Here is a 208,692-nt window from a genome sequence, read left to right as displayed (position 1 = left end):
AACGTATTTTGGGCTTCAATCATTCTTTGATAACCTCTTATCATTCCATAATTTGCGCTTTTGTGCAATATTCGTCAGCAACCTTTATATTTGTTGTTTTTTTGTTACACCGGAAACGGAACTATGTTAACGCGGAACGATGTCTTGTTTTTACCGTAAATGTTCTAAAAATTCGAAATCTGACGATCAGCGGACAAGCAGTAATTTTTCATAGTTCAGGTATTTTCACACTTCACTTATCCTGGTAACTTCATTGCATTGTAATTGAACTATAACATACCTTTATATACTTTAATCATATATATATAGCTGATGATAAAAGCATCGGGCTATTTTCGTGTCAAAGAATCACAGCCAGAAACACTACAGTAAATATGACAGATGTTGTTGTATACCAAGATAATTGCTTCTGAATAGTGAATTCTCAAAATATGATGCAAAGGTGTCAAATATCACAAAGACTTGGAGACAAAAGATATTGAGGTTTTTTGGTGACAAAGTAAAATGATGAAAACATAGAGACCTTATCGATAGTTATGTCACTTATTAGAACTTGAACCAATTGTCTGTATCTAAAGTTGTTCCATATTTTAGACTCCCTTTTTCAACAAAAGTACTAAAGAAGATTTACAATGTTTTAATTTGTTTTACAGGTGTTATTATATCAATGTTGTTTTTTTTCCAGTGTATTAAATTTATAACATTAAATTTTTAAGAATCTGTTCCCAAGACAAACTGATTGTTCAAATCTACAAAACTTTCGCTCTAAATTTCTGAAATATTTGGACAGACAAACAGAAAGCAAGTACAGCTGGTTCGACTTTGAATTATTTTTATACTTGAAAATGTCTACCTTCCGACAGGTTCGAAACTGTAAGAAAACTGTAAGACCGTAACCTCTGTACAAGCACTTATAGCATCACCATATGGAATAACGGTAGAAGAGATGTAATAACCAAGGAACATATAGGGCTCATACGTAGTCGTTGGGAAATACGTGTATATGTTTGTGTAAATAGTGTAATTTGTCTGTCATTTTTATTATTTGCCAAAATAATAATAATAAGGTTGTTTCTTCTGTTTTAGTAGTTCCATTATTATGTCGTTTCCTGAATCTGTTGATTGTGTAAATGTATGATACATAAACATAGTTTTGGGATAAGCCGTCATTCAGCTGATTATTTTCTTTTACTGACATATACATTGATTTTAACTTTCATTTTGTTGTAGAACATCTTTAAACGTTTAAATGAATGTATAATATTTTAAACAAATGAATTATTTATTCATCAAGCTTGTTACATAGAAATTTCCAGTGCTCAAGCTAAAAAGGGTGCATCCCTGTGAATTTGGCCAGGGTACAAAAAATGAATAATGATAACAAAACAAACTTTATTTGTTAAAAAAATATTTTTTGGAAATTATTGGTTTTAACAGCAATTATGCATTTCCGTTTTAAATATATCAAATACGTTGCCATTACATTTTCTTTTGTTTAACAAGTTGTACGGCTTGAAAATTGAAAACCCAGAAGTATCAATTATGTTTATATCTTCCTACTCATTGTCATATTTTTAAGGAATAAAAAGTTCTTTTAGTGTTATTGGTTAACTTATATGTACTTTTTTCTAAAAAAAAAATTAAAGTATTTTACCAAAGGCTTTTGAAAAAAAACACCACAAAGTTTTCATTAAGTTCTTCTTCCGCTCAAAAGTTAGAAATAGAATTGTCTGTTATATTCCATTTTCGAAACAATTGTTTGCCTTTAATATAGTATAGATGAATATTTTTCACTGTCCAATATCGAGTAAGTTTTATATCTTAATATGTATGTTTGTTGATCAGTTAATGATGCATTCTTATTCTATTTTATTACTTTTTATAGTTTTTTATATTGAAATATGTGATAGCTTTTAGACTCCTTTAATTTACGTATGTATATTTATGAACAAATAAAAGAGTAATCAAGGGAACCAAGATTCTAGCGGAAATCAAAAGGATGTAATCCTGGGACAAAGACCAGAGATGGAAAACAGACAAACACAACAAAGAACATATAGTAACTAAAATAGTACATACAAAGAAACAAAAGTAAATGAGCAACTCGGACTCCACTAAAAACTGAGAGCACGGACCAGGTGCACCGGTAGATTAAGCGTTCTCTGCTTTTCTAGAAACAACGAACGAGTTGCTCATAAAAGTCCGGGGAAGACGAAAGAGGAAAAGGAAAACTATGACACGTTGAACAAATTAGTTTTAATGGTGCAGATGGATACCACGTAACGATCCATAATCCATTATGACGACAATAAAACTTCTGTAGTAATGACTTCAATCTTGTAGCAACATAACCCTGTTCCAAAAGCCTAATTGTAAAAAGTCTAGCGGGTTACAAAAAGTCTGCGTAGTTACGGCAAGCTCCGGCATTACGTACGAATTGTGTTATGAAAACTTCATACGCAGGTGCTGAAGGGATACTGCCACAGATGAAAGGAAAGTTGACAATTCTGAATGGAAAGTCATCAAGTTTGTCGTAAAATTTGGTCAATAGTTTTCCTTTACTACCGATTTCTAAATGTAGGTCAATATATGAGGCCAACTTTTTACAGTGTCTGTAGTATCCTTTATCTCAAATTCTTTGGGTAGATGGTAGATGGGGTATCAAATCCCCGAAACTAGGATTGTTTAACGATAACACGTCATCTATATAGCGGAAACTGAGAATAAAGGATCTAGCTAAATGATGCCATTTATTTCGGATCGGATCAGCTATAAAGTCAGCCTCATAAGAATGAAGGAACAAGTCTGCAAGTAGAGGAGCACAATTTGTTCCAATTGGAATGCCGATCGCTTTTTGAAAAACGCGACCACCACACAAAGCAAGAAAAAAAATCAAACATAAAAGAAGAAAATTAAGCAGCACAAAATATTTTTTCTATGATTTTGATGAGAAGCGATTTATGTCATAGTTTACCTTTCATTGTTTGTCTACCCCGGGCGTGACATTTCTTTTTCTAGAAAAGGTTAGGACGATTGTCCTACCGGTTTGTCTCAATGCTTTAGTGGAGTCAATGTTGCTCATTCACTTTTTTTCTTTGTAAATGTTGTTGTGGTTTGTTAATATTTTTTTGGTTGTGTGATTCTATTATCCTTATTTAGTCGTTATCCTTGGATTATGTTCCATTTTTGATTACAGTTTGAACTTGTTCCACTGAATTTTATTACATCTGAATGGGTAGTTTTTTTACTTAAATATATCCCGATTCTTTTGTTGATTGGCTGTGGTGTTCGATCGCATTGCTTTTCACCCTCTTAAAATCGGAGATAATTGCAAAGATGTTCCTAATATGTAATGAAGAGGTATTCTCATTATTTGCCGCTATGTCTCTCACTATAACTATTTTCTAAAGGTTTGTATTAATAATTCAATGTACTGCAGACCACTGTTGTGACATTCGTTTATGTTAACTACATTCGATGTCTTAAAACATAAGCTAGAAACATATATTTTGACTGTAAGGAGACGAGACATTGACAATAGTAAGAAACTTCATTTCCACATAAGCTATATTTTACACTCATCCGCAAGTCAAAATACATATAAAAATGCATAAATAGTTTCATATTTTTTTAAACATTGAAGACCGTAATGAAAATGTAAGTTTTTCCTTCAAACAAAAATCAGACTTTTTTCAAAAATACTGTCCCATGGAAAACATAGGAATAAGAATTTTTTATTTTTCACTAGTTTTTCATTATTTTATTATTAATCAATCAACTAAGTCCAAAATATATGTTTTCTAGGTGTTTTACAAAATATATGAACACATTTTATGGAATTTTCCCGGCGTTTTATTAATAAACTTTGGCTGTTAAACACCCACGTAGAAGGCTAATAATATTCTTATGAAATGGGTACAATAAAACAATAAACAAGTGTTTAAGAATCGCTTTTGCTTATCTATAATCGTATTTGAAGAGAAATAAGATAAGAAGAAATTTATACGAGATACAGTTAATTTCAATATGGATGAAAGAATATTGATTTGACAAACAATGGCTATGAAAGGATGAAACGTGCCAAAGAAATGCATGCTGTCCGTAAATTAATGTTACACATCTAAGTAGGAAGGAGAGCCCGTCAAATAGATAACATTTACCATTTTGTAAATATGTAAATTGGAATTCACAACCAGTGGACACTATGAAGAACGTTTGTTGACATTCTAAATGACAGAATATTAACATTTCAGCATGGTTTCAGCATTTGAAAGTGGATTTGCAAGGAGTGTGCGTAAATGTCGTATTTAAACAAACAAAAAAAAATAATTAGCACCGTTTAAATACCACGAATGGAAAAACCCTTTTATTTAAATGATGCATATTATATCATAACATAGAATATTTCATAACGTCTGAGAACAATATAGAATAGTTTAAGAAATTGTTTCAGCGCGAACCTTATCACCTAATATAATGAGCTGAATAAAACGTGTTTAGATGATGCTGACTTCAGGGGCGACTATTTTTTTTCTAATTTTTCAGCGCCGATCATGCGAACCTTATCACCTTAAGCTAATGAGCTGAATAAAAAAAACGTATTAGTAGTGTTTATTTCGGGGAAGACAAAATTACCAAACAATAATTCAATAACCAAACAAATCTTTTGCTTTTCTTATTGTTTAAAAATCTGCGAAATGAGTTATACGTAAAGTCATTGTTATGTAGCGTTTTTAAATGTTGCGTATTTGTTTTTATTTTTACTCATATTGATTTATCCATAAACTATCTGATTGAAAACATCATTTGATACTTGTTTCATGTAAGGACTTGTATTTGTAACTTTACAGTTTTAATATTTTTATTTTTGATAGGTCGCAAATGTATCCCCTTTATTGCTTAAAATATCCTTTATCTAAATACCATAGTTATCGGTGAAATCAAATGTGACTACGTTGGGAAGTGTCGTCCAAATGTCTCGTAGTAATTTTTGCGAACTTAAGGTATTCCTTTTTAAAATTTTCTTGGTTAAGAGTCATCATAACTATTGGCCATTAATGAGATATAATGTGTCAAGTCAAAAATGATTTAGGAATTTTTCTCTGAATATGTCATCAATCATAATACTGCATAAATAGATCAAGAAATATTCATAGTATTACCATTACACAGCAAATACAATTAGTGAAGTCAAATCAGTTTTATATACGAAGATATTAATTACAAAATATTTAACTTCACAGTATCCTCTCATTAAAAGCATTCTCGTGTATTGAAATATTATTCTGCTGCTAATATTCAGAATTTCTTCTTTGAAACAAATATAATAATGAGCTTCACCATTTATATCTTTTCTGAGAACACAAACCCTTTAATTTCATTCATTAGAAAATGAATGTAACACAATCTTAGAAGTAATAGTCAATATTTGACCAAAATTAGGCTACTCATGATAAAACGTTGCTATCATAGCATGATAAGACTAATGCTTGTTATTTTATGTACTATACACTCTGCAAGTTATCTGAATGAGACCAACAATTGTAATTAAAAATATGGTATAAACAGTATTATGCTTTCGGTAATGAACTTCACCACATGTGTTTGAAAAGCAGGGAATAAAAGTAATAACCATACTTACAAAACATACATATAGAATCAATAACAATTTTGTTTTGATAGTGACTTCATCACTGTTAATGTCAGGCATAAAATTGGGGAACCCTATAATCAATGGCGGAGTTTTTTTCGGTACAATACTTGTATTGAAGAAACTTCATATTTTAATGCAAATCGGTATTTGATACAGATGAAGCAAAAGTAAAAGGGATTTTATGAACGGACGTACATATACATCACCCATATTAACATTCTGTATTGCACAATCATGTTTGATGACAGGCATCTTTATTAACAAATAATGCAAATAAATATAAACATTGATTAAAAAATATGCATTCCTTTCAATTAAAAAATGAAACAGCCAATACAGCGAGTTTTATCGATCAAAACCTAAGGGAGAGAAATAAAATAAAAATAATCAGAAAATATTTCAGAAAGTTCTTTGTAAATTGTGTTATTTCTTACACTTGATAACAGATTGAGATACGAAATAAAACATATCATTTCCGTTTATTGATTTTTTTAAAAGTTTTATTTACAGTGCAATAAACATGACAGTGATATGTCAAATATCGGAAAATATCACAATACACTTTCAAGTACAGACAATTTTACTATAATTTTACTATATATCGATATAATGACTATAAACTAAGAAATAACATTCACAGTTAAAGCTAAAACTGTACAATAACAAAATTTTATTCTCTTAAAAAGAGTAGAGTTTTTTTTTGTATGAATTATGTGTGTTTATATGAACGTGTTGGTTCTTTTATATTCGTTGTTTTGTCTATTTCCCCTGTCTAATCTTTATACTTAGGTTATATTCTTTTGATAATCGTTAGATACCTCGTTCCCTTTAACACTCTTTCAGTTGTTTTATATAAAGTTTCCAGATATGAAAACAGTTTTATGCAGCAAAGTTTAACACAATAGAGTTTACATAGTTCATCCGTATACCTCTGATCCAGTGTATTATTTTCTAGAAGTTGTACAGCAACATTCGTATAGTTTTGATATGACGTAAGAACTTATTTTGTATGATATCCCTTGATTTCACTTCTACAAGCATTTGGTGAACTAACGAATGTACAAGGAAGGTATGATTTCTCTCTCTAAATTTATTGAATGACTAATACAGTACATAGCTGATCTGATCTAAAAGAAGGAGCTTCGTTTAGCCAGAGTCTTTGATCTCAGTTTCCGTTGTATTATCGTTAAACAATCATAATTTCGGGGATTTTATTCGTCGTCGTATCTACCCACAAAGAACTTGAGATAAAACTATGAAGTCGGCCTCATTTCTTGACCAACACCTAGAAATCGATAGTATTGGAAAACTATCGATTAAACTATGCGACAAACGCGGTGACTTTTCATTCCGTATTGTCGACAGGGGCTGCTCTGGCTTCCAAAATTCAGTCGCCAGAAAAATGGCCAGCTGCCATCTTTTGTCACCAGTTTTCAGAAATAAGAGACAAAGGGTGCCAAAAAAAATTACAATTAAAAAAAAAGACAGAATGAAGTTCACTGATGAATTATCTTTGTCAATTCATCAAAATGGACAAAGATAATTCATCAAAATAACCTCTTCATTCATAACATACATGTACCCAAGATTCACTCTTGATGCATGTATAAAGCAGGTTTTTAGCTCTAGTCTGTCACTTTCTTATGCATAAAATATTAAGTACTACTCCAGAAACAGGTATTTTACTTTTATCAAAGACTATATTACTATTCTCATACAGTCCCTGATTTTAAAACATGTTCACCTTTGTCCTTTATGGTCTAATTCATCTAATACAATGTAATTTACTTTTTTTTTATTATCTTTAACAAACTTGATTCTTTTTTTTCAAGTGATAAAATTTCTATCAAATTACAATTTGTACCATGGATCATTAATCGTGTCCCTGTTTAATTATTTTGATATCTGAATAGCATTTCCTTAATTATATTTGGGGAATTCCCATTATATTTGGTTACCGATTTTCCCGCCAAAAAGTCACATGGCAAAAGTGTAAACAAATGTCATCCATTTTCTTTTATCAATTCTTTCATTTCGAAGTATTTAGACACTTCCTAATGGGATAATCATTGTTAATTGGATTTAATTTATTCTGTTATTAGGTAAGTCTGTTTCGGAATGTATTACATCGTTAAATAGGGCTGTGAAACTTGTGTGTAGCCACGTACACATGGCCTTAATTGTATTTGCCTTTGACCTGGTGATGAGAGTTTTGATTGGCTCAATAATATATTTACATTTGATTGACACCTCCCATGAGGATATTGTCAGTCCTGTGGCTTGGTCTAATTACCTTTAATTGCCTTCAGTCGTAAATTGGTCATAGTCAATTAACTCTGATCAGGTGTCAACACAATTGTTTAATAAAAGAGAATATCCTTTGCTGATAAACTTCCTGTCAATTTGAATATACAAAACTGGCTATTTTTGTCGTCAGATAAAATTAAAAATCGCAAATTGCGACATTGGCGAAGCCCAGCGCGACCCCTGGTCGACTTTCCTTTCAGCTGTGGCAACATCCCGTCATCACTTACGTATGGAGTTTTTTTTTTATTCCAACTCATGCATTATACCAGGGCTTGTCGTAACTACAAGACTTTTGTACCGCGCTAAACTTCTTACAGTTAGGCTTCTGGATTACCGATTTGTTTAACGTGTCATAGTTTTCCTTTCCTGTCTCGTCTTTCCCGACTTGACATTTTATGCGTGAGCAACTCGGCGGGTGTCTCTAGAAAAGCAGAAGACGGTTACCCTGAAAATGCACACAGTCCATGCTCCCAGTTTTTAGTGGAGTCCGAGTTGCTCATTTACTTTTGTTACATTGTATATATTATTTTAGTTACTTTATGTTCTTTGTCGTGTTTGTCTGATTTCCATGTCTGGTCTTTGCCCTTGGATTACATTCTTTTTATTACCGCTAGAATCTTGGTTCCCTTGATTTTTCTTTTGTGGCTTTGTATGCATCCTTTTGGTTACTTTATGTTTTTTGTTGTGCGTGACCGTATTTTATGTCTCGTCTTTGTCCTTGGATTACATTATTTTGAGTTCCGCTAGAATCTTTGTTCCCTTGATTACTCTTCCTAATAAATACGGTTCTTTCACAATGATAGAGTAATCTTGAATAACCACATGGCAGTTAACACACACACACACACACACACACACACACACACACACACACACACACACACACACACACACACACACACACACACACACACACACATGTATTACCCTCGCGATATAGTGTATTTTTAGTAACCATCAAACATACTATGAGCAACTCAAGCGGGTATTTTAAGAGAAGCAGTAATAGTTTTCCAAATCAGTGAACTTCGTGCGTCTACATTCACAGATTATGTATGAGCCAGGGTTGCAAATTTACTCTGAAATATTTTGTGGATTAATTGCATTTTCGTTTTCTCCCCCAGTGTAATGCACTTTGTATTTGTGGCTTGGCTTAACGCGGATATGGCTTTGAAAACATTACATATACAAATTTTAAACGAAAACTTGACCATGTTGATGTTGATTGAGATTAATACACATTCTCAACTATTGTTAGTAAAATATTGTTTGCTAAAAGATTTTTGTTTAACCTTGATTTTTCTCCCATAAGCAAGTTAACTATATGTCGACAAAAATGCTTTAAGCTGCATTAGCTGTCATTTTCGTATTTTTTTGTTTCTGTTGAAGTATAATCCTTAACTTTGAATTATTTCTACTAAATAGTACTTATCCGGTATAATTTCATTTGATATCCACAAATAAAGTACATTAAATACATGAAATATATTGTCTTGCAAGAAAAAAAATCGACCTATATAAATTCGTATGCATGTGACTTCATGGTGACCTTAATCCACGCTTGTCCTGTAAGGGTTGCTTCCTTAAAAAAATGATTGCAAAGCGAAAGTGGTTAATTAACGGCAAGGAAGACCAACGGCCGTAAAAGAATAAGTTCTAATATAACGCAAGGATCCTTTTGAAATTTACGTATTATGATATAACGTGGCACAAATTTATCAGTAATTGTTATTATTTATTTGAAAACTAATCAAGAAATAGATAAATAAAATGTAAACAAGCTACGTGCGTACCTGTGTATCTGTTATTGTTTTTTTTTACCAAAGTTGAAGTATTTTTAAAGCAGGTGAATGTCCCGTCTGCAATCTTCAGAAGTAATGGCGGAAAAATAATTAGATCTGACTTATCGATCTTCTTTGATTGAAAAAAAAAACGTTGTTTTTACAATATTCTGTAGGTATCATCGACATTTATTGCTTCAATTCCATTCTAACAAACTTATTTCATTGAATCAGCAAAATTCCGTAGATTCAAAACTGAACAATTTGACAGCTAATGCAGCTTTAAGGAAGAAATAAAATACATGATGATACATACAGATATATATATATAAAGATGTTTTATTCCACTCCCTATCTTAATTAGTATTCAAAAGGGTCGCGCAACATGAATGCAGAAAACATATTGGCATTGATATACCATTTAATATTTTAGTTTTTTTTTTATAATATATCGACACCCAACTAAGGCTTACGTTTATTATGTTTTATCAGATCAATTAAACTTATCTCGCCGAAATACTCAAACTCAGTAAATATTAAACACTGTGTTGAGAACACAAAAAGTATATGCTATTGTAAATATCGATTTAATATTTTTACGATGCAAAGTATTTTATTTTCATAATTTATTAATTAAAATCAATCACCACTTGGAAAAAATATTTCACTTTCCGAGAAATAAGAGACTCAAAGTAAATAAATATCAAATATAGAAATAATCAAATTAACGTGTCGCCTCTAACTTGTCAACTCTCGCGACATTTCATTTACTATGAAGGACCGTTAAAACCAGCCAATGAGAGAAGGTAGGAACAAACTTCTTAAATTAAATGATAACTTTAAGTTCCAACTCATAGCAGTATATGTGAATGAATTCTAAATGCGATTAAATCGTAAAAAGAGGCTTAATAATATGGCTTTATCATATTAAGCACAACACCCAGATTCGTGCGTAGATTGTCCATAGCAGTATTGATTAATTTAACATTGATTCACTTATTGAATGCTGCTTTCTTTGTTTAAGAGAGCTCTTCTTGTGTTTTCATTATAGTGTTGAACAAAAATATCAGAACCATACGTGCTAATAATATGAAGAAAATTTGATTCCACGCTCTTTAACTTCATTCTACATTCGGCTGTGTATACCAGTTCAGTTGTGTCTTTAGTGACATTTGGATTAATATTAGTAAGGCAGAACAGGTAAGAAGTTTTAACACTTTTGTGGTACGATAATTGTAATATTTGAAAAATGTTTAAAAAAAAATAGCTATAATACAGACAAAGCTATGAAAACATTATATACACAATTTAAATTTTCATTACAGACATCAAATTAATAAAACACATTTTATGCAGTTAATTTGATATGATAGTATATATCATCTAGGTGAAAAGATCATACGAAAAAGTTGAGTACATTTTTGTGACATGTACTGCTAAATGCCACATGAGGCGACCCATTTATCGGACGATAATGCGTTCATGGCAGTCGTGACTCCACCCAATATTGACACGGTCACTATCATGCTGATAAAAATATTACGGATTCGTGGACAGGAAGCATATCAACAATCTTATAAAACATCTCTGATCGAACATCTGGAAGTTGTTCGCAACTAAGTACATAATGTCTAACAATGTCTGTTGAAAAAGACTTGCATAAAGAACACATGCCTCGTCTGATTAAAGTCGAACCTAATTTGACAAGTGTCATTAATTTTGAGTTCATAAGTGGTAAGGAAACGACAAGTCTTAGAAGCCTATGTTCAGTCAAATTGGTATGAATACGAGCGTATCGCTGCAAATCAGGTCGTTGTTCAACGCTATGTTTCCACTTGTTTTCTTCGTAAATGTCTATAGACTGGATGACTGTTTTTCTCCAAAGTGGTTTTGGTGGGAAAAATTGTCTTTTAGATAGTTTTCGAAAAACAGAAGTAAATTATATTTGCGCAACGAGCGCATATATTATTGACGATTTACTACAGTCGCCAGTCAGCACTTGTGCAACAAGTAAATTAAATAGCTGCTTGTACAAATATCCATTGTCAGCACGGCAAAGTCTTCCAAAAAGCAGAAGTTTCATCTTGTCAACAAAACCTTCTATAGACCATAGACCTACGTTTGCATTACATGATTCAATAGTACTCCTGATGAAAAATTGTAGAAAAGAGCCTGTGAAATACCCCTGTGTTACTTCTAATAATTCCAACTCATATTTAGTAATTGGACCCCAAATTTCACACGCGTAAAGTGCTGTTGGTAAAATGATGCGTTTTCAAATCAAACAGTTTATTAGAGCACTCATTCTTTGAGGATTAAGTCCGATGATGTAAAGAGCATGATGTTTCTGTTTAATAAATCTGCATGCTGATTCTGTCTGTTCATTGGTTTTATCGCTTGTATTAATGAGTGATCCACCATATTTAAGCGTTTCGTTTCTTTCAATAGTCATGTTACCAAGTTTTAAATTAATATTCCATTCAATATTTTTGGATTTTTTAGATGGTTCAAAGATCAAAACACTTTTTTGCATTATATTTAACCTCCATTTTTTAGCATAATAGTACACAGTTTTTAACAAAGTCTGATATCCATTTACTGATGGGCTTAAAATAGTCGTATCATTAGCTAGTGATATGGAAGGAACGTGATAGGAGCCTACAACAAGTCATTTGTTGGTAAATAAGAGTTCGTTTATCAAGTCATTAATTAAAACTGCAAAGAGCCAAGCTTAGAGAACAAGGCCTTGACCAACGTCATGTTTAATGCGGCGAAAAATCTGGCTTGTCATACCACCGTATTGAACATGAGCCGTCGCTGTATGAAATATACACCTAGTTCCTTATCTTTCCTCTATCCCAATGTCATAAAGTTTATAGAGGAGGCCATCTTGCCACACATAGTCGAACGCCCTGTCATTGTAAAGAGTTTTTTTCTGTGTAATACTGAATCACTTCTTTTAAGACATAAAGGCCGGGATCGCTCCGTGTTCCTTTACAAATCCAAATTTTAGTTAGTGAGGTATGATGAGCGTAGATATTTCTAAGTGGGTTTGAATGCTACATAGGATTATCTTTTCGAATAACTTCCCTATTGATGACATAAATGTCACGGCACGGTAACTGTTAGGGTCTAACTTGTCTTCATTGTGACCTTCGTAAAGAAGAATAACAATTACATGTCTGAAGGCCATTCTATCTTGACCTGGTGATTTTCCCACTTTCAAAGTTTTTATTTAATTGCTAATTTCTTCAAATGTAATGTCATGTTCCAATGTACTAATATTGTCTTTTTCTGGTTGGTCAAATAATGTTTGTACCTTCTTAGTGACTTTGACATAGAAGTCTTCATCGTAGTCACCAGAGCTTTTGTCACAATACAATATCTCAAAATATTTACCCCATGTTTCACATATTTCACTGGGTAAACCACTGGAAGTCCCTTCATATACAAGCTTACACGTTGGGGGACCTTTAATGTTTCATTTCCGAACGGTCTTGTAAAATTCACCAATGTCAATTTCGGTAGCATAAAAGTACACATGTATTAGATCAATTAGTAGCGAAGCGTTGATTAACTATGAACTAGTTACATTGTCCAAATTTAATTGGCAAGAACAACTGCCCAGTTAAAAAAACATGTTCCTTGTACGTTCATTAATTTTAGGATCTTCTTGATTTAATTTTCGAATACACACTTTGGGATGATTTTGACTTGTTGTGTTAATTTTACCATAAAACATTAACACAAAGAAAGCGCTTATGCGAATTATTTTGAAAAAAATAAAATGATTTTTGAGAATCGTTTCTAAAGAATATTCACTGCATGCTGTAACTATTTTACCTCACGGAAAAATGTTTACGTTTAGTTATAATTTCTTTGTGATCAAATCGTAACATGAAAAACGAAATTTAGAAATTTCAAATATTGAATTTTCTCGATTGGTTTTAATCAGTTCTTGACTTAGTTGAAACAAAAGTGTAATTGTTGTGCACTTTTGTAGTTAATCTTCTTTTAACAGTATTAGCATTTCAGATTAAAATGTTTTAGTATCAGATGTGCATGATATTCAGATTCAGGGAGAACGGTATTTTAGTAAGATTTGTTGCCCTTAGGAAGTAATATTTGATTAACAGAAACACCTGTCGTAATTTCGACGATAAATCGGTTGGGAAATAATGGTTTATAAAGGAATGATCACGACCATAATTTCACTGGCTTATTTATAATTACACTCATCATTTACCAGCAATATATAGAGGAAGAATTTAGGATTTACTTTTATAGTAAACGATTCCGACCTTTTCGATACTGCCGAATTTGTCCCTTGCTTAATCTTTTATTATTTTCAAATAATTCCAAATGTAGATTACAGTCTTCACTTTTGTTTCAGTTGACGGGATCATGTGTGCAAAAATAAACATTGATTATTTTGACGTCATAATTACACCGCTCTGTTAAGCAGAGTTTGTCGCCAGTATTTAATGTTTTGAAAATTACCTGTTTATGTTGGAATAATGCAACAAGCCAATTATTAATCGATAATAAGTCAGCACTAATTTTACCCACAATTACAGAACTCTTTGACATATCATCATAACGATAAAGTGTTCTCCGTTGAAATAATGCAGAACATTACCAAGACACTAAATGTAAAAAAAAATAGTTATGTTAATCTTACAGTTGTTACAACTATCTATATGAAACCAGTAATTTATGTTACTACTTTCACGAGATTATTTTGTCATTACTTGTCAGATTACTTGTTAGCATTTGTGTTTTTATCATATTAATCTCCTTTCTCAAACGATACGAATGTTAAACCATATAATATTAGACAGTAAACAATAACTTTTGGAACAAAAGACGATAATTTCAAAGGTCCATTTGACGTCATTTTTACGCCATTCAAGAGATGTGCCAGAGATACAGGTTTATGTACGATATATAAACACACATTTAATTTGATTAAGTATGGTTATTATCTTAATAGGTGTTAAAACTGATTACAACTCAATAAATGACAATGATAGATTTAGTTGTCAAAGACTCTTACTCCAAATATGGAAATTTATGCTGACGATATACTTTAAGATAATAATCAATATCTATGACGTTTCAGTTCCAGAAGAGTGCTTATCTTTTCGTCCAAGAAAATTAAATTCTATACTAACTCTATGGATTGGTACTTGGCGTCATCCTAAGGCAAGTAAATGTGTTTCCTGCTTTTGTTCTTCAATTTATTCAAATTTATTCAAATTTATCATTTTATACACTTAAATATTAACTAACTTAACAAGCACATTCAATTCAATTAAACAATTAGTTGTAATATCGAATTTTCGAATAAAAATGTGTGCACCACAAGAATAATCTATGGAAATTGACCAAACTTCCTTTTGTTTAAATCTTAAAAATATCTTTGTTAACCTCTATTTGGTTGAAGAGTAATCAAGGGAACCAAGGTTATAGCGGTAATCAAAAGAATGTAATCCAGGGACAAAGGCCAGACAAGGAAACAGACATACACAACAAAGAACACAAAGTAACTAAAATCATACATACTGTAACGGGAGTCTTCTGTAGGTGTATATTTCTCAGTGAAAATGGTCAGTAAACACCTTGAAATGTACAATAGGTAGTGTGCAGTGTTAAGTGTGTGCCAGTTTACTGATCAATGAATGCTCTCTGTATTATACAACTGTGTTTGCTTTTCCAGATTTATGAGTTAATATCAACTATCTATATTCTGACTTAGTAACCTCATACAGGACATCCTGTTTTGTGGAACATTCGTGCACTGGGTTCTATAACTATAACACTATCTAAATGAAAACTCCATTAGAAACACAAAATTTATTTGACCAAGTACAAAGCCTTTGCTATAAAACAATGGTGCATATCGCTTACAAATACATAACGCTTAATAACTTTTGGTTACCGCGCCATATTTGTTGCTCAACAGAAAACCAGAAGTACAAACAATTTCATGATAATTTAGCGTGTAAAGAAGCCGAAAGGTCCGAATAAATCTAAACCAAAGCATTCTCTCGGAATGTTACATTCCTATGAGAAAACGGCATAACCGTAGATAAGTTAAAAGAAAAGAACATACAAACCCTGTTCCAGAAGCCTATTTGTTAGAGTTCTAGCGCGATACAAAAATTCTGCGTAGTTTCGGCAAGCTCTTGCATAACATATGAGGTGTGATTTGAACACATATACCAGGAAGTTGTTAGCTATAACTCCGGCAAAGTCACAAGCGTACTTATTCTGTGATTTCTACTCCATTTACTGTTGGTTTTCAATGAATAATGAATTCTGTAGAAGCTCTTATATGTCTCTTATTTAACTTCATCATTCATTCCTTATTTTATTCTATGAAACATTGTAATGTCATCTCTTTTTTTCATGAAAATGTCACGATGTCTTCATGAATGAAATACCTGGCCTAATTATGCAAATGACCGACGTCGACGTCACACAACGTGACGTTCCCGCCAAATTAAAATTGGCCGATTTCCCTTATTTTGAAAGATAAATGTTGAATATTTTGGTGCAGTGTTCTACCGGAAGTAGTAACCTACATTTTGCAAAAGAATATCCACATTTTCTATTTTCATATTTAGTTTTACGAAGAGTACGAAAAACGTTTCCTTTACTTTACACACTTGTTTCCATGTGTCCCTAAATGCTGCTATTTGGGCAAAGACCAGGAGATAATATCGTTATCCATGTTAATAATTTATATGTCTGTTATAAACTACATCATTCATTCTTCATTTTATTTCTTAAAACCATGCAATATTCTCATCTCCTGTGCTTTGATGAAAATGTCACGACGTCTTCATATTTGAAATTCCTGACCTAATTATGCAAATGACCCACGTCGACGTCAAACGCGACGTGCCCGCAAAATTAAAGTTGACGGATTTCTCTTACGCCACAAGGGGGTTAAAATCTCCACATTTACGGTTATTAACGTAGACAACTTACAATATATATGTGTGTGAAGGTCGATCGATTGTGGTTGCCTTTCCTATATACAAACCTTGGATTTGATTTTTAATTATCTAGAAACAATAATATTGACAGGTAGTTTACGTATCTAATTACCATGAGTATGTTATGAGTAATATATATTAAAGGTATCCGAAATCAGTGTCTATGTTTTTAATGATGTTCTTCAGGTTCAACTCAATAGATAGGCTATGTTGATAATTTTATGTCAAATTTCTGAAAATACAGCTTTATCGAGGCACTCAAACAAGCAAATCCATCATTTTTTCGCATAATACATTTTTCAACTCCTTACATTATGGAGCTCAATAAAAGAGATTGATATTCTTTTATATTTGTCATAAAAAATTATAGCTATGATATTTTAATGGAAGATTACCAGTCTTTTCGAAAATTTTGTGTATCTTTCCGGATAGCTTAAAGCAAGCATATTTCGCCTCTTATAGTAATAAGTTTTTTTTACCTATTTATGTACAAATGATCTACTCACCACAATCAATATTTCTCCCAAGCTTTACCTATTAAGTACAAATTAGAACGGGTCAATTTTGTATTACAAAAGAGTGCACCTCAATCGCATCTGTCCAGCCTTATGTGATACAATGATTAACTTAACAACTTTTTCGACATGGTTAACAGCAAATATCGTTATTCAAGTATTTAAACAATATGTTTGTTGTATATATTTAGTATGAATGTATGGTAATCTCCCGTGAAAACAATCATTTTTAAACGTATTGCTTGATACATGTTTTTCTAACATAATTTCTTTTTTAGTTATTTTAGTTGAACTATTCTAATGTCATGAAATAGACTTAATAATTGTCAGGCATTTTTATTGTATTTCTGTATTTATTTCTGCTTCCAATATTTCTGCTAATAAAGTGGTGTCCGGTCTGTTTAGTTATTACTCAAAATGTTCATTCCACCTAAAATTTTTGTTTTTTTTCTGACGTAATCAAGGGTCCCTGTTTGTTTTGTAGAAGCTTTTTTTGCATTTCTTTTTGGGACGCTCTAGTTTCGTGGTTATTTTGTATAATTCTCGTTTTCTTTGCTGGATGCAGCTTTTTCAGCTTCCTTAGCCATTTCTACTATGAATTTTCTTTGTTGCCTTCTCCAACACCTCAATTGGTGTATTGTTTTCCAAGCCTCTCTTTCAATCTTTCTGAATAAGGAATTAATAGCTTCTATTTTTCGGTCTCTTATTATGACCTTGTCTTCTGAATCCCAATACTTTCGCTTGCTTTGTTAAAGGTATCACTCACTTGAAATTGTTATTTCTGTTAAATGTGGTAAATTGACGATCTAAGTACAATGTTTTCTTAACAACACCTGAACTCATTCCACTGAGACAATGGATTGATTTGCTTTGAAAAATGTTCCAGTGCTGAACTTGGAAAACAGTAGAAGAATCAGAATTTCTGGAGTGAAGTCCCAAATGTGATTAGATACGCGGTATTTGTTTGATCCTTACAGACATTGTAAAAATATTAAAAAAAAAAAAAAAAAAAAAAAAAAAAAAAAAAAAAAAAAACAACATTCTACTTGTCCTGTTACTTACCTTACAATAAATTCATATGATTTCATCTGTTATATAAAAATGAGTTTTTGATATATATAAAATCAATAATACGTTAGCATCATTTCATTATAAGGACCAATGGTCTTTCTGTACAGACACCAGACTGTACTTTGAACTTGGATGTATTTATAAATTTCTATTTTGATTCTTGGATGAAGATATGTATCTAATTTTTTTAAACAGTGATCTACACATAATAACACGGACTTTTGTACCGTCCCAGATTCTTACAATTAGGCTTCTGAAATTCTGAAATAGGGTTATAGTGTATCCATCTGTACCTTGAGAACCGATTTGTTCATGGTGTCATAGTTTTACTTTCCTTTTCCGTCTACCCCGGACTGTTTTGGTCATTTCATTTTTATGTTATGTTATGTTCTTTGTTATTTGTGTCTATTTCTCCTGTCTAGTCTATATCTTTGGATTATATTCTTTAGAATTACACTCGAATCTCTTGAATCTGTGTTCCCTTGATTACTCCTTCAGTCATCTTTCACTTAAATACAACTCAATGATACCTCAGTAGCAAATTTCAGTCGGTAATAAAAGTCCACATATGTGAGATTAATAACCAGTTAGCATTGATACTTCTTTTTTATAGAAAAGATGGTTGTGTACAATTGAAAATACGTTTGATGCAAACAGCCATTATACTACTCTGAAATTGAAGACGTCCGTTTTTTCTTTGACATGATGAAAATTGATAAAAATAAGTTTATGGAAAGGTATGTATAACAAAAAAAAAAAAAAAAAAAAAAAACAAAAAAAAAAAACAAAACAAGAGGCTTCCAGGAGCCTGAATCGCACACCTGGTTATAGTTTTTCTTTCAAGGGCAATAATTTTAACAAGGCGTTGTCCAAAAATTTTGACTCAAGAAGACTTTAGGACTATCATAAGGATCATATTAGTGATTTAAAGTTTCTTTCTATCTACTATAGTTTTCAAGATATTGGCAGACAATTGTAAAAAAAATATCATTTCTTATCCTTCAATGGGAAATAACTCTTACAAGGAGTTGCCTGATAACTTCGATCCCTGAAGACTTTTATAGGCCTTGTAATAATGGCCATTTTAGCAACTGAAATAATTCTGCTAAACCTAACGGTTATGAAGATATGTGCGAAAAACTACTGTCTGACCCCTATGTTATGATTTTAGTTACGGTGGCCATGTTTTTCGACAAATCAAAAATCCCCACATGATTTCTATGCAGGATACCCTAAGGAACATTCGTACCAAGTTTGGTTCTAATTGGTCCAGTAGGGTCAGAGGAGAAGGTTTTTGAAATTTTGAAAGAAATAAATTGAAAATATGAAAAAAAAAACGTCGAAAAGGCCAATAACTCCAACATTGGCTCAACAGATTAAAAAGAAAATTCGACCACGGATAGATCTCATCATGCTGAACACTGATAATCCATGTCAGAATGTGGCTAAACCTAACGGTTCTGGAGATATATGTGAAAAACTACTGTCTGACCCCTATGTTCTATTTTAGTAACATCGGCCATGTTTTTCAACACATAGGAAATCCCCACATCAGTTCTATGCAGGATACCCCAAGGAACATTCATAATAAGTTTAATTCCAATTGGTCAAGTAGTGTAAGAGGAGAAGAGTTTTGAAAAAACGACAGACGCCAAGTGATGGCAATAGCTCACATGGGCTTCGGCCAGGTGAGCTAAAAAGAGATAATAAAAATGAAAAAAAAGTAGGATTCAAAATGATTTATATATCGCATTATCAACTCAAATTCCTTAATTTTAACCAAAAGCATAACACACCAGCTTCGGAGAGTTGATAATTATTTCTGAATAAATTGAGTTGATATTTTGAAATAAACAACGAGTAATAAAACCCTTTCTCTACGATTTATCCGTAATGTTTGACCGGTTGACACTGCAGAGATAATTCTTGAGGTTAATAGATGTTGATGGAAGACATTTTTTAAATGTACACCATTTTTCGAACTAAGCAAATTAAAAAAAAAAACACTGCAACACAGTTAAACAACAACTGATCGTAAAGATGAGCTTTCGATATAAGTTGTTCGTAAAAGTTAATTTTATTATCCTCAAATTGTAAATAAGTATTATAAGAGCCTGAGCTGTTATCTACTAAGTTTACAACATGATATAAAGTTAAAAATGATTGATTTCGCCCTAATATCAATAGTGTTTGACACGTGTCGCGGAAATGCATTATTGTCGCTAGAATATTACCGCATTATACTCACTTGCAATATGACCCATTCTGCTGTCGGAGCAGGACATGCATACCCATCCGAAGCACCTAATGTCCCTCCCGGTTTTTTGGAATTAATATCTTGTTTCTCTTATTTTCAGTTGCTATAATTGATATCTTTATTCGGTTCTCTACATTGGGTACTTAAATCGTTTCATTTGTTCACGTTTAAATCATGATTTTGGATTTTGACACATTTTTGTCATCCCACTGCTGACGATTCGGTATCTCTTTTGCTAATATTTAAGTACACCTCTGTCTTGAAACCAGACAGATACTTATAAAGAGTGATTCATGCATTTCTTAATACCAAATATTTTTATTGCAAATCTTTCTGTAGGCCCCATAGAAACTTAAGTCAGAAATATAAGTGCTAATAATAGTAGATCGGAAATTCTTCAGTGGACCTCATAGGAACATAACCAAAGGAAGAGTTGTATTTAGGACCTAACAAATGTGTATTAATACATTTTCATGGATTATCTTAAGATATGATGAATCACCCACTCGTTTTGTGGCAGAACTATATTTAAATGATTTTGGTTTCAGGTAATACCCAATCTTTTTCAATTCTTCTATTAATATTGGTTAACATTTGCTAAATTTGAATATTTTCTATATCAAATAATTATTAAGTATTGCTTTGAATAATTAGCTAATGGTCTACTTTGATTAAACGTCATTTTATAACATTAATTATGTTATTTGTTATATTAAATACTTAACGATCGTATTATTTAATTATTCGTGGTTTTAAGTGCTTGAATTTGAAGTCGAAAATTTATTGTGTTTTTCGATTCATGTAAATGAAATCGAAGCACAACATTTGCAATGCATTTTGAAATTTATAGAGGCATATTTTTACTTCCAAATAGAAACAAGTGATTTAAAATGGCTGTTTCCATAGGTATGAACAGTATTTTATATTGTTTCTATAATGTCAGAATTAAGGAGGAATTGATAAATATTTTTTAAATTGTTTTTTATGTTCCGAAAACGGACAAATGCTTTCTTTTTCTTTATACGTTGATACGAATGGAAGATATCATTTGAATAGGGGTACCTTTTGAGTGCGTAAAACGGTTTTTGTTCTATAATACACACAGAGAAGAGGGATTATAGAAAAGGAAGAATATATGGTGGTTGGTAATTGTAAAAAAAAATTGTGTTTACTTTTCTTCTTCCCTAAACAATACAATTTTAATTAGTTATATGAAATACCGGTATTCTTTAGCAGTAATTTAAGAATGGAAAATACAAAGTGGTTGCGGAATATAAAATCGCAATTTTTTTAAAAGGATGGTGTGAATTAAATGAACACAGATTTCAAGGGCTTGAATCGAGATATTGATCTCTCTCTTATATTTTTTGAATTGGTAGTGTAAATTATCTTCCTTTTTAGCCTACCTGTCAGTATAACATTTCCCCATATAATCCCCTTCTTTTCTACATACTCTTGAAAGGTTTTTTTTAAAACATTTTTTTCTGATTTCATTTTCTGTGTGCTGCGTTAACTTGTCTCACATTTTTGTTCAGCATTTTCGATCTCTAGGGAATTGCAATATTAGATCCGACTTTGATGTTGTATAAAATAACGGGTCTTCTTGAAAGTTGGGGGAGATCTACTTTTATTCTATCCCCTTCTTAAATTATATTTTATCTGGCGAGACAGCTTCATATCCACAAGGGTCACAAGGATTAATAATTAATTCGCTAGAATCAATACATTCAAAAGCATCAAAATGCAATGTTCAAATGAAACATTGCCGTTCTATGATGACTAAGATTTTTTTCGACAGGTTTAATCTTGGAATAAAAAGTAAGTCTTAATTAATGAAGATAGAGAAGTCTTTAATGGAATTACAACAGAACTATTAAATGCAATAGAAAATTTTCGCGTGTAACAATAAATCTTGACATCTTTCTCCATTATTCTATTACTACTAAGGATGATAAATCTGTGTAACACAAAAGAGTTTTGTGAAAAGTGATGAATGTTCAGAAGAATTTTACGCGTTAAATTAACCCTATGTTGTCCTTTGTGTCAATGCAAATTTTTGGTCGTTCCCTCCGCGGGACTCGAACTCGTACCGCTGTGACATCTATGGCAACACCGCCAGCACAAAGTCCGGAGCCCTAGACCACTCGGCCAGCTAGGCTATATAAAAAATATAGCTTTCGCTGGCCGGGTCATTCCTCCTCGTAGGATTAATATATATATAGAATTGTCAGAACAAAGTCCAGCACCCTAGACGAGAAGGAACGGCGGAGGGAACGACCAAAAATTTGCATCGCAAATTTGACAGTTCTAACATCGTTTGGAATTTTTCAGACCTTTCTATACGTTTACATATCTTCCCTGTATCAATTTTAGCCGATGGAGCAGTGTAGTGAATAGAGAATATATATCCTGATTCAAAGAAGTAACATGAAAACAACAGATGTTGATCACTTGGTTTTGTGTTTTACTCCCACATCAGATTTTTTCCCAGAAATAATACCCCATTACTTAAGTGCGTTTGGGGGAGGCTATTAAAAATATTATGTTTCAATCTATATCGATAATAGCATCCTTAAAGTAGTGAAACAAACAACATGACCATTTCGATGCACTCAAAGCAAAACCGGAGATGATAATGGGATTTAACCAATTTGTCTATTAAGCATCCGTTTCATTGATATAACTCTTGACTTTATTTTTGAATAAAGCATACCAATTTGTACTTACGACATTAAGTTTTGAACTCTTTTCTAAAAAGTTGTCTATTTTAGTAAAAAAGGCACAAAAAAAGTTAACCTTCCAATATAAACGTTATTGGTATATAAAAACTGGATACTATCTATTCCCAAAAGTACTATGTTAATGGTGTAGCATTCAATTTTTATGAGTCTCTATTATATTATCTTAATTTCTTTTTGTTGCCTTTAACGATTTGCATATTAAGACCCATGTTAGTTTTTTAAATAGCCATATAAAATGATAAATACAAAAAAGTGTCACTACATCTGAGCAAAGGAATCATGCTACATAATCGTATTATTCTTGTTTATTTCGATCGTCAAAAATGCTTGTACCAAGTCAGAATCATTGCGGTTGTTTCTATACTGTTAAGTTATGTATTCTTATGATTCTTAAACTTGGTATTGCTTTTATAAATAGTACAATACACTAATTAATTATTTTTGTATTAAAATTATTAAAAACAATATCGTGTTGATGAAACAGTTTCGTTCATGGTATGAATGGAGGTTGGGATCTTTGATGCGGACGTAATGGCGTGCGAGGAACTTGTTAGTATGGAATGAAGAGAATATGAAAAAATTGAGGTCGTATGATCAACGTAATTTTTATTAGGTAGAAGATTTAAATAGCCACATGGTTTATATAGTTAAAACTTTAATTCTTTAGCCGAATCAGTTTGTCAGTTACTTGTCAGCGGTGTATGGCTCGATCTCCGAAGGCGATATGGTATTATTTCTGAGGTTATAAATTGGAATTGTTTATCCCTTTCTATAGACTACCCAAACCACTATCGTTGAATCTATAAGCGTAAAACGAGCTTCCACCAGAACATGGGACTAAAAACAAAGGTGTAATTTTCATTCATGAAACACTAGCAAGTCTGTCAATGTTATGGCATTATTTCAGATTGTACCATGAAACTCTTATCATTTTAATGAAATGATGCAATCTGCTTTTATTTCAATTTACAATTGCATTCAGAAATCTATTTACTGCATTACCTTAGGTTGAGGTATTGGAATGTTAGTATCTTTTCCATTAATGTCCATGCTCCAGGAATTCTCAATTTGTAGAAGGTAGATAAGAGACAATTTTGGAGACAACTTAGAATCAATCTTTACATGACATTTCAAGTATCTAAAGGCAGAAAATTAATTTGTTCTGGGAAAACGAAATGGCATTTAGTTTCTTCCTGCACCATTAATGATCTTTTGATATTAGGATAAATTGAAATAATTATAAATGATTTTTTTCATTTCATTTTCAAACAAATGTAAAATATTTAAATGAATTTTGCTTTGCACGAATACATGTGATGTTTAGAACTAAAATAGTAGTCGTTTATCATTTAATTGTATATATTGTATATATATGTAATACCCTTCGCCAAGAAAGATCATTTCATCTTTGAACATTTATAACAGACAATTAAGTGAAGTCATGGTTGTTTTATGAGTTTTTTGTCTACTTATTCAGTGAAACTTGTTAGGCTTTAAGAAAGACACCTGAGAAATTTAGCTAGTGTTGAAAAGCGGTATGTCAGTCTTTGACATAAATAAAGAGAAATATTCCATAATTATTGCAGTCAATACATTGCATTAGATCCAAACAAAGTGAAGACTAGAGAAACGGAAAGGAGAAAGAGATACCTTTATCAATTTAAGATTCTTAACAATTCAAACTGTTAAAAAGAAGAGATTAAATGTTAAAAATATAATGCGTTTTTAGACAATGTAGTATCGACATTACATTTGCACCGTTTTTGTGACTCTAAGTGGCTTCTACATTAATGAAGAAGCAATACTTTAGATACAAAAGAGGGGGGAAATCTTGAAAAGTATGTCTGGCGCACACGAGTTCAACATCAGCCAGTTTAATGTAAGATGAGGTTTAAGTTTTTTTTTGATGATTGAACCCATTTTTTTTAATATTAAAATTTAGTTTGACCCACACAATATCACAATATATCTTTCTGTTGTGGAATACGATACCGTGATTAGTACCACCTAGATCTACACATGTAATAATGTACGAAATAAGAACTACGCAATGACTTGATTCCACCATCGCAACATCATTTACGAAAAACGATTTTGATGGATGATCTAAGACGTACTGAACATTCAATTAAAAAGACTTATGATGTATGCTTAGTAAATACAATAAATTTTAACAAGTTAAATCCTAGAAACTTTTTCTGGAAATCATTGACAACGAGTTTAATAGTAAAGCTCGTAAGTGAAATGTGATTTACCTGTGGAACGTTCGACTGTGTCAACCCTTCTTTTTTTACATTAAAAATTAATCTTAATAAATGATATATTTGATACTATAAATGTAAATAGGTCAAGAAATAAAATCATAACATGAACAAAAACAAAAAAAAAAAAAAAAACAAAAAAAAAAAAAACAACAAAAAAAACAACAAAAAAACCACAAAAAACAAAAAACAAAAAACAAAACAAACAAACAAACCAAAACAAAACTAAAATAATAAAAAACACCAAAAAAAACCAAAACAAAACAAAAACAAACAAACAAACAAAAAAAAACAATGATATAGTTGTTATTCATGATTTCAGGAGACGGATAGATATACGATATGACTTCGAGTCTTGTTCCTGTAAAAAAATGCTTTGTTACATTTCCGTCTGTTCAATAGACTAATTGTTTAACAATACATATTATTTCAAACATGTTTAACGTATAAGGTATTTTTTTTAAAGTTACATGGCAATTTAAAACGGGATTACATAAGTAAAAAGCCACTCTGGAAACGGTTATTTGAAATACAAAATAGTAATTCTGACATTTATATAAGAATGCCAAAGTAAAGAATACAAAATATTTACTTCCATAACATTTTGGAAACACTGTTAACGTTAAGAAACTGATTTTTACAATTGAATTTAATCACCACGTAAACCTTGTATATTAAATGTTATATAACTAGTCAAATTCGTTCTTATAATTGGCTTTATATCGTACTACCGCAGTGGTAGCCTTCGCTGCTCGAGTCCCGTACGCTACCGGGTTTTCTCTCGGGAAGCTTCCCGACTAAGACCGCAGAAGCTATCGTGCTACCACAACCAATTTCGTAGAAACGGAAAGGATAGGAAATCAAACTGTCATTTACAAACCTCTTATTACAGTCCTGATTTCTGGTTTTGTTATAAATTTTATAGCATATAAAAGTCACTTCATGGTACTGTTTAGGTATCCATAGAAATTAATGTTCCGGAAATTAACATCAAACCGTGACAAATTCTAGGAAATAACTCTTTTTATTTTCAAATACCTCTTTGGTTGGCATAAAATGTGAATAATTAAGACAATCAAATTATATCCAATAAGTGACTGTAATGAGTTTAGTTGCATGCAACACTAATGCCTCGTTTCACTCTAATTGCAGAGGATTGATACTGTGTCATTAGCCGAAGAAGAAAAGTGAATTGAAGGTATTTTACAATTAAGCACGTTAGCTAAAGGTAAAAATTCTCGTAATTCTAGTAATGAGGATTCAAAACATACGGGCATCAGTTGGCAATACACAAGCAACAATGACAAAATAAATGTCAGTAATAAATAAAATAAACAGTAAATCAGCAATTTTTAAAATGAATAATTAGACCTTTGTTCAAAATTTTGTGGAAGTTTTTTTAACATCAGAAGATAAAAAGTAGCTATAACGAAGGGACAAACATACTTTCCATTGAAGGTAAAAATATCAGGAAATCTTGTTCATAACTGATACTTATGGTATCATTATATATGACATTATCTTTTGCAGATTTCACATGTTTTATTCAACATTTAATTTTATTCCAAAGTTTATCAAAAACAAAAATAAAGTCGTACTTCGAGGAAATGGTTATGTCAAGATTACCATGGTTGAAAAAGCTGATCGGCATATTAGAAATGTTGAAAATCATTCAATTCAATAAAATATATTTTACTGTTTCAGACAAAATGACAAACTTGACAAGTAAGATTCTACAGTACGTGACATCACCACAACAAGCTGCATATTTGCTAGATTTCCTGTCGAAACAAAACTATTCCTTAGACAATGAAAACCAAAGCCAAATACTTATTAACATTATCAAGAGTCTCAATTTACAAGGGAACGACAATGAGATTACTGAGAGTACCCCAGACAAAGTCAATAATATTTTGAAGATATATATTTCTCCGTTGCTGTTAGTTCTAGGAACAATTGGCAATATATTAGCGTTTGTTGTCTTAGTGAAAAATTCAAAGAAAGTATCAACTTACCATTACCTGTATGTCTTGGCTATAATGGACATACTTTTATTAATGACAAATTTGCTACAAGTTTGGATTAAACAGCTGACAGGGACATTCATTCAGAACGAAGCATATTGGCTTTGTAGACTATTTATATTTTTAGGATATTTCAGTAGTGACGCTAGCGTTTGGTTGATCATTGCTGTAACGATTGAAAGGTGGATAGCTGTCCAGATGCCTCTGAAGACATCTATAATATGCACACCAAGGAGAACAAAGATATCAATTGTCGGCGTTTTGTTCGCTATAGCCTCCGTCAACTGCCACTTTCTTTGGTCTATGGAACTTCAAGAGGTCAGGGATAACAGCACTATAAAATCCTACGTTTGCGCTCCATCGCCAGTTTATCAGATTCTTGTGTATAACGTATGGCCCTGGGTCGATGCAATTATCTATTCGTTCCTTCCTTTCGTCATAATAAGTGCCGTTAATTTCATGATAATTAACACTGTTTGCGTAGCACGGAAAAAACGAGAAACACTGTTGTTATCTACCCAACAAAAGAAAATGGAGACACGACGAGCAAATAGTAAATTGACTGTCATGCTGCTTTCGCTGTCTTTCTCATTTCTTTGCCTAACATTACCGATGAACATAATGATGATTGCAGTAGTATTTTGGAATAAAAAGACTCATTCCGACGAGGAAAATGCAACATTTAATCTAATGAGGACAGTCACTGAATTATTGATGTATACGAATCATACGATAAATTTTATGCTGTATTTCTTAACAGGACAACGATTTAGACAGCAATTCGCTAACATATTTTTGCCTTGTCATCCTACATTGTCTGGTAATAATGAATATGAACGAGCTCACGTTATGGGACATAATATGAAGCGGTTTCATTCCTGGAGTAGTGAGAAATCACATGATGATACAAGCAGGTGTACAGTTATTCGCTCAAAGAATCCACATACCCCATGTGGTCATTACGTATAAATATCATCGAAGTATAATGAGTTATATTCAGTGTTTGAACCAGTGTTAACAATCACAAATTGATCGATAGATGTCAAAGTATTTAGTTAAGAACATACATTAACATTGAAATATGACAATAAGTATGATCCTGTCTTAATACATAGAGGGTTATATGTAATTTTTTTTATTCATACGTTCTTCGTAGCTTAAATGTATAACATACACTATTTACACTCATGTCTATTTATCTATGTTTGCTACATAGAAAGAAATAGTAAAGGTTTTAGCATTCAGTATTCTCTATAACCCCATAGTATTACTCCATAGTTAAATATTTAATATAATTTTTATTTTTAATTTTACGAGTTATCACCTTCTATATCATGCATTGTTTATAACTTTATTTCGAATTTTATTTGTATTAAAAAAGAACATCCTGGTTACTTTAATAATGGTCTCAATCCAAAACTGCTAATCATTATTCGTGTTTTTTTCTGCCATGAATCACTCTACATGGTTTTTGTGAATAACCATACGAAAGTACTATTCAATATCTTTATTCGTTTTGTCACAAGATTTGTTTAAATTGATATTATTAATTTATAATTTTGTAGATAAACATATAAATATATATAGAGGGAGATAACAGAAAAAATCGACAAAATTTAAAATACTGTTTTTAGATAAACAATGATATAATCATTCTTTATTTTTCCTTCCAAAAAATCCGTTAAATTTTGTGATATAAAGACGTGACTACATTTATAAAGCAACATATATTTATCTGACCACAACAACACACTGAGTCCTCTACCGCCTAATAAATGGTTGTACACTTAAAAACGCAATGAGCAAGGTATTTTCGTCGGTGTAGACTAGATTTATTTTTGTAATTTGTTATTCTAAACAACTAACAACCTGAACTGTCCAAAAAGATCAATAGCATAAACTCATTACTATAAAAAAAAACGCCAAAGTAAGTAAATACATATAAGATAAATTACAGTGTAAGAGATAAGAAGTGAAATTCGTGAAATGCAACAATGCATCAGCGTATAAACTTAATGCAATATATTAATGTTTGAAGAGATCACCAAAGGTCTGCAACACGCGTGGACACAGCCTTTGATAAGCTCTGAAATGCCCTGTGAACAAAATTAATAAATTTTACGGTAACAAAACGATATCAATACTTCAAAATCAAACTGAAAAGTGATACAACAAAACAGACTCATTATGACCAATAACTCCTGACTGTTGACGTTGACAAATCTGCGGCGGGATTAAATTAGCGTTTTAGTGCTTAACCACTCCTTTTAATGTGAAGTAAAAAATGAACCGAAACAACAACAAATAAACCTCATACAAAAATTCACTGAATAACACATCCAGTTACCTGCATGGAATAACCCAACATACACCATATCGATAAAATGAGATATTCAATAAACGAACGCTGGCAGTTACTAAAATCTAGCTGAAAAAAATATCAAAGAAAGATAGACAAAATAGTTTATTCTACCAGCTGTGACATCTATGGCAACACCGCCTGCACTAAGTCCAGCACCCTAGACCACTCGGCCAGCTAGGCTATATAAAAATATAGCTTTCGCTGGCCGGGTCATTCCTCCTCGTAGGATTAATCTAGGGCTGTAACTTAGTCCGCGATGTATGGTAGTACGCGTACGGGACAGTTTTTTTAGATGTTATTATGTATGATAGAGGATCAAATTAATAATGCATGTCACAACAAATCAATATTATACAAACGTCTCAGAATGTGACGACTCTATTCGCTACACTGCTCCATCGGATCAAATCAATACAGGGAAGATATGTAAACGTATTGATTTGTCAAACTTGCAATGCAAATATTTGGTCGTTCTCCGCGGGACTCGAACTCGTACCGCTGTGACATCTATGGCATGACCCGGCCAGCGAAATCTATATTTTTATATAGCCTAGCTGGGAATTTTTCAGACACTTCTATATCATCGGGGACCTGGTGATCTACATAGGCATTGACAGTTGCTTAACAAAGTTACTAATCTGAGTTACTTGGTCAATATCAAACGCGACTCAGAGATTGCTAAAAATTTGACAGAAACTTGTAAAACGGAAACGTTGCCCGCTCTTCCAAGTAACTAGTTGTTTTGATTTACAAATATTCGAGTCATAACGGTTACGAAAGAGTAATCATATTAAGAGAACCAATATTCTAGCGGAAGTCATCCGATTTCAGAGCATATCGCATTCGTGCCATTTCAGATGTAAAAAGTAGCCAAAATCAGTGACAGAATATTACCGACTTTGAAGACTTCAACCTTTAATTTATCTTCACAGTTTGTTTTGTAGAAACTAAACATTTCGATACTTTAGAAACACAATCAATTAGAATAGAATACTGCATTTATCATCCAACGACATTGGATAGAAATGCTATCATTATTGTTAAATATTGATCCCTTTAATGTTTTTTATTTATTTTTTTTTATTTATGGACCTTTGCTCAATCTATGAGGTTCCAATTAAAAGGCATTTGTCCACAGATGAAAATGATAACAATTTAGTGAAATGACACAAACTCACTTCAAACGTCGTTCTTAAATGTCCCACTAATTTTTTTTACCATATGCATGCTAATAACTTACGAAATCAGATACTTACAGAGGCAAGATTTTCTTATTCTGAAAATCGAATATTTGTTAATGCACCCTGTAAGTGATGTATCGGAAGGTAAAATACTGAAATAATATAAAGCGCTTAAGTCTTATAAAGCATGCACTTCTCAACGGCTTAATTTTGATGAATGTAAGCAATGGTAATGATGTCGAGGAATCTTATTTTAAAATAACCTGTACAGTAAGTATGTTTTCTGAGTTTGAATGACAATTTGTTTTTGCACAAAGAGTGTTGTATTCACCGTAAAACTATTTTCATAATATTTCTGTTTTTTTTTAACCTTTGACTTTCTTTCCGTGATTTCTACATGTGATTTCTTCCTGTAATTTATTCCGATTGATTCTATGAGATTACAAACAATGATATGACGATCAAAGGCCAGATATTAATCCAACACAAAGTCGATTCCAATGCTATGTTTATAATTTGTTAAATAAGGGACTTGAAGATTTTGAGAAATTATGTTCAGTGACCTGAGCTTTTTTTTATATTCATGTGGTGATTCTTATTAGAATCTGGGATTGATACATTTCAATTTTGTGCGTGTTTCATATGCTTTAAACTAATGATCAATAAAGAAGACCCATTACAGGAAGGGAAAAGGATAATTATTTAGGGTTTATAGTTTCTACCCCAAACATGATGTCTAATTTGGTCTAACTAGACGCCTAATCATTGTTGTAAAATGTTAGATTATTCGAGCTGAAGGCAATATATTGCAGATTGTTTGATCAAGCGGAAAATACCAAAACCTATTATATGTCTGGGTTAAGTCAATTTGATTTCCTTAGCTTTCTTTTTACGTAATATTATAAAAAAATATCATCATTAGATCATTAGTCTTTTTTTACAAATTATTGTAAAGCGGGCCTCAAAGACATAAATTGCTTGTAGATAAAATCAAATGACAACACTCACCTATCCTCGTTACAAACATCTCACTGACATATTTTTATTCTTGGTGACAATAAGGGATTAATTGTGAGAATTAAAAAAGAATATTGTATGTTTAAGAATATAGCAAATACATCAATAATTTGATAGAATAATCAAGGGAACCAAGGTTATAGCGGTAATCAAAAGAACGCAATCCAGGGATAAAGAACAGAAATGGGAAACAGACATGCACAACAAAGAACATAAAGTAACTATAATCATACATACAAAGTAACAAAAGTAAATGAGCAACTCGGACTTCACTAAAAACTGGGAGCATGAACCAGGTGTACCGGTAGGGTAAGCGTCCTCTAATTTTCTAGAAACACCCGCCGAGTTGCTCATAAAAAGTCAAGTCCATAGTAGACGAAAGAGGAAAGGACACGTTGAACAAATCAGTTTTCATGGCGCAGATGGATACACCTTAACTATCTACGAGTTAATGATGACGGCCATAAAACTTTTGTAGTGATGACTTCAATCTTGTAGCAACATAACCCTGCTCCAGAAGCCTATTTGTTAGAATTCTAGCGCGACACAAAAAGTCTGCGTAGTCTCGGCAAGCTCTTGCATAACGTATTAGTTGTGATACGAACACTCCATGCGCAGGTGCTGAAGGAATGTTGCAACAGATGAAAGGAAAGTTGACAATTTTGAATGAAAAGTCATCACGTTTGTCTTTAAGTTTGGTCAATAGTCTTCCTTTATCATCGAATTCTAAATGTAGGTCAAGATATGAGGCTGACTTTACAGTGTCTGTAGTATCCTTTATCTCAAGTTCTTTGAGGTAGATGCGATGTATCAAATCGTTAATAGCAGTCAACAGAATTGCAGTCATTAAAAATTTTGCCGTTTATTTACGTGCACTAAACTTGAATCATTGTGCATCATAGTAAAAATATACATTATAGATCATATTTATTCATATAATTCCTTTGATTTTGAGAACACCAAGCCTATAAATATTTATATGGTTTTATAGAAAAGGCGAAATACTTCCGTATAAACTAGTAATCTGGTATGAGCATTCTTGTATTGTTATGGAAGAGTAATCATGGGACTCAAAACTCGGAAATTAGAAATATGTAATACAGGGACAAAGACCGACCAGTCATGGAAAACAGACACACAACAAAGAATACAAAACAACCAAATTAATACGTACAAAGCAACAAACGTAAATGAGCAAATGAGACTCAACTATAAACCGGGAGAATGGACCAGGTGCACCGGTAGGGTAAGCGTCCTCTGCTATTTCTATATTTCAACTATAAACCGGGAGAATGGATAAGGTATTGTTCGAATTGTCTTATACTACATATAATGTTTGATAAAAGAACTAGGCTGCGCGGTTTATTCAGACGATGATAACAGTTGGAAGCCTAAGGAAGGAAATGAAAATGAATTCGCTGTTAGTAGTCTCAAATCAATACTAGCATTATAAACATAACCAACGTCTTAATTTCAGCATTTGTAAATGTAAAAAATGTACATAAGGCAAATCTAGGCAATATAGTCAGCTTTCAAAAATGTTTAACTAATATGATGGTTATGATACCAATGCTATTTAAAAGACGTAAACTGAAATATAGAACGATCAGGGAGATACAGTAAAAATTAACCTCTTATATTTATGTTTTAATTGAAAGCAGAAACCAGTACCCCTAAAATAAGATAAAACAAATTTTAAATTAATTGTTTTAATTTTATTTTTATACACTGAATGCAGAAAATAGAGTTGTCAATTTTTTATGGGGTGTAAGGATTCATTTTTGATACTGAATAAGGCTTCATAAATTGAATGACTGTCGTTTCACTAGTCTGACTGCTTAATATACCATCGTTGCACCAGAAACAGGCCTTTGGACCAATGCAATAAAAGGCGTCGCATACGCTGCTTTAAAAGTTTTATTTCCTACATCAAGATCTTATTAAAAATATTCGTTTTCAACAGTAGGATTTAAGATGGTGGATTTGTTTAATACCAACAATATATCTTCTGTATTTTTTCGGACTGTTTTGACTTCTGGTTTTGAGCAGTGTATAACATGGCTTATCCACCATATCTATTTGAAGTCGGGGTCATTGTGATTGTTTCCAGTTTTGGCCTTCATTTTTCCGTTTGTTTTGGGAATTTTTTCCTTTTGACTATTGCGTACAGTTTATCAGTGTAGTAATTTTTACACAACCTACATTTTGAGATTTACTACATATCATAAGAATGTGTAATCAAGGGAACCAAGGTTATAGCGGAAATCAAAAGAATGTGATCCAGGGATAAAGACCAGACATGGAAAACAGACATAGACAACAAAGAACATAAAGTAACTAAAATCATACATACAAAGTAACAAAAGTAAATGAGCAATTCGGACTTCACTAAAAACTGGGAGCATGAACCAGGTGTACCGGTAGGGTAAGCGTCCTCTAATTTTCTAGAAACACCCGTCGAGTTGCTCATAAAAAGCCAAGTCCATGGTAGACGAAAGAGGAAAGGAAAACTATAAAGAGGAAAGGAAAACTGTAACACATTGAACAAATCAGTTTTCATGGCGCAGATGGATATACCATAACGATCCACGAGTTCATGATGACGACCATAAAACTTCTGTAGTGATGACCTCAATCTTGTAGCAACATAACCCTGTTCCAGAAGTCTACTTGTTAGAAGTCTAACGCGATTCAAAAAGTCAGCGTAGTTTCGGCAAGCTCTGGCATAACGTAACATAAGTTGTGATATGAACACTCCATACGGAAGTGCTGAAGGGATGTTGCCACAAATGAAGGGAAAGTTGACAATTCTAAATGAAAAGTCATCATGTTTGTCGTAAAGTTTGGTCAATAGTTTTCCTTTACCATCGATTTCTAAGTGTAGGTCAAAATATGTGGCCAAGAAAGGCAAGGTTCGTATACAAAATTTACATATTTTACCTTATGGAAAAGTTAATATTGTACATTTAAAAAAGGCTATTTGAAACCTTGCTGATTATGAAGAAAAAAAACCTGGTTGATGACACCAAGTCTGCATTTAGTAGAGTCGTTATATCAAATGTGTTTTTAAATTAAAGTTACTTTCTCCTAATGAATATCTAATTTACCAGTGCCGGTTTCAGACACTTATTCTATATCAGGAACAATGAAAAAAATCAAAGGAGCAATATATGAAAAATGATCAAGGTCTTATGAGGGAAATCTAAACATGATTCCTTCAACACCTAAAATAGGGCATAATATTTCAGACAAGTGTATTTTAGGAATGTTCATCAAGGATATGAAGACAGTTAGTGACTTCATCTATCTTAAATGTACAAACAGCCAATGCAACATAAGAGTTGCGTAAAGTGAGCTGCGCAGACGGGGAAATAAAGCATCGTACCTCGTACCTCATCGACATTGATCAGATGGACGTTACAAATTGCACAACGAAGATAAATTAAAGAACATTATCGATTGCACTGAAAGGGGGGGGGTAATTACTTCAATCTGGTCACTGAGTAGGCTAACATACAATATAATTCCAGTTTAAATACAGTCGCCCTCGGTTTAACAAATTAATGAGATAATTATAGTTTACACATAACTGTACTAACTTAATAACTTTATTTTTTACACGATCAGTGACTCTATACGCCCCGTTTTAAAGAATCCACGGAAAAATAATATAGAATCTGGAGTTTGAAGCTGTGGTCAAAATAGGTAGTTTTTTAGAACTAAACTTAATAAGAAAACGCTTGTGTAAAGATTTGTCTTTATCAAAAAGACCATTCAACAAATAATTCATTATTGAATAAAACTTTATTTTCCATTTAAAACAATCTCCCAAACATAAGGTTTAATATCTTCATTTAGAATGAAAACAGAATGACGGTAAAACAGAAAAAAAAAACCAAACAAAACAAATTGTTGATAACAGTTCCATTCATCCCTTCAACAGGGAGGTTCGTGTCAGTAATTGTTTGATTCAGATGGGTATTGCATTTTCTTAACCCAGCTACTGCAATGAACTTAACATTGATAAAAACTGCTTCTTAAAAAGTTAAAACTTCATAACAACAGGATATGTTATGACGTCGTATGGGGAAACTTGAAAGAGTTGCTATCAGCACACTACTTTCAAAAGAAATTTACTATTCGTGACTTGAAGGAATTCGGCAATGCAACGGGATAAATATTCAGTGATATAATTATTGTATCACACTTAGTATTAGACATCTATTTCATTCATATTTTATGAGCTACTAATCACAGAAAGGCTGTTCAAAGCACTTTCAAAATATTGACTTTCATTTGAAATTAAAATGAATTTAAACTTATACAAAATTCATTTGCCAAATTTAGAATTAGCATTCATTCCCTTTTTATGAACCGTTAATGCTCAAATTTTTATTTAATTGAAATAGTAATCAAGGGAAAATTGATAATGAGAATTAGTTTCTTTTGTTTTGCATTAACAATTCAGAAACAAGAAATCATATTTAGAGACAATCAATATGGAAACCCTCATTAAATTGTGAGCGTATTGATGGCAAAGAACAATGAAATTCATTTATGCTTCATCAACTCCTCGACAAGTAAAAATACAAGTTCCTTTTAAAGCAGTCATTAACATTGAAGACAAAAAAACCTTAATACAAATATGAAATTTAAACCCATATGCTATATTATTTATTACAAGGTGTTCCTTCCCTCTTTCGTCTAACCTGGACTTGACTGACCTTTCATGAGTAATTCCGCAGGTGTGTTAAGAAAAGCAGAGTACACCTATCCTACCGATGCACCTGGTCCATGCTTTCAGTTTTTAGTGGAGGTCGAGTTATTGTTTAACTTTTGTTACTTTGTGTGTATTTTGTGGTTATTTTATGTTTTTTGTTGTGTGTGTATTTTTTTTCAATTGTTCATTGTCCCTGAATTACATATTTCCGCTAGAATTTTGATTCCCCTGAATACATTTTGTCCATACTTGTTATTACTTTTCGGTTTTTGTGTCAGGTCACCAATCTGTATAGTATTTATATGAAAATAAACAGATTATACCTATTTGTTTCATATCTTTTTTGTATTTAAGGTAATTCAAACACTGGCTATTAAACGTAGTTTATTCCATTTAACTGGTGAACATATTTGAATTTGATTCAGCATTTTATGTGGAACTTTTACGTTTATAAGTACTGAAATAATCGAATTTTATTCAATAATGTAAGTATTATTTGTTTTATTTAAAAACAAATCCTTTCCCAGACGATTAAATTTAAAAAATAAAACAAAGTTAAATTCGAAAAAAAATAATCTTGTTATCTTGTTATTGCCGCTGCGAACTGAACTCGAGATTCTATATTGTTTGTCAAACTATTGTCTGCTGACTTTTTAAACGGGATGCATATGCCAGTAATAGTGTAAATACCAAAGTCGATTTCCCCTACCCCAAAATACATCTTTTGTCATTTGTTATTCAGTTATGTTAAGGCTACTATAAGTTAATAATACATTAATTTGCTGAACCGAGGGTGACAATGTTAAAACTAAATAACACAGACAAGTCAAAACTTTATTTTATCAGAGAGTTTACACTGTTATAAGAGGCAGACAACTAATATATTTACCTGATAATGGCAAACAGAACAGAGTATTACATTCAAAATTAAAGTATATGAGTCATGTGATAGGTGACCTTGATATTTTCATATGAACACGCGGTGTTATTTGTCCTCATGATATACATTTTTAGATTTGATGTTAGTCGGTGACCAGATTGACGTTTATACAAAAAATCAGTTTGAACGTTGTATGGTTGACTGAAGTGAGCTACGCAGAAGGGAAAACAACCATCGTACCCGAAGATGTACGAGCCATCCTAAGATTGATTAGATATGCATCCCAGCAATGCAAAGCGAAGATCAATCAAAGAACCGAATAGAATGGGGGGGGGGTGTACATATTTCTTTTTTTTTCTGTAATTGGACAATATACTTATTTTCCCTTCAGTGTCATTTGAGTTGCAATGTAGAGTAGCTATTTATCCTATTGGCATAATGTATAACGACGCTTATGAACCTTGGTAGGAATATCTTAATAAAAAATGACAACTTTAATCAAAAATTCTTCGATGCCATAATTATCCTACTTGATTTTGGCACCTGGATTTAAAAGAATAACCTTCAGGTTCGTCGTTCAAAAGCATTTAGTTGAAAATTATGATAAATATACTCGTTTATTGGAGAAATTGATTATATAATCAACATTGTAAATGTTTTCTTCTTTTCAAGTACAATTATGATAACACCTTTGATTCCTTTAATTCATTGAAAGAGTAATCAAGGGAACCAAGGTTATAGCGGTAATCAAAAGAATGTAATCCAGGGACAAAGACCAGACATGGAAAACAGACATACACAACTAAGAACATAAAGTAAGTAAAATCATACATACAAAGTAACAAAAGCAAATAAGCAACTCGAACTCCACTAAAAACTGGGAACATGGACCAGGTGCATCGGTAGGGTAAGCATCCTCTGCTTTTCTAGAAACACCCGCCGAGTTGCTCATAAAAAGTCAAGTCCGGGGTAGACAAACGAGGGAAGGAAAACTATGACCCGTTGAATTAATCAGTTTTCATATTGCTGATGGATACAACATAACGATCCAAGATTCTATTTTATAGTCTTTTACGATAATAGGTAGTTCCATTTTTGTCATATCTAAAACAAACCAAAAAAACAAAAAAACAAAAACAAAAAAACAAAAACAAAAAAAAAACAAAAACAAAAACAAAAAAAAAAAACAAAATCTTCACTATTGGTGTAAGCAGATAAATTGATAATAAAGAAGACGATAAAGCAAAATTTTTAAATGACGAAATACCAATCGTATTTCAAATTTCGGTATTGAGTAACCTATCATCAGCAGCATAGAAAGCCTTAATTAGAAAATAAACGTATACAAGAAACATATCGGAACGTTGAATAGTGAAGCCAATGACAAAAAACATGAATTTCAATATACTTTGTATATTTAACAGACAACTTTAATCAAGATTAAGGATATATTTCGTATGACTAACCCCTTTTCCTGAATAAAACTATTAGTCTCCACTAGAGGGAGTTGATTCTCACTTATGGGCCAGACAAAAAATTACGTCCTTCTTCAAATATAGTTTAAACATGTCTTATCTTGCAAAAATAAGACAATATGATTCTAAATAATTAATCTAAAGTCTATGTGATTTAAAAATATTTAAGATATACTCTTTTTTATGGGGGGAATACAGAACATAACAATATAAAACTGGTGATAATTAATAAAGTTTATTATTTTGTCGACCTTCAAGTTCGTCATCGCTTCCTCACTCTTCTTTTCTCACTGAAAAAAAAATTACCATCTTCATCACATGGCTGCTGCTTGTAATCCAGTTTTAATTGCCTTTCTTTCAAAAAAGTCAAATGTATTCAGCATATTATCAAATATTAGGGTTTTCTTTATAAAGTTTTAACTTTTAAAGACATTTATTTACAGAATTTCTTGACTGCTGATAAACCTAATTAAGTATCAGTCTTTCTAAAAATCAGACAGAAGGTAATTCGTGCATCTTAAGAAACCCCGAATTCAGTCTTATTTCTTGTTCAGACACAACTTATGATCACATGACAAGTCTTAGTTTTTCAGTAGGTTGTTAGGCTTTTGAGATAAAAATCATATAGATTGCACATGAAATTTGCACTTTGGAAGAGTCATCGTTCTTGATTTGGCTTTATTTGGTTGATTTCAGTGGGAGATGAATGTATGATTTTCTTAAAAGTGCAGAACTGAATGCAGAAATGGTTATTGTTCTGTGAAAGTATAGCATATGTAGACTGAAAAAGCATCATTTATTGGGTGGATTTTTCTTCACCATGAATGACTTTACCATAGGCCTTGTCTGAATTTTTTGTGGACTGGTATTTAAGTACACAATAAATGAGTGCATGCACAATATGCAAATGTTGAAAAAAAGATATAACATCCCATCAGTTGTAATCTTCATAACAAACAATAACTATGGAAATCTGATTTATAAGAAGAATAATTTTAAGCAATCAACAATTTTATTTTTTGTTACCTATTAGTGACCCGTATGTAAAAGGAAAATCATCCATATGTTGTGGCTTTGTAATAATATGGCTGCAGCATTATGGTTACAGACCACCAATTCAACCAATGAGCATTTGGAACGTACGCAAAAATAGTCCTACGCAGAAATTACCCCTGTTCCTCATAGTGCTGTGAAAAAAGTTCTCATCTTATTTAAAAAATTGAAACAGTTTCTGAAAGGAAAAACATTTCTGTACATTTTATAGGTGCATTTTGCTTCTTGTGATGTGAAGTCTAATCGCCATAATGATTTTTAAATATACCCCTATCTTGTGAAAACACTGGGATTTCCCATGCTATTTATAGACCCTTCACTTCCGGTGACCAGTACTGCACTGCAAGTCTGCTAACCCCACATGCCATTCTGAGGATTGTGAGCTGACATATGTAGAATCATGCTGATATATAGTCCTCTGCAGGTTAAAGTTAAGGTAAAGTCCAGAGAAGCCATTGAATATTGTGAAATTAGCATAGAAGCCTATGGAAAGTGGAATTAGTGGTTTTTAGCCTTAAGATGAAGCCATGGCAAAATGAAAAGTTTCTTGAAATAGCTTTAAACTACTTGAAGATCTTGTTAACTTTGCCATGAGAGGAATACACTACAAAAATCCTTCAAAATATGCATTTTTTTAAGTTATAGGTCGAAATTATGGAAAATTGGTCTTTTTGGCTGATTTTTATGTCCTATCTTGTAAAAAGTGTAGAAAATTTAGTAAAAATATCAAATATTAAACTTTGAGGGCTATATTTACCTAAATATGGTGGTAATAAGCACTTGAAATCAAGTTTTGTGTAGATTTGAGCAAAAATTAGGTTAGAAATGAGGAAAAACTCACTTTCATTACTGCGGTTAAGGCCATATCAGCATTCCCCTATGGCAACATGGAAAATCCATTATTGAGTACTTTTTTTGCTTTAGGTGCCCTTTACTGGTCATGTTTTAATGTGAAAACACCGTATTTACAAATTTAAAGCCAAATATATCACCTTTTGTGAAAATTTAAAGATTTAGGATTTTTGACATGTGATCAAGAAAAAGGGGGAGGCATGTCAGAAATAAATTTTTAAAAATAGACCAATTTCTCAGAAAATGATTACTTTTAAAACTATTTCTTCATTAATATTGTTAAAAAACAAGTCGTGATTGATATTTTTTATTTGAAAAGTCAGAAAAAGTTCTTTGCAAATATTTAATGCATTTAAGTATGGTAGAATATTGTCACTTTTTTGCTCGCACAACTTGGTTACCCTATATTTAAAAATCAAATATTTAAAAAAGTGCTTGTCACATTTCACTGAAACTTTGCAAATGCATTCAGTATGTGTATAAGAAGATACCTGTATAGTTATTTATTTTTTCTAAAACAAAAAGTGACTCTTTAGGTTACAGACCACCAATTCAACCAATGAGCATTTGGAACGTACGCAAAAATAGTCCTACGCAGAAATTACCCCTGTTCCTCATAGTGCTGTGAAAAAAGTTCTCATCTTATTTAAAAAATTGAAACAGTTTCTGAAAGGAAAAACATTTCTGTACATTTTATAGGTGCATTTTGCTTCTTGTGATGTGAAGCCTAATCTCCATAATGATTTTTAAATATACCCCTATCTTGTGAAAACACTGGGATTTCCCATGCTATTTATAGACCCTTCACTTCCGGTGACCAGTACTGCACTGCAAGTCTGCTAACCCCACATGCCATTCTGAGGATTGTGAGCTGACATATGTAGAATCATGCTGATATATAGTCCTCTGCAGGTTAAAGTTAAGGTAAAGTCCAGAGAAGCCATTGAATATTGTGAAATTAGCATAGAAGCCTATGGAAAGTGGAATTAGTGGTTTTTAGCCTTATGGAAAAAACAACATTTTGGTTGATGCATTCGCATGCCCTGTGCCGAAAAGCCATAACTAACTACTTGCTAATAATGGCTATTAGTACATGTGAATGAGAATTTGCTTTCTGACAAAAACGTTTTGCTTGTTTGATTCATGACGTTAACTTAAATCAAGAAGGATTGGCCCCAACGGAATAAGAACTTTATGAAATCCGCTTTACAATAAGAACAGACTGGAACGACACAAACAGAAGAATAAATTTCATTTACAAATTTTCAGCAGTATTCCTTACAAAATTGAGCCGTTTTGGTCTCAACGAGACTACATCAATATAACATTTGCATTTTGGTATTATATATCAACGAACAATGTGTAATATTTCATTAAAAGGAAAACACAACACAGACCTTCAGTATTTTAAGCAACAAGAATATCATACCAATGCCATCACTACCCGGAGAACTAAATCAATTGAAAACAGACAATGAACGTTATGATAGCAGACAATCAGCAGTCAAGGCTAACCCAGGACTGATAGTGGAACATAAATTTCCATTACGCAATAATAACTAAACAAGATTAGAAATATGTATCGTGCGTTTCCTCGTTACGAGACATTTAATTCCCTTGTTAAGTTAAAGGTGGTGCTCTTGCTGTAGAAGAGAACACTTTCCATGCTTTATCACTATATTAAGAGATAATAAGATTTTTTAACAAAAATATTTTACCAAAGATTACGCATAAGGATATAATGCGTTAAATTCCGTAACATTACTCTACTTTGAAAGAACGTTTATATGGTGAAATCCATTTTTAGTCTTTTAGTAGCTCAAAGAGAGTAGAAACTACTAAATAATGACTAATGCTATTACAGGTCGTATTTAGAAAGCAGATGCATTTTGGTTTCTGAAAAAGGCATGATTTATTCTAACATTGCAAAATTCAGGAAATGTCAGGGCTATCTCGGTTCTGTGTTTGATAATTCTGTTGGTTTAACCTTAAGAAACCTAGATTCCGTTTAAGAAATGGAATTAAAAAGCATATCGCATGTAATTTGTGATTAATATAAATTTCAGGTTTAAATGAACACACACCACATATTTTTGCTGTTTTTTCTTCTGTTTGATAATCAAAATTAGGAACTAATAAAATATTACAGTAAATAAACATTTGTTTGCAATAAGAATCTCTTTGTTACAATTATAAAATGCTTTCTTCGTTGTCTTATTTGTCAAAAATCAAATCATGCAACCATGTAGATAATATATACTTTTGTTTTTATGTAGCGTCATTCTGACAAAATATGCCGTTTCATTTGAAAGTAAAAACAAAACACAGATGGACGTACTATAAACAACATCTATACTATTTTATGAACAAACTTGTGAAGCTTTGTGTACTTTGTAGTTGTTGCTATTTAATTGTTTTGGTGGATCAAAATTAGTGACTACCACCTTATTTAAGGAAAATTACGACATGTCTCGACAATACATCGTTTCTTAGCTTATATAATATTCGTATTTTTAAGCTTCTGGTAGAAAACGTGTTGGTCGTACATGTTGATTTGCGAATTATAGACTGACGAATACATAATAAAATGAACACCTCCACAATTATTATTTTGATGTTGACTGAGAATCAATTACCAAAGAAATGTTCTGGTATTCTAAGAATGAATACTGTATTCAGTGAAGACTTAAATACAACTTAATACTAGTATCTACACAAAGAATAATGTTTAATTTAAAGAATTTCCATGTTTGTACCTTCATATTACTACTTTTCGTAATTTTGGTAAAATGTACAAAAAAAATGTGTTATTGAAACAAAAGCCTAATTTCATGTCATGTTTTCATCAATTAACATCTTGAATGTAGAACTATGGTCTTTATCGAATGATTGTTTGATTAAGAAAGCGTTCATTTAAAAACAAAAGTGTAAAATAAACATAGATATTTGGTATGCAAACTCGGTACAGCTATATTTTCTTGTTAATGCCGGGTTGGCGTATGAAGTGTATGGCGTTAAGTAAGCTATCAATGTTATTGGAACATTAAATTTGGCATACTATCAAACATTGCATGCAGTATTATCATTAACCTATGTATGTCCTTTGTATTACGTAATATTTATTTTTATAATCAAATTATCAACATTAATGGTGATAGTAACGTTTGATTTTCTTTTATGCGCATCACGCGCACAATATAAACAATTAGTCAAAAACTGTTCCCACATATTGTAATTGTAATTGAGGTTATTGCAAATAATGGGAACCAAAGATAAAGCCATGTATACAATATTCCCATTTTCAATTTAAGATCTCATGAAGCTACATAAACGAAAGTGTCAACCGGCTTTAAATACACTGCTATGTGGTGGCTTTTGTTGGTAACTATTTTTGTAGCCAAAGTTTGAATGCAATTTGGTACATGCAGTTAACGAACGTGTCAAATCAATAGTAGTCACTACATATGCTGGATACATGTCTTCATTTTATACTCGTCTTATTAACTTAATTCACTTAAAACATTAACAATTGAAATTCTTCAAAAAAACGTAGAAAAAATCTGTCGTCTTTGTTCGTCGATTCATTGATTAATCTATACATCAATATTACCTTTTCGAAGTACACGTCTGTCATTGATGCTTTTGTTTTTAAAAACAGTTCAGTATAAGAAAACAAGAGGGTGTAGAAATTCGCACAGTCTACCCGCTCTTAAAATATAGAATTTCATAAATATTACAACTTTTCTCTCTTAAAGTTTTCATTATTTACAATCGTTTTATACGTTTTCAATATAGAACATGTAAATTAATGTTAATTTTAACAGACATTCAAATACAATAAAAGCGATAAACTAATTAAACTAATTGATAAATGAAAAGGTAAGGCATTAATTAAGTGCAAATATTATTCTGTAAAATTGAGATCGTATTTATGATTTCTTTCTTCTATCTTCTACGTTTGACATAAGCAATTCACACTGTCTGGAAGGTTAAGAAATTGAACTCCACTAAAAACCGGGAGCATGGACCAGGTGCACCGGTAGGGTAAGAGTCATCTGCTTTGTGCAATGTGGAACCTGACAAATTAGAAAGATCTCATAGAAACCAACAATGCAAATTTGTTATCAGTATAGAATACCATCAAGACCTATGATTTTTCAACCCTTCAAACTACTATTGCTCATACTCAGTTGAAATCCCCACTCAAAAACATTATACATCGTTGTTCTTGCATAAAAAAGGTACACCTGGATACAAATACGTAGAACTTGATAGAGATTTCTCATAATTTGTATATAACGATTCCAAATCATTTTCCAAATACTCTGAAGGTATTGTCTAAATGCTTGATTTTTTTATCGAAACATATGCATCCAGTGTGGTGAACGTGTTTTTCAACAGATTGTAGGCAATCCAAAATGGGAACAAATTGTGCTTTGCGACTCGCTAACCTATTCCAGTTCTCTTATGCAGTTGACTTTAAAACTGATCCGATTCTAAGTGTATTCAAGGGAACCAAGGTTATAGCGGTAATCAAAAGACTGCAATCCAGGGACAAAGACCAGACATGGAAAACAGAAATATACATCAAAGAACATAAAGTAACTAAAATCATACATACAAAGTAACAAAAGCAAATGAGCAACTCCGACTCCATAAAAAACTGAGAGCATGGACCAGGTGAGGCAACCTATGGCATAACGTATGAGTTTTGATATGAACACTTCATACACAGGTGCTGAAGGGATGTTGTAACAGATGAAAGGAAAGTTGACAATTCTGAATGAAAAGTCATCACGTTTGTCGTAAAGTTTGGTTAATAGTTTTCCTCCGCCATCGATCTTGACTTTTCGTTATGCCAGATCATGCCGAAACTACGCAGACATTTTGTATCGCACTAGAATTCTAACAAATAGGCTTCTGGACCAGGGTTATGTTGCTACAAGATTAAAGTCATCAATACAAAAGTTTTATGGTCGTCATCATGAACTAATGGATCGTTATGGTGTATCCATCTGCGCCATGAAAACTGATTTGTTCAACGCGTCATATTTTTTCATTCTTTTGTCTACCCCGGACTTGACTTTTTATGAGCAACTCGGTGGGTGTTTCTAGAAAAGCAGACGACGCTTACCCTACCGATGCACCTGGTCCATGTTCCTAGTCTTTAGTGGAGTTCGAGTTGCTAATTTGCTTTTGTTACTTTGTATGAATGATTTTAGTTACTTTATGTTCTTTGTTGTATATGTCTGTTTTCCATGTCTAATCTTTGTCCCTGGATTACATTCTTTTGATTATCACTATAAACTTGGTTCCCTTGATTACTGTTTCCTATCTATCTCTCTTCAATTTTAATACATTTTAATACTTCATTCAATCCTTACATATCCAATATATAGTTGCATCAAAGATACATATATAAGAGCATGGTATTATTGTCTTCAGATAGTTTGTTGTTCATTAGGAGACGGATTAGCATAAGCTTCAACTTGTTTCTGAATCATTGTGTTGTATTATTATATCGTCATATCATATATTGATTTTTTAAATAAAATATTTTTAATCTAAAAATCTACTACAAAAATTAGATTTATAATAATTTCATTGTGTACTTATGTGTCAGCTCTAAATTGGTATCCGAGTGGTCTTGAACTGACTTTGAACTCTTATTTGAAGTTAATGTGATTTACTTTAACACATACCTTTGCTGACTGATACACAATAATGAACGAAATTTACCTATACTCGGCGTCACATAAATAATATACTATTAAAATTTGAATAAAAATATTTTCTACGACTTTATTGACACCTACCATCGTTTAAATTGTCTTAAATGACTTGCTCATTCGTTTAGCCAAACGAGTATAATTAAATGGTGAAGCAGATTCGATTCTGCTATCATTCTATTTATTTTGTAAAAGGAAAATATTGTCTGTCTTTCAACCGTTTGAGGATACCTATGGTCAAGGACTTGCGTGAGAAAAAATATTTTGTACACCAATAAAAGTTTTATTTGTATTGAGAAATCAGTGGATTGTTGCTCTGCTTGGGGACAATAGTTCCTCGAGGGTATTCACCTACTAAGACTTCATTACGTAGAATATCTCAATGCTGGATATGGCATCTTGTTTAGGTATTTGTATTTCTAGTTTACAATTAATTTTAAGATTGAGACTTTCAGAATTCCTAGAAAAACGTGTACACCACACCGAATGTGCATGTTGGTATTTGTGTATTTTCTTTTTTTTCATATTTTGTAATGCAAACCTGCTTTTTTCATATTTCATAATGCAAACATGATTTAGATTTTAAAACATCTTCTTCACTATATTAATTATTAATATCAATATTAATTCAACCAAATCTAAGTTTTTGAATGCAATGAAATGTCAATTCATTTGTAAATGATACATGACTATTCTGTTGCTAACTGGAGCTTACAAATAAGGAAACGAATTAGCCAAAACAAGACAAGACAAAACAAACACAAAAGTCTCCCCTTATGAACAAACGCATAGACAGTCTAAAATTATTGATTTCTGAAAGACTATATACATATAGCAATAGTAAAATACTAAATTTGTAAAACACATTTTTGTTTTATTAAATAAAAGTGCAGATTTTGGCGGTAAAATTGAATGTCATCATAACTGAACATTTTGGTATTCATGAATTTTCATAAATCAAGAGGCATGAGTTAATCTTTATAACATAAATCTACATATAATGGACATTCCAACAACACATGATTACCATCTTCAATACTACCAAAACAATTAAAACATGTTCCTCTAAACATAAATTTTCGCATCTACCGGTTTCGATTTAACATGTGTTTCACATAGGCATTTAGAGAAAACTTTTTTATTTACCAGGCATTTTCAGGTCAGATTACTTTTCCAAGTTTTTACAATACTTATGAATCAACCGCCAATTACAGACAAAAATTTCTTCCACATGAGAAGAATGTTTAAAAAAGGAGTAGAGACATAAAAGCCTATTTGCTAAATGAAATAATATTATTTATATTTCAAAAAGGTATATTGTAATGAATACCTACAGTTTAGTTTTGGACTCTGATCAGCAAAATTTATGGTGAAATATTGTTTTACTTATTCGGTAAATTATATGTTTTTAACCGGTAATTGTTTTAACAATCATGTTATGAGTCAAAAAGGACAATTTATATGCACCATACAATTTACACACAGCAGTTATAACACGATATGATTATCAGAGATATAATAAGAAAAAATGTCATTTATAATTTTATATCAAGGTCATAAAAACCAATATAAAAGTATGTTTCAATCAATGTTACCTTGTTTTTATCTGAATTGCATGCAAAACAACTGTATAAAACTACCGTCACAAACACAAGACCGTTTTGCTTCTGATACATATAGCTCTAATGGGCAATAAATACCACTTAACAAATATAAATTTTATCATTATTTTCAGTATTACCATATTTTGCAGACAAACATAAAGACAAAATACTTATTTTAATTTGCTTGATCTTTCAAATGTGAAACTTGATTGCATTTTTGTAATTGGAAGCAGTTCTAAAACTTGTAAACAAATCACAAATTAAAAATAGGTAAAACAAAAAAAAAAAAAAAAAAAAAAAAAGAAAAAGAAACCAACCGTTTCGCGGAGGAAGTTGAAGTCCAGTTATTTAAAAGAAAACTATGATAGATAAAAGATCTTAACTTATTTGGAAACGGAAATTGCATATAGTTCACTAAGGTCACGGTGCAGAAATTATATAAGAGTTTTGTTCTTTTAAAAAGTGTATTTTTAATGATAAGGGCGTAGAACAACTTTCATGTTCCCCACACAATTTTTTCAGGCAACTGTTGTTTTATCTGTATTCGTCCGAGTTGTTCATTTACGTTTGTTTCTTTATATATATTATTTTGGTTATTTATATTCTTTATTTTTTGTGTCTGTTTCCCCTGTCTATTCTGTATCCATGGATTGCATTCGTTTGATTTCCACTTGAATCTTGGTTCCTTTGATTACTCTTTTACTTCTTTTACTTTTAATATTACTTCAAGCATAAATGTGAAAGTTTGGTAAAATATAGAAAGGGAATCGATATCAATGGAACTTTAGTTCACGATAAAGAACACACATTATCACAAATGTTATGTCACATAACTGTAATCATGAATATAGGTATATGATAATAAAATTTTAACTGCAGTGATGCAAATATTTCTTTATTATTTAGCGATATCTTGGTAAGTATAGTAAATAATTTTTGGAGTGGAACCAGTTATTTGCAAAAAGCCGCACGACCATGTGTTGGAGCAGTCAGGCAGAAAAAGTGTTTTTATCACTTTAACATTAATTTTCTCATTCATAAAGTTTTATCCAAAGGAGGTTCACACTAGAAACACTATAAATGTATGTATTTGAAGAACCAAGGAGTATTTCATTGTTTTCCCTATGTGAATAAAAAGATTTTATTTGCATGGATTATTACAAGAAAAAAATAAGTAAATAAAGTATTATTGAATGTCATAATGATATATTTAGTTTTTTTTTCATATCATTTTTCTCACACTGCCTGATTCTTATAGAGGTTGACACTTAAGGATTGTAAGATGAAAATCTGGCGTTAAGTCACAGTAGTCAAACTGACATGTTCATCCCGGTGGTACTGTTGTCTCTTTGACATATTAACAATACCTATTATCGTTATCTCGGAGGGCTGTACCATTAATAAAGGCTAATAGTGATTCACAGTGAATGAACACATCGTCGTATTTCTTGGCAAGAAGTGGGTCTTTCTGCCGAGCTATCCATTCTCCTCTAGCAACTCGTGCATTTTTAAAAGATGGCGACATCCCTCTTCTGTGTGTGCGAACAGTTCCAGCTGTGTATGTGTTGTCATACAGATCAAGGCACAGGTTAGGACTTGTGAACGCATTATCTAATACAATGTGTTGAAATTCACCATGATGTCCATTCCTGCCGAATAGCCTAATCCATTTGGTAACCTGGGTACAGCACCTGCTTCTCTACTTTTTTTTTTAAACCTATGATTTTTTTTTTTAAAACCGATGATTTTTCAACACTGTATACTTCTATTCAAAATCATCTTCCAAATATACAGAAGAAGATGTTTACAAAATGCTGGAATTTTTGATCGACAACATAATTGTCCAGTGTGGTGGACGTGTTTTTCAACAAACGGTCGGCATTTCAATGGGACCAAATTGTGCTCCTCTATTTGCTGACCTATTCCTTCACTCTTATAAGGCTGACTTTTTAGCTGATCCGAGAGAAAGAATATCGTTTAGCTAGATCCTTTTATCTCAGGTTCCGCTATATAGAGGGCGTATTATTTTTAAACAATCCTAAACATGGGTATTTGATACATCCCATCTACCCCAAAGAACTTGAGATAAAAGATATTACGGACACTTTGAAGTCAGCCTCATATCTTGACCTATACTTAGAAATCGATGGTAAAGAAAAACTATTATATAACTATTATATAAACTTTACGACAAACGTGATGACTTTTCATTCAGAATTGTCAACTTTCCTTTTATCTGTGGCAACATCCCTTCAGCACCTGCGTATGGAGTGTTCAGATCACTACTCATACGTTATGCCAGAGCTTGCCGAAACTACGCAGACTTTTTGTATCGCGCTAGAATCTGACAAATAGGCTTCTGGAACAGGGTTATGTTACTACAAGATTGAAGTCATCACTACAAAAGTTTTATGGTCGTCATTGTGAACTAATGGATCGTTATGGTGTATCCATCTGCGCCTTGAAAACTGATTTGTTCAACGTCTCATAGTTTTCCTTTCCTCGTTTATCTACCCCGGACTTGACTTTTTATGAGCAACTCGGCGGGTGTTTCTAGAAAAGCAGAGGACGCTTACCCTACCGATGCACCTGGTCCATGTTCCCAGTTTTCAGTAGAATCCGAGTTGTTAATTTGCTTTTGTTATTTCGTAGATATGTTACTTAGTTACTTTATGTTCTTTGTTGTGTATGTCTGTTTTCCATGTCTTGTCTTTGTCCCTGGATTACATTCTTTTGATTACCGCGATATCCTTTGTTCCCTTGATTATTCTTTCTTAATGTTTAGAGGTGTTAGACACAGTCGCTTTTTATGGATGGTGTTAAGTGTTAATACATTCCTTGTATTGCTCAAACTAGATTCACTGTATCTTCCTATATCATGACATGTATAGTTTTGACATTGGAAAATATGTTTTTCATTACGTTTTTTTTTATGTCATTATAATTACTATCGGTGAATGTAAAAATAGGAAAACGCAACAGTATCAATAATTTCAAACAAGAAGATAGGGCAGAGTTGTAAGGGGAAATAAGTTTCCCAGCTCCTCCATCGCTACAAATCTTCAATTCAGTATGGACAATGGACAATGAGGTTATTAATGACGTTAGCTCAAGGGAACTCCCGCAAGATAAAAAAAAACATGACATCGCAAACGTCCTCGCTGTAATATTTACAAACCTACAAATTCTTTCAGTACAGATGTGCTTATATCTTAAGTTAACGCGACCCCTAATGTATTAGATCTATGCAGCCATAGGAAATGCAGTAATTATTTCTTATTTCATGACAAATGTAACATCTGCTATGTAACAGCTAATTAAACAAGACTATAATCGCCGAGAGTTAGATTAACATAGAGTATTTAGGTCTATTGGTTCTGTAATTATTTTTAAGGTTCATGTTTTTCTGTATATTTTTTAAAAGCTTTTACTGATTGACTTCAATTTTCTATGTGTTTATCTCAAGATTAGCATATGAGTTGCCTTTTCCGATCAGTTTGATCGTTCCCAACTTACAAAATTTCGAAAGAACGCTGGAACTGTAGTGATATATTTTCGGTAATTGATTTAAACTGTTTCTTTTTATTTTGATATGGAATACGGAATTAGGACCGATTTACATACATGCTACTTCAAAGTGATATTTTTATCAAAGGTAATGAAATCAGGATGTTGAAAATTGCGGGAAATTTCTACATTGGTACCATCGAAACTACTATTATAACGTTATATTTGAGAAACGAATAGAATGTCAAAAAATATAAACGTAATTTCTTCAAGTAAGCTATATACCCCTAAACATAACGCTAAGTACGCAGATCAAACCCTTATACAGAGTATTTTAATGTTATGATACCACACTTTTCCTGTTTTTCCCGTTAAATGTTTACTAGTGAAGACATTATGTCGTTTTCTTGTGTAACGGGATCATGTTTTCGAAAAAGATAAGCCATTTGAAATTTATAAAGGAAGGTCGACAATTGTTTATAGAAATATAATACTTGGTCAGACTAAACGACTGATTAATACCGATAAACTTCCAATAAGTTTTCCCAAATGGATAGTAAAATGAGATTGGTTTGCTTGTGGTTTTCCAATGCAGTAATCACATCTTTTTTTAATAGTTCTAATTTCTCTTTTATCTTTACTTTTTTAAACCAATGCAACGTAATCATTAGTAAGTTTAGAACAGGCAAGTCGTTGGTTTTGATTGGCAGAAAGATATCAAATCATTGTGCATGAAAAAGATCTAAACATTGTGCAAAATAAAAATTTGTCTCGGATTGTGTCTTAGTTATAACAAAATAGCTCCTGGAATATCCGTTTTCTGTGAATCATGAAATTGAAAATTTTAGCGAGAAATATAAGTTACTGAACAACGAATGTTCTTGTTTCCTTTCAATGAGTTTGGATGAAGCCTTCGTTATATCGGAAAACATAATCTCCCAAGTGACAACCAAGATTGAACTATATGCACATTTTACAAAAGGAAAATGGAGAAAAATCTGAATTTAACTGTGATAGATTGTGAAAATTCTAAAATAAAGCATTTACAAGATCATCACAGAATCGTGCTAAATGTTTATTGTTTTAATACAAAATCAAAAATTGGTATCGTGATTCTTTTATTCAAATAAATTTCCAACGCGCCTGAATGAATACCATAAGTCAAAGTTTGGGTGATTAGTAAGGCATTTTCTATGTGACTTAATGATTTCTGAAGCATTGTTTTTCATATTAAAAAATAGCAAGATGATTTCGATTTTAGATACTAGAAGTATGAAAGTTTCATTAACATCGTAAAGCTGAACCAGAATAAAATTATTTCCTAAGAATAAGACAAGACCAACAATCCTTATTTACATGATCTTATACAAGTGACAAGTAGGGCAATAAGTTATTTGCTGAAGACAAATATCTTCAACGCAGTTGTTTAACAAGAAACCCAGTTATTAATTTACACAGGGTTTCTTTGTATAGCATCTTATTGAAAGACGATAAAATGAAATCCTTTTTAATCAGATGTGATAACATCTATTGATATTAGTTGACACATTATCTTAACGCTACAATTAATTTTACAGCTTTTTTTGCAATAAAGGAAGGTCTTTTTTAGTAACTTTCAGTTTCTCCTTATCATTAATTACTGTTTGTTTTAGTAGCCGCATATTAAAACCATGACAGAATTTGCATACATATATAATTACTACAAGTTATTTACTAATTTATTTAGAAAAGAACAGATATCGTGAAACGCAACAAATACACCAGCGGTATATTACCAAAATCCAAAATAATACTTTTACAGATGCCCAGAAGATCACCAACGAGTGTAAATACACCTTCGAATAAGCTTTGTAAGGCCCACCAACATGAACAATAGTACATTCCATGGAAACAGAACGATAACAATTACTAAAATAATTCCTAAAAAGTGATATAATGTCACAGACACTTGAAGACCAACATATTCTGACTGTAGACGGGTGTATAAAATCTGGGTTGGCGTTACACTAGCCTAAAATAGCCTTAACCAAGGAATTAATCTCTTAATTATTCTAGTTTCAAGGATTAACTATATCTAATGTACCCAAATGTACTTTAAATTTAAGAGGAGACTACTGATACAGTTTTTAATTTGTACAAATAGAAAACAGGACGTTTGAAATCGAAACTTAAAAAAGAAAAAAAAACAAATGATAATTTGACTTCCAAAAATAAAACGTCTACTTTCTTAGCGGCAAGATACCACAGCCTATTGTGTATACATTTCACAGTTATTTCGTTATTGTGACCTGTACAAGGACTTTCTGTTTAGAGCGCTATTATTGTCAAATAAACTTATAAATCAGGAAAAATTCACTACAGAAGCTGTACGGTAGATATTACATTTTGGTTGACCGAAAAGTTTCTATCTCACAGATGAGACAAGATATCTTCAATTAGATTGAACGTCTTATTGGACTACCTACCTATCGAACTTCACACTCAATAGCTGTATTGATGAAGCTACATCGACATCACTGCATCGGAACAATTGAAAGGAGCAAGGTCATATCATTCACTAAGGTTCTCAATTACAATTATAAATCTTACTACAATCGTGTGAGGTCTTTGAAATTACACATACATTTCTTTCCTTTGAAATCATCGGGTGAAATTTGGCAAGAAATTAATTTTTACAGCATGATTTATTGCTGTAATATCAAGTACGAGATCAAAATCCAGCATTTTTAAAAAAATATATTGATTACCTCTTTCTATTTTCCAAATTCATTGAATTTAACGTACATTTGAGAGATGTTTTTCTTGCGACCATTTATGTTAATAATATTCAACTAAATTAGGGATGATTTTAAAAACTTTGAACAGCTTTTATTTTATCTAGAGCAGTACTTATTAAAGCTAGTCCTTTGGGACTTGATACAGAATGAAATAAATAATAGCTATGGTGTTTGTTTAATCAGTGAAATGATAAAATAAGTTGAATGTTTCTCATATTTTAATGGAAATTATCACTATAATTACCGCAACATTTGTCAATATGAATTTTGTTATGGATGGTTTTGTTTTTGAAGAACTTGTTTTTACTTGTAATATGTAAAAGGAAGCAAAACCGTAATATCATCTAATGTTAATAGGCACATATGTAGATATTCTGTATTATCTTTACTATTTATTCATGTATTAATTTCACAGTACTGGAGGACTTTTAAGTTAGTCGGTAAACTAAATAATTTGAAACGAGCATCATTTCAAACAAATAAAAGTAACTACAATTTACTAATTTGACATAATTACTATTATCATTAGTTATACAAGCTAAATGTTTACAAAATCTGGAATGCATTTTTTTCTTCTCGCTTTCTTTTGCCTCGGTCGGCTTAACAATGGACAGGCTAAACACGTTTTTTTCTTAAACAAGTGTTTTTTTTTTATTCGATAAACATTTTCCAATATCATGAAAGCGATTTTCCTTAGACAGTTTCGAATAAATTAGAAAATAAAGAGACTCAGTGACGGACAACTGTAAAAACCTGTCAATCTAACAGATGAATTACTTTTTTAATTTATGCTTATTTCAAGAATATATAGAAATTAAGTTCTACAGCTTATTAATACAATGCTTCGAAAAGCTGAAGTATGAATTTAAAGTTGAGTCTAGTTTTGACCTATACAAGCATTACATAAGTTGCGGTGTTCACAATTCTCCCACATAGTAACAAGCAAATTGACTGTAAAGAATAAGATAGTAGAAGAAACATTTGTTTTCGGAAATCTTATAATTGCATTTTTGATCATTTTAATGAGCATTTAGGAGAAAACCGAGTAATGCGACTACAAACTGTTGGTGTGTGAGGCCCTTTTTATTCAAAACTTTTATGAAATGTGATGATGTAATAAACGATATTTTCGAAAATCATCGACAAAAAGATACATTTAGGTTAATTGCAATCATTTGATAATTTTACATTATTTACTATTTTATCTTGAGTTTTCAAAACAAATTCAATAAACAAATTACAATATTTAAATGAAGAGCAATATCAACAAGTCTTCTTCAAAGTCTTAATACTTCAATATACTTCAAAGGAGTTTTTTTTAAATATATATTATAAATATTAATATGGTAATACATCATGGCCTATACACAATCCATCACGCATAATGATAATGTCACAGTTTAGTCTAATATTTGGTCTCGACCTGTTTGTAGTTACATCTTTCGTTCAATGTGACGAACAGAATGGTCTTTATTTAGTCGTTACATGCTTGTTTTTACAACATCTTATAACCAGAAGAAAATTAAATAATGCTGTAAATTTTATATTTTTCAACAAATTAGGATCACAGTCGAATTTCGTCATCGAGTAACCAACCGAATAGCTTAGTTTCCCAACAAGCTTCAGTGATTGATTTAAAACTGATTTTATTACATGAATCTACCGGAGTAAGCTGAAAAATACTTTGCCTTGTCGTTAACAAATGCATTAAATTCGCAACAATTTATAGGTGAAATAAAATGTGCTCTGGAATCTGCCACTTTCATCTTTGTTTATGGGACAGAATGGAAACATATTATTCTCTGATTTAAAAAAAAAGCTAATTAAAAAATGTTTTTTTTTGGCAATTTATGACTGTAATAAAACAGGTTCTCCAGTAGACCAAAGGCTGTGTTGTTTCCTCAACATCAATTTTGTGTTAATATGATTGATGAAAGAACCGCATCTAAATTTTAGTCAAACCATTGACGAAAACCATATTCATCGAAAGGTATTTACTTCAAAAGAAATGAATAAATTAAAGAATATACCAAAATACTATTTTCCCTATCTTTTAAGATTTTTGTAACTTAAACGTACATGAAAGTTTTTAGTCAAATGTAAAATCTGTTCGAAATGTTTTTGACTGTTTCATATCAGTTCATGTACATATCGTTGTGAATAAAAGTTTCCTTTAATATTGATATAGAAGAATGAGGGGGATGCTTTCAATTCTTATTGTTTTATGTCGGTCGATCATTTGTTAAAGGAGAAGTGCAAATCTGAATGTGGCTCTCATATATTATTAAAGTTTTAAATAGTAGTATTTCTAAGAATCATGCACATTCTGTAATATGCACACCCCCAAAAAAGGCTACACATTTTTATTTTTGTTGTTAAGTTGCCAAATATATGAAAAGGTATTAAACATTGATAATGATACCCGTGAATCTAAATTTAATTGATTAAAAAAAAAGATCATTGAAAGAGTAATCAAGGGAACCAAGGTTATAGCGGTAATCAAAAGAATGTAATCCAGGGACAAAGACCAGACATGGAATATTAACATACACAACAAAGAACATAAAGTAACTAAAATCATACATACAAAGTAACAAAAGCAAATGAGCAACTCGTACTCCACTAAAAACTGAGAGCATGGACCAGATGCATCGGCAGGGTAAGCGTCCTCTGCTTCTCTAGAAACACCCGCCGAACTGCTCATAAAAAGTCAAGTCCATGGTAGACAAACGAGGAAAGGAAAACTATGGCCCGTTGAATAAACCAGTTTTCATGGTGCAGATGGATACACCATAACGATCCACGAGTTCATGATGACGACCATAAAACTTCTGTAGTGATGATTTCAATCTTGTAGCAACATAACCCTGTTCCAGAAGTCTATTTGTTATAGTATTAGCGCGATACAAAAGGTCTGCGTAGTTTCGGCAAGCTCTGGCATAACGTATGAGTAGTGATATGAACACTCCATACGCAGGTGCTGAAGGGATGTTGCCTTATATAAAAGGAAAGTTGACAATTCTGAATGAAAAGTCATCACGTTTGTCGTAAAGTTTATATAATAGTTATATAATAGTTTTTCTTTACCATCGATTTCTAAGTATAGGTCAAGATATGAGGCTGACTTCACAGTGTCTATAGTATCTTTTATCTCAAGTTCTTTGGGGTAGATGGGATGTATCAAATACCCATGTTTAGGATTGTGTAAAGATAATACGCCCTCTATATAGCGGAACCTGAGATGAAAGGATCTAGCTAAACGATATTCTTTCTCTCGGATCAGCTAAAAAGTCAGCCTTATAAGAGTGAAGGAATAGGTCAGCAAATAGAGGAGCACAATTTGGTCCCATTGAAATGCCGACCGTTTGTTGAAAAACACGTTCACCACACTGGACATTTATGTTGTCGATAAAAAATTCCAGCATTTTGTAAACATCTTCTTCTGTATATTTGGAAGATGATTTTGAATAGAAGTATACAGTGTTGAAAAATCAGGTTTTAAAAAAATCATAGGTTTAAAAAAAAAGGTAGAGAAGCAGGTGCTGTACCCAGGTTACCAAATGGATTAGGCTATTCGGCAGGAATGGACATCAGGGTGAAAGTTTGGTCAATAGTCTTCCTTTACCATCGATATCTAAGTGTAGGTCAAGATATGAGGCTGACCTCACACTGTCTGTAGTATCCTTTATCTAAAGTTCTTTTGGGTAGATGCGATGTATCAAATCCCCGACATTTGGTTTGTTTAAAGATAATACGTCATCTACATAGCGTAAACTGATATTGAAGGATCTAGCAAAACGATATTCTTTCTTTCTGATCACATCAACTATAAAGTCAGCCTCATAAGAGTGAAGGAATAGGTCAGCAAATAGAGGAGCACAATTTGGTCCCATTGGAATGCCGACCGTTTGTTGAAAAACACGTCCACCTCACTGGACAAATATGTTGTCGATTAGAAATTCCAGCATTTTGTAAACATCTTCCTCTGTATATTTGGAAGATGATTTGGTATTATTTCTTACTAAGTATGAGAAATCTCTACCAAGAACTATATATTTGTATCTAGGTGCACCATCTCTTTTGGAAAAAAACAACGATGTATAATGTTTTTAAGTCGGGATTTTAACTGAGTAAGGGGAATAGAAGTATACAGTGTTGAAAAATCATAGGTTTTAATGCTATTATATTCAGATAATAGTCTTGAACTGATTGTCTCCAAAAGATCTTTTGATTTCGATTTGTTCAGGATCCACATTGAATTAATACCACTACGGTAGTAACAAGTGTTGTGGTAGGACAGAAGACCCTCTTTGACAGTTGTGAGTTTGGAAGTTTAAAGTTTTGAAAGAGGTATGGTGGTACATTTTGCAGATCCAGTTATAAAAAGGTTGTTTGTATGAATCCTCTGTATATTTGGAAGATGATTTGAAAGATGAAGTTGTTTTCCAATCAAATTTCCGTCCAAGCCGACGTTACTGATATTTTGACATGGACAATGAGTATAACAATAACCGACGTTGCAAGTTTCCGTTAAATCTGCAACATAGGCAAATAGTCAATTGTTGGTAATAAACACTGTTGTAAAACTGGTCATGCTTGTATTGTTCGTTAAGGCTAATTGGTTGATCGATATTTATTCGCTCTCAATTATACAAATGTCTTTAGTTTGCACAGCCGGATAAGAGATTTGATTCATTTGTAGTAAGAACGAAAGTTGAACACTAGAAAAAACTTCAATGTAGCGTGCTGGAGATTTCTGTAGACAAAATATAATTACGATTCCAATTACTGTCGTTTGTGCCACGCCTGACATTCCATGAATTATAGGGCTTCTATTACTTTGGTTCATGGAGGTTAATTTATTACTTTGCACTCATTACAATGTTGATACTTTAGTACTTCTCGTGCAGTAACACAATAGTCATATATTATATAATGAAAAGTTATCACATTGATTTGTAATAAATACCTATGTAGAACTATGGATATAGTTATTTTTGCTTTATTGTCCTAACAGATCTTTTTGTTATCTTGGATAATTGTACAGACACATTATTGGCGCTATTTTCTTCCGATCGTGAAGTGAATGCTAACTCGTTGTAGATACCAGTTGTGTCAATTAAATTACACAATCATCAAATGCAACAATTACCTTTATTTTACTGATTGTTTCGATGCATAAATAGAACCCAGCTCGTGACAATACTGCTAAAATATACTGCACAATTAATACATATACTGTCTATCGAATAAGAGCATATAGAGTATAAATATTAATGTTTCCGCTATATAGATGACGTATTATCTTTAAACAAACCAATTACGGGGATTTGATACATCGAATCTACCCAAAGAACTTGAGATAAAGGATACAACAGACACTGTGAATGCAGCCTCATATCTTGACCTAGACTTAGAAATCGATGGTAAAGGAAAACTATTGACCACACTTTACGACAAACGTAGTGACTTTTCATTCAGAACTGTCAACTTTCCTTTCATCTGTTGCAACATCCCTTCAGCACCTGCGTATGTAGTGTTCATATCACAACTCATATGTTATGCCAGAGCTTGCCGAAACAGGGTTATGTTGCTACAAGATTGAAGTCATCACTACAGAAGTTTTATGGTCGTCATCATGAACTCGTGGATCGTTATGGTGTATCCATCTGCACCATGAAAACTGATTTATTTAACATGTCATAGTTTTCCTTTCCTCATTTGTCTATCCCGGACTTGATTTTTGATGAGCACCTCGGTGGGTGTTTCTAGAAAAGCGGAGGACGCTTACCCTTTAGTGGAGTCCGAGTTGCTCATTTGCTTTTGTTACTTTGTATGTTTGAAATTAGTTACTTTGTGTTCTTTGTTGTGTATATCTGTTTTCCATGTCTGGTCTTTGTCCCTGGAATACATGCTTTTGATTACCGCTATAACCTTGGTTCCCTTGATTACTCTTTCAATAATCTTTTTTTTAATCAGTTAAATTTAGATTCACGAGTATCATTATCAATGTTTTATACCCTTTCATATATTTGTCGTATCCTTGATTTCATCCTTATTCTTGACGTTTTTCTATCTTACTGACGTTTATACTCGGCGTCACATAAATAACATACTTTCTACGACTTTATTGAGACCTACCGTCGTTTAAATTGTCTTAAATGACTTGCTCATTCGTTTAGCCAAACGGCTTCTCCTTAAAATTCCGGTCAGATTTTAATTCTCGGTGCCAATATTTACATTGTAAAAAGTCGGCAATGTTTACAGTGATCGGGTTGCTAGGAGATGTTGTGTACGTTTAAATGGTTTGTCCAAAAACCGAAAAACCCAGAATGCATTTTGGCGTTATTTCGGATATCTCGGATTTATTTACGCGAACAACGTACAATACCGAGAGGTTGATCAAGCAGACGATTGTCACCGGAGTTCGACGGGAACGTACGAACTTCGTTTGTAAACAAATCGTCCCGTAGAAACCAACATGGCGGATATTAGTATGGGATTTTCCCGTAAGGATTTGTTACGCATGATTTAAGCTAATAAGCGACTTGTTAAGGGAGAAGCCGTTTGGGTAAACGAATGAGCAAGTCATTTAAGGCAATTTAAACGACGGTATGTGTCAATAAAGTCGTAGATAATATTTTTATTCAAATTTTAACAGTATGTTATTTATGTGACGCCGAGTATAGTTAAGCTTAATTATTTCCAATGTTTTAGTTGCTATCTGATTGATAAATAACTCTATTACATTTAAAACATCACCCTGAAACCAAATGTATTCACATTTTTCCCCAGACAGAGATATGCTTTCAGTTTATGCTTATCACCAACATATTTATGATATCTTCAACGATATCTTACATAAATGAACAAGTTTTGTTTTGAATCATGAAGAGCTTTGAATGTCATAATACCCAATGAATCATTACGCTCAATTGTTATTAGTTTGGATTCCTCGAGAAAAAAAGTAAACTGTGTAGGCTTAATCTGTTTCCCTAAGATGAATTCCAGTAACTTAAAACTAGAATAAACTGACCATTGTTGTGATGTATGGCTGTTCGTCGTTATGTTAGTGCAAATATGATTATAGAAATATGTAAACAATATAAACAATGGCCAAATGACTTGTTTATGTATTAATATGATCGATTTAAAGTACATAAAAATAACGTAAAGGAAACTGTAAAAAAAATGTCTTTTTTTTGTTTCATTCAAATGAATAAAAAGGAATACAATATCCTTTATAATTACTTACTAAAATATTGTCGTAAAATTGTTAAAATCAGAAACCTTTAATTCAAGAGAGTTATATACAGTGTATGACTTTTTTTCTGCTTGAATAAAGTTGAAAAATGCTGTAAAAAACAATCATTTCAGTTGTAAAAATGTGTATACATAACCATGACATACAGCTAATAGTTGACCCCGGTAAGTTAAATTCCCATTGATTTAACAATATAAAATGCTTTAAACACTAACGTGTATTGAAATGTACTGATATTGTTCTCATTTAAAGTTGTCTAAGAATATTTTACTTTTATGTAAGTTTTATTCAATATGACAGAAATGATTTTTTTATAGATTAATATTCCTTGACAGCATATTGTGGTAATAAAAGTACGACATTTTTGTCTTCGATACAAAACAATGACTAAATAATTCAGTATGCATTCCTCATATGTTGCCTCGATTTAATTGGTGGATTATCATTATGCAATACCGTAAAACATGAGGCTTATTTCGGTTTGATATTTATATGATACACTTAATAGGTCAAATACTTAAACAATATTACTTTATATTTACATTAATGTGTCTAATGCACAATAAAGGAGCATTATCCCGTATTTTTAGGTATATTTGCAGTAGTGTTTTAATTTTCTTTACAACAGTCAGCATAATTCCGGTAAGATTGGTGTTAACGAATATATATTGTTTAGGTTTTTTCATCAAACTAACAATATACTGTAAGAACTGTGTGTTTTCTGCACAGTTAGTGCTTATTTTTCCCTTATACAACATTACATGAATCTAAGAAGGCACACTTATATTAGCATTTGGCGACGAGCTTGTGATAAGAAGAAAATATTTTACGCTGATCAATTATGTTGAGAATCTAATAATAGTGATAAAGAGTAATAGTTTCTTATTAGTATAGTAAGGTGATTCATTTTCTTGTCGAACATTTCACTCGAATATCTTGATTTCATATAAATACATTGTCACATTACACAGATATATCACATGTATGAGTATATATGGAACTGTAACAGAATGTTCATTCAAAGATTGGCCATTATCTCGATCATCACAACGGTTACATTTGCCTGCAATTGCACAGAGAAGATATTGCAAGAACACTTTTGTGAAGATGATTTTGGTATCCTTCAATTTAAAAGAATATTAACTTCTATTACAATGTAGTGATAATAACGCCTTTACACTGTACAACAACTTCACAACTTAATCAACAGAAAGAAAAATTTCTAAATTTTAAACTGTTTTCTAAAATAAAAAACCCCGATGTTTTATAGTTAAACTATTTTTCACTGAATTTAAAAAAAAAGGCATTTTAGATCGTCTAAAACCGGATTTTTTGCATGTTTAAAGAAAATGCCTCGTTACAATTAATGTTGTATTAAAATTACCATTTACATTGATTCGACAAATCACCATACCTATTACACGAAGCATACTATTCTGTAATAGTGCAAAATTATACAGACATATATATTTTCCGATTTGTTCAACGTGTCATAGTTTAGAATCTTAATGTTAATCATATAAATGATTTGTTCAACGTGACATAGTTTTCTTTTCCTCCTGACGTTTTATGAGCAAGTGTTTCTAGAAAAGCAGAGGACGCTTTCCTTACCGATGCACCTAGTCCATGCTTCCATTTGTAGTGGAGTCCGAGTTTCTCATTTACAATGTTTTTTTTTTAGTTATTTGATATTCATTGGTGTATATGTCTATTCCCAATGTCTGGACTTACATGGGTTACATTCCTTTGATTTCGCTAGAATCATGGTTCTGTTAAGTGATCTTTTTATAAAGTTATTAAAATTTTTATCTACCAGCTTTTTTTTAGAAGTTTGCAAAATATTAAAAATTTCTACAGATTTCATAAGAAATGTAGTAAAATATTAATAAGGCTCAATTATTTCAAAATCAAGTTCGGTGACGTATGATTTTTCACATTAGAATACTAAAGTATATTCATTCAGGGTCATCTTTGAGAAAAACTGGGAAATATATCTGATAGATAATAATATGTATGATGTTTACGGACATGGGTATGTGATTTGTATGGTAACTTTTATAACTGATAGGGCATGTTTAACTATGCTTTAAAAACAAATCAATTTCACCCAATCTGATCCAAATATCTGATAGTGAAAATGCCAAGAAATATAAATAATAAAATAAATTGGGTCGATTTATATATTCCCCCTAGTCCTTTCCGCACATGTTTTGGATAATGAAGACGCCCCCGATAGCGACAATGGAGACAGAAGATATAAAATTTGGATATTACAAAAAATGAAGGTAAGTTAAAATATTTTTTTTCGTTTGCATATATATGTAAAAAGATACTTCGCAAGGGCTAATAATCTATCTTGATATAATAAAACATTATTTAAAAATATCTTAAATTTCTGCTTGTTTCAAACTGGTATAAATAGGGTTAAATTTGAGATTTGAAATATTGCCGATTAAAACTTTAACGAGAGAGAAAAAATATTTCTAAGACGAAGTACATGTCTAGGAATACCAAATAATTAAATATCTCTTTGGAACTTCTTTTTCTTTATGCAGAAGACTTCCACTGACTGTCATATATGACAACTCAGCAACTTAGCAAGCATATGCAGAATTTTGAATTTTCAGTTGTCTATGCACTTTCAGTTATTCATCGAGCACAGGTCATAGAATCACCCTGCATTATAGAAACAAACTCATTCCGAAGATGAAATTTTTTTTCGGACACCTTTTTCTAATTTTAATATACCTGAATACAGATTGAGAACCAATGATATAGCACTTCCACTTTCATTTATGCTTATTAGTTAGAACATAGTGACATCACAGCTATTTTCTCCATATCACCTTCCAAATATACCGAAGATGTTTACAAAATGCTGGAATTTTAATTGACAACATATTTGTCTAGTGTGGTGGGCGCGTTTTTCAACAAACGGTTGCATTCCAATGGGAACACATTGTGCTCCTCGACTTGCTGACTCATTCCGTCACTCTTAAGAGGTGACTTTATAGCTGATCTGATCCAAAAAAGGAACATTGTTTAGTTAGATCCTTCATTCTTAGTTTTCGCTATATGTATAACTCATTCTCGTTAAACAATCCTAGTTCCGGGGATTTAATACATTGCATCTACTCCGTAAGAACTTTAGAGAGTAATCAGGGAAACAAAGGCTATAGGGTAATCAACAGAATGTAATCCAGGGACAAAAACCAGACATGGAAAACAGGCATACACAACAAAGAACATAGAGTAACTAAATACATACAAAGTAACAAAAGCAAATGAGCAACTCGGACTCCACTAAAAACTTGGAGCATGGACCAGATACAACTGTAGGGTAAGCGTCGTCTGCTTTTCTAGAAACACCCACCGAGTTGCTCATAAAAAGTCAAGTCCGGGGTAGACGAAAGAGGAAAGGAAAACTATGACATGTTGAATAAATCAGATTTCATGGTGCAGATGGATACAACGTAACGATCCATTAGTTCATGATGACGACCATAAAACTTCTGTATTGATGACTTCAATCTTGTAGCAACATAACCCTGTTCCAGAAGCCTATTTTTAGATTTCTAGCGCGATACAAAAGATCTGCGTAGTTTCGGCAAGCTCTGGCACAACGTATGAGTTGTGATATGAACACTCCATATGCAGGTGTTGAAGGGATGTTGCCTCAGATGAAAGGAAAGTTGACAATTCTGAATGAAATGTCATCACGTTTGTCTTAAAGTTTGGTCAATAATTTTCCTTTACCACCGATTTCTAAGTGTAGGTCAAGATATGAGGCTGTTTTTACAGTGTCTGTAGTATCCTTTATCTCAAGTTCTTTGGGGGTAGATGCGATGTATCAAATTCCCAAAATTAGGATTGTTTGAAGATAATACGTCATCTACATAGCGGAAACTGAGATAAAGGATCTAGCTAAACGATATTCTTTCTTTCGGATCAGTTCAGCTAAAAAATCAGCCTCATAAGAGTGAAGGAATAGGTCAGCAAGTAGAGGAGCACAATTTGGTCCCATTGGAAAGCCGATTGTTTGTTGAAAAACGCGTCCACCACACTGGACAAATATGTCGTCGATAAAAAATTCCAGCATTCTTCTGTATATTTGGAAGATGATTTGGAATTATTTCTTACAAAGTATGAGGAATCTGTACCAAGAACTATATATTTGTATCTTGGTGTACCATCTCTTTTGGAAAAACAACGATGTATAATGTTTTTAAGTCGGGAATTTAACTGAGTATGAAGAATAGAAGTATAAAGTGTTGAAAAATGCTATTATATTGTGATAAAAGTCTTTAACTAATTGTCTCTAAAAGATCTGTCGATTTTTTCAAGATCCACCTTGAATTAATGCAACTCGGCGGGTGTTTCAACAGAAAAAGAGAACGTTTATCCTACCGGTGCACCTGGTACATGCTACCAGATTTTTAGTCCGAGTTGCTCATTTACTTTCGTTACTTTATATGTATTATTTCGGTTATTATATGTTCTTTGTTGTGTTTGTTTTTCATGTCTGGTCATTGTTCCTGGATTACATTTTTTTAAATTTCCGATAGAATCTTGGTTCCCTTGATTACCCTTTTAACATTATTTAGCGCTTACCTGGTTAGAATGTGTTTGCTGCATTCGTAAAATATTAGTAAAAAGATATTTATGTGTCAGGTTTCCTTTGAATTAAAATCATGTCTTAATTCATATCTGATTTACCGAGCCTATAGGACCAAATTATTGATGTAATTTATAGGGATTAGATGATAAAATGATCATGAGTGAGGACTATTTGTACACCAAACCAACACAGCAGTCGTGTGGTGTCATTCTACAGATGCTTAGGACTTACGTCGTTAGCGGTAAAAATAAATTTTATTAAATTGTGCACTTTTGAAAAACTTATGATGTACATGTATATTTATGATACTTATATATTTCAATATAGCTACCAAGAACATTCAACTGAACTGAACAACAGATTTAACCGAAAACAGTTTGACCATAATTTAGTTTTCAGCAACAAAGTGTTTATTCATGTTCAACTGATGTATCATATTATAAAACCATAATTCAATTATATGTATGGTTTATAACGTCTGATACAGTTACTGTTTGAATAAATGAAAACATATATTGATGAAAGGTTGAATATTGCAAGAAAGTGGTATAGTATTTCAATTATCTATGTCATCATCTTTTACCAGCTGACAGAATAATTAAATATATTTGAGTTCCAGATGATATCAAGTAATGTTTGCAAAAGAGCAGTTTTAAAAAAAGTCAATAGCTAGTATTTGATGTAATGTTTATGCTAGTAGAATTTTACTTGTGTCTTGTTAACACGCATTTAATATTTTCAGACTTGTTCTTAATTTCTGCTATTACTTTTCAGTTTTAGTAGATATATATATTTCTTTGTTTGTTACACAGTCTTATTTAATATTGTTTATAACACTAATTAAACCAACTTTGCTAAATGACAATCTCGTGCTCCATTCTATGTTACAATGTACTAGAACCGTAATGGTAGATGGAGGACACGATTTAATAACTTGTTTTATACATCATTACCATAATAAATGTTCGTACCAAGTCAGGATAATATAGTAGATTCCAACCTTTCGGTTTTACCTTGATATTGTCATTTGTTATAAGGACATTCCTTCTTTTGATGATGCCTTCCGACTACGCCTAGATCTGCATAGCAGTTCAGCAGTTTTGTTCTTACCCCCTTTTTTAAAACCCATATCTTTTATAGCTTTATTGTCATTCAATAGATTGTATAATACAAACAATATATACATGTGAATTAAAACATAATAAAACAACAACCAAAAATAAATAATAAAAATAAAATAAAATAGGTGCAAGTAAAGTCCAAGTTATTCACTGAAGTGGATATGATATTGTTATAGCCAATAACATGAATTTCTGTTCTTATTTCAGGTAAAATTATCGGTAAGATTAAGTTTAGCACGACATAAAAAAAATCCAAAAGCAACACTACAGGTAGAACCAATTTATATACAAGTTCACTATTAGTAAGCCAAACAATTGTATGATGGTTTACATGGAAACAAATAATCGTTTCCTCTCCGGTACATTCTACTGAATGATGTCTGTTCAAGTTCATTGAGTCTAAATAAATGATTGCCTTTACACATTTTTGATCTCGTTTTATTGGTAATTTGTTTTCTTTGTCGATCCATCTAGACTCTTATAATGTTCAGTTGAGTTTTAAAAGACCATTTGTGTGATACTTATCTACGCCTTCTGTTTATTACTCTGGTAATGTTCGGTTGAGTTTAATTTGATGATTTGCCTACTGTCTATCTAAGCCTTCTGTTTATTACTCGTATAATGTTCGGTTTAGTTTAATTGGAGGATTTAGTTTCTGTCTATCTAAGCCTTCTGTTTATTACTCGTATAATGTTCGATTGAGTTTACTTGGGTGATTTGCTTACTGCGTTTCTAAGCCTTCTGTTTATTACTTTTAAACGACTAAAATTTATATAAACTTTCTATCATCTTTTATTTTTGTGTTTGAAGATCGATTGTGAAATATATTTAATGATTCCGTAGAGTATTTTCTGTATTATGAATTCTTTTCTATCAGATGATAAAATGTGGATTAACTTGTGTGGTCTGTATTACTTTGGAAGTGACTTACCATGCCCTTTAGAAGTGTATACGAATGGTTGCAAAGCTGAATGCCAGGTGTGTCATTTAAATTGATCCATCTATCTTCTGTGGAAGCCTACTACATGCACTATACAAAAACTTTGCTAGGGACCTCTTCTTCCTGTAATTTCCATTTCTTTACAGACAATATTCAAAATTAATTATTCCCACCATTTGTTTCAGGTACAGTAACAGTAGATTATTTAGAAGATTTCAAGATTTTGCCTAAACCAAGACCACAATTATTTTTCAGACAGAATATAAGAAAAAAATCAATGCGAAATAACGAATTTGCTTGATTATTCATGGAACTACATATTTCTGTTCGATTGATTTTCACTGTTAATGTCAAATAAGGGTAATAACAAAATTACCAAACACTAATTCGATTCATAATCAAAAGCGACAAATGTCATAATCAAACGGGCCCGAGGTCCGCTTATGAATTGTAGATATGGATATACACACTATGAGAAGGTTATTCACCCATATATTACTTGAATAAAACTTAATTGCGTGTAAGGTGTTATTTAATTTGCAGGATGATAAATAAACTTGGTAAGATATTGTTATGATTTTTTTAAAACTTTGTAGAATAAATTAACATTGTTATACTTTATTTTAGATCTGTGAGGCGAATGAGACGTGTGACGATATACAGAGAAGCTGTTTCTATCAGTCGAAAAACTTACATACTATATACTCAAACGCTTGTATTCCAGCAGATTCAGGTTGTACATGGAGACAGTGTGACAAAATGACACTTTTGGGAAGTAATGTAACTATTGTTCGAACAAATGGATAAAAAAGGAAGAAGAAATTTAATTAAAAATATTATTATTATTATTTTTTATATTTATGAAAAAGGAATCCAAATGTATCTAAAAGAATAATCAAGGGAACCAAGGTTATAGCGGTAATCAAAAGAATGTAATCCAGGGACAAAGACCAGACATGGAAAACAGACACACACAACAAAGAACATAAAGTAACTAAAATCATACATACAAAGTAACAAAAGTAAATGAGCAACTCGTACTCCACTGAAAAATGGGAGCATGGACCAGGTGCACCGGTAGGGTAAGCGTCCTCTGCTTTTCTAGAAACACCCGCCGAGTTGCTCATAAAAAGTCAAGTCCGGGGTAGACAAACAAGGAAAGGAAAACTATGACCCGTTGAATAAATCATGGTGTTGATGGATACACCATAACGATCCACGAGTTCATGATGACGACCATATAACTTCTGTAGTGATGACTTCAATCTTGTAGCAACATAACCCTGTTCCAGAAGCCTATTTGTTAAGAGTTCCAGCGCGATACAAAAAGTCTGCGTAGTTTCGGCAAGCTCTGGCATAACGTATGAGTTGTGATATGAACACTCCATACGCAGGAGCCGAAGGGATGTTGCCACAGATGAAAGGAAAGTTGACAATCCTGAATGAAAAGTCATCACGTTTGTCGTAAAGTTTGGTCAATAGTTTTCCTTTACCATCGATTTCTAAGTGTAGGTCAAGATATGAGGCTGACTAGTGTCTGTAGTATCCTTTATCTCAAGTTCTTTTGGGTAGATGTGATGTATCAAATCCCCGAAATTAGGATTGTTTAAAGATAATACGTCATCTATATAGCGGAAACTGAGATTGAAGGATCTAGCTAAACAATATTCTTTCTTTCTGATCAGAAAATCAGCATAAACTAAAACCAAAAAAAAGAAAAAATCAATGGTTGAATCTCCAACAGTCAAGTACCAACTGTTTTGTTTCTTTTAGTCACTATATACAGTATTTATGAAGCTGTATTTCGAAATAAAATAATAAATTAATAAAAATAACATGATTTATGAGGAAATGCGTGCTAATAATATAACCAATGGTAACCAACATCTCTTTAGTTTATTAAAAACTGAATGCTAGGAGCAACAGTTTGCATTGTATTCTCCCACATGTTATTATTTGATCCCTAGATTGTTAATTCCCATTGAAATTCCTATGCGCTGGTCTGTAAAACTAATCGTAATAACAATATTGAAGTCCAATAACTGGGTCTATGTTCCGATTGTTAGTGGCGTTGCTCATATACTTTTGTTTCTATGTGGACGTTGTTTTGGTATGATTTTAGCTGTATATGTATATTTTTTGTCAGGTTCCTTGGATTATGTGCTTTGTTTATTACTGTTCAAATCTTGATTCCCTTGGTTTCCCTTTCTAACGCTTATAATCATTTCCAAACAATTGAAAATCTTAATATCCATTTTCTCTCAGGAAAACAAACATTTTGGCACACTGAAAATTGTTTTGATTCGACAATGGCGGCATTAGTTATGAAATGATTCAAGAAACACATATATGGAACAATTGTTTTGTATCAATCGGTTGGAAATTAACGATAAAGATCCGTTTCCCTTTTTGGAAATAGGGATGGAATATAATAAGCCAATGCGTCATTATACAAATACATTTGGTACCATGGGGAACAACGGAAACAACACGGCAAAAGACGATAATATAATAATATATACAACGGTATAAAAACACAAATTTACATATTACGAATTAGAGCAAAGTCACGGAAACCTTATGTATAATTGACAAATCTGACAATTCAAATACCTGGAAGAATAAAATTGTGAAATAGGTCTAATGATTTACCGATCTTGTCATGTCTTATCTTGTAGTAAACAGATGTTCATCAAAAGTCGTGGTTGACGGGGAAAAATAAATGAATAGTTTCTTTTGATATAGTTAAGTTTTTACAATGTCCGGCTTTAAGTTTGTTTACACAGAAGTAATCATTTGATTTTTAAAAGACACAACTCTTCATCTTAAAGTATCAGTAAGCATAAAGTGCCAGAAGCATATGTCTTTGGAAATTTTGATGGATAATAAGATAATTACCTAGACATTTTCCCACAAATATTAAAACTCATAAAGTTGATGAGTTGAATTAAGTATGAAATAGCTTATCTAGGGCTACTTAGTTATATGCGGAAAACGGACAGCCCCGTGCAGGTCCGGGTGTTAAAAGAATAGACCTGCAGCAGCGCTAAGCTTGTCGTAAAAGGCGACTAAATAGTGCTCAGAACCCTAGCCGGGGGCTAGGGCGCTCTGCGTACAGAGCAACTGGGATGTGTGCCCCAGGTGGTGGAATGGGGTACCCCTGGGGTGTTATATGCTGGTGTTGTCAGGCTATAATACGGAAAACCTGACCGCAAACCATAGTGGTGAACCGTGTTGGAAAAGATGCCACGTTCCTCGCACGTTAAAAACCCTACTGTGGTATTCTCCCGGAGTAGGAACCATATGGCTCCGCCACAGGAGGCTAAATTACCCGACTATACCCACCTCTCCCTATTTCCAGTGGCAATCAAAATTTGTCGACCCTATTGTCCTTGTGTCCCATCCCATTTTCATTTCATCATCATTTCATGTTCATTTTATCATCAATTTCATTTTCATCGTCTGAATATAGCTGAAATATTGCTGCTCGGACGTTAAACCCCAACAAACAAACAAACAAACAAAAGGAACACGGACATATAAAGATAAGTTTAATGAATCTAATAATGTAACTGTCTAAAGGAGTGTTTTCAAAACAAATATTTAGATAAAAATTGAAGCAAAAATTTAACATTATTTCATGCCAAAATTTAGTATTTCGGTTCCTGAAAATTAAGATAGAATGAAAATTTAAAAACGGATTGTTTATTTTGTTAATGCAAATGTTTAATGTTGTAGGCATGGACAGCGGATGAATTGTGGTATTAGTGTCAACACGCTGGTTGTTTTCTTCTTTGCAGATAAAAAATATATAATCAATTATTAGTCGTAAAAAGTATTCTCATTCTAGTTCCATTTGTTTCTTTTGTTTATAATATAACGGGAATAGGTATGGTGTTTGTGTCAAAGAGACAAAACACACATCGGGATGAAAATGTTTGTCCAAAGTATAAATATCTGAAGACATTTAATAATTTAAAGTGTATAAGCAAGTATCCACTTAAATTTCTGTAGGTCTACTTCTGTGTACGTTCTAAAAGCTTATTTGTTGTATAAGTTGTGTGTAACCAAATAGATTTCAGATAAAGCAGCACTGATTGTACTCTCTATCTTGCTTTTGACAGATTTATATTTACGTTGTTCCTATATGCATTCCTTTATTATGAAAATCGTCTTCTCAGCTGATTTTACTCAATCTAAAACAAATAATTTTATAAATTGTATACATTTGATTGCATCAAAAGCAGTTTTATTTGATTCATATTTCTTTCTTACTAATTTTATATCTCGTAAATCAAACCAACATCTAGCTTTGTCTTATCCCTCAGTATTAAACCTTAAAAGATGATTCAGAGTACATTCCTCACAGCAGTGTTACTTTATTTCTGTCCATTTCTGTATGGTGACTCAGTCCTATGACACTAAGTAAGGGATTGTTCGGTCAAGACATTTATTACATTGAAGCTGTATTTAAATGACACGTGCACTGCAAGAGTAATGAAATAATACAATGGTTATTTGATTTTCATGCTTATTTGATGTTTATTTTTTGTGAAATCTTTATTGTTTACTGACAACAAAGATAATTATATCTGCATCATTTTCTGTTGATCATTTAGCCGTTTTCAGTTGTTCGTGAGAGTACCAGTTGAACACAGTTGTTCGTGAGAGTGCTAGTTGAACACGACTGGGAATACGTTTGATTTCACCAGAAACTAAGGTTAGTTTAAATGTATAGAAAATGTTTGGTTGCATGAACACAAAACAAGGCATTAATGTTAACTATCTTATGTGGTAAATATTTGGAAGACAACTGAAAACAGTGTTATTTTATAAAATAAATGATTCGCACCCCATCGCTGCACCTGGTCCATGCTCAGAGTTTTGAATTAAGTCCGAGCTGCTTATTCACTTTTGTTGCTTTGTACGTGTTATTTTGGTTATTTCATGTTCTTTGTTGTGTATGTCTGTTTTCCATGTCTGGTCTTTATCCTTGGATTGTATTCTTTAGTTCCCCCTCGAGTCTCTTTTGCACTATTAAAACTTAGAATTATGTTTTGCTTTTTTAGATATACAGGTGTAGCTTTATATTCATTTTCTCAAACCAGCAGACACTGGTACCAAGACAAAAATGAACACGACATAATAAATACAATTAACAATACTTGATTAATGAATTTGCAATTCGCATTCTCTTACGGCAACTCAGGATATTTGTATGAATTGCTTTAATTCGTAGACGCCATTAATATAATCCCAAAATAAATGCATATTTAAGGATCAGTATTTGATTTTGAATAGGAATCGGTTATAAATTAATTAATAAAGATCATTTTATCGTTTTCATGATTATTTGTGCAGCAACCCCCCCCCCCCAAAAAAAAGTACGCATAAAATAATTTAGTTTTCATTGTAACGTTGACTTAGCAAAACTAGAAGCTCTTAAGAGCTTGAAACGCACACTTAGCTTCATATAATAAGCCACATCCTATTTCCTATTTTTGTTAAAGAGGCCATGTATTTTCTAATATCCTAATGTTCATGTCTAAAGAACAATCATATCAACTTTCAGTGAATTCTGTCCAGTATTTTTTTTAGAAGAACATATTAACAAAAACATAAAAAAGAAAACAATAAAAAAAAGAAAAGAAAAGGGCCCAACAGAATCACAAGAAATTAAAACACAAAAATAATTTACCTTTTCCCATTCATATTTTGGCAAGACCTAACGCTTAAGGAAAGACGTCCAAAAACTGCTGTCTAGTAGTTTCGGAGAAGATGTTTGACGATGTACACATTGTGATGGCAATGAATAGGCTAATACGAGAAAGTTATAGATATATTTCTGTTATTCTAAAACTTTAACCAATTTATTTAAACAACAATATTGGAACTATTCATCGGAATTTGGTTCATAAATATATTTCGGCAAAATCAGGAAGTGTGTTAAAGCCGTTCTGTCATACAATATGAAGATAATTACCCAATATGAAAATTCCATATTTCTTAAAACTGTTAGAAAGCTTTAGATGTAGAGATAAATTTTTATATATGAAATGAAATATCACTTGAACAATTAGTTGTTGATAAAATGAATTAATAAAAATATTATTCTCTTCTCTTCAGGATGGATACGTTGATGTTTTTCGTCATCTTGATGAGGGTTTGGTATTCACTATCTTGTAACTGCACCAACAAGATACTACAGGAGCACATCTGTGAAGATGATTTTGGTACTAACATAGTAATCTTTCCTTCAAAAAGAACATGAGAACTTAAATCATTTAATAGTCCAAACGAGAAAATACAAACTGTATGTAGTATAAGCTAGTTTCTTATTGAACACACGGAACAATTTGGCGCACAGACAAGTCATCACTAGTCTACTAGAACTGTTGTCATAATCAATAAGTCCACTCTAACTTAAAACCACACCCTCGAAGAGGTTACACCTGCTTCATATTATTCCTATTGAATATTGATTGGTCTTATAAATTTGGTACGTCGACAGAATTTCGGAGAAGCTCTTACAAAATTGATGACATCCCTATTGTTTGCATTACGAGATAATTAACATTTTAAAAAATCTTATGAGATATACTTTCATTTGGATAAGTCAGTTATTTATGTCCGACGTAGAAATATAAATAACAATACATTACAAAGAGAGATGTTATAAACCATAGATATATATCTTATTTAGCTCAGCTTTTGCGTGGTTGAAAATTTAAGATAATAAGGAGAGCCGAACAAATATTATAAGATTAAAAAGTGTTAAGCATTTTGTACTCTTAGTGTTTATCTGTCATATTGGTTCTTTTAAATAACCTAACTACTAATTACAAACATAAATACAACAGCTAGAATGAATCTCAAAACGGTCATCATTGCAATGCAATTTGTAAAAGGCAAATCTGATTAGCAAATTTGTTATGCAAACGAACAAGCCAATTTCATTAGATAATACACTTCTTCTCTGAATGATTATTTGTTAAACAATTTAACAATTGTGTGTGGGAAGTGTTTTGAAACAAAGTAATAATAAATGTCCAAGCTGACCACTATATTATTATGCAAGAATATTGAGTTTGTTTTTCTAGAATGTCTGCCGTATACTTAGTTATTGTTTATGATAAATGAAACATTTCGGGGAGAAAATATGGGATCACCAGGCTATCAACTGAGATATACTGACAATTCTCAGATTTTTTTCTAAATTTGAATATTTGGTCATAAAAATAAAATTCAAATAAGGTTACTTTATTTTGATACTCACTAGCTATCCAAAAATAGTTTGGCCAAATAAATCAATAGCACTATAAAAGAGGAGAGCCACCTTAACAGGCTGTGCACGATGTCAAACCGATATTTTAACAAAATGATGCTTAGAAATTTATTTTTATGTGCTTTTGTCCTTCTTACACTTTGAAACAAATATGGAACTGAATCGAATGTACTGTATTTTCATATAACAACGTTGTGTCAGAGCTTGCCGTAACTACACGGACATTTTGTACCGTGCTTAGGCTTCTTTAACAAGGTTATAATTAAAGTCGTCATCACTACAGAGGTTTTATGGTCGTTCTCATGGTGTATCTATCTACAACTTAAAAAAAACCAGTTTGTCCACCTTGTAATATTTTCCTTTCGTCAACACCGGAATTGATATTTATGTGCAACTCGCCAGGTGTTTCTAGAAAAGCAGAGGACGCTTACTTTACTGCTGCACCTTTTTTTTTCCATATTCCAAATTCCAAGTTTTTAGTGGAGTCAATGTTTGTTTTGTTTGTTTGTTGGGGTTTAACGCCCGAGCAGCAGTATTTCAGCTCTATTCAGGCGATGAACATGAAGTGGATGATAAAATGAACATGAAATGATGATGAAATGAAAATTAGGATAGGGCACAAGGAAAATGGGGTTGACAAATTTTGATTGCCATTGGAAATAGGGAGAGGTGGGTAGGGTCGAGCAATTTAGCCTCCTGTGGCGGAGCCCTATGGTTCCTACTCCGGGAGAATACCACAGTAGGCTTTTTAACGTGCGAGGAAAGTGGCATCTTTCCTAACACGGTGCACCACTATGGTTTGCGGTCAGGTTTTCCGTATTATAGCCTGACAACCCCAGCATGTAACACGCCAGGGGTATCTCATTCCACCACCTGGGGCACACAACCCAGTTGCTCTGTGGGCAGAGCGCCCTAGCCCCCGTCTAGGGTTCTGAGCACTATCTAATCGCCTTTTACGACAAGCTTAGCGTTGCTGCAGGCCTATTCATTTGACACCCAGACCTGCACGGGTCGAGTGGAGTCAAGGTTGCTCATTCGCTTCTGTTTCTTTGTGCATGATATTTTGTTTTTTTTTTTCGCACTCTTTGCTGTGTGTGTCTAGTCGTTGGATTATATGTTTTTTAATTATGATTCATATCCTGGTTCCGTTCATTTCCATATCCGACTTGCATTTAGTATCATATATAATTACCTCAAGGATGTAATTAATTAAAACAAGAAATAAAGAGTAGTAATAATTGACTTTGTTTTAATTACATGTCTAGTCCTAGCTGCACATGTTTTGGATAATGAAGACGCCCCAGACAGTGATAATGGAGACAGGAGATACAAAATATGGATAACCCAAAAGATCAAGGTAGTTTAATAGAAAAATGACCAGTTTTCAAGCGTACCATTTATGTCAGGATTGAAACAAATATAGAAAATTTTCCAGATGGGCTAGTCTATTAAACACAGAATCGGGATTTGATTCCCGGTGAGAGTAAAAATGAACTCGCATCTAATTGATGACAGGAGTAGTCATTCATAATTATATTTGTTCTTGCCATATTTTCTTTTAGAAATATTTAATAAAAAATATATTGAATATTCAAATCTTACAATGCTTAACAGTTGGGAAATTGAAATAGTAGAAGAATAGTAGATGAACATGAAGAGTATAAATATATACGGCGTATGCTAAACAAACTGATACGCGTAAAGTGAACTTCTCTTGATTGCTGTTTATCATACCGATATCCTGTCATTGTAATACTCACGTATAATATCAATAACTGAACGTTTTAACTCTACAGGGATTAGAGGATAAAGGTATTATGACGGAAGATTTTCTGTATACCAGACCTTCCCGACATAAATGTGGACTAATCCTTCCTCTGAAACAGATATATGTTCTAAGCGGTAACTGTACTGTGTGCTGTGCTTTCTTAAATACGTTTTCCTTATCATTGGAAAATAACCTATTGGACCTGATGATTAGATATTTTCATCTGTTTAAAGGCAATGTTTTCTCCTTCTGAACGGCAAATTAAATAAAAAAAAACAACTTGTATTTAGTTTCAGTAGAAATTTCATTTCTGTGTTATTTTGTATACATATATTCTACATCCAATATTTAAGACTTAGTCTGGCCGAAATAAAAAAGAAAAGTATAATAAGAAATAATAATACCATATTGCATTTAAACCACACAGAAAGACATCAACGATTTATGTGCATTCCATTCATTAAACAGCAACGCAAATGTACTTAATTGGTGGTGTTTACAATTCATTATAATTTTAGGCAAAATTATCGGTGAGTAGATTATTGTTTTTAAATTAAAATTAATTACTTAACTCACAGGAAGAAGAATATTTCATTTTATATCAATTCCTAATAGATACTTAGACTTACAGTGATATATTTCATGCTACATCCAAGAGAGGGAATTTACAATGCAAACAAAATCAATCCGTTAGTTTATTGAATTATTATTAGTGAGGACGTCCATTAAATGTTCGTTTTTTAAAAGCAATTTACTGATAAAAATAAATGTAAAAAATGGCAAGCATTCTGCCCATCGAATGTAACACATAACATAAAATTATACTTACTGGTAGAACTTTAAAAGCTTACTATAATCCATATAAAAGTTTTTTGGTGTCATTAAGAGGGGAAAATGTGGATATACCAGTGTGGTCTTGCTTATATTGGAAGCGACCTCCCGTGCGATGTTGCAGTTTATCAAAAAGGATGTGGTGCTAGATGCAGAGTAAGTGTTTATGATCAATTTTCCAGTCTTAGATCTTGAACTGCTTTTATCAAGTTTACTACAGAAGTTTTATAGTCGTCATCATGACCTCGTGGATCGTTATGGTGTATCCATCTGCACCATGAAAACTGACTTATTCAACGCGTCATAGTTTTCATTTCATCGTTTGTCTACCCCGGACTTGACTTTTTATGAGCAACTCGGCGGGTGTTTCTAGAAAAGCAGAGGACGCTTACCCTACCGGTGCACCTGGTCCATGCTCCCGGTTTTTAGTGGAGTCCGAGTTGCTCATTTGCTTTTGTTACTTTGTATGTTTGATTTTAGTTACTTTATGTTCTTTGTTGTGTATGTCTGTTTTCCATGTCTGGTCTTTGTCCCTGGATTACATTTCTGTTGATTATCCTATAACCTTGGTTCCCTTGATTACTCTTTAAGTATTGAAAGAGCAACAAGGGAACCAAGATTATAGCGGTAATCAAAAGAATGCAAAAGAATGACTTCCTTAAACTACTCATTAACTTGAACCTAATGTAGAACATGTATCAGCATTATTCTACATATAAACATCTGTCAACTAATAAACCTGTGGAGTTAGTAAACATGCAGTAAAACACTGGTAACCGGGTGTTAAAAAAACCTATGATACTCTTGTTTTCATAAGAAAAGTATATTCTAAAGTAGAAGTTATTAGAGAAAATGTAAAGCATCTCGTAATATACACCATAAAATGGAATCGTCTTAATGTATTCACTTTTTATTTCAGATTTGTGAAAAAGGCAGATATTGTGAACAAACCTTTTTCAGCTGCACATATAGAGCAGAAAATCTGAACAATGTATATTCAAATGCTTGTGTCCCCTCAGGACGAGGGTGTGGCTGGCGAGAATGCGACACAATGACCGCGTTAGGAAGTACGACAACTAAAGTTGCAACAATAGGGGAGAATTTGACATTTACTAATACTGATGAAGGGTTTCTTACAAAGGACAATCGCATACTGGAAAATACAGGTTTTGTCGATCCATATGGAACAAGTGCAAACAAAAGCATCACCATTGTTGATAGCGATGGCAATCCGATTTGACAACACTGCATTACGACGTTTTGACAAAGTAGATAGGGTCTTTTAAATGATCACACTTAACGGTTTAGTGTATTGAGTTCATAAAGAATATCAGAGAATTTATAGTTACTTTTTTTGTCAGTGAACGCTTGCAGATTAACGTGTAATATAATCTATTCTCGTATTCTCGTTTATTTTATTTTATTATTATTATTATTTTTTTTTTGGGGGGGGAGGGTCTTCATTAAATAAAAGGAATCAAGAAAATATCAAGAAAAATAGACGAAAACAACGTATAAGCCACAACAACCTCTCAATTCCATAGTTTCAAACGTAAGAAAACTGCATCATATGTAGTTTTGATGAATCATTAGAAATCTACAATTTTAGATTTTTTTTATCAAATTCACACACTACAATAGTACATGGAAAGGTTGATTCCTCTAAATTTCGTCAATGTGTTGAGATTATTACGGGTAGACCTCGACACGTAAGAACACAGGGCTTATTTGAGCAAGTTCATGATACTCTTCATAAATTATTGGCAGCGAAAAGCTGGACAGAAAAGCCAGGATCTGGATTGTTTGAATGTCTAAATGAAAAACAATATACCCTAAACACAGAATGCCACTCTATTATAAAGATGACCCCGTTTGAGGCCGGATTTGTCAGAAGGCAAACGATGGTAGTAGTGCTGACTCAAATGAAACTGCAGAGTTTATTGACGTACAAATGTAACACTGGAAAAAATCAAAGCATTTCATTTCACGCCGCAGGTAAACTAACAAGTTTTCCACTTGCATGTAAAATGTGCAATTGTAAGAAAACCTGTATAAAAAAACTGGTAAATGTAGAAAGTCAAATATCCCATGAAGTAGCAAATATCACCCCACTAGAAAACCTGACTAGTATTTATGTTAATTCCAGATACATTTTTACTGGACTCTATGGTAATGGGTTGATTTCGTGTTATATAATAATATATGTTAATAAATATGTAATTTCATATTGGCCCTGTTATAGGTTTGAGGTCTGTCATATTGGTTGAGGCGGTCGTATTGGTTCGCCAAGGGCCAATTGGGCTGTCGAGGCCAATATGATTGACCGAAATCTATAACTGGATCAATATGAAATTACATATTTATAGACAATTTTATCAACCAACTTAACTAGATGATTTGTAGGACAGTTGTTTTCGTGTTTCACCAAGAACATGCAGGTAAAGAATATTATTGAGTCTTAAATATCCTTTTTGTATAAAATTGAAGACTTTTTTGTTTCTGCAGCTTTTAGTCGTGGTGATCAAAGTTCATTAAACCAATTCTAATTCAAAATAGTGGTATCAAACGACCGGAAGTTATGATGCCGTATTGGTCCTGGTTTGACCCATACTTGCCCTCTTTCTTAACACGTATCATAACCTTAAGATAAAAAATTGGGATTAAAAAAAATCACGCCTGCGCTACAGCAACCGCAGTGATATACAAGAAATTGACGGAGTTTTTTTTCTGTCATCATGGATAACCCGTAACACAAAATATACAGTTAACGAGAGAGAGAGAGAGAGAGAGAGAGAGAGAGAGAGAGAGAGAGAGATCTTAAATGATGGTAGTTTCCAGTACAGTATAATTACATTTGGATGACTGTTGCACAACGGTACAGTTCGTTTTATTCCATAAGAGGACATGGTTTAGCAGTGATCTTTGAAGGACGTAAGTTAATCCCTCAAATATCTTCATTAAAATCTTTATTTTTGAAATTTGTAATGACAAGAACACACGATAAGAACGCCATATATTGACTAAAAAGCGTGACAAAGCGTGACATCGGAGTTTTTAAAGGTTTTTGTACGCAAATCAAATCTTAATTCATCTTTTTGGTCGATGTGATAAAGTAGAAAATGATGACTGTAGGTACATTGTTTAAAGCCGCAGTTGTCAATGTTGATTTTGTTTAAACACTGAATTTGTCGATGATATATGCTGTTTGCTGATGTGCCTTGGTCAGGTCATATGCGTTTTGAAGGTTTTACGAAATTTGTCAACAGAATAGTAAAATAGTTCTACTTTATCAAAATAGTTGAATAAAGATAAAGTGGCTGAATTAATGCTTTTTGTCCGTTTTATACATCTCAGAATCAAAATGTTGCATTTCAATTTTTTCTAAATAAGCATTCAATTTGAAAGGTCATTATTATATACGTTATTTATTGTAGTATTATTCGTATTTTTGAAGCGTACACGAATCCAGAATGAATTTCAGTATCGTGATTTCTTCAAAAGTATTTACACAAAACTGACATGGCTGTGCGAAATATACATGTTGTAAACAAATTTGTTCGATATACAGCAATACTGTACACTTCTATTCCTACAGTGTGTAATTTGATTCTACATTGTGGTAATAGCATAATGCTTGAAATTATCCTTAAGGTCGTTCTCTTTTTTAACTTACAACATACCAAGACATTTAAATTATTACGTAAGTGACGTTTTAATGAATTTTAATCATTACACATGGCTTTAGTAAAGGTCACCACAAAACGTTAAATATATTTTATTATAAATGCAGTAAATAAAAAAGTCTTTTTTGACGATAGTTGAAAATATACATTTATTGAATTGACAACATGGATACGATAGTAAAACTATTACCCAAACGGTACTGGAGGAGTGGTCCGACATGTGAGTGACTTAAACTGGCATGTTCCCGTAGCTGCATCAAATAGGAGATTGGTGGGACACGAGCGTATGTAGACAACACCTTCAGAACAGGTAGCGAAGTACCTACAGTCACCACAGGTGTTATAGTCACCGTTTCCATAGATATTACAATCAGATTGTGTGCTGACACAATGGACTGAAAAACGAATTGAAAATGGAAATAATGAATATTGGAAATATTACACTTCCTTTTTTTTTGTTGAATGGAAAAGGAAAACTCAGTTTTAGTCAGATCAGTATGAATATTACATTTAGTATAATATGTGCTACCTTTGTCATCGAGACCTTTTTTGTTCACCCACACATATCATGGAAACCTCATTGCGAAAAAGGAGCCAAATGTATAAAGAAACACTTGATTTCATCACATTGTTTTCTTTGCTGGAGGTTTTTGTTACATGCTTTGCGTCGACATTTTAAATATTCCAACCATAAACTCATAGAGCATCAAACCAACTTTTGACAAACTATTTTGTTTGCTAAAGTAACTTGATGAAAGACAATACTTTTGACATAATATTTACGTTAGTTATTTTTTTTTATCTATCAAAGCATGTCCCCTACTGAAATTGACATTAGTGGAATTTTAGGCACAATTCTTGTTTGGGTCAAGTATACTTCACAATAGGGGAAATTCTATTATCAACGGAACATAAAACATATAATTTAAAAAAAGCAGTTAAAAGCTGATCAGGTTTGACCAAAGCCATAAATTTTGAATGCTTTTATCCAGATCCCGATGATGTCACAGTGAATTTAACACAATAATATGCCAACGAATCTTTTAGTAGGTCAGACAATAAACAAATAACAATCTGAGATCAAAGGAGCACAAGTGTGATTATCAACATTCGCAACACTAGTCGAGAAGTTGTTTAATTTATTGAATATAAAAGGAATATGATGACGATCAAATTCATTGTCATAACACTTACGATTAGCAGGTCTAGGGGTTGTGTGTGATGTCTGTTCAACTGTAAACAAATATTAAAAAAAATAACCGATGCAGTGCTTAATTTCCTCCATAAACTATACAAATCATTGGGCTTATATGAACTGATACTGCGATTTTGTGGTTATATAAAAAGCAGTTATAGTTGCAGACGTGCTTAAGTTTCCAATTACATATGCCGTATTATTTAATATACACTCTTTAAGTTTATCAAACCGCAGTAATATATATAGAATAAGTATGATACAGTACATGTATTCTCCTTAATATTAGATTATTGTATGATCTTTTTATCTTGTATGAGACTAATACGTACGTATACACGCTGGGAAGTTCGTGCCATTGTTCCAAACACCTGTTTTATAATTACATGTCAACTGAGCAACGGTTTGCTTTGTCACGAAATTATATCTGTCATTGCATAAAGCTGTACAAGATCTATAATAGTACAAATCAATTATAAATAAAAATCATCTCTAACACTCTATAATATTATAATATAACTCTTGGTTATAACCAAAAATAACCATCAATCAACTAATGACCGTATCAGTCACAAAAACAGAAATAATATAATTTTAAGTTTTCTTTTAAAGAAATTTTTAACAAAAATTCCGACCTATATAAGTTTTAATAGGTTTATCTTCACGACTTCACGACCAAACAAACATAGCTTAATAGCTTACGGCTAGCAATTCTCAATTAATTACTGCAAAAGCATCGGTTTGCTACACATCTTCGGTTGGAAAGTAGGCGTTGAATTAATACTTTCTTATAATGGAACAGAAAAAGAGTGAAAGAGACTAACAAAGCAATTTAACTATGTTTTCTTTGTTATAAACTCGTTATTAAGTATTGAAATAAAAAAAATGAACGAACAAAAAACAAACCAAAAAAAACAAAAAACAAACAAAACAAAACAAAACAAAACAAAAACAAAAGACAAAAAACAAACAAAAGCTGTCAATGTTTCAATTTTTTTCGCTTTAATAATGTCATTTTTTAAATCCTCAATTTCATTGGTAGCAACAATTACTTACAGCTCTGCACCGTTCTGTTGACAGTTTACAGCTGCGTTTGGCGGTGGCAATAATGCTTTACATTTCTGTGGTGGACTTGTTGTTGTACCTAACGAAATTTATAATATTAATGAAATCATATGATAAAACTATACTAGAGGGCAATAGCTTGTACCAAGAACATGTAATTTTGTAACAATATGCTAATATGATTTACTCTATTCATTCGACTGTTGTTTGAAATGTTTTATTTTAATTGTTGTAATATATGGTATTTATAGTTTACGAACAAACCTAACCTGTTGCTTGTGTGACGTGCTGAGGCGTTGTCTGTTTTGTTGACGGTGTTTTAGTTGGGTTTGATGTTGTCTGAACGACTGAAATAAAAAAAACCCACAAATTCTCGATATTTTTTTTTATAAAATACTTGGAATAGTATCTTAAAAAAAATCACACACACAAAAAGGAAACAACAACAACAACAAACAACAAAAAACTGGAATTTAAATTACAAGCCTTATTCTAGTTTCAACATTGAGTAATAGACCGTGATGTGTATTTGCAGGCGCGTAGCTGCTGTTAGGCAAAAAAGCTTTTGCCTGCACTTAATTTTGCCTACACTTCAATTTGGTCTCAGCTACGCGCCTGATTTGGTTCACTTTTTACTGATCATATACCGTATCATTAGTGACATGATTGCTTTATTATGTATAAATGTACAAGTGTTCTCCACAGATTCGGGTTTCTCATTTTAAATATCATATCATCTACATTGTAAACTAGTTTTTATCACAAACTTGATAACTGACCATTGGTCTCGCATCCCAAAAGTTCAAAGCGAAGACCTATTGCTCCATGCCATTCTAATGGATTAATTCTGACGTACTGTGCTTCAAATGGACAACTAAATGTTTGAAGTCTGGGTGATGTGCCGTCAGTGTTACCAGGAAAAAACTGGAAACCAGAAAAGAAATTGTAATGAGCTTCGAAAAATACTGTTCTGAACACATAAAAAATGTCATACCATACCTCTAGTTGCTTTAAAATATCGCGGGAATATTACCGGAAGTAAGAAATTTAAAAATGATTAAAACAATATTTCTGTGTCATGTATTAATTTTTCTACTTTATTTAGATAGATATTTACCTTGTCTGTAACGTTCTCGTCACTATATGGAACAAAAATATTACCATCCATACTATGTAGAATTCTAAAACGTGTGACATATATGTTTGATCCTGCATTGTTCAACCCTTTAGTGGCTATTCCAAGCAAACGGCGGGGTTTTAGTAAGTTTATCTGGAATCACAGTTACATTTTAATTAACACTGATTCTTAGTCTTTGAATTTTTTATCTGCTGTTGAAAAAAACATCAAAAACATGTCCTAAACATGAACACATGAACAGAGACGATCTACATACACAATGTAGCGAACCGAATAAAAGGGTTACACATAAAAACTGAAGATAAAGGAAGAGTAATCAAGGGAACCATGGTTATAGCGATAATCAAAAGAATGTAATCAAGGAACAAAGACCAGACATGGAAAACAGACATACACAACAAAGAACATAAAGTAACTAAAATCATACATACAAAGTAAAAAAAGCAAAAGAGCAACACGTACTCAACTCAAACCTGGGAGTATGGACCAGGTGCACCGGTAGGGTAAGCGTCCTCTGCTTTTAGAAAAAAAGACGTCACATAAAATACTAAAGCTCTAGCGATATGAATTCTTACAAAAAAACTACAGGTGCTCCGGAAGGGTAAGTAAGCATGCCCTGTTCCGCCAAGAACCGGGTTCTACAACAAATATATTTTGGTATTTTTTTTTAATTTGAATGGTTTGTATGTTCTGTTGTGTAATATAAGTGCATACAATATATAGCTGTTGCTAGTTGTCGGATCAGTCTATTTAAACAGTCACTTTAATTAACAGATCATAGGCACATTATATCAATGAAGTAACTGCAAAACTAGAAGTATAAAAGAGGAGGAAATCATAGATCTAACAACAACGCTGGAAACAAACACACACACACATACACAGCAAAGAGGTGCATGAACACGAATAAAATCTGAGGTGTGTTCATGTGGTCGAGGACTATCTGAAAGTCTAAAAAGCACTAATAGATAAAATTATAATCGCAGCTTGTTCTTTTTCTTTGGAATGAGGCAAAGACGTGTACCGACAAATAAGTTACAATTTTGAAATAATATAAAGAGCTATTTATATAGTCTCTAACATCCTTGCCTACATACTCACGCTTGAGCCTTAAATCTATAAACAATTTATAAACAATAATGAACATCGATTCCGCTAGACTCACAACAAAATGAAAAAAGAAGAATAATTTATTTTTAAAATTGTTACAGGTCCAACCTGCTATCATTTATACCTGTACAAATTGGTTCAGATCGGAGATTTCGGGCCGCCAGCCACAATTCTCTGTCACACAGAAAATATCTGACACATTCGGTGTGTATCTGTGTCCATTGACAGATAAAACCGATGACGTCATGAAATCTGTACTCTTAATATTGTTTTCGGATGACATGACATATCGAGTATTACAATCAACTGCAAAGAAAAAGAGTTTTTTTCATAAAATTTTGCCGCTTTCAAACAATCATTTTAATAAACTGAATATAGTTAATTATTTTTCGTTTAGCAGTTTTCTTTTCTTTGTTGATGGGACAATAGCAAACGACACCAGCCGTTTCAAGTGCTTTTCAGAAACAAAATTTCGAAAAATACATAGAAACAGTTGTATAGACACTTTTTATACCTGAAAAAATTGCGATCATGAGTTAATATTAACGTACTAATGCAGTCTGGTAATGAATCCCCTGCTGTCCATCCTATTGTAGATTTACATACTCGCGTCAATGTTGTCTGCCCGGTAGGAAACTCGAATTTTTCGTTACATCTGGCAGTACATTCTCTGACAGGAAGATAGAATAACAGAAAGAATAGTTTATATAGGTAACATATTTTATGTTCAAACATTGTAAAAAGTAAATTTAAATCTTGTAAGTCCCTTTTTCAAATACAATTTGAACTTAATTGAAAACTTGAAAAACTTTATATTTCCAAACGGGATATGCGTATAATCAGAAATGCAAATCGAAGGTTTATACAAAAAAAAATGATAACTGAAGTAAAAAGGTTCTGTGGGACAGGAATTACATGATTACATCTTTTCATTTAAATAAACTTAAATAAACTTGTAACTTACAAGTTGTCTCTGATATTTTGGCACTTAACGATTCCATTTCGGGGTGGTGACAATGACTGACATTTAGAGTTGGAAGCTGTGAATAATGAAAAAAGAGGTTTGTTGAAGTCGAAATAGCACATTTTTACATTTGTTTTGTTGTTTAAAATATTTGCTACAGTTTTATTTGATCAAGATCATCACCGTACACAATTCACTGATGTCACTAATGTCACTGATGTCACTATAAATCAATCAACGTGATTTTAATCTAAATTCTTTAATCGGCGCAATAGAAACATTCAAAGCAAATGTAAAGGACACCACCGGAAATGTTTTATACCGAAATCTGAAGCTATCATTTAGGTCAGTATGCCATGTTTACCGATACAATTAATATTTTTTCAAACGCCTTTTTAACATATTATGCAATATGCTAAAGGCTTTCACGGTCAAGTTTACACCGATAATGATAATAATGAGCAGGCGGAGAATGGTGTGAATACTAAAAATTGTAAACTTTGGCGACGTGATTTCAAATATTTTTCCCCAAACATAATACTGGTTACAATTATCATTACATTATGAAGTGGTGTATTTTAACGAAATTTCTTTAGAATAAGATTTGTTTGGTTCCTTGATGTGTTTTTCTGTTTTTCTATCCATGCATAATAATGATTAGATTTGTGGGAATACAAAGTGTATATGAGTACCAGTGTTTGAAAAAAAGTATATTAGTCGTGTTATCGGCTAGTATCTACATGCTATGCTGCTTGGTTAAATACCTGTACAATTAGGAAACGTTTGACCATTTGGCCACGAACCGTCAGTGTCGTTACACGTCCGGAACTCAACCGACGTCGATTGAAACGTAAAGCCACTGTCACAGGTCGCATAACATTTTCTGCCAAGATAACATTAATAAGTAACGTTTCCTTCTGATAAATTGTATGTCAATGCTCATAAGAGATAAGTAAGGTAAGAAATGTGTCTACAGTGGAGGCAACGCTGTCAAGCTAATTATCAGTATCTGTTTTTTTTCAATAACCTTACAAACCGATAATTTCTTTTTCTCAGGATATAACAGAATTAGAACTGAAATTATCATTAGAAAATAAGACGAACGTGATGTTGTCAATGTAAACAATTAACCGCAATATGTCAAAAGAATTTAATGCTAAAAGAAAAAATAATTACTGAGATATGATGTTAAAAGATTTTTAAATTTACTAAATGATGAAATTTAAAATTTGATTTAAAAAACAGGCAGCAGAGTTTATGCAAAGGTAATTTAGTATTTATTCGTGATTTTATATGAATCATAAAATGGAAAGTCCTATCTTGCATTTTTTTCATAATTTGGAGGTCACCATTTTCCCCTTTGTTTTGTAAAAAATAAAATTCCCATTTAATTTCAATTATACATTTTCTGCGCTATTTATCTCCCTCTTGAAAAAAAAATGTTTTTCTTTTTACCATGGTGGTTTATGTAAACACTTGTCTCTTAAAATAATTCACGAATTTGACGGAGCTATTTGAACTCAAATTACATTTAAATTTAACTTTATTGATACTACATCGTTATATCATTATATGACTAATTTCTTGGCCAACGGAAATATGCAAGACCTCCGGAAACACATGATGTGCGTCTGCGTTAAAAGTTCAAATAATTGCATCCTAACTGCATATGTCGCTTCCGAAATACACCACTTCCGACAGAAACATTATAAGTTATTCTTGTCTTGATCTTCATATGTAAGACGTCGCTGACAATCCGTAACTATTAAACTATATCAATCACATTTGCTCATTGAAAATACATTTTTTTATACAAATTTTTGGGATGACGTTGTCCATTTCTACTTTACAAAAAAGTTCCATGTGTTTGCCTTGTAAACTTGAAATATATAATGCAGATATATTAATGGATAGTTAACACCACGCCTCGACATTGACATGTTTTAAGTATTTGGAGTATAATTTAAATTTCAAACGGAATACTAACAAGAAGCCTGTGGGATCTTTAACACATGTAACCTGCCCATTCTTTGGACTCAGTGGTTTGGAACACAGTGATGCTTTACCAGATTGACTGGAAATACCATCAAACAAGCCTGAAATACAAACTTAATTTTCAAAAACTTCTAACGTGTCACTTTCCCTTATAACTTCAATTACTGATGAAACAATTGGGGGATGGTTTGTAATTTAGACTATCTTTACATCAAATCTAAATAAATTGAAACAGATAGTAGATCAGATAAAGAAAATAGATAAAACGCACTTCCCCTCAAGTCGAAATTGTTTGGATATATTTCTTATAATAATATATTGTATGAATAATAACAAATTATACCATACAATCAAACTGTTTAGTTCGGTGTCACGCTTACAGCGCATAGTTTGTACAGTGCAGATAATCTAGTACAAAGCTTCAACCCTAGATTTGTACTACGAGAAGGAATAACCGAGATCAAGTACGTTGGATATTCGATGTTCGATATTCGACATTCAAACTTTTCAATATCAAACTGAATATCAAACGGTAAAATTTTACCGATTGATATTCGCTTGATATTCATTTCTGGCTACTTTTAAGAATGTAAACTCTAAATGAATATCAAATGAATATCCAACGGTTGTCTTTTTCTGTTCGATATTCGTTTGACATTCATTGAATTTTAAACAAGTTTTTTTGTTATTCTGTTTGATATTCAAAGTCATTCTATATTCAATATGTAAACCGGAAACGAATGTCACACGAATATCGAACAGACCAAACTTCCGTTTGATATTCAGTTTGATATTCAAATCCGAGGATTTTAACCTATTCAGACGTGTACACAGCGAAATTAAACCACACCGTGCCTGGACTATAGCAAAACTTTACCCAGAACTACGAGAAGCAGCTAAATGTTGATAACTCGTTATAAAACAAGACGATAACATATTACTATGTGATAGATGTGGGATGTTATTTTTCAAATATCGTAGAGCACATCTTAGTCTCATATAATACATTGAAAGACGAACGTGATGATCTTTGGAAAGACATTATTAACATTAATCCAATTAGTTTAGCGTATACCTAGACAGTCTAGCACCTATAAACTTTACTGTTACTATCATATCCTGCGATACTGATTTCGAACATGAAAGTGATGAACTTGACTTTTTTCCAGTAAAATTTGCGTACAGTATATCTTCAGAGTGTGCGAAACTTTCCATAAAGGACATTATTGACCACATGCTATGTAACTTTCAGCGATTCACTCCCATTATTTTTTTTCTGATAATAAGTACATTTTTATGTAATTCATATAATAATAATCGCTTTTCTCTTTCATTATTCATGTGAAAATCTCTGCATAAGAGGAAATAAAGTAATTATATAAAGTAAATACATATACCGGAAATTAATGTCAAACGGATATCGAACAGAAAAAACTCCCGTTTGATATTCAGTTTGATATTGAAAAGATTGAATGTCGAATATCGAACATCGAATATCCAACGTACTTGATCTCGGTGAAGGAATAACCCGGCCAACGAAAGCTGTATTTAATAATTAAATTTCTATGAAATTCTAAATAGTTTAGCTTATTCTCAAACATTGTTCATTTCGTATAACCTAACTAGGTATTTTTGCCACTTCCCCTTACTACGGAACTATTTCAGTGGTATCCCAATACACTAAAAGCATGCTTGTCAATGGCTCTATTAACTGACGACAATCACAGAATTGATCCGAGTTTAAAAATATCAATTTCATATGAGAAAAACAAATTATTCTATTTCATTTTTTTTCTCTGTATGTTCGAGTTGAAATATAAGTGTTGCCATATATGTCACAGTATTATGAGTTCGAGTCCCACGAAGGGAACTACCAAACATTTGCATTGGGCAAATTTGACAGTTCTACCAGGACTTAACTTTTTATGAGCAACTCGGTGAGTGTTTCTTTCTAGAAAAGCAGACGACGCTTACCCTTCCGGTTCACCTGGTCTATGCTCCCAGTGGAGTCTGAGTTGCTCATTTACTTCTGTTATATTGTATGTATTATTTTAGTTACTTTATGTTCTTTGTTGTGGTTGTCTGTTATCCATGTCTGTTTTTGTCCCTGGATTACATTCTTTTGATTTTCGCTAGAATCTTGGTTTTCTTGTTTACTTTCTAACATTGCTTGAAATTACATGCTAATATTATCTTCCTTGTGTCTATCATGAACCGATGGAGCAGTGTGGCGAATAGAGTCGTCACATTTTGAGACGTTTGTATAATATTGATTTGTTGTGACATGTATCGTTAATATGATCTGCTATCATAGATGAGCTGTCCTGTACTACCATACATCGTTTACTAAGTTACAGCCCCAGATTAATCCTTCCAGGAAGAATGATCCGGCCATATATATTTCTATATAGCCTAGCTGGCAAAGTGATCTATGAGGCTGGATTTTGCACAGGCTGTGTTGTCACATTGGTACTAGTTCGAGGGAACAACCAAAAATGTGCTTTGCAAATTTGACAGTTCTAAAACCGTTGGGAATTTTTAGACCCTATTTATAGGTCTCGGATTGACTTTTATAGATGTTTGTTTCACGTTGGAATCGGTATTACTAACATAACAATTTTAAACAAAAAATACTGCAAAATTCTTACAAAAAGAATCAAGCTGAAAAATATTCGAATACATTGTGCAGTAAAATATTTTTATCTATAGAAAAATAGAAAAAGAGAATTTGAAGTGAACGCTGTAAAATTGTTATCAGTAAAATATCAAAACAATAGAGAAATCTGCCAGGAAGGTGGTGATTGTAACATCCATGCCAAACAATCAAAACAAAGTGACACAACAAGCTTATATTCATCACTTCATGATAGCCTAGAAGCAAAACTTACCCATAAAGAGCAGGCAAATAATTAGGGCGGTGTCCATCTTGCTTCCAAAAACATATCCATTAGGTAGCGTTCAGTGATATCGACCAGGGAATTAGTTTTAAAATTTATAAAACGATTTTATCATTTTATTAGCACGTATCAGACAGGCATAGTTTTGATATGTATACATTAAATGCCATAATATGTTTACAGTAAATGACAACATATCAAAAGGGGTATGATTGGTATACAACACATCATGGTTACAATGTAATGTCAACAAACTACTCTGAAATAACCTTACATGTTCAATAGTTTCTTTCCACATTTCTTGTCAAATTATTTGAAATTAGACTGTTGTTACTTGTTTTGATGATTTCACATAGAAGAATACCAGCGGTAGCAGGTTATACAATATTTAGTGAAGGGGTCTTTCTTTTTGCATTAAGAAAACAAACGATGTGGGATTAAGACTTTCTTATTAAATGAAATGATATAACCAACGAGAAAATTAAAGTCGAAAAGTTGTATTACTAACCTTCATGAAAATGAAATTTAAAAGATTAAAAAAAAACATAAACTTCAGCAGACTTACCCAAACATACACCATTGGGAATTTTGGAACCGCACTCTGTTAAAAAAAAATTAACAATCTTCGAAGGAGGCGAATGGTACAGTAGTTAACATCATGCTTTAGTGATTGGTTTAAGTAAAGTTTTAAATAAAACCATTCTAAGGAATACCCAAAGATCAAAACACTGATAATGTTCTTTTTACTTAATATCGTCTTGCAATCGGTTCTATATGATTGAAAATATGCTAAATCTGTTGATGATAATACCAGGGAATGCATTCCAGTTCGTCAAAGATTTTATTGGATTTGCATCTTGTGCAATAATTTTGATAGCAAGCACTTAATCATTTTTTGTTTATTTTCGGTTACTTTCATAGAAAATAAAAGTATGAGATTTTTTTATGAACACTTAATGCAATTTAACATGATTGTCACGGAGACAGCTACTTATAGAATCTTTTTTACGATTCATGGAAAATTTCTTTTTCTATCTAAAAATATAAAAAACGTTGTGTTTATAATTATGGACGAGTAATCAAGAAAACCAAGATTCCAGCGGAAATCAAAAGAATGCAATCGAGGGATAAAAGACAGACATGGATAACAGACAAACACAACAAAGAACATGAAATAACTAAAATAATACATAAAAAAGTAACAGAAGTAAACGAGCAACTCGAAATCCACTAAAAACTTGGAGCATGTACCAGGTGCACCGGTAGGGTAAGCGTCCTCTGCATTTCTAGAAACATTCGCCGAGCTGCTAAAAAAGTCAAGTGCAGGGTAGACGAAAGAGGAAAGTAAAACTATGACACGTTGAACAAATCAGTTTTCATGGTGCAGATTGAAACACCGTAACGATGCACGAGTTAATGATGACGACCATAAAACTTTTATAGTGATGACTTCAATCTTGTAGCAACATAACCCTGTTCAAGAAGCCTAATTGTAAAAAGTCTCGCGGGATACAAAAGGTCTGCATACATGTAGTTCCGGCAAGCTCTGGCATAACGTTTAAGTTCTGATATGAAAAGTCCATACGCGGGTGCTGAAGGGTTGTTGCCACAGATGAAAGGAAAGTTGATAACACCGAATGAAAAGTCATCACGTTTGTCGTATAGTTTGGTCAATAAATTTCCTTTACCGTCGATCTCTAAGTGTAAGTCAAGATATGAAGCTGTGACTTCAAATCCCCGAAACTAGGAAGTAACGATGATACGTCATTTATATAGCGGAAACTGAGATTAAAGGATCAGGCTAAGCAATGTTCTTTCTTTCGGATCAGATCAGCTGTAGAGTCAGCCTCATAAGGGTGAAGGAAGAGATCAGAAAGTAGAGGAGCAAATGGAGCAATGTTAGTTATTATTTATAAATAATTTAATTTTGGATGTAACTTCGCTTCTAATTTTTTGTTGTTGTTTATCACCTAATAGGCGTAATTTTATCTCGTGATCGGAATGTCATAATGCTTTGTTTATTTATTGACCTATCAAATATTGCATATCACTTATTAAATGTTGAATAAAAAACTAACTTATAAGTTATGATTGTTATATCATTTGGTATATTTGAAATTACCGCTATATATCTGGTGCATACTTGAAAACAACTCGCTCCGTGAGTTATTTAATGTGTACGTGTACCACGCCATTGAATTTATTTCTTTATATAGCAGTAAAATACTATAATTCCTTAAAAATATTTAAAAGACGTATTATAGTAATACTACATTTTATTAAAGTTCTAGCACTGGTATATTGAATATATAAATATAATTTTAGCAACCGCTTTTATTATTGTACCACTTGTACGAAATATATCTGTAAATTATATCATCAAAATAAATAAAGCTATTGTCTATGAGCATGTCTTTGAAATCATAACACATTTTTTCTCATTGTCATCCCAAACAGTTGGTGCTGGACAGGTGGTTAGAAATATGCCATCTGGAGCGCATGTCACAAACTGGTTGCAAGCTGTACATGCCTGGTAATCACCCTCAGCTGGACAGGCGTCTAGTCGATCGATACATTTTCCTGGAGATAAAAAAAGTCTCGATTGTAAGGTTTTTCAATAAAGCATTACGAAAAAAAAGAATAGGATTTTTTTTCTATTTTTGGAGTTTATTATTCATATTAAACGGAATATTAATGAATTTTCCGGTCAATTTACATACTGTAAAATTGGTAGAGATAAATTGTAGACTTACTTGGATATAACGCTGAAAAAAGACCCCTCCACGTTTATGAAATAATTGGTGCGTTAGGAGAATAACAATTTTTTTATTAGGTTTCAAGTGATGTAATTCTTGAGTTTCTTTTTCACCAATTTATAGCGTTTTAATATATCGTTTTCATGTTTTATTACGTAACATATTAATGACACTTCTTTACAGGAATATACAAGGACACGTGATCATTTTTCAACTTAAAAGGCATTCTTAAAACTTTAAAACTGAGGCCATTACACAACTGGAAAATTTCCGAGTAGTTTGTCAAATATAGCTGCTTTAATAATTTTGATATCATTGGTTCCTTCCATACTGATATTTTATCGTCAAAAAACAAACGAAATACGTTAGTTGTGCATCTATTACCTGTGTCAAAATGAAATTTGAATCTTATGGTATCATGTACTGAAATGTAGCTAGATGATAGCTTTCCTCTTGAGATTTATTTTCAACTTCTTCCAAATTTGCAAATAATATTAAAATAAAGTATTACTACTATGAGCAGACTTACAAAAAGAATACCCTCCGCTTTAAATGTTTGTTTGTTTGTTTGTTGGGGTTTAACTTCCGAGCTGCAATATTTCAGCTATATTCAGACGGTGAACATGAAATTGATGATGAAAAGAAAAAGGAATGGGACACAAGGACAATGGGGCCGACAAATTTTAATTGCCACTGGAAATAGGGAAAGGTGGGTAGGGTCGGGCAATTTAGCCTCCTGTGGCGGAGCCTATGGTTCCTACTCCGGGAGATTACCACAGTAGGGTTCTTTAACGTGCAAGGAACGTGGCATCTTTCCCAACACGGTGCACCACTATGGTTTGCGGTCAGGTTTTCCGTATTATAGCCTGACAACCCCAGCATGTAACACGCCAGGGGTACCCCATTCAACCACCTGGGGCACACATCCCAGTTGCTCTGTGGGCAAAGCGCCCTAGTCCCCGGCTATGGTTCTGAGCACTATTTAGTCGCCTTTTATGACAAGCTTAGTGCTGCTGCAGGCCTATTCTTTTAACACCCGGACCTGCACGGGGCCCGCTTTAAATGAGGTTGAATATGTAATACGTAAGCTCGATTTGGAGTCCTCTAACAGTAAATGTATATTCTTTCATGCACATCTACATATAATCTTTCAATAAAGTTTCATCAAAATTCCTAGAACAATTTAGAAGGAGTTGCGCTTATGATGTTTTAACATGTAAAGTTTGATTATTTCCTGATGGAGTCCTCCGATAGTAACTATATTCATTCATGCATTCACGATTTCTTAACTTCCTATAAATTTTATCAAAATCCTTCTACCGACCGACTGGCAGATAGACATATCGGGGAGGGGGGGGAGGGGGGGTTCTAAAAACTTCACAAACTTTGTGGGAGAGAGGTATAATAATGACAAGAACAACGAAAAAATGATGTGTGCTGAAAAAAATACATGTTGGATCTCCGCAATAACTTTTTTTCATGTTTGTGTGTGTGTTTTTTTCTATTTATATAGTTGTAATAACTATAATCATAGTCCTCAATTCTTTTGTTGATGTTCAAAAGACATACCTATGCCAGCGGTTGGTTGTATAACGCCTGTTGGCCCTGTTCCTCCTGAAAAGAAACAGTTGCATTGTTTTACTCATTCAATTAAAAGTCATCTTCTACTTTTATTTTTATTTTTACATTTGTTGTAAAGAGTTTTTGGACAAAGATCTGACATTAACAAAAAAATTACACTGTCAACACCATATTGAATCAGGTGTCGTGCAGAGATCTTACGTCAAATGATTGCGAGAAAACAAGTCTGATTATTAAGGAATTGTGGCATCTTTACATAACATATACGTTACCTTAAACCACTGATAAAGAATATGTTGTGTTCTTGAGGAACCAAAGAACGGATGGATAGGCTTAGGGTATGAAATATAGAGCAATGGCCTACTGTCGAGATGGAAAGCATCACTTAAAAATGTTTGAAGTACATGATATTGTTAAAGTACATTGTTTAACCCTAATTTATAGGTGTTTAGTGTAGAGACACACGCCAACATTCACTGTGTTTATTCTGCTTATTGTTAACAGTTAAGACTACTTACTGATGCAAGTCGGAAAGCTATTTCCATCAGACCATATACTTCTAGTGTTACATTTATATGCTACTGCAGTGTTAGAAGAAAGACCATCAAAGTAATAACCTGGATTGCATGATCCTCGGCAAGTCCTTGTTAAAGCAAAACGTAATTTCATTCACATCAATATTGTGGTTTGTATTATCTAAGATAAATATTAAATGTAAGTATTTGTAAGAATCAGGCAAAATAGGAAAAACCTGAAACATGCATGTCAAAACCCCACCGATCTGCTAATAAATTTCACTCAAGGATGCTTTCTCTATTTGAAAAGACCATTATTTGATCTCTGCATCACTGGATTTATTCAGAAATTTTTCAATTAAATGTTAGAAAAAATGAGGTTTTTGACATAATATTTGCCCTTGATATGTTCATTTACAGTGCATTTCAATGAAATTATATCTCAATTTACCAAAGAGATATTGAACATCTTGCTTTTTTTCCTTGATTCTGATAGTGCAAACAGTCAAATTAAACTATCAAAATGGTGTTTTTTTATACAATGTTTCACCCGCTGTCTGATTCTTACAGATACTGACACTTAAGGTAGAGCACACTTATTATACGGATTATTCTTTTCTGTCATCATACAGAAGTGTGTATTTTCAATGAGTTTCTAGCGTATGAAACGATGTAAAAAGATGTCTTTAAATTGATTAGAAGGAATTCTTGGCGTAAAACTATAGTACGTGGGCTGAGATAATCCCTCATGCATCCCCCACTCATCAACCAAAATCTGATTTTTATGTACCCTTATACCTCTCATTTACGATTTTTTTTGTAGCCGAAAAATAAACTGAAGCATTTTTGTATTTTTTGGCTACTTTTTATGCCTCGTTGAGGCAAAAATCAAGTTTTTAGGTCCTTTGATTCTACGAACTTTTTCATTCTACAGAACGAAGTAAACGGACATATGTATGCTTTGGCATATAACCCAATGTTTCAGCTTTAAAATACTATCAAAAAAATTGCGGTAACTTGTAGGGTTTTGCGGTAAAATTAAAAAAAAATACCCCCACCCCGCCGAAAAATCTCTTCAATTGACATACTTTTTCAATGTAGAAACCACTAGAGTAATAATGTTTCAGTAGAAAATAACTTATTTGGTACTTTTTGTTCAGTATTATCATAATTTATACTTCTGGGATTCTTTTTCTTTTTTTTTTGACGGTTTTTGTAGTAAGAATTTATTAAAAAATGCGAAAAATTGGATTTTCGATTTTTCGGTCAAAAGTCACATAAATTCGACTCTTCAAGTTATTGCTCGACCAAAACGTCTCAAATTTGGTATCACTCGATAGATAATTTAATTTTCTACATAAATAAACGACAAAAGCCTTCAAAAAATGTTTAAAATATTACCCTTACCCCTAGAAAACTGGTCTCAATATAAACAGAATTCTCATTCACAGCATACCAACCCCGTAAAACTCATGTTTTAGGCATTCATAATTAAGATAATGATGTTCCCAATATATCTGATCAATTAAGATGCTTAGATTTTCTTTTTAGGTTAACAAATATTATAAAATCGGAAAAATGGGAATTTTCGGAATTTCAGAATTTCTTCTATATCACCCGTTATTTCCCTATTTGTCAGAATATAGTAGTTTTAATCAAGCCTTTATGTGATACGGTACATTAATATAGTATCTTAGCTTCAAAATGAGCCCTAGTAATAAATATTTGAACTTTTCTAAGTCAAGTTAGGTGAAAAATTGCCACCCCTTCCAATGAAAAAAAGACCTCAATATGAACCCAAATGTTAATTATTAATATATAAACGGTATACAATAGACATGTTGGGTAAAATTGCCACCCTACCCATGAAAAGAATACCTATACGTTCAGGTGAGTTATTTTCAGTTCCAAACTGACAATAATGAGTTTTTCATAAAATGGGGAATTTTCGGATTTTCATATTTTCGTCCATTTCGCCTATAATGGGCAATGTTTTTCAAGTACCCTAGCTAAACAAGCTTTCGTATATTCAAACACATTTATGTAGCATATTACCTTTCTAATGAGCCAAGGCAATACACTATTACATGTATTCCATGCCATTTGGTCGAAAGAATATTACCTTACCCACTAAAAGCTGCCCCAATGTGAAAGAAAATGATCTTTAATAGCGTACACGAATTATACGCAATGTTTGTCTGGCATTTATTATGGAGATCTTCATGTAGCAATCACATTGTCAAGCAAAAGTATGTTTTGTCCCGAAGACGACAAAATATTGAAAAAGGGGAATTTAAGAATAAAACAGATTATCACGCATTTGGGCACGTAAATTGTATATTTTTTGTTTAAAATATCACATTTTTGCATTATTTGATTTTGTTTGATATCATTATTTTTATACATGTAAGGTTTCGTAGGCAACTATGATGAACGATTGACATGCATCCAATACTATTTCAAAAAACGCTAATCTACCCCATACGAAGTCTGGGTTTTTCACTGAAATTTTAGTGGGTAGGCTAAAAACCACTAATTCCACTTTCCATAGGCTTCTATGCTAATTTCACAATATTCAATGGCTTCTCTGGACTTTACCTTAACTTTAACCTGCAGAGGACTATATATCAGCATGATTCTACATATGTCAGCTCACAATCCTCAAAATGGCATGTGGGGTTAGCAGATTTGCAGTGCAGTACTGGTCAACGGAAGTGAAGGGTCTATAAATAGCATAGGAAATCCCAGTGTTTTCACAAGATAGGGGTATATTTAAAAATCATTATGGAGATTAGGCTTCACATCACAAGAAGCAAAATGCACCTATAAAATGTACAGAAATGTTTTTCCTTTCAGAAACTGTTTAAATTTTTTAAATAAGATGAGAACTTTTTTCACAGCACTATGAGGAACAGGGGTAATTTCTGCGTAGGACTATTTTTGCGTACGTTCCAAATGCTCATTGGTTGAATTGGTGGTCTGTAACCTAAAAGAGTCACTTTTTGTCTTAGAAAAACTATACAGGTATCTTCCTACACACATACTGAATGCATTTGCAAAGTTTCAGTGAAATGTGACAAGCACTTTTTTTAAATATTTGATTTTTAAATATAGGGTAACCAAGTTGTGCGAGCAAAAAAGTGACAATATTCTACCATACTTAAATGCATTAAATATTTGCAAAGAACTTTTTCTGACTTTTCAAATAAAAAATATCAATCACAACTTGTTTTTTTAACAATATTAATGAAGAAATAGTTTTAAAAGTAATCATTTTCTGAGAAATTGGTCTATTTTTAAAAATTTATTTCTGACATGCCTCCCCCTTTTTCTTGATCACATGTCAAAAATCCTAAATCTTTAAATTTTCACAAAAGGTGATATATTTGGCTTTAAATTTGTAAATACAGTGTTTTCACATTAAAACATGACCAGTAAAGGGCACCTAAAGCAAAAAAAGTACTCAATAATGGATTTTCCATGTTGCCATAGGGGAATGCTGATATGGCCTTAACCGCAGTAATGAAAGTGAGTTTTTCCTCATTTCTAACCTAATTTTTGCTCAAATCTACACAAAACTTGATTTCAAGTGCTTATTGCCACCATATTTAGGTAAATATAGCCCTCAAAGTTTAATATTTGATATTTTTACTAAATTTTCTACATTTTTTACAAGATAGGACATAAAAATCAGCCAAAAAGACCAATTTTCCATAATTTGGACCTATAACTTAAAAAAATGCATATTTTGAAGGATTTTTGTAGTGTATTCCTCTCATGGCAAAGTTAACAAGATCTTCAAGTAGTTTAAAGCTATTTCAAGAAACTTTTCATTTTGCCATGGCTTCTTCTTAAGGCTAAAAACCACTAATTCCACTTTCCATAGGCTTCTATGCTAATTTCACAATATTCAATGGCTTCTCTGGACTTTACCTTAACTTTAACCTGCAGAGAACTATATATCAGCATGATTCTACATATGTCAGCTCACAATCCTCAAAATGGCATGTGGGGTTAGCAGATTTGCAGTGCAGTACTGGTCAACGGAAGTGAAGGGTCTATAAATAGCATAGGAAATCCCAGTGTTTTCACAAGATAGGGGTATATTTAAAAATCATTATGGAGATTAGGCTTCACATCACAAGAAGCAAAATGCATCTATAAAATGTTCAGAAATGTTTTTCCTTTCAGAAACTGTTTAAATTTTTTAAATAAGATGAGAACTTTTTTCACAGCACTATGAGGAACAGGGGTAATTTCTGCGTAGGACTATTTTTGCGTACGTTCCAAATGCTCATTGGTTGAATTGGTAGTCTGTAACCTGGGTATTGAGTACCATTCTTTCGCCTATATGGCTTGGAATACGATAAAGTATGCATTGCTCATTAGAAAGCTTATATGCTACATAGATGTGCTTGTATAAGCAAAAGCTTGTTTGAAGTAGGGTACTTGAAAAAAAAAAAAAACAATTACCGTTGAAATGGAAGAAAATATGAAAATCCGAAAATTCCCCGTTTTATGGAAAACTCATTATTGTCGCATTGAAACTGAAAATGTGCGTCTAAAATGAGAAGATATGTTGAATACATCGATAATTAAAACAATAGTACCCAACATGTCTATTGTACACCGTTTATATGCCAAAATTAACATTTTAGTTCATGTTGAGGCATTCTTTTCATGGGTAGGGGTGGCAATTTTTCATCTAACTTGACTTGGAAAAGTTCAAATATTTATTACTTGGACTCATTTTGAAGCACTATACTAATATAAAGTATCACACAAAAGTTTGTTTAAAGTACGGTATACTGATTAAAAAACCAATATCGGGTGATATAGCAGAAAATTCTGAAATTCCGAAAGTTCCCATTTTTCCGATTTTATAATAATTGTTACCCAAATAAGAAAATCTAAGCGCCTGAATTGATCAGATAGGTTAGGAACATCATTATCTTAATTATAAATGCCTAAAATATGAGTTCTACATTGTCAGTATGCTGTAAATGAGATTTATGTTTGATATTGAGACCAGTTTTCTAGGGGTAAGGGTAATATTTTTAACATTTTTTGAAAACTCTTTCGTAAAAATCAGGTTTTCGTGGTTTATTTATGTAAAAAATTAATTTATATTTCGAATATGACACAATTTGAGACATTTTAGTTGAGCAATAACTTGAAGAGTCGAATTTGTGTGACTTTTGACCGAAAAATCGAAAATCAAATTTTTCGCATTTTTTAAATTAATTCTGACTACGCGATCGCCAAAATTTATGAAAAGAACCCCAGAAGTATAAATTGTGATAATACTAAACAGAAAATACCTAATAAGCCATTTTCTACTGAAGCATTAATACTCTAGGGGTTTTAACATTGAAAAATATGTCAATTTACGCAATTTTTCGGCCGGAAAGGGGTACATTTCGTTCTTTTAACTGCAAAACCATAATAGTTACCGCAATGTCCTTGGTACGATTGTAAAGCTGAGATATTTGGCTATACAATGATACCTAATTGTTTTTAATTTATTTACACATGCTATACCAGGAAGGCTTAGACGCTCAAACAATTGAGTAACAAAAATTAGGTTTTTTACCCAGTGGGGTGCAAATATAAGCTTATACTAAAAAAAGAATCCGAGAATATTCCTTGGCGACAAATTGATTCGGTGATGGGATATATAAAGGTACCTAAAAATCACCATGAAGTTGATGAGTGGGGGTGAACGATGAACCATCCCAGCCCGTGGACTACTATTTGTGGAAAATTACAAGCATACGTTTTAAAAGGCCTGTTTCAAGGAGGTGATAATTGGTCGGTAAGTATTCTTTAGAAATGTAATAAGAATTTTATTGTAGCCTCCATAATTTCAAAATCAAGTTCGGTGACCTATGTTTTTATATCAAAATTTTACGGTTTGTTTCTGAGAAAATAAGGAAAATCTATATATTAAAAAATACTTATGGCCTACCTAAATTAATAATCAACAACTTGTTTGAATACGCATCGTTACTTTATTTATAGAGTGATGAAATGTCATACGACATATTGTTCAAACTGTGCGTTTTCATAAAGGCAGCAAGCTTGTAATATTAAAAATGATCTTCATTTCGACTCCTCGGGAATATCTGATAGTTTATAAAGTGTATTAGTACTTAATTTATAACACCATTAAACATCGAATATAATCTTACAACTCTGTTGGACTGTATGTGCAAGACACTTTGCCGTTTGCAGGAGGGTCTATCGGTCTGCAATACTTAACAAGGAAGGCATCTGTTAAAAATCAGATAGAATGTATCAACATACAGAAAACAACTAAGTATATCCTTCAGAAAATCTAATCTAATAGCCCCCAATCGTTCTATGATGAAAGTTGTTTAACTTCTATATTCTATGAAAAAAATATAGCTTCATAGAAACTCGATCTTTTTCTTTTGGTCCTTGCTTTAACGCTTTAACCTCCGTTTAGTCGGTGAAATCGTGTTTGTAATCAGGCGCGTAGCTGCCGTTAGGCAAAAAAGTTTTTGCCTGCACTTAATTTTGCCAATTTATTTTTTGAGATAAAATACATAAATGATGCTCTAAAACGCTATCTCCGCGGAGCTTTGGAGTAAAAGGGGGGGGGGCTTCGCCCCTAGACATGCTGGGGCCTTAAGCGGCTCCCAGACCCCCTGCCGTAATTTTGCCTACACTTCAATTTGGCCTCAGCTACGCGCCTGGTAATGTTCTAAAAAATGTACAAACCAGAAACGAATAAACAGATTATATATCACACATCAGATAATGTCTGTTAAGGATTCCACTCAGACTATAAAAAATCATTTCTCACCTAAATTATTCAGTTCACCTATTACATCAAATAATAATCCATTGGTAAGTGATATACAGATAACTGAAATAAAAAAATAATAATAAAGTACAGGAACATTGCAAGGCAAGTTGCAGAAATATTTGTAACTAAAATCTATATTTGTCTACATTTTGTATACTGTTTACTTCCCTTTCATGATTCGTTTTTTACAACTTACAGTGAGTTTACTATGACCTTCAACCTTTTTGATCTGGAATAGCCCAAAGCAATTATTAATTTTGCTTAATGAATTCATCAATTGAATAAGTAACAATTGAGTAAAAACTCTGTGGTCATTTAAATAGATACCTTCACTCAGGCATTTTAACCGATGTAAGATATTTTTTCTTCACATGACAAATTTACTTGTCTAATACAATGTAGTATTTTTAGTTGGTGGCCACTGGAATGTAATGAAAAACAACTCAAAGGTCAAAGTTTGCAAATAAAAATATTCTGTTTTCTAAATAGTTACAGTTCTATAAACGTTTATTTTAAATATAATTATAGTTTTATAGAAATATATTAAGTCATACCCCACTCTGTGACCACCCTGTTGCAAAATTCATACCCCACTCTGTGACCATCCATGTAATAAAAGAAGTGCTTAGTGTTTAATAAAGTAGTTTACATTAGCTAATGCACATTTCCAAAATTTGTTTTTGGTATTTCAGAAAATTTGTTAATTCAAGTCTTTGTATGATATCAGTATTAACATGTCCACTTGCAATAAAAACTATACAAAAAAAAGATACAGCTTTAATCGTTCACCATAAAGTCAATGTTATTCCACTTTCATTCCAAAGTTATGAGGATCTCAAACTTTTTCATCTAAAGTTGACAACCACCAAGTCTTTTTTCATGTAGGGAAAAAATCCCTACTTTCAGCTGTTTAACTGCTTGAATGAAGAGGAAATTAAGCTCCATTGTTACTAATTGAATATGAATTAGCAAAACTGGTATTTACCTTGGGCTATTCCAGTTCAACAAAGTCAGAAGTCACAGTCACAGACTGTAAATTGATGTAGAGAGTATAACTTTAGGAAGTGTATAACTGTCCGATCAAGATCATTTAAGTAATGTTTGCATCTTCTGATCTTTACAACTTGTTATTAACGTGTATGTATTTAATTGCTAAGCTACGTTTTTTTTTTTTTTTGCTTTTCATTTGTTTGTATTCTTGGAACACCATAATGTCCACTTCTTTTATTCAATGAATCTTATACTACGACTTTAAGCGGTTGTTTTCACAACAAATGTTACATCTTACATATAGATACGGTTTCCACACGACTTGATGGAGAGGTTTTATAAGGGCAAAACATGAAGATTACACACAACGCACTGTGAAAATGCTGTCCCAAATTTAACAAATACAGTAAGAAATGTTGCGGTAACCAAATATTTGCACTTAACAAACATATTACAGAAAAAGAGTTATTTTTAATGGATGTTTTGTTGTTACAAATGTATAATTGTATGTGTTTATTTTGTTTTGTTTTTCTTTTTTTGCTTTTTAACATAGTCTTATGTGTTTTCTATATGACGTCTTTGTTGTTGGCATTGTTTTTGTTCTTTAAGTTGAATATAATGTTTTTAACTTGTATTTATTATAGCAGACGTCGACGGACAACATGAATTGCAATCATTTACTTAAGCGATCAATAATAAAAATCTATATTCTACAGCAGTAGAACAGATCATTACAGAATATAGAATTAAAGAATTATAGAACGTCTTTGTTCTTGTCATTGTCTATTTTATGAAAGAAAAGTATAAACTTACAGACTGAAGTAAAGAAGATCATATTGAACATCCTGATACCGGTGAAATATCTAGGTCTGTAGAATTATCAGCTTTCTTTACTTATCTACAGTTTATTAAGGTTAATCTCAGTTTTGATGATAAGACACAGACCTTACGTGATGTCACAATGGCACTGTTTTCAGTCGTATTAATTTTCTGATATTCTATCATCGCATGTGCTTTTTCTGGAACCAATGCCTTATTTTCTTGTATTAAGTGTCTCTTTTATCTATATGTACGCCGTTCGACGACCTTTTATCGGTCTTATAAAATTGAAACAAACTATACAAATATGACAGCTATGCAAGTAAAAACAAAAACAATTCTAGTTAAATATCATTTTAATGAAAATTCTCTTACACAATAAATTAATGTAATAGTTGACAATAAAAAAGTCATAAATGAGTACTTAAAAAATATGTGTTTATGTGTTTCGTTTGTTCTTAAGGACTATGGTCCTTTGCATGTCGATGATATCCCTACGCAAGCCTTCAGGTTGTCGTCAAATTTCAGCTGGACAGGACAAGGCCGAGTGAAGACGCCACTTGGAGCACATGTTAGGTAATAATGGCATCCTTTACACGACTGATGGTCCCCGAGACCTTTATTTATACACGTATCGGTTCCATTTCCACAACCATCTATAAATTATTAAATATTTTATCAATTAAATTTACCTTCTTTCATGTTTTAAATGTATTTGATATTGCATAGCCATATTTCTGGGTGTAACTAACAATGTCCCGGTGGAACATCACTCACTATTAAGCAGTTTCTTATTGACATTTGGATATGAAAAAAAAATTGAAATATTCTCTAACAACACGAGAAACGTAAATTTCAAATATTCTTTACTGAATCTGCTGCTACACTAGAGTAGATTGTTTTGTTTGCGTGCGCGAACTGTTTTTATAGTAATCTCCTGCATATGCAGATTAACTATATCGATGTCATGTAGTTGTGACGGCATTACCAGGCAAAATAGCGCCAAAGTCAAAATTGTACAATTCCAAAGAATCCGATATTTTAAGTACACTTTGAGTTCCTATAAAGATAGATTCCAACACTTTAATGAAAACGACTCGAATTTCATAAATTCGTTACAATATCAAAATATTGCAAAAAGAAAACGTTATTTTGGCTCTCTCGGTGAAAAATGGACTAATATCTGGGATGATTTCGTTAAATACGTTCGAATCCGAGCTATGGAGAATTGTTACATTTCAGTACCCTGTACGTCCTTCGGCTAAGCTTCAGGTCATACTTTGGTACTTCAGGTGTGAGAAATCTTCACATCTGCGGACATGAACGTAAGTAACTTAAAGTAGTATCGCCGTTATAATTGCAAAGGGTGTTCATATATGAAATCGTCTCTTTACAAAGAAGACATTGTTTTAAACATTGTTAAATAAAATTGTCTGTTCAATTAACTATTTGTCCTACCGTGTGATTCCACTTGTAATTGATATATCATTCATCTTTTTCCTTTACTTTTTTCTTCTTAAAGCCGACAGCTCAAACTTTGCAATATTCCATAAGTCGCCAAAAAACCCTTATTAAGATGTATAATTGTATATGTCTACTTACTTGTGAAAAAGTTATTCCCCACAGTAATACAGTTACCACCAACAGGACATGGTATATTACCACTGTTAGGTTCTGAAAAGGACGGAGATAATTGATCACAGTATCATCTAATCAAACCGATATAATCATCTTGACTAAAAAGACAATGTGAGCTTTTGTCACTACTTGACGTCTGTCAACCATCGTAAACTTTTCTTTAAAAATCTTGTCCTCTGAAACCACTTAGTCGATTATAACCACCCCGTGCGGGTCCGGGTGTTAAAAGAATAGGCCCGCAGCAGCACTAAGCTTGTCGTAAAGGCGACTACATGTATATAGTGCTCAGAACCCTGACCGGGGGCTAGGACGCTCTGCCCACAGAGCAAATGGGTTGTACGCCCCAGGTGGTGGAATGGGTTAAACCTGGCATGTTTCATGCTGGGGTTATCAGGCCATAATACGGAAAACCTGACCGCAAACCATAGTGGTACAACGTGTTGGGAAAGATGCCACGTTCCTCGCACGTTACAGAACCCTCCTGTGGTATTCTCCCAGAGTAGGAATCATAGGACTCCGCCACATGAGGCTAAATTGCCCTACCTTACCCATCTCTCCCAATTTCCAGTGGCAATCAAAATTTATCGACCCTAACATCCATATGTCCCATCCCATTTTCATTTCATTATCATTTCATGTTCATTTTATCATCCATTTCATGTTCATTGCCTGAATATAGCTGAAATATTGCTGCTCGGGCGTACCATCAACCAATCATCGATTATTACTTCATAGGGTTTAAATCACCAATTTCTACGTATATCTGAAAACCTATTAGAGATATTGGGAAGAAATTTGACCTTCCTTCTTCAGCTAGAACAGCTCTACAAAAGTGTACATTGTCAAAGTTGTTGGCCAACTCCTTGATAGAATTATTGGCCTTGAAAGTCAAATAATGACGTTTTCTGCAGTTTTTAAGCCCCTATCTTGAAATAATAGACAGGAAAAAAAACTTTTAATTGATGACATGATACTTATGATAAGGCTACAATGGTCTATACTGGATCAAAATTGTCAGATGACTCCTTGTTAGAGTAATTGCCTTTGAAATGTCAAAAACAAACTTAAAACAGAAAATAACCAAATGAGCGATTCAGTCTCCTGGAAGCCTCTTGTTTTTTTTGTGAGATAAAACGATATTTAGAAATGATAATTTTGCTGAACACTGATAGTTCTATGCCGCTTTACCTTTACTGAGGTACATTGAAAATAGTTTTGAACACGGTTACTTTGTAGACAACGTCCTATTAATCTTGAAAAAGAAATATATTATGTCTGAGTATCAATGTATGTTTATAAAAAAGAGATTTAGAATGTCTTGGTACTAATGTAAATTTATACAAACAGAGATTGAGGTTGAGAATGTCTGAGTATTGATGTGTGTTTAAGAAAAGAAGATATATCTAATTCACTTACTCATTGTTGGAACAAGTTGTTTAAGCGTGGCTGGAGCCACATTTTTATGCGGAGTCACATTGCCACTGCCACCATTTCCAGGGGTTGTAGTGCCCGATTGGGTATTACCGATATTTCCTGAGGGATTGCAGCCGCCACCAGTCCCTCCACCACCAGTACTGTTCCCATTATTGTTATTGTTATTCTTATTGTTGACGTTATTGTTGTAGATAGCATTGCTTGGAGGTGTCCACACTGTCAAAAAATTAAAATTCGGTCTTGATTTTTGGTGCAGTGTACAGGGAAAACATAATTGTCTTGGGAAGTTTGTGCAAACTTAAATGATTCCCTAAACCGAAAGTTTTAGAAACGGAACTGATACTGTAAATTAAAAAGAAATAATGCCAATGAAACCAGGAAATTACTAGTTCTGTTAAAGATTAGTTTCAAATCGTTTTAAATTAAGCAATCATATTTATCTAATTTCATCCTTCCATGCACATCTAAGGGGAAAAAGTGAATATTACATTTAAATAAACATTTATACCGCTGTATTTTGTAATTTATACACTTGAATTCTGACTTTATGTTCCAATCTTATTTATTTGTGAATAATTATTGGTTTGATATATCATTTAAGGATTAACCAATTTAGTGCATGTTTGCTATGAATATTTTGTTTCAAAACACGGTACGGGGTTATTTGTCATGTTAGTTTACATCTCGTGCATATAGCAAATTATTTAGAAGACGACTGAGGAAAGGTCTGGGAATGAGTTACGTCGTGGAGCAATGGAGCAATCTCGGCACCATCGATAACATTTTAGTTTTTCACGACTTTTCTAAGAAACTACCTAAATTTTGCACATAGTTCATGGTTTATGTCTTATCGTCACCGGCAAAAAGTATTGTACGTCACAAGAGCAAAGTATTGTGAGGATGTTTGGTTATTTTTTTATTTTTTATTTTTTTGTGTAGAAAAAAGATCATACAGATATTGACCAAGTATTGTATGCTGTACACATCTTTCAAAAAGCAACCGTTCACCAGTAGCATTAGAACATGGTTAGCGCTCTGTCCAAAATAAGGAAAAGGAATTAAAATAAGATTTACTTACATTTCTTCTTCTCACAAACATATGGTAAGGGAGAGAAGCAGTTTACATCGTTTAATTCTTCGTTAACAAATTCACCACAATGTTCTGTCCCAGCAAAATTATCTGGATTGCCCTTCTTCCATGGCCTGGTATATAATATTATTTACATTGCATGTTCATATTTCTGGTCGACTTTTAAACACGGTGGTGTGAAATTATGAAAATAAAATTATAATTTTTACCCTGTTGCTAAATTTGTTTGGATTTGAATATTTAAACAGAGTGCTGCTAAGTAATAGTATCAGATTTTAGCTTATAAGTATTTTATATAATTATTAGATATCATGAGCTACAATTTGACGACATACATATAAAACAGTTTCCTACAAGTAAAAATAAGTACTGTTTGGTCTGATTATAAGAAATTTTCGGTATTATGAATATAGTATCACTTACAATATAGAAGGGTCATGAGGCGTGCCATCAGTCCATGCATATTTATTAGAATCCTTACGTGGTCTATTGTTTAGACCTATCCACACCTGGTATAACTGATTGGAAGCGAACTTAGTGCGTTGTATTTGAGCTAACCTATTCTTTAGCCATGTCTACGAAAAAGACAAAAATAAAAACAATATTTTTATTGAAAACAATATTAATTTATAGCACAACAAGCTGTTACAGTCTTTTTACCAAGTACAGCTTTCATTACTAAAGTATCCTGGTGTGTTCGTGCTATTATGATCAGAATGACAAATAATATATAATATATGTTAAATATAAAACAAAGTTACGTGCATCTGTTTAAAGCAGTTTCGAGCATGTTTTAACCATTAATTCAAACTGTACTTTTAACTTTATTATGCTTTAAAACTGGTAAAAAGTTACTTAATTATTCATTTCTTGATACACTAAGTGAGAAATAAAATTAGTATTTCAAATGACTTCTTTTTATGGTAAAACATTAATTTGTACATGCAATACCTTTTCTGCTAGACTGTCAATTTTTACGAGATCTCCCTGATTATTTAAACAGTCTTGTCTTGCTTCCATCCATGACTTGGTTTTCTTTGCGGTAATGATATAACAATCGTCCGTTCCAGTTCGTTCTTCCCATCCTTTCGGACATTTACCTAACTGATCTATAAGAAACAATTCGTTTTAAACATAATAAAAAATTGTATTACTATTTGGTCTTTCATTACTTTATGTATTCTTGCTCTATATCAAGTCAAAGTTGTGAAGCATCATCATATACTATCAATTTTCACAGTAACTAAGGAAAATGAACGTTCTTGACAACATTTTTTGGGTGTCTTACGTCCGTGTGTCTAAGTGAAGTGAATTTATTTACTTCAAATGGGATCAATTTATTATATTCAAATATACTTGCAGCATATGACAAATGCATATCATTGGAAATTCAACTTAAATACCATACAAACATGCATGTTCAAGATCAAGAGTATAACAGGCGCTTACATACACCTCGCGTTATTATTTTGATAAGGGCATATTCTAAAAAAAAAATTCATTTCATCACCGCCTTTTAATTTCTGCATTAGCATGAGAACTTTGCGACTACACCATTTTGTAGGCATGATCTAACACTTTCATAATGTGATATATAAAGACTTGTCCAAATTTAGGTTCTTGCACCATGGTCTTCCAGTCCCTTTACTTTGTTACTTTTGCAATTATTCTGTTAGCTATTGTAATTAAACTTTGTCATAGAAGCCGATAATAGCTTATCGCTGAAATTGAATGGTATTCCGCTTCAATGACAGACAGTGAAGATGTCTCCTGGTGGTTGGTTTCATTTTCGTATGACTGGTTGGGGTTATCTCATTAACATCTGTGCCTTACGATGCAAACTTTGTGAGCCGCTTTGATTATAATTACACTTGTAAAAGATCTACCTGATTCAGTTGGGCAGCCAATCAAATCAAAGCGCATGGAAATATGGTTGTACCAATCAAGAGGGTGGATGCGAACAAACTGTGCTATTATTGGACAACCCAGCATATTGGTTACAACTGATTCCTCATCTTTTGTATTTCCTGTGAACTCCTGTAATTATGTCTACCGTAATTATCGATTTAATTAAATGAATTTTTACTTTGAATGACTTCTTTAAATCTGCTAAATGGTCTATCTTTAAGGCATGTTAAACCGAAACTGAAAGTTCAAACCAATGATAATCGAGCTCTGTAGTTGTTTTTAGATTAAGTTGTATCTACTATAGAAACACTGCATTTATAGCGCGAATTTAATATAGTTATTCATACATGATAATAATTAAAGCAATTTTCTACCTAAAACGTGAATATACACTTAACGTTGATATCAATTAAAAACAAAGTTAAGGGAAAAACACGTTTGTACCTGATTATTTCCCTGTTGGTCTTTGATGAACTCATATTTTGTTCCGTCGATACTGTAGGAAACGGCAAATTTTGTTACTCTTTCGTGACAACAACCACTAACGAGGTCGACATTTCTTCCTTGTGTTACAACTCCGCGTACAGTGCTCACTTTGTTTAGTTCAACCTACCATATAGCGCAAATGGAACGTTAACCAAAATAAGTCTTTATTATTTCTGTTCTTAGTAAATTTATCATCATGAATATATACCTTAATGATAAAATGGGATTTAGCTAGAATTTAACGCTTCACTGTCAAAATTTTTTAAAAGATTGCTATACTGCACAACGCCATGAACTCATATGCTTAATTTGCAAATGAAAAAAATAGACAAAAGGAACTTTAAATATTTTCCAAAAAAGTCATTTTCGATTTTATTTGTAAATCATGACAAGATCGTGTAATTTCGTGTCTCATTGCTACCTATTGTACAAAACAATTATTAAAAAACGTTGGCTTGCATTGATGAAACAAAATCAAAGTGAAACATAAAACAATTTTCAGAACACTCCCGTACCTGTATAAACTGACTTTTGTCGTTCAGTGCAGCTGACCATCCTCCTCCAAGTATGGTGCCGTTTTGAAAATCAATGGTTGGTGTATGGAGCCTTCCTCTTGGTGGTGCAAAGTTGTATCTTGAACCGTTGGTATATCGGGTTGAGGCCTGTATCTGAGTGTCAACAACACCATGTGGTCCAGATACCAAATGTTGATGACATACTTGTGGTCCTATATATATAGAGGTAACCACTACAGATATGTACATTGTTATTTGATTGTTAGTTTTATACGTGCAATTTTGTTTAAAAAAAAAAGACAGATTCGTATATAAGAAAATTAAAATTTGCATTATTGGTATTATTTCATGAAAAAAAATCTCAGGATTATTCATGCGGTCAATGAAATACAGGCATACGGTAAGAGGTTGAAAATAATATATAACACATATATGTGGTAGACCTACTTTATCTTTTTGAGTTGAGGGAAATGCTTAATTTGAAAATAGGAGCAAAGTTAAGAGAGATGAATTGATTCGAATTCTAAATCCCGATCTAAAATATTTATTGTCGTAAGTTTCCCAATCAAAACATTTAAAACAGCAAATGATAGAATATACACTACCTGACAATGGTTTAACTGTCGGCATGGGTGTGGTTGTCGTTGTTGTCGTCGTTGTTGTCGTCGGGACTGGATTACAAACATAGTTAACATCCAGGTATTTTGGAACGTTTGGGCATGGATCCTCTCCTAATGCCGCCACCGACGCCGTTAATTGACAAACGTCTTTATTGTTACATTTTTTAGCCACAAAACCAGTTACTCGTCCCGAAGAGTAGCAGTCGGTTTTTGAATGGCGCCTACATATGTTATTTACTGTTCTTCCGAAGTTTACGCTTGTAATTTGGATTGTAAATCCAGACTGACACGATACGGCTTTTGTCTTAAAATCACATATCACAGAGTTTACTGAAGAAGAAGAAGAAAAAAAGACAACTTACATATAGAGAATTAAACTGAAGTGTTTTAAAGGTTCGTCTAAAAAAATATCAAGGATTCGTATGGACATTTATAATTAAAAATAGGTTACATGTTCAATGTGGATTCCGGAAAATCAGAACAATTTGATGAACAAACTATTTTGATTTATATTTTTTTCTTCATACTTTTGAGTTAGTGGCAATATAATGGTACTGAAACTCGGAGTTAAGATAGCCAGTGAAATATTTTTGGTCAGATTATTGGTAGATAATTCTATGTGTATTATTAGTGTTTAAAGTTTTAGAATGTATATCTCTGTTGAATAATGTAGTGATTTCTCATCAATAAAAAAAGAACTTATACAGATTATCAAACAGCTCCGGAAAATATTTATGACGAAAATTCATAACTGACGAAAATACCATACAAGTCATATTTTAAAAATCTATCAGCCTACTCTATAAAACATATTTTTGATTCAAAATTGTTTTAAGCCATGAACACGTTTAGCTACATAATTAGATAAATTGTTAAATAGTTATCTTTGTAAGAATGATGCAAATTCTGTAATATATGATACACCTCAAAAAGGCTACATGCATTTTTATTTCCATGAAGTTGCTACTTAACTTGTTAACAATACTTACATGAGTATACTATTGACGGTAAGGTTACTGAAAATTAAAAAAAAGATATATAATGGTTAACTTACATTAAACTTTTCAAAGTTAAAACAAAAACAAACAAAAAGAAAACAGAACAAAACAAAAATAAAATAAAATAAAATAAATCAAGCACGACAAACCTAGCAAATGAAAACATGCTGACTAAAGCTGACATTAGGTACGAATTTTAAAAAAAGTTACGTTATAACTTATAATACTTACTGATGTATCCATAGATACGTTATAACTTATGATACTTACTGGTGTATCCATAGTTACGTTATAACTTATAATACTTACTGATGTATCCGTAGATACGAAGATAAATGAAGATATAGCAATAAACTGCTGTAATTAGGTACATTTGGTATCTAATAAATGAAATAAAATTTTCTGACATATTTTCTTAAAACAAATCTGCAAAACGGTTTCAGATTGTAGAGAAAGTTTCTTCTTCTTTTGAACCGAAAAACCGGTATAATTGGCATGTATGATAGCACTTAGTACTAACAAATGTTTAAAAAATAATCATGTTAATGCCTTTTACTGAATTAATAGTTAAATATTCATTGTAGTCGAAATTCAAAATTATTATTTTCTGCTAATGAAAGTCTCCCGTAGGAAATAATGAATTTCAATATTACTTACCTAATAGAAAGATAGATTTCATCGTTAGGTTTTATATGTAATGTCTGAATAGTTCCAATATATAATTGTAATTTTGTAACGAGAAATTAAAAATGTTCTCTGGTTCTCAAATGATCATCGCTGTTAACACACTACTCCTCCAACTGCTCTTTAAATTTGTGTCCTGTCTTTGGTCTCCCAAAGTATTTATTCTGTCGTTATTGTGACAAACCTAATCAACGCATTGCTATTTTTATCCTTAATGTGACTTGGGTGTTGTTTGTTTACATTCATAACACGTACATGGGGTCCCCTATTGGTCTCCCTTTGACGAAAGCCTTTCTATCCGGAAAACATGAAATAATCAGTAAAACAACACGATATATGGCCTAAACACCCCCGCCTTTTTGTTACAAACAAATAATATTTCAATATTTTAAGTACATTTAGTCCTCATATTGGTGATGAATTGGTCAATGTCAACCAGAATCGTGAAGCTAATGAAGAAAACATCCATCTTATAAAGATAAGATTTCAACTTAAATTCCAAGTTGACAACCTTTGTATGAAACAAACTAATTACCAATGATGCAAACATAAAAACAAAGGGATAAATATTTAACCCCCATCTTCAGAGTTTGGATAACCTAAGTAATATCAAGAATGGCCAAACAGGAAACATTTCTTGTTTTATCAGATGACATCTAACATATAGTACAGGTCCTCTGTAAGTCAGATACTTCTGTTGTTATTTATCTGTGTTCAACAAAATACTCTTTTGATTTGTGTTCATCAGTTGACACGAGTTCACAATTTTGAAGCTTTGTTTAACAACAAATATAAGGTTTTAACGAAGATTAAATGGCAAAAAAAGTGTCTCCTCAATGAGCCACAAAGCAAAATTTAAAAAGACTCCAAATGCCATTAATATAAACACTTCGTAAGCTTCTCATTTAAAACAAAATGTTCCTGATTTGTAATGTACAGTTTTAATTAAACAAATCAATCACAGGTTGAATGATTCATTTTGTGTCTTTTCATTTTTACCTTATTGAAGTTGATTTTAAACCTATTTACAAAATAGTGAACATATTTTAGGATGTAAAATACATATAATACATTATTTTGGTTATTCGAATTGGCGTCAAAGAGAATTACATTGACTGTGTATAGCTTATATGTTTACATGGTATGACGTAAATGATTAAAAGAAACAAGGAAAAATATTTGTTGAATGATTACCTCAAGTAATGAAAAAATAGAAATAACGTAATATCCGATATAAATAATTGTTTAACGAAAACAAAATATACATTTAATTCAAATAAAGATGGGATTAAACCAAAGAGAAATAATTTAAAGAGGAAATTTCAAATGGAAGAAAGCACACATTTACTATAAGTTAATGCTGTATGCTAGAGTTTGACTGAACACATGTTGGATTACAGATTTGCATCAACATTATATGGTAAGGTTGTTTGGCTTTTCTACCAATATTTAATGTCACAAAGCTATTCTCTCTTCATATTTTATGACTATTAATTTATTTAATGTCAGAATTCGCTATGCACTGGTCACGTGATCGAATTCTTTTTGTGTCTCTTGCGATTTTTTTTCATATGAACACAAATATGTATAAATTGCTTGTTACGAAGTATGTTTAAAAGTTTAATTCGTTTGAATTACACATTCTTTAACTTCAATGAGTATTTTTCTTTATAAAATCACATAATTATATAAGACAAGGAACATCCTGTATACAGTTGAACATGTTAACTATCACTTTTGGGATATCATATCCGGGTTGTAAGTTTGTATATATATATATTGTCTCAAAAGTGCAACACCCAAATGAAAAACCTAAGACTGGTTGTGTGATCTGTGATCTATAATCACCTGTCTGATTTATGTACACACGTTTACTTAAGTGTGTGTAAATGGAGAATTTTTGCCTTTTAATGAACGCTGCCGTTGTGGAGAGTAATATATTTTTTAGCTAAACGGATTATATTGGTGTGGTACACTGTTGCTTGTACAAACCTTTCAAACGTTTGTTTTTCGTTATATATAAATTATTTCTGTTATATATTATGCGTACTGTCCACTCATTTCTGCTGTATATAATTCTGTGTTTTTTTAGGTTAATTATTCCAGTGCTGATTAATGATGTACTAGCATTGTACTGCACCGTTAATGGAATGTGTAGTTGATATCTATATGATGCAATTAAGTATTAATACTAGGATTGTGACTTTTTTCTATTATAGAGGATGTCTTTTAAAGGTTCAATGCATGTTTCCTCTGTTTTATGCATATTAAAAAGAAAGTACAATTTTTAAAGAAATTTATTAAAATTTTAAACATCCGTAAAATGCAATTTATTTTATCACAGATGTAAAAATAATAAAAATTACATTATATAAAAAAACGGGTGAAATGACAAATGGTTTCTGTTAAAGAAACACACTAGTTACAGAAGACATATGCTGTTAACAGAATAAATAGATAATTAATAACAGTCTCTCTTCTCAAATTATATATTCTTCTTCAGTCAGGTATATATAATATATATATAAAATAAAAGTTTTCTTGCAACAATTGAACAAATGAACATTTACTCTGTAATAACAAAACATAAAATTCTGTAAAAGGAGACAAATTAACATTTAAACAGGAGAACTAAGATTGTCATGAATGGCAAGGGTCGTCAATGCCCAGTGATAATAACCAAAGGGACTATTTGATTTAGAATTACAATGTTTCATGCGTTTTGGGTAAATTGCTTTTTGAAAGAAATATATTTTACCAGAACTAATCAAAGAGAATTAAAGCAATGTACCCTGCATAAATAATCATACCCTAATTAATGTAACTCTTGCTGAAATATACATTTTGAACGTACATTTCATCCAGAAAGAAAAATCATTTAACATGATGTTACTATTGTACTAATTTTGATAATACAAATCTCAATTATCGTAAACTTTCACCAATGGATTCATACAAAATCTCATTCCACTTTTCAAAGTACTCGCAAAACATTAATAAAATATCAAATTAATCAAAACAAAAAAACAAAACAAAACAATAAAACATTAACAGGAAACACGTACAAAGACCAATGACATCGAAGTTTTAAAAATTTAAATGACCAAAGCATCTATCTAGCAATATTTCTATATTTAAACAGAGATGTTTGAATAGAGCCGAAAAATGAAACAATAGTTTTTTTTATTATTTTGCACTGATTGCAGGTGGAGCAGATCCCTCTCGTTCTTGTCTTAGTTTCTTTAACTCTCTTTGTAATAAAAACAACTGAGCTCTACACGGTTTGATAACAGGTTGTATATATGTCTCTCTATGAACGGTCTGAAAGTCTATTTCGCCGTCTTTGGATATTTGCTTATGTTCTGGTCTAAAGTCTTTCACAAATTCATATTTCTTAGGGATGAATGAAGACTTTGTAACACTAGCTCCCTCGAACTTGGTCTGAGGAGGAAGATAGGGCTTGTTTTCGTGAAAATCTCCGTATCTGACTCTTGTTCCAGGTCCCCAGTTCTTGAAGAATTCTTTGTTCATGGTTCTATCGTCAAACCTTATATCATCTCTTCGTGGAATCTGTCCTTCTCTTGGTATTGCTTTCATTGACATCTTTGGAATCTCTTTTGGAACATAATCACGCTGAAAGTAACAGAAACAAATATCATAAAGAGGTACTCTTTTCTGAATCTAATCATAAAGAGGTACTCTTTTCTAAATATAATCATCTTTTGTACTTTTTGATCTTTTTCTATTTTAAAACAAAAAATACAAAATGAATATCAATTTAAGTAGACAGCTTTTTAAAGCCTCAATATTCTTACGGTGTGTACTGTTATTAATAGCAAAAAGAAGATTTTGTTAGCATAACCGTATGCCACTGTCTATTCACACATCATATCATACTTTAAAATACTTAGAATTCTTAAAATCGTTTTATTAGGGAGCATGTCTTGATGGTTGTGTATCAGCTTTTGTATTCCTTTTATTCCTGATTTACTTTTCAGCGTTTTGGAAATTGTACGAAGGAGTGGCCAGTGTTTTATGTCTAAATTCATTTATACCTTGTTACATGTTTCTGTTTCAAACTTGACAGTTGGTGGTTCGTAATCAGCATAGTCTGTCCTTATAGCTTTAGCCATCGGGTTGATCAATACATCGTGTCCTTTAAATATGTCCCTCTGCTCTGTAGTCAAACTCCGTCTAAAACAAAATATTAATGCAATGCAGGCAAATATGGTCAATATAAAAATGTTCTGGTTTATAAAAGAGTAATCAAGGGAAACAAGGTTATAAGGTATTCAAAAGAATGTAATACAGGGACAAAGGCCCGACATGGAAAACAGACATACACAACAAAGAACATAAAGTAACTAAAATCATACACACAAAGTAACAAAAGCAAATGAGCAACTCGGACTCCACTAAAAACTGGGAGCATGGACCAAGTGCACCGGTAGGATAAGCGTCCTCTGCTTAAGTAGTAAAATAGTAAACTGGTTGCAAGTGTAAAAGAATCCGAGAGAATATTTATCCGGTTTCCCAGAGAAGGAATGTTCTATTATTTATCAATAAATTACGCAATTTCTTAGGAATATGGGTGGATTTTTAACATAAATAATGTAAAAAAAAAATGGAAAATTGTTTTAAAAGTTCAAAATTTAAAAAAAAAATAATAATAAACATACTTGTTATCAAATTTCAGATCAATGGTACATGGAGCAGGTTCAGCAGCTCTGGCTCTTTCTGGGTCAAGGTATTGGGGAAAGTCACGTCTATTCTGTGTCTGTGTTTCTATCTTTCCTAAGTTCTTTGATACTTTTAACGTGGGTGTGTGTGTGGTCCGCTTAGAACGATGATCTCCATCATGTTTGGTGAAAGTGTCATTGTTTGTTGTATTCATGAACATGTCACCTAAAGTAAAAACACATTTCAGTCCAAATAAATGGCATCCACTTCACATAAACTGCAGAAAGCAATGTTATACTACTGTAGTACAATACGTATGTCTCCATGTGTGTATTTCATTTCATTGAAATTAAATACTTAACCAGGGGACTTAGATAAAATATTAAATTGAATTTATTTAAAATTTTTAGTCAGTGTTAATTGCTTTTCTAAATAGATTATCTATAATCGTCTTTAGTAATACTTCTTGTATACGGTTTAAATACCATGTATACGATTATACCAAATGATCAATATCTACAGACAATTCTAGCAGTGTTGCTGAAAAAATGCGTTTCAGTATTTTTTAAATAAATAAAACTGGTCTAAAGCAAAATATGAAAGAACCTATAGTGAGTATGCTCATATGCCCTAGGCACCTTCATATTAGTTACTGATTTTCAGAGAAATCCGATTTAGGGAACCACATTTCCAGGAAAGACTCGGAAACATATCACCCGTCTTGCGAATACGATCCAATCCGTTACTGTCTGCAACAGTTCACTCTAGTTGGAATGAAATCCAATCACAAAATACAAATGCCTATCGTGGCGACACAATAATGACATACCGACAGAAAATTCAAAAACATTATACCCTCTGTAACTTCTTTCAGTGGGGTCATGGAGTCGTGTCATATAAAAGATGTATGTTATGTAATTAATGTCATACCTTCCATTTTGATGTTAGCTTCGGCTAGCCTAATTGCATCAGGTCTCTTTACAAATTCTCCTTTAAATGCATCCTTAGTCTCTGATCCATTATACTTCTCCTTCATTTGAGGATACAAAATAGATCCTGTATAAAATAAGCAATGAGTATAGTAGCTTCATTGGAGTAAAAATTATAGAGTGGGTATATAGGAGTACATTTATAACCAGAATCACCGAAATTAATTAAATGCCTGTTCATCTAAGCTTATTTATTTGAAATAACGTCGGATACCAAAAACCTAAAAAAAATATGGAATAATAAACGAAAACTCATAAAAGTGATACTTTTCAATTTAAAATAAAATATTGCGTATCAATTAAAAAGTTATTCTATAAAGGAACCAAATAAACATCTAAAGTATATGTAATTATTACCTGTAAATGATGGCATTTCCCCAAACAGTACTTGTTTTGTTGGTACCCATTTTTTAAAGTGCTCTTTATTAGTGGTAACCTTTTCAAACTTGGCATTGGATGGGATATAATTAGACCTTGGTTCCATTCGTCTGAATTCTGGCTGTAACTGTTTGGGGATGAATTCGGCAGTGTATGACGTTGTTCCGTCGATCTTTGCTGACGACGGTTCAAATTTCTCCTCCTGTAAATCGTACACTATCTGCTTATTTCAAGAGTAAGTTGTGAGAAAATAAATTTCTATTTATGTAAGAGTTGGATGGTTAATTAATTGTATTATCTGTTTAAAAGCAGTTATCTTGGTATTTTGGAATTTATTTGCAACAGTACACGACGGCTTATACTAATACCATACAAATATGATCCTTAAACTACTATTAACTCGAGTTTTATACTGCGTAAAATGGATGTTCGTGCTTTAAAACCAGACTTACCAAACATGAAAATCAACTTTATTCATTTCAAGAGAAAACGCATGGATAAAACTCGAATGTACAAACTTTTGTAGAATGACATGACAATGGTTTTATTACTGATAACTGTTAAACTCTAAAACCTTTAACCAATAAAATTTGCTTTAATAGCAAGTACAACTCTGAAAACCGTCATTAAATATTTACAAAAAAGATAACATGTATATATTCATTAAATTTCTACTTCTTGTACAAGAAAAAGACGTTATTTCAAAACTTCTTAGTTCGTTCACCTTTTTTTTGTATGAATGGGTAAGTATAAAATGTTTATAACAAGCAAGAATCATGCAGCAGAATTAAACAGATAAATTGTAAACAGGTCCATGTGCATGCATTATTAATGTTAACACGAGCGTTAGTGTTAGTTGCAGTATAGAAGCCAGACAGAAATATAGATTTACTTATTTATCATAGTCGTAAACTTTAATACATAGTTTGTTGAACAAATGTGTTTTTGCTTCCTTTTATTTGTTAATATTGACACGCGGTTTAATAGGTTCGAAGTGGGCCTAATGTTGACACAACGTAAATGAAATTATACAATTATCAATACAGTAAAAACATTTTTTCTCAGCTATTATGAAACACAAATATAAGATTTCAATAGATCTATTCATCTGTGATTTCTTGATTTAAACCCCGTCATACTTCTTAATTCCTCTATTGCCTTCATTTATCATAAATTGTCAACTTGATTGAACATCAGTTGAAAGAACGTATGTGGATATATACTTACACGCTAATGACAGTTTTAGAGAAACTTAAATAAGAATTAATGGTCTAAATGCTAAAACGAAAATTTAGAAAAGAATCGCGAACATGGCACGGGTCAAAGGATAAATAAGACAATTCTATCTTTAAATGTAACATTACTATGGAGACGCATTTTATCTCGTGTTTGCACTGAAGCACATACATATACTTTAGGACATCACTGGGAACTATGTATTCTATACTATCCATACTGCTTTTGATGGTTTTAAAATTTGTATCCAGAGTTTTCTGTTTAACAAGCTATGTGTCCAATATCGAATCATCAAACAATTTCCATTAAAAGTTTTTTGTATGATTACATGTACTTAGCTGATGTTATTGTTATTGGTACACTAGTATGATAATTATCATTTTTATTATAAAAGGCATAAATATTGTAACCATTTAAATGTAACTGACTTTGTTAACGGCCTTATGATCGACGCCACAATTCAAAATGTTTTTTAAATGAAGCTGAAACCAAGAACAGTCTAGGTTTACATGTAACATAGAGAAAGTCGAGCAGATATCCCTTACAAACCATTTCATGTAAGACGAATACAGATGGTGCGAAATACAGAAATGATTTTTATTAATTATAAATAAACAGCTAAAATATTTATAGGCTATACGGTGTATAAATACACAAGAGCGTCAGTTCATACTTCGGTTACTGAAACCAAGTATGAAGAAGAAACAGAAAATCCTGTTATACAATCCTAGAAATGAGATTTGCTACGCTAATTAAGATAAGATAAACCAATCCTAATTTTAGTGTATTACTCCGTTTTGTCTTACACTTTTACTGCCACGGCGGCCATGTTGAATTTTTCTTGTAGATGTAGTGAAAATGGCACTCCCGTACAAATCCTAAAAATGTGATGGTGCGAATACTATTTGAAATGATACATGAACACAATTGAATATATGAACAAAACGACACATGATTATTAAAAAATTCTGTGCAATAGATGATAGCAGAAAAATCTCAGGCTGAGTATAAATGGCAATCATAGATATGTTGCCGAGCTAAATGGTTTCAACTCTGTACGTACCATGCTTAGCTATACAACAATATAAAGATGTAGAATTTATAGGATATCTATTTGTCCCTCATATGGTTCTTAGTATGACAATGTGTAAGCTAGTGAGAATGCACACTTGATTTTCTGTAGGAATTTAAATTGTAAAAATCAATACAAAGTAGTTTTGAAATTAAAAAAAAAACATTAAAAAATATTAAATGAAGCAATGTATAAATAAATTTCTAATTTATAGGAAAAGTTATTACATTGACAATGGGTGAATCTAAATGGCATTCATTGGTCATGGTGTCAATAATTTGACAATGAAAATAACTTCTCTATTTCATGCTTTTTTTTTAAATATCTAAACTACCGTAATTAGTTTATGTGTTTCAACATTCAACATTATTTTCGTCCTAATTGAAATCGTAAACAAAATTTTGAGGAAGGTATATGGGCATGAAAATAAAAGTGGCATGCAACCATCCTGCATTATATAAAAATGAAACTTATAAATTCGATTCAAACAATTTGTAACCTTTGATAATAAACAAAAGCGTAAGTGGCGTTTCAACATGGATACGAAGTATATTACCGGTATAATTGGCTTGGTTCTTTCGATTTGTCCATGTGATTTAAAGTCAGCTCGTTGGTTGGTGTCGAAAAACATTGGCTCCTTTGGTATCTTTGGCTTGGGTACATCTGTCAGGGGTCTTTTACTGGATCGTGGACGCTGAGGGACCCCTTTGAATGTAGACTTGTAGTCTGTTTCTGGCAACGGTACGGATTTTCGTGGTATAGGAGGTGGTCCATTTGGTCTTCGTTTGTGTTTTCTGTTGAAAATATTTACTATTTTTAATGAATTTTGATAAATAAAAAAGCTACTACAGAAAAATCTTGAAATTTTGGAATACCTAACTACAATTACTTATATACACATAAGTTAAATTTGGTGACTTGGTGCTATTAATTATCTGTTATTAAGAATTCCAAATTGTTTATGATGAAAGTATAATATTATTAGGCTCAAAGAGTGCAAGGGTAATGTTCTATGTATAAATTTACCCAACTTATTAATTTTCATTCCGTGAAACAGTAATTACGACTGAATACTGAGTATTACAATGTATTCAAATAACCAGGTAAATGATATTTGCCCTTTAATTACGTATAAAACATTATATCTATTTAAATCTAATCGTCTTTGAAGTAGATCTCTTATCGCATTGTGTTTCCGACAATATCATTGTCAGCACTATATAACTCCGGGGATTAAATATACGTACAGTTTTAATGACATTAGAAATATTACATAGGGAGACAGCTTGATAATGGAGTAGTCATATGAAACAACGAGAGTTGAAACATAAAACTTAGGTAAAGAGTTTTACTAAACTTGATGAAGCACTTTAAAAAGGTGAACTGAACAAATACACGACGTATAGATCAATATGAGAAAGGTGAAGAGTGTGGCATGCTTTTAATGGGGGTATAATAGGCTGGCTATTAGTATTATACGGACACTGAAACAGACAATATCTGATACGACATGTATAAAGAGTGATTTTATATCGTGGGTTCAAAAAGAGGTTAATGGTAGTTGACCTTAGATCTAGGGTGGTTATTTACTCATGCAGGTGCTTGTAAAGTTTGTTTTACCCATATAAACTGAATGGTACAGCTTTTCCTTCCAAGTAGTCTTTATAACAGCTTTAATTCAAAATAAGAATAGCAAGTTAGCTTTTTGTCCAACATACATCTATAGTAAATCATTGCGAAGTACACAGTTCGTGGGTTCCAAGAGTGGCACTTCACAGATAATATAGCAATATTCATTGTTAAATAACAAAATAGCAACACTCTTTACAATAAAATTTAAAACTGGTACTTCAGCACTTCAATTATTTGTACACACGAATACTTATAGATAAAAACTTACCCACAATCGCATAGGTCACTTATGGACACATTATCCGGAAATTGTTCCCTCAAAATATCATCAGCATTCAAAGCCATTGCGAATATCTTAACCTTATGGAAAGATCTGCAGTTAACACTACATAATAAGCAACAAGACTTACAAATACTTCCAAAATTAAATAAAACCGCGTGGTGTTAATTAGTACCTATGGTTTATTTGCACAATTAGTTATTTATCGTATCCAATCCGGACAGGTTTTACCCTTGACGACGTTGATAGAAACGGCTGTTCTATTCATACCCCGCTGCAAAAAAATAAAATAATATCCATCGACGATATCCCATTTCTAAACAATGACTTACCAAGAAAAGAATATTTGTTAAAAGAAACATTTTATATGACATAATTGAAATGTCATAATATAGAAAAAAAAAATCAAAATTAAATTAGGTGGGAGGTCAACGTAACTAAGAGTATATCTAAATGCCGTAGAAATAATTGTTATCGAAGATGAAAAGAATTTATACAAATGTATAAGTTCCAAGTAAAACAAAAATTCTAATATGACGTGCTTCAAAGCTCTTTAGACAACAGCCGTGGTGAAAAAGTGATAATTTCATGATCAAGATTTCGTGCAACACATACGCTGCGTCTATTCATAAATGATGAAGAAACTAGTCCTATAAGAATCGAAATAAATCACGGAAACTCAATTTCATCATTGTTTTACCACGGGATGGCCATTTATGTCGTTATTTAACTCTTAATTCATTATCGCTGGGGGTAAAACAATGTGACAGCCGTGGTAAAACGTGATAAAATGGAGTTTCCGTGATTTATTTCTTAAATCCTCGTACTTTTAAAAATCATCGTTTTTGCTGTATGCTAGGTGATGTCACCATTACTCATACAGTGTATAGTATCTATAGTTTGCAGCGCATCCAATAAATTATCCGTACAACGCTGTGTGTGTTCTACTCTGTGATTTTGTAGTTTCTCGTACAACATATTTATAATCCACGGATTCATTCAAATACTATTCTAAATATTTTTTTCATAGTCAATCGATATTTGTCCACAAGTTAATTCAAAACGAGATCTAGAATTATTTTAATGTCGGACATGTACTTGATTTATAGTGATCCTCCATTTGAACATTACAGTCTAACATTTTGTCTGTAGATTTTCTTCGTCGGGTGCTATGAAAGCTGCGTCGTCTGGATATATTCTTTAGTCCTTGACGTGCGAGGAACGTGGCATTTTTCCAACACGGTGCACCACAATAGTTTAGTACGGTTAGGTTTTCCGTATAATGGCCTGACGTGACCCCAGCGCGTAGCATGCCAGGAGTACCCCATTCCACCATATGAGGCACACAACCAGAGTTCATCAAAGATCAAAAATCAAATCAACCAATTGTTTATCGCAAACTTCATGAGATCTCTGTCTTGAGTTTTTTTTTAAATGGGCTTAGCTTATATTTTGTGATTGATGACCGCAGATTTTGCCACTTGCCTATGAATTTCTCTTTATTAACATAATATTCAAAATTTAAGGGTGGAGCTCAAAATTCAAAGATGTTGCATGCTTATTCAAGGGTGAAGGAGTTCCGCCCTTCAACAGCCTGTAGTTATCCCTGACAATCCAGTTGGTCTGAGGGCAGAGCTCCCTACCCCCTGGCCAGGGTTCTCATAGCGCTATAGAGTCACCTTCAGTACGACAGGCTTAGTACAGCTGCGGGCTTATTCTTTTGACACCCGGCCCACACGAGGCGCATGCACATATCTCAAGCCAGTTTCATTACCTATATACATGCAATATGATTCATCCATTTGAAGCTCTCAGTTCCGTTACACTTTAGTTTATACAATAATGAATACAATAAACTACTTAAATTATCATCGTTTTTGATACGTCTACACCAAAGTAACAACATTCTTCTTTTAGCTCTCACTCCTATTGGAAAACGCCCCAATTCTCCATAAACCATATAATTAGGAGTCGAACTTCGAATCTTCAAAATTCTTTTTACGAAAGCAAAGGTATGCTTTTTCAATAATTTGTAAATTTTCACGTTGTATATTTTTTGAAAGATGGACAATGGTTATTGATAAAGTCAAGAAATTAATTCTTAATTCGTAATTAATTGAGTAAAATAAAATGAGATTCCTCATCCAGCACTTTACATCTGTTAAAGTATTTGTTACAAAGTTTATGTTTTCTATGTATTTTTCTATTTATACCAATTTCAACACATATAGAATGAACACAAAAAAATTAGAACTATATTTAAATGTATCTTTCCTTCGATGTCATTTTTATTTTTAATATTTTTATTCATTTAAAAACAATTGGATGAATTAAGTGGGTCTAAGGCTGTCTGCTTGTCTGAAACCTCTTTTAGTAATGAAAGAAACCTGAATGCGAATTGCCAATTTTCAGAGATTACTGCTTAAACTGTACATTATTTTCGAAGAATTGTCAAACTCATCATGGCCGTAGCCAGAGGGATGCCATGGGTGCAAGTGCACCCTTCATTTGCTTAAAATATTAAAAATTCCTAGAGAAAATCAGATAAAATTGGATGTGCACCCACTTTGAAAGATAACACTGTATACGAGTACACATCCCTTTCAAAATTTCTCGCTATGGCAGTGTATATGCCCTAAATTGTGGACAATTTTGTTTGAAAATTTTGTGAGATTTGTGCACAGAAATTAACGATAACCTAGAAGCCCTAAATTCTGAATTGGACCCTCTGTTGCAAATTTCTTGATACCCGGCCTTCAATTGATAATTTTTCGTTTTGAGTTTTGCCAGCAATGATTTTAGTAGATTTGTGGTCTATTATAAAATTTATTATTGAATTTTAGCCTTTTGTGGAAGAGAACTTAAACTTTCGTTTTCTTTTTAATAGATGAAGCTCCATAATCAGGGGTTTTATATAGTAAGTGTCATCGCGTTGTCGTTAAAGGAGAACGTTTGATGCCGTTGTGAAAGTCCTAGTATTAAACGGTGATTGGTTGAATCGTATTTCGTACGCCTTTTACAAGTCACGTGACAGGTGGCTAAAAATGGCAACTTTGGATGTTCGGTTAAAGAAAGTAAACAAAATATACCAAGAAGGCGTTAGTATATTAAACAAAAAATATAGAGTCTTAAACACATTGATATTAAAGTCCCCACTTCACGCTCTTTAAATTATATTTCGCTTACATTTTACCTTTCAGTTGAAATTCTTCTGAAGCACTCCCACCTGCATTGGCAACTACTTAAAAATTATCTACAAGTGTAAATATTTTACATCTGTAAATGTAAGAAGTTTGGTTTCAGTGCTCTATACTCTATGTCAGAAAATAGAAATATTAGCCTCCCAACCAAGGTACACTGTTTATTTCGTATAAGAAGAAGAAGAGGACTGTTCATTCACCAATAAATTAAAGGGCTCACAACTTTGATAAAGGGCATGATTACAATACAATTTTTTTTTACATACAACAGTTTTGATTGACCATATATAATAACATATAATATCAACAGTTAATTTACAAACTAAATTATTGTCACATTTTTTTAGCTTTTACTTGCATTATGAGTAATACATCATAGTAATCAGCACATAGTGTTTAGTTATCATACTGGCACACCTCAGTTTCATTGGATTCTGATAATGGAGATTATAATTATGATCATCAAATTATTATATGAATAAAGAATGTAAATGTATATTTACTTAAGGGCATATCTATTTGCAATAGTGATAATAATGCATTAAAAAAAAAAAAAAAAAAAAAGGAAAGAAAAGAAAAAATAAATAAATGCAGTGGACATAATTCTCACTATAAGCCTTCTTGTGCCCAGTGCAGAGAAGCAAGTCTTTTGAGTTGCTTTAAGGCAAAGGACACCAAGGGACGGTGCTCTATGCTTCAAGTATGAAAATTAAGGATCAAATTTGCATATACTGGGCTTTTAATTACCCGAAATTTTTGCATTACATATTACAATATAAGCAGAAAAAGATATGGGAAAATATTAATGATAGATAAAAAAAAAATAATAATAATAAATAACATATACAAAAAGAAAAAAGAAAAATTATAATTTAAACACCACTTGATATAACAAGATCATTTAAACCAGATAAAATAATAGAGTTTTCACAATTTAAGATCCATATAAATTTGTTTTCATCACTGAGGTTAATAAAATGTGGACTTGTAGATATTATTAATTCATATAGTATATCTCTCTCTTTTTTATTTGACGAGCATGAAAAAAGTAAATGTACTTCATCGTCAACTTCTCCTGAGGCGCACCTGCGACATAATCTATTTTGTCTAGGAATACCATGATAACACCCTGTTTCTATCTCTAGTCTATGAGATTAGATGCACAGCTTCGTAATTTTTCTCCTTTGCTCAAAATTTACTTGAGATAAGTATCTCTCTAGCCCAAAATTGTTTTTAATTTTAGCATATACATTAAATTTGCCTTCACTGTTCTTTCTCAAATTTCTTACCCATGTCTCTCTATAGTGCTGAGAAAGGATATTTGTATTGATATTTGTATAGCATGGACCTAAATACACGAGATTAATGCAACTAACTGAAATCTCATATGGCTTAGAATAAGATTTCATACTTGCATAAACAACAATAACAACTTTACTTAAAATGACCATTACTAAAAAAGTATTTCGAATGTTGAAAAAAAATACCTTCAGTTTCTCATTCTACAATATTATACCACATTTTTCTGCCACTGGAACAAACCAAAAGAAGTCACGCACCCCCTGCTTTTGATGAAAATTAAAATAATTCAAATTAAATTCATAATTTTCACTTTAACCAATCACAACTTCTTCGTTTCATAAGAGTTTCCAACTTGTGCATTTTCTGGGTGTCTGCAACAATTTATTTCAGATCATTTCATCAAAAGAGGAAAAAGTTGTTTAATAAATAAATGGATTGCTTTTGTTGATTCATTATAATCTTGAATTGATAACATTTCAGTTTGTTAGATATTTTCTGTCAATAAACTTTTCTCTTTCTGCTTCAAGGGGGAACATTCCATAATGTAATGGTATGCATCTCTGATAGAGTTATTGCATAGGGAGCATATTCTTTGGGCTCTAGGTATATTTTTTCCAGCAACCTCTTTCAATTAGAAGTTTGTTATTAGTAGTCCTAAATTTTGTGAGCATGACAATATCTTTAACATTCAATATGTTGGGGTACATGTACAAATGTAGTTAAACTAAATTGTAATTCCAGATAAAGGCGATAGCTTAGGGTTTTTGGTGAGTTTTGTACATTTCCTTGCCAGGTCTGTTTGAACCCAAAAACCTCCCACAAATCTTATATTTTTATGTTGTAGGTTCTAAATTTTTCATTGATCTTGTTGGAGTCTCCACCCCCACCAATGTGGGACGGTTAGCAGGTTTGTCCTGACATAATAATATGCAATAAACCATTAAATAATTAGGTGGAGGTGATTGTTGTATTCCAACTTATTACCTTCATACATGTATGGCTATCATGTCAAACTATTTATGACTCTTACAGAGATTTATCACTCAAACTTTTGGCAATATATCTGGTATATTACTTGATGAAAACTTAGCTATTTGGCAAAGTTTAATTATGAACATAATTTTCTTGGGAAAACAATTCATAGACTGTGACAATTGCATGCACTTAATTATGATTAAACACAATTTAATTGCTGTAGTACCAGGCCATTACCAGTGACTCAGCACTATAAGTCATTGCTCTACCAACTAAATTATACATGTAATAGTGTTGAGATCTATGCAATATTTGAAATCTACCCAAGACAACTGTGAGAGGGAACTACCATTTAAGCTCGTAGTTTATTCTATTATTATTATTATTATTAAGTGCTTCAGATTTAGCCCAACTGATTTATCTTTTAGGATGTAGTAGCAGGAGTTATTGTTGTGTCTAGTAATGGGGATCTACAGCATCAAGGGATCACATTGGCAGTTGATGGTGCAGTTACTTTACAACTTAGTGCCAAAAGTGTTGGACTCTTTGAAGCATTTTATAATTCCTTAAAGGTTTGCTATTTATTATGAAAAGTACAAGACAATTTGAGCTCTCCTGAACCAAAAGAAAAAAAAATCATGTAAGCTATAGTCATCACTTCACATTGTCTGTCAACCGTTGTTGTCTGCCATTGTTCCTTTTTCTTTTAAATCTTCTCTTCTGAAACTGATAAAGGAACTGTAACCAGATGGTTACCAGTATTCTCTGGATGTAGATGTTTATTCTGCCACTTTCAATATTTCATCCAAAATTCTGAAATATTCCAGTTCTGTGTCTGTCTCCAGCTTTTGGAACTTTCTCCTGCCAAGTCAGATAGTGAGATCTTCTGTTGTTATACACATATATCAAATAAATTGTCATAGCATAGATGAGTCAATTATAGTTTTATTGCTGTTGATGTCTAGTAAAACAACACTACAACAAATCTCCCTTTTTTGAGAGGGAAATCTATCTGTTTAATGTTTTCAAAGGTTCACACCTATGTATCAATTTACTTTGAAAGTTGATTCTAATTATGCTAATCATTCAAATAATATGATTGCCACTTCCATTTTTATACACTTGTCTAAGATGGGACGTATTATGGTATACTGTTGTCCGTCCGTCGTCAACACTTCGGACAATAACTCAAAAACAATGTCTACCAACTTTTATGAAACTTTGAATTGTTCATATCTATTGACGTCAGCTCCCTTTCGATTTTTATAAATTTCAGATTCATGATTTCCGTGTTATGAATTTTTATACTTAAAAAAAGGGGGATTTTTAAGTTTTCGCACAATAACTCAAAAACACTTTCACTAATTTTTATGAAACTTTGGTGAATTGTTCATATCTATGGGAGTAAGCTCCCTTCTTATTTGTATAAATTTGTCAAATTTTACGTTTCCATGTTCTTGATGTTTTACTCTTTAAAAAAAGGCAGAAACTGCAAAGGAAATTTTTTCGTTGAAAATGGACCATTTGTTATGATTGTGCCAGATTTTTTGTGCTTTTTTTATTTCCTTTTTTTTTTTCGGTGGGGGGGGGAGTAGGGGGAGGGTATTTGACAGGGCTCACAGTATTTCTAGTTGATCATATAACTTCATTAAAAGCACAAGGACAAGTTAAAAGGGCAACGGGCAAATCATGTGCTTAAAGCACAGCTCTTTATTCACTTTGGGGGTAGGTTATAAATTTGAACATTCGTCTAAAAAACTATGAGAGACAATGGAAAGTACATGTAGATATCTTAAGATCTCTACAAAAGTCTCCATTAAATCAATGTTGTAGGATTACCCCTTTTTAGAGTTATCACCCTTAAAAGGGACACTATTTGCATTTATTAACTTCTACCTTGAAAACTTTAATCATGATTGTACACAGAAAGGCTTTCAATTGATTGAATAATTCTTATGGCAATGCCTCAGATGTCTTCTTCAGTTCAAAGTTGTAACACTTTTATTTTGAGTTATTGCCCTAGAAAAAAAAATTGTGATGTTTAGCTAGTAGTATGTAAACCATAGTAGTAATAGATAACGAGAATCTTTAAAATGATGAAATGATAATCATTAGATGTATTAAAGTCATAGTTGTAAAACCACTCTTTATTGGAGTTATTGCCCTTGACATGCAAAAAAATTAAGGGTAAGATAATATTTTATTCACTGGAGTAACCAATTCGTCTCCATCATTAAATTTTTGTCATCAAAGTCTCCATAGCTTGAATTTAAATATGCTCACCAAAGCTTCCATGGTCTAGTTTGAGTTGAGAAATACTTAAAACTACTCTTACCTACTATATATAAATAATGTTCATTTTTTTTACTACAGTTTTCATGTTTTTTTTTCTTGCTATTTCTATTTTTATTGTACAGTCTATTCATATTTATATGGTCAGTACTTTATTGTTTTTTTTCTATTCTTATTTATCTCTTCGTTTTCAGCCTATTCATTTGATCAACTATTCCTTAGAGATAGCTAAACCAGGGAAGCTGCCCAGTGGCAAGACAGAAATACCTTTTGAAGTTCCATTGAAGCCTAAAGGCAATAAAACATTGTATGAAACATACCATGGTGTCTTCATCAATGTACAGGTATAGAATCAAAATACATGCAATTTCATTTATTAGAGATTTCAGCAATCTGTTAATTCTAAGTTCATTTGTACATGTTACTATAAGGAATGTGATAAGCAGGGTTCTAAAGATGTGATTCATTCGATGCTTACTTTACCTTATATTTTGCATAATCATTGTAAAACATTGAGAATCTTGTTATTGGATGATATTCAAAAAGACTTTGTTCTATTCCAACAAATATTAAACACAATATTGTCTTATAGCACAAAGATACATGCAAATTCCTTTATTTGCTGTTTTGAAAAAATGGCTTTGATCTACACGTACATTGTTGCATATTAAGCAAAATTAAACACATTGAAACTTTTCAGATCTTTAAAAAATGCAGAGAGTGTTTACTCCTTAAATTTATATAAAACTAATTTAAAAAAATAAGTGAAATAGAGGATACATTATTTCTGTGGTAACAATTTAGTGTAGCATCAAGTATTTATACATTATGAAGGTTTCAAATTATATTGTAGTATTCTATAAAGGTGGACATAAAGAGGTCATTACTAAGTAAAGATCTCCAGAAACAGATTGAATTTATTGTAGAAAATAAAACATCTGTAAGTACACATTACATCTACATTCTTTTGAAAGAAATTTGCATGTAAAAAATTTGTCATTGAGTCTTACTTTATAGTCTCTGTACACCTTCTGGTTAGGTCATCATACAATCAATGCATTGTTGGTCAATTTTAAGTATCATGTAATTTTAAGAGTTATCAAGGGAACCAAGATTCTAGCAGAAATCAAAAGAATGTAATCCAGGGACAAAGACCACACATTGAAAACAGACAAACACTAAAGTAACTAAAATAATACATACAAAGTAATAAAAGTAAATGAGTAACTCGGACTCCACTAAAAACTGGGAGCATGGACCAGATGTACCGGTATGGTAAGCATCCTCTGCTTTTCTAGAAACACCTGCCGAGTTAAAAGTCAAGTCTGGGGTTGACAAAAGAGGAAAGGAAAACTTGCTAACCATCTTGTCAAAGGAGATTTTGGGTTTCCGAGTTCTTGACCTTGCTAATGTGAAAACTGATTCTTGACGTTTTTGTGGAAATAATATCAAAGCAATAACAACACAAAAAATATTACTTAATACATATCAATTGACTAATAAAAACTAAGATTTTCTTTTTACATCTGTTTTCAGAGCAAAGATGAAAAGAACAAGTCAAAGGCTATTCCATTTACCATTTCTCCTGAAACACTCACTAATGTTAAAGAGGTACTGTATCCTTAATCAATTTCTCCTGAAACTCTCACTAATGTTAAAGAGGTACTATATCCTTTATCAATTTCTCCTGAATCACTCACTAATGTTAAAGAGGTACTGTGTCCTTAATCAATTTCTCCTGAAATACTCACTAATGTTAAACAGGTACTGTATCCTTTATCAGTTTCTCCTGAAACACTCACTAATGTTTAACAGGTACTGTACCTTAATCAATTTCTCCTGAAACACACACTATTGTTAAACAGGTACTGTATCCTTTATCAATTTCTCCTGAAACACTAATGTTAAGGAGGTACTGTATTTAATCCTTAATTGTGCTTGTGCACATGTGTATTCATTTAAATTGCATTTTTTATGTGTGTCTTTTGACAACTTAGTATGTCTGTTGTACGATATAAATTTTAATAGTGTTTGGTATTTTTTCTCAGAGAATGAGTATCTCAGTCAGTTTTTAAATTTTGTTTCTTATTATTCTAAGTTGTTGGACTTGAAACATTGTTAAAAATGGGAGATAGTAATATAATGTACTTCAAATAAGCTGTTTTTTAACTTTATAGTTGATACAATCTACATCTACATGTATGACAATCTGATTAAAATCAGCTGTTAGGATATGCTACATTGACTGTAGGGAGCGTAAGACAATGTAGCGTATCCTAACAGCTGATTTTAATCAGATTGTATGTATGATTCTGTCAGGATGGTTTTGGTTAGAGTTACATAAAAAATATTTGTCATGGTTTATTCATAAAACCATATTGGCCTTAAATTATACTACTGTTTTTGATGTATACTATACATGTACATATACTATGAAATACCTATTCCTTTCAAAATCTGTACAGACTTGTCAACAGAAAGATGTTTAGTAGAGCATCTACAAAAAGTGATAAGTTAACTGTATATTATCAGAAAAAAAAATATATGCATTATCTCATTTACATTTGGACAGAACTTTCTGAAAAAATGCTAATAATTCATTTCCCTTAATTCATGATATTTCATTTTCATTTCAACAGAAGAGTAATGTTCCTAAGTTCAAGATTAAAGGAAAATTAACATCATCAGTGCTCAATATTACAGACCCTTTAACAGGGGAGGTAATCTAATATTTGTTAGTAACATTTTTTTAAGTACATACAGCATGAGGAAACTTACACTCAGTTTAACTCAACTCAATAACACATTCAATGGAATTTGATGAAATTTGATTTTGCATCACTTGAAAGTACATAATGGCTGACATTTTCATCCCAGTTGGATTCTTGTCTCTTTAACATATTCACCATACCTACTCTTTTTATATTGAAAGTAAATAGTTACTGTCAGATTCTTCCAAGCGAGATTAAATTAAACTCATACAATCATACTCCATATAGAAGTGTGTGTTATCTTTCTGTGAGTCTGTTTAAAGTATTTTTATTTTATTCTTGTTTACTGTACATCAGTTAATGGTGGAGAGCTGTGAAGCACAGATCAAATCTATTGAGATTCAGTTAGTAAGAGTGGAAACATGCGGGTGTGCTGAGGGGTATGCTAAAGATGGTAGGTGATTTTGTGTTCAAGTTTGTAATTGAATATGTGTCAAATGTTCACTAAGTGAAAAATGAAATCTCGGGAAGATTTTGTAATCTCAGATCTGTAAAAATATGGAACCTTTGGTATTTTACTTTCACTAGCAAATATTTCATTCTGCTTCCAATTGTAACTACTCCATCACCATTCAGTCTTGAAAGGTTCTTTAAATCCCTGTATATTCTTACATATACCGGAAAGTCATACAATGTCAATGATTTGATAGGTAACAAAGATTATGTATGTTTTTGAAGTCTTGCGATTTTGTTTTTCTGTATGTATGTCTGAAAGGAATATAATACAAGATTTTAGTATCAAAAAGTATTGAGTTTTTGAATTATATTCCATTCTTTAAATTTAATAAAAAAATAAAACAGCGTCTTCTTTGTTCATGTAATAAGGTGGAAAGTTTAACTGCAGCACAAACATTTTTGATAATTTTTATACTGAAAATAAGAGCTAATTAATGGTATTATTACTCTCATGATGTCAAATGTAACCACCTCAGTGTGCACACCATAAGTACAGGACGCTGTGGGATTGATGCCAATCGAGTCAGACCAAAGACTTTTAAAATTTATAATCTTTACTTCTCTTCTAAACATGAGGTATATGTATTTAGGGAACAGATTGAAGACCGGTTGATTTGGAGTCAGAATAATGTGTCCAGGTGGGATGTTACATACTTACCTGCATGTGATTGCTTCTGCGAGGTAGCACACACAAAATACTTGGCCCAGCATTTTGGTTGGTCAAATGTTGCTAAAACAATCAATATTGCAATTCATCTCCAACTGCCTCCTGATTAGTGGATTCACCCAAGGACTGCTAATTCTGGTTTACTTAAATATTTTTTTACATTATGGCAAATAAATCATAATGATGAACCAGTTAACAACAAAATAAAGTCAAGCCATGAAGTTTGTAACAAACATAATACATCAGTATATAGATGAATTAACATGCTGATGTTTCTTCCTTAGCTACAGAGATACAGAACATACAGATAGCTGATGGAGACATCAGTCGAGGTATACTGGTACCAATCTACATGGTCTTCCCAAGGTTATTTACATGTCCCACCCTGTCAACAAATAACTTCAAAATTGGTGAGTAATCCATACATGTGTACCTAACGACAGGTATGTCATTTCTACCAGAATGTAAACTTTTCTACAGTTTTACTGTGGGAACAGTCTATCGCTTTCTGAACATTACTGTGACCATTGTCAAAATGATCTAGAACATCCTGGATATAACCTGCCGTATGATCTACCGTAATTATGGTATGTCATTTAACTTTAAAAAAAAGACTGAATTTAGAGATGATTGCTGAAATATTTTTCTTCGTAAAAAATGTCCCAGTTAAAAAAATTCTATGCAGTATCAGAATCAGTTTGTAATTCAGTCGTGAGATATAATGCTGTTTTTAATCTAGTAACGGTCCCTGTGTAAGAATATATCAGAGGTTATTTTCTAATTTAATTCGATTTGTAACAAGATTCTGATTGGTTGGTTCTTTTTTAGCAAACCAGATTACTTTGTATAATGTCATTAGCATTGTTTGGTCTGCACTCCACGGTTCAAATAATCCAAAACAAAATAGCGTTTTGATTATGTATCAGCTATTAATATTTGGACTATCACCCGATAGAAATTAAATTATAAAGAATGTTTCAAATTATTGAACGAGTTATAAATACTAATTAACCTGGTTTCGGTCACTGCCGTAAACCATATTATTTCATTAACCCTGTTTTGGTCATTGCCATAAACCATATTATTTCATTAACCTGGTTTCGGTCACTGCCATAAACCATATTATTTCATTAGCTGGGTTTCGGTTATTGCCATAAACCATATTATTTCATTAACCGGGTTTCGGTCACTGCCATAAACCATATTATTTCATTAACCGGGTTTCGGTCACTGCCATATACCATATTATTTCATTAGCCGTGTTTTGGTCACTGCCATAAACCATATTATTTCATTAACTGGGTTTCAGTGACTGCCATAAACCATATTATTTTATAAAACCTGTTTAATAATAAGAAATATTTCTTAAACATTTGAATATTTTTTTTCTGTACAATGATTTTGTTTTCAGATGGATATGCCAATTGTTTAGTTTCTAATCTCTCACATGTTTTACTTATTTTTTTTCAGATTTTGAGATAAATGTTGTAGTCGTGTTTAGAGATGACCACTTGGTAACAGAGAACTTTCCAATCAAATTAGTCAGACACTAAATATACTTCTTAATATGTGCAATATTGTTGAATAACTTATTTTATAATATAAATTAAAAAAAGTATAACTTTATCTATACTCTTTATACATCCCAATCTAATTTAATTAGATTGTATATATATATATATATATCAATAAACCAAACTTGTTTTCCAGATTTCAAACATCAACAGTGTTCTAGGATTCCTATTTCCTGTTACCTGGGGCAAGTGAAATTTGGGTCAGGGAAAGTTAGGTACTTAGTTACACTTTCCCATGGCAAGTTGAAAACTTCATATGCTGTAAGGATTTGTTTTGTTAGGAAAGCGAGTCTTTGACTGTGGGAAAGTTGATTTTATATAAATTTTCCCCAAGGAAACCTCAATTTCTGAAAAATCCTAGTACACTGACCAATACAACAGAATCAGGACAAAGGGATATACTAATGTAGTAAAATATGATAAAAGCTTAATGTAAACCTTTTTTTTTAATTTCAAAGTATGAATAATTTACAATAGTACTTCATAGGCACTTCTGTTTTGTGTATTTTTTGTTGTTGTTTGTCAAAATTAGCTTTAAGCTAGCTTGAGAAACAAAGTTTTTATTTAAGATTATATTTCATTAAGAATTAAAGGTCATGGTTTTACAATATGATGAAAACAACAAAGTATTGATATCCCATTAGTAAAAAATATGAAGCCTAAACTTCCTATCAAATTTCATCAGAACCCATTGAGTGCTTTAAGAGGTGTTTCACTCAACCATATATTCTTCTCTGTCTGAGAGTTAAACAAAATGTGTACAAGGTGTGGCAAATTAAAATAAAATAAAATGAGATCTATTGCATTATCCAATTATTTATACCTCAAAAACTCCAGAAATAACCATTGAAGTGTTTGTAAAGTTTGCCTTTTAAGAAATTGATAGGTCAAATTGAAAAATGGCAGGTAAATATCCCTACACTTTTTGCTATATAAGCAGTCAAAAATAGCTATGTCGCAGGTGCTGTGGGATAAATGTAAAAACATTTTTTGTTGTTTTTTCTAGATGTATGAATGAATTTATTTGAGGCCTAAAAATTAAAAACAAAAACAAAAACAAAAACAAAAAAAAAAACAAAATCAAACTGAAAAATATTAGACAGAATGGTACAAAACTTGACTTATCACTACATGTAGACATTGAACAATAATAATATTCCTGTGTGCATATGTACATATGGTCCGTAACCTTCCTAAAAAACTTCATTAATATAAGGTATTGTGCTGACAAGATATGTGGACGTATGAATGACGGGTGTTTTCTGTCTACACCTTAAGTTTGTCTATGGGGAGTTTGATTACCAGGATGTTTAACTTCATATTTAATTTACTAAATCCTCCCTTGGGATATTAGAGATAACCGTAGTTTATATGCATTGATGAAGAACTTTTACTAAATGATTGTCAGATATTTAATATTTAAAAAAGGAAACAAAAACAGCAAGATACCTCCCAATTTATTAAGAACAAATGTAACTGCTCTATATTCAACAATAAAATTATCTATTCAGTTCTGTCAGCTATGTGTGCTTTCATCCCACAAGATGTCAGTCGATGTTTTCCCCTTAAAATGCACAAATAAAATGTTGAAACTAAGTTGACAATCTGTTGATAACTTGTATACATCCTGTTCCTTTCCAAATTATGCTGAACTTCATGTGGTAAAATCAGACTAAGTTTACTTTTGTCATGACTTTCCTTCTTCATCTCTGCAATAGAAAAAATGAATTCCAAAAATTGAAAATTTTTTTTGGTAGAAAGAAATGAATATCAGACAGCAGATTTTAAAGGAAATTTTAGTATATAATGGATGCACATGTTTCAGTCCAGGAAAATATCAGTTTTGACTATTGGCTCTAGAGAAAATTATGGCAAAGACCACTATACGGATGATTTTTTTTGTTAATATTGCCAACTCTGACAGACGTATTTTAGTAAGACTTAAGATTTCTAGTGAGGCTGGTATGATCTGCCTGACAATTGCCGATCCAGGGATAGGGTTCTGGTTGTTTGAACCCTCCTTGTGTTGAACAATATTGATAATTATGTGGAACATTTTGGCAAAAATGTGCATATGGTTTAATCTGAAACCAACTCCCACTTAAACAATCTTGAATGAATTCCTTGATCTACCCCTTATGTTAAACATGTTAAAACACAACATTCTTCTTCCTTTCACTGTCTAAAGTGTTACAAAAAATGACTTATAAACACTTCACAACAAGAATTTGATATGGTAATACATCAACTAGTTTCTTTTTTAATTATTAGAGGATTGGATTATCAAGTCCAAAATAGTGCTATGTAAAAATAAACACACACAATAATAGAAGTGACAAAATGTAAAAACAATTCAAGGTGTCTTTTTTAAAAACACTAGCACCAATTAGATCTTATGTTAGATATTAGTAAACATAATTTCTCCCATTAAAATTACTGTGAAGGTACTATTGTTTGTGGGATACCAATTTTTGTGGTTTTCGTGGGTAAGCCAAACAATGAAATTTGGTTCCCAGTGAATAGTAGATTTTCATTGATGTGTGTATTGAAAACTTCAAGACCATGAATTCAAGAAGCCATGAACTTGTGTTTCTTCCCTGATCCACAAAAATTGGTATCCACAAATAAAAGTACTTTCACAGTAAGTACTTTTCTGTCTAAGAATCTGGCAAAATGTCTATAAAATGTGGCACATAATGAAAAGAAATGCAGGGATTTTATTGCATTGTCCAAGTATTTTTACCTCATAATCCCCAGAAAATGTTTGTTATGTTTGCCTTCTTTGATACTGATTCATCAAGTTTAGTGGAAATGCACTATGAAAATATGGTGTGAAAATTTCCCCACACTTTTTTCCTATTTAAGCAGTCAATAAATATCTATGTCACAGATAAATTTAAATAGCTTTACATTTGTTTTCTGATGTACTGAATATATTTTGGGCAAAAATGACTCAAATGAAAAAAATGATGTACCACTCATTGCCTGATTCTTACACAGAATGGTACTTAAATATGCACATGCCATTTTATAACTGAGCTGGTATTAAATTTCTGACAGCAGTTTTTTGTCAATTTACATTTCCAGATTTTTTACAAGGGAGAAACAAATTTTCCTTTTGTCTATAGAATTGTAATTTAAAATATTTCCTCAGATTTTATACTGCATGCTTTCACATTCCTGTATTTTGAAAATTCTATCTGGGATAACCTAAACCACTTCTATCTGAAAGAAAACGTTACCTTCCTTTCAAACATGAAATCTATACCCCACTTCCACTTACCAATGCATGGCTAAGTTAACTAAGGATCATTAATCAAGACAAATAACTGGAAGACTATTTACTGAATTTATTACACTATATTTCAAAACAGATTATTTTATTAAAAAAATCTTATTACAAAAACATTCCTGAGTGGCACATGTATAACACCAGATTCAATTGTGCAAAAAAGTCAATGGAAACAAGAAGAAATGCATAACAAAGAAAAAGTGCAAAAACCACTTACCCTCATAACCAATGCATATAAATTACCAGTAATAAAACATATACAATTAAAGATAAAAATAAGACAAAATGCATGCAAAAAAGAGAAGCTATCTAATTAGTAAACTTAGGAAAACATATTGTTTAACAAGTGCTGTTGTAAGTTCACATTCTGACATAAATACATTTGAATTATTACATGTATTGTTTTCTAATTAATTCATAATTTAATGTATAAGTCAATTCAAAACTAATTGAAGATGTGTCTCTTACAGGTACAAGATCATAACTGATAGTACAATAACAATATTTTTCTAGCTATGAACAGATTTCAATAGCACATACCATATGATGGGTTATTTTGGCAGATGTAATGAATAAACAAGTAATTCAGACCACCTTCAAGTAGAGCTATGTTACAAATTAGGGAAGCTTAAATCAAAAATAGGATACAACATATAATGTACATGTAAAACGAGTGTGTTTATGACTCACTTCACACAGGAAACATGGTTAACAAATTAGCTAAGGCTTTCGGGGAGGGAATCTTAAAATATGCAGTCAATTTCTAGTAGGTAAAATAACATTGATCAATAGTTAAAACATAACAGTTCCATTCATAAACTAAACTCTATTGCTAGTGCCTTGCTAAATCAGCTCTACTCAAATAAATTAATTAGTATTAAGACAGCCTAGTTCATAGACAATTCCTAGTTTTTTTTATTTCATACCCTTGTTTTATCAAAATATCCATCTTCCCATACATGTAGTTGACAACATGAAAGAGTTACTTTTAAGGTAGGGCTTATGAGTCAAATTTCAGCCTTCAACATGAAAGTTGGCGCATCTGAATAATAATTTGGTATTTATTGTACATTTATTCCACAATACATGTAGGTAACACATGCCTGCACTTAGATAGTAACATGAAACAAAGCTATTTTAAAGAATGGTCTTATGAGTGTAAGGATACCACTTCAAAATTCAGCCTTGAAAATGAAATTTTGTGTCTTAAATTTCAAAGTTTTGATGGTCTTTATTCAACATTTATTCAAAACTACATGAATGGCAACTCATGCCAGGACTGAAATAGAAGTATAAAATTATATTAATTTAAACAATAAGTTCTCCTCCTACATTTTTGTTTGTTAATATATTAATAGATCTCAAGGGAAAGGGAAAAGGGAGTGGAAAAGAGGAGGGTGGTTAATGTGTACATTTAGTTTCATTATAATATGATCTAAACTGACAAACTTACTAATACACACACATATCATACAAATAAAAATATGCACATATCACTTGCTGTGTTGTCCAGTTGTAATTATATAATACAGTTAAAGCCAAGAAAAAAATTGCTAGTTCTAACATGCAATGTTTATCCATAAGGTATAAATCAGTGGTGCTATACTAAGTAAGAAGCTATGGTGCTAACGAGATAAAGTTAACCTTGCTATATTATCCTTCAGTCCTGACATAAGTCCATCACATCTGTCCAGTAATACCTACAATACAAAGTACAAAGGTCAAAATAATTTGATTTAATCAAATGTGTGAGGGTCCAATATAACCATTCTAAATAAATTATAATGTGATAAATGACAATATAATAGTATGCTAGTATGGGCAAGATAGTATCAATTTTTTCTGCCATTCATTTATTTTGACCAATACATTATCTGTTTACTGTGTCAATTTTTCAATTGAGTTTGATAGATCCACTACACAAAACTTTAATACTTGTAAGTAAACAATATAACATAGAGAGTTGTAGAACTTGAAGATAAATTATAATTTCTTGCAATATTTCAACAGGTGGTTTACTGAAAATTTACAATTTACTTTTCTTATCTTATATTCAAACACCCTTTGAAACATAGAATTTCAAAATGCTTTTAAATAACAACAAAAAAAAAATACAAAAGCAGCAACTATGAGACAATTCAACTATTTCAAATTCCAAGCACATGGCCAGAATATGAAAACGTGAAACAAAGATGATATTTATACACAATGTAGTGAAAAATATAAAATAGATTACATATAAAAAAAGCAGATGTAACTAAAAAAAACTACAGCACTAGCAATACGAACTCCTTAAAAAAACTGGGAATGACATCAGGTGCTCTGAAAGGGTAGTCATGACCTGCTCCACCAGCGGCATTGGTCATACTGCAAGTTAATATAATCAGGTAATGGTCTAGAAACAATAATGCAGCTCCCCAATTCACAAAAAGGTCCCATTGAAACTAATTCACACAATGGTGATATCAATCAATTCAACAAACTACCATGATGTAAATAATGTGGAAATGGTGGGAAGTTATCCAAAATAAACAAATTGAATTAAGATAATAAAAAAATCGACATAAAATATGGGCAAATACCCACTATATATATAAAAAAACCAGGACATGTGGTCTTTAACTAAATACATCATAGCAATAATTTATTTAAAAGATTTTAGATATCTCTGTGTAATTTCAATGTCCTCACATGATGGTAATGACTTAAGTAATTGTAATTAAGGAAATACAGAAGTCATATAGCCTAGTTCCTTTGACTAGCTACGATAGAGTTGTGTCAAAGGAGCTACACTACTGATGCTAGGAAGTGTCAAGATCATTAGGTTGTCAATCAAAGGAGCTACACTACTGAAGCTAGTAAGTGTCAAGATCATTAGGTTGTCAATCAAAGGAGCTACACTACTGAAGCTAGTAAGTGTCAAAGGAGCTACACTACTGAAGCTAGTAAGTGTCAAAGGAGCTACACTACTGATGCTAGGAAGTGTCAAGATCATTAGGTTGTCAATCAAAGGAGCTACACTACTGAAGCTAGTAAGTGTCAAAAGAGCTACACTACTGATGCTAGGAAGTGTCAAGATCATTAGGTTGTCAATCAAAGGAGCTACACTACTGAAGCTAGTAAGTGTCAAAGGAGCTACACTACTGAAGCTAGTAAGTGTCAAAGGAGCTACACTACTGATGCTAGTAAGTGTCAAGATCATTAGGTTGTCAATCAAAGGAGCTACACTACTGAAGCTAGTAAGTGTCAAAGGAGCTACACTACTGATGCTAGTAAGTGTCAAGATCATTAGGTTGTCAATCAAAGGAGCTACACTACTGAAGCTAGTAAGTGTCAAAGGGGCTACACTACTGATGCTAGTAAGTGTCAAGATCATTAGGTTGTCAATCAAAGGAGCTACACTACTGATGCTAAGAAGTGTCAAGATCATTAGGTTGTCAATAAAAGGAGCTACACTACTGATGCTAGTAAGTGTCAAGATCATTAGGTTGTCAATCAAAGGAGCTACACTACTGAAGCTAGTAAGTGTCAAGATCATTAGGTTGTCAATCAAAGGAGCTACACTACTGAAGCTAGTAAGTGTCAAAGGAGCTACACCACTGAAGCTAGTAAGTGTCAAAGGAGCTACACTACTGATGCTAGTAAGTGTCAAGATCATTAGGTTGTCAATCAAAGGAGCTACATCACTGAAGCTAGTAAGTGTCAAGATCATTAGGTTGTCAATCAAAGGAGCTACACCATTGAAGCTAGTAAGTGTCAAGATTATTAGGTTGTCAATCGAGGGAGCTACACCATTGAAGCTAGTAAGTGTCAAAGGAGCTACATCACTGAAGCTAGTAAGTGTCAAGATCATTAGGTTGTCAATCAAAGGAGCTACACCACTGAAGCTAGTAAGTGTCAAAGAAGCTACACCACTGAAGGTAGTAAGTGTCAAGATCATTAGGTTGTCAATCAAAGGAGCTACACCATTGAAGCTAGTAAGTGTCAAGATCATTAGGTTGTCAATCGAGGGAGCTACACCATTGAAGCTAGTAAGTGTCAAAGAAGCTACACCACTGAAGCTAGTAAGTGTCAAGATCATTAGGTTGTCAATCTTGTCTAATCTATGAAATAGAAACTTCATGTTGGGTAATCAAACTGTGAAAATGACTGTAAAACTTTTGTAATAATGATATCAACAAGGGTTTAGTATAACAGTGATTAAGAAGTATATTTGACAATGTCTGTCTACAGAGAACACCCTTGTACAGATCACAGGTTTAACAGTAACTCCTCAACTGTGAAATGTATACTCCATAGACCGGAGATGTTGGTATATTGCCACTAGAAAGGGGAAGTTTACAAAAGGAATTTGATTTGTTAAGTCAAAATAAGTCATAAAGTTTCAATTTCAAACATCTTTTGTCATCTATGAACAAGTTAGGTCTAGGTATAAGGTAGAAGAACTTGTATGTTGTCTCTTTCATTTCAAGTTCATTCAGGTAGATTAGATTTAGGTAATCCTTGAATACAGGATTATTCTGAGTAATTATATAACCTATGGAAACTGAAATTGGATGACTGACTTCATATGAATGTAGGAACAGATCTGGCAAGAGTGGTGCAAAATACTATCCCATAGGTATTCCAATGGTCCTTTGAAACATGTGTCCCCCAAATTTAACAAAAATGTTGTCAACTAGAAATTCAAACATTTTACTACTTCTTGTAAGAATCAGTTTGGTTAATCACCTTTACATAAACATATTGGTAAATAAGATCATACAGAACTGACTTTGGCTTGTCATATAGCAGAATGTGAAACAAGGTAGAAAAATCTAAAGCTTGTATACTGTTACAGTAGGTAAGGCTACTGGAAAAAAGACACATTAATTTGTAGGTTTTTTAAATTCTTGAGAATCCACATGTGGTTCACACCACTTGCAGAGTAGGTTTTATCACAGTAACAGTCTGACCACTGTAAGTAATGTAGTAAGGAGTTTTGAAAGGGCTTTTGTCATGCATTTAGCAGACCAAGCAATATACCTTTGTTTGTAAGTACACTTGTGAAGTTTCAGTATATAGTAGATAGTAGGGAGAGTCATATCATCATCACCTGTAGAAATACCAAAAGATGTTTGCACAGACATGTGATTGTTATTAATGTCCGCCTAAGGTACAATACTATGAAAGTAGCGGTATTTTGGATTGCCCAGTGAACAGTCAAGACCCATGTCTTTAATCATACAGTCAATATAGTGACTTTTGCAAACAAACACAATGTTGATTGGTGCATTGTCTGTTGGAACGATGATGAATTTGTCATGAAAATCCCTAAAGTCGTCTTGACCTGGGAATCATTAAAAAATAGAGTAGGTTTTGAAACTCCTTGATGTTCTGGTGCACCAATTTTGGGAAAATATTAAAGGCTACAAGGAAGTCATCCAATTAGAGTGTGTTTTGAGTCTCTCAACCTCTTCTTTTTTTTAGCCTGTTTCCTTGCACTTTGCTGAACTGCATCCAACAAAACTTCTTTGTTATGTTTCCAGTTGATGGTTGACTGCTAGGGTTCATGGTATTACGTAATCTCTTGCAGAAATGTCTTGCAAATCAGCATTATCAATGATATTTATGTCACCAGTGATGATATGTTCAGCGAGAACATAATTAAAAAATAAACAGATACAGTCAGGTTGTTTGGATTTAAAGTCAGCAAGTTGAAGACCATATAATGCCTTTTTATTATTTAAAATCATGACTGCAATGTGTTTGCAATAACTTCCGTCATATTTTGCTGATATACAAATTAAATTCTTATTTTTTTGTTTTACCAAATATAAATAGTAGTTCATCCTACCTTTGTTAGCTCATTGAAAATTCATTCAGTCTATCCACTATAAAAAGGCACAGTGTGTGAACCCTTTATACAGATATATTAAGCAAACAGATAGTCATCAGTAATAATACCTAGTAATAGACCATTCTTATGATTGTACCTGAATTCTATTAACAATTGTTTTCCTTTTCCCACGGCCAGACTTATTGCTTTCTTCAAATCGTAAAGCATCAAGAGATTCTAATTGTTTCATAAACATCTCTGCAGCACCACCTAGTCTCTTCTTTAGCTGATTTAAAGCTGGTAATCTCAATTCTTCTTTCATAAATCCCTACAATGAAATTTAGGAACACCTCAGCTTAGAATAGATCACAATTTTCTTCAAACTTTTTAGACAGGATTGTTAGAATGACTTATTTCAAAACATTTATAATTGATCTTGCGCTTGATATTTTAGTCTAAATTTTGATGCATTTCATTTGATTCACTCACTTTACCTCAACAATTGTACAATTTATAATGTTTATGCATATGCTTACCTGTACACCTGTGTATAACATCAATTACATCAGAATAAAATGATACATGTATATGTATATTACATAGAAAAAATTCAGACCATCTTTCATAATCTTAAATACATACATTCATACAACAATTATCTGAAATTTGGAGTGTAAGTACATTTCTATTGTTATAACTTAAGGTCTCTATTTTTTTTTATATATCACAGAGACAAAGCAGCCCATAATTGATTGGAACTGCAGAATGAGTAAAACATCATGTTTCGTACAATTTTTTACAGAAATGTAAGGTACTGCATGCCATATCTACAAAAATTATTGGTACTACTCCAGCAGAACCTCCTGTACTAGGTGCTAAGCCCCTGTATCATTACCATTAAGTTTTTTAATAGAATTTTTTTCCTGCCAATTATCTCCCCTTGATACTGTTCTTGAAGAATATTATCTTATCACATATGTACTTTCGTCAACATTTCTTTCAAATATTTTCACATTATTTATGTTTCCCAAACATAGTGGGGAACATATTGTTTTTGTTTTAACATTTTTATTTCTTCTTTCCCGTACACTTTTGTCAGGCTATCTTCAAAAGAACAGCCGATCTGAATGAAACCAAACTTGGCACAAAATTAGGTCACCATGTGCAGATGTGCAATTTCTATCTGACTTCCTAAACATGGCTGCCACTTATAAATGGCCACTGTTTAAAAACAAAAGAAAAATGAGAAGAAAAGGGAAAAATCGTAGCGACTTGATACATATATTTGGTTTAAAAATAGTTCATCACACCGGTTCTGGTTGGACTACTGAAATTTAAAAAATTGCCGCCATTCCAAAATGGCCCCCAGTCAAAAATAAAAATTTTACAAAAAGTTTATTGTTTTTGTTTTAACATTTTTATTTCTTCTTTCCTGTACACTTTTGTCAGGCTATCTTCAAAAGAACAGCCGATCTGAATGAAACCAAACTTGGCACAAAATTAGGTCACCATGTGCAGATGTGCAATTTCGATCTGACTTCTTAAACATGGCTGCCACTTATAAATGGCCACTGTTTAAAAACAAAAGAAAAATGAGAAGAAAAGGGAAAAATCGTAGCGACTTGATACATATATTTGGTTTAAAAATAGTTCATCACACCGGTTCTGGTTGGACTACTGAAATTTAAAAAATTGCCGCCATTCCAAGATGGCCCCCAGTCAAAAATAAAAATTTTACAAAAAGTTTACTTCATGGAAGGGTAGAAGCTGTTTTTTGGTATTCCAGTGACAATGGCAATGTTTTGGGAACATCTGTGTTAGCACCCAACACAATTAATACTAGTTGACATTATATTAAATATTACTTGCTTAATGAAAATATTTACTGTACATTTGTACTTACATTTGTAGCTGTCATCGGTCACAAAAAGGCAGGATAGAAAACCAAAGAAAAAAACTTCATGTTTATCTAGCGTTTGGTACTTATTTGGAATTTATTTCATCTGAATTCTTTAATATTTGGTAAAATTGGAAAAAAAGTCAAAATATGTACTTTTTTTCCATTTCAGTTGTTTTCATTAAACTCCTGTCCAAAATAGTTGTAAAATCATCTGATTTTTTATTTTATTGCAAAACCAACCAGTCACTGCAATCATTCAGATAACACATATAGACATCATTTGTATATATACCCTATGTATACCATCAAGCTCATATGTTATCTCACTGAGTCTTTTTTCATTCTTTTCCACATCCTTCTCAATTTCTGAAAGCTTGACCATTTCCTTATCTTCTACAGGGTCAGGCTTTATGTAAAAAAAAAATGTTCAAAATCAAAATTATAATTCCTGATGTATATATGTTTCAAAAGAAAACAAGAAAGGAATGTGGTATGCAAGAACAGGCCATTCAGTATACTAGTAGTGTATATCAATATATTTTTGTTCACTACGACAATGAACATTATTTTCTATAACTGATATTGAGTCAATATCCACAACTATATACCACAAAACCAAGTTTCTACTAGGTTTACTTAGACAAAAAACATGTATCATTATATTTCTTTCCTGGGCAATATTATACTCAAACTGAACACCAATTTTTCCAGAAAGTATTCAGTCATTTTGTAGTGTTTCTGTAGAATTTCTGAAAGAAAGGTTCTTTTAAATTGAAATCTCACATCTTTCATTTTGAATGTTCAAAAAGGTACTGATATTGCAAAAGCCAAATATTTAATTTTTTTTTATCATTTTATAATTCCGTTATTACATGATATTGTAAAATCTAGTACATGTAGTTGCAAAATATTACAAAGAAAACCTGCAAGAAATGGCAAAATTTGAAACCATCAGATTTGAAGATTAAAATAGTTAGGCCATGTTCTAAGGAAGAAACAAAAACACACATCCAATAACTGCCCTGAAATGGTCATCAGAGGGAAAAACTAAAAGAAGAAGGCCAAAAGAAACCTGACAGATAACTGTAGAGAGAGACGGACAGTTTGGGGTTAAGGACATGGACAGATGTAGCAAAACAGCCTAGGACAGAGATATCCGGAGAAGAGATGTCCACAGTCCTGACCTCCTAAAGCAGAAAAGGAATTAAGCAGTAGTTTTTGTAAGAATCATGCAAATTCTGTAATAAGTGATACACCCCAAAAAAGGCTACACATTTTTATTTTTTGTTATTAAGTTGCTTTATACATGTAGGTTTATATGATGAAATGTATAGTTATTCATTCCAGTCTGTCTGCTCTTATGAGATAATCCACATTGAAAATCCAACAGTTTCTATTGTATTTTAGGGTCATCTACAGAGTTATCTCCCTTGACTTTTAATTCTTCAGTGTATTCTATATAATTTTTATATCCTAAGAACAAGGGTTGTATGTAAAACCACATTTTTATTTCTGTTTACTATAACATTTTAAACAAAATATCAAAAATAAAAATATGCAGGCTTTCCAACCATGAATCACATTTTGCATGATTCTTATCTAGGGTGCTACTTAATTAAGTAAGTGAATTCACTAACCTTTTTTCCAAGTAACATTACTGTTGAGCCATCTTTGACTCCAATATCATTAAGTATATCTTCAGGATTCTTTAATGTTTTACCTGAATTTCACAAGATCATTCATTTATAATTTATTTTAGACTTGCCACCAGTCCCTCATTTTAAATAAATGTACCGGGTAGTAGTGTAATCAGAGAGGTTAATTACATAGACTTTCTGTGTCATATATATATATATATATATATATAGCAAGTCTAAATTTATCTCAAACAACTTTTATTTAAAAATTAAGAAACTTTGTTCTTGAAATATTCACTTGAATAAAATGTTCATTGAACCGTAACAATGTGGCAGGGATAATTGTCCCTCAGATAAAGTGTATACTTGGTTGATCTCAACATATACAACCATGGTGGAAATAGATCTAGTTTAAGTTACCATGGGTACAAGTACCACAGGCTATACATTTTGAAGTAATGGTAGGTTGTTCTCAGCTGAATGTGTAGAGATGAAATGAATATTGTGAAATTAAGAGATAGAATAATGTGGATGGTACTTCTGGGCAAGCAGAGGATGCCTACCTTCCAATATTTGCTCTTGTTTTTTTTTTATTTTGTGTTTAGTTGCATTATTATTTTTATTTCTTTAAATTCATGTGTACAATTATATACAGTTTCCTGTTTCTTTTCTTATTTCCTTTGCTTCATATGATTATCTGTACTTAATACCGATTTTCTTTAACTGGGACTGCCATTAATTACACTTTCTTTCTTAGACACAGTTGCTACATTTCAAACTGATTATAATCAATGCTTATTCTGATCTTCCGTCAATAAAAATAAAAGTAAAGCCATCTTACAACATACCTTTGCACACAAGTTTTTGACAATCATGTGGTATTTCAAATACTTCAACTATCTTGTCCATTAAATGTTGAACTGTTAACACCTCACAGGAGTTCTCTGGCAATGCCAAAACAACGTTATATCGTCCTGGACCTAAAAATATTAATTCATGAAAGTAAAAAAAAAATCAAGTTTATTGGAATTTCTGATACAATGTACATGAACCTAAGTCCAACAAAATTGATTTTTTTTTCAAATATACCTGAGATGGGCTTTGTCCTTTTGGGCAATTAGGGTAAAAATGTAGTTTAATTGCCCTAAAATTATTTTCCCTGAAGCTGAATTGTGAAAAGAATAGACTACCAATTGGGCCAGTTTACCTGTAAAATATCATCAGAGGAAGTGATATCAAATATTTTACAAAATACTAAAAGTTGAAATCCACACTTGACAAGTTTGACAAGACAGATCTAGATCAACTTCTAAATATTTTCTTTATTATATTTTTGTTGTTTAAACTGCACAGCACAAAAATTTTTCTTATATAATACAAAATATGATGAAATATATCAAATATCTTAATGAAACAAGTTTTGTGGAATTGGAAGATATATCAATTACAAAACTGCAAACAATGTTTTGGGACGTAACAGAGACTTAAGATCAAGATTTTCTGATATACATGTTTTAGAAAATTTCTATTACATCTTTCCTTAGATAGGCATTTTCTGGTATTTCAAGATAATGTTTGAAATATCTAAGAAATTTCATTACTCATAATTGATTGTTAACTTTTGTCAAATGGATAAATAGTTTACATAATAGGATACCATAATTTACATTTTCATTCATCAAGTGTAAATTCAACTCTTCTTTGAAATATAGCGACCACCATTCAACATTATCTCTCAAAAAAGTCTGTACCCATTTGCATTAAAAAAAAAAAAAATTATGGTCAATGGTTTCTATGTTTTTACAGTTTGAACATTTATCATTGTCAACATAAACAAATTTACATAATAAACAAGTATTATCTTTAAAAAAAATCGCCCATGCAGTAAAATTTGGTTCTTTTTTTACATAATATTTTCTACATTTCATTCAAGAAAATTATACATGGTACGCAATATTAATTTTAACGCTGCTAAGTTATCGGTATTTGGCCAATCGGCAAAGAATTGTGATCAGGTGATTTGCATTTCCATAGAAGAGCATAGTTTAGGTCAAAGGGTTAAAAGTGAAACTAATATCAACTGTGTCAGATATTTATGGGCTAAAATTCTATGAATGATGTTATATTGAAAATATTGAAGTCAACTCTCTGTAGTGTCGAAAGTGTTTTTGTAAATTAAAAAAAAATTGTAAGTTTCTCAGTATCTAAGATACAAGTTTCCTGAATGGCTTAAATCAAAGAACGAAATGGATTTATTTAAATGATTAAGACTCAATGTATGGGTTTCTTTAACTTTTGGTCTTATTTGGGTCCAAAAACTGCCCGAAATTTGACATTTTTGCCTACTCATACAAGAAAAAAGGCAGAAATTTTCAACTTTAAATTGTCATAACTTTTGAACCTCTTGACCGATTTAAAAAAAAATGCACCATTAAATTACATTTTCTGGGCTCCTTCAAACTAATATAAACTTATGCACTTTCTATATAGTTCATATTTTGACTGACCTCCCTACTCGAGTCGAGGAGTGTAAGGTGCGCTCTTTGCAAAATTTATTTTAAAACAATAAGTATGACAAAAGAATCAGTAATAGTTGTACCATATTTCACATTCAGTTTAACTCGTTGTCTCTGGTCAGACATCTTATTTCTATATTTTCTTTTTTATATTTCAGCTTCTTTTTTCCATTTCCAATGTCAACAGCGAAAATAATATCGGAGCATAAACGGTCCGACTATGAGTAAAAAGCCGCAACGAAAAATCTTCTTGCTTTTTCATGTTTTGGTCGCCCTGAAAATTGATTAATTTATTGATAATGTATTTTAATAGAGTCTCAGTTTTGTCATGGTTATCAGCTTTCCAGTAAATTGCTCTTATGAGAAAAAAATTGAAGACAGAGTTAACGCCCTTGATTTAAATCTCCGTTGTTTACGTTTTGGAGAAAATTGATTTGGGAAAACTGATACGTAAAATTGCTTTTCATACATATTTCAGTTGCACAAGATGAATGGGACTATACCAAACGACGTGAAAAAACGCACATCAGGTAAATTACACTAGTTAATGATTATGTCTGTTTCCGTGAGGTGTACCATACTAAAATGATACATCTACCACCTGTGCGTGAGACTCGGTCATGAGAATAGTCAGAAACATTAAAACCTCTTATATACATGTAGGCACACCAGGGGGAGGGGGATAGAAAATATTTTTTTTTGCAAGCACAATATTTTTATATGTATTTCAGTAGCAAGCAAAATCAATATTTTATTTGAAAAACTGCCTTGTTAAATAATAGAAGGTTTTCAATGAATGAGTAAAAAAATGTTTTTTTTTCCCAAAATTCTGAATATTTTCTGTTTTTTTTTCTAAAAAGATCCTGTTCCCCTCTTCCATATATAACATGTAGAGACAGCAACATATTGGTTAGTGGGAGGCAATTTCAAGGGAGGGAAAAGGGATAAGTTAGTATTCTGACCTCTATTTAAGTATTGTGACATGTAAATGATTTGTTATACTAAGTATAACAACACATTGCCGCCCCTGAGTGTTATATTGTATATTATGCTCCCATTCCCCTTGTTTTAAATTAGTTGATGACTTACAGTTTTGTACTAGCACTTTGCCATATTTGACTACTTTTAATCCTTAAGGGCATCTCTAGTAATATCTTATTTAGTTTAAGCAGGTCAGATTCATTTAAACAGATACCATGGATCCGGAAATATTACAGTTCTCCACAGATGGTGGGGATGTTTTACACATACATTTTGTACATGAATCATGTGACTTAAAAAAAATTCTGACGCAACTGACAGCTGTAAATTTCAAAAAGAAAAGCTATTTGGATCTGTAAGGACAGTCATTTTTTGTTACTTCCAGGACAAGACTTTTTTTTTGTTGGTATATTTGCAAACCTGAAGGGAAGTTAAGATACAAATAGAAATTTTAATAACCCTAGAGCTAACACTGCTTTGTGGTGCTTGCTATAAATTAACCTGTTCATCTTAATTTTTGCAATGTAATAAGTCTAGATGACATGTATATGTATTATTGCACAAACAAACTTAAGATAACTTTAGACTCCCCTGATCGGTTTTCAATAATGACTTGTGTTCGAAAATAAATTTGGTATGTACATGTATTGTTCATAAATAAAAGCATAATTGTCTTTTTATGATAGTATTTTCCTTTTATCATGTTCCAATATAAAAGTTCAATAAGGAACAGTGAAAAGTAGTTCTTTTAAAGGAAAAGTGCTCAATCTTGCATACATAGCCACCCTTTCTTACCTTTTCCACAAATACAACTCCAGTCAGACCCTGGTAGATGTCATTGCTTTAACAATAAATTTATTTTGTTCTGTTGTCTAGAAATTTCAATTACTGGTATATTTCATTTGATCTTATTTCAGAAGGATTGACATCTCCGACATTTGCACCAGCAAAGTTGAAATTTCCTAAGCATATCCATACTCCTACTGATGACAAATTCCAGGAAATTGCAGAGTCTATGTTAAGGAGACAGAAAGATGGTCCAGAACTTCATTACACCACATCTGCTCCTTATGAAATAGATGAATATCCTATTGAGGCAGAGGAGAGTAAAAACTATTTTGAGAGACAACTTAGCACAAGGTAATACATTGCGTTTTTTAAAAGTTTTTGCTTATACTATTTGCATGTATTTTTTTTAACGTTTACTCACTATTTTTATGTGAATCTAAACATCATTTTAATCCCTCATTTTCAATTGTTACATATACATGTATGTGCATTTTTTTATTGAGTATTTATATGTACTTGCATACAATTTATTACTTTTTCCACATATGTTTAAAAAACAGTTTGTGTAACACTTGTATACCAACTCACTATTATGCCCATTTTGATTGGTAGAATATCTGCAAAATGGTGTCAAAAAATAGGACAATATACAATGTATATCAAGAATATAGCCTAAACATGTTTAACCCGAAATTATTCTTGACCTTTTTGTCCTTTTAAAATGTAAGAATAGGAGATGTGGTATGATTGCCAATGAGATAGTCATCCACCAAATGCCAAGCAACTGACAATTAAACTTCTGTTTATACTGAAAATTAGAGGGTTGGTATGACCAATAAGAAAATTTAGAGACAACTTGTTTACTGTTGATTTAAGACTTGTTAGATAATTTATATCTGTGGACTTTTGTATTGTCAGAAATCAAACTATGAGTAACTTTCATCTTATAACTCTTATGGTTTAATGTTGTAACAAACAAATCAGAATTGTCAGTATTGACTAATTCTCAAGTTTTGTGGTGCTTGATCTGTATATTATGGAATGAGAAAACTGTTTGTAACATGAATAAAATCATACAACTATCCTAAAATCCTTGATACATTGATTGACATATTTTCAGACCAACTGGATCTTTAGAACAGATATCTGATGAGAAGTGAGTTAGATGGGAATGTTCATGTTGTGCATGAGATGTTGTTTTTTTCAGTTGTACATGTACATTAGAGTTTTATACAATTATAGTTGACACTTGAGTGTCTTACTCATAAGCTTATATACTATAGCTTACCCATACATACTTATCATAATGCTTTCAGAGAGCTTTTTTTTTTAAATTTTGAAATCAGTGAATACCTCTTCCTTTCAGTCTGAGGCGGTGTGCTCTCTAACGTTAGTTATCACATTATGTGATATCCTGCTTTGTGGATGGTATATAATGAGCACAGTGACTGTCTATTTATCTGTTTTTTTTTTATTTGTTTACAATGTTTTTGTTACAGTTTTCTTTGCAACTATATGTGGGTATCACAGCACACTATTTTGACAGAAGTTTTTTATACATGTAGATACATGTATGTCAAAATAAAAAAAAAAATTGGCATCAAGCAGCGTTGACATTCTGTTTGACAACTTTGTTTATATTTTGACCAAATGGTTACTAGTGGGGGATATCCTTTGCTCACAGTTTACAGTTTTTTTGCTTTCACGATTGTCAAGGTCATTGTGTAAAACACTTCTTTCTAAAGTTGACATATAGTGAGTAAACCCTTTCTGATGGTCAAAATATTAAGCCTCTGATAAAAATTCAAAACAACAATTGATTGACATGTTTTGTTTATATACGCATAGCCTGGATAATCTTTTATTCAATTTCGAAATAATTATTATGATTGTAAATGCTAACCAACTTAAGGAATGGATAAATGACAAGGATCATCACCACCATTATTGTTTTTGTTTAACCTGGTTCTGGTGCAAAGCTGAAATTCTCGGTCATGCGTACATTTCATTTCATCTAATTTTGGCGAGGAATACATCTTACAAACCATCAGTACTGTTTATTTTATTGTAGCTAGTTGAAGATCAAATTGTTAAATTTTAATTTAATTTTGAATGTATACAAAGATTTTTAGGGTGTATAGTAAATGGCAAACTTATAAAAGGAATATTAGATTACAGTTATTCCTAGAAATTTTGACAAAATTAAAATGCAAGGTATTACATGTATTAAAAACTGTCCTTACATGTACATGTACCATCCTCCATTTACGGTGTGAGAATCACTAAAATCTTTAGGTACCATGTTCATTAAGGTAATAGGAGATCAGTTTTATAACAAACAAGTAATAGTTTTTATATCCTTTGTCAATAACTTAATCATTTATATCTACAAAATATAGGAATTTAAGGATTGTTATTTGGAAATGTAGGAATTTAAGGATTGTTATTTGGAAATGTAGGAATTTAAGGATTGTTATTTGGTAATGTAGGAATTTAAGGATTGTTATTTGGTAATGTAGGAATTTAAGGATTGTTATTTGGTTTAATGCATGCATGGTACACTATTGAAAGTTATCAAAATGAGGACCATGTCACTTGTACATGTTCAGTTTAACATGCTTTAGTACATGTATGAATAGCATTCAGTAAGCTTGGTTGAATAGTGAGTTATGGCTTATTAAAATTCTGCAAACATTTGAACTTCATTGTATTTGACATTGCCAAAAGTATTTGAATGATAAATATTTAACAATCAGAAATGATATACAGATACTAACAATGACATCAATGTAAATAACTGAATAATAATATAAACAGTACTTCAGGATTCAGATGATTTGTGTAACCTTGATAAAAAAGATGTACATATGCTTCAAAATTTCCCAAGACTAGAAACTATGTACATGTACTTTAAATAATTGATGACTAAAAAAAAAAAATTAACCAATACCTTGTATAATTTTTTATGAACTTCTCTAAAAAATTGTGTTTAATTTACATAAGAGATTTCATCTAGAATTTTAGTATGGATATTTTTTTTACACATTTCTCCCATTATTTTAGTAACCTTCATTTCATAATATTTATACCCTGCCACACAAAGTGTTGAGATATTATGTGGTACCTTAAAAAAAATTGCATGTCCCCTAGCGGTTTTGCAGATGATAAGCTGAGAACAGATATGTGAATTTTTATTGAAAAGTTGCGCACTGGTTTAGTACCATGAAATAAGGTTAAGTTTGATTTTCAACAATATCAAAATTTTAAGCCATTTTGAACATTTGGCCATCTCCCTTTTTTCACCGTACATGGCGGGGTATCACCTGATATTCTATTAATGCCCTATTACATGTATAAAAAGATTTAGATAGGTCTGACATGTAGGTAGGAAGGGTAAGGTAAAACTATTCTCACATTTATTAGGCTTTACACACTTATCAATAGAACTATTTTGGTATTCACAATTATAAGCTGGTCTCTCTGCATTATATATTGTAAGTGTAATGTAAAATGTAAAGAAAAGTTTTTTCCTGGAGATTTTAACTCGTTGCTTAGTGAGTACAAGTCTTAAAAAGTTTATATACCTTTTATTGCCTAAAAATATGCCTAGTTTGACACACTGTCTCAGGAGAAAGGGATTTTATATTTGCATGTTATTCAATTTATGCTGGTTGTTGGTGAATACAGACAGTATTTTGTTGTTTCCGTTATTTGAAGGATGATGGGTATTACTGATGTCTATTTTTTTGTTGTTTGTTTTTTCTGCATTTTACTTGACTGCTATAATTACTAGATAAATGAAAGCACTGAGACCACCAATACACCATAATCCAAATATCTTATACATGTTGATAGGTCAACGCTCCTGCATTTCTTGTAATCAACAAAACTGCTATTGACTCATTCAGTGTCTATGTTATATTGTTTACTTGTACCAGTATAAAGTTACCTGATACAGGTAGAATATCTTATAAACTACAATAAATGTTTGTATATGGAGTGGCTGTCATCATGTGCCTTAAATTTGTCTTGTTTGAAATAATATTAAAATGAAAGGTGACTTGGTGTATATAAATTATTTCGCATTATTTTGCATTGTAACTAAAATTTAGAAATGAGAAAAATTAAAGTTTTCAGAGTTCTTTGTTTGGGAAAAATAAAAAAAATATATATACAATGGTAGAAAAACTAGACATGAACTGTTCATGTTAGACTGGATACATTTGTATAGTACATGTAACATACATGTATACCTTAAGAGGTCAATATCAAGGATACATTCAATACAATTGTTTGCCTTAGAGGGCTTAGAAGGGGATTTCATTGTAACTAAAAAAATAGTAGCAGCTTTGTAAAAGTTACATAGGATTTAAACTTTATGGTTATGTAAGACAGTTTATCTTGACATGTACAGAGGTCATTAAGATTGTTTAAAAGGAATTTATTGATGAATAGCTAAGCCCTATGATAGAATGTTAAAAGGATCTAACTTTTAAAATCTTTGATTTCATAACTTTGAAGTGTGGTTATTTTTTTACTGAAAATCACACAAGTCATGAAAAATGTTCTAAGTTTCACATCTTGTAATTAAATTATCTATGATAAAGGAACTTGGATCACATTCAGTATTCTTTTATATGTTCATTCTTTTTATTCCATTTTTAAATAATTATATTTCAGTCATCAGGTACTTCATACGCACCTGAAGGGTTAATTGTCATTAGTTTGTACCTGTGACCTCCTGTATGTAACGTGTAGTTGATTGTCTATATGATCAATTTTTTGTAGGGTTACAAAATGCTTGACCACATAATGTAGCATGGTCTTGAACACAAGAAGGGAAATACATACTTTTTATTTCTTATTTTGTTTTTTTTTCTCTAGGCCAGATCTTAAACTTCAATCAGTTCAAGTGAGGTAACTATTTGCATGTTCTTGTAGTACTCCAGAGGTTGCATGTTACACCCAAAGATCTGTAGCACAACCAATAAATGTATATTCAGATGACTTAATCAAATGTTTACTCACTTGCTTTAGCCACTAATATTGTCACCATGGTTGAAAGCCAAGCATGAAAACAGTAAATATAATTTTGACTGATACTTAACCTTACATCTGATATTGATGGGTATTTTAGTACATGTCATTCTGCACGTCACTGCAATTTAAGTCCACCATTGTATCCTTAGCATGATTTATGAAATTTACGAAACAGGAATTTCAAGTATGTGAAGGAGGCTTTAAGAATAGATTGGTGACCATGTACTGTTACTGTTAATCATTGATATACTTGGATCAGGCATGTGTTCCAAGGTTGATCCCTATACATTTTATCAACCTTCATTTGAGAAATGTTTCTTATAAATAATATCAACCTTCATTTGAGGGCTGATTCTTATAAATAATATCAGCCTTCTGTTTGAAGATTAATTAATATTTTTTATGAATTATATCAACCTTTATTTGAGGGTTGATCCACGTAAATAATATCAGCCTTCAGTTTGAAGATTAATTAATATTTTGTGTAAATTATATCAACCATTACTTGTGAGTTGATCTCTATAAATGATATCAGCCTAGAGGATTGCAGTAACATACATGTAATATGTTTCAGTAATTAAGGTATTATAATATTAATGGATTACCAATATCTATTACATTTTGTATATACAATCGTCCGTGTAATGATCCACATAACAAACTGTTCAACAAAACCATAAAGGTTATATCCCACCAATGAAAGTTTTTATTTTCATGTTACAAATCAGAATTAAATAATTGATTCTAGGAAACCTATGATATTGGCTTTAAATTTATGTCTTTGTTTTTAATTGACTTATAGTTAAACTGGAATTCTTTGTAAGTTGTAAATGTATGGACTAATAAAAAAAAGGTCTTGTCCTAATACATTTATTTGTATCTATGATGTGTATGGCCATGATTCTGTCGGCTTTTGTTCTCTAATTGAATGTGAATTCTTTCATCCTGAAAAAGATTTTTTATTTATTTACAGGTATATATACTGAATTAATAAATGTTCGGTTTAGTTATGAACAATTAGCATCCAAAAAGCCAGTCTAACAGTGAATTAAAGAGGACAACTGATTTAGAATACAAATTTGTGTTTCCAGTAATAATTCAATTAATTTTTACCACTCTTAGATCATTTATTAAAAATTTCAATCATGATGCTTCCTTAAGAATATATATGTGTTTTCTGATAATCTTTTTTTGTCCATGATGTAGTTAATTTATCTGTACCCTTTCAATTAAGTTTTGACTGAGGACTGTTATTATGATGCTATGTATGTGATACTCAGTTAAAAATGTTAAAAGGAACACATTGATCAATGTTATGGCTATCCACTTATTTGTCCTCATTTGTTTAACTAGTACATGTAAATATGCTTTTCTCCCTAGTTAACTAGTTTAGGTATGGTGGTGTCAGGTTAGCCTGCTCATCTCAACACAGGAAGTTGTAGGTTCAATCCCCACCAAAGATTTTAAGATTGGTAGTCACTACTTGGTATTCAAGGCGATAGAGTGAAGACTGGTTGGCTCAGTCAGAATAATATGTCTGAGTGGAGGAGAAAGAGTATGCTGTTGCCTCTGTGAGCTAGCACAACAAAAATCCAGCTTAACATGTTGAACCTGTACAAAGTAGGATATGTTCGATCGGTCAGTTGTTCTCATTCTGAAATGCATGAAACATTTGCCATAGGAAGTTAAACCATTATCAGTCAATCAGTTTTTCAAGATATTTAGTGCATTGTGCACCTTCTTTTTGTTTTGTGATCTGACCTAGTTTTGAGTATTTCCCACAGTCATACATGTGATTTATAGATTTTTCCCTTATTCAAGGATCAAAACTTATCGAAGACAAAACTCTCATATTCAAAGGAGAAATTTATTGGTATTTTTTCTTCATTCAGAATGATTTATTTAAGCTACTGAATGTGAAAACCTAAAGATAATTTGTTTCCTACTAGTGGGGGTTTTTATAAACAAAACATTCATCTTGAGAAAAATAATTTTGCCTTTGTTCCATTGTTTGATGATATTTTGAGAGACAATGCTGGTTAAGATGAACGAACTAACAAGCTTTAAATAAGCTAAGATATCTGATTTTGTTTTGTAAAAGGATTTTTGTATGTTTACTGAATAAAGCAAGGAGCCTGGAAATGTTTAGGACTTAGTGATTATTTTTTTCAAAGTCTATATATATACTGCTGACTCTGAAAATTGAGAAATAGTTAATAGAGGGATAATTAAAATGTATATTGTAAGATGATACAGCAGGTAGTCACTTAATGCCTAATATTTTACCATAGGTTGTAATATTTAAACACACCTGTGGTACATGTATATTGGGGATAAATTTGCTGTTTCATTAGTCATTTTTTACTGTGCTAGCTCACAGAAGCAACTGTCCACAGGTAGGCCATCCCACTCAGACACATTATTCTGACTCGAATTCAGCATGTCCAAATAGTACAACGGAGGGTCTGTTCAATTGGTAAATAGTTCTCTTCCTTAAAGTCATTAAATATCTGCCGTGGAAAGTTAAACCATAATCAACTAACCAATCAATCATTAGTTATTTTAACTGGAATATGACAGCAACTGATATATTTCACTCTGAAGCAACATAAGGTTATGCCTTATTTTAATAGGATGTTATTTATACATCTTATGAAAGATTGATTTGTAAGCAGGATGCTGTTTTTGTAAGGGTATATCAATATGTTTTAATGAGGAAAAACTAACTTTTTTTAAGGAGGTAGACCTAGGGAAAGGGACATAGCTCTTGAAATTGATGATGTTTGTATCATATTCAATTTCATGAAAGCCCATCAAGCTTTCATTTGAAACAGAATAAAAATCAATCCAAGTTACATTGTTTCAACACTGTTAATTGTTTTACATGTTTTAGGTGATTAACTGAATTTGAACTTTTTTAAAACTTACTAAAACCTTTCATGTGGTTCTGGCCTATATAATGTATTAGATTTCAGTGAAATGAATTGTAAAAAGGGAGTCCTAGGTCAGTCCTTCCTAAGTTAAATATTCCTGAAGGATTGATTAAAAACTGCCAAGTTGATAAAATAAATACTCCTGAAGAATTGATTAAAAACTGCCAAGTTGATAAAAGTTTACTTCAAAACAGAGTCAGGTTTCAGAATATTGCATCAAAATCATTTTGGGGTCATTCTCCGCCAATGAACAATACATGTACATCATCACCAGACAATACATGTACACTACATTTCACCACCAATGTCCACTTCATGTACAATACAAATGGGCACTACATGTACACCACCATTTGACACTTCATGTACACAACCAATGGACATTACATGTACATCAACAAATGGACACTTCATGTACACCACCAATGGGCACTACATGTACACCACAAATGGACACTACATGTACACCACAAATGTACACTACATGTACACCACCATTTGACACTACATGTACACTACCAATTGACAATACATGTACACAGAATCAGGGTGTTAAAAGTGTATTGAATTTGTAACTGATACTTACCACTGGCATATCTGTCTAGTCTAGTAGAATTATTAGCTCACCAGGCCAAAGGCCAAGTGAGCTTATGCCATCACTTGGCGTATGTCGTCGTTGTCGTCATCGTCACCGTCATGGACAAATTTTAGAAAATCTTCTCCACTGAAACTACTTGACTGACAGGTTTTAAACTTGGCGTGATTGTTTCTTAGGGTGTTCTGCACAAAATGACTGTTGGGATTTTTGATCCATGGAAAAACATGGCAGCTGTTACTAAAAATAGAACTAAGGGGTCAGATGGCAGTTTTTTGCAAATAACTCAAAAAGCGTTGCCTTTAGCAAATTTTTGTCAGGATAATATTGTTCAGCATCATGAGATGGACTTATGCCAAAATTTTCAAAACGATTGATCAACTGATGTAGGAGTTACGGCCCCTGAAACAGTTTATTTTTGCATTTTTCACATGTGCAACTTTGAAAATCTTCTTCTCAAAATCTATTACACAGAATTCAATGAAAGTAAGCATTTTTGTTCCTTAGGGTATCCCACACAGAATGAATGTTGGGATTGTTGATTCATGAAAAAACATGGCCGCCATTACTAAAAATAGAACATAGGGGCCAGATGGCAGTTTTTTGCAAATAACTTTGCCTTTAGTAAATTTCTGGCATAGGTAAAATTGTTAAGCATCATGAGAAAGACCTATGCTGAAATTTTCAAAACCATTCATTGACTAATGTAGGAGTTATGACCCCTGAAACAGTTTTTTTGTTGTTTTTTTTTTCACATGTACAACTTTGAAAATCTTCTTCTCTGAAATCATTTAAGATCATTGAATGAAAATAAGCATAATAGTTCTTTAGTGTATTGTGCTCAAAATGACTGTTGTGATTTTTAATCCGGGAATAGATATGTCTGCCTATACTAAAAATGGCTTTAGCAAAATTCTGGTTCAGGTCATGAAAATGCTATGAATAATTTTAGTTGATTTTAACTTAGCCTGTCTCATTCCTTAAGTTTTTGAAATAAGCAAATGGTTAACAGGGTGAGCGATTCAGGCTCTCTTGAGCCTCTAGTTTTGTAGTGGATTCCAAAACACTATTGGTTTATGAGGTTATACTGCACCATGTTTTTGACAGAAACATTTAAAGGGGCCTTTTGAAACATTTTCAGGAGCCCAAAGGAGAGTGACAAAAATGTGCATACTTCCCAAAATTGACACTTGTACTAGTGCGTCTGAATTTTGTTGCAATTATCTTGGCTCCCAATGAATTATTTTTTTTATTTGATGTTAAGCTTTATTATGGTCGTGCATACATTGTAAGCCATTTTGCTTGCTTTTAAATAACAACTTCGTGTACGAGTGTAAGTATGCTTAGCATAGCAATGCATGCAACGTCGTGTTTATTCCGTGTTTGTGTAATTTCAAGGTGTTATCATTTCTAGTTTTAATGTGTCAGAAGTTTTATTTGTTGCAGTGTTAGAAATTATACTGTACATTGTAATTCATGATAAGAATTTGTACTTACAGTGCTAAGGAGACCAAAAGAGAGAGAGATTTGTCAACACCAAAGTTTCCATTTTATGAGGATACATTTTCTGAGTTTCCAGAGGTTAAGGAGGAGTATGATCTTGCTCCAGACTTCCAGAGAATTAACATCAGTGGGGAGGATACCAGTGGGGTAAATGAAACTGAAAAAAAAAAGTTTATTAATGTAAAAAAAAAAGGGTAGGAAAGTTGTAACAATTAGAAGAATATTAGAGTCCAAAGTTCTCTACAAATAGTTATCTTGACTACATCTTCATACTTGTGTAATGAATGGATTTACTTTTTTCCAGGGACTAATCCAGAATTTTAGGTTAGGAAAGTTGGGATGTACATAGATTTTAAATTTTATTACCCTATTTTAAGGGTGATGTATGCAAAGTATGCCCTTTATTGGATTGGCACTTGATTTCTGACTAGTCGCAACAAGGAAGACAAATTTTTCTACTTGTTCTGTTATTTTATCTTTAAGTATATAACCCGTGTTGCTTCATGAAATAATCAAGACATATTCAAATCTGTTTTCTATTTGATATTTTTAAAAGGGGAAAATGCACCATAAGTGTAGCTATGGTAGATATCAGAAATGACAACATTTTACCTAAAAAGTGCAATACTCAAATACAGTTCAAAGTATAAATTTAGGGCTAAGAGTTATGTTGTCTTGTTTCCTTTTTGATAATGTTTAAGTGTAGCAGTTTTTTTCAATCATTTCATGCAATAATCTTTTTATCTTTCAGAACATTCTTTATATTTGATGTTTTAACTGTCCTTGGAAATCATATTTGCACTCTTTCAGTAGTGAAATTTATTGCTTTTATACTTTTAGTTACTCAGTAAAATATTTTTTTTTTGCTGTTAAGTAAATTTGTATAATACAGGTTCACATCAGTGACTTAGAGCATGCATCCAAAGCCCTTGTAAAAGCATTGATGTTGAGAGAGAAGTACATGGCTCTTTCTCAGCAGAGTTTCCCAAAAATCACTGCCAGATTCCTGCAAAACTTACTTGACAATGAAGACTTTAAAGGAATGAAAGAAGGCTTTGCTGGAAACTGTCTAAACTCTGAAGGTTGGTACTATAGATAGATACCTTGGTTTTAAGTAGCAGTCTTTGTAAGAATCATGCAAATTCTGTAAATTGTGATACACCTAAAAAAGACTACATATTTTTATTTTTGCTGAAAAGTTGCTTTATAGGTCTATGTGCTGAAATATGTAATTATTCATTCCAATCTGTCTGCTCTTAGGAGATAATCAACATAAAAAATTCAATAGTTTCTACTGTATTTTAGTGTAATGTACAGAGTTATCTCTCTTTATTTTATATTCTACAGTACATTCTATATGATTTTTATCTCTTATGAACAAGGGTTATATGAAAAACTACATGTTACTTTCTGTTTACTGTGACATTTTAAACAAAATATCAAAAATAAAAACATGTAGGCTTTCCAACCATGAATCACATTTTGCATGATTTTTATATGGGGTGCTACTTAAATAGTCTGCAGTTACAGTTGTAATTATAGTCCATTGAAACTTATTTTTTAAATGTTTTGTTTTATGATTTTTTTAATGGATTTCTTTTTTTTCTGTTGACAGATTTGGAAGAAGGTGACTTTATAGAGTTCATATTTAGCTTAATCATCAAGTTTGCCTTTTCATATGTTTTACCACACCACACTAAAATTAACCTATCAACTATTTTTTACCAGTTTTTATATTTCATTAACAGTGTGAAGTTGCACTCATCACAATGTTAATTCATTAGTTACCATTTTTTGAATTGTAAGTGTGGTTGTGGTGGTGTTTTAAGTATAAATCTACCTAAGAATCATGCATAGTAAAGAAAAAGGTGAAAACTTTTGTCAACTTCCTGAACAATCAAAAATTTTCAGAGTGTCATGTTTTAAATAACAAATACAAAAAAGACTTATCTAATTGGGAAAGTTATGAAATTACTTATAAATGTTTATTAGGGAAGTAGAATCTAACTGAAAAAAAAACATTGACCCAATATAAGAACAATTTGGATAAGGCACAAGTCAATCAAACAGTCTTCTCTCAATTATGATACAACCAGAAAGTTGACAAAAACTTTGGATTTTTTACCTTCTGCATGATCCTTAGGTAAACATGTACTTTATACAGTGCTAATGAGCCAGTTGTTAAATCCTCAATGCCCAATTTTGCTGGCGTATATCTCAATAGGTCCAAATGTTCTGACATCACTTTCTTGCTGAGTAAATCCTTTCCTCATCATATATAATAACAGTGATAGAAATTCGTCATGTTTTCAAAAATACCTTTGTTTCAGTTGATTGACTCTATTGAGCAATGGTTCTTGGAATTTTTTGTTGTCTTCATTTTTTGTCAAGTTTCTATCACTGTGTTAGTTTGTGTGTGTGTACGTGTGGTACAGTTGCTTGTATGTGGATGACCCCATGATGTATTATTGTCCCTGCATCTACTCTAAACAGAAAGATTTACTACTGGTACATACATGAATATCATATAGGGGGTATTAAGAATGTGAAAAATTTCTTGGTTTCTTTTTGAGAAGAAAATGTTGCTATCATTTTGTTTTGTCAGTTGCAGAATTGAAGACAAAATAATTTAGTTATTGTTTTCTTTTCAAGTGTTAAAATAACTAAAACTAGAACCATTGTATGCACTCATTCCAAAAGTTAATTATTCTTGAAAGTACCCAAAATAGTAATGTTATTGCCTTCAAAATCAATATAAAATGCCTTTTTTGATAGAACTGGAAGAGTTAATTACCTTTGAGTACATTCTATAAGTCATTTTTACAAAATAAGGTAGATATGGTACTTGTAACATACATATGAATAATATCAGTATATTTTGATGTGTTTATTGTTCCTTGTTGCAGTGCCGTGAAGGAACATAGAAACTCTGTATGAACAACCTTTTATTTGCTCTATATCCAACAATTATAATTTTTGTACTATAGGTTGCTACCACCAATAGCTAAAACAAGTTTGTAACAAGGTGCTGTGGTTTTGTTTGAGTTATTGCTTTTTGAAGTTAGAAAATCTTAATTATTTTCATCAGTATGACATAGTAAGCACTTAAGATTCCATTAATTACTAATAACTCAGACAAGTTAGAAAGAAGACGATGACTGATTTCTTGCTTAATTATTTTCATCCCAAAATTTAAGCTCTCAAGTCATCATACAAAAAAATGTATCTTTATAAACTGTCATAGAACATGGTGGGGACATTTAAAAGCTGCTTTTTTGTGCAATTGCTACATAAGATAATTTTGTTTACTTCCAATAGTCTCATTTAGGTATTTTGGTTTTGCAGATACCTGTAATGTTATATAGATATTTACTAGGAAACACAGTCTGGCGATTGAATTTGTTACAAAAGTGAAATCAAATTTGCATTTTCATAAACTTCATGTTTTTGGATAAAAACATGCATTTTTCTTTCTATTTTCATGAAATCAAGAATTATCTGTGACATTTAAAATAGTTCACTGGGTATACAGTGTAATGTTGGATAAGTAGACCAACCTACACTTATGTGATGTGTATTGCACTTTGTATACAAACTATAACCTCCCAGTTTCAGCAAGTCAACCACCTGTTTTGTGACAAAAATATAATATGGTTTTAGTTTTAGAGCTTAGTGTTACTAGTTTTATGATGACTTTGGGCTTAGATATGTGTGATGTGTCAGTTTCTAAAAGCTTTCTTAGTTTATGAATATTCTTTTAATTTTTAGATCATCTGGCTGAAGGCAATGTGAGCTATTGCCATCACTTGGCATCTGTCGTCATCTGTTGTCTGATAGCAATTTTTCAAAATTCCTTTCCTCAGAAATTACTGGAGAGGTTCTGTGACAGTTGGTATGGTTGTTTCATAGCCGGTATCCTGCACAAAATGACTGTTTGGATTCTGATCCATGGAAAAACATGGCTACCATTGCTAAAAATAGAACAAAGTGGTCAGATAGCAGTTTTTCCCATATATCTCCAAAACCTTTAGGTTCTAACATGGTGGTAAAAAGGTTCAGCATGATGAGATCTATCAGCATGTGGTTAAATTTTCATGAAATTCTCTTGACCCATGTTAGTTATTGCCCTTTTTTTGAGGTTTTTTTGGGGGCTATTTTAATGTTATAACTTTAAAAAATCTTCATCTGAGAAATTACGTTTTAGAATTGAATGAACATTTGTTTGATTGTTCCTTAGGGTATCCTGCACAAAATAATCATTTGGATTTTTTATCTTTGAAAAACAATGGCAGCTGTAACTAAAAATAGAACATAGGGGTCAGATAGCAGTTTTCCACATGTATTTCCAAAATTGTTAGGTTTAGCCAGAAATGTCTGTAGTGTGGTGAGATCTACCTGTGTTAAGATTTTCCATAGAATCTGTTAATCCATGTTGTAGTAGTTGCCTTTTTTTAAAAATTCATTTTTTGCTATCTTTGCTATTTATTACATTATAAAATCTCAGAAACTACTGGACAGAATTCATTGGAAGTTGATATGATTGCTCATTAGGCATGCTGCAAATCATTTGTCTATGAAAAAACATTACTGCTTTTACAACAAAAAAAGGAATGTAGCTTATCAAATCAGGTGAGAGATTCAGGCTCTTCAGAGCTTCTACTTTATTTGTTGCCATTCTTAACAAAGATATGAAATTTAAATAAATGTTATTGGAGCCCTTTAGCTTATGGCATTGCATCTTGGAAGTATGATAACTAACTAGTGTGGAGCCAGAATAATATAGTTTCATAAGTATTTGATCACTTCCTGTGAGCTGTAGAAAACAGAACCGATATTGTGAAACACTTCAAATGTACCTGCATAACCTAAATACAAAATAGTAAATATTTTCAGAGATCACCAAAAGGTCTTCAATAAGTGTATACCCACCTTTCAATAAGTTCTGAAAGGCCAGGCAACAAAAGTAATAAAACCCATGGTGACACTTTTTTTCAAAAGCAAACTTAAAAGGTAATACAATGACATGAAGACACATTAATACCAACATCTGCAGGTCCAATAATACAATAAAGTTCAGGTCTGAGCATCTGTGTAGTCTAAATCAAGGATTGATTTGGTGTTTTTGCTTTTTGTACATGCACTTAAAAGTGTATGAAACGTCTTCCTATAGACGTTACTGCCAATCGTTGAACAAGTTTGTCTGATATAGACTGCTAACAGTAACACAAGGCCATTTAAGAATGTGTTTGATTGGTCAATAGACTGCTAACAGTAACACAAGGCCATTTAAGAATGTGTTTGATTGGTCAATAGACTACTAACAATAACACAAGGCCATTTAAGAATGTGTTTGATTGGTCGGTAGACTGCTAACAGTAACACAAGGCCATTTAAGAAGGTTTTTGATTGGTCAGTAGACTGCTAACAGTAACACAAGGCCATTTAAGAAGGTTTTTGATGGGTCAACAGACTGCTAACAGTAACACAAGGCCATTTAAGAAGGTTTTTGATTGGTCAGTAGACTGCTAACAATAACACAAGGCCATTTAAGAAGGTTTTTGATTGGTCAACAGACTGCTAACAGTAACACAAGGCCATCTAAGAGGGAGATTTAGCATGACAATCTTTTTAGCAAGAAAACAAAAATTGCTAGAAATCGAAGGACAGAAATACGACAAAGATATAAAATCTATCATAATTTCGTTGATCTACTTAGGGTTTCTAATTAAAATTTGAGTAATTAGTACAATTACAATGATTAATTATTTGTTGATTGTTTTCTCAGTGATTATTATGTTACATAAACATTACATTTATATCAATTTGATAAAGCATTTCAAACATAATTTGTGCAATATTTCTGCTAAGATGGAGATTTTGGGAGGAGAAATTTGTGAAAGAGGGAGATTTGTGTCTCCCTCTTAAAGAAGAAGGATTAACAGGTATGAAGAAATTTAATTGGGGTTGTTTTTTTTTGCTCTAAATCAAACATTAAAGTTATACACCTATGACACTGAGGTAAAAAAAACACTGTTCAATTTTTTGTATAGTTCCTCTAGACTATGACTTAGATTTTTTCACAGGATGAACATGTTTCATGCATGTAAACATTCCCCAAATGCTATGCAAGTGTCCTTTTTCATAATTAATGCGTGTAATATCCTCATAAGAATTCTTTTAGAATTTCTTGATTTTAATTCATAGAATTTGCTTACCTTATTGCTTTTTGCTTCTCAGTAGGGTAAGATTTGGCAGTTAAATACCTAAAGAACAATTGTATTTTTGAAATTATTTAACAGAAGTGTAATTCCAGCGCTTTGGTACTGTTATAGTTCTATTCTAAATGCTTGACAAAAATTTAAAATCATAAGAATGAGATGAAGTACTATTTGTTTTGAACTGTTACAGTCTGTGTGCATGAAAACATTTAACTTTTATTGTAGATGGGATCTGTACAGGTATAGTTGTGTGGTGTGAATTACCTGAGGTTTCATACAACATTTTGTTTAACACACTGTTTTGGTCATGAGAATTGTGATCAAAGTTCAAATCATTTTCCTAAGAAAAATCAGCTATTATGTAGGATGATTTTGTCCTTTGTTTTCCTATTAATAGGTTATCTAAATATAAAACACATGTTTGTTTGTTTGTTTGAGCGAGGCAAATGAATGGGGTCTGAAAAATTTTGGACTGATGGTAATTTGGCACAATGGGATCATCTAAACAATAAGTTAAAGACATTAATTTATTATTTATTTCGTATACACATTAATTTGTATTTAGAGGTTTTTAGGGTTGGGGTGGGATGGGTGTTTGGTTGGTAAGAAATGTAAGATAATTTCCCATTTGATTGTATGATAAATTCTGTCAATGTTCAGATTTCAGTGATAATTACACTGAGAGAAGGCAGAAAAGGAAACAGTGTGTGTCAAAAAGCATTGTCCTATGTAGAAAATAAACAATTTTGTACGACCAATTATATCTAACCAAGTGGATAAGTTATTTAAAACTACCATGGCATTACTTAAGTTCATGAATGGTATGCTTCCTACCAAGATTTGTCCTTATTTCCAAGTTTTAAGTTAAATATTATGCACATGTTACTCAGTGATGGTAACTGAATAAATAATGTATGTGTGATTGACTCCATTTTTGAGTGGTGTGATTTCGTTGGTGCTAATTTGAAACCTGTTAAACCTGTTATGTAATGCTATTGTTATCATTTTTGAAAAACCATTTGCTTTGAACATCTTATCACTTTATAAATTTATGGTGTTCATGTCCATAAAGTATTTCAGTTTCACCGCTTCTTATACAACATACAAAATTTGTTGTCCTACAATGGTATGATGCTGTTGTCTTCATTGTCCTCATCCATAGACATTTGGTGTCTAAATATTATCTTGAGTTAAGTGTACAGATGTTTATGAAATTGTACCACAAGGTACCATACTACAAATTGAACACTGGGGTTTATATTTATTTTTGGGAGTTTTGACTAATTGGTTAAAAAGAGACCAGAAACAAGTATTTTCTTAATGTCCAGGTGATAACCTGAGTGAGAGTGTATGAATCTCTGAAATTTTAAATCAATTTGCTTTGTCACAAAATGAAAGCTAGGAATATTTTTTGGAGTTTTGACTTGAACCAGTCAGGAAAGAGGGGTTCTTAAAGTTGTAGAAGAAAAGCATTATCCTGATGTTCAGACAATAACTTAAGTAAAATAAATGGATTTCTTTGATATTCTACCAAAAGCTAAGTACCATACCACCAAATGAAGGCTGGGGTTGATTTAGGGGTTGTGACCTGAACTGGTTAGGCATAAGAGTCCAAAAGGGACCACAAACAAGCATTTTCATTATTATTTGTTAATAAGTTGAGTACAAGTGAATTAATCTTTATGAAAATGTACCACAAGTGACCATCCCACTAACAAGGATTGGGGTTTATTTTTTGGGTTGTGACTGGAACAGAGTAGGAATGAGTGGTTAAAAGAGGGCCAGAAACAAGCATTTTCCTGGTGTCAGGATAATAGCATGAAAATTTACCACCTGTTGGAAGACTAGTATTGATTGTTGCATTTGTGACTTGAACTGATTAAAAATTAGACACCAAAAAGATTCTGTTTAAAGCCTAGTTCTGTGTCAAAAGTTTATCACATTCAAAATTCGGAGAGGTATCAAGCTTGAATGGTGTGTCAATACTTGTCCTAATTGTTGAGGATTTGAACTCTGCAGTCCTATCAAGCTGTACCCTGTGAATGAATTTATTGCTTCTTTTATTTGATGTGATATAAGGTATGTAACCCTGTTAAAATGCATATGGAGATAAAATGTTTGTCAAAGCTTCCTTTGTATTTTATGAGATTTTTTAGGCATGGATATTCATATAATCAGCTATATGATTTTTCATTATTTCATCTATATGTGTAAGGTAGAAACTCCATAATTGTGATGTCATAATAAATTGTTTTTTGTCGTCTTGTCAATAAAGAGATATAGAGTTGAACAGAGCCATTTAAAGTTAAACTTACAAAAAAATCAAATACTGCTAGAAAATGCAAGACTAGTAGGTTCTTAGATGAGTGAAGATCAGGCTATCTTTTATGACTGAGATATTAAAGTTTTTTCACGAGTTGAGCAAACTGGAACACATGAAAAGATTTTAATATGATATAAACCAATCTTTGATCTGTAATGAATATAAGTAACTGTTCAGTGAAAACAAATATATTTTGTTTGCTTCTCATAGAGAATGCCATTATTTCTGGAAACAAAGTTTGTAGTGATGTCATGTTTTCTCTGGCCTTTGTTTTTAATATGTCTATGGCGCTGCCAATTTGAATACTTTCCATTGGTTAAGAGAACCAGTTAAGACAAGCATGAGTAACCACCTTTTACACGGGTCATCTCAACTGGCTATGGGCGATTTCCTGAAAAATAGAAAATCTTATACACCTCTGTTGAGTATTGTAAGGTATCTTAACCTTTAGTTTCTAAATTCTTTGGTCTAGCAACCTCATTGGTGTTAAGAGTCGTATTTCTACTGATGATGGCATAACAGAGGAATGACAAAAGTCCTTGATACACTGACATAATATGTACATCCCAGTTAAGATACAAGAGAACACTGTGTAGCCATTGATACAAGATAAGGCATGGCACTCAGAATGGCACTGATGTTGATAGCAAATATTAAATGTTGTTTATTCTGAATAGTAATTTCAAGTTTTATATTAAAGAAAAAGGCATTATTTTTAAAAGGTAAATGTTTATCATTTCTTTATTAAAACTTTTCCATTAGGTAAAAACTTGAATGATAATAATATTTTCATGTTTCAAGAATTTGAAAACCAAACAAAGCATTTCCTGATGTTGGTATAGAAGTGAACTTTGACTGCATAGCAGGTTAAATTAGGTCAAGGCTTAATGAACATGATTCTTCTGCTTGGCATTGTCTTCCCTGTAAAGTACCATATAACTTAATATACATGTACAGTTGATGTAACATGATTAGAAATTGCTGCAACTAAATCCATATATTTATCTGAATGTTAGTAACACATTTTAACCATGTGAGGCTTGTTTGCCTAAAATGTCTAATTGCTGAAGGAAAATTCTTACAGTAATTGAGTCAGTTTTCACAGACACTTTTTATTGTAAAGAGTTGATTAATACATGTACTATAAAGCAATGATTAATTTCCATGTACTAGATATTATTATATTTCATGTCTGTTATATTTCAGAGAAGAATCACCCTATAGACCCTCCCCGAGTAAGAGGGGATCCATTTGACATCCCATTACCTGAGAGTGTTGGGTGTTGTTTAAAGATGAAGGATGGAGTCAGCCATGTTTATGCCAGCCCTGAGGATATGGCTTGTGATAAGGCATTAGAGCTACCATACAGTGACCTCAAGTCATTTCTTGCTGATCAAAATCTGATGTATGCTTTCATCAGTGATGGTCCATTGTAAGTATGAGTGAAGTGAACAAATATAAAGCACTAGTGCCAATCACTTGGTGTGCAATCAAATGTTAAAACATAATCTTTGATATACATGTACCAGTACATGTAGGAATGTTCTTGTTGGCAAACAGAATGATAGATAACAATTTGCCATTCAATTGTATAAGTTATAAGTACTTCTTTAAGTTACAGATACTACCAAGAAAAAAAACTGTTATAATTTGAATAACAAAAAAAAGACATTTTATGAAAGATTTTATTTATTTTTATTTTATGATTTGATAGTTCCAGTATGCATGCGACTTTTGCTACATTTGGTTACTAGATACTAGGTAAACCTATTTAGTTTCAAGGCTTTAACAAATTTCATAGCAATTCTTCTGGAGTGAGTGATGAAAAACTTTGTTGCATGCTGTAAAACTTTACGAGTGTAATGTTAGTTTTGCCTGTGTTGTTGTACTTATCTTTTAAACTGAACCATGAAATTCAATGTAAAATATTTTTCACTGTTTTTTTAGGCAATCTTGTTAAGATACACTTTATATTATTACATAACATGTAGTTTTCCTTAAGTTTTTGTGAAAGTCATATAGATATTGTAGTATAGGAAACATTGATCCATGTTGATAAACTTTATAAGATACCTTGGATCTTTTGTTAACTTTACTAAATGTAGTCAAGTTTTATGAGATTTGTAAAGCACTTATTTATATCTCATTTTCAGGAAGTCTTTCTGCTACAGAAGATTGTGTTATTTATCAGCCAAATTCAATGTTCACATCTTGTTAAATGAGCTGAAAGAATCAGCAGAGCAGAAAGAAGTATCCCATCGAGATTTCTATAACATTAGAAAGGTAATTTTGACTTTTTTACATGTGATGAATACCCATTTCGTACCTGTGAGTCCTCTTCAACACTTGATAGATTTTAATGAAATTCTACGGGAAATGCGTTATCGTAGTTATAAGATAAGAATAAACTTTGGGTTGATATTTTGCTCACTGTATTTCTTGCTCTACATTTTTAATATCTTAGATTGAAAGTCAGTACAATTTCGTATCACAATTTAAGATGGTAATAAATGTTTTCCCAATTGTGGAAACTTTTGAGGAAAATGATACATGTTCTGTTATTTTCGTGCTGAATTCTGCCGAAATTGATTAAGATTCATGAAACTTTTTCTTTGACGTCAGAAAGTCAATTTGGGACAATTTTAAGGTAATTCATGCATTAAGTTTGTTCCTCATGTTTTCCAGGTGGATACTCACGTTCATGCATCTTCTTGTATGAACCAGAAACATCTGTTGCGTTTCATTAAGAAAAAGATGAAAACTGAAGAAAATGAAGTGGTCTGTCATGATAAAAAGTTGGGGAAGGAAATGACACTCAAGGAGGTAAATATAAGTCTAGTAGGAGTATTGAAGTTAACATGTCTCTGTTGGCAATAAACCTTTGAAAAAAATCTTGAAGACATTGACAATTCTTTAACAGGAAGGATAATTTACAGACCTTTTCAACAATTTTTGTCACTGATTTCTCAAATGATTTGAATTATGAATTTATCATAGCATTTGAGTAGGAATTTTATTAAGTGCTGTTATATTGTATATTTCAACAAGAAAAAAATATATTTAAGAAGTTTTTCTATTCTTTACAGTTTTTATACCCTGCCACATGAAGTGGTGAGGTACTATGTGAAGTTAAGTTATGTATCTGTCTGCCCATCTATCTGTCTGTCTGTCCCCTATTTTTTCATATACTGGTAACCTGTTAAAAATTAGAGACATAATTTATAGTATTATTTCTAATGGAATACAGTCCTTATTAGTAATTGATTCTTAATCCAAATGACATTAAGCTTTTGATTGTTTGGTTTATAGACATTAGAGAAATTGATGTTTTTGACTTCACTGTACAAACCATTTAAAACAAAATGACCTGCTTAGCCTAAAAAAGAACCAACCAATCAGAAGGCTTGTTACAAATCAAATTAAATTTGATTAACAGTCCTACTTTCTAAGTAATTGTTGATACCGTTTGATAGAGCCTCATTATATAGTGATGCCTCTTGTATTAACCTTCTGTGTTTCTTCCAGTGAATCATCAGAATGACCTTTTAAAAACAGACGCAGATTGATCTTTATTTTATGTTAAATGTTTATATTCTTTATGTTATATATGTATCTAGATTTGGAATATAGTAAGTTAAGTTTGTAGATCACAAGTAATTGTGTATACATGTTAGAACATTTATCATAACACAAAGAAATCATTGTTTAAATCAGTATGATAGGAAGTAAATCATATTTGAAATCAGTCTAATAGGAAGTAAATCATTGTTGAAATCAGTCTAATAGGAAGTAAATCATTGAACCTTATTATATACTTGTATGGTAAGTGGAACTTCTAGGAAAATATCCCTGATAATCATCTATTAGTTTCTGAAACTATGCGTGCTTACTCTATACATAGCTTGGTTGTTTTTTTTTTAAAGAATCGGTGTTAAGTGTTTTACTTTCTCTTAAAGTACAAGCTGTCTTGATTGGGTAGAAATGTCACATACATTATAGTTATCATTTTAAAGATGAGTCAGTTTATGAACTTCTTTTGTCAGATCAAACCAGAGTTCAAATGTTTTAAGAATCTGGATTCTGGAAATACAATAATCCACTGCTGACTTGACTCCATATATTATGGTAATCAGTTAAATGTAGATTAATGTCATTTTAACTTTGAAAAACACTGCTAAGATATTTATTTTATAACCATACAAAGTTTGGTATACTACTGATATTAATTCAGGTGTTTGAGGTACTAGAGTTAACTTCCTATGATCTAAACATAGACAGTTTAGATGTACATGCAGTAAGTTACGGCATGTTGTTACCAGTGTGAACAACTAGTTCATTGTCTTTTGCATGACCTGAGGAATGTCATTTTATACCCACACTACTGTTCAGCCAGAGGAGGCCAAACCTCTTGATTAAGAAAGGAATGAGGTATCAATAGAGGTAGTTCTGAGTCTTTTTAACCGTCTTACAATTATGAAATTTTATACATTCTCACATTGGAAGGATGTTGGTAGGGACAGAGTATTAGTGAGGTCCTATGTTTGTAAGGGCCCAATATCATTCTATAGGAAATGATATACGTATTCAGCTTTTTCAGAAGTGAGAGTTTGAACTTTTAAACTAAGTGTAGAGTTGGTTTTCTAAAAAATCTTGCACATTCACATCTCTCGATTAAATTAGTGATGCATCATCAAGTCATTATTTTAGTAGAAATAGTTTGTCCTTTGAAGGCAAATGTTAAAATCAAATAATTGTATAAAGGATATAACTGCCCAAGATTGTGTATGGCTTGTCAGATTTAATGTTGAACTTTATTATTGGTATAGCAAGATAAGATAGAAGGAAGGATTTGTCTTTTACATGTTCACATTTATCTAATTAGTGTATACGTACTGTAGACCACAGTCCACATTTGTTATGGTGTTTAAATGTTAAAAACCTAAGATACAGTTAGGTACTATTACCATATACAGACTTTCACAGCTTTACCTGTTGTTCTGCACTTATAAAGGATCCAGACTTTGTTTAGATTAGTTCATGCTGTGAGAAATATAAATTGCAAATACAGTTAAGTGAACTCCCCCCACTCACACATGCACACATCTTGCTTGAAGCTGAAATTTTGTTTATCATTTACATCTGTCTCAATGGCAGATACGTTAGGATTACTTCAGACTTAATTTATGTTGAAACAAGAGTAAAATGCCATTGCCAGTATTATAAAATAAATTCATAGTCTTGATTTTCAACCATTGAGATGTACCATGGAGTTTTCTTTATTTTATTTTGTTGTGAATTAAATCCCAGCATGTAGGTTACACTGATTACTGAAGATTGCATTTTATTTTCTATACTTCAGGTGTTTGAAAGCATGGATTTGAAACCATACGATTTGAATGTAGACATGTTGGATGTGCATGCAGTGAGTATTACCTCCCCTGATGGTCACTGTAGAAATTAGTGTAGAATTGTGGATATTTTTTTCTGTTGAAAACAACTTTGATATACAGACAAACCAGTATATTTTGTTTCAAAATCTTAAATGTTGAATTTTTGGAGCATTAACATGAAATGTTTTCAATGGATGAAAAAAAATACCCACAATGCATTAGTTTCTCACCTTTTCCATGTGACATACCCATTCCTGGTAATGCTGTGTTGAGTGAATGACCAGTTTGATTCGCTTGGTTTATATTGTTACAATTTGTCTTTAAAGTGAAGTTCCAATGAACAGTATTTTTCCGATATTTGAATCCTTTATGCATTTTACTTTTTACATGATTGCAACAAATTTGTGGTAGTAAAATTATATGGCACTGTTGTCAGCATAATCACCATTTTTGTTGTCATTTGTAAACATTTGGTGTCTGGACACCTCTTGAGTATAAGTGTTGAAAATGTCTTCGAAATTGCTGCACAAAGTGCCGTGGTGCCTTACTGCAAAAAGGTAAGACTAGATTGATGTTTGGGTTGTGACTTGAACCAATTAGGAATTAAGGGTAAAAAAGCAATTTTTGTTCTGCTATACATACTACCAAAGAAAGGCTGAGTTTTATTTTGGGGCTGTGACTTAAATAGTTTAGAAATTAAGGGCAAAGAAGGAGCCACTTTGATTCTAGTAGCAATTTTACTATCCTTTGTAAGTTAAGAAAAGAATATGATAAGGACTAAGGGAACATGTGAGCAAAAAACAGAAAATAAAACATAAAGGGACTTGAGCAATGACAGTAAATGGAATATACCAGTAGGCAGCCATAGGGTTCTTAATTGTTTGTTATAGAGGCCTCTAGAAACATTATGAAAGTTGAACAAAAGGCTCCAGTATAATATAAAATGGAAGTACATGTATCTATTTCTATTTGATATGGCTTGAAACAAAGTCAAGTTTAATGATTTAACCTCCTGACTAAAAATAGGCTTTAACTTGCAACAAAAACGAAGACTTACAATGTGGAATGTGTAGGGAATATTAAAAAAATGTATTCATATATGCAATAACACTGTGATCCATTGTGATACATGTTAAAACTGGTCGAAAATTCTTGACTGAGGCGGAGTGTAATGGTTTTATATCAAGTCTGTGAAGTGTTATTTGTCTGTATGTGCAGTAAGTTACACTCTTGCCAAAACAAATTGGATGGGGTTGTAGGGATTTTTATTTTACTTAAATTTTCAAATTGACATAGTTAATTACATATCTAGAAAATTAATGCCTAGTTTATGTTTGCAGGATAGAAATACTTTCCACAGATTTGACAAGTTTAATGCTAAGTATAATCCCATAGGAGAGAGTAGACTGAGAGAAATCTTCATCAAAACTGATAATTATATTGGAGGCAAATATTTTGGTCAGGTCCTCAAGGTAATTTTTTTCCTTATGAAGGAAATTAGTTTTCGGGTTGTTGAAGTTTTTTATTTATTTTTTTGTTGTTGTAATGGTCTTAATCTGACACAGATACTTGGTGGGTGTATCGTCTCATAGACCAACTGGTCTGATTTTGCTGAAATTGTATTGGGTTTTGTGACAAACATACATCTTACATGGCTGTTTAGGTCTTACAAATTTAACATTATTGATTGGACTTCAAAACTTTAAATTTCACCAGAGCTACAAGTAGCTATCTTGTTCATATTAATTTTACTTTTACTGTAATGGAGGAGTCAGAACATGAGTAATATCAATACATTTTACTTGATCAAAAGAATATGAAGTGTTTATGATATACAACTAACCCATATAATATAGGACAACTAAGCCATGGTGTAAATTCCATATTTCTCTCATTACATAGAAAAAAATAGCTATTACTTTCCAAAATATTTGTGTTTTAAGACAAAAAAAAACACAATACGTTTGGTAAAATTTATGAATCTACCAGACATTATATAACAAATTCATTGGGTTATCGGTTAAATGGGATGGACCCTTATGTCAGTGAAATGTCAGAAGTTGTTGATTTAACTGTATCAGGATATTACTGATGCACTACGTGTATTAGTTTCTTATTGTTCATTTGACATCATATGTATATAAACTTATATAGTTTACTATGCTTTTCAGGAAGTAATGAGTGATTTAGAGGAGAGTAAATATCAGAATGCTGAATACAGGTTGTCTATATATGGACGATCTCGGGATGAGTGGGACAAACTAGCTAAATGGGCTGTCAACCATAAAATGTATTCTCACAATGTACGATGGATGATACAAATTCCTAGGCTATAGTATGTAATTTAGTATTTTCAAGTTGCAGTCTTTATAAATATCGGACAGGAGGTGATTCATGGATGTCAAAAACCCATCTAATTCACTTTTATAATTCAGAAACAGTTACAGACATTTAATATGTCATAGTTTGTCATTTACACTAGATCTTGTATGATATTGCTAGAGTTGTTGTTTGGATTTGGTTTTGGTGTGGTTGATTTTAGTGGGATATAATTGTATGTCTATTTTTAAACATAACAAGTCTGAATAAAGAAAAAACTATTGGTACTGTAAACCTGAAAATTTCATGTCATCTTTTTTTCATGATTTCTGCAGTCAATCTTCTATCAAGCAATTGCACTAGAAGTTCCCCGAATCGCATTAGAATTTACCTCAAAGAAAATATTCAAGACTGTTTAATGTTCACCTAACTTATCTTACCGCAAAAATAGCGAAAATAAAACTGCTGTGAAAAATTTCATGGTTTACAGTATGTAAAAATATAGAATATGGTGAACGAAAAAGCATCATTTGTTAATAGGGTTTCTCTACACTGTAAATCACTTCTACCATAGGCAGTGTCTAATTTTATATTTGATGGTCCTTAATATTTAGGCAAAAGAAAAGAACTTGTTCTAACCATCATGACCATGTCTGCATGAAAAGCTTGGTTCCTCATCCAAATTATTTTCAAATGAATAATACTGTATCTTCCCACCATGAACCTGTGACTTCTGTATGACAGAGGTGTTACCACATGAACTTTTTTACTGTCTTTGAAATAAAATGTAAATAAAACTTATCTCTGCACAGTAAAGGTATCAGTTTTGCACAATTATATTGCATATTCTGGAGCGGTTGTATGCCAATACATGGAGTCTATCAAATATAGTGCACTTTTCCTGTTTTTTTTTTTGGCAAATGATGATCATTTTTCATCCCAAGTACAGATTGAATATTAAGTTATCCCACTAAAATCTTGTTTTGGGGATTAACAGCATTTTCATGAAACATTATGAACTTAAAATGCAAGTGAAAGAAGAAAAATTCTATTTTCTTGTATACAAACGTTAGTGCATTATTTTTTTTTCTAAAATGTACTTTAAAAATGATTTTTAAAATACATTGTCAAAGGTTTGTCTATATTTTTTAAATTATAAAAATTAAAGGTTTACTATAGAAGTCTATGGGAAAAACTCTACAATACTGTTAGCTAAAGTGGGTAAAATAATGTCAAATCCTGTTGACAAGGAGGCAGGCTGAATTGAAGGCAAGTGAGTTTGTTTTATTGAAGTAATTTACAGTAATTGCATTTTCAATAATGTTGGACTGATTTACATAAATCAAACATTTATGGTCATACATTGTATATGTATTCCTTGATAAAATATATACTGTTAAAGATAGAAATAAAACATTACTGTTATCTTTCAGTGATGTGTACAGATCTAACAAGTTGGTGAACAATTTCCAGGATATCCTGGAGAATATTTTCTTCCCATTGTTTGAAGTTACAAATGATCCAAGTTCACATCCTGAACTTCATGCTTTTCTTAAATATGTAAGTTTATATTTAGTTGCATCTGCATACTTTTCAGTTATAGACTTTGGGCTTACAAAGTTTTCAGTATATGCATTGAAGACTATATGATGGGGTGATAATTGTGTTAAGATCCTACAAGTCAGAAAAGTTAAATGAGTGTCAAATCTAGGCATTATAGTGTGAAAAATACCCCACATAAATATTTAACAGTATCTTTTCAAAATCATAATAATAATACTTTAAATGCTTTAGTACTTCAACTTCGCTGCATTTTTTGCACATGTCCAAAGTCAGGAATTTTTTGCCACTTTATTTATTGTTTCGTTTTTACTTTCAGTTAACTTTAGTGTTGCTGGAGTATATTGGGGCAACTATTTCACTGTACCTGTAAATAATGTTTTTTTGGGGCCAGCTGTGGCCTGCCCTGTGGTGTGAGGGTTTCTGTGTCATTCATTGAGGACCCATAGGTGGCCTTAATCTGACAATTTTCATTTTGGTGGGGTTGTATGTCTGACGTATTTGGCATTTTCATTCTCATTACAGTAATGTTCATTATAACGTACATCCTTATAACGAATTAGAACATATTTCCTAGTCCCAGTGTTTAAAAACTAATGCATTTTGTCATTAATATAACAAATTTGATTTAGTGAAATCAGGGATATAACGAAGTATTTCTTGTGGCCCAGCGACAGATTTCTTGCTGAAGTTTGCCTGGTTAAAATGAATTTAATTATTATGTAAATATCAGACACATGGTAATTGATTAATCAACAATTTCATGGTTGATGAACATACAGTTAGAAGATTGGTTAATCTTACCTGTATTTTTGCTTTATTACTCAGCAAAAATTTCAATTAAATAATGTGACCCAAACCATTCAGAAAATTAGCCTAAGAACATCCCAGACAAGCGATCGAATATGCTGTGTAAATTACTACAGGCTCAAAATGGTTTGATGATTAAAATTCTTCACAATTTTGAAATTGCCAGTATGAAGAGAAAGGCAGCTAATCTCCATACTATGTAACAGTTTAACCACATTGTACTTAACTTTTTTCGGGGGTCCTGGACGAGAAATAAGAAGAACGAACTAGTACACTGATAAAAAAAGTATGTGAGTTTATAAAAACAACTACAGCAGCAACAAAAAGACTTGTTTTCTTTATTATTCATCATTTATAATAAACACACATTACAAAACAAAAAAAAATACTGCTAGGAAAAAACACATTGATATTGTTACATCTTAAGATTTTGAAAAAAAAGTTTCTGATATAATAAACGATACATTTAATGATGTAACTAAGACAGTCCTCGTCCCAGGAGATTTGCTATAAACAAGCTCTACTGTATATTAAATCAAGTAAAGCAGTATTGACCAGTTTCTCTTTACTTTGTTTTAGGTGACAGGATTAGATTCAGTAGATGATGAATCTAAATCTGAACACATCCAATTTACCAAAGACACACCACTGCCACAGAACTGGACTGGGACAGAGAACCCACCCTATACCTACTACCTATACTTTATGTATGCCAACCTAGCTGTCCTCAATCATTTCAGAAGGTAGGTATTGATATACATGTTTAATTGACATAATGGTTTTTTTTTAAGTATATTTCACAAAATTTTCCTTCATGAAAAAAAATGTCAGATGCCTAATTTTTTTATACAATTTTAAAAAATACTATATCCACTTAGGTAGTGAATTAATGCTAATAGATGATCTCCAATAGAATGGATAATTGGTGTCTACGTAACTGTTTTAATAAAGGAGAAAGCATTCTGTAGTTATGAAAACTTGGGATTTCATCGTAAAGGAAAATTAAGGAAATAGAAGCTATTCCAGATTAGTTCTATTTTACTAATGAATGGTGAAATAATATTCTCTTGAAACTTACACTCTAATCTCCCTGAACCTTAACTTTCACAATTTGTCCATTGGTACATATTTAACTTAGAACTTCTATATCATTTCATTATCCACTTGAAACCTGATGATTAATTATCTGATATATGTTGTTTAGAGAGCGAGGTTTTCACACATTGGTACTAAGACCTCATTGTGGAGAGGCAGGCAATGTTACACATCTGGTTGCTGGCTTCCTTTTTGCTGATAGTATTGCCCACGGTCTGGTTCTGAGAAAGGTAGGTCGGATTTAATAGGCAGTTCAAATAAAGATGAATACCATACTATCATACTAAAAGACAACTGACAATTACGAATAATAAAAAGGGGTGATAATTCGTAGAATGGGCATCATTTCTAATGTGGAAAATAAGTTATTATCATTTCTTTTAATTTCACGGGTATCAGTTTTGATGGTTTGAGGAAAAAAGTCATTTTGTTGGATACATGAATTTGTGGTTTGTCTTTACATTAGATGAAAAATTGATTTGTCTGCAAATTGCGGTAACATTGTTATCAAGGCAAAGTGGTAGTGTAAAGATTAAGAAAAGAATTATTGTAAGTTTCATCAAGTTTTTTAGTGGATATGTGTTTCACAACACCGACAATTGAGACAGACAAATTAAAATTACAAATGCATGCTACATATATGATAAATTTTCATTACGAGTAAAATTTACAATAAGTCAAAATTCATTTGATTTCAAAAATCAGGGCGCCATTGTTATGTCTTTGTTAAACAGAGATGGTAAAACACAGAGTTTACCAAATGCCACTTTTGCCATTACCCTTACAGGTGGAAGGATGGTAAAATCTGAAAAGAATGAATGTAGCTCCAAAGATACATTTACAGCTTAAATGGCTTTTATCTCCAGGGCATGTGAATGATGCCAATAACTAACATTTGAAGTTTTCTTCTCTGAGCGGATTTTCATCCATGGTGATAATTGTTTGTTAAATTCATAATTTCATCGATCTAGTCCACCAACAAAAACATTGAAAATAAGGACCAAATGAGTTAAAATGAAACCACAGTATATTTTGATTTAAAAAATCTGGCATAGATATTGGTAAAAGTCCAGCAAACAGTTTAAGGGCCAATGACAACCTAGCATTGACATGTAGTTAATAGTCTTATGTGCCAGTGGTCTATGATTTGTGATAGCTTTATAGATAAATAGATTAGCTTTATTTATAGTCGGCAGGACATATAATAATAAATACTCTCAAGAGCATAGGAACCACAAAAATTACTATATACAGATTAACAATATGTGTGACACACAGTTATACACATTAAAACATACAAGACATATCAGTATGCAGCAGATCTTATCTAGTTTATATTAATAAGCACATGCAAACTAAAGACAATAGACTAGAGCATTAAGTAAATATGCAAAATAGCAATCATGCAAACTAAAATAATAGCAGTTAATAACAGCATTGTGTCACTGGAACTAAAAATAAAAAATAAAAGCTCACTAAAATGCAGCATAATAAAGGTGTACAGGCGTAAAGCTATGAATATTGCCTAAAAATATCAACTTTGTTGTAATAATAAAAAATTAGTCATAACATAGTACAATGTTTAAATATTAGGAACAATGATATTTTGTGTCATTAGTTCATTAAAATGGTGTCATAATAGTGCTATAATTTTATGTCATTTAACAAAAACTGCTGAGGATTTCAAATTTTGTTGTTTTTTTATCTAACATATTTAAATCCACATCCAGAAGACTGTGTCCACATCCAAGAAACAACTTTATATTTTCACATATGATAAACTATAAAGTAATGAATATATTTACCAAGTATGAAGATGTTTCTTAAGTGTTTCTTTTCCTTGCCGAAAATATGACCAGAAAGTGACCAAAAGGTACAAAATTTGACAGAATATCTGAATATTGGTAAACTTCAAGCAATTTTTCTTTCCTTTAAATGCAAGAATTATCAGAAGTCTCTATGTTTTCTCATTTATGATGGATTCAAGTCTCCAAATTCACAATTAAATCATTGAACTTTTTGTGATTAATTTTTCAGTGCTGTTTTAGGCCAATGAGACACTTTGTTGCCTCTTTTCCTTTGTGTTGAATATGCTACATCTCAAACATTGAAATTTGACATGTTATTTGCAGGTCAAATAGCAATCTTCTCCATTCAAAAAGGTTATTTGATTTTTATAGTTGTGAGATTTCTTATTTCTTTTGTATAAAGTTTGCTGATACAGGTGATGCCATTAATTTAATATTTTAAAAGTTTCAATGGCCATTGTTCTTGTTTTTTAATATACAATTTGGGGTGTCTTTGCTTTCATCAATAAATCTTTATATGTTGCATTGTAATCTGAGTATACAAGTCTCAATGCCCTTTCCTTTATTTTTTAAGTTTAATTTGTGTTCTCTTCTGAACAGAAGTGCCATGACAGTAGACAAAAATTACAGTATGACTATATAAATGTATATAAATTAGTCTGTTAAATCTACAGTGGTTTCTTCCTATACTGTTTAAAATATTTAATTGTTGCACAGCCTTTTTACATAGATTTTGAATATAAAAATCAAAATTAAATCTGAAGTCAATATCAGCTCAATTTTTCTTAAGGTGTAAGAACCTGCACTGCAGTATATGTACTACTTGTCGCAGATGAGGATAGTTATTTTTTGCTTAGAAGACAAGAAAGTTCCTATTTTTAGCTGTGTAAAATTTCTTACCTCTCCAATGGGTTGAGGCAGAACATGTTTTCCTGTAAAAATTGGCACAAATAAATAAAGAGAGAGTGAACAATCATATCTTTTGAAAATTATTTTGAATTAATGATATTACTGAAACAACTCACTAATTCCTTATTTGTAGGTGCCTGTACTACAGTATCTGTATTACTTGTCACAGATAGGAATTGCTATGTCTCCTCTGAGTAACAACTCACTGTTTTTGAATTACCACCGTAATCCACTGCCAGAATACTTCAACAGAGGTCTTAATGTCTCACTTTCTACTGATGATCCCTTACAGTTTCACTTTACAAAGGTTTGTTATCATATAATAACATTGTGCTTCCTGTCCCATATAACTTGCATGTTATTTCTAAAAATATCATTTATGCAAATCTCAGGTTATAAACAAGTCAAGTTATTTACAATAAAAATCAGTGGATTTCAACTGGCGTTTAAAAGTTGACAATCTATTGTGTTTTGCACTTACATATTTGGTGGATATATAGGAACCACCATGTTTGTCTATCCACATGTAATGTCTATCCACCTTGTGTTTTGTAATATCTATTGGCCATGTATCTTGTAATGTATCTTCCTTGTGTTGTGATATGTCTATCCACCATGTGTCGCATAATGTTTATCCAACTTGTGTCTTGTAATGTCTGTCCACCTTGTGTTGTGTTGTGTCTGTCCATCTTGTGTCTTGTAAGTACAACTCTTCCTGACCCATTCAATGGATTTTGATGATAATTTATATGATGGTTGATAATCATATTTAGAAAATATCATTTAAAGGTTTGCATGTTGTAAACAGTAAAATTTGATTTGAAGGAAGGTACATAAATCCAATACTTCAACTTAAATTATGTAAATTGTATATGCAACATATTAAATTATTAACAATATAGTAAGATAATATTTGAAATACAGGAACCATTAATGGAAGAATATAGTATTGCTGCCCAGGTTTGGAAGTTTAGTACCTGTGATATGTGTGAAATAGCAAGAAATAGTGTTCTTCAGAGTGGATTTGAACAAGAGGTTAGTTAAATGAATAAAACCTTACAGTTTATACAATTTGAAGTAGTTATATTTATTGAAAATTTTTGTTTGAAATTTTTTCATGCATGTTTTAACTGCACATCAAGGAGCAAATATTGTTTTGGTTGTGGGATATAATAATTACTATGCTTCTCTTGAAGGTCAAACAGAACTGGTTGGGGTTAAATTACATGAAGGAAGGAGTAGCAGGTAATGATGTGACAAGGACCAATGTCCCTAACATCAGAGTGGCATACAGATATGAGTCATTGGTTGATGAACTGCGCTGTATCTCACGAGGTGCCCAATCTTATGACAAGACAAGGAAGTCCAACTCATCAACACCTTAGATAGGATCTTAAGAGCTCTGTAAATGCCCAACCTTTGTTGACATTGTGATTGTTTTGTTTTGTCAGTCGATTTAGAATTTTAAATATTTAGTATTGTATGTTTTTGAACTTTCAGATTGGCTTAGTCAAAGTAGGTCATAAATTATGGAACTCTGTATTGTTGAGTTTGATTCTCAAAGTACAAAAAATTTGAAAATACAGTTAATCAAAGAAAGAATTTTTTCCCCCTTTTTTCTTTCCAAAATAATAATACTGTAATAAAAAAAAATAATTTAATGGTTTTTATTGGTCACTACAAAGGCAGACAGGTTTTTTTGCTGTTCAACAGTACTTGTCTATCAATATTAACTTAGATTTAGAAACCCAAATACTGTAATATACATGTAAGCAAATACCAGTAGTCATGAACTACCATAAGATGTGTGCTTTGATGCCAGTGTGATAGTTAACTTCTGTTTTATGATAGGACTATAAACTAAGATGTTATTGAAACCTTTAGCATTTGTATATGTCACAAAGACAATCATAGGCTATTTAATTATGTAGATGGATTCCTCAGCTATATGTTTCGCAGTTAAATGAGGTCTTAATAACAGTGTTAACATTAACATTAACAGTCCTGCAGTAGAATGTTGGGGTACAGTGTTAACATTAACACTAACAGTCCTCCAGCAGAATGTTTAGGTACAGTGTTAACATTAACACTAACAGTCCTCCAGCAGAATGTTTGGGTACAGTGTTAACATTAACATTAACAGTCCTGCAGCAGAATGTTGGGGTACTGTGTTAACATTAACACTAACTGTCGTCCAGTAAGAATATGCCTGTTAATGGTATAAATCTGTTTTGTGTTTTGTTATTGGTATAAATCTGTTTTGTGTTGTTATTGGTATATGTGTTTTGTATATTTTTTTGTGTGTTTGGCTTGCCTTTCAGTACTTTCTTAAAATTTCTATAATGAAAATATAGTTATGAAAGTAAATGTTTAAAGCTGTGATTTTGATATAAAAATATCAGCATATCATTTTTTAACAGTGGAATGTTTTATTTATACAGATTATGGTATTTATCATTGTGGTAAAGAATGTCTATTATTATCACTTTCTTCAATATACAATTGTATATCTATGTACAAAAAAGAAATGTATGTTGAATGTCACAATACAAAACACTATATGGTGGGTTATTTTGCTGGGTGAAAAAAGAAATGTATAACATTTTAGCGTTTCTAATTTAATCCATTTTGTCAGGTGATGCACTAAGTATTAAAGCCTGGAGTAAATATTTTGCAAAATTTAGATCCATCTTTTCAGACAGACGGCCAAAATATTCCAAAATTAGCACCCCATGAAAATTACCTGCAATAGGGTAGGTGGTAATTTTTTTTTAACTTTGTATGGTAGTATTTAAGTCTACTTGAATTGTGTTGAAGCTAATTGCACTACTTATATATTTTACATACATATTGTATTCAGCTGTATGCATACTTGCTATGAAATGTGATATTATATTACAGTTGAACTTCACTCACTCAAACTCTGATGGCTCGAATACCCTGGATTTCACGAACTCAATTCATAGTACCAAATTTTTGTCCTACTTAATTAATGTAAATAACCTTGGATTTCTTGAACTTCAATTTCATGAATTCTCAAACTCATTAATTGGTCTGCATGGTAATAAATCCATGAGAATTACCCTCACTAACTCGAATGCATCAACCAGTTTCTCAGCTTGGGTAATCAAAGGTGTGAAAAGCTGAAGGCCTATTATTATTTATCAGTGTCATTTTAGGTAATTAAAAGTGAAATCCTTAATTAGCTTATTATGATATATTATAGTACTGACAAGTACTGATTGGACCAAAATCTGCATGATTATGGGTAGAAAATGTTGTACAAATTCTTGATCAACAAACTCGTATTTAGAAATTTTTGAAGCAAAGGTAGTATTAATGTCTACAAATCAACAAACCCATCTGAAAGTGAATGAAAAATTTTAAAGAAATAATAAAACTTCATAGGAAGTCAACAAAGTCTAATGATGAAGTTGAACTCTGACCGGCAATGAAAAAATCTGGAAATCTTCAAACTTAAATTTCTCGAACTCCTGATAACTCAAACATATTTGAACAATCTCTTGGAGTTTGAGCTACAGGGGTTTGACTGTATTTTCTCTGTCAAAATTAACAGTTAATACAGACTGAACATATTAAGAAAAACTGTAGATTTATCATTAAATTTCTGTATGAAAAGCAATAAATTTCAATTTCACAAAATATGTTAAGAAAATGACTTTTTCAAAAATAAATTTGTAAGGTTATTACTAGTCAGTATCAATAATTGTCCTCAGAGTGAATTTTACATGTAATCTTATGAATAATCACAAGGAATATCTATATATATTATATTACCTTATGTAAATGGTAAATTAGTAGTATTATTTATTAAATATAGAAGTTATATGTTTATTTTTCCACTATGATTTGGACATGTTTTAATTTCTTCTTGCACAAGTTCATTTTAGTAGTTGTTATCCATTAAAATTTACTTTAGTGTAGAATTTCTTCTTTCTTTTGGACAAATTCTCAAAATGTCTATGAAGCCGATAGAATATTCAAACTGTTATTGTATTTATTAAGATTTCTTAAATTGATGTACAGCCAGTTGTCTTTGTAAAATTAACTTTTGAACAAAGGTGTTTCTAGTATACATTGTGGTGCATGTCTAATGTTTAGCCAATATACATCATTCCATGTTTATTTTTAATTTTTGTATACAAAAGTTCATTATTGATAAGTGTCATTTACTATTGTTTAATTTGATCTGTGATAACCTTATCTACTAACAATACTTTTTTGTGTGTAATTACCAATTTGATAATTTACTGACCATATGTTTATATTGGATGAATGCCGTAATTTGTTAAGCCATAAACAATCTTATCTAAGTTTTGATCATACTTATTACATGGGGCATTGTTTTATGTCATCTTATATTTTAATTAACTAATGTTTTAAATGATGTTAAAATTATATGTTTAAATTATTTTAAAAGAATTTTGACATAAAATTTGTATTGTAAAATTACAAACATAATATGTGAAAAGCCTCTTTAAAAGGAAGATAATTGGCCGGAAATTTCTTTCAAGGGTGGATAATTGGCAGGAAATTTCTTTTAAAGGGGAGATAATTTGCAAAATATGTTCTATAGAAATGTAATGGGACTTTTAATTTTTTTTAATGTTAAAAGGAAAAGGATTTGGTGACCCCTTATTTTCTTTTTGAAATATGAAGAAATGACAATTAAGAGTACTTTATATGATTTATAAGAAATTCTATGTATCATTTTTTTTAAAAGTTGAGCAAAAAACTGAAAATTTCCTACAGAATTCATATAAATTGCTTTTATTAATGCTCAATTATCTCAAAATCAAGTTGGCAACCTATGCTTTTTGCATTAAAATGCTAAAGTATGATCATTCAAGGATATCTGAGTGAAAACTGAGGAAAGTCTATATACTAGAAATATAAGGTATTGTCTTCCTTAAGGGCTTTCATTCAGAGTGACTTTATGAAACTGGTCATTTTGTTTTCAACTTTTACCTGACAATCTATTATGTCCATACTTTTAAATCTTACTTGAAAATCTTTTAGTAATGAATGAGGTATAGAGAATTAGTTTTATACATGTCGACCTCGTAGATTTTTCTACCCTAGAAAGAGAACAATGTTTTCAGTAAGTCACTTCACAACAAGAATCAGGATTAGTTTTTCCAAGGAATGAAGTAATGCTAAATGCAGTTCAATATTCAATTTAAAATAATGATAATTTGTTTTATACCGAGCAGATTGAAACAAATTGAAATCAACATAATGACCTTAAAAACAAGTTAAGAATTGACTTAGTTCAATAATTGTGAGCCAAGACAGTTTGAGATTTTTGTCACGTAGATGATAGGTTTAAGTATGGCAAGTCAATCATAGAAACATTTTTGTTACCAGCATAAAGTAATTGAATTAGTGTGTATGATCTTTTTATAAAATTCTTTTCTTTATTAGATGTTTAGTTGCATTCCCATTCAATGAAATATTTTTATTAACAACTGCCAAAATACTACTAGGTGCTAGTTTTAATTCAGTTTTATTTACTCAGTTAAGCCTTATATTATATCATACTTAAATGATAGCAATGCCTTAATTTTATGAAGAATTATTAGAGTTTTTTGTTTATTGCTCAGTCACTTATGAAGGTTCTGTTTTATTTTCTGTTACTATTTATACTCATACCTTCAAATATGCTGTTAGTAGTTGTTTAAAGCCTTTGCTGTCTATAATTAGAAATCTGTCTTTCATATTGTTTTGTCTATCAGAGTATTTAGTTGTTATATTAAACTTTCCACAGTAGTTATGAGAAGATAAATTTGTTCAGAACTGGCCAGTAATCTATAATTATATTTTACTTGAGGAAATCCCAACGATAAAGTTACCTTTATGACATTCTTTGCTTATTAAAATCCAAATTTCTCATTTGATTTGTAACATGATTATAATACATGGATGTTTTAGCTAAAAGTGATGTTGTTAATTTCCCTCTGTAGAAGTACATTGTGTTTTATTGTTTTGCTATTTTATTTTCTCTTGTTCAGATTATTACAGGTGCAATTTTAGCCAATAAAACTACCAAAGATCCTTGACACCAGCTTGTTTCTGGTTTTTTCTTTTATGAGAATCATAAATATTTTCCATGCAGTGTGAAAGTATGGGCATTAGCATGTGTCATTGAAGCATTATTTTTAGATTTAAAATAATGATTTGGATGTGAATATTATGTAAAAGGCTTCTGTCTTATCCAAATGTTATGATCAATGCAATAAATTAGTGTGGTTATTGTGATGATTAGTTTCATCATTTATATTATTATAGAGATAACTCTTTAGTGACATTCTGATATTTTTCACTGTGTATCATTCTCCCGTATTCTAACTTTTAAAATTCATCAAAGTTATTCACATGATGATACCGGTAAATTGGATAATTGAGAAGATACTCATGATCACTGCTGTTGAGAACACATAGACTTTACCTGAAACATCAACTGCACTTCTATTAAGCACTTAAGTAGTGATTTACAATGAATAACAGAAGACTATTATTTTAGTAGATATTCAAACTCCAATAAGTATTTAGTTCTGTTTCATATTTTGATTTGTTTTAACTGATACCTTATGTGATTACAGAGGTGAAGTTAACCCCCTGATGTAGAATATCTCTAGACCTACATCTGTTATAAGGAAGTAAGACCTCTTAATAAACCTTATGAAACGAAACTAGATATTTCAAGACAAACATTACTATCTTGCTAAATTGTTCAACCTTTAAAATTTATTGAAAAATAAGCTTTTTTTAATATTAGTTTATCATGAACCGTTGAACTGTAGTAGCAATAAATCAAGCAACTCAGGTTTTTATAAAACTTTTTTATTTTTGATACAACGTCGCTGGAGCTGGAATTGGGCGACCAGAAACATGGACAAACTGGTTTCATAAAAAACGCATTTACACATCTGAAAAATACAAGTACATACTAAGTTAAAAATGAATTGATATGAGGAGAACTCAAATAATCATTCACATAGCAACAATGTATTTTCATCATGTAGTGGCCACATAGAAGGAGAAAATTATAAACTATAACTTCGACAACTGAAATACATGTGTTCGTTTTTAATACGAACTGGATTCGTCTCCACAAACTCTTTTACACACTCTTCAACTTTGATCTAACCAACAAAAGAATTTTATTTAGAAGTAGCCTGGAAATTTTGAAATTCTCAGACCTTAGTATTTTTGTCTTATTTTTTAACATTCTTCCGAGATTTTCAGGGAAATTTTGGATGATCTTAACGTTTTTTTTTTAACTCTTGCTTTACACTTCATAACATAATCCATTAAATAGGATTCAGATTGTTTTTGTTGACCCAAACATAATGGATTTTAACGTGTTAACATAATTAGTTGTAATTATTAGTTTTTCCTACTTGTGTACACCTTTCCAACACGAAATTTAAGGACATGCATTTCAATTTTATTGTTTTCTTTTGTAGAAAACAGTACACATGTAATGATATGAAAATCGTGACGTAATTAAAATTCAAAAGATGTAGTTGAATCAACAAAATGTTTTACAGACGACAAGGTTAATTAAATGTGCAATAATGACAGGTCAAGTCTGACAGGAGACCATTATTTTCAGAATGAATAATTTGACTGCCTGCCCAGTATGAATAATATCTTATTTCCTGCTTTTCTAAAATTGTTTATGTTAAACAATTGGTATATTTTAAGAAAATAAGTTCATGTATTTATTGGGGCGGCCAGATTCAGGAGGGGGAAATTAAGGAACTCGGAAATTAATCTCTGACAAAATACTTGCAACACAATAAAATATCAGTATTTCGTTATTGTTTGTTCATATTGGGCTATTTTCAATCATAGAGACTAGTAATTTAACATAAAGATAATGATTAAAATATTCATATTCAAATTATCACACAGATACATATACCAAACATGCTGAGATCGTTTACACGAAAAATGCGTTTTGTACACGATGTTTATCAGTTATTACCACACTGGATTGAACAATATAGAAATATCTTTGAACCAATATCATTATTAATTGTTTATAAAAAACACTGTCACGATGATTGTAAATGCTTGTATTACTCAGATCAATACTAGTAACAAAGTAACCGATTATGTCGTTTTCAATTATTCTGAAATCACACAGCATCAGCAGTTGTGTATATCAGTTAATTGGATTTTTTTTCACAAAATAGGGTAATCTCGGACACTCGAGGATAAGATTTAATCCTTCTCAAAAGAGCCTTAACGTAGAAAACGTAAATCTCATCCAAGGGTGTCAGATATTTCCCGATCTTGAAGGAGAAATAGTAATCAAGGGAACAAATATTTGAGCGGAAATAAAAAAAATATATTCCAAAAGTTAAAGTTTGACAGAAAATAGAAACATACCTTCCAAAAAAATATAGTAAACAAAACAACACGTACTGAGAAACAAAAGTAAAGGAGCAATTTGGACTCCACTATAAACTGGGAGCATGGACTGGGTGTACCGGTAGGGTAAACTTCTGCTTTTCTAGAAACACCCATCGAGTTCGGGGTAGGCGAGAGTGATCAAGGATACCAATATTCTAGCGACTTCCAAAGAATGTAATCCAGGGACAAAGACCATATATGAAAAAAAAAGACATACACAACAATGAACATAAAATAACCAAAATAATACGTACAAAGCAACAGAAGTAAATGAGCAAATCGGACTCCACTAAAAGAGGACAGAAAAACTATGACATGGTGAACAAATCGGTTCCCATGGTGCAGAAGGAAACATCATGACGATCCAAGAGTTGATGATGACAACAATAAGTGATGACTTCAATATTGTACAACATAAACCTGTTCCAAAGCCTAATTGTAAGAAGTCTTGCACGGTACAAAAAGTTCGTGTAGTTTCGACAAGCTCTTGTATAACTTATTAAATGTGGCATGAAAACTCCATACACAGTTGCTGAAGGAGTGCTGCTACAGATAAAACTAAGGATAGTAGACAATATGGAATAAAAAGTCATCGCGTTTGTCGTATAGTTTTGTCATGAGTTTTCTTTTTCCATCGATCACTGAGTGTAGGTCAAGATAAGAGAATGACTTCATAGTGTCTGTATTGAGTTTTACCTCAAGTTCTTTGGGAAAGATGCGATATATAACGAAAACTGAGATTAAAGGATAACACGCACATTGGCAAAAATGGTTAATCTCTAACACTTTATTTAATTATGCCAAAGGCGCAAGTGTAGTACTATCTCAACCAGCGGGTGAGATAAAAAAAAAAACACAGCTAAAACTGGGTACTTTCTTGTATTTTAAGTAAGAAATCTTCTCAATTACTGAGTCACTTACAACCACATAAACAAGATCAATTGGTGATTGTTATTTAATCAATGGAAAAGTAAAACTTCCCTTTAATATTATCGTTGTAACCGCTGTAAATGACCGGATTTTCTTGGGTAAATTAAACTTTACTTACTTATTTTGTTGAAACATAGAACGCTCCGTGATCTCTTAAATCGAAAACAATTATATTTGCCTAGAAGATGCTGTGAAACTTTAGAAAACAAGCCACTCACCTCCTCTATCAAAACAGCAGACACCAAAGCCATCATCGGACCCTGTCATTGATTCACATTTGAACCACCTTGGCCAAGGACATTGTCTCCAGAAACCTCCACAGAAGAATGGTCCTCTTGTCATTGGATTTTTCAGGTAATATCCACTTTTACAAAGCATGGCATAGGGGTCGTAGTAGTTATTGCGTGCCCCATAATAATTGTTGTTTCTTGCTCCATAACCATAATACGATGTTACTGTAATGTTATCAATAGATATTTTATTGAACGTTCGACATTTCACCTTTAATGATAAAGAATTTCATAACTTCATCATCCAAGTCAAAATGCACTACTTATTTTTCAAATAAATTCTTGTTAATTCATTGTTTGATCTGATCAACAAAAACAAATATTAATAACTGGACAGTAATAGATATATTGTTCACAAGTTCAATCGTTTTAAAGATAAACGAATTTTCTATTTAATATAATTGTAAAACAGACAAATATTTAACTTTGTCAAAACCTTACCCCCTGATGCGAGCAAACCAAGGCATAAGAGGAAGAGAAAAGTTCTCATTTTGTCCTTCTATTAATCCTCCACACCGGACTACTTTACATCAGGTAGTCTATCTTGGCAAGAAAATGTCACCTATACTGCTAATTTACATAAAGGCATAATTAAATCATGCATATATAAACCTTTATTAAAGACTAGGCATTCTTGTTTTTTACTTGTCCATCCAGTGGCAGGTACAGTTCTAAAAACGTGTTAAACGTTATAATTATTACATGTGATAATTAATAATTAAAAGATAATAAAATACATGCATAATATAGAAATGTAAAAGGTTCCTTCAATGAAATATCGTGACCGAAGCGTCGATACAATACCAAAAGTTTATCAATAACAGGAGTAGCACACTTAAAATCAACCTACATGATATATATATATATATATATATATATATATATATATATATATATATATATATATATATATATGAAATGTACCATTGAAGAGTTTACCAATAAGATTCGACGACTCCATAGTAATGTGAATACCTTTTACCCGGTTACATTTGGATATCCACCGTGGATGAAGTTTTTTTTTAACGATATACGATTTATAGTATATTTTTTCATATTTTGAGTGTTAATGACATTCAAACTACAACTTAGATTTAATTTTTTGTATTTCCCATAATATTTTAATTGAGCAATACTGCAATGTTTCCAAAATTAGCAAAAGATTGAATATCAAAATCAATTCAAAATTATTCTTTAATTGAGCTCATGAGCAATTAATTTTCTTCTTGAAAATGTCAACAAAAGTACTTAGCAGTTCTTACAGTTTAATTGCCTATCCACAGTTGCTGATATCTTGTTTCTACTGCATATTTTGTAGTTTGAATTAATGCAGTTCCTCTTTTACTTCTGATTCTTTTTTCGTGTTATTTTAATTATTTCATGCTCATTATTTGTGTGTCTGTTTTCCCTGTCTTGATGTATCCCTGGATAGCATGCTTTTGATTTCCACTATAATCCTGATTCCCTTGATTATTTTCATACCAAAATACTAAGTATTGTGTTTTCGTTAATTATCATTTGTTAAGATTTTTTCCCGCAAATTTTTGCCGTAAAACATAACATAAATAATACAAACGTGATTTTATTCAAGTTAACTACAGTTCACAACTCATGTTATATTTTTTAGTGACCCCCACTTTTCTTTTCATAATTGCATTAAACACACCTTAAAATGTTATTTGGGACTTTAAAACATTATCCATAGTTGTTTTTCCAAAAAAGATGGTACACCTAGATACAAATATATAGTTCTTGGTAGAGGTTCCTTATACTTTGTAAAAAATAATTCCAAATCATCTTCCAAATATACACAGGAAGATGTTTACAAAATGCTGGAATTTTTAATCGACAACATATTTGTCCAGTGTGGTGGACGTGTTTTTCAACAAACGGTCGGCATTCCAATGGGAACAAATTGTGCTCCTTTACTTGCTAACCTATTCCTTCACTCTTATGAGGCTGACTTTATAGCTGATCTGACCAGAAAGAAAGTATATCGTTTGACTAGATCCTACAATCTCAGTTTACGCTATATATACATCGCATCTACCCAAAAGAACTTGAGATAAAGGATACTATAGACACTGTGAAGTCAGCCTCATATCTTGACCTACACTTAGAAATCGATGGTAAAAGAAAACTATTGACAAAACTTTACGTCAAACGTGATGACTTTTCATTCAGAATTGTCAACTTTCCTTTCATCTGTGGCGACATTCCTTCGGCATCTGCGTATGGAGTGTTCATATCACAACTCATACGTTATGCCAGAACTTGCCGAAACTACGCAGACTTTTTGTATTGCGCTAGAGCTCTAACAAATAGGCTTCTGGAACAGGGTTATGTTGCTACAAGATTGAAGTCATCACTACAGAAGTTTTATGTCGTCATCATGATCGTTATGGTGTATCCATCTGCACCATGAAAACTGATTTATTCAACGGGTCATAGTTTTCCTTTCCTGTCTACTCCAGACTTGACTTTTTATGAGCAACTTGGCGGGTGTTTCTAGAAAAGCAGAGGACGCTTACCTTACCGGTGCACCTGATCCATGCTCCCAGTTTTTAGTGGAGTCCGAGTTGATCGTTTGCTTTTGTTGCTTTGTATGTATGATTTTAGTTACTTTATGTTCTTTGTTTTGTATGTCTGTTTTCCATGTCTGGTCTTGGTCCCTGGATTACATTCATTTGATTACCGCTGTGGCCTTGGTTCCCTTGATTACTTTTTTAATGAAATCTTTGTTATTTCTTCAATGATGAAACCTACTAAGATAAAACCAAGGAAAAATCTAGAGAAGTCCTTTTCCCGCAAAATTTCAAATGCTTATTTCTCAAAAACGAACCCACTGACCCATCTACTTCTTTTCTTATATATGTTCTCGGATTAAAAATATTATTATCAGATTTCACATCCCTTTGAAATCCTTGTTATTCTTAAATAGAGCAGCGAACATCTTTAAACATTTTTTGAGAATAATAATGTTTGACGATTTCTTTTTATACCATTGTAATTCGATCTATGAGTACAAACTCCCTCCTTTTGATGAAAATAGTAAATAACTTCTTTATATTATTTTTCTTTGTACATGTACGAGTAAGTTTTTTACTTAAGTGATTCGTATTAAAGTTAGCTCGCCTGAAGAGCCATGTGAGTAATTACCATCACTTGGCATCCGTTGTCGTCGTCGTCCGTCGCCGTAGTTAACATTTAGTTCAAATATCTTCTGTCTTGAAACTACTGAACAAAATTCAATGAAACTTTGATGTACACAATTTTCGTATCAGTGTTTTTTGCAACTATTTATCACAGTCAATGGATATTTGCTACATGACCTACGGTTGTTAGGGTTATTTTTCAAAAATTAAGTCAGTATTTAAAATAATACCAGTTGAGAAGCCCAAAGAGGAAAATAAGCAATGTTTTTATTAAGGATGATTTATATGAATAGATTTAACGTTTTTGGTAAGTTTACACACTAAATATCATTGCCCCTTCTAGATATTTTCAAGCACAATTTATTGTATTTCGTTAACAAAATACAACTACTCGGCCATTCCACGAAAAAAATATTATCCTGAAATGGAGAATGAAGATTTGTTTTTGCCGGAAATGTAACGACCAGCTGAAAAAAGTAGTTTCTTTTCCAGGTGGGGCTCAAACATTTTGTTTTCAGATATTACAGTAAGCCAACAATTATAGCTCTGGCAAAATGTTGGCGCGGACTAAGAAGCCATATTAAAAATAAAAAAAAAAAAAAAAACCCAAAAAGTCATAAAATAGAGATTGAGGATTTTTTTATGTATAAAGAGCAAGACCTAGTAGTTCCGATTCATTGTAGAAAATACTAGATATGTTATCTCTCACGTTTGTTTAATTTTGTCATTGACAGTTGGTTTCTTGGTTACAAATAATAGGACCAAAACAAAATAATTCCACAACATAATTGTTAAATACAAATAAATGGAATGGATTGTAGAATTCGTCTGTTTTAATACTTGTACTGGTTTTCATTCATATTTATGTTTTCAATAAAAATAAAACGACCTTCATATGATTTAACCTAAAAGAATAATGGCTATGTCTAAAATGATAACAAGAGCTTCCGAAGGAATCAAAGCTGTGACTAGGGTATATCTCTTACCTAGTTCGATGTTGAACAGTGATAAGATGAAATTACATGTTAGAAGTTAGAGGTTTTTTATTCAAAAGTAAAAGTTGTCACGATATCCAATGAATACAATTCTGTAGTCTTTTGAATAGAAACTTTTGTAAAAACGTACAAAAATTTTTTATTTGTTTTTAAAATCAAAAGAAACTTTTTTATATTGCGCGTTTTATTATCTAAAAAGGTCAAGATATCAATTAAAAGAAATTCATTCGTGCTTAAAAGCATAAATTATAAGAAACCAATGAAATATTTGAATGTCCATGATATTCGATAGGCATGGGTTTAGGTATTGTGCACCATTTACACCGTTTTATGGTTAACTTTTGAAAACCAGAATTATATTTATAGAGTATGCAAATTTAAGAAGCACTTCTTAATGTTATATAATTCTTTAAACATTATCTATATTTAGACATTCAATAATAGAAATGGATACCTGAGAAATCAAAAGTTATTCTCGTTTCAAAAATGTGCAACGCTTGGGAAGAAGCTTAAAGCAACTTTAACGACCGGTCATGTCTTTTATTTAAGAAAGCCAAACATATCTATGAAAAGTAAAAACAACACTAAAATGATGATGGAGAAAAATAAAGGTGGTGAAGGTATATATCACAAGACGAGTCGACCATCTTTAATACTGTGTTCTGGTCTTAAACTGCCACTTCCGCTGTGCGCACCGCCTCTGATGAAACAAACGAACAATATGCTCATTCAGGTATTTTATTTGAACCATTTGTCTGAAAAGAAATAGGAAACATTTTATAAAGTTTAAGATAATGATATCGCCAGAAATTACATAGGTAAGATCAGAGTTTTGATTTTGCATATTTACAATAATAATATTTCATTATTCAAAACTACTGTACATAAGACTAGAATTTCTTTGACATTTGGAATGGGATGTTTACATTCCCATAAACATATAAATATACTTATATCTAAATTTGTTTCTTTGGGTTGTTCATGAATTTTAACAAAAATAATTAATCACATAAATTCCATGGTTACCTAGATGCTATGCATTATAGTATACAACTTATCTCATTTTACATTATTTAAATTTACTGGTATATACCAGAATGTATTTATTCGATCATATGTTTTTGTAACGGCTATTGCCCCATACCCTACATTAAAGGAAGGTCAATTCTGGTAAAGAAAAAAAGAATTCGAAACAAAAATAGTTCTTTTAAAGCAACATGCTTTTTCACAATCCGTATGATTGTAGCTGTATTTCTATTGAATAAATACTTTCATATTATCGATACGAATTTAAGCTTAGGCGTTATAATCACTAATTTCAGTCTGACATGAAGTTAACCTGTGATACTGAGAAAGGATCTTTATTAATTTCGTAACTTTGACAAAAACAGAATGTATCTGTTTATAGCTCATATCTTCTAAATTTCGTTACAAAATGAAGAAAAATAGTCCTAGTTAATGTAAAATATAGTTAATTTCATCCTCTTACAGGTAAAACCGACTAAGATGATATCAGTTTAGTCTTCAAACGTTATGGTCTCAGTCTTGCATTAATATTCCCATAGAGTGAAGTGCATATTATTAGGATTTAAAGAAGGAGTATACAAGTTGATTCAATAAAACTTTCGTTTATGTGGCATTACTAAGGATGTGGGAAAAATTAATTTCCCACCAAAAAGTAGAATGAGTCCACGGAGATTGGACAGAATAGTAGTCCTGAACTATAAATAGCTATTTTCTCTACTTTCACGTTCGTTTTGCACTCATCAAACGAACCTTTTCAGAGGAATATTTCTATGTTATAATGTTAAATTTTTTTGCCAAAAAGTTTGTTACCTGATATTGTTATGTTTGCTCTACTTAATAGCTCATTGTTCATATCTTTAGACAAAACATTAGTTTGTAAAGCGACATGTCTTGACACAACACCTGTTCAGGGATATGCAATGCAAGATGGTACCTTATATTTATTGTTGTTTACTGTCTAAATATCTACGACATTGACCTCCCTTTTCAGTCTCAGTGTCAAATTACAGTTATGTTTCCTTAAAATGTAGTGCTATTCTATTTTTTATGTATTATATGCAAAGAATGTAACATCACTGTAAATCAGATCATATATTTCAGCATACTCTCTGGCTAAATTATACCATACTACAAAGTTAATACAATGACTTCCTTCAGTATCTATATACCTCCACCCCCCCACCCCCCCAAAAAAATAGTGTAAATAATGTAGAAGATAATTTGTATTAAGACGCAATATGGATGTTTTTGTTGAAATTATGGTACATACAATAAAATGATTTCGTATTTCCAGTTCATCTTGGGATCATATCTGTGTTTTTTTTATGACTTTTTGTGTACGGAAATTTTATCTTACACATTTTCAGTTTTTGCTCTTGTTTACAGAAATCACGATATTTACCTAACATTCTTGCCGTCATCATATTTTTTGCACAACATCTTGCTAGTCCATGCTCTGTCATCCGACTACAAATTAGTGGATTGCCACCTCCTAGTCCATTTTGTCGACGATTCATTCTCCTATTCATACCTCCCATGCCCATGCCGCCCATGCCACCCATAGCCATACCCATGCCCATAGCAAAAGGGGTACTTTTGCTAATCATGGCTCCTTGTGGACATGGGTTTGGTGAAGATGGATCGCATATTGTGTTCAAATTACTTGGGGTCTTTTCACATGATCGATATTGTGCAAAATTTTTTGGATTAAAAGTACCACTCATTATCATATGAGGGGGTATTTCAGAATTCATAGCGCCCATAGCCATCATGTTTGCTTGCATGCCTCCCATCATTGCATCCATTGGCATACCTCCGCCTAACATTCCACCCATTAGTCCACCACCTCCTCCTCCGCCACCCATATTGTTCATTCCATTGCCCTGACCCTGGCCTCCGTTGCCATGTCCTTGCCCTTGTCCGTGTCCTTGTCCTCCCATACCGTTTCCTGGCATACCCATATCTGCTGGAGATCCTCCTAGATTCATTCCTTGTTGATTATTATTTCCGGTTCCCATTCCTCCTCCCATTCCTCCTCCCATCCCTGCTTGACGACCTGGGAATTTCCGACGCATATTTCCTTGATTCTGATGACCCATGCCCATTTGTGCGTAGACATTGTGAACTGAAAGAGTAATGAAGGGAACTAAGGTTATAGCGGTAATCAAAAGAATGTAATCCAGGGACAAAGACCAGGCATGGAAAAATACATTAACTAATTTTTCACAAGTTGTTATGCTTAAAAAACTATCTATTTACGCATACTTATAAATTCAAGAATAGTATCTGTATTTCGAATAAAATCAATTATTGGTTTAAATGAATCGTATAAGACACAATGATAACAGTATCAGACCTATGGTAAAAAGTAGAAAATATAAATTGAATTGTTAGAGAAATAGCATATTTGCAATATATTCTGATAATCCTTTAATTGTTTTACGATACAATATGAGTTTAATTAGTACACAGTATGTACCGCTGCTAGCGTTTTGGTGGATGAAATATTTCTAACAAAAATTACAATTTACAATATTACAATAAAAGATGTGAGAAACTACATGTAATTCAGCTGGCAATGTGAAGAATTAGTACTTATCAGAATTCATCACAGCAACCTAATTGAATATTATTGCCGGCTTCTGCGTTCCCTGAAAATTATCAATCTTATACTTTTCCTTTGTGGTCCACACGACCTAATTGCTATTATTAGCAGTACAATAGACATGAAGCGATTACTTAATTGAATATTCTATGTTTTCTTGTACATACATGGTTTTCTCTTACTGAACCCGGAATCCTGATTTTACGGTAAAAATTACCGGATCTGGAAGATGTTTCATCAATACCAGACGCAGTTGTATATATCATAGATATCATACATATTCCAGTGTGGAATATTTCCTATTCAGATTTTACTATATCCCAGATTCCTGCTTAAAGTGGTAAACGTGCATTTCAAATACCATGCTTTTTTTAAGAACGAAAACTATTAGATAATGCAAATTAATTAATTAAAATACAAAAAAATCCACAATTTTCAAAAGATGTCACATAAAAGATTTGCAATAACTTAAAATGATAGGTAACAAAATAAGAAAAGTCCAAATTTAGATTATATTTTCAATGTAAAGGTCGCCAGTGATCCTCAAAATATGTATTAAAAATATGATCCAGCGCTTTAAAAGAAACCATAGCACCGCACCGTTAATGGCGTGTCCTCGAAAGTATCTTTCCAATTTAATTCAAAATAAGGAATTGCTTTACTTTACGAGTGAAGATTTCGCCAAAAACCTCGTTTATTCTTTCGAAATTATTACAAAATTGAACAGACAAGAAATTCGGATGTTATGACATTTGTAATATTGCTTTAAAAGAATTGAAACATTCCATGTTTAGCATAACATAGGACTGGTACGTGCATTGCTTATAAATCGAAAGTTTCTGAAATTATAATCTTCCACTAGCTTGAGAAATCCTAAGTACTAATCCACAACTAACACTTTGATAGAATTTTACTTAATAAGCACATTAAGCTTACCAGAAAAAGCAATTGCCAAGACACACAGGAAGAGGTATGGGTCCATGTTGGGAACTGTCGAATGAAATCTAGGTGTGATCTAAAGATATCATCATTCTTCAATTGTCTTATAACTCATACATTACACGTCATGTTCCCTGTCCAAAACACTGCATGCTTTCTTTATATGACAACGAAACGTGACGTTTTCATTAATAAATGTCTATATAGGGGCTTCCTCTTTTAAAATTTATTAATTGTAATTATGTATTTCTAATTAATGCATGATAATGAATTCAGTTTTTTTGTTTAAGGTTCGGTGTACAGCTTTTCTCTATTTGATCTAATTTGCAAATTGTTTAACCTGATTTACTGAAGTTTATATGGTTAAAACCATTAATTATACATTTTCTGTAACGCAAAATACGCTTTTCGGAGTTCAACCTGTCAAGACATAAAAACATAATTAATTTTGAATCAAGGTATATGCATATGTTCTGAAGAACTGAAATACTTTGCATTCAAATAGGACTTATTAAATGTGTGTAGGTCATTTTGATTGAAATATTGACAGGTCTTATGTCATAATAACATGGTAAAGATGCATAATTGTCATTTTGGGGAAACTTTTAGTGATAATCAATTCACACATTCTTTATGAAATATCATGTATATTTACTGTTGTCTTCGTTTGTAATTACTGCGACAAACATGACCTGAATACATATTAATTAGAAATCAGTGACTGATTTACATATAGTAGGACTAAAACACATTAAAAGTAATGGTTATATTATTTGTGACAGCTTCGTACGTAAATAACGAAGAATTTTCTTTTGTAAACTTCATCAGACTTTAACCAATTACGTATTTTTCATCTTTGTTTATATGACGTGTTAGTAAACACTTATCGAATTGCATGTAACTTTTTTATATTCATTACAAATTACTTTAGCATAACTAAACACAAAACATATTAAATTCCATGATTGATTAACGTAATTTCGTTAGTTAAAAACTTGAGAAAAAACAATATGAAAAAATCTAAAACATTAAATATCTGTATAGAAGACAGTATCTATAGCATTTAAAAAGAAGACACAATATATATATAACAAATAACCGGTTTCAAGAATAGAACCAAAATTTGATGATGATTCAAAAATCTGTTGAAGTAATCATAATAAATAGGAATTGCGTCATATAATTCGTTGAATTGAATCTTTGAATACACTGCCTTTTATGCCAAAGGCCAAAAAGTAAATAATAAATGGTTTAGATTTAAAATGAATTCATATATTTGGATGTGGAAGATACGAAATGAACTATGAAAAATCAGTTATTAACTCATCTCTTGTAAATGTTTTTATAATATGTTATATAATTATACAGCGCACGCCATCAGTTCTCTGCCAGAACATATGCACCCATCTTCCAATAGAATCCGTGTTTAACAGTTTTACACCAAATTGTGTGTGCTTGTTTGTGGCTCTATACTATGAGTTTATGTCTGTTTTCTCCGACATTGTCATAGTCTCACATTGGATCATACATTGTACATACTTTTGATAACTTGATATCCAAACAAAATGGCGAGTTTTGCGGATTCATTTTACTTCCCTCAAACATAAAAAAAACAAAATTTCTTGTACGATAAAATCCACATCGTCACTTAGTTACAACCAATATTCTTTTTAATAGAATAAACTTTGAAAGATCTGCTATAGAATAAACAAAATTTATTTGAACCAAAAAGAATAAAGGATACAATATTTGAGGTTCAGAATAGAAAACGTTTCTTTGTGAATGTTTTATATGGAACTTACCTACCACTTCAAGTAGTGCTTGTTCAGGACTTTAACTCTCACGACAATGTCGTC

General features: G+C 32.0%; 11 protein-coding genes and 3 long non-coding RNA genes across 23 annotated transcripts; 6 read left to right on the top strand and 8 right to left on the bottom strand.

The window, feature by feature from the left end:
- The first annotated feature begins 10,640 nt into the window (after positions 1–10,640).
- On the top strand, positions 10,641–28,926 carry LOC148615920 (putative G protein-coupled receptor B0563.6). Its single transcript, XM_088581565.1, has 3 exons — positions 10,641–10,941; positions 26,743–26,788; positions 27,295–28,926. Exon 3 carries the CDS (start codon positions 27,300–27,302, stop codon positions 28,581–28,583), a length of 1,284 nt encoding a protein of 427 aa, XP_088437691.1. The 5' UTR covers positions 10,641–10,941; positions 26,743–26,788; positions 27,295–27,299; the 3' UTR covers positions 28,584–28,926.
- Positions 28,927–39,468: 10,542 nt separating this feature from the next.
- LOC148615919 (uncharacterized) lies at positions 39,469–40,827 on the bottom strand. The gene is made up of 2 exons (XR_015922086.1): positions 40,276–40,827; positions 39,469–39,539 (listed from the first exon to the last, which is right to left on the bottom strand). It is a non-coding gene; the product is annotated as an uncharacterized LOC148615919 (long non-coding RNA).
- A 21,734-nt stretch (positions 40,828–62,561) lies between these two features.
- Positions 62,562–66,932, top strand: LOC148615918 (uncharacterized). 2 transcript variants are annotated; one of them, XR_015922085.1, is made up of 4 exons: positions 62,562–62,625; positions 63,007–63,151; positions 64,229–64,320; positions 66,789–66,932. It is a non-coding gene; the product is annotated as an uncharacterized LOC148615918 (long non-coding RNA). The 2 variants fall into 2 exon arrangements; XR_015922084.1 differs by having other exon boundaries at positions 62,599–62,677.
- Positions 66,933–67,476: 544 nt separating this feature from the next.
- Positions 67,477–69,559, top strand: LOC148615917 (uncharacterized). Its single transcript, XR_015922083.1, has 2 exons — positions 67,477–68,752; positions 69,342–69,559. It is a non-coding gene; the product is annotated as an uncharacterized LOC148615917 (long non-coding RNA).
- Positions 69,560–78,482: 8,923 nt separating this feature from the next.
- On the top strand, positions 78,483–79,977 carry LOC148615916 (uncharacterized). The gene is made up of 2 exons (XM_088582548.1): positions 78,483–78,754; positions 79,518–79,977. Exons 1-2 carry the CDS (start codon positions 78,662–78,664, stop codon positions 79,836–79,838), a joined length of 414 nt encoding a protein of 137 aa, XP_088438674.1. The 5' UTR covers positions 78,483–78,661; the 3' UTR covers positions 79,839–79,977.
- Positions 79,978–82,357: 2,380 nt separating this feature from the next.
- Positions 82,358–92,793, bottom strand: LOC148615915 (uncharacterized). Of its 2 annotated transcripts, XM_088582545.1 has the most exons (13): positions 92,637–92,793; positions 89,741–89,849; positions 88,518–88,636; positions 87,754–87,829; positions 87,341–87,459; positions 86,914–87,095; positions 85,659–85,811; positions 85,321–85,465; positions 84,811–84,888; positions 84,533–84,620; positions 83,809–83,930; positions 83,476–83,514; positions 82,358–82,676 (listed from the first exon to the last, which is right to left on the bottom strand). In XM_088582545.1, exons 1-13 carry the CDS (start codon positions 92,671–92,673, stop codon positions 82,468–82,470), a joined length of 1,476 nt encoding a protein of 491 aa, XP_088438671.1. In that variant the 5' UTR covers positions 92,674–92,793; the 3' UTR covers positions 82,358–82,467. The 2 variants fall into 2 exon arrangements, with proteins under 2 accessions (XP_088438671.1, XP_088438673.1); XM_088582547.1 differs by lacking the exon at positions 88,518–88,636.
- Positions 92,794–94,915: 2,122 nt separating this feature from the next.
- Positions 94,916–106,280, bottom strand: LOC148615914 (uncharacterized). Its single transcript, XM_088582544.1, has 6 exons — positions 106,133–106,280; positions 104,327–104,389; positions 103,689–103,770; positions 97,501–97,625; positions 96,971–97,015; positions 94,916–95,225 (listed from the first exon to the last, which is right to left on the bottom strand). The coding sequence occupies exons 1-6, from the start codon at positions 106,161–106,163 to the stop codon at positions 95,047–95,049; spliced, it is 525 nt and encodes a 174-aa protein (XP_088438670.1). The 5' UTR covers positions 106,164–106,280; the 3' UTR covers positions 94,916–95,046.
- Positions 106,281–106,476: 196 nt separating this feature from the next.
- LOC148615913 (uncharacterized) lies at positions 106,477–115,657 on the bottom strand. The gene is made up of 12 exons (XM_088582541.1): positions 115,485–115,657; positions 114,819–114,845; positions 113,815–114,159; positions 113,210–113,421; positions 112,653–112,817; positions 112,187–112,337; positions 111,252–111,409; positions 110,724–110,875; positions 110,289–110,413; positions 109,193–109,426; positions 107,741–107,812; positions 106,477–106,794 (listed from the first exon to the last, which is right to left on the bottom strand). Exons 1-12 carry the CDS (start codon positions 115,504–115,506, stop codon positions 106,604–106,606), a joined length of 1,854 nt encoding a protein of 617 aa, XP_088438667.1. The 5' UTR covers positions 115,507–115,657; the 3' UTR covers positions 106,477–106,603.
- Positions 115,658–117,790: 2,133 nt separating this feature from the next.
- LOC148615912 (uncharacterized) lies at positions 117,791–126,035 on the bottom strand. 2 transcript variants are annotated; one of them, XM_088582542.1, is made up of 8 exons: positions 125,767–126,035; positions 124,423–124,660; positions 123,601–123,672; positions 121,538–121,760; positions 121,122–121,247; positions 120,191–120,416; positions 119,567–119,705; positions 117,791–119,144 (listed from the first exon to the last, which is right to left on the bottom strand). In XM_088582542.1, exons 1-8 carry the CDS (start codon positions 125,841–125,843, stop codon positions 118,698–118,700), a joined length of 1,548 nt encoding a protein of 515 aa, XP_088438668.1. In that variant the 5' UTR covers positions 125,844–126,035; the 3' UTR covers positions 117,791–118,697. The 2 variants fall into 2 exon arrangements, with proteins under 2 accessions (XP_088438668.1, XP_088438669.1); XM_088582543.1 differs by lacking the exon at positions 123,601–123,672.
- Positions 126,036–128,771: 2,736 nt separating this feature from the next.
- On the top strand, positions 128,772–139,067 carry LOC148615911 (vacuolar protein sorting-associated protein 26C-like). The gene is made up of 9 exons (XM_088582537.1): positions 128,772–128,876; positions 131,684–131,827; positions 133,742–133,891; positions 134,401–134,487; positions 135,084–135,158; positions 136,187–136,267; positions 136,616–136,712; positions 137,726–137,851; positions 138,912–139,067. The coding sequence occupies exons 1-9, from the start codon at positions 128,823–128,825 to the stop codon at positions 138,992–138,994; spliced, it is 897 nt and encodes a 298-aa protein (XP_088438663.1). The 5' UTR covers positions 128,772–128,822; the 3' UTR covers positions 138,995–139,067.
- A 1,388-nt stretch (positions 139,068–140,455) lies between these two features.
- On the bottom strand, positions 140,456–154,418 carry LOC148615910 (BAG family molecular chaperone regulator 1-like). 2 transcript variants are annotated; one of them, XR_015922082.1, is made up of 8 exons: positions 154,262–154,418; positions 152,511–152,642; positions 151,663–151,745; positions 150,318–150,431; positions 148,283–148,453; positions 147,333–147,402; positions 143,952–144,007; positions 140,456–140,724 (listed from the first exon to the last, which is right to left on the bottom strand). XR_015922082.1 is itself a non-coding variant. In XM_088582539.1 (7 exons), exons 1-7 carry the CDS (start codon positions 154,302–154,304, stop codon positions 140,703–140,705), a joined length of 621 nt encoding a protein of 206 aa, XP_088438665.1. In that variant the 5' UTR covers positions 154,305–154,405; the 3' UTR covers positions 140,456–140,702. The 2 variants fall into 2 exon arrangements, 1 of the variants encoding a protein (XP_088438665.1); XM_088582539.1 differs by lacking the exon at positions 147,333–147,402 and having other exon boundaries at positions 154,262–154,405.
- A 140-nt stretch (positions 154,419–154,558) lies between these two features.
- On the top strand, positions 154,559–194,730 carry LOC148615909 (AMP deaminase 2-like). 6 transcript variants are annotated; one of them, XM_088582531.1, is made up of 18 exons: positions 154,559–154,708; positions 156,077–156,299; positions 157,069–157,104; positions 160,833–160,865; positions 166,016–166,166; positions 166,912–167,101; positions 175,767–175,992; positions 176,714–176,843; positions 177,246–177,383; positions 179,920–179,982; positions 181,291–181,422; positions 182,122–182,285; positions 183,703–183,829; positions 185,219–185,382; positions 185,844–185,964; positions 188,585–188,758; positions 189,376–189,486; positions 189,648–194,730. In XM_088582531.1, exons 1-18 carry the CDS (start codon positions 154,666–154,668, stop codon positions 189,834–189,836), a joined length of 2,415 nt encoding a protein of 804 aa, XP_088438657.1. In that variant the 5' UTR covers positions 154,559–154,665; the 3' UTR covers positions 189,837–194,730. The 6 variants fall into 6 exon arrangements, with proteins under 6 accessions (XP_088438657.1, XP_088438658.1, XP_088438661.1 ...); XM_088582532.1 differs by lacking the exon at positions 179,920–179,982 and adding an exon at positions 178,792–178,854; XM_088582533.1 differs by having other exon boundaries at positions 154,574–154,708; positions 156,080–156,299.
- A 569-nt stretch (positions 194,731–195,299) lies between these two features.
- LOC148615908 (uncharacterized) lies at positions 195,300–198,715 on the bottom strand. The gene is made up of 3 exons (XM_088582540.1): positions 198,558–198,715; positions 198,045–198,281; positions 195,300–195,401 (listed from the first exon to the last, which is right to left on the bottom strand). Exons 1-3 carry the CDS (start codon positions 198,604–198,606, stop codon positions 195,394–195,396), a joined length of 294 nt encoding a protein of 97 aa, XP_088438666.1. The 5' UTR covers positions 198,607–198,715; the 3' UTR covers positions 195,300–195,393.
- A 4,070-nt stretch (positions 198,716–202,785) lies between these two features.
- On the bottom strand, positions 202,786–206,992 carry LOC148615907 (uncharacterized). The gene is made up of 3 exons (XM_088582530.1): positions 206,834–206,992; positions 204,695–205,417; positions 202,786–203,021 (listed from the first exon to the last, which is right to left on the bottom strand). Exons 1-3 carry the CDS (start codon positions 206,877–206,879, stop codon positions 203,005–203,007), a joined length of 786 nt encoding a protein of 261 aa, XP_088438656.1. The 5' UTR covers positions 206,880–206,992; the 3' UTR covers positions 202,786–203,004.
- Positions 206,993–208,692: the final 1,700 nt, after the last annotated feature.

The sequence above is a fragment of the Perna viridis genome, chromosome 5 (assembly GCF_037379345.1).
Source record: "Perna viridis isolate PV_CMFRI_1.1 ecotype Kerala chromosome 5, ASM3737934v1, whole genome shotgun sequence".
NCBI lineage: Eukaryota > Metazoa > Mollusca > Bivalvia > Mytilida > Mytilidae > Perna > Perna viridis.
Note: the sequence above shows the minus strand (reverse complement) of the source record. Positions and strands in the feature narration are given on the sequence as shown.

Coding starts and splice junctions, on each gene's coding strand:
- LOC148615916 (XM_088582548.1), top strand. CDS start 78,662: ATGTGGATATACCAGTGTGGTCTTGCTTATATTGGAAGCGACCTCCCG. Junction 78,755..79,517: donor GATGTGGTGCTAGATGCAGA/GTAAGTGTTTAT, acceptor TTTTTATTTCAG/ATTTGTGAAAAAGGCAGATA.
- LOC148615909 (XM_088582531.1), top strand. CDS start 154,666: ATGAATGGGACTATACCAAACGACGTGAAAAAACGCACATCAG. Junction 157,105..160,832: donor GAACAGATATCTGATGAGAA/GTGAGTTAGATG, acceptor TTTTTTCTCTAG/GCCAGATCTTAAACTTCAAT. Junction 177,384..179,919: donor AGGAAATGACACTCAAGGAG/GTAAATATAAGT, acceptor TCTATACTTCAG/GTGTTTGAAAGCATGGATTT.
- LOC148615915 (XM_088582545.1), bottom strand. CDS start 92,673: ATGGACACCGCCCTAATTATTTGCCTGCTCTTTATGG. Junction 89,850..92,636: donor TATTTGCCTGCTCTTTATGG/GTAAGTTTTGCT, acceptor TTTGTATTTCAG/GCTTGTTTGATGGTATTTCC. Junction 82,677..83,475: donor AACCCCTAGACCTGCTAATC/GTAAGTGTTATG, acceptor TTCGTTTTTCAG/TCCATTGTGTCAGCACACAA.
- LOC148615912 (XM_088582542.1), bottom strand. CDS start 125,843: ATGGCTTTGAATGCTGATGATATTTTGAGGGAACAATTTCCGGATAAT. Junction 120,417..121,121: donor AGCTAACATCAAAATGGAAG/GTATGACATTAA, acceptor TTTTTACTTTAG/GTGACATGTTCATGAATACA. Junction 119,145..119,566: donor AAACAGAAACATGTAACAAG/GTATAAATGAAT, acceptor TGTTACTTTCAG/CGTGATTATGTTCCAAAAGA.
- LOC148615920 (XM_088581565.1), top strand. CDS start 27,300: ATGACAAACTTGACAAGTAAGATTCTACAGTACGTGACATCACCACAA.
- LOC148615911 (XM_088582537.1), top strand. CDS start 128,823: ATGGCAACTTTGGATGTTCGGTTAAAGAAAGTAAACAAAATATACCAA. Junction 135,159..136,186: donor CACTCACTAATGTTAAAGAG/GTACTGTATCCT, acceptor TCATTTCAACAG/AAGAGTAATGTTCCTAAGTT. Junction 137,852..138,911: donor AACAAATAACTTCAAAATTG/GTGAGTAATCCA, acceptor ATTTTTTTTCAG/ATTTTGAGATAAATGTTGTA.
- LOC148615910 (XM_088582539.1), bottom strand. CDS start 154,304: ATGTCTGACCAGAGACAACGAGTTAAACTGAATGTGAAATATG. Junction 152,643..154,261: donor TAAACTGAATGTGAAATATG/GTACAACTATTA, acceptor TAATATTTTTAG/GTCCAGGACGATATAACGTT. Junction 151,746..152,510: donor TCAAAAACTTGTGTGCAAAG/GTATGTTGTAAG, acceptor TGTGAAATTCAG/GTAAAACATTAAAGAATCCT.
- LOC148615908 (XM_088582540.1), bottom strand. CDS start 198,606: ATGAGAACTTTTCTCTTCCTCTTATGCCTTGGTTTGCTCGCATCAGGG. Junction 198,282..198,557: donor TGGTTTGCTCGCATCAGGGG/GTAAGGTTTTGA, acceptor ATAACATTACAG/TAACATCGTATTATGGTTAT.
- LOC148615907 (XM_088582530.1), bottom strand. CDS start 206,879: ATGGACCCATACCTCTTCCTGTGTGTCTTGGCAATTGCTTTTTCTG. Junction 205,418..206,833: donor CTTGGCAATTGCTTTTTCTG/GTAAGCTTAATG, acceptor TTACTCTTTCAG/TTCACAATGTCTACGCACAA.
- LOC148615913 (XM_088582541.1), bottom strand. CDS start 115,506: ATGAAATCTATCTTTCTATTAG. Junction 109,427..110,288: donor TGTTTGTGAGAAGAAGAAAT/GTAAGTAAATCT, acceptor ATTTTTTGACAG/TGTGGACACCTCCAAGCAAT. Junction 107,813..109,192: donor ACAACTTGTTCCAACAATGA/GTAAGTGAATTA, acceptor CGTCCTTTTCAG/AACCTAACAGTGGTAATATA.
- LOC148615914 (XM_088582544.1), bottom strand. CDS start 106,163: ATGTTCAATATGATCTTCTTTACTTCAGTCT. Junction 97,626..103,688: donor ACATACAGTCCAACAGAGTT/GTAAGATTATAT, acceptor TGCTTTAACAAG/GACTTGCCGAGGATCATGCA. Junction 97,016..97,500: donor TAGCTTTCCGACTTGCATCA/GTAAGTAGTCTT, acceptor GTTTCTTTTCAG/GAGGAACAGGGCCAACAGGC.